This window comes from Anabrus simplex, chromosome 2 (genome assembly GCF_040414725.1).
Source record: "Anabrus simplex isolate iqAnaSimp1 chromosome 2, ASM4041472v1, whole genome shotgun sequence".
In the NCBI taxonomy this organism is placed as follows: domain Eukaryota; kingdom Metazoa; phylum Arthropoda; class Insecta; order Orthoptera; family Tettigoniidae; genus Anabrus; species Anabrus simplex.
The window spans coordinates 1,197,728,862-1,198,017,219 of NC_090266.1; the positions used below are offsets into that span (position 1 = coordinate 1,197,728,862).

The 288,358-nt window shown below is 39.1% G+C and overlaps 1 protein-coding gene across 1 annotated transcript; it reads right to left on the reverse strand.

The window, feature by feature from the left end:
* Nucleotides 1–1,414: 1,414 nt before the first annotated feature.
* On the reverse strand, nucleotides 1,415–241,741 carry schlank (ceramide synthase schlank). Its single transcript, XM_067139817.2, has 9 exons — nucleotides 241,496–241,741; nucleotides 241,258–241,378; nucleotides 172,333–172,445; nucleotides 136,205–136,313; nucleotides 110,884–111,105; nucleotides 73,618–73,736; nucleotides 73,385–73,529; nucleotides 34,167–34,401; nucleotides 1,415–2,570 (listed from the first exon to the last, which is right to left on the reverse strand). The coding sequence occupies exons 1-8, from the start codon at nucleotides 241,672–241,674 to the stop codon at nucleotides 34,192–34,194; spliced, it is 1,218 nt and encodes a 405-aa protein (XP_066995918.2). The 5' UTR covers nucleotides 241,675–241,741; the 3' UTR covers nucleotides 1,415–2,570; nucleotides 34,167–34,191.
* Nucleotides 241,742–288,358: the final 46,617 nt, after the last annotated feature.

Genomic DNA, 288,358 nt, shown 5'->3' on the forward strand with positions numbered 1-288,358 from the left:
TGGGCCAGTAACTTAACCTGAGGTTTTGTTTTCTTCATGCGAAGGCCCCGTAGGTTGGGTATTAATTACCCGTTTCCTTGTGCGCCTTAAGGGCAGAGAGAAATGAAGTTTGTTGTAGCCTTTGATAGGCTTGTAAAATTGAGAGCGGGTCTGCTCTTTTTCTTAACATTGTAATTAGGAGCAAGTGCTCCTCATACTTAGGGGTTTTCTGCCCTTTAGCAATTGTGGTGGTGAGCTGAGAGCTCAGAAATTAATCTTGGGGCTCGAAGCCCAAATCTTGTAACGAATTGTAATTTCTTAACTTGTTTTCCTGCTACTTGGTACCTGTTACTCTGTTGTTGTTATTTGTTGATTTTGAAAAGAAAATATAACCTTTGTTAAAGTTTTAAATTAACTTTAATTTTGTAGTTGAGACCTATTCCAGCCCGCACCTTCTTTCACCTGTAACTACCACGGATAACTCCGTAACAGTAACTAAAAGAGTAAACTGTACTTCAGCTCTCCGACGTTACTTCCGGAGTAAATAACTCCTGTAGTAGTTTACTTCTGTAGTATGGACTTCTTTAGTAGAATCTTCTTCCAGAGTAATTTACTCCAAGATGGTGCGCACCACACTAATTGTATTGTATTGAAAAGTTGGCACCTTTAAACTTAACATACTTCATTGTGATTCTCAGTTCAATATGGAACAATCATGCAGTTTTTAACTTTAACTTTGAATGAAATTAATAGTTTCGCCTGCCAGTATGTCAGAATATGTGTTATTGATGTTGTAGGTATGAAGGGAAAATTATGCTATAATTTCACAATTTTTCTTTTTCAAAAGTCAATTGAATTTTTGACCAACGTCTTAGCTGAAGAATATTAATAGATAGTGAAATAGCAACTCTTACAGTTGGTAGTTTGGAGTTCATGTTAATCAGTTTAAAGTTTAATAGATATAATTTGTATTGCTAAGATGGACTTTTTTTTCTCTTTCAATTTTTCCTTTTTCTCAAGGGAATTTTGATATGATCTTCAGGGTTGTCAATGTTGGAATTCAAACCCACCATCTTGTGAACGTAAACTCTCAGCTATGCAATCCTAACTGTGTGGCCAACTTGCTCAGTGACAATATTCGAATGAAATCCTGCGGAATTCATTGGGGTATTGATACTAAGAGAGATATTTTAGAAAGTATTTTAAACTGAAAGAGTTCTTCACTTCCCCTTCTGTCACTCTGTACTGCGCAGAGAAAGAACATGTGCAGGTAAAATGTTTTCTTTTACAAAGACTTGAAATGTCTGATGTGTGTTTACAGTGCCTTGACTTTGGTAAGCTTCATCTCCAAGGCAAGTATCCATCCATGACGCTAAAACTTGGGGATACAACTGAGCAATGAGGTAAAAGGAGAGAATTTTAAAATACACATTAATTAAATATTTAAGAAAACAATTTATTTTATGAAAAGTTTTACATAAAAGAGGAACAGCATATTTTGGAAAAAGTTTAATTGACAAAAGAATTTATTTTAGCAAGTCTGTTTAGCAATACATTGGAAATACTTTGTACATCATGAGACATAGTCTTTCACAATGCTGAATTTAATACTAACAATATCTTATGATGTGGCCCACAAACATATCCTTGTGAAGTACGTTCTCATTTTAACAAATCACACACGTATCACATATGAGCTTATGAAAGGCTGTGCAATTTTAGGGAACTTACGGAGTTGTGTTTCTCATATGTAACAAGCAGTTTACACATTTTGCCCTATCACTCAATCCATTGAGACAAACAATGTGCTCACCCCCTTCCCCTCTATAAAATTTCCAGTTGTGAAAAATGAACGAACATTTTCTTATTGAAAGCCAAGAAAATTGGTAAAATTACGATGAAATACAATGTTAGCCACTTCTCACAGTTATATATACGACTCCTAGCCAAAGTGATCAGAGCTACTTCTTAGCTCTCCCTCACATTGAGTGCAAGGTGATTCTCCATCTCTAATAGGAGAGGTAACATGAGGTGTTTGGGCTATGTTAGAAAACTGCTATCCCTCAAATATTTTCTTTTTTCACCATGCTCATATCTGTCCATGGTAAAAGAAAGAAAATAACATAAATGCAATTATGTGAAGAAATCATCACAAAAAAATCTCGGCTGTTCAAATTTACTTCCTCCAACATGTTAAATGTGTAGTGAAAAGGAATATACTAGCGCAATTAGTAATCAGCCCTTAAACATAAATTATTAGCAACAACACACACCACCAACACTGCTCTTCTCACTTAAGCACTTTTGTACACTGCAGGCCAGCACACATATTTTCCTTCAAGTCTATTATAAATTTCTTTGGTATATGTAAGCTTCCATGAAATCCTTGCTTAAGTATGAAGACCTGAGCTCATAAACAGCAATTAAAAAAACATCCAACCAGAGCTGATGAACCACAGGCAGTGAGCAGTACATCATAATACGGAAGCTGGTGCTCCATACAGAGTGGGTAGCGCTGACTTCCCTTGTTGCAAATTTACCATTTTTCAATACCAAACCACAGCCATCGAAATTATCTCACAGATCTAGACCTGAAAAACAAGAGAATTAATTTTTAACGTAATTTAACACCAGTATAATTATTAACTTTGAAAGGATGACTATAGAATGCTTAAACTCGTTATATATTACAAGTCTTCAAGACCATGTGTGCTTACTGCAACACAGCAACTACCTGCAATCAAGAATCACTGGGAGAGAATATTCACCTGCAAGAGCATAATTTACTTTTAGAAAAATAATAAACAGCTCAAAATACAGTAATTCTGTCTGGTAACATTCTAAGAAATTCTCATTATCAAAATGTCTCCAAGTCTCAACTTAAATACTGTAGGGAAAAAGAGATGGATTCCCTTTCTCATGGAACTCTACTTTAATAGAACTCCCTACAGAATACATTTTGACTGGATTTGAGAACAAAAACTAATCATTGAAATTTGCAGGTTTTCTGATCCATTTCTGTTTAACATATTGATGTCAGTCCATAGTATTGTAATTCTTGACTGATAAACTATTGATAAGCAAGCTAGCAAGCAGAAACATGTTTTTGTAGTATGTACAGTTAGTCTTCATTTACAGGCTTGTGTCATTCTTAGATAATTCTTCCAGTGTGGACCATGTCAACTGTAACTTGCTGTGATGTAGTATTCTCAATGAAGAATAAAAGTTGCAAGGTTAATGTTAAATTACGACAATCAATAGAGTAGTGTTGGCTTCTGAGTGTATGATTCGAAGCAGTGTTATAGATTCATTCAAATGTCCGATTGAATTGATTTACAGGAACGGTGAGCTCACGGTACACGATTCAGCTAACTAGCAGCAGACAGTGCGCACTCACGGATCATTGAGACACAATACACACACGGCTCACTAGCGGAACACTGGACATTGGCGGGAGATGAACTTCCTCTGCAGCGAGACATACGGAGCCACAGCACCCTGAAAGAATCATTTGCTATAACGGACTCTCGCGCTCAGCTCATTTGAAAATAATACCTACTAAATAATAGACTGATTTACTTGCAGTGTTAAAAAGGTACTCAAAACACAATTCCAAAGTACCTAGCTTGTAAGTAGGTAGGCTATTAGGTTATTCTATTTACCACATTAGTTTAATCAGTATTTTTATAACTAGTTGACATTCGACAATTAACTAAACTAGGCTCCTTAACCTACCCGCCTGGCTGAGTGGCTCAGACGGTTGAGGCCTGGCCTTCTGAACCCAACTTGGCAGGTTCGATCCTGGCTCAGTCTGGTGGTATTTGAAGGTGCCCAAAATACGTCAGCCTCGTGTCGGTAGATTTACTGGCACGTAAAAGAACTCCCGCGGGACTAAATTCCAGTAAATCGGCGTCTCCGAAAACCATAAAAGTAGTTAGTGGGACAGGATGTAAAGCCAATAACATTATCTAGCCTACCCTATGACTATGAGTCATGCTCATAACCACTCGAAATTGTTTTATATTGGGAAGAACTGCTCGGTATTCGCTCAGTTTGCATGTCGCATCATTGCACAATACTTCAATAATTGAATCACGAGATCACCGGTGTACATGGACAGTGAGTAAGTGAGCTGATTGATTCAACAGCTTAAATAGGAAAGATGTTTAATCAGAAAACAAGTGGGCTACTGTACATCTCGGGTAGCCTATACAAAATATGACTATTTAAAAAATCCTCTGCTGATAGAAAAAGCCATTTTCAAAGATGACCGAGCTAGTTGGCAGTGCATATAGGGTCGCGTAGCTATGAGCTTGCATTCAGGGGATGGTAGGTTTGAATCCTACCGTCGTCAGCTGTTAAGACGGTCTTCCATGGTTTCCTTTTTTCACACCAGACAAATGCTGATGCTGTACCTTAATTAAGGACCAAGGCCACTTCCTTTCCTATCTCATCATCGCCATAAGACCTATCTGAGTCGGTGCGACATAAAGCAACTTATTTGATTTATATTTAATACGTTGGCTACTTATTGTGGACAAGTATTTTTACATCTAATTCTGCATATATAAAAGAGTTGTGACTTTCAGAGAACTGTGGAAAACCATAACATAGTGTATTCAATTTGAGTTATATAAATTCCTCATCTTCTTTTGTTACTATTATTATTATTATTATTATTATTATTATTATTATTATTATCTATGGAAGTTCTGTGTTGTAATAAGCATGTACAGTATTGCAAAATTACCTATTTTTTCCTGCATTTCAATTTTTAACTTATTTATTTTGTATTAAGTACTTATCGAGAATATAATGAAATTTCCAAATTCTTTTAAATCATTTAAGAAAAGACTAGGCAAACAATTGATAGGGAATGTCCCACCTGCGCGACAGCACTAAATGAAGATCATTGATTGTGTGTGCAAAATTTTTATCTAACTCTATGGTTCTATGGTTCATGGTGTGGGTTACTGTAGTCACGTCCTACTTCGTGAACCATGGGCAACAGCTGAGTGGCATAGTTAATGGTCCTGAGAGTTGGGATACCAGTTGCTATGGAATGGGTGTGGGCATCTTGGACATATTCTGAGTCATGGCCTTCTTTGTGCTCAGGCAGTTAGGGCTATAAAATCCACCGCTCGTCCCTAACCCGTTAAAGGAGAGATCCTTACTTGGACTATGTGTAAGTACGGTAGCATCCTGCTTCATAAATTTACCGAGCTCAGAACATTTTAAGCAAGCCTCGGACCTATGTAACGGAGTCCCACTCCCATTTGAGAGGCGAGGGACTCCTCAGAAACAACATGGCGAACGAAATGGAATTCAATGTGGAGCTATCAATAATAATGGGGCTTATGGAAGAAAGAAAGTAGAACTGGCTGAGACAGCAAAGAGGATGCATCTGGAAGTGCTAGGAGTAAGTTATATTGGAGTAAGGGGAGATAATGAGGAAGAGCTAGGAGATTATAAAGTGTACTTGACAGGTGTTAAAAAGAGAAGGGCAGACTCTGGGGTAGGGATGTTCATCAGGAATACTACTGCACGCAACATAGTTTCTGTTAGGCACAAAAACAAGAGAATGATTTGGGTAGATTTGGCAGTTGGAGGAATTAGGATGAGAATTGTCTCACAAGGGAACATCGGCAATGGTTAAGTCGCTGATCGCGATGAAACTTGGAAAACACATTGAGGTACACGTAAAAACAATGTCAGCATCAATTTTGGATGCCAACATTCATTAGGGCGTTAACTACGGGGCCTAAAATTTAAGACTTTTCAAATTCCGCGCGATCAGCGATGAATACCTGCTGGCCAATGCTAAGCTGGCACACTGCGTGCCTGGAGACACGCCTCTGCACCTCCTCCCCTCCTTCTGGTTCCCCACCGCACGTTTCCCTTCTCCCCGTGCCTCCACGTCTTCTTAGCTGTCAAAGAGAACCGGCGCTACACTTTGTGTACTCTATCGGCCTTCCTCATATATCTCCTTTGTAATTTCCACATTGTACTAGTCAGTTTACGTTTTCTGACATGTTTATGAGAATGTTTGCATCGGGTGGGTTGGCTGTGCGGTTAGAGGCACGCAGCTAAGAGGTTGCATCCGGAAGATAGTGGGTTCGAATCCCACTGTTGCAGTCCTGAAAATGGTTTTCCCGTGGTTTCCCATTTTCACACCAGGCAAATGCTGGAGTTGTACCTTAATTAAGGCTACGGCCGCTTCCCTCCAACTCCTAGGCCTTTCCTATCCCATCGTCGCCGTAAGACCTATCTGTGTCGGTGTGACGTAAAGCAATTAGCAAAAAAAAAAAAAAAAAAAAAAAAAAAAGGTAGGGTGAATGTTGTTAATTGTGTTTTGTTTTGGCTTTCTTTTCATTATTTTTCAATGTTTCGAATAGACCAAAAACTGTTTTTGTTTACTATCAGTTATTGACAGGGAGTTTGCCCGATGTAATGTTTTCGGAGTAATTTATTGTGTTGCCTTGTAATTGTTTGTTGCTGTACCAGTTCGTACAATAGCCATTTAACTTTTTGCAAATGTAACTACCATTATACCCAGAAGACTGTAGTTTGATACTTTAATATCGGTACTTGTTGCATACATATACCGTCGTCAGCTATAACGCAAAAGTACCGGTACAGTAAGACTACAGGTCTGCCGGATATTACTGTATATCTACTGCATATATAAATGCACATCTTTTTTTATTTTTCAAGGCTTTTCGTATTACATCAACCTTTACTACATTCCATGTCATACTCATATCAAAGTTGCCTATGCATTAAATTTATTTATATTCGAAAACCATTGCTGCAATTGAAATTTGTTGTGCCTGTCACTGCAAAACATAAATCGTTCAGTACAAGCACAAATAAAAACATTCTACCTATAGGCCTATTCATTATACCAGACTATGCAATACGGAAAATACCTGTAGTTTCAAACTCGGAGTTTACAGTTGTCGTCATCCGAGATGTCGTTTCGTTATGACAACTGATAGTGTACACAAAATGGGTGGGGAGAAGGGGACATAAAGAGACGATCTGGACCTATAACCAGGTTTTGATATCCCGAGGTACCGAATCTCATTCATTGAGATCTTCTACCCGAGCACGTAATTTCTTTATATAAAAAGGTATTTAACGTTGTTTAAACGTGGGAGATTTATTTAGTGGTGGGTGGTGGGTGGGTTCATGTTTGTGGGTTACTGTAGTCACGTCCTAGTTCGTGAACCATGGGCAATGGCTGAGTGGCCTAGTAAGTGGTCCTGAGAGTCGGGATACCAGTTGCTATGGAATGGGAGTGGGCATCTCGGACATATTCTGAGTCGTGGCCCTCCTTGTGCTCAGGCGGCTAGGACTATACAATTCACCGGTGGTCCATAACCCGTTAGAGGAGAGATCCTCACTTGGACTATGTGCAAGTAGGGCAGCATCCTGCTTCATGAATTTACCGAGCTCAGAACACTTTAAGCAAGCCTCGGACCTATGGGAGTAATGGAGTCCCACTCCCATTTGACAGGCGAGGGACTCCTTGGAAACAACTTGGCGAACGAAATGGAATTCGATGGGGAGCTATCAATATTAATGGGGCTTATGAAAGAAAGAAGGTAGAACTGGCTGAGTCAGCAAAGAGGATGCATCTGGATGTGCTAGGAGTAAGTGATATTCGGGTAAGGGGAGATGAGGAAGAGATAGGAGATTATAAAGTGTACTTGACAGGTGTTAGAAAGGGAAGGGCAGAGGCTGGGGTAGGGCTTTTTATCAGGAATACCATTGCACGCAACATAGTTTCTGTTAGGCACGTAAATGAGCGAATGATGTGGGTAGATTTGTCAGTGGGAGGAATTAGGACAAGAATTGTGTCCGTGTATTCAACATGTGAGGGTGCAGATGAGGATGAAGTTGACAAGTTTTATGAAGCATTGAGTGACATCATGGTCAGGGTCAACAGCAAGGATAGAATAGTGCTAATGGGCGATTTCAACGCGAGAGTTGGGAATAGAACTGAAGGATACGAAAGGGTGATTGGTAAATGTGGGGAAGATATGGAAGCTAATGGGAATGGGAAGCATTTGCTGGACTTTTGTGCTAGTATGGGTTTAGCTGTTACGAATACATTCTTCAAGAATAAGGCTATTCACCGCTACACATGGGAGGCTAGGGGTACCAGATCCATAATAGACTATATCTTAACAGACTTTGAATTCAGGAAATCTGTTAGGAATTACGAGTTTTCTGGGGATTTTTCGATGATACAGACCACAATCTGATCTGTAGTGAACTAAGTAACTCTAGGCCTAGGGTAGAGAAAGTGAAATCTGTCTGCAAACGAATAAGAGTAGAAAGTCTCCAGGACAAGGAAATTAGACAGAAGTACATGGATATGATTAGTGAGAAGTTTCGAACAGTAGACAGTAAGCAGGTTCAGGATATAGAAAGTGAATGGGTGGCATACAGGGATGCTGTAATAAAAACAGTAAGGGAATGCCTAGGAACAACTGTGTGTAAAGATGGGAAAAGGTGAACATCTTGGTGGAATGATGAAGTGAGAGCAGCCTGTAAACGTAAAAAGAAGGCTTATCAGAAATGGCTCCAAACAAGGGCCAAGGCAGACAGGGATTGGTACGTAGATGAAAGAAACAGAGCAAAACTAATAGTTGTTGAATCCAAAAAGAAGTCATGGGAAGATTTTGGTAATAACCTGGAAAGTCTAGGTCAAGCAGCAGGGAAACCTTTCTGGACAGCAATCAAGAATCTTAAGAAGGGAGGGAAAAAGGAAATGAACAGTGTTTTGAGTAATTCAGGTGAACTCATAATTGATCCCAGGGAATCACTGGAGAGGTGGAGGGAATATTTTGAACATCTTCTCAAGGTAAAAGGAAATCATCATGGTGGTGATGCAAACAGCCAAGCTCATGGGGAGGAGGAAAACGACGTTGGTGAAATTATGCTTGAGGAAGTGGAAAGGATAGTAAATAAATTCCATTGTCATAAGGCAGCAGGAAGAGATGAAATTAGACCTGAAATGGTGAAGTAGAGTGGGAAGGCAGGGATGTAATGGCTTCATAGAGTAGTAAAATTAGCGTGGAGTGCTGGTAAGGTACCTTCAGATTGGACAAAAGCAGTAATTGCACCTATCTATAAGCAGGGGAACAGGAAGGATTGCAACAACTATCGAGGTATCTCATTGATTAGTATACCAGGCAAAGTATTCACTGGCATCCTGGAAGGGAGGGTGCGATCAGTCATTGAGAGGAAGTTCGATGAAAACCAGTGAGGTTTCAGACCACAGAGAGGCTGTCAGGATCAGATTTTCAGTATGCGCCAGGTAACTGAAAAATACTACGAGAGGAATAGGCAGTTGTGTTTATGTTTCGTAGATCTAGAGAAAGCATATGACAGGGTACCGAGGGAAAAGATGTTCGCCATACTGGAGGACTATGGAATTAAAGGTAGATTATTAAAATCAATCAAAGGCATTTATGTTGACAATTGGGCTTCAGTGAGAATTGATGGTAGAATGAGTTCTTGGTTCAGGGTACTTACAGGAGTTAGACAAGGCTGTAATCTTTCACCTTTGCTGTTTGTAGTTTACATGGATCATCTGCTGAAAGGTATAAAATGGCAGGGAGGGATTCAGTTAGGTGGAAATGTAGTAAGCAGTTTGGCCTAAGCTGACGACTTGGTCTTAATGGCAGACTGTGCCGAGAGTCTGCAGTCTAAGATCTTGGAACTTGAAAATGGGTGCAATGAGTATGGTATGAAAATTAGCCTCTCAAAGACTAAACTGATGTCAGTAGGTAAGAAATTCAACAGAATCGAATGTCATATTGGTGATACAAAGCTAGAACAGGTCGATAATTTCAAGTATTTAGGTTGTGTGTTCTCCCAGGAAGTTAATATAGTAAGAGAGATTGAATCAAGGTGTAGTAAAGCAAATGCAGTGAGCTCGCAGTTGCGATCAACAGTATTCTGTAAGAAGGAAGTCAGCTCCCATACGAAACTATCTTTACATCGGTCTGTTTTCAGACCAACTTTGCTTTACAGGAGCGAAAGCTGGGTGGACTAAGGATATCTTATTCATAAGTTAGAAGTAACAGACATGAAAGTAGTGAGAATGACTGCTGGTACAAACAGGTGGGAACAATGGCAGGAGGGTACTTGGAATGAGGAGATAAAGGCTAATTTAGGAATGAACTCGATGGATGAAGCTGTACGTATAAACCGGCTTCGGTGGTGGGGTTTTGTGAGGCAAATGGAGGAGGATAGGTTACCTAGGAGAATAATGGACTCTTATGGGGGGTAAGAGAAGTAGAGGGAGGCCAAGACGACGATGGTTAGACTCGGTTTCTAACGATTTAAAGATAGGAGGTATAGAACTAAATGATGCCACAACACTAGTTGCAAATCGAGGATTGTGGTGACGTTTAGTAAATTCTCAGAGGCTTGCAGACTGAACGCTGAAAGGCATAACAGTCTATAATGATAATGTATGTATGTATGTATGTATGTATGTATGGGTGATTTAATTTAATTCCATATGTATGTCCACTCTAAAGGATACTACCGACAGCTTTAAGGCGTTTTAGAAGTAAATAATAATTTAAGTAAGACGCGGTACCCCATCCCAGTTTGACCACGCCCGGTTTTACTTAACTCGGAGTTATACCCACGAATGCGACAACTCACCGGAATTAGTAGGAATGAAAATTTAACATTTGAATAAAATATGGGTATATTAGTTTAGGTTATTTATTATCATTGTGTGTGAAACGGAATGTTATTTAAAGGATTTTAATAATTATAGTACAAAAAGAAGCAAAGTATAGAGCCGGTCCCGTTCAACAGCTAAACAGCCGGCAAGAGCGGGGAGAAGGGAAATGTGCGGTGGTGAACCAGTTGGAGTGGGGAGGGGAGGAGGTGCAGAGGCATGTCTCCAGGCATGCAGTGTGCTGGTTTAGCATTGGCAAGCAGGTATTCATCGCTGATCGTGCGGAATTTGAAATGTCGCAACTTTTAGGCCCCATAGTTAATGCACTAATGAATGTTGGCACCCAAAATTGATGCCGACACCATTTTACGTGTAGCTTAATGTGTTTTCCAAGTTTTATCGCGAACGGCAACTTAACCTTTGTGTATGTTCCCTTGTCAGTGTATTCACCATGTGAGGGTGCAGATGAGGATTAAATTGACAAGTTTTATGAAGCATTGACTGACATCGTAGTTAGGGTCAACAGCAAGGATAGGGCAGTGCTAATGGGCGATTTCAATGGGAGAGTAGTTGGAAATAGAACTGAAGGATACGAAAGGGCGATTGGTAAATATGGGGATGATATGGAAGCTAATGGGAATGGGAAGCATTTGCTGGACTTTTGTGCTAGTATGATTTTAGCAGTTACAAATATATTTTTCAAGCATAAGGCTATTCACTGCTACACACGCGAGGCTAGGGGTATCAGATCCATAATAGACTATATCTTAACAGACTTCGAATTCAGGAAATCTGTTAGGAATGTACGGGTTTTTCAGGGATTTTTAGACGAAACAGACCACTATCTGATCTGTACTGAACTAAGTATCTCTAAGCCTAGGATAGAGAAATTGAAATATGTCTGTAAACAAATATAGAAAGTCTCCAGGACGAGGAAATTAGGCACAAGTACATGGATATAACTAGTAGGAAGTTCTGAACAGTGGACAGTAAGGAGGTTCTGGATATAGAAAGAAAATGGGTGGCATAGAGGGATGATGTAGTAGCAACAGCAAGGGAATGCCTAGGAACAACTGTGTGTAAAGATGGGAAAAAACGAACATCTTGGTGGAATGATGAAGTGAGGGCAGCTTGTAAACATAAAAAGAAGGCTTATCAGAAATGGCTCCAACAAGGGCTGATGCAGACAGGGAATTGCACGTAAATGAAAGAAACAAATGGAAACAAATAGTTGCTGAATCCAAAAAGATGTTTTGGGAAGATTTTGGTAATAAGCTGGGAAGGCTTGGTCAAGCAGCAGGGAAACCTTTCTGGACAGTAATAAAGAATCTTAGGAAGGGAGGGAAAAAGGAAATGAACAGTGATTGGGGTCATTCAGGTGAACTCATAATAGATCCCAGGGAATCACTGGACAGGTGGAGGAAATGTTTTGAAAATTTTCTGAATGTACAAGGAAACCTTCATGGTGGTGTCGCGAACAATGGAGCTCAAGGGGGGGAGGAAAAAGATGGTGAAATTACGCTTGAGGAAGTGGAAAGGTTGGTAAATAAACTCCATCATCATAAATCAGCAGGAATGACTTGTGAGGTATGGCTATGAAGTGTTTACGTCCATTTAGTATTGTTATTATTTACGTAGTTGTGTACAAACCTTATTTGGTGTAATCACGATCATAGTATTTGTGAGGTTATGTCATGAAACATCTGCTGTATATATATATATGAGTTTATTTAATGTAAAAACATGTAATTAATAGTATATAATTTATTATTACCTGTATGTATGATGTATAATGTAATGTAACATTGTGCAACACACTGTAATAAGCCCAGAACAATGCTACGTGTGACTAGAATTGTGTAGAAAGTTCCTTACATTGTAAGTACTGGAGACTCTTGAATTTATGAGAAAACATGTTGTGTCATATTCTTCTAGAAGCCTGGCCAGGCAATGTATATAAAGAGGCAGTCTTCAGGATAGAGTCGTTGTAATGAGACTTGTGTGGAAGTCGTGTTAACCGGGTGTTCTAAGTCAAGTATGTGAACTGGTTTTGTTGGGTTGGTAGTTGACATTCATCTGTTGCAGTCTTCTTCTGATTCTTTGTAGCAGTGTTTTGTTTATGATGGCAGTTTATTAGTATCATACAAAATAAACAGGAAAACCATCCAAATATTACACATAATAGATAACAAATCCAACTACCCAACAACACAAAAATGAGCAGAACTGAACACTACGATATACAGATTTTCACAATGAAACACAAATAATAAAACAATTTGCAAAAGAAAACAACCATCCACAGTAAACCATCTATTAATAAAACAACACATAGGACTAAAGAAACCCCGCCCAGAAATGATAAGTATGTAGTTCTCAATTACGTGAACAAAAACGCATATAAAATAGCTAATGCAAAAAGAAAGGGTTTACAATAGCATTCAAAACAAACAACACATCACAAAAACAAATTACTAAATGCAATCTAAATAAAATACAATTTTTCCAAATCAGGAATATAATGAACTCAAATGCCAATAACCAAATTGTAATGCCACATATCTTGGCCAAACAAAATCAATTTCCACACCAGGTACAAAGAACACAGATATGCAATTAGACACAACAGACACTCAGCGTTCTGTGAACACATATATGACAATGCTCACCACTTCACAGACACTAGCACAGATCTTAAAATATTACACATCAAAAATAATAAAAAATCATTATATATGAAAGAGGCAATAGATATTTAAATCACAAAAAAATCCAACTGGAATAACCTCAACGATATCACACACCTAAACGATTCCCTAGTATTCAATCTACTAAATTATATCACATATTTAAATCACAACAATTCAAACTCCATTAATTAAACATTTTGGTAATTCATTAATGCTTATTGAACAACTTGAAAATCGTTACCAAAATTATTTAAAATAATAATAATAATAATAATAATAATAATAATAATAATAATAATAATAATAACAACAACAACAACAACCACCACTGTAAGTATACAGACTTACATTCAAAAGTAAAAAAATAATCAGGAGAATGTTGGCGACTTATTATGCCACTGATGGCATAACATGTACTAATTCAATACGTTAACAACTCTTTCAGGTCTACACATTGTATTTTTTTTTCATTATTTACATGTGAATTCTAAATACTGGACATACCTGAGCTTTAGAACATACAACTTCTCATCCTTCAACGTGATGAACACTAGACTTGTTCCAACACACCTGTAGCCGACTTATCCTTCGTCAGAAATTCAGAACTAAAGTTTTGTTCAACGCACTTGGCTTGCTGAACAGATTTTAACGTAGTTTCTTCAAAGTTTGTTCAGACAGCAAGGATATGAAATGTGTTCTTGTCTTTGTGACTTTGCTAAAAATCTCTCACACACTGCATTGCTACGTAGCATTGACAAAATAACAAGCATCACTTAAGAGAGTCTGTCATACATAAGTACACCGTTAGCTGGTTTCATCTGACCTACCAATGCCACTGAACATCCATTCTCCCTTTTGGTATGTCTGTTCCTTCCAGCTAAAAGTTACAGAACTGGGAGTATAGAGTATCACTTGCTTTATCTAAAGGTTCTGTTTCACTAGTCAGAATAATCAGAAACTTGTTTATGAAAAATCTAAGGCTAGAAAATGATGGAATAGGGCAATATCAAAGAGTATGGAGTGTTCGTTAAGTGTCCAGATTTGGCGGTGAATTGTGCGGTGTTGTAGTGTGTTAATGGAAGAAGCAAGTGTAAAAGTGTAGTTTATGATGGTGTTTTTCTGGTGGAACATATTATCCATACTGGTGGGCTATTAAGCAGCACATAACAATGATAGATGTTGATTCCCATAGGGAACTTGAAATATTTGTCCCAAATAGGTAACTTTTTAATACCAATATAAATGGTCCATTGTTGGACCTGCCGAGTGAGAAGTACGTGCTGTAATTAGTTATCTAAATGGAAAAGGTGTCAAAGCTGTAGAAATTCATCGGCAGATTAGCGAGGTGTATGGAGAATGCACTATGAGTGAAGGAATGAATGGTAAGAAAATGGGTTTGAGCATTTAAAGAAGGCCGTACTAATGTCCATGATTAGAAACCGTAGAGGGCAACCGCCTGTCATTACTGAGGGTTTTGTGCAAAATGTTGATGCAAAAGTTCAATTTTGTCAAAAAGTTATGAGTTGCCTGAAATTTTAAGGAGTGTTCTCATGCAATCCAAAATGAAGGGCATGGCATGCTCACAAGGATGCTCACAAGGGGGATTCTTTGCTTCAAGACAATGTGTGACCTCATATGGCTAATCAAACCAGAGACCTCATCGGTTCATTTGGTTGGGGGCCAATTAGATCATCCTCCGTATAGTCGTGACCACTTGAAAAAGCACTTAGGAGGTCAGTGCCACAACGATTATGACCTAAAAATGAGCACGTGGCAGTGGCTAGCACAGCAGGCAGCAGACTTCTATGAGGATAGAATTTAATAATAATGTTATTCGCTTTACGTCCCACTAACTATTTTTTTACGGTTTTCAGTGATGCCGAAGTGCCGGAATTTAGTCCTGCAGGAGTTCTTTTACGTGCCAGTAAATCTACCGACACGAGGCTGACGTATTTGAGCACCTTCAAATACCACCAGACTGAGCCAGGATCGAACCTGCCAAGTTGGGGTCAGAAGGCCAGCGCTTCAACCATCTGAGCCACTCAGCCCGGAGAAGATGGAATTTAGAAGCTGGTTTCACGATATCACAAGTGCCTTAATACGCTTGGAACTTACACTGAGGAGTAGTTTAAGATACAGGCTTACATGTAATTATTTAAATAATTGCATTACTTTTTTATCTACATCAAAACGGTACTTAAAAAGCACACCTTGTAATTAGAAGTTGCTTTTAATTGCTGCCATCAGTAGCAATAGTAAAGGCATTAGCCAGCATATGTGTTACAATTTTCTCCTTTACCACCACCAATTTCTGCTGGTAGAGATCATGTTGCTTCCTTGTCAGCCACATGATCATGAGCAGCGGTTTTCAACCAGTGCACCGCAGCACTCTGGGGTAACTTGAATGACCTCCAGGGGCGCCATAGAGTTTTCCATATTAGCAATGATGAAACCACCTGCGTCAACTTACAAAGAAAATTGACAAGAAAACTATTTTTTCCATCTTCATGAAATTGTCACATATTTGTATTTTCTACCTTCAATTTTCTTTTCTTTCATCACCTGCTCTCAAGGAAATGCATGTTTGTGTGAATTGGATCGCCAATGAGCTTGCCCAGGAAACCTTGCAGACCTTCGGCAGTGTTTGGGTGAGCTCGGCTGTTCTACTCTACCCCAGCCCTTTACATCAGCTAGCTGAAGTAATAAACCGCATGGCAGGTTGACCTGTGACCGAGTAAGATCTCAGAGCTTGTAATACAACAAAAACGCTTTCAACTATGTAATATACATAAAATATTTACTACACTTGTTGATTCCCTGCATTATGCGGTTGACGATTAAAAAAGGAGCCTAAGACTGCGCTTTTCAGTGAGTCCAGAAATAAGTTTAAGCGTTCGGGTGACACATTAAAGCCCCACAACGAGCATTAAACCATGCCGACTATAATAATATCATATAATACAGATGTTGATTCCCATAGGGAATTTAAAATATTTGTCCCGAATGAGTAAATTTATAATACCAATATAATGGTCCGTTATTGGACATTATAAATTTTCCAGCTAACTCATTCTTGAAAATTTATAATGTCCAATAACAGACCATTATATTGGTATTATAAATTTACTCATTCGGGACAAATATTTTAAATTCCCTATGGGAATCAACATCTGTATTATCTGATGGCCAGGCAGGCATCAATTTTTTGGAAAAGAGACATAGCTCTCATAGTGCATTGGCACTGCTGGTGGCTTCAAGTAGCCTATGCAGTGGCCTCCACGGTACGCACTAGCCTTGCATCTTGGGTGGTGTGCTAAGTCCCAACTGATGAGCCTAACTTGGCACACGAGGGCGAAACGCAGGCAACCAAGAATGAGTTAGCTGGAAAATTTATAATGTCCAATAACGGACCATTATATTGGTATTATAATAATATCAGTCTCAGCGCAACATTAATTTCAGCATGGCTTCCTTGTGGGACCTGTATGGTATACACAGCGTATCAACTACGGTTGTGCGCTACCATTGGTAATCAAGTTCACACGAGTATTGCCAAACCGCTGTTATTTCAGTAACAGGTTATCTCCGGTAACAATTACAGGCTTTAACAATTATTACATGCCCGAAACAGTTAAAAATACTTGTTACGTTAATTATAAGCCACCACTAGCCCCGTTTAGTTCCAATGTTGGTCAGCCTGCATGACCTATAAATCGAACTGTAATAACATTCAAAACATCTAGTAATGATCTTCTGTTTTTAGTTGTTTAGTTGTGAGTTTGATTATAAACTATGGAAAGATTTTTTTAAATTGGCAAGTACTAGTAAAAAACCGACACCTCACTGAGGATAACAAGGAAAGTGGTAACGGGGACAGGAAACGTAAGTGTAGAAAATACGATGATGGTTACCTAGATTTTGGTTTCACGTGCACTCTTGTAAACAATGAAGAGCGTCCACAGTGCGTTTTGTGTTTCAAAACACTACCTGTTAAATGCATGCTGCCTAACAAATAGAAGCGCCGTATAGAATGTGTTCATCAGAATGACGTGGATAAACCAAGAGAATATTTCACTAAATGCTGAGTGAAATGAACGAACAAATATCTGCATTTTCTAAGCAGGCAAAAATCTTGAATAAAGCTTTTCTGGCGTCCTATTAGGTAGCTTACCGGGTAGCTAAATGTAAGAAGCCCCATAGGATTGCAGAAGAACTAGTTTTACCGTGTGCTGTTGATATGGTGTCTGCTATGTTTGGTGAGTCCGTGGGAAAACAGCTTTCACCTATTCCTTTGTCCGACAGTACGATCAGCCATCAAGCTGAAGATTTATGAGAGGATCTTCTTGAACAGATTATAGAAAAAATGAGGGGTTGACTTTGGTTTGCAGCTTGATAAGGCTACTGACTGCAAAAAAGATGCTAATTTGATTTGTTACGCGAGATTTGTCGATAATAAAACAGCTGAAATGGTAAAAAAATTTTTTTTTTCAGGAGATAAAGTGCACGTAAAGCGGGCAAAGATTTGTTTGAAATTGTGGACAACTTTGTTGAAAATGAAAAAGATTGGGCTAATTGTGTTGGTGTATGTACCGATTGTGGCCGTTGAATGTCGGGTCGTTACAGTGGTATCCGTGGCTAAGCTCCTGACACAGTTTGGACCCCCCCCCACTGTATATCCATAAAAAGTACTTGCTTCATAGCATTTGAGTGCCAATTTGAATCAAGTCCTGCAAACTGTCATAAATGTGGTGAACTTCATTAAAACTCGACCTCTTAAAGATAGATTTTCAGTAAAATGTACCAAAATATGAGAGCTGAGCATACATCTCTCTTATTTTATAGCCGCACTCGATTTTCCAGAGGAAATGTATTATTGCACGTTTTTGAACTTGGGCGGGAAATCTATTGCTATCCAGAAGAAGGAAACCATGTTAGTACTAAGTGCTTTCTGGACATCAAATTTCATATTAGAGTTGCATATTTAAGTGATCATTTTGCAAAATTGAACTTGCTGAACAAGTCTCTGCAAGGAAGTGCAACCCATTTAATTCAGCTTATTGACAAAGTTTCGGCCTTTAGAAGAGGAAAATCAATAAAGAAAGAGAAATGGACTACTTTCCATGTTCACAGCATTTCATAACAAAATGAAATAGACTACTGCAGATACTGTCTCCATAATTGTAGGACACTTAACTCAGCGTTTATTTTGAAAAGTACTTTCCTGAAAACTGTGACAAGTATCAGTGGGTTCAAAATAATTTCTGTAGTGATGCTCTTTCGGACTTCAGTACTGCAGAAGAGGAAGAACTGATAGAACATTCATCAGATTCTTAATTGCAAGTGAACTTTCTGTGCATGGCATTGCCAAAATTTTGGTATTCTGTAAGACAGGAGTTCCCAAGCTTGAGCAAGAGAGCACTGAAGATATTTATTCCTTTGGCAACCTCCTATCTCTGTGAGTGTAGGTTTTCAGCAGTGGTTATCATAAAAACCAAGTACAGAACAAGACTGTGTGTAGGGAAAGAAATGAGAGTGGCTGTATCTCAATTAGTACCAAGATTTGATAAGCTGTGTAACAAGAAAGCAAATCTCAGGTTTCACACTGATAAAAGTTTCTGTGGTGAAAATGTACCTTATATGTAATATTTTGCTTTTTTTTAATGTTCCTTTCATTTTAGTTATAGTCTTCAATTCTTAAAAATAATAGAAAGAGAAGAACATTATCTGTTCTGATTTTTTTATAACTTAGTAAAGGTTTTCCACACTGCACTGTGATTGTAGGTTTTTTTACTTGTACGTTGGTTAGTTTTTTTCACAGATTCTAAGAGTAAATGTCAAGTTTTTATGGGGTATACCTCAGGGGAGCTACAGAATGAATGTTGTTGGTCAGGGGAGCCATGGTCTCAAAAAGGTTGAAAACCACTAGTCTACTATATATAGACCTTGGTCGACCACCCTAGCCATATTGCCCTCCGGTAGGGGTTATTAGTAAGGAAAGGATTTTAAGGTGGAACGTATGCGGGGGGGAAAAAAGGTTCTGAAAATACATACAAAAAGGAGCAAAAAAAAAAAAAGTGTTGATGAAATCACGTTATTAAGGTATAAACCAGTAACATGAAATCGAAACAGACTTTCAATGTATTAGGTCGTGTTACGTACATGTAGTACGTGTTGAAGAGATGAGTGGTTTCCCACTGGTTCCCACTCCCACTGGTGTCCGGCTGGCCATTTTTGTTCTGTATTTAACATCTCTTCAACACGTACTACATGTACGTAACATGACCTAATACGTTGAAAGTCTGTTTTGATTACAATGCGGTCGTGAAAATTCAATATTCAGTAACATGAACTTTCCTTATCCCATTCACTGGGTTTTAATAATGAATAAACTTGTTATATTGGATTACACAAAACATTTCAATGTTTTTTGATAGTAAGTCACAGGCGCTTTAAGCTCAGTAGATCCTTGTACATATAGTAACTTCGCTCGACATCTACAGAAACCAACAGTGCATATCTTGACAGCCCTTGTAAAGGGAGTTCAAAGTTGCACAGGTTTCCACATCTGGATTGTTCTTCATATTTAATTCGAATTTGTCTACTGTTCTACTATCCCAATAGCCTGCTGTAATTGTCACTCGGTGACTACCATGCTTTGTGAGCTACAATGAAGAGCAAAATCGTCTACAGCGATGGCATGACAAATAGAATACCTAGTGTGATCAATACATAATAATGTGATGAAAATCATCTTTGGTCCATATTGTCAAATTACATTTAAAATAAAGGATTCTTATCCACCTTATTCAATACACAATGTATTAAACTAGCCATGTGTAATTTTAGAGTTTTAGAGTTCACAACATTGCGTACTGAACAAGGTGAATAAAAATCCTATATTTTAACAGTGTAATCGGCGTCTCCGAAGACCGTAGAAGTAGTTAGTGGGACGTAAAGCAAATAGCATTATTATTAACAGTGTGATCACTCCGCTCGCACCGCATTGTGGTGCTGCAGTTGTGAAGAACCAGCTGCAACAGCATGTGCACAAAGTTGTCGACGAAAGTAATGAGTGTGGGTGCGTGAAGTCATGGTGATAATCTTAACACCTACAGAGGGAATTTGTTTGTTTTTATTATTTTCCAAAAGTCTGTGTTAGTATCTATGCAGTGCTTTGTATGTGCAATTAACTAGTTTTCTATTATTTCAAGAAAATGAAGTGTTTTGTTCCCGGTTATAAATCGGTTTATGGAAGGAAGCATGATGGAAGAATTTTCTTACACCGCCAAACGAAAATAACCTGTTTGGAAAGCGGGCGAGAGTTATTCCGTCGAAAGATAAGAAATTGTCAGCCAAAAGCAGAATATGGGACATACAATCTTTGGCAGATTTAATTCTAAAGGCAGACTTTTTCGTAGTGAATGGTGAAAACGTGAAACTTCCTTGTGTGAGCGGTACCTCATTTTTCCAAATTTACCGAAATACCTATCCACTGAGGTAAAGTTGCAAAAGGCACCCAGTAGAAAAAGGAATGACGGCAGACTTGAGAGGACAAGGAACAAGAATCACGATGTAAGTGAAACAGTGATGGCAACAATTAGTGGTGAAATTTACTTCAGGTGAAGTTCAAGTTCAAGGTCAGGCTTGTAGTACCAGTAGTGAAATTCAGGATCATTCTAGTTCTCTTAGCGCTGCCGAAAAGACAATATTGTCTCTCAAAAGGAGACTAAAGAACGCAACTGGTAATTTAATGCGACCTAAATGCAGTCTTTCCTCTGCCAAAGCTAGGATTAATTTCCTACAGGGACACATTAAAAACATGGATTTTAATTTGAAGATTGTAAATTTCATAGAAAAATGCAAAAAATTATTATAGAAACTACGTTAAAGAAATGTCAAGTAAAATCTCCCAATGGTACGAGGAACAGTAGTGACTTTCTTTTGAGAGTTTATTACTTAGAATAAAATCACAAAGGATATAGGCACTGCCTGCGGCATAATGTTACCTGTTCTCTCACAAAACAATTTCAGGAAACTCTGTAAAGGACTTTAAATGTCCCTAATGGTATAAATCCTCATTGTACAAGTGCTATTTCAGATTATTCTTAGGATGAAATGACCGTCAACAAAAGGTACAGGGTAGTTACGTTCTATGAGGTTCAACTAAGAGAAGAGATTTAATTTAATGGTTCTGCACTGAAAGACAATGGTTCGGTCGATTTAGGTGAAAGAAATCAGATGGCAAATCATGCATTAGTTTTTATGTTTGTACCTTTATTGTAGAAATCTGTGCAACCTATTGCCATATATACAAGCAGACATGCTACTCCAGGAGATGTTGATGTTTGAGTCATCAGTCCATAGACTGGTCTGATGCAGCCCTCCATACCACCCTATCCTGTGCTAACCTTTTCATTTCTACGTAACTATTGCATCCTACATCTGCTCTAATCTGCTTGTCATATTCATACCTTGGTCTACCCCTACCGTTCTTACCACCAACACTTCCTTCAAAAACCAGCTAAACAAGTCCTGGGTGTCTTAAGATGTGTCCTATCATTCTATCTCTTCTCGTCAAATTAAGCCAAATCAATATTCTCTCGCCAATTCGATTCAGTATCTCTTCATTCGTGATCCGATCTATCCATCTCACCTTTAGCATCCTTCTGTAACACCACATTTCAAAAGCTTCTATTCTCTTTCTTTCTGAGCTAGTTATCGTCCATGTTTCACTTCCATACAATGCCACACTCCACACAAAAGTCTTCAAAAACATCTTTCTAATTCCAATATCAATGTCTGAAGTGAGCAAATCTATTTTCTTAACAAAGCTCTTCCTTGCTTGTGTTAATCTGCATTTTATGTCCTCCTTACTTCTGCCATCGTTAGTTATTTTACTACCCAAGTAACAATATTCATTTACTTTCTTTAAGACTTCATTTCCTAATTTAATATTTCCTGCATCATCTGCCTTTGTTCAACTGCACTCCATTACTTTTGTTTTGGGCTTATTTATTTTCATCTTGTACTCCATACACAAGACTTTGTCCATACCATTCAGCAGCTTCACAAGATCTTCTGCAGTCTCAGATAAAATAACAATATCATCGGCAAATCTCAAGGTTTTGATTTCCTCTCCTTGGATTGTGATCCCCTTTCCACATTCCTCTTTGATTTCCTTTACTGCCTGTTCTATGTAAACAATGAAAAGGAGGGGAGACAAACTGCATCCTTGCCTCACTCGTTTCTGGATTGCTGCTTCATTTTCAAAGCCCTCGATTCTTATTACAGCAGACTGATTTTTATACAGATTGTAGATTATTCTTCGTTCTCGGTATCTGATCCCAATCACCTTCAGAATCGTAAATAGCTTGGTCCAATCAACATTATCGAATGCCTTTTCTAGATCTATGAATGCCATGTACGTGGGCTTGTCCTCCTTGATTCGATCCTCTAAGATCAGACGTAAAGTCAGGATTGCTTCACGTGTTCCTACATTTCTTCTCCCAACTCAGCTTCAACTTGTTTTTCCATTCTTCTGATAATAATACGTGTTAAAATTTTGCAGGCATGAGATACTAAACTAATGGTGCGGTAATTTTCACACCTGTCAGCACCAGCTTTCTTGGGAATAGGTATAACAACATTCTGACGAAAATCGAATGGGACTTCTCCTGTCTCATACATCTTACACACTAAATGGAATAACCTTGCCATGCTGGTTTCTCCTAAGGCAGTCAGTAATTCAGAGGGAATGTCATCAATTCCAGGTGCCTTGTTCCTATTTAAGTCGCTCACAGCTCTGTCAAACTCTGACCTCAAAATTGGGTCTCCCATTTCATCAGCATTAACAGCCTCTTCTTGTCCAGAACCAAATTATCTACATCTTTACCTCGATACAACTGTTGGATATGTTCCTGCCATCTTTCTGCTTTGTCTTCTTTCCCTAGAAGTGGCTTTCCATCTGAGCTCTTAATATTCATATACCTAGATTTCCTTTCTCCAAAGGTTTTCTTGATTTTCCTATATGCAGCATCTACCTTTCCTAGGACCATACAACCTTCGACATCCTTGCAATTCTCCTTCAGCAATTCTTCCTTAGCTACCTTGCACTTTCTATCCACTTGATTCTTTAATCACCTGTATTCTTTTCTGCCCTCTTCATTTCTAGCATTCTTGTATTTTTGTTTTTCATCAATCAGGTCTAGTATCTCCTGAGTTAACCACTGATTCTTAGTTGATCTTTTCTTCCTTCCTAACATTTCTTCAGCAGCCCTACCGACTTCATTTTTCATGACTATCCACTCTTTCTCTATTGTGTTTCCTTTAGTCCTTGTGCAACATGTTCCTTGAAACAATCTCTCACACTCTTAACTTGTCTAGATCCCATCTCCTTGCATTCCTTTCTTCAATTTTTTCAGCATCAGATGGCATTTCAGGACCAACAAGTTGTGGTCAGAGTCCACGTCTGCTCCTGGGAAAGTTTTCAATCCAACACCTGGTTTCTGAATCTCTGCCTAATCATAATGAAGTCTATTTGATACCTTCCAGTGTCTCCAGGTCTCATCCACATATACAGCCGTTGTTTGTGGTATTTGAACCAAGTACTGGCAAGGACTAAATTATGATCAGTGCAGAATTCAACCAGCCGACTTCCTCTTTCGTTCCTTTTTCCCCAATCCGAAATCTCCTACTGTATTACCTTCTCTTCCTTGGCCTACCACTGCATACCAGTCTCCCATCACAATTAGATTCTCGTCACCTTCATATATTCTTTCGACTTCCTCATCATCCGCTGAGCTAGTAGGCATGTAGACCTGCACTTTTGTGGTGGGCATTGGTTTCGTGTCTATCTTGACGACAATAATTCTTTCACTATGCTGGTCATAGTAGCTTACCCGCTGCCCTATTTTCTTATTCATTATTAAACCAACTCCTGCATTTCCACTGTTTGATTTTGAGTTGATAATTCGGTAGTCGCCTGACCAAAAATCCTGTTCTTCCTGCCAACGTACTTCACTTATACCAACTACATCTAACTTTAGTCTATCCATTTCCGTTTTCAGATTCTCTAATCTACCACAACGATTCAAACTTCTAACATTCCATACTCCGACTCGCAGAATGTCAGTATCCATCTTCCTGATGATCGCCCCCTCTCGTGTAGTCCCCACCCGGAGATCCGAATGGGGGACTAGTTTACCTCCGGAATATTTTACCCGGGAGGAAGCCATCATCGGTACATCATTCATACAGAGAGAGCTGCATGCCCTCGGGAGTTAGTTACGGCTGTAGTTTCCCGTTGCTTTCAGCCGTGTAGCAGTATCAACACAGCTAAGCCATGTTGAGTATTATTACAAGGCCATATCAGTCAATCATCTAGACTGCCGCCCTTGCAACTTCCGAAAGGCTGCTACCGCCCTTTCGATGAACCATTCGTTAGTCTGGTCTCTTAACAGATACCCATCCGATATGGTTGCACCTGCTGCTCAACTATCTGCTTCATTGGGACACGCAAGCCTCCCCACCGCGGCAAGGTCACAAGGTTCGCAGGGAAGGCTCCAGGAGATACCCTTGCTAAAATTCTAATTCAGGTTATACTGTGATGCAAGTGTAACAGACTCATAACTTGAAAACAATATCATTTAACCCATCGGTAAATAATGCAAGTATCGAGCTTGAATTATTATTATTATTATTATTATTATTATTATTATTATTATTATTATTACTACTACTACTACTTGTAATATATGGCTATGAAGTGTTTACATACATTTATTATTATTATTATTATTATTATTATCATCATTATTATTATTATTATCATTATTATTATTATTTACTTAGTCGGATGATCGCTTTGTTTGTGAGGTTATGTCATGAAACATGTTCGGTATATATGATTTGTAATCCACTACAGTATTGTGAAACACACTGTAACATCCAGAATGGCACCAGGTAGACGAGAACTATGCAGAATATTATGTACATCATATCTATGTATTAAGCACTATAGAATTTACGAGAAGGTATTTTGTAACATTTTGTAACACATCTTTCTAGAAGCCTGGCCAGGCGCATATATAATGAGGTAGTCTTGATGGTAGAGACGAGTTATTGCTTAGTTGGAGTTTTGGTTTAACAGGAGTAGTACTTATGAACTCGTGTTGTGTTGAACTGACATGCTGTGGCAGTCAGCAGTCAACTGTTTCAACTGTGTTTCAAGGTTGCAGTCTACTTCTGCTTAGTGATAAGCAGTTGCTAAGAATGGTGGTCTGTTGATGTGCGAGTTTCTTTGTGACAGCAGTCAATTAGGTTGTGTGCATGTTTAAGGGGTAACTTGTGTATAATTAATTGTAAATAAATAAGTCCACCCACGTACAGCATTTTGTGTGCATCTTCGTGGATACTTCAACTGGCTACCATGACAGGATGTATTAATTTATGAGTGAATACGAGTGTAGTGCGGAATAGATCAAAATGCAAGTGATACTAGAAAATATGTCAGCGAAACAACTCAAAGACGAACTCACCAAGAGAAATCTCCCAACGAATGGGAAGAAGAACTCACTGCAAACACGGTTGCAGGAAACTGTTGTCGAAAAAGGAGAAGATCCCGAAACGTTTTTCACCGAAGTCGACAAAGATCCTGATGAAACATTTGAAGAAGAGGTAAATATTCCAAAAATGTGCTCTAACTTGCGATACGGACCATGAAACTGATTTTATGTAATCCTAATGCCAACCTACCTCAACTTAAAGATGAAAATAGCTAAAGTGACAAAAGATATAGTGTTTTTGAGGGAATGCCTTAACAATAATTTGATTCCCAGTTTTCTTAAAAGTGCCCAAAGAAAAAATATATATTCTAATCATCATAAGTTTACTCAAATTAAGGTCAATAAAATATGGTTAAAAAGAGAAATTAAATTTATGTATAAGAGAAAGAAACTTCTTAATGAGAAAATGTACTTCGCACACCACTCAGCACCACTGAACTTGCTTCCTCTGGAATGGGATTCTTTCCAGAAACATATCAATGAGAAAATGGAGAACACACTTAAAATGATGAAAGTAGAAGAGAGGGAGGAGGGGAAGGAGAAGGTGGTAGTGTTTCACGTTGGTACCAACAACGTAAGGCAAGCTGATATAAGTACCAACATAGTTGGAGATGTGTGGGATCTGGTAAATGCAGCACGGGTGAAGTTTAAGAAAGCGGAGATTGTTATTAGTGGAATACTGTGTAGAAGGGATACTGACTGGAGGGTGATTGGGGATTTAAATGAGACTATGGAGTGGGTATGTGGGAAACTGGGAGTGAAATTTCTAGATCCAAATGGGTGGGTAGGAGATAGGGATCTGCGCTCAGATGGCCTTCATTTAAACCGCAGTGGTACGTATAAGTTAGGAAATTTGTTTGGAAGGGTAATAGGGAGGTACATTCAGGGAAACGGGATGGCCTAGGGAGCGGTGATAAGGGAACAGGGAACTGGAAATCAAGTAGGGATGACATAAAATTGTTAGTGTTGAACTGTAGAAGTATTGTAAGGAAAGGAATAGAATTAAGTAATTTAATAGATATATATTCACCAGATATTGTAATAGGAGTTGAATCATGGCTGAGAAATGATATAATGGATGCAGAAATTTTCTCACGGCACTGGAGTATGTATCGTAGAGATAGGATAGGAAGGGTGGGAGGCGGAGTGTTCATTCTGGTGAAAGAAGAATTTGTAAGCTACGAAAAAGTTAAAGATGAGACACATGAAATTCTAGGTGTAAGGCTCATTTCTAAAGATAATAGGCAACTTGATATATTTGGAGTGTACAGATCGGGAAAAGGTAGCAATGACGCGGATTCAGAATTATTTGATAGGATAGTCAGCTATGTGGGAAACGACATGGAAAGAAATGCGATTGTAGCGGGAGATCTGAATTTGCCAGATGTCAATTGGGAAGGAAATGCGAACGACAGAAAGCATGACCAACAAATGGCAAATAAGTTAATATGGGAAGGACAGCTGATTCAGAAAGTGATGGAACCAACCAGAGGGAAAAATATCCTGGATGTCGTGCTGATAAAACCAGATGAGCTCTATAGGGAAACTGAAGTAATAGATGGTATTAGTGATCATGAAGCTGTTTTCGTGGTAGTTAAAAATAAATGTGATAGAAAGGAAGGTCTTAAAAGTAGGACTGTTAGGCAGTACCACATGGCTGATAAAGCAGGCATGAGGCAGTTTCTAAAAAGTAGCTATGATCGGTGGAAAACTGTAAATATAAATGTAAACAGACTCTGGGATGGGTTTAAAGAAATTGTTGAGGAATGCGAAAACAGGTTTGTACCATTAAGGGTGGTAAGGAATCGTAAAGACCCACCTTATTATAATAGAGAAATAAAGAGACTAAGAAGGAGGTGCAGACTGGAAAGAAATAGAGTTAGAAATGGCTGTGGAAGTAAGGAGAAATTGAAGGAACTTACTAGAAAATTGAATCTAGCAAAGATGGCAGCTAAAGATAATATGATGGCAAGCATAATTGGCAGTCATACGAATTTTAGTGAAAAATGGAAGGGTATGTATAGGTATTTTAAGGCAGAAACAGGTTCCAAGAAGGACATTCCAGGAATAATTAATGAACAAGGGGAGTGTGTATGTGAGGATCTTCAAAAGGCAGAAGTATTCAGTCAGCAGTATGTAAAGATTGTTGGTTACAAGGATAATGTCGAGATAGAGGAGGAGACTTAAGGCCAAAGAAGTAATAAAATTTACATATGATAACAATGACATTTACAATAAGATACAAAAGTTAAAAACTAGAAAAGCGACTGGAATTGATCAGATTTCTGGGGATATACTAAAGACAATGGGTTGGGATATAGTACCATATCTGAAGTACTTATTTGATTATTGTTTGGTCGGACGAGCTATACCAGATGAATGGAGAGTTGCTATAGTTGCCCCTGTGTATAAAGGAAAGGGTGATAGACATAAAGCTGAAAATTACAGGCCAGTAAGTTTGACATGCATTGTATGTAAGCTTCGGGAAGGCATTCTTTCTGATTATATTAGACATGTTTGTGAAATTAATAACTGGTTCGATAGAAGGCAATTCGGTTTTAGGAAAGGTTATTCCATTGAAGCTCAACTTGTAGGATTCCAGCAAGATATAGCAGATATCTTGGATTCAGGAGGTCAAATGGACTGTATCGCGATTGACCTGTCTAAAGCATTTGATAGGGTGGATCATGGGAGACTACTGGCAAAAATGAGTGCAATTGGACTAGACAAAAGAGTGACTGAATGGGTTGCTATATTTCTAGAAAATAGATCTCAGAGAATTAGAGTAGGTGAAGCTTTATCTGACCCTGTAATAATTAAGAGGGGAATTCCTCAAGGCAGTATTATCGGACCTTTATGTTTTCTTATATATATATATATATATATATATATATATATATGATATGAGTAAAGGAGTGGAATCGGAGGTAAGGCTTTTTGTGGATGATGTTATTCTCTATAGAGTGATAAATAAGTTACAAGATTGTGAGCAACTGCAACGTGACCTCGAAAATGTTGTGAGATGGACAGCAGGCAATGGTATGTTGATAAACGGGGTTAAAAGTCAGGTTGTGAGTTTTACAAGTAGGAAAAGTCCTCTCAGTTTTAATTACTGCGTTGATGGGGTGAAAGTTCCTTTTGGGGATCATTGTAAGTATCTAGGTGTTAATATAAGGAAAGATCTTCATTGGGGTAATCACATAAATGGGATTGTAAATAAAGGGTACAGATCTCTGCACATGGTTATGAGGGTGTTTAGGGGTTGTAGTAACGATGTAAAGGAGAGGGCATATAAGTCTCTGGTAAGACCCCAACTAGAGTATGGTTCCAGTGTATGGGACCCTCACCAGGATTACCTGATTCAAGAACTGGAAAAAATCCAAAGAAAAGCAGCTCGATTTGTTCTGGGCGATTTCCGACAAAAGAGTAGCATTACAAAAATGTTGCAATGTTTGGGTTGGGAAGAATTGAGAGAAAGAAGAAGAGCTGCTCGACTAAGTGGTATGTTCCGGGCTGTCAGCGGAGAGATGGCGTGGAATGACATTAGTAGACGAATAAGTTTGAATGGCGTTTATAAAAGTAGGAAAGATCACAATATGAAGATAAAGTTGGAATTCAAGAGGACAAACTGGGGCAAATATTCATTTATAGGAAGGGGAGTTAGGGATTGGAATAACTTACCAAGAGAGATGTTCAATAAATTTCCAATTTCTTTGAAATCATTTAGGAAAAGGCTAGGAAAACAACAAATAGGGAATCTGCCACCTGGGCGACTGCCCTAAATGCAGATCAGTATTGATTGATTGAAACAAGAAACTTTGGATAATAAATTATTTAAGTTGAAAAATTTAGCATCTAATGGAGAAGAAAGAAGGTTAGTTCCTAATCTTACGTTTGATGATAGTGTTTATCCACCTCCAATTAAAAACTTGTCTGAGATAGATTTTAATGAAGAACAAACCTCTATTTTAAGTCAAGGCCCTAATTTCAATTGGCCAAGTTCAAACAAAAGTTACGATTTAATCACAACATTAGCAGAAACAGAAATAGCAATACAGAATGTACCTGTAGATTTACAGAATGACTTAAGGTATGAAGCTAAGAAGAAAATTCCTATTTTAGTAAAAGGTTTACTATCACTTCGAGGCACCAACAAGGCAGTTAATAACTTGAAGCAAAAAATCAAGCTAAATAACTTGATTATCACAAAAGCAGATAAAGGAGGAACAGTTGTAGCCCTAGATAGAAATGTTTATATTGATAAAACAGAAACATTTTTTAATAACAATTCATTTAGTACAATTGATAAAGACCTGACATCACGTATTCAGAGGGATCTTAAAAAACTATTAAAAACCACGTCATTCTTGTTTAATGAACATGATGTGCAAACATTAATAAATATGAACCCTAGACTCCCGACTGCAAGAGCACTGCCGAAATTGCATAAACAAGGAGAACCGATTAGACCTATCATAAATTTCAAACATAGCCCCATTTATAAAACTTCTAGATTTATACATAATTTCTTATCAAGTAAATACGTATTTCATTGTAAAATACCTATCAAAAACTCAGTGGATTTTTGCAATCTAGTTAAAGAAGACCTTAAAAAGTAGTTAGTGGGACGTAAAACAAATAACATTATTATTAATATTCATTTAGGACATACTCTCTACGGAATATTGTACAAGTATTTCCTTGACAACTGCTTTCAATTGTAGTAATAATTTATATATTTTCTCTTGAGTTTTTGTTTGTTTTAATGTTGTCAATCTTATGTTAATTTTAAGGACACTTCCTCTTAAGCATTACTTTGTCAATTTTATATATTTTTCATCTAAACAGTGTTACGTGGCTGAAGATGTTGATAAAATACGAAACATGTACCACTTTTAACCATTAAATTGCCTTAAGCAATCATTGTATCGACTAGGTGGAAAATAATAAATACTTAATTGTGAATCTATTGAAGTGTGATACGGACCATGAAACTGATTTTATGTAATTTCTCCAAGTTGCTAACAGTTGGCAGAGGGTAGGAAGCACGGGAATGGTGACAAATATTCAAGTGCAGTGACATCATGCGGAGGGTTTCAGAATTACGAGGGTAATCCAAAAAAGTCTCCTATTTTTTTTATAAATACAGAAATCTGTTCGTGTGGCTGTTGGTCACAATATTGTGAAGAGTGTTTCCCGCACTCGCATATAAACATACACACGCCCCACCGAGGCACTCAATCCTGGCTTTACAGCCGGTGAGAATGGAGCTCCCGTTGGATGTTACTGCCAAGTGCGAAGTGCGCGTGGTTATTCGGTTTTTGAATGCAAAAGGTACTGAACCGATTGAAATCCATCGCCAATTGACGGTAGTGTATGGTGAGTCGTGCATGGATGTCAAAAATGTTCGTAAGTGGTGTAGAGAGTTTGCAGCCGGTCGGACTGAAATTCACAACGAACAAAGGAGCGGGAGACCATGTATTTCCGTTGAGACAGTCCTGGAGGTTGAGCAAATCATGCGTGAAGATTGGCGGATCACCCTGGATGATCTCTGCACTTTGGTTCCTGAGGTTTCCTGAAGCACCGCTCAAAGAATTTTACCGGAACAGTTGAAATACTGGAAGGTGCTTGCAAGATGGGTGTCACGCATGCTGACTGAAGACCACATGCGGCAACAAGTTGATTCTTCCCGTGCATTTCTTCAAAGCTTTGCAGCCGAACAGGACAACTTTTTGGACTAAATTGTCATGAGTGATGAAACCTAGGCGTTCCACTTTACACCTGAGACCAAGCAACAATCATGCCTTGGCGGCATCCCTCTTCGCCAAAACCGCAGAAATTCAAGCAAACACAGTCTGCCGGTAAAGTCATGAAAACTGTGTTTTGGGATCGAAGAGGGGTATGGTTGGTCGACTTTATGGCCGCTTGGACCACAATAAATCTGACAGGTACTGTGAGACTCTGAAAAAAAAAAAAAAAAAAAAAAAAAAAACGGAGAAGAGGAATGTTGAGCAAGGGCGTAAACATTCTCCATGACAACGCTCGCCCACACATTGCCCAACAAACCGTTGCTCTCTTACGACAGTTTCAGTGGAACATCATCACCCACCCACCCACCCACCCTATAGTCCCGATTTGGCGCCCAGTGACTATGACTTCTACCCTATGCTGAAAGAACATTTGGCTGGAAAGCGATTCAGCACTGATGACGAGGTGAAAGATGAGGTTCACAACTTCCTGAACAGCATGGCGGCGAGCTGGTATGGCATGGGCATACAAAAACTGACACAGTGTCTACAAAAATGCATCAAATGAAATGGCGATTATGTAGAAAAATAGCTAAATGTTCAAGCTGTAAAATGATGTAAACCACTGTAGAAATAAACAGGTCTATGTATTAAAAAAAAAAAAAAAATAGGAGACCTTATTTTTGGGATTACCTTCGTACTGTATGTCTGCCACCGCATGCAATTTTAAGATTGAATGCCTTTTGTCCTTAACCCAATCACTGCCAAACCCATATATATATGTTTTTGAATGCCGTGCCACGTCAGCCAAACCCGTATATATACGTTTTGGTGCCGTGTGTACTTCACTGATCTCGCAAATGAACGCGATATAGTGTTATGCTTTGAGATTCCATGGAAATGATCAAAGAAGTTGTATACTGCAGATATACCACTCCATTTTGCGTGTTTTGAAAGCGATCTGGTGTTATTTCAGCTTCGTTGGAGTGGAACATCTTTCCCGCTTACGTGTAGCCATCCTGGCGCTTTGAAGCATACATTCATCTCTTGTTGACGAAGAAATTGAATTTTTCCTCATAAATAGTGATTCTGGAGAGCTGTATTTTGATAATGAAGGTGGAGAATATCTAAGTGGCGACATTGAACTACAAGAAAGTGCGAGACAAAGTAGTAACAATGAGTCTCATGCGGAATTGTCACCCCTTCCTCAGATAAATTATTTTTTCACAAATGTAAATGATTTTGATATTACCAGTTCTTGGATAAATACTTTTATATTATATTTCAGTAATAGTATCACCGAGCGGAGTAGCCGCGCGTATTAACATGCTACGGCTAGGGAGCCAAGCTCTGCACTCGGCAGGCGAGTGGGTTCGAATCTCATCGTCAGCTGTCTTGAGAATTTCTTCTCTTTTCTTTATGGTTTCCCTTTTACACTCCCAAGTAAATGCCGGTACAGTTCCTATTAATAAGCCACAGCCGATTCCTTCCACTTCTGTACCCAGTTTCATTCACCATCATTCATTTAATATTCATTATCTTCTCAACTGAGGTTTGCGTCGGGAAGGGCATCCGGTCGTAAAATATGGTGTAAAATATAATGTAAGTTCATCCCCGACACCGTATTGGTCTACAGGGCTAAGGGCACGATATGCATTCAATTAATAGTATCAGTAAATATGTATCTGTCAAAGTGCTTCTTCCTTTAAAGAAAACCCGGCCCACAGGGCTCGGCTGGTCATCAAAACTCGGCAGTAAAAAGGTTAACTACTTCATTTCGTCTTTCTTTCTACAGTGGATTAGATGGAGAGATTATACAGCGCCACACGTAGTCAAACAATGGAACTAGTGCAGATGCGTGGAACTTTTGAACTTCTGAGAGATAAAATTAATAATAATAAACTTGAAACAACCTTACATAGAACTTCAGACAGTTACTTGCGCTATCATAACACATGTAATGAATGCCTTGTATGCAAGGAAAATATGTCCCTGTTAGGAAGTGGTGAGATTCTGATTCTAACTCTGCTGATAATGTCGTCCATAATGTCAAGATGCCTTAGTATGACAGCTACAACCAGAGCAGCAGAAGAAAGAGATCTCTATAATATGCCTGCACTGCTTGACTGTGACAAATATCCACCAACAATACCCTCTCTCTTCCCTAAATATGAGAAAGAAAAAGAAAAAAAATCATCAGCTTCTTAAAACTCACCTTCACTTATGACTAATGTCCATTCTTATATCCTTCATTCAATACCCTTCAATCCTCCTGTCCTCAAGGCTGCAAAACCTATTTAATATTATAATTTTTCAATGGTAAGCAAATTACCTTAAAATTTCTCCAGCAATTGACTCGCAAAAACACAATTTCTTTGTATTTTGTGTCAAATGATATAATTTGTTAACCACTGAAAAAAATTGTAGTGAAGCTTTAATTAAATGTATGGGAGAAAATAACCTATACTCAACTTACCATTCACTTTTTGATGTTGGGTCTATCAGAACTGTTTCTGTTTTAATGGTTTTGTATCTGTAAGCTCTTCTTCAGTATTCTCCTCACTTGAATGGAGGGGATTATCACCGTCTGTTTGAGGAAGCTCTCCATCAAGAATATCTTCCTTCATAGAATCACCTTCTGCCTTTTCTCTTGGCAGAACTTCTTCTTCAGAAAGTTCCTCACTTGAGGAGCTGCGAATATCACCTTCCATCTGTAAAAGGAAAGAACATTATGTAGAGAATTTTAACTACATATACATTTTACTCTATTACTGCCACAGGTACTAATGGATAAAACTTTTAGTCTTCAGCATAATAGAAACGAATTTCATACATAAATGCAGAACTTTACAGATGTTCTACAATGTGCTTGTGATATGTATATCACTTAAAAAGTTTGGTTTTATCAGCAAAAGTTACAAAACACAAAGTCCGGCTCCATGGCTAAATGGTTAGCGTGCTGGCCTTTGGTCACAGGGGTCCCAGGTTTGATTCCCGGTAGGGCTGGGAATTTTAACCTTAATTGGTTAATTTCGCTGCCACGGGGGCTGGGTGTACGTGTGGTCTTCATCATCATTTCATCCTCATCACGACGCGCAGGTTGCCTACGGGTGTCAAATCAAAAGACCTGCATCTGGCGAGCCGAACTTGTCCTCTGACACTCCCGGTACTAAAAGCCATACTCCATTTCCATTTTTTACAAAACACACAACTGTTCATGAGATATTCTAGCAACCAATGGGTTTCTCTTACGGCTCAGTGAAAGAATCATATGCTATAACGTACTCTTGATCTCAGCTCATTTGAAAATAATACACACTTGCATTCACTGTACTCTTGTTACAGGAAGGTTTAAATAATACTTGGATTTATCTGCAGTGTTAAAATGGTAGTGAAAACATAATTCCAAAGTAGCTAGTAAGTAGATAGGCTAATACGTATGTGCTGGTGGGTTGTATAAAAAAAAATGATCAAGAAATTTATGGTTCATGGTATGGGTTACTGTAGTCACGTCCTAGTTCGTAAACCATGGGCAATGGCTGAATGGCCTAGCAAGTGGTCCTGAGAGTCGGGATATCAGTTGCTACGGAATGCGAGAGGGCATCTCAGATACGTATATTCTTGTGCTAACCCATCAGAGAAGAGATCCTCACTTCAAGTCTGGCTCCATGGCTAAATGGTTAGCATGCTGGCCTTTGGTCACAGGGGTCCCGCGTTTGATTCCTGGCAGGATCGGGAATTTTTACAATAATTGGTTAATTTCGTTGGCATGGGGGCTGGGTGTATGCGTCGTCTTCATCATCATTTCATCCTCATCATGACGCGCAGGTTGCCTACGGATGTCAAATCAAAACCTGCACCTGGCGAGCCGAACATGTCCTCGGACACTCCCGGCACTAAAAGCCATAAGCCATTTCATTTTTCCTCACTTGGACTATGTGTAAGTAGGGTAGCATCCTGCTCCACAAATTTACCGAGCTCAGAACATTTTAAGCAAAATCAAAACCTGCACCTGGCGAGCCGAACATGTCCTCGGACACTCCCGGCACTAAAAGCCATAAGCCATTTCATTTTTCCTCACTTGGACTATGTGTAAGTAGGGTAGCATCCTGCTCCACAAATTTACCGAGCTCAGAACATTTTAAGCAAGCCTCGAACCTATGAGAGACTTTGTCTCATAGTGCATTGGCACTGCTGGTGGCTACAAGTAGCCTACGCAGTGCCCTCCACAGTATGCACTAGCCATGCATCTTGGTAGGTGTGCTAGGTACTAACTGACGAGCGCAACCTAGCACACAGGGGCGAAACGCTGGCAACAAGGAACGAGTTATCTGGAAAATTTATAATGTCCAATAACGGACCATTTATATTGGTATTAACCATGAGGATGTCCATGTTCATAGCCAATTTGTCATGGGTCAACATGGCGGTATAACCACTTCACATCAACTTATCCCTAAGACACTGTTTACACCCCTCTTGAATATACTTGATGCTATATCAAGCTCTTGTCTCCTATTAATATTGTTAAAGAGAGTTGGGAGGAAGATTAGGAAAGATCGTTGAAGTACTGAGTGCTGTGTGAGGAATGCAGAGAAGGTCTTTGTTTCTGATGGAGTGGGAAGGAACACAGAGTGAGAAGTGCGAGACAAGATGTTCCGAACGGTAATGCCCATTTAAGATCCTGTGGAGGAAACTCAGGTCAGCTACCTGTCGCCTCATGAGCAGTGGTGACATTTATTGCCCTTAATACCTGCAGCATAAACAGATTTCTGAGCTTGGGGTTTCTGTTCCTAACAATTTCAGCAAAGAAGGACACTGCTCTGCCTTACTGGTTAACACAAATCAGGGAGCAGTAGTTCAAGAGAGGCTGAATGATCGTGAAGAAGAAGTGATGAAGAGCAGTGGGATCAGAAATTTCTGCGAAGCGGTAGAGCCTAGTAATTTCATAGTCTTGGTTGTACGTTTGTATGTGGTTCTTGAATTGTATTTTTTTATTGAATATTACAACCAAGTCACGCTGTTGCACAACTACAGTGATGAGCTTGTCGAGTAGGTAATATGATGTTGGTAGAGGAGGTTTATGTAGTGTTATGGCCATGTGGCTGCATTTCTGTGGATTGGGGATAAGTTTCCAAGTACGGCACCAGTTCGAGAGGACGTTAAGTGAGGACTGCAGAAGAGCGGCATCTGCTGGATTCGTGATTTCCCTAAATATCTTGCAGTCGTCAGCAAGAAGTAGGGTATTTGCTGTTTCATTGAGTTTGGACGGCAGATTGTCCATAAACATGGGAAACAGCAAAGGGCCAAGAGCACTGCCTTGTGGGACACCAGAGGTGACTGGTAACAATGAGGATGAAGTGCCTGATATTACCACACTCCGCCAACAGTTATGTAGGAAGCCAGCAAGAAGGGTCAGAAGACTGCCATGTATATTAAATCGTTCTGAGAGTTTAAGGAGCAGCAGAGTATGGTCTAAGAATCAAAGGCCTTCGAAATGTCTACGTAGCCGATATCCAGCTGCGATTTAACTGCAATGGTAATGGGACTTATGGAAGAAAGAAAGAAAGTAGAACTGGCTGAGTCAGCAAAGAGATTGCATCTGAATGTGCTAGGAGTAAATTATATTTGGGTAAGGGGAGATAACGAAGAACAGAAAGGAGATCGTAAAGTGTACTCAACGGGTGTTAAAAAGGAAAGGGCAGAGTGTGATGTAGGACTGTTCATCAGGAATACTATTGCACACAACATACTGTAGTTTCTGTCAGGCACATAAATGAGCGAATGATGTGGGTAGATTTGGCAGTTGGAGGAATTAAGACAAGAATTGTCTCAGCGTATTCAACATGCGAGGGTGCAGATGACGATGAAGTTGACAAATTTTATGAAGCACTGAGTGACATCGTAGTCAGGGTCAATAGTAAGGGTAGGATAGTGCTAATGGGTGATGTCAATGCGAGAGTTGGAAATAGAACTGAAGGATATGAAAGGGTAATTGGTAAATGCGGAGAAGATATGGAAGCTAATGGGAATGGGAAGAGTTTGCTGGACTTCTGTGCTAGTATGGGTTTAGCAGTTACGAATACATTCAAAAGGCATAAGGCTATTCACTGCTACACATGGCAGGGTAGGGGCACCAGATCCATAATAGATATCTTAACAGACTTCGAATTCAGGAAATCTGTTAGGAATGTATGGGTTTTCCGGGGATTTCTCGATGATACAGACCACTACCTGATCTGCAGTGAACTAAGTATCTCCAGGCCTAGGATAGATAAAGTGAAACCTTTCTGCAAACTAATAAGGGTAGAAAATCTCCAGGACGAGATGACCATTGTACATGGACAATGAGAAAGTGAGCCAACAGTACACACCACACAGATGTAATAGGAGTGGTGACTAAATGTGCTATGAATCGGATCACTGTTATCAGCAACGTGAATGGAATCAAATTATTCATTTAAGTAAAATTAATGCAATATCCCATCACTATTATGCTCTAGGTGTATCATGTATACTTGGAGTCATTGCTATGAACAATACTTGTTGCCTGAGTATTGCCAAGGGCACTGTAATACAATGGGGCATGGCAGTGCATGGGGTCTGAAACAGACATGTTTGGTGATCAGTTATAAAAACAATGTAAAAGCTATGACAATTGAATGCTCATGTTTGTTAACCTGATATTATGTACTGAACTGCAGATACACTATTTTTGACATGCAGTGGTAGCTGTCTTAATGCAAAATAATACGAGTTACCTAAAAAAAAAAAAGTGACAAAACAAATAGTCACATTTCCTTAACTCGGAAAAGTAGCAGACTAGGGAAATGTGTGTTTAAATTTTAACATCTTTCTTCACTTTTCTTTCCACCAATGTTTCAGTATCAGGTGTGAAGGAGTTCTCCTTACATGAACCTAAGAGTTAATTTTATGTCTGTGAGCTTGCATCCGGGAGATAGTAGGTTCGAATCCCACTATCGGCAGCCCTGAAGATGGTTTTCCGTGGTTTCCCATTTTCACACCAAGCAAATGCTGGGGCTGTACCTTAATTAAGGCCACGGCCACTTCCTTCCAACTCCTAGGCCTTTCCTATCCCATCGTCGCCATAAGACCTATCTGTGTCGGCGCGACGTAAAGCCCCTAGCAAAAAAAAAAAAATTTATGTCACCGAGCTCGATAGCTGCAGTCGCTTAAGTGCGTCCAGTATCCAGTATTCGGGAGATCGTGGGTTCGAGCCCCACTGTCGGCAGCCCTGAAGATGGTTTTCCGTGGTTTCCCATTTTCACACCAGGCAAATGCTGGGGCTGTACCTTAATTAAGGCCACGGCCGCTTCCTTCCCACTCCTAGTCCCTTCCTGCCTCATCGTCGCCGTAAGACCTATCTGTGTCGGCGCGACGTAAAGCATATAACAAAAAAAAAAAATTATGTCAAAAATATCTTTCAATCGCAGCTTTATAAGTTTCATTTGGAAAAAAAAAAATTGCGCGCATGCACACGCGCACACACACTCTCTCTCTCTCTCTCTCTCTTTCAAAGAAGTGAGCGGTCCCAACTAAGCTAACTCATAATCCTCCTCCTTTCCCCTTATCTAGCTCCTGCTGGTTCCAGGCATTTATGGCACTTCTCTTCCATCATTTTGTACCAGTCCAGGTTTCTTCTTTTTGCACTCCCCTTTCATGAATCGATCTACCTTGTCCTAGGTCTCGCTCTCTTTCCCTCGAACTTCATCTTCTTCATCTGTCTTGATATGCTTTTCTCCTCCATCCTCTTTACATGTCCACAAACCATCTTAGTTTATTCATATCAATCCTCTCATTTAGGTTTTCTACTCCAACTTCCTTTCTAATATCTTAGTTCTCACCCTTGTCTTTCCTCATCTTTCCTTTCCTTTTTTTTTTTTTTTACATATTTCATTTCAATGGTTTGAATTCTACTCTCCTACTTGTCATTGTTCAGGTCTCAGCATGTAAGTCAATACACGTGCATTATACTTTTTGTACATTATCTCTTTACACTTCCTTGATACTTTCTTATTCTAGAAAAGGTTTCTTACACTTTGGTAAAATGCACTGCCCTGTTGCACCCTCTGCTAATCTTCATGTCCAGCCTTGTATTCTGCATTAATTCACTCATACGTATTGAAACTGTCCAGAATTTCAAGGCTTTGACCACCAATTTTCACACTGCCTTTTTCCTCTTGATATAACAATGGTCTTGCTTTTCTCTGTGCTGATTTTCATGACATATTTTTCAATTCCTTCATTCAGTGCATCAGGCATAATTTCTTTCCCAGACAACAATTTTGTTTACAAATAGATAACTTCATCTCCCTATTCCCATATGCTTCCTTTGTCTCCATAATTTCATCCATAACCATTGGAAACAGGAGGGGTAAATGCACATTTTCCTGTCTGAGTCCAGTGTTTCATTTCTAAACAATTCCGTCTTTCCAACCAACCGGAGTCTGTAAGCTGCTGACACGGTTGCTGTACATTGCTTGCACCATTTCTATATTTTGTGTACCCAGTCTCTTTTTGACGAAGATTTCCCAAACTTGGTAACACTGTCATATGCCTTTCTTAGCTCTATGAATGGCATGATCAGCTTATTTCCATATTCCCAATTCTTTTTGATTCATTGCCCCATGCTGAATATTGCGTCCACTGTAGCTCTTCTACTTCTAAAGCCATACTGTTCCTCTTGCAACTCTCCTTTTACCTTTCTTCTCATTCTCCTATCTAATATCCTTTCCAGTACTTTTGCCACTCGTGAAAAGAGCGAGATCCCTCTATAGCTATAAGTCACATTTTTGTCCCCCTTCTTAAAGACTGGTATTATTATTCCATTTCCCGCGTATTCTGCCACACATTTCTATTTCCATATGTACTTTAACAATCTGTACACCCATTGCAGTCCAACAGGTCCAGCAACCTTTATTATTTCCACACTAATTTCATCCATCTCTGCTGCCCCCCATTTTCATTTTACGGACTGCAAAGTCCACCTCCAACATTGTCTTATCACCATCAAACCGTATTACTACAATCTCCTCTGCACAATTTCTCACATTTAGCAGCTTATCATAATAGTTTTTCCATCCTCTCTCCAGATGTGTTATCAAACCACGGACACTTCTCTATGCAGACAATGTCATGTTGGCCTCCGAGAACCAGGTTGATCTGCAATGCCAAACCCAAGAATGGAACGATCGGCTGGCACAATATGGACTGCACCTCAATAAAAGGAAAACAATATATGACATCAGATATACAAGCAATCGGAAACATTTAGGTGGATGGTGAGGACCTAAATTTATAATAATATAAGAAATTTATTTTAACTCGACCTATTCAATACAGTACAAGATGTTAACATATTAGTTAAACATAGTTAAAAATCGTTGAGGCATGTTTTGCCCCATCTGTGGGGCATCATCAGTCATATCAAATACCTCAAAATTCTACCAGACGTCTGGTTGGAAATTATAAAAATATGTTACATGAGTGAATACATTAAAAAACATTTACAAGATCTTATCATTAACAAAATAACAAATTAATTAAAAAATGTTACATTAGCGAACACGTTGGTAAATATGCGTACAGTAAAATTGCAATTATATGTATTCTGCATTCATTGTCAACATTTGTATATAAATTTTAAACTGTCTTCGAACTTAGCACCAAATAAGACTAACTACCATTATTGTCAATACTGTACATATGACGGCCTTGTTTTGAGTGAAAATTCACCAACGTGTTCACTAGTGTAACATTTTTAAATTAATTTGATATTTTGTTAATGATAAGATCTTGTAAATGTTTTTTAATGTATTCACTCATGTAACATTTTTATAATTTCCAACCAGATGTCTGGTAGAATTTTGAGGTATTTGATATGACAGATGATGCCCCACAGAAGGAGTGAAACATGTCTCAACAATTTTTAATGCTGTTTAACTAATATGTTAACATCTTGTACTGTATTGAATAGGTTGAGTTAAAATAAATTTCTTATATTATTATAAATTAAGATTCTTTCAATACGGAGAAAATGATTTTCATTACTTGTAATGGTGAGGACCTGCCACGAGTGACAAGATTCAAGGATCTTGGCTCCACGATCGCTGATGATGACCGATTTGTCAAAGAGGTCAAAGCAAGGATACTCGCAACCTGGATGAAATGTTGAGCAACAACCAGCATCACTTGTGACTGGAGGATAAAAGATAATCTCTAATAAGAAATCTATCGTACTGTCATCCAACCTATTGCACTGTATGGTCGCGAATGTTGGCCGACTATGACTGTGACACAGTGTCAACTGGGTGTCAAGGAGACTAAGATGCTGAGATGGACAGCTGGAGTCACTTAACTAGATCGTATCTGCAATGAATCAATCAGGGAGAGATTTGGTGTTGCACTGATACAAGACAAAATGCACAAGAGTCATCTACGAAGGTTTAGCCAACACTATCGCGAAGACGGGCTACATGTGAAAAGTCGCCAGTACGAGACCACAAGGACGACCAAAACAGCAAGAACTGAAGAGCGCCAAACAAACGCTGAAGGAAAAATAAGATGTGTTATCAACACTCCACCTTCCTCTTTCATCAGCTTTGAATGGACTCCTTTCTTTTCTATTATTTCATATAGTTCCATACAGCATTCTTTTACTGCCAGTTGCATCCGTTTCCATCTTCTGTGTAAATTCTTTGCAACTTTTGTTCTCTTACCAATTTCTTATATTAACTTTTATTACCAAGATACTTCCTTTTCCTTTCTTCATTAAAAAAAAAAATCTGTATTTCATTCTTGCTATGCTTTCTTCTTTTCTTTCACTGCTTCTCTCACTTTCTCATTCTACCACAGGCACTCGCTCCCTACTTATAAATGCCCTTTTAAAGTTGGAACATTCATCTTCCATATTTCCAACTTCAGTAACTGGAATTTGCTGTTCCAGTCTCACCAGAAATTCTTCCTGTACTTTCTTATCTCCTTTAATTTTTCCATTTCCCCCACTCATTTTTTTGATATCACACTCTATGATCTCCAAATGCTTCTCCTGGTAAAGCTGCTACATCCCTCAACTGTCTTTGAATTGTCCTTTTCACCAGAAAGTAATCAATTTCAAATTTTATTCTTCTGTCATCCCAACCATATCTCATAATTTTCCATTCCAATCCTTCCACAAAACTCAACTAGTTTCTCATTATCCAATGTAAGTGCAAACAGTACACTTTCCTGAAAGCTTCTTGTAAGGCAGTGACTGAGTTTGGACAGAAAAGGCTTTTCTTTCAGTAAGCAGTTACTCTGGAATCCATAAGCTGCATTTGGCATTCAGTCAGCACTTTGTTCCTGTCTACTGAGAAAGGAAACATAAAAATATTACAAGTGGCTTAGAAATGAGCCAGATCTCTAAACATCTTATAAGGTAGGCATAATATTAAATAGAGCAGCCCACCAGTCATTGAAAGTCGACAAAATACATTCCCCATGTTCATCCCTCGATAAGGAATAAAGATTCAGCCAATGGAGCATGTTTCTTTCTTGAAGTTTTTGATCTAAGATATCGATGATTTCCTGAAAACCAAGTACTGAATGTCACAGAGGTTAACTACTAATTGTTGTATTTTTATCTGTTTTCAATTCTTAATTTCATAGAGCAATGCAGTGGTCAAAAGAATGAACAGTTAAACTGATGGAACTCTCTTGAAAAAAAAAAAAAACACCTGGCCACAAAGGCCCTTGGAGGGGTGGAAGATAACAGCTTCCACTATCTGTAACCTCGGCACATAGTGGGGTAGTGTGTTAAGCTCTATGCCCGGCCACTTCCCCCCCCCAGGAATTAAACTGGTACTCATCCTTGGTGTAAGCTGAGGGAAGTTGGAACTTTATAGGAGAGCAGAAAGTGTCTGAAATCCAAAACAAAGACCAGTTTAAAAAACTGAAAAGAATGACTCTTGGAATGAAATAGCAACAGTCAGTTGACACACTGTGAGAGATACCAATCAATGAGGGCAAAAATTAAATCGAAAATCTTCTATCTTCATTTAGAAGAGAGCAGGCAAAATGGGAAACAATCTAAGAATCAGAAAGAGTATGTATACACATGAATAGTAGGTGAAAATTTCTTAATTTTGTAATTACCTTGATTGATTTAGTTGGTAAATTAATACAGTAATACATTTCTTCTTCACAACTAGATGAATATAAATATATGGCGTGGCTTCCTGAGACATGTCCACTCGATACAATGGCTCTGTTGAACTAAATGGAAAACAGATGAACCCAGCACTTCCGTATTTGTTTCACCATTTCATTCACCATACTACTCGTCACACCGTTTTATACACGGCTTTCCAACTATAGCATAAGAACTCCTAGTACTCAGCATGAAAGGGTTTCGACAACAAACAACTGGCAGAATGATCAATGTGGGAAGTGGATAGCTAAGAGGAGAGATACGAGCTACAAGGATGTGATCTCGGAGTTGCAGGTAAAAGCCTCCATTTGTGCTCCTGCTTACCAAGCCACATTTCATGCATCTCTGATCTATGCCGTGTAGTCTCCCAATTCTCTATCTCATTCTTAAAAGGGGTATAAAGGAGTGGCGACAGCTACCAATTTACCAGGTAGTTTCTTGATGTACTTACAAGGCAAGTGTTGTGTTCGATAGCAATGTATTGAGGAAGATTAAAATTTTATCTTTTTAATGGCATATTCACAACAAAGTTCTTGGTTTTATTGACAATATGATAGCAACATAATAATAATAATAATAATAATAATAATAATAATAATAATAATAATAATAATAATAATAATAATCTATATAAATAAAAATGAATCGCTAAATGTGTTGCTATGCGCAAAACTCGGGAACGGCTGGACCAATTCGGCTAATTCTTTTTTTCAAATATTCGTATAAGTCCAAGTAAGGTTTTTACGAAGAGAAAAATTGGAGAAAATGCCAGGAAAAACGTGAAAACCCCATTTCTCTTTTTCCATTCAAACTGTTCGTCTCTCTTTCCTTCTCCCAGGTTTGCGCTTAGCGCTGTCCTCCTCTAATCCAACGCGTTTGCCAAATGGCCATAAATCTTAATGTTATCGGTTAAAATGGGTGAATATCGGATTATGTACAAAATTTCAAGCTGCATTTGATGCCGTTAACAAAAGAAAGGTTTACAAAATAATTGAGTGTGAAAATGTTAATATAATATAATGTTACCTCAAATGCAAAATCTTTATTGCTTAGAACTTATCATGTCATAACTCCTATTTTATACAATTTATTAAAATTTGTATCCACCTTATTCAATACATTAAAATGTTGTTAAAATGAAATTACAACATATATTTTATCAGAACTAGTTTCAACGCCTTTTATTGCGTCATCAGCTGATATACATTTTAGGAAATATTGGCAAACACATAAGTTTATCTACGTCACAATAAACATATTTTAAAAAAACATATTGATGATCTAAAAACCGTGTTAAAATTATATTGTTTCAAAGTCCATATTATCTGAGACTTGCGAGTATTAAACTTTAAGTTGATGAGGTCCGATGTACGTTGGCTTGCTTCCTCATAAATTAACGTGGGTTTAACAAGAACAACCACTGAAAACACAATCTTCTTAAAGAAACATTAGCTCAGTTTAACATTTCCTTAACCGTGATGTAGAACCGTATTAAAATAATTCAATAAAATCTTCAAGCCGTTATAATGTAGCAATCGTAGTGAGGTGGAAACGAGCAGTCGGTGCTTTAAGATGTTAACAATTATCTCATTCCCAGTTCAATGCAGACCTGAAATATAGGAAACTAGTAAACTATCGCTTAACTGAAAAGGCAGGAATATGAAATTTACGTCTTATAACGCAAACATTTATGTGACTCACCTCAAAAGATCGTTGTCCTTGTGAAGCACCGAGTAGCTTAGCGAGCCGTGTTGTGTTAGCAATCAAGTGTCCAAGGTTGGTTTGGGCCGAAGAGGGGAACTAGGGGAAAGAGGGTACTGTTTCGCTTCTACGACTGGTTTGTTTGAAAACCATTCTTTCTTTAGCATTTCTAGTTTTTTATCCAATACTTTCTGTTTAGCAGGAAGAAGGTAATCTAATTTATTCTGAACCGAGTCTTGAAATATGTTCCATTGCGCTTTAGTAAGCAAGGCAGCGGCCCTGAGGTGAGTCTCATATAACTGCTGATTCAAAAGTTTTTTTCTTATAAATAAATTTTAACTCATTTTTAAGATACATTTTTTTACATTTCTGTTGTACGTTACGTTGATGCGAAAGTACTTGGTTCGTTCTAAATACCCTCTTTAAAAAATTTTATATTCGCTATATTTGTAATTTTTTTCACTGTTGGTAAAGGAACATTTCAGCTCGATGCAGATAAGTTTGTTTTTAAATTTAAATCATAAGAACATGCACTATTTGTCTTTCTTTTCAGTCATGTTCCGAGATTTTTATGTACAGGCACGGAAAAGTCAGTCGCTGGCCAACTTCTTTGCTATTGAATTTGCATGGGGTGTCAAAGCGAGGCAAATGGTCTTCAGATACAGAAGTTATTTCTAAAACAAACCCCAAGTTCTTATCTTGCTTAGTTCTCAGTTTGTGACAGGAAGAATGCCTCCTTGGATTTTGGTTTCGTGCATACGCTCTCCAGACAGTCGTATGCAGTGTCGTGTTTTGTTATAGATGGAGAACTTTGTCTACCCTGATTATTTTTAAAACTTCGCTTCTCAACAAACAAGTTCATCGATTTCTCTGGTTGATTGGTTTATTTTGTGTGTGCTTCCATACACAGCATACCCATTTCAAGACTCATGCCGCCTATAAGACGCGGGCGGAGCAACTTCGGTCGAAGAACTCTAAATGCTACAAGCCAAGCTAATTTTCAGTCTAATCAGACTGCACAACAACATGAAGAGCGAAATGAAACTGAAAGCGCGTCGTTCAGCTAATAATCTTCCAAGTTTGAGTCAAACTACTTTCAGTTGCCTATCAATGCGCTGCTATTGGATCTGTGAACTCAGTTTGCCAGAACTGTAAGGCATTGAAATACAAAAATGAAGCCGCTGGATTGTGTTGCGCAAATGGCAAAGTGAAATTAGTGCCATCGATTCCACCACCATATCCATTGTACTCAATGGTTTCAGGAACAGGAACAGATTCCATACATTTCCTTGCAAATATCCGAAAATATAACAACTGCTTTCAAATGACTGCATATGGGGCAACAAATGTACTTCAGGACAATTTCACGCCAACTTTCAAGGTAACATATAACAAACAGACTTATCCCCCCATATAGCTTTCTTTTCAACTATTCTAACGGGGAAGCATAAAGGAGAAGAAGTTTTGATACCACGCATCCCTATGATTCTGACTGCCATACCATTTGAATTTAAACGACTGCAGTTTCCACTGCGGCTCGCTTTTGCTATGACCAAAAATAAATTCAAGGGCAGTTACTGAGTATTTGCGGCATTAATCCTGAAAACCCATGTTTCTCGCATGGCCAATTGTATGTTGCCGGTTCCCGTATTGGAAAACCATCAACTTTGTTTGTTTACGCGCCAGGTAACGACAAAAAATATCGTGTACCTTAAAGCTTTACAATGAAAAATATCTCCATAATGTTGATTGGAATCAGTGTTTTCTTTGATAGTTATTTCCTACGAAGAAAGAGGAGTAAGTTTTGCCAAATTATCTTTACGCCATCAACTTATCAAATTACTTGATTTGAATGGGGGATAATTATGGCTCTGTGAGGGATTTGAAGACCTGTTGAAAAGTTCCCATCTACGTTACAGTCAATCAGGGTTATTTCTGGGCAGTGATAAGCTGTGATCTATTTGAGCATTTCCTTATTCACAATCAAGATAGTAATATTGCAGGTAATGAAAACACTTTTTACCAGTAGTCTGTTACTAACTTTTGGTAGCAGTAAAAAATTAACTCATTTGATGTTGATGATGTAGTCATTTGTATTATTCTGATTTTTGCGTGCAGTACAGACTGAATTTCTGCTAATTCTTTTCTTGCTATCTCCATAATGTTGATTGGAATCAGTGTTTTCTTTGATAGTTATTTCCTACGAAGAAAGAGGAGTAAGTTTTGCCAAATTATCTTTACGCCATCAACTTATCAAATTACTTGATTTGAATGGGGGATAATTATGGCTCTGTGAGGGATTTGAAGACCTGTTGAAAAGTTCCCATCTACGTTACAGTCAATCAGGGTTATTTCTGGGCAGTGATAAGCTGTGATCTATTTGAGCATTTCCTTATTCACAATCAAGATAGTAATATTGCAGGTAATGAAAACACTTTTTACCAGTAGTCTGTTACTAACTTTTGGTAGCAGTAAAAAATTAACTCATTTGATGTTGATGATGTAGTCATTTGTATTATTCTGATTTTTGCGTGCAGTACAGACTGAATTTCTGCTAATTCTTTTCTTGCTATTTGTTTTACGTCACACCGACACAGATAGGGCGATGATGGGATAGGAAAGGCCTGGGATTAGGAAGGAAGCGGCCGTGGCCTTAATTAATGTACAGCCCCAGCATTTGACTGGTGTGAAAATGGGAAACAACGGAAAACCATCTTCAGGGCTGTCGACGGTGGGGTTCGAACCCACTATCTCCCGGATGCAAGCTCACAGTCGCGCGCCTCTAACCACACGGCCAACTCGCCCGGTACAGACTGGATTTGAGTTCGTTCCATTGTCATTTATTTTTGACAGAACGACGTCTGTTGGGTCAGCTAGTAATAATAATAATAACAATAATAATAACAATAATAATAATAATAACAACAATAATAATAACAACAACAACAACAACAACAACAACAACAACAACAACAACAACAACAACAACAACAATAATAATAATAATAATAATAATAATAATAATAATAATAATAATAAACAGTTACAGTCTAAAAAGACAACTGTAAAACAACATATGTGACCACAAATATGAAGTCATTTGAGCTTATGAACAAGGAAATGTACTCGAAACTGAAGGAGGTGCTAAAATTCATTATGGTTAATGCCTCTGGAGAACAATGAGACAATATAGACAGTAATTTTTTTTTTTAAAATTCCATTTCTTGAGGGAATGATAAGCTATTAGGAGCAGAACATGGAAATCTAAAACCTACTCTCTTCAAATAGCTTACTCAGAAAACAAAGATGGGGTTCCTACACCTACCCATCCGAACTGACGTATAAAACTTATTGCTTTCTATGTAGTGATACTTGGATTAGCCACTTCAAAGCTAGAAGGCATTGCATGCTCAAAATTTCCAGTGAATCAGAGACCAACAAAAGTTTATGAACAACCAGCATCCTGATGTTGAAGGCAAGTTAAGGGAAATATGAGCTCAAATATGTTTATCATTCTGCTGAATCTGTAATGTTCTACAATCTGTTGGAACACAAAACTTTAGCAGCAAGGGGTAATTCATGATAAGGTGGAGAGCACAATAAAGAATGCCATACTGTGCTGCTGTTTTCCCATTATGAATGCAGCAATAAAATGAAGCCATGCTCATCATTGTCTCTTCTGTAATTTGTGCAAGTCTTCACAACATTAAAACTAAAGCAATGACTTAACTCTATTAAATCGAGAATGGTGACAAGAAATTTTAATATTGTTCTTTGCTCCTCGCATCTCATCAATCTGAGAAACAGCAAGTTGCTTACAATACTAAAATAACATGAGTGTTCTGACTTCCAAAACACTGCTTTCAGACTATGCATGTCTTTCAAATACAGTAAGAGCTTGATTAGATGCTGTACAAAGGACCACATGAACACTGCATATTAAGTGGGAAGAAACTAAACAATATAATTATGTAATTTGTATTTGTATGTTTCTCATTAGAAAAGAACTATATAGTGACATTTTATTGAAATACAATAATTAAATAAAACACAGTACACCATACTAAAGATACAGTATTACATCCTTCTGACATGATTTAAAAAAAAATAGTTCTTAACATAGATGATTAAATTCCTAACGAATCTGCGATCAAGATTTACGTTATCATGATTCTGAAAAATTTATAATTTTTTTTTTTTTTTGCTAGGGGCTTTACGTCGCACCGACACAGATAGGTCTTACGGCGACGATGGGATAGGAAAGGCCTAGGAGTTGGAAGGAAGCGGCCGTGGCCTTAATTAAGGTACAGCCCCAGCATTTGCCTGGTGTGAAAATGGGAAACCACGGAAAACCATTTTCAGGGCTGCCGATAGTGGGATTCGAACCTACTATCTCCCGGATGCAAGCTCACAGCCGCGCGCCTCTACGCGCACGACCAACTCGCCCGGTAATTTATAATTTATCCAATAAGGAAAGAGCATTCCTTTTCACACTCAAACACAGACAAGCTTCAATAATCTGAAAACAACTGAAAGACAATCTTAGAACTGTTAAAACAAACTGGTAGTAAGAGATGTTATAAAAGGTTTCTTTCTTCTCTCGCTTCCCTAACCATCATATCTACATTGGTACATAATTTTTTCTAAGAAATCCTAAATTGGCCTCTTTCTGCCTCTACAGTATTAGTCCATCAGTGTATTCTGTACCGTGGCTGCGTGGTTTGGGGTCCTTAGCTGTCAGCTTGCATTCGGGAGATAGTGGGCTCGAATCTCACTGCTGGCAGCTCTGAAGGTGGTTTTCTGTGGTTTCCCATTTTCACACCAGGCAAACGCTGGGGCTGTACCTTAATTAAGGCCATGGCCTTGTACTAATACTCAACATGGCTTAGCTGTGTTGATACTGCTACATACCCAATTGTGCTGAACACACTATGCTGCGAAGCATAGCAATTATTTCCCTAGAATGTGTGTCAAGAGGAAGACGGTGTGCAGTATGTTTTAGAGTGAGTGTGTGTGTGTGTATGTGTAGTAATTATTGGCAATGGGAAATGAAGGACGTCGTAGTCATGTTCAAATTCCACTTTTTAAATAACAGTGCATGCAAAACTCTGACCGTATCCAATTTATTTTAACGCGCACAAATGAACCCAATATTGTTAGAACGCTTGCAACAGTCAGTTGTGTTGATAAAATATTGCTTTGTGCAATGGATAGGAATAAGCCAAAATATTCAACTTGCAGAGGGAGATAGTAACGTTTAGTTTTACCAATAATTACTGCTGTACTATAGTTCCAATTTTACGTTACAGTATGCTGTATACCATATGAGCATCTGTTTTTTGTTACATTATGCTGATTCTAGTTGGCCATCGACAGATCGGTTGTAGGCTCATTTGTGACGAGACCATCAATACATCATTTGTAGCAACTATAGCTACCGATTTGCTATATCGCTATTCATGTAATAGACAGTTTCAAATTTGAGATGGTGCTTGTTTTAATATATCTAATTTCTCCATTATAAATAATTCTTCCACCGAGCAAGTGACCGTGTGGCTAGGGTCACGTAGCTATCAGCTTGTATACCTGCCAACTTTTGAAAAGGGCTATCAGTAAAATTCACGTGCGACAAATAATCTAACAATTTTCAACATATTACCCCAGTTTGACGAAAATAATAATACTTCTGGGCTACAAAATACAATAATTCATGCTTTAAATAGAATACTTCAATGAAATCATATCTACTTACATCATAGGCCAATGACTTGTAGATGAACACATCAAGAAGAAATCCATGTTAAACAGCAGCAGGCTTGGTGAATATTACTTTGGAGAATACATAACATGACTTCCTTGATAAATTAAGTAGATATGCGATAAATGAAAAAGGCTTTACACAATAAAACTTCTTTAACGTAACTCAGGCAAGAAATAATATAATATACACTGCAAATCATATTTTAGTTAGACTTTAAAGTCATAGTTGTGGCCTTTTTAGCTTCCTGCAAAAAGTTTTGAGAAAATGTTTTGTCATAACAGGGACCAGAACTCCTGGTCTTCACAATAGAAATAGACTCCAGAGATTCACTGGACATGGATGATCTGAACTCTGTTCTATTTTTCTTCACAAGGGTGAAAACACATTCACATTCTGCATTGATATGGGGTATGGTCAGAATAGAAAGCATTAGTCTAGAAATTCGGTTATACTTAAGAAGTCCATCGGCTCCATGATTTCTTGATATTTGTGCCCAACTGGAATCACTTGCAGCATCTTGATTTGCAGCCAAAGTGTCATCTACCTGAAGAGCTGTGAACTGCCTCTCAAGCTCATTCACCACCTCATCTGTAGTTTCATTCCCTTTCTTGCATAACATGATAGGAAACATTTCCAAGAAAAAACAAATGGAAGAAAACTGTGCATCTTCAATTTTGTCCAACCTAGCAACTTGAGCATGCCTTTACACATCATCTTTGAGTGGAAACTTGATGATGATGATTTAGCCACAGGCAGTACAAAAGTAGTTTCTCACTGATGAAAAGAAAAGGGATTTATCTTTATCCTGGAGATCATTCACTATGCTCGAAGTCTGAATGCCAATAACTAACTCATCATCACTTTTTTAATTTAGAATCAAGTTGTACTCAACTTCAAGCAATGAGCAGCTTTTGACAATTTTTGGCTTAAACTTGTAACAACAATAGGATACAACCTGGCATTTGTATCACCGATTCCATCCGTTGCCAAAGAAAATTGTCCGTTCTGAAGACACCTAACAACTTCAGATAATGCATTTTTTGCCATTTTCTTTACAATGCATATAGTACAAACATGATGAAGAATTTATCAAGGAAGCACTAACATGATCAGCCACACTTCAGGGCACATTGTGTTACACCACAAAGGAAGTAAACAGACACTCGGCCCAAATTATGTTTGTTATCTTCCTTCGATTCAAAGTAATTTACGTGTTTAACACACTTCATATGATTACTTAAATCGTTTCTCCCACCATATGCAATATTAATATCACACCCACATACCATGCGAAAGGAAAATTTTTCTCCCTTTCTTGATTTTAGTATGCACGGAAAATCAACAGAATACGATTCTTTAAATGTCCGGAAGTACTGTTTGTTGAATTTATTCATGATAATCTACAATAGGAATATAGCGTATGAAAATGTCCGAGAACAATAATGTCCTGATATCTACTGAAACACCGAAAGGAACCTGGATCACTGAACGTCATATAAAATTATAACAAACAAGGGAGTCAAACATTTCATTAAAACATGACAAAACACACAAAGTCTTAAACCATTAAATGAACAGGACGCCAACCTTGTGAACAAAGAATATGCACATGGTAAAAAAAAATACACACTCGTGGAACAAATGTAATTCTTCTTCTTCTTTATAATTTACTACACTTCGCTAATAGCGGTATACCCCATTACTGGAACGAATGTAATTAGTCCAAAGAATACAGGAAACTGCGAAGCACGAAGTTATACCACAAAAACTCTAACACATTAAAATATGTCATAACCTTGAAAGGCCAAAACATTCAAGGAACGCCAACTTTGTGAACAAAGAACAACACTCACGTGGGCTAAGAATATGGGTTAAATTACAACAAGTGAATGGAGCCGAAAAAAGAATTTACGGAGCAGAGCCTGTCGACACCTAAGATCCATTTTAGTTTTGATCATATTTTTAAGTTAAATAGAACAAGACTGACAAGTTTTAACTGTGTAAAAAAACACTTAATTTGAATTTTATATTTTTCATTCAAAACAATCTTGACCAGCCTACAACTAACAATCAGTTCTAAATCTCCACTTGTGGTTGACAACACATTCTGACAGTTACGGTACGTCAAGAACATGAAATGATATAGGAGGGTTAAATGAACCTCGGTTTGTAATATCCTCTTTACCCAAAACTTATGACAGAGGAAGAAGATCCATATTAGTATTAGACATATGTTAAGTAGATAGAATAGGACTGACAAGTTTTGTGTTAAAACACCATTAATTTGTTACCCACAGTTATGTTTTGTTCACATTTAAAAAATTATTATCCTGGCATATTAGTCTTAAGAAATTATTAACGTTTGTATACTATACTATATATGGTTAAAACATGTACCTGACCTGATAAGTCTACATACATTCATGTAGATTCAAACCACATTAAAAGTGGAAAGTATTGAATAGGTGGTTATATTATATTATCCTTGAGATTCAATGCCTACCTAAGATTCACATGGAAGAACTGTTATCCCGGCTTTAAATTCAATTCCAATAAAGACAAAAACATCACACGATTAAAAGTACCTATCATATCAAAGAATGAGTAATCGACTATCGTGGACTTGCCTTCGGCCCTGCAAACAATCAATTGTATGGAAGTGGAGTGATTATCGAATGTTAATGTTTCAAGTTCTTGTCCGCGAAGTAGTAAAATGACACCGTCCATCCATAAAACCATAAAATGCTGCAATTTCCATAAATTTTACAGATAAACCGTAAAAGTTGGCAGGTATGAGCTTGTATTCGGGAGAGAGTGGGTTTGAATCTCACTGTCGACAGCCCGAAGGCGTTCTTCCATAGTTTCCCATTTTCACACAGGGCACATGCTGGGGTTGTACCTTAATTAAAGCCATGGTCGTTTCCTTCCCACTCCTAACTTTTCCCTTCCCATCATCACCATAAGACCTATATGTGTCCGTGCAATGTAAAACAAACAAAAAAAAAAAATCTTCCTTGCGTAAACGAGGCTCCCTAGACTTAAAAACTGGAAAAGAAGAGTGCATTTATTTTTAACTGAGATTCAATATTTTTGGTGCTTTTAATGCTCTTTATGAATCATGAGTTACAGTAAAACCACGATTACTCAACTTGTTTATATACTCTAGCACTTCGGTATTGATCTCCCATATTTACGCTTTTGGTATCACAAAAGAACCAGACACTTACGTGCCGTTTTCAGTTTCTCTCTTTGGTTCCACCAATAACAGATCATGTTTCCGATTGCATGTTATATTCTTTGGCTACTGGCTTCACACCTCATTTTTCTGTAAAAGACACTTCCTGTTTTTCATGCTATTCAACTCCATAACTTACAAAAAAAACACCCCACTCTATTGCACAAATAGGTCATAATCAAAAGGAAGTTGTTTTGGCAGGTATTAATGTTCAAGATTCATTGACTTTTGAAAAAAACAATTTTGCGCTGTTATTCTAGCACTACAAAACGGAATCCTTGTTTATCTTTGATGAATTAGGTTGTGGAGGGATGGTCTCATATGCAATCTTTAATTATTCTCTATTTTCCTTGTCCTGAAAAGCCGGTGTGTGTATGTGTGTGTGTGTGTGTGTGTGTGTGTGTGTGTGTAATGAATGAGGGGAATCTAATACACGAGTAAATATGGTAATTTCATCAATCCGACTGAGGAAGTGTTAAAGAAACTTTTTTTTGCTTATTTTGCTTAACGTCGCACCAACACAGATAGGTCTTATGGTGACGATGGAACAGGAAAGGGCTAGGAGTGAGAAAGAAGTGGCCGTGGCCTTAATTAAGATTAAGGTACAGCCCCGGAATTTGCCTGGTGTGAAAATGGGAAAACCACGAAAAACCATCTTCAGGGCTGCCGACAGTGGGGTTCGAACCCACTATCTCCCAAATACTGGATACTGGCCGCACTTAAGCAACTGCAGCTATCGAGCTCGGTTGTTAGGAAACAAATGTGTTTACAGTGGACTTGCGAAGTGCTAGTATATACTACAGTATAACTAACAGTTTTTGTGGCCCCGCTTATGCTGAAGTCAGGATAATAAGATTTGTGCAATGTTGATAATTATAATGAAGAGTCCAATAGTGATCTATCTCCTCTGTCCACTTTCATCTCTCCCCTCACCCTGTACCTCAGTTAGCAGCATCCAAAGCAGTAGTTTCACCATTAACTACCAAGCTGTACCACGCTCAACAAGCAACCACTCTGGGCCACATGCTCGAAATGCTCCTTTAATGCATAAAAGTACAATTTTCTGGTAAATTTTTAGAGTTACAGTAATAGTCTGATCCAGCATGTCTAAGCTACTGTATAACAGCAGTTGCAAGGGAGGCTGTATCTTCAAACCACCAGCTGGGAAGCGAGTCTTCCTTTTGAGAAAAAAATAGTAATCAGATGGGGATAAATCAGGGCTGTAAGACAGGTGTGGCAACATTGTCTATTCCAGGTTTTGGATAGTCTCCTTAGTTTTCCAACAGATGTGTGATTGTGTGTTCCCATATAGGAGCAAAATATCCTCCTAATATTGATGTTGTCTAATATGATTCCTGCTTGTGTTTTAAAGGGGCCTAACATCTAGGTCATCTCCCTAAGGATATATATATATTTTTTTTTACAAGTTGCTTTACATCACACCAACACCGTCTTCTTATGCCGCTCTCCACTCATTCAATCCATCTTGTTCTAGGTCTTCCTTTTGCTCTCTTGCCCTCGCCCTTTGCCTCCAGCATCTGTCTTGGAATTCTATTCTCCTCCATCCTCTTTACATGTCCAAACCACCTTAGTTTATTCTTTTCAACTCTCTCATTTAGCTTTCCTATCCCAACTTCCTTCCTAACATCTTCATTTCTCACGCTGTCTTTCGTTGTCTTTCATATCATACTTCTTTGGAATTTCACCTCACTGGCTTGAATTCTACAGTCTTGCCTACTAGTCAAAGTCCAAAGTCTCAGCTGCATAAGTCAGTATGGGTACATAGTACATTTTGTACATTATCTCTTTACTTTTCCTTGGTACTTCTTTGCTCCAAACAAGTTTTCTGCGTAGAGGCACGCGTCTGTGTGCTTGCATCCGGGAGATAGTAGGTTCGAATCCCACTATCGGCAGCCCTGAAGATGGTTTTCCGTGGTTTCCCATTTTCACACCAGGCAAATGCTGCGGCTGTACCTTAATTAAGGCCACGGCCGCTTCCTTCCCACTCCTAGCCCTTTCCTGTCCCATCGTCGCCGTAAGACCTATCTGTGTCGGTGCGACGTAAAACAACTAGCAAAAAAAAAAAAAACAAGTTTTCTCACACTTTGGTAGAATGCATTACTCTGCTGTACCCTCCTGCTAATCTCCATGTCCACCCTAGCATTTTGCATTAATTCACTTCCTAGGTATCTAAGGCTGTCTACAATTTCCAGACTATGACTTCCAATTTTCGTAGCGCCCTTTCCTTGTCTTTCCCCTCTCAACATCACCATAGTCTTGCTTTTCTCTGTACCGATTTTCATTCCATACTTCTCAATTTTTCGTTCAGTACCTCTAGTTGTTGTTGCACTCCCTTGTTATCCTTTCCCCAGATCACATCATCATCATCTGCAAATAGCAGTATTTTCATCTCTATCTCCATAGGCTCCCTTTGTTTCCTCTACAATTTCGTCCATAACCATAATAAACAAAAGGTGACAGCACACTCGCCCCTGCCTTAGTATAATCTTATTCCTAAACCATTCTGTCTTTCCAACTGGAGTCATTACTCTGCTGACACAGTTGTACATTGCTTGCACCATTTCTAACATTTCTCTTCTGAGTCCCTTTTTAACCATGGTTTCCCAAACCTTCTCTCTGGGAACACTATCATATGCCTTTTCTATATCTATGAAAGTCATGACCATATCCTTTCCATATTCCCAGGTCTTTCCCATCAGCTGTCTCATGCTAAACATTGGGTCCACTGTAGTCTTCCACTCCTGAAGCCATATTGTTCCTCTTGTAACTCACCTTCAATCTTTCTTCTCATTCTTCTTTCTAATATCCTTTCCAGTATTTTAACTACATGCGATTCCTCTATAGTTACCACAAACTTTCTTGTCCCCATTCTTAAACAGTGGTATTATTATCCCTTTCTTCCAGTCTTCTGTTCCACATACACTTTAGTAGTCAGTATAAACATTGCATACCAACAGGTCCAGCAGCCTTTATCATTTCAACACTGATTTCATCCATCCCTGTTGCTTTTCCCATCTTCATCTTTTGTACCACTAACTCCACCCTCTTGTGTTATATCATCCTCTGTTGTTGAGTAATCACATTGTATTACTTCTATCTCCCCTGTACAGTTGTTCACATTCAATAGCTTATCAAAATACTCCTTCCATCTTCTCTTTATATCTTTTGGGTGTGTTAACAGTTCCCCATCTTCATTTTTCACTAGCTTTGTGGTAACTTTCTGTCCTCTTACTTCACATAAGTCCATACAGCATTCTTTTACTATTATAGTGGAAACCAATTTTTTTAGTTTTGACTTAGTAAATACATAATTTTTAAGTTTTTCAGTCTGTCAAAACTAATGCAAGATTAATGAACTAGAAAATCCCTGAGAAAGGAAACATTTAATTTATAATTGAATATACCTGTATCTGGTTATCAAACCACCACCACCAAAGATTGAAGAAAGGAACTTTCACAAAGGATCATTTAGTGTGACTACAGGGCAAAGGGCAAACAATATACCTCGTGATCCACCAGCCCCTTGCGATCTAGTTCTATGCACCCCTTCACCTTTACTACAATTCTGAAAGACATCAGTCCCTCTCCCTAAACCGGGGTAATATAACGAGATGTGTGTTTACGGGCTAGAAGACGGCAGGAATCGTGAGCGCCACTATTAATTCATTACGGGTACCTCGAATGAAACCGTAAAATGAGTACAGATAAGCAGAACACGTTTTTAAAACAGGAGGTGGATGCACATACCAGAAGCACGGTACTGTATAGGCTGGGTAGTGGGCGCCGCAGGTCAAGTGTCGCAGTAGCTCACATGACAAGCAGGCGGGAATATTTGTGATAGTGGACAGTGCTCGAGGTAGGAGGTTCGAATCCCACATAAGAATTTTTTTAACAGCCAGTTGCCTGCATACTGGTTGCATACTTGATAGCTCCCAAGGACTGATTTGTTTATTTGACCCTGTAAAAAACCACATGTATCATTGGATTGGGTATGGTGCTGGGTTGGACGAGGATGAGGAGATGATGGTCTGTGACCAGTAAGCTACGTCGTACATGTTCCAAGCTTCGTAGACCAGAAGTAGCGCAAAGTATGCCTCATTGGAAAAATAACAACATGCGATGGCAGATAAGTATGTAGCTGCGCGAAGGGGAGGACCTCTCCCCTGCCCTGCCAAATCACCCGATCTTACGTCCCTGGATTTTTTTCTGTGGGACCATGTAACACAACTGGTGTAAGCACAGGATCCGGCCAGTCCTTGTCACCTTAGCTCATCACCGAGGCATGCCAATATGTTTTGCCAGATATGTTGCAATGGGCCAGACGGTCCTTACAACATCCGCGCAGCTTTCTATCAACCACGGAGGCCGTCAGTTCGAGCAGATGCTGCGTTAAACGACATGGATAACTGAAATGCTGTCACATGTTTCCTAGTCACAACCCAGCTTCATACAAACGGCCTTTTTCAGGGCCAAATAAACAAACCTATTGGTATTAAGTATACAACATTGCCACATCCCAGGCAACCGGCTTAAAAAAAGTACTTGCATGGGACTTGAGCCTTCTAACCGTCGAGCTCTGTCAACTATCACACATACCTTCCCCCCCCCTCGCTAGTTGCTTCACGTCGCACTGACACAGATAGGTCTTATGGCGACAATGGGACAGGGAAGGGTTAGGAGTGGGAAGGCAGCGGCCATAGCCTTAATTAAGGTACAGCCTCAGCATTTGCCTGGTGTGAAAATGGGAAACCACGGAAAACCATCTTCAGGGCTGTCGACAGTGGGGTTCGAACCCACTATCTCCCGGATGCGAGCTCACAGCCGCGCACACCTAACCGCACGGCCTTGCTTAAGTCTGTTTGAGATGAGATATTCTGAGATAATATTCTGGCACAGAACGAATAACATGTTATTGGTCTTATATCCCACTAACTACATTTGTATGGTTTTTGGAGATGCTAAGAGGCTGGTCCCTCAGAAGTGCCAGTAAATCTACCAACACGAGGCTGACATATTTGAGCACCTTCAAATACCACTGGACTGAGCCAGGATCAAACCTGCCAAACTGGGTTCAGGCCAGAGCTCCACCACCTGAGCTGATCAGCTGGCTGACCGAGTGCTTTCAAATATAACATCATGAAGTGCTTGGACTAGTCCTACAACACATTCAGGGTACCCAAAATGTCTTAAAACAATCCACACAGCATCCCTCGGCACAGTGTGAAAGGCAGTTTCCAGGTCATACAACACCAAAAGCAGAGGCAGTTGATCTCTGCATTTCCCCTGCAGTTATCTTGAACCTAGTGCTGCTACAGCTGCAAAACCCTCATCGAGATGCAGAAGTATCTTCTTGGAGACAATCTGAAGTCAATTCAGCAGGATTCTAGCAAAAAATTTACCTGCCGTAGAGAGCAAGTATATGAAACAATTGTAAGATTGATACCTTAAGTTAGAATTTCCTTGAATCATGTCCTCCTTAAAACATTAGCAGAGGTATACATATCAATGTCTGTGTACTTCTGTATTATGCTGCACTCATTGTGTGTATGTTTCCCCCTCCCCTCGCTTCCTATTACTAGCGAGAACGCCGGGGCCTTGACCTGTGTTGGGGAAGCCATCTTGTCAGTTTTACTCCTGTCTCTGTACCAGACAGACATGCCATGTAAGCTCTTTTGTAAGTTTCATTTTATTTTAGTTATACCTTTTATCTGATAACGTAAATTGAGCTTGTGGTATTATTATCTCCGTTCTGGATTCTCTTCCCGACCTGACATTTTCGTTAGTACTAGGAACTCATTTGATCATTAGTTCATAACTGACCCCTTTCCTAAAACACGTTTTCTTCTGCTTCCTGATTTTAATTTTTCTGATGTTAAGTTATGTTAATTTAGATCTTCCGTTATGGAGGCTATCACACTTGTTTTTCTAAAAATTGTAATTCCGCATCTGCATTAATTATAATGTACCCTATGAGTCAGATAAAGGGCGTAATATCATCCTGATCAAAAGTTATGATTGTTTTCTTAATTTCCATTTTAAACCTTGGGGATAACCTAAATATGCCTAACCATTCTGTAAGGTTAACTTTTATCACAAACCACTCTGGGGTAAATTGTTATTTAATTGTTTTAAAAAGGAGCTGAGAAAAATGAATACCAATCCGTTCAACGGTGTTTTGTCACTCGTTGACTGTCTGATATTAATTTTATTTGGTGGTCGTCTTTGTGACATTTGTCACAGATATTGGTGTTTTTTTTTGGCGTTATTACTGGGGAGTTGGATTGAATTAGTTCGGATAACTTTGGGAATTGGTTGACTGAAGCTTGTCTTGGAATTTTGGTGGTGATTATTACGGTACCGATATTACCCTTAATTTCACCACGCTATCTGATTATTTATTGTGTGATCTGGTTTTATTCCCCCCGGTGATTTAATCCGTGAATAATTGAATTAAGCAGTAACTTCTGCTTAACCTGAAATGCTCTTGAAGAGTTGCTGATGATATTTACTGAATTACCTTATTTCACCACTTCACTGCATTTGCGGTGTCATTCAGGATCTATTCCCCTGTGATCTAATCCATGATTAATTGAATTAAGCAGTAACTTCTGCTTATCCTGTAGTGGTCTCTGGAGTGTTGTTGATATTTACTGATTTACCCTATTTTTCCACTTCTCTGGATTTGTGGTGTCATTCATGAACTATTTCCTGCGATTTAATTCCTAAAAATTGGATTATGCAGTTTCTTCGTGTTAATTTGGTATTGAGCCAGTTCTGCACCTTGATTAGGTGGGATACCATATGATTTATAATATTTCGGATTTTGCTTGATATTCTTTCCCTGTTAATTTATGCACCCTGTTCTGTATTAACACCGTGCTAAGGATCGGATTCTTTTCTCTCTATTTATGCTTGAGAATTCATTTAAATGACTAACTACTTGCTCCATCCTTCTTGGACTTTAATTTCAGATCATTCCTTGATTAATTCACTGATTTATTTAACTTGGTGTAATGTTCACATTGCGTTATTATTAAATTCAACTATTTCAAAAACCTAGGTCTATACTTTCATGATTAAGGTTACTATATTAATTTTAAAGAAAGAGGCATGATTGCAATGATCCATTGTAAAGGCATCTTCCACATTTACACCTTTGAGGTAAGTTGTCTTGCCTTTAACTTGTATTAACTTATTCCATTTACTGCTTCTGTCGAGCGATTCTATGTGGTAATTTATTTTGGGTTTTCTGGGTGTCGGTGTGTTGGAACAGTCTTGGATAATCTCTGTGCACTGGGTTACTTACTGTTATTGAATTGTTAACTGACTGTCACCCGGTACGTTACTGAGACTTGAGTACCACTGTGTCATTATATTTAATGTCCGACTCGTTGGCTGAATGGTCAGCGTACTGGCCTTCGGTTCAGAGGGTCCCGGGTTCGATTCCCAGCCGGGTCGGGGATTTTAACCTTCATTGGTTAATTCTGACGGCTCGGGGCTGGGTGTTTGTGCTGTTCCCAACATCCCTGCAACTCACACACCACACATAACACTAACCTCCACCACAATAACACGCAGTTACCTACACATGGCAGATGCCGCCCACCCTCATCTGAGGGTCTGCCGTACAAGGGCTGCACTCGGCTAGAAATAGCCACACGAAATTAAAAATTATATTTAATTTCTCTTAATTGGTGCCTCACGTTACAGCGGTACAGTGAATTATATGTATTTGACTTGCAACTCCGCACGTCACTGTGTTAATGTTGATTTATTCTGATTTGGCTCGTCTCTATGCTAAATGGTTTACCAACTCACAGGTTGCACTTGGTTTATGTGGTATGTATTCTTACCTGGCACCTCACAGTGTTAAAATGGTTTTTCCATGTCATCGCACCCTACATATTAATGTTTTATCACTAATCGAACGTCATACAATAATTATAGGAGAAACTTCAATGGCTTTTTTTGAAGAAGGTGATGTTTGCATTTTCACGTCAGCAGGTACTGCCCGAGTTACACCACATTAAAATAATCGAGGAAAATATCTGGTTTTCAGAGGTTAGCCTCTACTCTGCATTAGTTTAAGAGGAATGTTGTCTGGTTTGAGAACCTTTCTTGGTTTCAGGCTTTTAAAGGCTTTGATTAACTCTTGAATATATGATGGGGCTGCAATCCAAGGTTGAGGAGGATGTTGCAGCAAGTGTTACAGAAAGTCTTCAGCAGCAGTGGAGACACTGTTTTAAAATGAGCAGAGGTGTTCTTTCCAGAGCAGCAAAGTGTCTTCGCTGTCAGTAAGGATGGTGGTACTATCAGCAACTTTCAGAGTTTTTGACAAGGAGCAAATAGGTCCGTAAAGTTTATTCCTACAAAAGTTTTGTAGATCCTTGACATCTGATAAACTTAGGAGTTTCTTGGCTTTTGTAGCCACCAGTTGGTGGTGATTTCTCTCCTTTCAGTCTGACCTTCCTACTTGAGCTCTTGAAAGAGAATTTTCTTCACCTTGGAGGATGGATCTTGAAAAAGGGACAAAAACAAAATACTCCCCTTAAGCACTGACGGAGCTCAGGATTTCTTGATTGTTATCATCAAACCACTTCTCTTGTCTTTTTCTTTGCTCTAAGCCAATGACTTTCCCTGCTGATTCTGTGGTGATATTTGGAACTGTGAGCCATTCCAATTCTGCATCTTTTATGTTGATAGGATTGCAAGTCAACCAATCCAAAACATTGTTTACCAATTATGTGGCATTAGTTTCATTGTGAAGCCTCAAAGTACACAATATTTTCTTGGAAGGGTTCTTGAAATGGGTATGAGCTTTTTGACGGATGTGAATCCTGAGTCAAGTGATGAAAAGTTGTAATCAGTCCAGCAGTTATCGATGTGTCTTGCTCTCTTTGTGATAAGGAAAGCTAGTTTGTAGCACTGTCATGTGATAACATAACCAATCTTTGGAGTGGGAGTGCATCCATATGGTCTTAATTAACCCAACCGCATCCGTAAGCGTACCAGTACGCTAACGTGATAAAGTGCTCTATAGCCATAAGCGTACTAGTACGCAGCACTCATTTTTCTGCTAAAAACGAGTTATGCTGCTTTCTGTTGGTAGACCTATTCATCTGCTAGGTAGTTCTTAACAGCTGTTTACTAGAAATGCGATTACCTGCACTCTGAGGGCTGATTTAAGAACTATTTCATCTGAGTGGTGCTTTAAAATTACTTGCAATTTCCGAACCTGATTGTTTGGAAACAATGGCTGATGAACAGAAGTATGTGTTCTTAAGTGGCAAGGATGATGAGGAAGATCCTGGTGATAATATGTATATATGTTTGAACCGTTGCGATGCAACAGCAAGTGAAAGTGAAACGGAAATTGACAACACTACGTCAGTGGCAGATGGAATTATGCACGGCACTGGTTGCAGTTTCAGGGACGTCATTGAACGGGATTGGGAGAAAAAGTTTGTGACACCAACACAGCACCCATTCACTGAAGTTAGTGGCTTGGGTCCTGGAGTGAATTTACCGGCTGGTGTCAACAGGGCGGCAATATTTGCTTTGTACATGAATGATAATTTCGTCGCTTATATAGTAGATCAAACCAAGTTCGGGTCTAGTGACAGCCAGTTTATGAAAATATCATCTGATGAACTCAGGGTACATTTTGCACTTGTGATTTTGATGGATCTGGTACAGAAACTTACACTTCAGAGTTACTGGAGCACAAAGTAAGTGTTGACACACCCTACTTCCAAACTATTATGCCCCGAAATAGATTTTTAGCCATAAATAAATATCTGCATTTTGTGGACAATGAAACTATGGACATGTCGGATCCATTACGAAAAATAAAACCAGTAGTTGATATGACGTCAACAACATTTTGATCAGTCTATATTCCTACGAGTGCTATATTTATAGATGAATCACAGATGAAATGCAGGGGAAGATTACATTTTATACAGTACAAGTCCAATAGAGCAATGTTTGGTGTCAAATTTTACAAACTATCAGATTCCAGCAATGCGTACACAGTATAAGCGACTTCAAAATGTATGTAGGGAAGGACAAAGTTTATAATACACCTGTCAGTACAAAAGTAGTGATGGTCATATTGCAGACATGTGGTCTTCTGAATAATTTATATAATTTATATGGATAATTGGTACAGTTCATCCAATTTGTTCTACAGACTGTATAATGCAGGGATGAACGTGTGCGGAACAGTGCATACTAACAGGAGAAACATGCCAAAAGACTTTGGTAAGGTTCGCTTAGAAGTAGGTGAAGCAGTGGTTTACTGCACCAATAATATTACTGCAATCAGGTGTAAGGACAAGAAGGATGTGTGCTTACTAACAACAATGCATTCTCTTGATTTGGCCGAATCTGGGAAGGTCAATCGTAAAACAAGTTCAAAGAAAATGAAGTCTACTGCCGCTTTAAGTTACACAAGGGTAATGGGGGGAGTGGACCTTGGAGATAAACTTCTGAGTAGGTTCCAAGTTGCATAGACTAGTGAACGGGAATACAGACAGAAAGTTTCAAGTGTTCAAAGAGAGACATTCTGAGGAAATTATTGCTATAATCACTTCAAAGAAGGCGTTGTCAAGCGACAGGCAGCTACACCTAGAGAATTGCAGTCCCGACTGATTAGCCAACATTTTCCCGTCAATATCCCCCCAATAGAAGCATAAGGAACTAAAACTGCAAAACGCTGTGTTGCATGTCGGTACAAGAAACATTTCCAGCCATACCTCACAAAAAAGACCTACTGACTTTCGAATCCCAGACTCCAAGCAACAAGGAACCTATTGCGTGTAGGTGCAAATGGGTGTTTTATTGAATTTTGGGAAGTTGGTAAAATTTTGTAACGCAATACGGGTTTACGCGTGACCAAGCACCAGCTGATCACCGTGCCGTTTCGCTGCGGACAAGTGAGAACTGGGTCAGCCGGTGAAGGTCACCACGTCACAGAGGTTACGTCACCTAGCGAGCCGATAGCCAAGGGGGAGCAACATTCCAGAGAAATCTGCTCACAAGTTTGAAGGACGAATCACGTTGCAGGATAGCTGACAGCCAATGAAAATCAGTGAAGGTGTCAGATGGTCGGAGGACTTTTCTAGAAAGAAGTCTAACAGTAGAGTTACTTGCAAGAAGTCGAACCGTATAGTTCCAGGAGAGACAGCGAACAGTGTATTTTCCAGAAGAGTTAGCAAACAGTGGTATTAACTGTTCACCTCTTGTACTGCACGACGACTATTATTAAAGAGTGATAATTCACATTTTCGTAAAATCAATTCAGTATAGTGCGATATTATTACTGCCGCACATTTTCCCGGGTGGAACTTTCCAAACCACGGACAGTCAGCGCACTCATTACGCCGAGCGTTACTGCAGAAGTTTGTAGAATGTTCCAGTAAGAACTACAAGGGAGGATGACCATCGAAAGAGAACCTTCGAGAATAAACCAGGCCTATGAACACTGTCTTGTTAGTAATATAATATATTACTCGAAATTCTGTCAGCTCAACGATGTACTGTAGACTGGTAAATGTGCTCGAAAATTGAAGTTTTGGTAGGACTGAACCCCAGTTTACATCACTGCGCCAGTTAAGTACCATAAGACAATCTAGTGATATACAACGAGTGTGGATCCAATTTTTATAATAAATTTCAGTTTCAGCTACCTCCGCAAACACCAGCCATCAGCATGGAGCGAACCAGAAGGAAATCCTGGAATTTTCTAAAACCTTGCTGGAGTGATTCAACGCTATTGGACTGCACCAGGGTCATGATGTGTTAAACCGACGTGTGCAAGCCAGCACGATGAATTTGTTCGTCCACAAGCCACCGTAGTGAAGAAGAGGAACCGACATCTATAGCGACATCCAGGCGCCGGAGATTTACATCGGAACAATAAGTACTTTTGTTACATTTCTTCTCTTTCAGTAAGTAGATGGATAGTTGGATTGTATTCTTATTTAACGAAATGTAGTTTCTTTAGTAATGTCTGTATTTAAGTGGTGGTGATGGTAGAGTAGTCATGGATTCATCGAATCATTAGTTTCATTTTTTTTTTCTCTTTTGCATTTTCTTGGGATATTGCTATTTGATTCAGTGATTGATAACCCCAGTTGCTAGTGAATTTCACACGGTTATGAACAATTAACGTCTTCTAAAGGAATTATGGGGGAATGAAGCATAATAATAAGCATAGTAATAATAAGAATAAAATATGACTTCATAAAAAAAAATCATGACGACGAGGATGAAATTAGATTGATTTTAGAAGGGAAGGTGATTGCTGTGGACAGTAGGCAGCTCATCGAGAAGATGCTTTTAGGAGCAATAATCGGGGAGTTAATATTAATTATTATTATAAAAATAAAAATGAGTCAGAAATTTTAAATGGTTGTTGAGGATTGATGATGATGATGCTTGTTGTTTAGAGGGGCCTAACATCGAGGTCATCGTCCCGTAATGGTACGAAATGAGATAACAACAAAAAATGAAAAGCATCCACTGACCAAAATTTTAAAAAAATGTCATGAAGAATGAATGGATGGACATGAACGCAACAAAAAAACACAAACAAAAGACCAGTGGATCAGACTCAAAAAAGATTGTAAATAATAGTATTAGTGACCAAGGGAACCACTTATAAAGCACAATGATGCTAATGGCACTTATCGGTAGTAAAGGAGAACCATGTTATTTCTCAAGCTGCGGTACTAATCAAAGGTAGCGTAAACTCACGGTGTTCCAAACATTAAGGTACTACTCACAAGTATTGTACGTCGTAAAGGTAACGCAGACCTATGGTGTTTCTCACAAAATGGCGCCACTCATAGCCAACGCAAACCGATGAGGTTCCTCACCTAGGTGTACTAATCAAGGGCGCCGGTATTCCCGTGGTGTTCTTACAGAGTGGGTACTAATCACTGGCAATGCAGACCTACGGTGTCGCTCGTATAGTTGTACAACTCACAGGCTACGCCCAGACGCGTGGTGTCACTCGCACAGGTACAACTCACAGGCAACGCCCAGACCTGTGGTGTTGCACATATGGGCACGACTCAGGGGTACTGGAAACCCACACTGAACTCCACTTGAGTGCTACGAATCACAAAACTATAGAGTACCAAACAGAGTGGTACTACTCGCAAGTAAAAGCGACCGATGGTGTTCCGCGCGTGATGGTACTAATCAAAAGTAGTTTCATGATTCTAAGACAATCATTCCTTGCCCCTTTTAGTCGCCTCTCACGACAGGCAGGGGATACCGTGGGTGTATTATTCGTCACCCTCCCCCACCCACAGGGGGGGGGGTTTCGTCCGCGAGAGGTATTTTATTTCCCTCAAGTCCGCCGGCAAGCTGGTTAGGACCCCCCTATCTGCCACCTGGGACGCGCCACGTGGGAGTATCACCTCTCCCCCTGCTACGCACGCTTGCGTGGCAGGTTCGTGGGGTTGTTGAGGATTAAAACTAAGCGATGATTGTAATGATGGATTTTTATGATGATATTTGACGACATGGGACCGCTAGGTTACATGTTAGTCGCAAAGATTATAGTGATTTATGGCGATATAATTAAGTGCTCAGGGAATAATAATGATTTTCCGCCCAACAACTGGTATTGTGTAATATATGACCCGATTTTTTTTTTTTTCCCCTGAGGGTTACAAGCGCGTTCTTCGAAGTTCCCTAACTGATGGTGGTGATGATTATTTCTTCAATGCTATTCTTTTACTCATCCTATTTTGTCGTTTAAAACAAGTCATGGTGAATCTTTACTATTATTGGCTAATAATACGAGGGTCTTCAACCTAATTCTGAAGGGAGACATAATAATAATAAATAATAATAATAAAAATAAAATCCTCGACAGTGTGATATAATCTGTTGATAAACAGTTGGGGGAGATTGTGTTACTGCGCGACAGCTTATCCCTGTGTGTCTAGGAGTGTTTATTCTTTCAGTGATTTTCTTGTGATTTATTGTCCAATGATATTGTAGTTCACATTGATTGCGCGTTTTGCTACGTGATACTCTATCTATCCACAGTGTATTAGTTAGTGAGATATCGTTTCATATGGTTTATAAAATGAATACAGTCGAACAAAATCTATGAAAGAGGGGAAATATGCCAAAGAATTTCCAAAGAGTTTTGCAAAGAATTTCCAAAGAATTTGTTTAGAATTTTCTAAGAGATTTTCAAAAATGTGTCAAAGAAATTGTAAAGAAATTCTGTCGAAGTATCTTCTGATGATAATGTTTTGAGATTTCCAAGTGTTTTGCAAGCCGATTTTCAGAGTATGGGAAAAATAGTTTTTTTAAAATTTATTGTGCTAAATCTTCTAAAGCAAGATAAAGGAAACTTCTAGAAAGAAAATAATAATTTATATTTTCAGATGAAAGACATTGTAATTTGGAAAGAGTTGACTGGTGGGAAGTATTCAAACTTTCACGAGGAGGAAAATAATTTATAAAGATTGATGAAGCAAGGGAATATTGTAAATTTCATGGTTTAATGTAGCATTTTCCTTTTTTTGATCATAACATTATCGCTAACTTTGTGAATTGGTCAAATGTTGCAGTTCCTTACGTGGAGAATTGACCTAGGGTATGGCTTCGGAGAGTGTTTCATTGAAGATGAAATCGAAGCTAATGGAACCCATGAGCATGCTGTGGACTCATATTTATTTTGCTAACGAGAAGCAGTTAATTTAAATTATGTTTGTGTAAATATATTTTCTCTTCCTTTTTCTTGCACTGTCCAGACTGTTTTTTTATTTTAATAAATAGTATTGTTATTTTGTTTTGATTTTTTTTTCCATGTTATGTCACCTATCCAGTCACTTATGGCCCTGCAAATATAAATTTTCTGAAGGTCGGTCCCGAAATAGTAAAGTTTGCCCTGCGAACGGTCTACCCTTTTGGGACTCTCGCTCCGCCGACTGAGCGACCCCGGAGAAGGAGACAATATATCTCTTGCTTCACAACTCTTTTTTCTGTAAAGAATCCTGAATTATGTCCATAAATACAGAATTTATGCCGATTTATTCAGAGGTCTACAAACTGAACAAATTGTGTGAAAATACATGGTTTCCCAGCCCTTTCTGCTATAGGAGGAGGTGGATGCGGATGGGTTAACGTCTCAATACGTGATGAATATATAATCATGTAACTAAATATATACTGGAGATAAAAGGCCCAAAGTGGGACAGAACAGTTTACCTTATGCTTGGTTGCCTTTGTCATTATGTGTTAAGCTTGCATTAATTTCTGTTGTAAGCAGAGCGAATCCGAGTCATACTTTTCTCTTCAGAAGTGGAAGTCAGTTTTATACATTCTTTGACTTCTTGGTAGGGAATCAAACCCAGCTCTTCCAAGAGAACTGAGCATGCCTTAACTGCCTCACATTCATTAACCTCAGTCCCTCCTGGTTCTTTCTTCTGTGAACATAATCATCGCAAGACCTGCCCCCTAGATATATCAAGCACCACCAAGTCTTACCCCATAAAAGGATGTCATGACTGCAATTCATCCAACATCATTTACCAGCTTCAATGCAGACTCTGCCCAAGTTTCTATATTACCTTAACTACCAACACTCTGGCCACATAAGTATGTGGTCACTGCAGTACCTGCAAAACCTGCAAATTGGATCTTCCTGCCCTCATTTACATCCAGCACCATCAAACCACATTTGATGATGGTTTCACAGTTACAGTCCTTGCACATTTATTCCCATCCTCCCACTCCTGCCATTGGAAATTCCAAAGATGGACATCAACTGCTGCTCAGGTTCAGGAAAGCACCCAACCTTACAACTGCTCCTTTTTCCATTCTCTTGTCTCGCCCATCTTCCCCTTCCTTTTACCTCATAACAGTATCTATTATTATCAACAATAATCACCACCACTCTTATTCTATCCTCCATTGATGAAAGCTGCAGCCAAAAATCTAGAACCCACATGTTTCTTTTCTGTGTGCTCTACTCATGCGTGCTTACATGGTATGTTGTAGCTCTCCATTTCTTTCCTACACATATACCTAGGTACCTATTCTGTTTCAGTAAGCTTACTTATCTGAGTATTTATGAAAATGCCAGGGACTGTTACAACTTCACCAGGTGCAATGCAGAATTTAAACTTAAGTAACATATTCTACTGGATGTAAGAATTAAATCATGAATCAAATATGCGAGAAATCTTTGAATTGTGTATATTGTGAAATTCTTATCAACCAGTGCTTTCTCTTTCTTTCATGGGAAGGAGGTGCTGGAATTCACAGGAAAAAAAAAAAAAGGAGAAAATCACTGGACATTTTAAACATACCGTATAATCTCGAGTACCACCCACACTGTTTTTTTCAAAAAGATCGCTTCCAAAATTGGGTGCATAGCTTATTTAAATTTTGGGAAATTTATCTTTCTGAATGAGTGTAAATTGGGCATCACCGGCGGCGCGGCTTGGAAACAATGCTCTCTCCGCTCTCAGTATACGTGACTTCCGCGCTTGGTGTCAGTCTCACGCACGTTCTCGGAGTATTAACATGAATTCCACAAAGCGTTTGCGATCTTTTACTGCAAGTGAGAAACTGAAAGTAGTTCGGGAAACCAAAATTATTGGAAATTGTGCCGTTGGTAGGAAAAACGATATTGACGAATAGTGTATTCGCGATTGGAGAAAGAAGAAAAATGTGCTATGAACATGTGGTGCTGATCGTAGAGCTTTTTGTGGACTGAGTGTACAGTTTCCAGAAATTGAAAGAAACTTTATAAATATGTGACAGAAAGGTGGGAATTGGGATATGGTGTGTCAACTTAAATGTGTCAGCTAAAGGTATTAGAGATTGCAAAGGAACTTGTGACAGAAGGGTTTAAGGCAAGCCGAAGATGGGTTTGTAATTTTTATAAAAGAAATGGGTTGAGCGTACGAAGGCGTACCTCCATTCCACAGCATCTTCCTGGTGCCTACGATGAGAAGTTATTGTTGTTTCAGCGTCACATAATTCGGTTGAGGAAGGAAAATGCATATTTGTTTTCCCAAATTGGCAATGCAGATCAGACGCCAGTCTACTTTGAAATGCCAGTGGACAGGACTGTGAATGTTAAGGGTACGAAAAGTGCTACCATTAGAACAGGTGGTACTGAAAAACAACGGTGTACAGTAATGTTGTGTATTCTCGCCAACGGAACCAAATTGCCGCCATACATTGTTCTCAAGCGAAAGACGCTTCCTAAAAGTCTACCCACTGGTGTTATCATCAGATCTCGGAACTCTGGCTGGAAGGACAGTTCACTTGTGGAAGACTGGGTAAAGTGTGTCTGGCAACGTCGCCCTGGTGCATTATTGGGACAAAAGAGCTTGCTTGTTCTCGACAGTCACCGAGGCCACACAACAGACGCTGTGAAGAAACATTTCAAGGATGGGGAAACCAACCTAGCAGTCATTCTGGGCGGGATGACATCTATGCTACAGCCGCAGGATGTCTGCGTGAACCGTCCATTTAAAGCAGCCTTGAGACAGCTCTTTACAGAATGGATGGCGGCCGATAATCACACACTGACGCCAACTGGTCACATTCAGCACCCGGAAGTTCAGCTGCTGTGTTTGTGGATTCTGACGGCATGGAATCGTATCCCTGGAGACCTCATACAGAAGAGCTTCAGGAAATGTAGCATTTCTAATGCTATGGGTGGCAGCGATGACATTTTGTGGGAAGGTGATGGTGATGAAAGTTCCGAAGTTAGTACTGATGATGATGAATGAACTTGGATATCGTTCTGGAAATGTTTGTTTACTTTTATCTGCATTTTCTAATCATTTGATGTGTATTAGTAAAGATTGTAGGCCTAAATAATTTTGACTTCACTTTTTTTTTTTTTTTAATTTTGTTCTTTCAAAATAAGGGTGCGGGCTTATTCGGTGGCGGGTGGTATTCGAGATTATACGGTATATAATTTTCATGCAGTACAACTTACATTAAATTTAAAATAGCTTCTAGACTTTAGTAGACATGTTGCCATTCTCCTCGGGCTCGTTTCTATATCATACTTTTGGTATCTACTACAGAATGACCACCTTGAAGCAGCCATGTTGTAACATACTTAATTGGATCACACACAGTAGAGAAGTCCAACAACTTTTACGACCATGAGTGAGATTAATGTTTTCACTGACAGGGAGGGCATTTCTGGACTCACGATGAAGTTAATCTGGGAAAATCCCCTTTCCTACTTACTGGAAGAAATGCCTACAGTATTCAGAGTGCACCCAATCTTACACATTTCCTTGGGCATTTCTTCCCTGAATTTCCGATGATCTTCGGAGCCTCAAATGGCGTCCTTTTAACCAAGCTGAAATAATCTTGCCAGTGTGTGTATTACTTTTTCCCCACAAGGCACGCAGACCGATGCAGACACCACGTGAAAGAATATTCCGTTTTGAAAATCGAAACAATGTTAACATGTCAGTGCGATAAAACACTTTCTATCAATTTTGCCAATTTCAAAACAGACGGAGCTGAAATATATTTTAATTTCATTAACCTGAAAAGTATTTTTTATGATTCTACACAGAGGTTTTAGAACGCGGTTCCAACACGTTCTGCCAGAAAAAATACTTATTAACCATCTGTATATCCAAAGCCGGCACAGCAAGGCAATTCGGTAATAACTAACTACGGTCATAATGCAACTTGATAATTTCACAGTAACTTATGCTGAAAAATGTTAAAAATTTATGTAGTATACTTTACCTTTCCAGCAACTAAAGACTTGTAAGCTATTTTTAAAATAACGTAAGTCCAGAACATGTGCAGTATCAGCAGGAGGAAAAGGAGTGCATTGAATATGTAGTATGCAGGAAACATCGCCACCAACTTTGGCGCAGTAATTGCAGTACTGGAAAAGATAATAAAGGAAATAATTAACAAAGTTTAGAATAAAATTAATATTAAAAATGAATTCTACACTGATACTGATTACAAACCTGTATATAATATGGAAGGGAAAGATACCTAGACGGGTAACAATCCACAACAATGTGAAGGCCACGAACAAAGCATCACACAGCTTTTGATAATTAGCATATTTCGCTAATTTAGCTGCCTGTAAATAAAATAAAATATGTGAGACAAAAAAATATATAAAAGTAACAATGTTAAATCAGGTATCAACATGAATAACATGAGTATGAAACAAATACAGCATAATTACTTCTCCCTTCAGACTTACTTTGCCAGCCCCGCGGTGTAGGGGTAGCATGCTGGCCTTATACCCGGAGGGTCCAGGTTCGATTCCCGGCCAGGTCAGGGATTTTTACCTTGATCCGAGAGCTGGATCAAGGTCCACTCAGCCTACATGATTACAATTGAAGAACTATCTGACAGTGAGATGGCGGGCCCGGTCTAGGAAGCCAAGAATAATGGCCAAGAGGATTGTTGTGCTGACCCATACAACACCTCATAATCTGCAGCCCTTCGGGCTGAGCAGCAGTTGCTTGGTAGGCCATGGTCCTTCGGGGCTATTCCACAATGGGGTTTGGTTTATATATTTCTAAATAATTTTGAGTATGATTTAATAGAATCTGATGATCTTTCAAGAACAAAGCATGTCATTCTATTTTAATTGTTTCTTTTTCAAAAATAATTGTTATAATAATATTTTTCAGGTAGTTTATAAATATATTTATTCATAAATTAGTTTTGACAAACTGAAGAGGCTAACAGTTACAAATTAACTGTGTCAAAACTTAAAAGAAATGGCGTCAGACGTTAAAAAAAAAATCTGTAACATGTCATATTTATTCTAGGACTTTTGTTTTCATTTCTAACTACGTAAGAACGTGCGCGTAATTCTTCTGCTTTAAAAGTAATATTTTGTACCTTTCTGAGATTTTGATCACATTTCTGCTTAGTTCTATACATAGTCATTTTTGTCATATTCCAACGAATTTTATGCTACTGGCATGTGAGTTTCTGTGGCAAATTTTCATATAATACAACTGTAACATGTAGGTGGTGTATTTCTGTGGAAGGAATATTTCTCAGCTTTAGTATATTTTGAGCAGGTAGTAGTAAAAGCATCTGCAAAGGAGGTTTATTGGAAATTCCTAATGAGCTCAAACTTGACAGTGAAAGACAGCATTTTAAATAAGGCAGCTAGGCTTGGGATGTCTTAGTCTCATACTTATCTGAATGTTCATGTTCCTAGGATATTTCTTTCCTAGAAAAGTGAGAGTAACAGAACTAACCTCCACTCCACCCTTCAAATGTCAAAACTTCAGTCTTCCAGTGTGATTTCAACATGCCTTAAGGAAAGTGTTCAGTGAGTGCAAAACTGACATAATTTTTTCAAGAGTTTGGAGAACAGATTTGTAGTAGTGATGGTGTTATGTTATAATGTAAACTATGAAGTTAAGGTATCCATCCAAATGTGTGTTAATGTGCAACAACTAGTAAGCATGAAAGGTGTATATCAAGATTTTCCACTGCAAAGAACAAGCAATGTCTGCTTTTTGAGCGAGCAATTCAAAATTTTGTAAAGATCTCTGCACGATGATGGTTCCTTCCCATATTCCTATAAAAAAGTACATAGTGTCAGCTTCAGATACTTCTTACAGAAGTACATCAGTCAGCCAATTTCTAATGAATCAGCAATTAGAAAAAAATTATATATTATCTTGCTATGAAGTCTACAGCTCTCAATAAAAGGATATGGGCTTCGGTGGAGGAAACAACCAATGTAGAAGGGAGATACATAGCTAACATTATTATCGGATTATGAAAAAGGACTGACCTGGTAAAGCGTTTCTTCTGACATGTGAAGTTCTGGAGAAAGTAAATCATTTCACCACTGCAGTGGTTTAATAATGCTATGAAGCTACTCTGCCCAGATGGTGTAAAGAGGGAAAACATTCTACTGTTTGTTACTGACCCTGTCCGGTTCATGACCAAATCAGGAAAAGGCTTAAACTACTTACCAAAAAATGGTCCATGTGTTGTGCGACGTGCATGGTTTGCATACATTGGCAGAGAGGTTCAAAGCAACTACCACCACGTAGCCTAGTTTCAAACAGGAAGAAAATGTTCCTGAAAGCTCCGTTTCTAGTACAGAGGATGAAAGGAAGAGCTCCTCTCTTCCTCCTCAACCTATTTGTACTCGCTGGAGGATGTGGCTCGATGCTACTCAATGTCTATATACCCAGTGGTCCACCTGCCCCTTGCCTTCTAGTTTTATGCAACCTGCCTCATTTACTACAATTATGAAATACATCAGTCCTCCTCTCTGAACCGTGGTAATATAACGAAATGTGTGGCTATGGGTTAGAAGACAGTAGGAATCATGAACGTCACCATTCATTATGGGTACCCTGAATGAACCAGTAAAACGAGCACAGTTACGAAGAACATGTGCCTTACAAGAGAAAGTGCACATACAGGAACAGGTATTGTATAGTCTGCGAACTGCCTGTTGCATGTCAAGCCTCACAATAGCTCACTTGGCAGGGTGCAGTTGGAGATAGGATAGTGGACAGTGCTCAAGGATATAGAGGTTCGAATCCCACGCAAGTAAAGTTTTTAACGCCAACTGCCAAATGTGGCAACCTTGCAAGTTTCCAGACTGATTTGTTTATTTGGCCCTATAATAGGCCACTGGTATCATGGCCTATGGTATGGAGCTGGGCAGGATGAAGATGAGGTGATTTTCTATGGCTAGGACAAAAAACAACAAGTTAGCTCCGTTGTAAGTGTTCCAAGCTTTGCAGGACACAGGTAGGGCGAAGCATACCCTGCAGGAACGATGACAACATGGGGTGGCAGGTAGGTACGTAGCTCCACGGACTTCCCCCTTTTGAGGCATGTTACAACACAAAGCTTATTCACTGCCACGCAATGTATTCCAGAGACGAGTATTTGTATATGTTACTCATCTAAGGAGAAGCCTGACAGAATGCATACCAGGCACAACATCTCTACCAAAAACGCTATTCGGATGGACAACCGACAGGCTTGACATTTCGGAGTGCGGAAAGACTTTGTGGGCTACTGTGTCCCTAGGAAGGACACAGTCTGTTTGAGATCATTCTGCGACATTTGCTCGCAATGAAGAGGTTGTGTTGGACTATCTGGCATGATCCTCATACCAGCACATGGGCCATTGACATCAGCCTCGCGTTTGTTATGCAGATATTGCCTACTTAGTGGTTTCACCCTTACCATCTGCACTTAAACCACGAGCTCCATGGTCATGATTTCGAAGTCTGGGTGGCATCCTGTAAATGGATCCTACACCATGTGGAAGATGATCCTGCCTTTCTAACCCGATGAGTGCTACGCCTGCCTATAGAAGGGCTGACGCAGCCAGTCCACCACTGCTATGCCCGTCTATAGATGGTGCACGGGAACTTCATTTTCTTGAATTTCCCGGTTCACTCTCGAGTGCAGATTCGATCTCTGGCATGCTCTATCATCTGCTGGGCATTTTGCGGGACTAATTGATCATGGCTTATAGCTTTGGGAAGTAACTTACAGAGCTTTTTGTAGACATCTGTGGAGCTCATTTGTGATGTGAACAAGCATAGTGGAACAACAAGCTAGTTGCTCTCGCAGCGATGTTATTTCGGATCAAAGAATCTTTCAGTTATTAACCAGAGCGGAAAGTGATGATAAAGATGATGATTTTAATGAATTGTTAAGCGATATTGAAAGTCAGAGTGATACAGAGTGCTGAAAATATTGTAAGTAAGAAAGAAACTGAGCCTCCTTCTAAACAAAGGAAGAAAAACACGGCGAGTTCAAAAACGATTTCATCACTATTTTCATGGCGGACGGATGACTTTTCTCCACCAGACTTTTAAGTAACTGTGAAAGACTCTGGGAGCCAAGTAATGTTTGATGACAACCCCAAAATCAATGATTTTTTAAAAATTATTCTGCCAGTGGAGTCGGTGCAGCTGGTTGTTGTTGAAACAAATCGGTATCACAAACAACTAGTGGAAAACATTGAACTGTCACCACATTCCAGGTTTAGAAAGTATTTTAAAATATAAAGTTGTGTACTTGTAAGGAGTTACATGTATTAGCTGCATACAGATTATTAGGAAGGAGTTACATGTTTTAGCTGTGTACAGATTAGGAAATAATTTTATTTTGGGCTCTTTGCTTTGAATAAAGATGATGTATGCATGGGCACAAAAAGTGTAATTCTGTTTTCTCTCAAAATAATATTGAACATAAGTGTAGGGTTTTCCATTTGCCTTTAGATTTTTAAAGAACCAACATTTATAAACATTTTAAGCTAATCACCCCACTGATAAGTTACAAATTGAGTCTTCTACAAATTTTCTTATATATGAATGAAGAAACTCGGCAGTGAGGTCCAAACAATCAAATGGTAACTCAGCAGTTAAAAGGTTATAGACCATCTTATTTACAGTCGAAGCGCAGTTCCACAACAATGGAACTATTAATTGCCATAATATGCACTACTGAAATGTGGATAAATCCCCACTGGGTACGACAGGTAACTTTTCAGGTACAGTGAGGCGTGAACGTATGGTGTGGCATCATGGGTGATCACCTCACTGGTCCCCATTTCTTTGATGGCCATCTGTCGGGGAACTGCTATCTAAGGTTTCTCCAAGATGAACTACAACCATTCTTAGAACATGTGCCACTCCTTGACCGCTGCAGGATGAGGTTTCAACACGGAGGTCCACCGCATGCGGCGGTGGTTGTGTGGAACCATCTCCAGTTGAGGTATCCGGATAAATGGATAGGAAGGGGAGTACCTGTCCCCTGGCCAGCCAGGTCGCCCGATTTTACGCCCGAGGATTTTTCCTGTAGGGCCATATAAAACAACTGGGGTATGCACAGGTGCCAGCAAATCATGGTCACCTTAGGCAGTTCATCACTGAAGTATACCGATTCGTTACACCGGAGTAGTTTTTATGTCCCAGGCAGTCCTTACAATATTGTGCGCAGTTCTGTATCAATCATGGAGGATGTCAGTTCCGAACAGGTGCTGTGTTCAACGACAAATGTAACTGAAATCCTGTCACTTGTTTTCTAGCCACTTTCAACCCAGCTCCATACCACATGCCATGACACCACGGGCCCTTTTCAGGTACAAATAAACATATCAGTCAGTGGAAACTATTAACAATATAACCTTGACACATCCCAAGCAATTGGTGGTAAGAAAAATACTTGTATGGCGATTCGAACCTCCACACCCTGGAGCATTGTCCACTATCATATCTGCAACCGCACCATTGCCCATTGCCAAGTGAGCTATAGTGAGGTTTGTCATGCAGTGTATATTGTATTGAAAATACGGATCCTCCTGTCAATTTATTTCTTCTTATAATCACACTTCAATATGGAATAAAAATGAAATGTATAGCTTATAATAATGCAGTGGATAGTTTCCAACCTATTCAATACCTGTTCCTGGTCCATGTGTGCACATCCTGTAGTAAGGTATGTGTTCTTCGCATCTGTTCTCGTTTTAAGGGTTAAGGGTTTATTCATGATACCCATAATTAAATAATAGAGGTGGTCACCATTCCTGCTATCTTCTAGCCCATAGTCACACATCTTGTTATATTATCCCAGTTTAGGAAGAGGGACCAATGTATGTCAGAAATGTCATTAATGCGACAGGCTGCATAAAACTAGATCACAAGGGGCCGGTGGACAACCCAGTATATATAAAGAGTTTTGTCTGCACATTGCTTAGAATTTAAAAGGAATAGATTTTTCTATATCGGTCGTGTCAACAGTAAGAAGGAAATGGAATTTTCCATTTTCCATTATCTCTGTATGTACATACGTTTGTACGAGTATCATGAGAAAATGCCAAAATAGAATTTAATGAAAATCAGCATGAAAAGCTGGATAATAATGCACTACACACTACGCTACAAATAATCTTATTCACACTGGGTGAAATAGTAGTTTAGGGAAAGGCCTAAAATTTCATTCTCAAATATCTATGATATTAGTGGTCCTATCCGTAAATACTATGTAATAAAAGTTATAGAGAATATAATTTCCGAACATTTATGCTTAAGGTAGTTTTATCATACCGACTATGATAACAGAGTTAATGAATTCAGACTTTTGTTACTTACAAGGAAACACATACATGTGTTACACTTGGATTCGGTTGAAATTGGGTGGGAATATTCGTGGGAGGCAGTAGAATGCTAAGGTGAAAACTGCATGTGTCCAGCGCAAGTTTGAAAGCCAACACTGAACAAATAAATAGTCGTAAATTTAAAGTGCCGCGGGAGTATCGTATAGTCGGGCTGCTTGCTCGAAGTAAAATTTTTCTTGAATAAAATTACTGTGTCCACCTATTCAGTACAATTATATTTTGCAGTGATTAAATTCTACATGAATTTTAAACACTAGTTAGGGACATGTTTCACCCTAGTTTTGGGCATGTTCAGCCTAATACTAATCTTAAGGTCAAGTCTCTATATATAGTATTAACATTGGAACTTAATACTAAACTTAAATTAATACTAAATACAATGGTCTTACGCTTCTTAAAAAGTTGTGTTTTAGGTGATATTTACATAGTTTACAATATGTACATTAACTAAAAGACAGAATTTGTGAACAAGGAAGGAAATAAATTATTTTACAATGACTAGAAAACGTCCAAAGTGTAGATCGGATTTATCCTATTGTATGGACGAAAGTTTATGCAAAAGTGTGCATACTGGCTAGAGATTGACCACAGCGTGAATTGGGGCTTCTCCAACTTAAGGATGAGCATTAGGTTGAAGGTTTTACAGCTGGTTCGTTCAAAGGTGGTTATGGTCATTATTGTAAGTATATTGTTACAAAACCAGAACCATGGTTAAAGTCGATCATGTTGGATTTGAATATTCCTTTAGAAAGAAGCATGGTTGGACGTTAATGTTTAATAGGTTAAAGCATGTATGTTGGAAACATATCGTTGGTATTGTTCATGAGTGCTCATCTGATGAAAATTTTGGAATATTGTGCCATTCTTGTCAATGTTCCCAATGGTGCATTGTTCAACCTTGGGAGGAATTATGAGTTGTCTGTAACTGACTAAGAGAAAAAAGGAATTTAGAATGATGAATGTAGAGCCCAATATAATAATAATAATAATAATAATAATAATAATAATAATAATAATAATAATAATAATAATAATAATTGTAAAGTGAAAGTGTTTAGCCCATAAAAGTGGATGAACTTACTTGTCTTGTCAATGTTAGCTGGAACCACCTGTTCCAGTTGCATCTAAATGACTAATCCTATTACTTCGAGTGAAGTATTGATGCGGTAACAGAGGGTTGGAGCATAGGGGGGAAGGGGGAGTGAGTTACAATTTGTGCGCCTGTGTTGTTGCTTGAGAGGCGTTACTCGAATTGGACTGGGCGGGCCCAGCATTAGGCGTGGCTATTGGAGCTCATGCGTGCTGTGATTTAAACATACTGGGGACTTTATTCTGATTTACGGCCTGGATTAACCTCGGAGTTGCCTCATCTAACAGATTTTTGTTGTCAATGACGTCGTTAAGATTATTATTTTTATTATAAGTTTGCTCCAAATAAATGTACAAGTTTTCTGTCTCGTTCAATAACTTCCCCTTACCTAGGCTTCTCACGATCGTCAAATCTTTCTCAATTGAGGTGAATTTATGACCTGTTTCACTCATATGCTGGCTCATGGCCGAATACTTGTTATGCTTGGAAGCACTGTAATGTTCCAGATACCTTGTGTAAAAGCTCCTCCCTGTTTGACCAAAATATGTGAACTCACATTGTGCACATTTTAACCTATAAACACCTGACCCTGAGTAAACGTCATTACTATTGACTCTATTGTCGTTGGGGAATATGTTCTGGTTATTATTAACTGTCCTGAAAGCTATGTTGACGTAGTGTCTTTTCAAAACGTTAGTGATCTGATGGATAGCCGGGCTATTATACGTAAATGTGGCGCAGCCATTTTTCTTTGATTTCTCTGGAATTAGGTTGGAAGATAGACTAGTTTTCATCTTGTTAATTAACCGATTGATTACATTTATTTTAACCAGAACATATTCCTCAACCACAATGGAGTCAATAGTAATAACGTTTACTCAGGGTCAGGTGTTTATAGGTTAAAATGTGCACAATGTGAGTTCACATGTTTTGGTCAAACAGGGAGGAGCTTTTACGTATCTGGAACATTACAATGCTTCCAAGCATAACAAGTATTCGGCCATGAGCCAGCATATGAAACAGGCCATAAATTCACCTCAATTGAGAAAGATTTGACGATCGTTAGAAGCCTAGGTAAGGGGAAGTTATTGAATGAGACGGAAAACTTGTACATTTAATTGGAGCAAACTTATAATAAAAATAATAATCTTAACGACGTCATTGACAACAAAAATCCGTCATATGAGGCAACTCCGAAGTTAATCCAGGCCGTAAATCAGAATAAAGTCCCCAGTATGTTTAAATCACAGCACGCATGTGCTCCAATAGCCACGCCTAATGCTGGGCTCGCCCAATCCAATTCAAGTAATGCCTCTCAAGCAACAACACAGACGCACAAATTGAAACTCACTCCCCCTTCCCCTCATGCTCCAACCCTCTGTTGCCACATCAATACTTTACTCGAAGTAGTAGGATTAGTCGTTCAGACGCAACTCGAACAGGTGGTTCCAACTAACACTGACAAGTAAGTTCGTCCACTTTTATGGGGTAAACACTTTACAGTTATTATTATATTGGGCTCTACATTCATCATTCTAAATTCCTTTTCTCTCTTATTCAGTTACAGACAACTCATAATTCCTCCCAAGGTTGAACAATGCACCAATGGGAATGTTAATCGACGAGAATGGCAAAATATTCCAAAATTTTTATCAGATGAGCACTAATGAACAATACCAACAATATGTTTCCAACATACATGCTTTAACCTATTAAACATTAACGTCCAACCATGCTTCTTTCTAAAGGAATATTCAAATCCAACATGATCGACTTTAACCACGGTTCTGGTTTTGTAACAATATACTTACGATAGTGACCATAACCACCTTTGAACGAACCAGCTGTAAAACCTTCAACTTAATGTTCATCCTTAAGTTGGAGAAGCCCCAATTCAGGCTGTGATCTATCTCTAGCCAATATGTACACTTTTGCATAAACTTTTATCCATACAATAGGATAAATCCGATCTACACTTTGGACGTTTTCTAGTCATTGTAAAATAATTTATTTCCTTCCTTGTTCATAAATTCTGTCTTTTAGTTAATGTACATATTGTAAACTATGTAAATATCACCTAAAACACAACTTTTAAGAAGCATAAGACATTGTATTTAGTATTAGGCTGAAGATGCCCAAAACAAGGGCGAAACATGTCCCTAACAAGTGTTTATAATTCATGTAGAATTTAATCACTACAAAATATAATTGTATTGAAAAGGTGGACACAGTAATTTTATTCAAGAAAGAATTTTACTTATTGTATCTTCAATACGGAAAAAAAAAGAGACTAGTTAATTGTAATTGCTTGCTCGAGTCGAATGAATAACCCCCCCACCAACGGCCACTCTTCCTTACTGCAACGCAGTTCGCACATACCTCATATCTTCCCGATTAGAAACGTCAAAGCAGATCAAGAGGTGCACACTGATTAGTCGTCAGATGAGACAATGTTCTTACAATGACAGGTGAAATCTGATGTTCTTATAGTCATTTTTATGAATGGTAACTGTATATTTACTTTAAACTTGTATGGTAATAATTGATTTTTTACACCATAATAGACTATATCTTAACCGACTTCGAATTCAGGAAATCTGTTAGGAATGTACGAGTTTTCCGGGGATTTTTCGAAGATACAGACCACTATCTGATCTGTAGTGAATTAAGTATCTCTAGGCCTAGGGTAGAGAAAGTGAAATCTGTCTGCAAACGAATAAGGGTAAAAAATGTCCAGGACGAGGAAATTAGAAGTACATGGATATGATTAGTGAGAAGTTTTGAACAGTAGACTGTAAGCAGGTTCAGGATATAGAAAGAGAATGGGTGGCATACAGGGATGCTGTAGTAGATACAGCAAGGGAATGCCTAGGAAAAACTGTGTGTAAAGATGGGAAAAGGCGAACATCTTGGTGGAATAATGAAGTGAGAGCAGCTTGTAAACGTAAAAAGAAGGCTTATCAGAAATGGCTCCAAACAAGGGCCGAGGCAGACAGGGATTTGAACGTAGATGAAAGAAATAGAGCGATACAAATAGTTGTTGAATCCAAAAAGAAGTCGTGGGAAGATTTTGGCAATAACCTGGAAAGGCTAGGTCAAGCAGCAGGGAAACCTTTCTGGACAGTAAAAAATAATCTTAGGAAGGGAGGGAAGAAGGAAATGAACAGTGTTTTGAGTAATTCAGGTGAACTCATAATAGATCCCAGGCAATCGCTGGAGAGGTGGCGGGAATATTTTGGACACCTTCTCAACGTAAAAGGAAATCTTCCTGGTGGTGTTGCGAACAATCAAGCTCATGAGGAGGAGGAAAATGATGTTGGTGAAATTACACTTGAGGAAGTGGAAAGGATGGTAAATAAACTCCACTGTCATAAGCAGCAGGAATAGATGAAATTAGACCTGAAATGGTGAAGTATAGTGGGAAGGCAGGGATGAAATGCGTTCATAGAGTAGTAAGATTAGCATGGAGTGTTGGTAAGGTACCTTCAGATTGGACAAAGGCATAAGCAAGGGAACAGGAAGGATTGCAACAACTATCGAGGTATCTCATTGATCAGTATACCAGGCAAAGTATTCACTGGCATCTTGGAAGGGAGGGTGCGGTCAATCGTCGAGAGGAAGTTGGATGATAACCAGTGTGGTTTCAGACCACAGAGAGGCTGTCAGGATCAGATTTTCAGTATGCGCCAAGTAATTGAAAAATGCTAAGAGAGGAATAGGCAGTTGTGTTTATGTTTCATAGATCTAGAGAAAGCATATATGTTTGCCATAATGGGGGACTATGGAATTAAGGGTAGATTATTAAAATCAAACAAAGGCATTTATGTTGAAAATTGCGCTTCAGTGAAAAATTGATGGTAGAATGAGTTCTTGGTTCGGGGTACTTACAGGGGTTAGACAAGGCTGCAATCTTTCACCTTTGCTGTTTGTAGTTTACATGGATCATCTGCTGAAAGGTATAAAATGGCAGGGAGGGATTCAGTTAGGTGGAAATGTAATAAGCAGTCTGGCCTATGCTGACGGCTTGGTCTTAATGGCAGATTGTGCCGAAAGTCTGCAGTCTAATTAATATCCTGGAACTTGAAAAAAGGTGCAATGAGTATGGTATGAGAATTAGCCTTTCGAAGACTAAATTGATGTCAGTAGGTAAGAAATTGAACAGAGCTGAATGTCAGATTGGTGATACAAAGCTGGAACAGGGAGATAATTTCAAGTATTTAGGTTGTGTGTTCTCCCAGGATGCTAATATTGTGAGATTGAATCAAGGTGTAGTAAAGGTAATGCAGTGTGCTCGCAGTTGCAATAAACTGTATTCTGTAAGAAGGAAGTCAGCTCCCGGACGAAACTGTCTTTACATCGGTCTATTTTCAGACCAACTTTGCTTTACGGGAGCGAAGGCTGGGTGGACTCAGGATATCTTGTTCATAAGTATAAGTAACAGACATAAAAGTAGCGAGAATGATTGCTGGTACAAACAGGTAGGAACAATGGCAGGAGGTACTCGGGATGAGGAGATAAAGGGTAAGTTAGGAATGAACTCAATGGATGAAGCTGTACGCATAAACCGGCTTCGGTGGTGCAGTCATGTGAAGCGAATGGAGGAGGATATGTTACCTAGGAGAATAATGGACTTTGTTATGGAGGGTAAGAAAAGTAGAGGTAGACCAAGACGACAATGGTTAGACTCAGTTTCTAACGATTTAAAGATAAGAGGTGTAGAACTAAATGAGGCCACAGCTCTAGTTGTAAATAAAGGATTGTGGCGACGTTTAGTAAATTCACAGAGGCTTGCAGACTGAACGCTGAAAGGCATAACAGTCTATAATGATAATGTATGTATGTTAGTGTGCATTCAGAATTGTTTTGCAGTGTGTGCCAAAAAAAAGCCCCATTTTCTGAAGATGAAAGGAATTTGGGATGGGAATTATATCGTAAGTGGATCAATCAATTTATATATATATTTACTTTTACGAGAAAAACAAGCGTTCACTGGAATTGCGTTCTTGTCTCAGTTTTACAGGTCTAATTGCCGACAGCGTTATGGATATGTCAGATGATGACTTTGTTTTCGAGGAAGACAATATTGAAACACCGATATTTGAACCGGTCTCCGAAAATGTTGCTTCTAACCCTGCATCCACAAAAACGGCTGAACAATGCCTAATCCCAATAACTTATAAGAAGGTCGACGAATATTGGCGAAAGAAAGGTTGGGAACAGAGGAGTTTTACATCAGTGAAACAGAGGTTCAGTAAATTGAAGTGCCAAAAAGAGCTTGGCACAATGGGAGAAAAAATTAATTTGTAACGAAGAAGACATCATAAGTTCAAGGAAAGTAGACAACGAAACAAAATTTTTCACGATATAAAAATTTAAAAATGGGCTTTAACGTACGCTCCTCTAGTTACCTACAACACGTTTTGAGCGTCTTATTCCTGAGTAATGAGTTTTAATAAGAAATAATAAGCGGAGGGGAGGAGAGGGGAGGGGTGGGGTAGAGGCGGAGCAACTGTCACGGAGCTAAGGTGGAGCGGGAGGATGTGGTAGTGGGGGTAACTGATGTGGATACATACTGCGTATGGTCTGAAAGTTAGAATTGTTTTTAGGAATTGTTATTAGACAGTAGTATGCACATCCTCCCCTCCGCCTCGCCCCTTAACCTCATGATCGCATCCATCAGTCCAGCTCCGTCCGCCGATCACTCAGGCTGCTCAAGGTGAGTTCATTTTTAGTCGTCTCTCATCTTTTCCAGACTTTTCTTTTTAGTCTTTCCTTCTTATCTTCTGCCTAATTCGACTTTTAATTTCTTCTCCAGGTTCCATAACCCATATTGAAGTGGGAATTAATTCTTTGGATCTAACCAAGTTCATCATATGCATGTTTACTTTTCGGAACCAAACTACAGAACACACAATGTGTTAACTTCATATGATATTAAACTCTGCAGCATAATTTTAACAGATTAAACTAAAGACATATACAAGCTGGACGAACTGCCATGGGCATACAACAACGAAGTCATCGTCATTTTAATGGATTTTAAACTGAAATGCAATATCATCATGTACCATATTTTATTTCATATTCATCTGTGCAAGTGTTACAGTGTATTTTAAAGTTGTTTTTAAAGTCATATTGTGTTTGCCCAATTTGACTTGCTGGCTGATGATGGCACAAGTTTAGTGCCGAAACTAGTACCTTATGTGAACGATATGAGATTCATTCACGTTAATAAATGTTTTTGTATTGAATAGGAGGAACACACTTAATTTCAATTATTGCCAGCATACTAATGTTCATGAAATGTGAGAAAATGGGCAGTTTTCCATTTAATCAAACATGTCGTATGATAGCATTGCTTTTAACCGCAACATTTCAGTTGGTTAATATTGCTTTCTGAAAGAATACATACATCATAGTAATGACCTATGTTGACTTCAGTTTAATATTAGTCTGCATCCGTTAGAGCATAATGGGAAAATGGACGGGAGGATTTTAATGAAAATTTGTATTCATTGTCTAATAAGCTGGAGCAGGACCTAACCTATACGTTGTCCACAAAAAATTTCACCAGAAGGGGGGTGCTTCAAATAGGGCCTAAAGCATAAAACTTTATGTAGCACTTTTTTTTGTAGTGGCTTTACGTCGCACCGACACAGTTCTTATGGAGACAATGCGACAGGAAGGGCCATTTGCCTGGTGTGAAAATGGGCAACCGCGGAAAACCATCTTCAGGGCTGCCGAAAGTGGGATTCGAACCCACTATCTCCCGGATGCAGGCTCACAGCCGCACGCTCCTAACCGCACAGCCAACTCGCCCGGCATGTATCACTCTTACGGTTGGTTTTACACTAAAATAGCTTATGGAAAACTTCTGTTTTTTGTTTTTTTCTCTCTTTTCAATAAAGTGATAAAATAGAGGAATATCAGTTGGAGTCATGTGAATGTTTAAGAGCCAGTAACTAGCTCCATAAACTCTGAAGAGAGTTACTATGGAGATCAGTCAAGCAATGTTTTAAAAGCTTTGTACACCTGTTGGTATCTTTTTAATGTAAACACTCTTTTATACCAGAAGGAAGAGATCAAGTCAAGATCAGCAAAAAACAAAACAAAAAACTTTAAAGTGCCACAGAGAGCAAAGAAGCAAGTACATCTCCACAAGCTGCTTGACAGGGAAATGCATGTCCACTTATTTGCATCAGAATCCGTGGAACAATCTAAGAGGTAGACAAAAACGTCATGCACATGGTAAGTAATTGTCCCATCAACAACAGCTAGATATAGCAGAAATTATCTTTGAGAAGGTAATTCAAAGGTTTCGTCTTTCTGATTCATCATGTATTAATATTGTGCAAGGTTTCATTTCTTCTAAGAGCTTAATCAAAAACTTTGCATACAAAACATCATACTTCAGCAGACTAATTGCTTGTCCTGAAACTTCAGGAACTTGATTTCTTGATGCACTGGAAAGTGTAAACAAAACGAGAATGATCTAAAGCGAGCAAAAGGTGAAGTGGCAGATACAATTGGTACAAAGTTGGATGATGATGATGATGATGCTTGTTGTTTAAAGGGGCCTAACAGCGAAGGTCATCGGCCGCTAATGGAACGAGATAAACGACATGAGAGATGATGTTAAAATATTAAAAAAACATATCCACTGACTAGAGTTTAAAAAAAATGATGGGGAAAAATGAGGGTGAGATTAAAACAATCAGTGGATCTAATACGCAATGCCTTATTTTCTAATAAAATAAGAGAATCTACAGGAAAACAAAAGAATAAGGCATTGCCTGGTAGTACATAATTTACGAGAGACGTTAAAATAACACATTAAAATACGGAACACAAACTAAAATTAAGTCAATAGGATAAAAGCGAAAGTGACACAAAACACACTAGGACAAAGGACAGCATCACACACGAGAAAACAGTCCACAATCCCTCATAAAGCGCACGACGAGGTCTGCTGACTGCTCGTCATCATGCAAGATAAGGGAGATAGTACTCGGAAGGTTAAGACTACGGCGCAGATCGACCAGGTCCACACACTCCGTAAGGATGTGCACCACGGTAAGATGGTCGCCGCAGGTACACACCGGAGGGGGTTCTCCTTTCAAAAGATGCGAGTGAGTCAAGATACCGCGGCCGATCCGAAGACGACATAATACCACGGCTTCCCTCCGTGAAGCCCGAAGGGAAGTCCTCCATACCTTCGTTGTTCCTTTTATCGCTCTCAGCTTATTGGGAAGTGGAATGGCCTGCCACTCCATCTCCCAATGGGACATAACAAGATGTCGCAGCTGGGAGCGAATATCACTTACTGGAACCTTGAAAGGCAACGGGGGCAGTGTAACTGCCTCCTTGGCACCCTGATCTACTAACTCGTTTCCCTCTATGCCCATGTGGCTTGGGAGCCACAGAAACGTGATTCTGGTGCCAGCATCCCAACACCCGGCCAGCAGGTCCTGGATTAGCTGCACCAGAGGGTGCCGAGGTAAACAGGTATCTATAGACTGGAGCGAACTCAAGGAGTCGGTACACAGAAGAAAGTGTCGGCGCTCATTGTACAGTGCGTACCGCAGAGCCTCATAGATAGCATAGAGCTCTGCTGTGTACACACTACAGGTTGCCGGAAGAGCAAAAAGGAACCTATCATCGTTAACAACGAACGCACAGCCCACCTTCGTATCTGTCCTTGAACCATCCGTGTAGACGACGACTGAACCTGGATAGCGGCCAACAACGGACAGGAAGAGCCTCCGATAAATCGAAGGGTCCGTGTTTTCCTTTGGGCCAGTGTGCAGATCCAGGATTACTTCAGGTCGTCGTACGACCCACGGAGGTACCCCACTGGGTTGTCGGACAAGGCAAGGAACCGAAGGTACGTCAATTGGGAAATGCTATCCAAGCGTATCCCAACCGGCCGCGTCGCTCGAGGACGAGCAGCGTACAGCAAACGGTTGCCATTGTTGAACACGCAAGGATAGCTTGGATGAAGTGGCATCTGTCGCAAATTGGCAGCATATGTAAGGAGAAGTTGCTGGCGCCTCAGGTGTAAAGGCGGCACACCAGACTCAGCGAGCAGGCTAGCGATGGGGGTTGTACGAAAAGCTCCCGTCGCCAACCTAACCCCGCTGTGGTGGATACTGTTGAGCTTCGCAAGAACGCTTGGTCTTGCGGAGCCATATGCTGCACTGCCGTAGTCTAACCGGGATAAAATGTGTGCCCGATAGAATCGCAGGAGCACCGTGCGGTCAGCCCCCCAAGAAGTGCTGCTAAGAAACTTAAGGATATTAAGCTTCCTAGTGCATTGCACTTTTAACTGCCGCACGTGTGGCTCCCACGATAATTTACTGTCAAAAAAGAGCCCAAGAAATCGGTAAGTGTCAACTACTGGAAGAACGACGTTGTCTAAATAAAGCTCAGGATGGGGGTGGAGAGTACGTTGACGACAAAAGTGGACAACGGAGGTCTTTGCGGCAGAAAACCGAAAGCCATGTTCTAAGGTCCACTTCTCCACCCTCCTAACAGCTTGCTGTAACTGTCGCTCTGCGACTGCCATACTGCACGAGCTATAGTGCAGAGCAAAATCATCCACATATAGGGACAGTATTACGGCTGGACCAGCAGCAGCGACAATACCGTTTATGGCAATCGCGAACAGAGTGACACTAAGAACCGATCCCTGTGGTACTCCATTTTCTTGAACATGGTATTGCGAATATGTCCTCCCTACTCGGACACGGAATAGACGGAGGGACAAAAAATTCGCAATAAATACCGGCAAGTTACCTCGGAATCTCCATTGATGCAGGACTGAAAGGATGCCATATCGCCAGGTGGTGTCGTAAGCCTTCTCCAAGTCAAAGAAGACAGCTACCAAGTGCTGTTTGCGGAGAAACGCATCCTGGATAGAGCTCTCCAGGCGTACCAAGTGGTCTGTGGTGGATCGAGCGGCTCGAAATCCACATTGGTACTCGGACAAGAGTCCTTGTTTCTCCAGACACCACACAAGTCTGCGATTTACCATCCTCTCAAATAGCTTACACAGGCAATTTGTAAGACAAATCGGTCTGTAACTTCCTGCATACTTAGGATCCTTGTCAGGCTTGAGGACAGGAATGACTATGCCCTCTCGCCACTGAGATGGAAAATCACCCTCTGTCCAGATTCGGTTGAACACACGAAGGAGATATAGTAAACTATCATCACTAAGGTGTTTCAACATCTGGTTATGGATGTTGTCCGGTCCAGGAGACGTGTCCTTGCAAAGCGCTAAGGTGCTGCGGAGTTCCCACTCCGTAAAGGGTACGTTATAGTCCTCTGAAGCTTGGGTGGCAAAACTAAGGTGATGACATTCTGCCTCCCGCTTCAGAGGGAGGAAATCAGGATGGTAATTCCCGGAGCCAGAGACATCCGCGAAATGACTAGCTAGATGGTCAGCAATCGCGAGGGGATCAGTGGCGACACTGCCTGCAATGGAAATTCCCGGTACAGCAGATGATCCTTGAATACCCGAAATTCGTCGAAGTTTCGTCCACACTTGAGATGATGGAGTATGTGACGTCATGGACGACACATATCTCTCCCATGAAGCCTTCTTACTTTGTCGAATAAGAACTCGCGCCTTAGCGCGGAGTTTCTTAAATGTTACCAAGTTGGCCACAGTAGGCTGTCGACGGTAACGTTTATGAGCGTGACGGCGTTCTTTGATGGCTGCTGCTATTTCATCGTTCCACCAAGGAACGAGTTTTCGGCGAGGAGCCCCCAAGAAAAACGGAATGGACTCCTCAGCAGCAGCAAGAATAACTTCGGTGACGTAAGTTATTTCCTCGCCGACGGTCCGCCTGATATCGTCATTAAAGACAGCTAGGGATGAGAACTTTGCCCAATCAGCACGTTTAAGAATCCATCGAGGGGGAGCCTCGACGGATTTATGCTTCAACAAAGTAAGGATAATAGGAAAATGGTCACTGTCACAGAGATCATCGTGTGTATTCCACCGAAACAGTGGAACCAACGTTCGGCTGCATAGACTTAGGTCGATCCGAGAATACGTGCCATAACGTACACTAAAGTGAGTTGGTTCCCCTGTGTTCAAAATACATAAATCCAGCTCAGTTGCTAATATTTCCAGCTCTCTTCCCCGGGGGCAAGGCGCCTCAGAGCCCCACATGGGGTGATGGGCGTTAAAATCGCCCAATAAAAGGAAGGGAGGTGGAAGCTGATCTATGAGATCAACGACATCAGTTATATTAAGATGCTGGCCTGGTGGAAAATAAACATTACACACTGTTGCTATGACAGGCAGTGAAACGCGAACAGCTACAGCCTCGAGCGGGGTTCTTAATGGCACCTCTTCGCTGTAGGTATCAGAACGTACAAAAATGCCAACGCCACCGGAAGCCCGGTGTGCATAGTATCGTTCTGTAGAGTATAGCTTAAAATTTCTCAAGACCGTACGATGACCATGTCTGAAGTTGGTCTCCTGAATACAGACTATACTCGCTGCGTACTCACTAATGAGCTGACGTAACTCAGCAAGATGCCTGTCATAACCATTACAATTCCACTGTAACAGTGCCATAGTGTGGACGATATAAGTAGTGTTAGGTTATGAGCAATAAAATGCTCACAAACCTAAAGACTATCAACATCTACATCCGTAGATGTAGTGGACAGCGCGACATCCATCTCGTCGTCAACAGACGGCGGGGATGCCGCCCAGAACTTCGACGTTTTCCGGGGGCGAAGGGGTCCCCTACGAGGAGAGCGCGCAGGTTTCGGAGCAGGAGTACCGCCCGGCGCAGACTCATACCCCCCCAGACGGGGGGCATGACTTCTCCTTCGCAGGGGAAGTCCGAGAGCGCTCAGGACGGGCGCTCTTCTTCCCCTTTTTCTTTTCGAGTTTAGACGGGCTGGGAGATGGTTTCCCAGCCCTGGTCGACAAAGCCGCCTCCGCCGGCTGGGGCACGACTTTCGTCGACCTCCTGGGGGGGGGGGGAGACTTAGTCTTCCCCCCATGCTGTGCCGGCTGGGGACTGCCAGCCTGCACAGACTTCTGGTTGGTCGAAGGTGGGGTGGTCCCCCCCTTCGAGCTTTTACTCTTTGCGACGTCGCTGGGAGCAGCAACAGTCGCCTTGGGCGCAGCGATCAGCACAGGTGACGATGTTGAAAATGACGAACCTGGAAGACACTGAGCTATCATGCTGTAGTCGAGTGTACGGGCAGGTGTATTCGTGGAATTAAACTTACGGCGCGCTTCCTGGTAGGAAAGACCATCCAGGGTCTTGATCTCCTGGATCTTCTTCTCACTCAGGTATGTCGGACAGTTCCGATCCCGAGGAGAATGAAAACCGGAGCAGTTAGTGCACTTGTACGGAGTTGTGCACTCCTCCGCGCCGTGAGCTACTCGTCCACATGTACCACATACAGCCTGATTCGAACAGCGAGAGACCATATGTCCGAATCGCTGGCATTGATAGCATCGCATAGGAGGCGGGATGTACGGCCTCACATCGCAACGATAAGTTGTTACCTTGACTTTCTCTGCTAACACTGACAACTTGAAAGAGACAATGAAGGCACCAGTGGCAACGTCTTCACCGTTGACCTTGCGCGTAATGCGCCGGACGTGTGTCACGCCACGGTTCTTCATGTCTTCCATCAACTCGTCGTCAGTGTTCAAAATAAGGTCGCGGTGAAAGATGACTCCGCGAACCAGGTTCAAGGACTTATGCTCCTCCACTTTGACGGGGATTTCGCCAAAGTGGTCACACTTAAGCAGCTGATCAGCTTGCAGTGCTGTACGAGTCTTCATAAGCAAACTACCGTGGCGCATTTTCTTAAGGTCCTCAAGTTCGCCGTAAACGCCTTTGATGTGTCGACTAAAAAGGACCGACTTCACCAGCTTAAAATCATGCCCATCGGTTCTGGTAGCGACCAGAAACCTAGGGAAGCTGGATCCCATTCCTTCACGCTGCGCAAGTTCCCAGGGAGTTGAACCTCTCAGGGAAGCAAAAGTTAAAGACTTAGGTGGAGGACCACCTTGAGAAGGATGACTTCGTTTGGAAGCCATTCCCGATAGCATCCTCCCCGAATGCCACCCACTCCGATCAGGGGTCTCTGTAGCCGAACCAAGCAGCCAAGGCAATACCCACCTGGTCGTAGCAGGTACTGCCCGGGGTCCGATGTTGGACGATGCCTAATACGGGATGACTGAGGCAATGAGCACTAAGGCTCCCTTCCTCCAGTCACCCGCAATAGCATGTACCCCATAGCGTGTACAGAGCACTAAATATAGAGAAAAAAATTAAAAATAATTAATAATAATATGTCCTTCTGGCATTCGGCTGTGCGGGGACCTGTGTTGTCAGGCGGATACCACTGCCAAGGTACATGGCGCTCCCACCACGCAATGGTCCTGGGTGGACAGTTGCGGGCTTTTGGGCGTAATCGCACACGTAAGAGGTCCATCTCCGGGCAGCACGCACATCAAAATTTCGAATGGTCTACATCTGACCCTCGGAAAAATAATAAAAAAATAAAGAGGGGACCATGGCCACATGACCCTTTAAGTCGCCTTCTACGACAGGCAGGGATTACCTGTGAATGTACTCGACCCCTCCCATCCACAGGAGGTCCAAAACATTATACCAAACCGCAATCCATGTCCGCGCCTAGGTCGCCCCTTTTAGTCGACTTATATGACAGGCAGGGGGTACCGCGGGTGTATTCTACATGTGCGTCCCCCACCCGCAGGGGGTAGTGTGTTTGGTCCGCGAGAGGTATTTTATTTCCCTCAAGTCCGCCGGCAAGCCGGTTAGGACCCCCCTATCCGCCACCTGGGACGCGCCACGTGGGAGTATCACCTCTCCCCCTGCTACGCCTGCGTAGCAGGTTCGTGGTACAAAGTTGGAAAGATTGCTGTTGTCTAATGTGCTGCAGGTTATTTTATGTTCTGCAAGGTAAGTGGCATTCTTTGTGAACATGAAGCAAATTCTGAGGATCCTGAACCACTATTTTCACCAGAAGAAATAACTTTATTCGAATATGCACCCATAACATCATGCAATGTAGAGCAGAGTTTCTCCAGGTATAAAAACATCCTGTCTGACAATTCCTACAGTTTACAACTTGAAAATGCGTGTGATTATCCAGTGTAATTTCATTGACAGCAGAAACTAATGCCAGGTTGTCATCATCATCGCCATTTTACAGTTCCAGTTTCTCGGGTACTGTTGGCGAGCCTCTTCCATTCTGTCTTACTGAGATACATACTGTTGTTAATGATGTCCTCTAGTGTCCTTCCCTGATCTGCAATGTCCATTTTTATGATGTCCATCCAGTGGGTTCTTGGTCTTCCTACCATCCGTTTCCCTGCCACATGTTGTTCCAAGTTAACATGCTGTCCTTGTTGGCTCCATCCTCATTACATGCCCAAACCACCTCAGTCTGGACATGCTGATCCGATCTAATAATGATGTAACAATCCCACCTTCCTTCCTAACCACATCATTCCTCAACTTGTCCAGTTTGGTTTTTTGAATTGTGGACCTAAGGAACTTCATTTCAGATGCCTGCAACCTTGATGAGTCTTTCTTAGTAAAGTAAACTCGTGTCCTCATCCCGAGGTGGTGCAGCTCTTTTCAGGCACACCCCCATTGGAGGTGAGCTGCACGTACCATTTCAACCACATACCAGCCCTCCTGCCATTCTTAAATTTCTGGCAGTACCGGGAATCGAACCCGGGCCCCCGAGGACGGCAGCTAATAACACTGACCGTTACGCTACGGAGGCGGACTCTTTCTTAGTGAGAGTGCATGTTTCAGTACCATAGGTTAAGATTGGTATGGAGTACTGACTGAACATACCAGCTTTGATTTTGTCTTTGGGATCCCAGAGGATTGTTCGTACTTGCTGGTAAAAATGACAGCTATTCTGCACTCTATTTGCCATTGTGGCTAGTGTATCTCGAGATATTACACTGCCGAGGTATGTAAAGTTTCCCACATTTTCTAGTGGATGGTTTCCTAGCATGATGTTTGCTAGTCGTCCCTCTGTTTATTGCCATCACTACTGTTTTGAGTTCGCTTATCTTGAGACTGAACTCCTGGAACTTAACCTTCCATTCATTGAGTCTCGACTGTACTTGTTCCTCAGTTTCTCCCCAGATCATAACAACATCGGCAAAGACCATAGCATTTAGTTCACCAGACATTTTCTTGATGTTCTTCATTATGTTATCCATGATGGTGATAAACAATAATGGGGATAGTGCACAGCCTTGCTAGACTTCACTTTTGGTCTTGAACCAGGATGAATGTCCTACACCAAACTGCACACAGCTGGTACAGTTCTCGTACAGCAGCTGAACTTTCCTCACCAGTCCCTCTGGCACATTCCTTTATCTCAGGCATTCCCATATCTTCTCTCTTGCAATGCTGTCATATGCCTTCTCAATGTCAGGAAAAACCATAAACAGGTCTTTGCCTTTTCCCCAATGTTTTTCCATTAACATACAGACACTGAAGATTAGGTCTGTTGAGGACCTGTTAGGCCTGAAGCCATACTGTTCCTCTTCAAACTGTGGCTCTAAGATGACTCGCAATCTGCTCTCTACGATATTCTTCTCAAGAATCTTAAGCCCATGAGAAAGGAGTGTTATTCCCTGGTAGTTGGAGCATTTTTGGCAGTTTCCTTTTTTAAACAGGGGGATAATGACACCCTTCCTCCAATCAGTAGGTATCTTGACATCTTTCAAAACTGCATTGAACACTCTGTGTAGCCACTGTAAACCCTGGACTCCTGCTGCTTTAATCATGTCCGTGCTGACTTCATTGATTCCTGGGGATTCCCTTGTGGCATCTTCTTAAGGGCTGCTTCTGTTTCTGCCCATGTAATGGGAGGTACCTCTGTGCATGTTCTCTGATCTGCTTCTGTCCTGTTCAATAGGTGATCAAAATGATTCCTCAGAATCTCTCTGCTGTCCTCTTCTTCCCTGGCCAGGTTTCCATTAGAATTCTCAATTGCTTTGATGGTTTCAACTGAATTCTGTTTGTTTTTGATCACTCCGAACAATACTTTCATATTGCCTCTGCTGTCTTCCTTCAGTTTTTGAGTAAATTTCTCCCAGCACTTTATCTTCTCCTCTTCTACTACTCTTTTAACTCTCAATTTCTTGTCCTGGTAAACTTGCTCGACGTCTCTAATCTTCCCTTCGTCCCTTACCTGTTCTGGCTTGGATTTCTCTCTATCTCATTCTTTTTTTGTGCCTGTTCCTTTCCTTTATTGGGGATCTTACTCTCTTATTCCACCAGGTCTCTTTTTCCCTTACTCTCGCACTTAGTCTTCCCGTAAACCTCTACTGCTTCTTTTATCAAGGTGTTTTTAAATCTTGTCCACTCTACCTCACCACTCTCTACTTCTTCCGTAGGCAGCTGTCCTCTTATATGGTTCTGATAGTCTGTCCTTTTTCCAATCTTAGGTAATTTCCTAGTTGTTATCTTTGGTACATTAATGTCTTTCAGATCTGCTACTAATAACCGGTGGTCGCTATTAAGGTTCTCACTTGGAATCACCTTGACATCAGTCACAAGTCTACTTTTTCAATCTGTAATGACATAGTCAATGACCATCTTGCTCTTTCCATCCCAGTCGTAACGGGTGATCGAGTGACTCTTTTATTGAACCAACTGTTTTTTACTACCAAACAGATTCTTATGCAGAAGTCTAGGAGATGTTCGCCTTCCGAATTCCTTCTCCCATAGCCATGTGGTCCCATCACCTTCTCATAGCCATTCCTGTCTGTCCCGAGCTGTGCGTTGAGGTCCGCGATGATGATTGCCCTCTCTTCATTGACGATCTCTTCTAGGTCTTCGAGAAACTTGTTCTTTTAATCTTGATTGCAACCCGTCTGAGGGGCATACACTTGCACAAGTGTCAGCTTCTCTTTCCCAAGGTGAACTGTTGCCTTTATTCTCTCATTGATGTACTGGACCTCTGTAATACCATCCAACTCTTTCTTCCCTTAACCTTTGCATTTGGTTTCACTCACGAGGGAAGTACCCCAGCTCGAACGGCTAAAACCAACTGGAAGTACGCTTAACATACGAAGATATGTCTGTTCTACTACCCAGCAAGGGCATTTATCTGTAAAACCCCGCATTAGTGTACAATTAATGTTTGGAAGTTACGGCGTACAAAGATTGCAGAAACACAATTCGCAGCAGAAACTACTGTGCAACCGGCAATTCGGACCATTATAGTAACAAGAAACAGATGTGGTGCAGTATCATCTGCCAAAAGGTTGAATACGTGCTGGCAACAAGAACTCTTAACACATGCAGTACCGTGTTGACATAGTCATCTTTCCCACAATAGAAGATACTGTGTTGTCCTTTATTCGACGTCGACGTGTAAATGTAGATTTATAATGAAGTGACTAAAACACAGCGGAATTGAACAGTATGCACACTTAACGAGGGCGACATGTAGATATACTACATTATTTACAATGTTCCTGCATTGCAATAGTCCAAATTCAAATGCCATGGTGATCACATTATCAAACGAGGCAACAGGAACATCCACATCACAACCTGCCCTTTGCTATGCGTATGTTAACATAGGTCTGTATCTCAGTGCAGATAGTTGGTTGTAAATGACGGAGTGAAGACGGGAGTATCGATCACGTAACGTGGCCTGCGTGGTATCTATTTGCAAACGTACAAAATCAACAAGACGTTTGACATAGAGCTTATATTGCCTAAAAAATATACATCCAGAGGTTGACAGTATTTGGTTGTCTTTGGTGGCAATATCTTTAATGTAATATCTTTATTTGGAAAACATTCTTCAATGACGCTGTTAGTCTTTGTGTCCTGAAAAGGTATTGCAAAGTAATAGACCTCTCTCACCAACATGTTCAGCGAGGACCGAAATAAAGAAGCTCTTCATATGTGCTTTGGTAATTTTTTCCGTTTTCACTCGCTTCAACATGGATGTTCCGTGGACACATTGCTGTCAGTTTCTTTGCAACCTGCGGACCAAACGTTACATCCTTTTCCTGCAGACAAATATAAAGCTTGTTCGCTAATTTGCCATGCATGGACACAGCCACATCAATTGTGTAATTATGCGTATAACTATGCACAGACTGTACCAGACCAACTGTTGATTTTCCCCTCTCTTTGAAAGTGTTGCAGAAGAGGTTAGTTCATAAAAAAAATTGGCTCTGATCACTATTCCACACGCATTACTTCATTATATTCCCATCTTGAATAAACATGTACACGTCTGCCACAAATGTTTCTGCTGTTTGTATGATAACATGCTCTTCTTCAATCTCTTTGCGAGCCATGAACATAGTGATATGTCTGGACGAAATATTATATTCGTCTTTGAAGGCCCTGACAAAATGCAACGAAGCTTTAAAATTGTCCAGAGAAACTGCTCTAGCGGCCTCTAGAGCCCAAGCTTGAATGTGCCAATAGTTTCCTTTTGTGCATCACGTAATCTAAAATTACCTTGCAGTTTGATTTCGACCTAATGCAGCTATAACGCTTCATTAGTTTCTGATAAGTATTGTAACCGCGATTATAATAATCCTCATAAATGCAAGTTATTGACCAATCACAGATGATTACGGCATCACACCCTCATCTTAAGATAATTATATATCGGTGTTTCCCGAAGGAACTGCCTTTTTAGATTTGAGTCTTCTTGGATGACTGTCTTGGAAATTCTACGCTGACATTCACGTCGCAGACATTCTTGGGTTCGATCACTCGGCAGAACAGACTCATTACACATCCTAGATCTACGAGTTTAGCAGACTTACGGAAGAAGTTACATATTATTCAGAAATATCATTCATCGTGTGTGTGTACTGGGCACATCTTAAAACTTATTTGTCAGTTTCAGCTCCCACTACTTGGGAAGAGAGAAGAGGAATGCGGATCGAAACAATTCAAGATGCCACTACATCAGGAATAGGAAGCCTACTACTATTCCATGTTCATCATCGCAGCTACAATGGTGTTCTATAATGTAAGGCAATTTCCGACATGGAGGAGATGACGACCGGCGGTGGGTGACCTACCTCATGTCCAGGGTCATCGGCCGAAATCCAGTTTCATCAATCATTTAAGTACAATGTTATAATATCTAATCTATTCATCTTTGTAAACACAATGTAGACATAACGCTTCCTTATTCATTTGGCGTAATTTTCTTCTAGTCTTGCAGTAGTTTGACATTTCATTTCTTCTTTCCATGGTGTAAGGTAGGTAGTTATTGAGTGTGAATGACTATTGGTTCCTATTAGATAGATAGTGATGTGTGAGTGTCTTCGATATTCATTCTGACTGTCCCATTTAATAGTATAGGAGTGATTTAAAAATAATTGACCTCTCCGATAACAATTTAATTTTGAAATAATTTATAATTATTTTTTTGAAGTCATGTGGGACAGATCATCGGTATGTTTTGAGTTCACCTGCATACACCCAGCGTCAGTGGGTAGGGTCTGACACATCCCACTCTGAAGAGTCTAGTGTTAGACCTAAGACGAAACGCTGGTTAATAGAGCAAACGCCGGAAAAGCCATACATCTAATTGTTGATCTGATTTTTGATATGCTCTATTGGTGGAAAAATATCTAATTCCCTCCATGGGAACTTAGAATTTCCATTACGTTTAAATTCGTTGAATTTTTCTCTATACGTTATTACGGTCTTTATGTGGATTTCAAGCATGTTAGTGTCATCTGGTAACTTTATCGAACCTTAGCTTACGCGGATTTGTGATCTCGCACATTTAATAATAATAATAATAATAATAATAATAATAATAATAATAATAATAATAATAATAATAATAATAATACTTCATCACATGTTAAATAAGGAAATAAGGGTCACGAGTGTAAATGTTGTTTATTCTTGTGTGAAATATTAATATGTGCTCTAATAGGGTAAATGTGAGCCTGGAAGACGGCCGAATCTCGACGGATTTATTGTATTTATGGACTTGGGAATGGATCAGTTATTATGTGTTTGACTTGTGAATCCATTTATTGAGTCTCATGTGAAGAGAATATGTTGAACATAATTTCTTCGAGTGGAGCACGTGTTAGTTGATAGCCATGGTATTTAAATAATAATGTCGTGACTCATGAACCATAAACGTGTACATTTATATTTGACCTGCATTATGTGCGTTTCTGTAATGATAAATTTCCGATGATATCTATCACTGATATTCTCACGAACATCGTTGTTGAACCTAGTTTCTTTATTTTTAAGTGATAATCCTGACATCACATTCCTAGCTGTTGTAATGGTATTTCTTTACCCGACACCGTCATCAGAAATTTTCTACGACTTAGATTAAAATTAAAATATAATAATCAAGGACTAGAAACCACCGTAAATATTATAAATTGTTACCGTGTACCCTAGTGTGAATGTTGTATGTGTGATTAGTCATTGTTCTATGGATTGTGATATTTCTTATGATTACAATTTGACTCTATCACTTGTTCGTTGCGTGTGTTATGATTAAAATATCGTTATTTGTGTTGCTCCCATTTGTTGAGAAGTGAATCTTTAGTGGATTTTATTCCGAAATTAGATAGAGAAGGGTTTAATGTCTTAGACAAAAATGAATACGCAAGGGTCATGTCCGTGGACAGGAGTCACGAACAATTTATTGTGAAACCTACAAAGCTAAAAATTCTCAACGAGTGTAATATTAAAGAAGGATATTGCGTTAATTTATGTAATTATTATGGGAAATTTTGAGATAATAATTATGGAGAATTTTTCATTTATAAATTTAAATCTGAGGAAGACATGTTGAATGGAATTGACAGGAAAATTTTATTTTAAATTTTTCTCATTTCAATCTAGTGGAAGTAATGTTAATTTAAAACATTAAGCAGGAAGGGATAATTTAATCGCTGACAATGAATGAATCAGAAAATTATTTATTAAAATTTTAATTTGTAAATAATCGTGTTAACATTAGAGAAAGGTCTTCTCATAAAATTACGTTTATCATTTTATTATATCAGATGTAGGCTAATACTCGTCTGTGTATTTCCAGAAATTATGTCACCAGAGTTATGGGAAGAATATTTACGTTGTACCGAAAATACCGGCAGAGAAGATAAATTAAATTCCAAGATTTTGTTCAATTTAAATTTGTTGTTAAGAGTGCTTAGTTATAATAAATGTTAAGACCCATTATTTAGTGTTGATTTTATTGTCGCTAGTCCTTATTTCTATCCCTACCCTTAAAAATTTTGCAAAGCCAGAAAACGAACGGTCTACGACAGACTCTCGTTCTCCGGCTGAGTAGCCAGGTAATATGGGTGCAATATCATTTTTGCCCTTATGGACAGTGTTTGAACTCGAATATCTCATGATGACACAATTTTCACTTTTTTCTCTTCTTCCTCTTCTTCCCAAAATCTCTTCATCCTTTGGGTGTGCTCCTGTTTCCTTTGTTCTGTCAACAATGTTCCTGTCTTCTTCTTCTTCTTCTTCTTCTTCTTCTTCTTCTTCTTCTTCTTCTTCTTCTTCTTCTTCTTCTTCTTCTCATTTACTATAAATTTTGTATTCCCAATTTTGTTTCTGAATTCTTTTCTGTCTCCTATCATTTGCCTGTTGATCCCCACCTGCCTTAAGTCTTCCTCTGTTTCATGATACCAATTTGTTTTCTTGCTTGAACTGTTTACTACATCAAAGATTTTCTTTGTAAGTCTGTTGCTGTCCATTCTCTGTATGTGCCCATAAAAAGTTAGTCTGCGTTTCCTGATCATGTCTGTGAGTCTGTCAGTGTGCTGGTACAGCTCTTCAGTAGGTCGTTTCATCCATATGCAATCTCTGTGTATTGGTCCAAATATTTTTCTGAGAATTTTACGTTCTATTTTTTCTGTCTCTATGATGCCTGATGCTCCAATTGGGGTCGTTTCTGACGCATACAATGCTTCTGGTAATACGACTGTTTTGTAGTGTCTAAGTTTGGTCTGTCTTGATATGTTTTTCTTATTATAATGTGACCATGTGAGTGTGTATGCTTTCTGGAGTTTTTCCGTTCGTTCTATGTTAGACGCCTTGTTTGATCCTCCTATTTGTATGTATTCCCCTAAATATTTAAATTCTTCTACTCTTTTTACGGATCCATATACAGTATGCATGGTGTGCACATTGTTGTTCTGTCGTTCCATGTATTGGGTCTTCTTGCAAGATATCTGCAGACCTGTTTTGGCAGCTATTTCATGCAAGCGTTCCAGTGCTTCCTTTGCCTCCTGTGTATTATTGCTAAGTATGGCTATGTCATCAGCAAATCCCAGACATTTTATGATTGTTTTTGTTTCACGTGTTCTTCCCAGCTGTATTCCTTTAACTTGTTCCTCCCACTGCTTGATAATTTTGTCCAACACCATGTTGAACAAAAATGGTGAGAGCCCGTCTCCTTGTCGGACAACTGTGTGTATCTGGAAGGGTTCCGAAATTTCTCCCATGAACTTGATCTTGGAGGTGGTGTCTGTAAGTGTCTGTTGTATAAGTGCTCTGGTTTTTCTGTCAATGCCACATTCTTCCAGTACGTCGAAGAGCATCTGTCTGTCTATGGAGCCGTACGCTTTTTTAAAGTCCACAAAGGTAACTACAGTGTTTCTTGTTTGTCTGACTTTCAAAAGTGTTCTCAAGTTCCAGATCTGTTCGATGAATGATCTCCCTTTTCTGAAGCCTGCCTGGTATTCACCTATTTGTGGATCTGCTTGTGGTTCTAGCCTGTTTAATAGCACCTTAGAGAAAATTTTGTACGCAACTGGTACTAGCGAAATACCTCTGTAATTATTTGGATCTGACTTATCACCCTTTTTATGTAATGGATGGATTAATGCACATTTCCATTCCTCTGGCACTTTCTCTGTGACCCAAATATCTGTGATAATATTATGGATTTTTTTGGTGATGTTTTCATCTTGGAGCTTCCAGATCTCGGCGATAATACCATCCTCTCCTGCTGCTCTGTTATTTTTAATTTGTTTTATGATTTCCTCCATCCCTTCTATTGTGGGTGGATTAGAATCGGGGTTGGATGTAGTTTTTTGGAATGTTAGTTTTTCTGTGGGTTTCTTGCAATTAAGAAGTTTATCAAAGTAATGCTTGAGAATTTTACAGTTTTCTTTCTTGTTTGTTTCCAGGGATCCATCTGTTCTTCGGAAGTAGAGGCTAGGAGGTTGATAGCCTTTAATATTTTCTTTGAAAATTCTGTAAAAATTTCTTGTGTTATTTCTCTTGAAATCTTCCTCAATTTCTTTTAGCCTGTTATTGTCGTATGCTTGTTTTTCTCTTCTGATTTCCTTCGATGATTGTTTCTGAACTAAGTGAAATTCCTCCCATGTTTCTGATGTTCTGTTACTGCTGAACTTCTCCCATGCTTGTTTTCTTCTCTCAATGGCTTGATCACAACTTACATTCCACCATCTACGTTTTTGTTTTCTAGGAGGTTGTCCCCAGCGCATTGCCTTCTGAACTGTCTTCGCAAGATCTGTCCAAGTGTCTGTTGAATGCCTATGAATTTCTTCAACGATTTTTTCCCGGTTTATCTTCAAGTAATCCGGATCAGGTTTGACTATTTTGTTTTGCGCTGTCTTTTTCTGTCTTGGGATTGGCCTAATCTTAACTTGTAGCAAATAATGATCAGACTCGAAGAATCCTTTACGCGTTCTAATATTTATAATTTCCCGCATATTTTTCTTGGAAATGGCCACATGATCAATTTGGAATTCTCCCCACACTGTGTTAGGTGCTTTCCATGTTGTAAGTTTTCGTCTTGGCTTTTTGAAATTGCGTTGACATAATTTTGAGGTTAAAATTTTGACAATATTTTATGAGGTGTTCCCCATGTTTGTTTGTACAAATGTGTGCCGAGTACGGGCCTGTTATTTGTCTGTATTTTCTCTCCTTACCTAATTGCGCATTGAAGTCGCCCATTAAAATTCTCACATGTCTTTCAGGTACGTTGCTGGTTACTTCTTCCGTGTCTTCCCAGAAGTCTTCAATTTCTTGTGGGTTCTTTCTGTTATGGTCATTTGTAGGTGCACGTGCATTGATAATTGTGTATGCTTTATTACCAGATTTGAAGGAGAGTGTGGATATACGTTCTGATATGGAATTGAAGTCTATGATGTTATCCACGACTGATTTGTGTACTGCAAATCCCGTAACAAACAATAATGGTATGCCTCTTCTGACAGCAGGTTTGCCTTTGTAAATCCTGTAATTTTCGTGTCGAAATGGTTTTCATCTATAAAGCGCGTCTCATGAATGGCAAGAATTTTGATGTGAAATTTTTCTAGCATGTCTGTAAGTTGTTTTAGTTTTCCAAGTTTGAAGAGAGTGTTTGCATTGAGAGTGCCAATGTAGTGTTTGCAAAGAGATTTTGAGAAGCTCCGACTCTTCTCCTCATGATGTTCCTGGTCCCCCAGAATCCGATGACCAGGAAAGTCCAGTTCGTTGACTGGGGCCTGGGGTAGCGGATTTCTTTCCTTTTGTTCCATCATGATTATTTCAAGTTGAAGTTGGTTGTGGTGATCTTTAATAAAGATCACGGTAATTACAGACTTGATTGTTGAGATCAAGCCATATTTCACTGCCGCACCAACCAGGTGAACAGACGCAGACCACTAGTCGCTGGATACCAAAACAGACACTAGTGGATTTCTTGATGTGTGTTTGGTCCGTGAGAGCTATTTTATTTCGCTCAAGTCCGCCGGCAAGCCGGTGAGGACCCCCTATCCGCCACCTGGGACACGCCACGGAGTATCACCTCTCCGCCTGCTACGACACCGTAGTAGGTTCGTGTTATTATTATTATTATTATTATTATTATTATTATTATTATTATTATTATTATTATTATTTCTAGTTCAGGCTCCCATGGGTAAAGGTTTATAATGTTTCACATACAATCAGCAGATCTAAGCTTTATTACTCAGAATAAGCTGATCATCAAATCCAATGGTTACTATTCAGATATGACTTACGGTATAACAGAAGTTTATGGAGCAATTCTAGCCGACTTCCACAGTGTTTAGTTATTAATGTTCAGCATTCAATCTGAGGAAAACTAACACAAGCCTCTCATAAGCATACTAAAAATGTTGACATTGTGGTGTAATTATCTTCCCATGGAGTTCCTCAAACCTCACAATAAATCAGGGCGGCACTGCTAATATTCGGTACAGCCCATGAGCTCATCCACCATACTTACAAAAATAGATGCAATAATCATATAGCATTACAGTTAAGACTGAAAATATCTTTCTCATTGCAATCCATTCAGGTGAGAACATAGTCTTAGACAGAATCACGTGTAAGTGATTGGAACATTTCCATAATTGTAAACATTGAGAGACCTGACCAGAGAGCTGTCTGGCAGCATCAAGACTTCTGCACACATAGACTGTTCAAAATGTGAGGTAAGATTGCAGCAAGATGACTTGAGCAGATAAAGAGAGAGAATTTGGATGGCCAGCAATCTGGTCTTTTTAAAACCTACGGTTTTTTCCTTGGGTTTTCCAGATCGTGAAACAGGATTTTTCCAGGTTTTATTCCGAGTTATACCCCACGCATCTTCAAGCTAGTTGCCAAATTATGTTGACATTTACTCACTGTTCAGTATAAGACTTTAATAGTATTACAGTGGAACCTTGGATTGCGAGCATAATTCGTTCCGGCAACATGCTTGTAGGAATACACTATCGTAGCAAGAATTTTCAGGGATAGGAGTGGCATCTTTTGGCAGTACATTGCACAATTCCACACTGAACAGATTGGTTAACAACAGGTTAAGGCGACACTCCGGAGATAAAAATACATTTTTACCTAATGCATGGATTTTCACAAAACTTTGTGGGAATGTCACCTACGTAATAGTAGCAGAGGTGCCAACTATTACGGATTGTCCGTAATGATTACGGATTTCACTTCACGATTACGGCATTACGGTCGAAGGGGAAATTATTACGGAAAAGCAACCTTGTCACAATAAAAATTAATTTCTGCGAAAAAAGGAAAGAAGTAAGAAATGTTAAATCTCTTAGAGCATTACTGGTCAACCCGCCTCGTTTCAATGCTTGTACGTTGGCTACCAAACATATTTGGCAGTTATTTGGTCGTCACTTCCTTTAGTTTCCCGCGAGCGTTGTGAAATCACGGCCAGCTACATGGATATACGCTGCTTTCTTAGCTAGAACGACGCGGGAATGACGTATCAAGTCGGCCGTGAGGTAGGCTCTACTCCTTGCTACTCGCTACTCCTTCCCTTGCTGTTCTCCAGTGCGCACATTTGGCTCTCTGTTGTGTTCGTAGAAAGAATGGTATATATTTAGCGCATTTAAATTCTAATTATCCTAGACATTGATTCGAAAAGTAGTGATTGGTTTTGTGAAATGAAGCGGAGCAATTTTCAAATTGCATCTTCTTCTAAGAAGACAGCAGTGCTACAGAAATATCGAGACGGTTACACAAAGGAATGGCCATGCTTGCTTGCCTCACGTGTTAGTGAAAACCACGTGTTCTGTAGTGTGTGTTCGTGTGATTACTCTGTGGCTCACGGTGGACGAGATGATTGCAGAAGACACATAGAATCCAAGAAACATCACATATACGGTGAATCAAAATTACGAAACCAGTCTGTTTCATCGTTCTTCGTAAAAAGTAATGAAACTGCGGTGACAAATGCCGAATTATTGTTCACATCATTTCTTTTGGAGCATAATATTCTGTTATCAGTTTCAGACCACGCTGGAAATTTGTTTAGATCAATGTTCCCCGACTCAAAAATATCACAGAAATATGGTTGTGCAAGAACTAAAACCTCTGCTTTAGTTCAATACACGGCATCTGAGCAAAACAGGAATTAAGTGAACTTTTGCAAATAACGCCTTTTTCCTTGGCTACTGATGATAGTACGGATTCAAATGCAGTTAAACTTTATCCTATAGTTGTCTCTTTCTTTAATGCTCAGAGAGGTCAAATATCAACTCTTCTATTGTCATTGTTAGAGAGTAGCGACAATACTGGTGAGGGAATTTTCTCTGTAATTAATAGTGAATTGTCTTCTTTAGCCATTCCATGGGAAAATTGCATTTCTTTTTCATCTGACAATGCATACACTATGATAGGGGCAAATAAAGGTGTTGCCAAATTTGTGAAGGACAGGCATTCTTCTGTTTATGTCCCGGGTTGTTCATGTCATCTCATACACATCTGTGCACAAAAAGCAGCAGCCCAATTGCCAGTCAATGTAGAGAACTTTTTGGTTCAGTTATATTACTATCTTGACAAGAGTTCTAAAAGACAAAACACGTTGAAAGTTTATCAGGCTGTTTGTGGCACAGAGGGTCACAAAATTTTGAAATATGTTAGTACCCGTTGGCACTCGCTTCTTCAGTCTATTGATAGAGTTCTTGAGCAGTGGGAAGCTTTGACACTCATGTTTTGTAGTGAGACCCACCATAAAAGTGAGACCACCAAGCAGTTTGAAACTGTGAAATCTTTCATACAAGACCCACACACAAAACTGTTTTGCTACTTTCTTCAGAGTACACTTCCTGTTTTTAACTCTGTGAATACATTTCTGCAACAAGATGCTCCAGCCATACATCTTCTTAGGAGGAAACTTACTGGTCTTTTAACTGGCCTATTGGTCAGATTTGTTCAGCCATGTTCTCTTCAGTCAGAATCTACCTCCCTTTTCAGTGTTGAATTCAAGAGGAGGAAATACCAGAAAGCCAATGAGGACTTGGTAATTGGAGCAAAAGCTAGGGCATACATGAAAGATAATGACTGTGATGAAGAGATGTTTTATAATTCTGTAAGAGAGTTTTATATGGCAGCTTGTAGTTACATTACCAGGAAATTTCCCCTTGATGATGAATTTCTTCATCATGCCAAAGTTGTAGACATCTTTCTCAGAACGAAGGTTTCCTATTCATCTCTTGAATACTTTGTTCGAAGATTCCCAACTTTGGTCAAAGAAAGTGAACATGACAAACTTGAAGAGGAATTTGCAGTTTACCAGCGTGATACTTTCCCGGAATATATTGTACATGGACCTAACATTGATGTGAATTGGGGCAAGATTGCAGAGCTTAAAAATGAAAGTGGACAAATTAAGTATAAAACCTTAAGTAATGTTGTATTTGCAGTACTAAGAGTACCTCATAGTAACTCTCCCACAGAAAGAGTTTTCAGTGTTGTTAGGAAAAATCAGACAGAATTCAGGCCTACACTAAGTACATCTACACTGGAATCACTTATGGTTCTGAAGACGAAAATGTCATCTCAGGGGGAAGTATGTTACAAGAAAACCTACACCGAAAAGCAGCTGCTGGGTGCGAAACAAGCTACAAAGAATTTTTTATCGCAGAACTAACAGGTAATGAGCAAATTTCATTGTGTTATATGATATACTTTAGAATAGATTGCTGTAGGAAAGGGCAAACGGGGTGCTTTGGATTTGACTCGTAAAAGTTTTTGGAGGCGGCGGGGGGGGAGTGGTGGTGGTGGTTAAAAATGGGATTACTGATAACCCACTTCAAAGGTTCGCACCTCTGTAGTAGAGATATCAGGAACATTTCTTTCATATATACAATTAATAATTTTTACAAAAAAAATTTTTTAAATGTTTAATTCTATTTTTTTGATGAAATTTAATTAACATATTAATTTAAATTCATAATTAGGTAGATAATACTTCTTTTAAAAGCACTACGTAACTATTTTTCTGTACATAATTTACATAAGGAGATATATCGTACTAAAGTTTGTGTCATTTTTACGTTATAAAATTTTGGACTTAAAAATCCCTACTACTTGAAATAATTCTGCAATCAAAAATTCCATACACAGGATTCTTAATATAGCTGTGATACTTATACCATACAAATTTTGTTACATTTGGCAGAATATTGTGGGAGAAAAATGGGATTTAAATGTAAAATTACAATTGGCAAACAAAGCATTATTACAGTGATAAATTGTTTGAATTCAGCGGAATAACTTCGTGACAAGAAAAAAGAAACTCAATCCTTTCAATTTCAGTCAATTTTTTTTTTTTTTTTTTTTTGACAAAATGACCAAAATATAAATTTTTATCTCTGGAGTGTTGCCTTAAGGAACATGAGGAAGAGTTCAGTGTTATCATGGTCACTAAATTTACTGACTTCAATATGACCAAGAATTTATGTGATCTGCTGGGTTGGTAGATTTGCGTACACCAACACCAACCTTGTAGTATACAGTAGGTTAAGCGAGTCACCACAATTAGCTCAGTAGCAGTAAGACTTGTTTTGGTTTTGATTTCTTTTTTTCTTACAGGTATATTATCTTAGGGAATTAATTTTCACTGCATTGTACACAGGTCAGTAGAGCTCTTTTGAATTTACAAACCACTAATAAAGAAATTTCTATAAATCTTTTTTTCCCCCCCCTAGTGATTCCATGTGCCACTAACATACAGAAGGTACTAGGCAATGTAAGGATGGGAAAAGGCCAGGATTGGGAAGGTAATGGCCGTGGCTTTAAACTACAGACCCAACATTTGCCTGGTGTGAAAACTAGAAACCACGGAAAACCATTATCAGGAATGCTGATAGAGATTCAAACCCATCATATCCACAATGTAAACTCACAGCTATGCGACCCAAAACAATGCAGCCAACTCTCTCATTTCCTATAAATCTACTGTACATTGCAAGTATATTGACCTGGCTTATACTTTCTCATTGTGGTCATTACCTATTCTCTCTCCTATCTTATTTTTCATGTCTAGTTGCTTTGAAGTAATGTGACTGGATTCTTATTGCTTTTTATACCCCAAAATAAGGTTTTAAACCAATTCCCCTTCAGTATCCAAGAAATATTAAAGTTTTTACTAAATTTTATTGCAAAAATAAGTAGGAGAAACAATACGTACCTCTAAAAATGCATCAGCACAATCATGAGTCAGAAGAACTAGCGTGCCAATTCGATGCAAGTTGCATACCCACGAGAATGACATCAGAGAAATTGTAGCTATGTGATGAATAAACATTTGCCAGAAGTCCTTACGTTTTACATCAAAGAAATGAGACATAGTTAGCGACCAGTAAAACGATAGTGAACTCATGTAGTACCACCAACAGTCCCATGTAAGACCCTGAAAGAATCAATAAAATTACAATAGACACTAAAAGCTGATAGTATAAAGGAAGGAGTACAAAGAGATCATTTTACATTAGGAGAAATATGAAGAATATAAGAAATACCAACTTAACTGATAAAACTTTATGTTTATTCCTATCATTTCATTTCCCAAGCATTTGAAGTGTTCTACTATTTCCAGTTCCTTGTCTCCAATTCTGATAGTTCCTTTTTCTTCTTTACTTTCTCTACTAATCACCATTATCTTACTCTTCTCCGTGCTGATCATCAATCCCCATTGTTCAATCCTTCTATTCAGTACATTCAGCTGTTGTACCTCCTCATCTTCTCTGCAGATCACATCAACATCGGCAAACACCTTTACATTCATTCTTTCACCTCCATGATCTTCCCTTGCTACCTTTATGATGTCATTCATCACCATTATGAGCAGTAAAGGTGACAACACATTCCCTTATGTTAGCCAATTGTCAATCCAAACCATTCTGTTCTACCTACTGTTGTCTTCACACAGCTGTGACAGTTATCATATATTGTTTTTATCATGGTTATTAGATACTTGCCAAATGCTCCTGTGAGTCAGACTTTCCAAAACTTTGATCTGGGGATGCTGCCATGTGCCTCTTCCAAGTCCATCAAGTCATTACTATATCCTTCCCATACTTCCAGCTCTTTTCTATGATCTGTCTCAGAATGAAAATGTGTTCTACTATTGACCTTTCACTTTTGAATCCAAATTGTTCCTCTTGTAACTGACTTTCCAACTTTTCTCTAATTCTTCTTTCCATTATCTTGGTATTATGGGTGAGGGTGATGATTCCTTGTAGTTAGTGCACATCTTATCTCTTTTCCTGAATACTGGTATCGTAACCCCCTTTTCCCAATCCTCGGGCACTTTTTCTTTCACTAGACACACTTGAGTATTCTATAAGTCCACTGGAGTCCCGCTGGACCTGCAGCCTTGATCATTTCTACGGCTACTTCATCTATTCCCACAGCTTTTCCCATCTCCATCTTTTTAACTGCCCATTCCACCTGTCACTATAACGTCTGATTCCTTCTGTTACTTTTTTTCCTGCTCCCTGGATACCTTCTCCACGTCTGGTTTCTAATGTTAAGCAGTTCACTGAAATATTCATTCAATCTCTTCACGTTTTGTCAGTATTACTCCTTTATTCTTCACAAATCCTTTGTTCACTGTTTCACTCCTATGGTTACTTATTAATTCCAAATAATTTTATTTTCCCATGGTTCAAATCCTATTTTACTTCCTGGATGAATGTTTCCCAACTTTTCTTTGGCTACTACTTTTTTGCAAACTCTTTTCTCTTCCATCCATCTGGTTCTATTCTCTTCAGTCTTCTGTGTATTCCGTAAATTTTTTTTCCCCTTCACTCTATCATTCGACCATGTTGCCTCTTTCTCTCTTACCTTATTGATGTTCTTCCACATGTTTTCTCTGCACACCTTACAAATGCACTCTTAGAATTATTCCATTCCTGTTTAACATGACTAATATCTGTCCTTGGTATCAGTTTTCATAATTCCTTTATGAACTATTCCTGAACCTCCTTTTGCGTCAATCTCCAGACTCTCTCTTTTTTTCTTGTAGTTTTGTGATCTTGCCTACTTTCAACAACTGCTTTATGGTCACCCACAAAAGGCTTTCTCAGGCATAGCTGTAACATCCATAATACCTTTCAGATTCCCTTTTTCCAATAATATGTAATCAATGTTTTCGTTCTTTTCTTCTGTCTCCCCAATTTACCAATTATCTTAAAAATAACAGGGCATGAGATCTTCCATTAATGTCATAATCACCCTCATAATACCTGAGATATGATGGTTTACATGGACAAATGAGTTGAGTTAAAGCGAAATGGGTTAAACTATAGCCCATAGTTCTACTCCATGTTAGAATAGAATTAGCGGTAAATTATCTCAACATGTCTGAGAATGTCGGTCACTTACCTCAAGGGGGAGGGAAACACGTTTGTTAGCTCTGTGCAATTGATATGAAACTTCTGTAAAATTTTATGGAGCAATTCAACAGAAATATCATACCAAGGTGTAAGATTTAAATTCAATATTCAATTTTCTTCAACGAAGCAAGGTTATTCCTTATAGCTTAGGTTTAACAGATATTTTCCTTAATCCTTAATTGTAGACATGGGGTCTATGTGACAATAGATAGGTGCCACACTTCCTTTATCACTGTTGAGTTCAATTGCTAGTTTATAAGAAAACATTTATCTCCATTTATGAGAGCTTTCCATGTATCAAATCTTAGTATATTGAAAACAAATAAATGCATCCTGGAGAATCACTGGACAGAGGGATATTTTCAAAATCTTCTCAATGTAAAAGAAAATTGTTCTGTTGACATTTTGAACAATGGATTCTAAGGGAGAAGAACAACGACGGCAGTGAAACTGCACTAGAAGTGGATAGGAATAGATCAAATTAGACCTGATATTGTGAAATATTTGAAAAGGCAAGTATGAAATGGCTTCATTGAGTAATAGGATCAGCATGGAATGTAAGGTGCCTTCTGATTGGATGAAAGCAGTTTGCTTCTATTTATAAACAAGGGAACAGGAATGACTGCAGCAACTTTGAAGGTATTTCAATGATCAGTATACCACGTAAGGTGTTCATAGGCGTTTCAGAAAGCAGAACACAGTCACTGGTGGAGAGTAACATGGAGAAAAACCATTGTAGATTCTGATCATACTGTCAGGACCAAATTTTCAGCATTGGACATGTAACTGATAAATGATTTGAAAAGAATTAGTTATGTTTGTGTTTCATAGATTTAGAGAAGGCAAAGTACAGAGTATTAAGGCCATAATGAAGGATTATGGAAGAAGGGGTAGGTTATTAAAGGCAAATAAAAACATTAACATTGTCAACTGGAACACAGCAAGAATTGATGGCAAAATGAGTTCTTTCATTTGTTGTTTTCTAAGTGGACTACATTACAGAATTCCATTTCAAATAACCATTAACTACTTGTGACCAAACCGAAAGAGATCAGCCAAGTCAGGCTTGAATTCAATCAGCAGTATTAGCATAAGGCAAAACACAAGTAATCTGAAACTTGCTAATCCGAAATTTCAAATAACATGCAAAGAAACTGTATTAAAGGAAAAAACATTAAAATTCCACTTGCAATGTAAAGAGAGGATTTAATCATAGTTCTGTACATAAAAATGTTTATTTAAGACAGCATTTAATTCAACATAATCCAAATACAGTATTGTTACTAGCCCAAGTCAAGGCTTGGAAGTGGAGGCCTCGCCCTCACATGCCAGAGAGGTATCCATGGTTCCTCCACATGTGTGATACGGTGACTCAGGTGAAGTGGGGCTGGTAATTGAGGTGAAGGCTCACTGCGGGGTTCTGGAACCAACACATCACTTTGCTCTACGTAGCCTGGACGAGCCACAGGTTGGGAAAGGGGCGATCCCAACCTAGGGGAAAAGTCATGGCTGTGAACTCAGTCATGATAATGCCAAGTGGCAACCACGTGAGTAAGCCTACTGAAGGGAGAACAAACCTGGCTAGGTTTGGGCCAGGAGCGGACCGCTGGATAGACGATCGAGGGGCGTGGTCTCTGCTACGGAGAGCCTGAGTTGCGGGAGAAAAATGTCTGGCTGTATGCCTCACCATGGATGGTGAGAACGACGCTCAGGACCCTAGAAGGGGCAAAAACCCTACGACTGATTGAAATATGGAATATTATAAAGAACAAATTTCAAAATCTTCGACATCAAGGGAAGCCAAGGAAGCTCCAGTAGAGCAGATCTGGATCAAGCCCAATATGAACAAATGGAGACAGAAGTCCCATTTGGACAGGCTGTCGCCGACTCAAAACAAGATGGCAACAGAATCTCCAGTAGAGCAGACTGCTGTCAGAATCAATCAGCATGATACCAAACTTCTAACACGAGTGGAGAGTGCTGAATGCCACCTCAATCGACAGGACAGGAAGGACAGTCGTTTTAGCCCTTGGTGAAAGAGACTTTAAAGGGCTCATAAAGAGAAGCCTTAAGGCTAAGCTCGGACTTGGGCAGATCAAGTTCCAAGTCATCAGGGGAAAAACGAAACCCAATGTCGATAAAGATGAAGCTGAAGGTCCTTCAGGCCAATCTTCAGCATAAAAAAAGCAGCTGTGGACAATTTCTCCAGGAAGTTCAAGTCCGAGGCTATTGACGTGGCCCTTATTCAAGAGCCATGGGTAGTAAAGGGTAGAGTAGCAGGACTGGCGGAATCTGGAGGTAAGCTGATGTACAATACATCGGAAATACCCAGAACATGTCTTCTTGTGAACAGGAAATTAAAATGTCTTATGCTGCAGGAACACTGTTTACGGAACTTAACCGTGGCCAAGATTGAACTTGGAAATTGGGAGGGAACCAAAGAAATGAACATAGGCTCTGCATACCTCCCATATGACTCAATCTGCCCCCATCAGAAGAAGCTGAGAACCTAATTTGCAACGCAAAGAGGAAAGGCAAACATCTAGTCCTTGGAGCAGATGCAGATTCACACCACACGGCATGGGGCAGCACGAACTGCAATGCAAGAGGCGAGTCTTTACTAGAGTTCATTACTGGAACTGAGCTGAAGATACTAAACCTAGGAAACAATCCTACATTTATACATAAAAATCGTAGGAGGTAACAGACGTTACACTAAGCACTACGCAAATTGCAAACTTTATTAAAGACTGGAAGATGCTGGAGGAACCATCATTGGCAGACCACCAGCACATCCAATCTGCAATAGATCCGAGACTACTGTATATGGGATTGAGATGTACAGACACCCAAAAAGAACTAACGGGGACAGATAAAGAAAAGTTCTACGGAAGGCTGTACAAAAAATTCCAACTAATGTGAGAGGACAGAAATAACGGGATGAGGCAGTGGAATTATTAGAAGAGGCCATTATAGACTCGTTTCATGAAAACTGTCCTCTCAAAGAAAAGAAAAACACCAAATAAAAGGAATGTGGTGGAACAACAAACTAGCCAAAATGAACAAAAAAGGTTAGGATGTTTTATAGAAAATCGTCTAGAAATGGGATGTAGGACATATGTCATAGGAAACTTGCCAAGTATAACATAGAGATACGGAAAGCAAACGGAAAATCTAGGAGACTATTCTGTAAGAAAGTGGAATCACACACTGAAACAGCAAGGCTCCAAAAGGTTCTGAAAGCAACCATATAGGTAAATCAAGTGGGGACACTGGAGAAACCAAATGGGTCATTTACTCAGGTGGGGAGGGACATGCTGGAGATACTAATGGCGTGTCACTTTCCTGAGGCTGAGGAGATGACAGAAGAAGAAACGGTTGGAACAGAGACCGGAGCTCGAAGAGCAGACTGGAACTGTGCCAACAGAATAATGAAACAACCCTGTAAAATGGGCAATCGACACGTTTCATCCTATAAAGGCTCCGGGACCAGATGAGATAATTCCGATACTCCTACAGGAAGGACGGGATATACTCGTCAATGCCCTGATGGATCTTTTTATAGTTAATCTAGCTTTAGGGTATGGGCCAAAATCATGGTCTGAAGCTAAAGCAGTATTCATACCTAAGCCTGGAAGGGCAAATTATGCCCAAGCCAAAGCATACAGATGTTTAACCTCCTCCACGCTGAAAGCAATGGAGAAAATTCTGGATAAATATATCACAAGAACGGTGCAAGTGAACTCAACATTACATGAAAATCAGTTTGCATATAGACCTGGCAGATCCACTGAAGTAGCACTCCACCAGTTGGTTTACAAACTAGAGGAATGCCTAGAATATAAAGAAATTACATTGGTGGCATTTCTAGATATAGAAGGAGCCTTCAGCAATACAACCTATGACTCTATGATCAAAGCATTGGAAAAGAGCAAGGTGAGTAAACCCGTCGTCAAATGGATTAAATCCATGTTAGACGGAAGGAAGATAAAAGCCACCCTGTTTGAAGAAACCTGACGGTTAGTGCCACCCGAGGCTGTGCTCAGGGTGGAGTTCTTTCTCCTCTGCTGTGGAACCTCGTGGTGAACAGAATCATAGCTATGCTCAATGAACAATTTTTTTTATACACAAGGATACGCAGATGATCTAGTGACTGTGGTACGAGGTAAGGTGATGAGTGTTATCCAGGATCTCATGCAAAGATCAAAGATCACTGTGAGGAGAACTGGTGTTGGGAAGAACAACTATCAGTCAACCCGAACAAGATAACTCTGGTTCCTTTTACAAGAAGGAGGGAAATTTTTTTTTTGCTAGGGGCTTTACGTCGCACCGACACAGATAGGTCTTATGGCGACGATGGGATAGAAAAGGCCTAGGAGTTGGAAGGAAGCGGCCGTGGCCTTAATTAAGGCACAGCCCCAGCATTTGCCTGGTGTGAAAATGGGAAACCACGGAAAACCATTTTCAGGGCTGCCGATAGTGGGATTCGAACCTACTATCTCCCGGATGCAAGCTCACAAGGAGGAAATTAGAGGGAAAGAGATCACTGAAGCTCTTTGGGCAAGATATATACGGAAGAACACGCACTGCACCTAGGTGTAGCGTTAGATAAAAATATAACCTGGAATCTAGAAAGGAACATAACCCGAGCCAAGAACTTGCTGTATGCATGTAAAAGAGCCGTCAGAAAGACATGGGGCATAAGACCATCAATGGTAATGTGGATATATACAATGATCATTAGACTATTGATTGCCTATGCTGCAAACATCTGGTGGCAGAAAGTAAGCCAAGGAAAAGTCAGTAGTAGATTGGATAGCCTACAGAGAATGGCATGCATAGCCATAACTGGGGCTATGAGAACTATGCCAACAGAAGCCTTGAATACTTTACTAGATCTCCCATCACTATGCAATTTCATAAAAGGACAGGCTAGAATGAATTCATATAGACTGGCACAATCAGAGTGCTGGAATGCACAAAGACCCAATCTAGGACACTGTAAAATTAACAGAGTAATAACAGAGGAAGTTCTACACATGCCTTCTGATCATATGATACCAAAGTACAACTATGAAAAACCAGTTTGAGACCCAGATAATAAAAAAAGATGAGTGGGATATCAACAAATGGAATACTGAAAAAGAAGATATAGTGTGGTGGACTGATGGCTCAAAGACTGGGGATAACACAGGAGGAAGGATCAACGGGGGAAGACCTAAGAGATCAATCCAGATGAGCCTGGGTAAACACACTACAGTCTTTCAAGCGGAAGTGATAGCTATCACACGTCTTGAAGAAAATCTGATAATGAACCATAGGAATAAGACCATTTTCATTTTTACGGACAGCCAAGCGGCCATAAGGCACTAGAAGCAGTCCGGATAATATCCAGAATTGTCTGGTATTGCCATTCACTTCTCCTGAAGCTCTCAAAGCACACATCATCAAATTAACATGGGTACCAGGGCATCCAGGTATAGAAGGAAATGTAAAGGCAGATAAACTGGCCAGGGAAGGGGCAGAAACACATTTTGTAGGCCCAGGACCTGTATGCGGGTTTTCATATGGACAAGCCCGATACTACATAGGAAAATGGGTACAAAAGAAACAAATGGAGAACTGGAAAAATACTACAGGATGCAGGCTTGCAATGGAACTGATAAAAGGACCAAACAAGAAGCATACTAAAGAACTGCTGAAACTCAGCAAAGAAAATATAAGATGGGTAGTAGGACTTTTGACAGGACACTGCCATCTGATAAAACACCTACACAGAATTGGAGTAATAAGAGACAATATATGTAGGAAATGCAATGAAGCAGAGGAATCAGCTGAACACACACTTTTCGAATGTGAGGCGCTGGGTAGAATCAGAATCTCCACTCGAGGACTACCAGGTGAAGAGAGAGAAAAAATCCAAAACCCAATAAGAACAACCTACAGCTTTGTGAAGGGAGCAGATATATCTAGGTGGGAATGAAGGAAAAATATGGTAGCAGAAGATCTTAGAGGTAGATGCTAATTACGAACTAACATTTCGAGGCCCCGAGGCAATGTTGCTAAATCTGCATTTGGCTTAAGACCGGCTTGAGAACACCAATCAAAGAAAAAAATTGGTGAGAGGGGATATTTGAACATGGACCTCCAAGTTGACAGGATCGTGCCGTAGCAAGCACGCTGCGGTGACTGTCTGAAACTCGCAGTGTGTTCATGTTTGATGCTGATTTCTCGGTGTCGGTAGCCGCTTGGCGATCTGTCATTTCCGAAAATCCAGCATGCATAGAGTGGACGTGGACTAACTTTGCAACGCAAGCTTAATAAGTGTTTACATCGCCATGCAATGGATCGAAATGTGTTGCTGCTCAGAATGACATGTGAGGAAATCTTTCACTGTATTTTCTCCATGCTTCTGCTCCATTTTCCTGAGCAGCACCATAAGCTAAATGCATATCAGCAATCAGTGCAAAAGAGAACCGTTGGATGGTGATGTTGACACTGACTAAGCTTGCGTTGCAATATGAGTTCAAGTCCACTGTACACATGCCAATTAAATGTTGCAGATACTGTCACTTGTGTTAACTTCTGCCAGTGGGTGCTACAATCCGTACATGACTCAGATTTAGATCCTTCGCTTTTTATCATGTCTGACGAAGCTTGTTTTCACTTCAGTGGGTACATTAATTCTCAGAATACAAGACACTGACACTGAAAATCCCCATGCAATACATGAGGTACCTCTTCAAGATACAAAATGTGGTGTTTGGTGTGTCATTAATGAAGAATAATTGTGTCCATATTTCTTATATGAAACACCGACCTCCGAACAATAGCTGGACACTATTTTGCATCCCCCCTTAACATCTTGATTGAGGAAGAGGGAGACTATATGCCTACATTCAGCAAGAGGGTGGCATGGCCTACACTGCACAATTCTATGGCTGCAATTATGTGTTCACTGACCAGATAATTAGTAGGGGATTATGGCCAGCTCGTTCTCCAGATCTCAATATGTGTAATTTTTATTTGTGAGAAAATCAAACAGAATGCCTATTGGAACAATCCATGTACAGCTAAGGTCCTGGAAAATGAAATTAGGAGAGTGATAAGTATGGAACGTTGCTGGGATTTTTTTTTAATTAAAGAGAAAAGTGTGCTGAAGTGGAGCTTTAATATACAGTAAATAAAGAACATCAGTTTTAATCTTTGCAATAGTCTGTAAGAGATTTTGTTCTCTTTGCATATATTATATATTTCCCACAGCTCTGTCCACATAGCACACACTTGCATTCTTCGTTCAGTTCATGGAATCTCTTGTTCTCACATATATTGTGGTTGAACTCATGGATTGCTGTTCTTGTTGTAATGTGTGTCTGGCTCTTGCAAGCTTTTTTCCAACTGTCATCCATCATGGCTGAAGTACTGTAGAACTCTAGTCCTATCTCCTTTTTCTTCCCTTCTCTGATATTGATCAGTTCCTGATAGAGTTCTGTGGATGGTAACTAGTGCCGTAGCCTGATGTCCTCTACGAAGTAAGTCTCCTTCAAAAGTTCGTATACCAGTCGTGATTGTGTTGTTTTCCTGACTCCTAATACTCGTTTCATGAATATCGTCTTGACCTTTTCTATTTTTTTCAAGTCACTTATCTTCAGTTTTCCCCAGACGATTTCAATGTCATGTTGGGACTGGCGCCACGACAGTTTTGAATAACTGCATCGCTGTGTTTGATGATAGATTGGTAATGTTCAGGATATTGTATGAGGCTCTGACGGTTGCTGTTGCTCTCTCCTGGATATGCATACCAAAAGATGTTGTTGTCTGAAGCGCAACTCCAAGATATTTATATTGTACGACTACTTGTCGAGTCTCATTGTATAGAATTATACCATCTTTAGCGTTATTTTTTTCCACCGTTCCTAAATGTCTTTTGTACTGTCTTCTCTTTATTTATATTCATGTCATATACTCTTACCCAAGTCTCTAATTTGTGAAGTGAATTTTGAACATCCTCTTGTTTTTCGATCCTATCACCATATCGTCTCCATATAGAACTATTTCTGCTGTTGAGTTTTTTCCTATGATGCTTGTATAGATGTTAAACGGTGTGGGGCTCAAAGGGTCACCTTGCAGGACTCCGTTCGTTTGTGAGATTTTCTTGGAGATTTCGACATTGTTTATCTGGATGAGGTTTCACTGGAGGCAGGATTCAATTGCTCTCACTATAGGATTTCTCTCGTCAGTCATCTGCTTCATTTTTCCAATCAGTTTTTCTCTGTTCACTGAGTCAAATGCTTTCTTGCAGTCAACAAACACTGCGTAGTATTTTCCTACTGGGTGTCTCAGGGTGTCTTCTATTTGATCCATTAAATATTTCACTGCATGTACGGTGCTCCTTCCCTTCATGAAACCGAACTGGCATTCTGGGATGCTTCATTCAACGGTTGCTAGTAATCGTTTGTTGAGTATCGTAGTGAAGACTTTAAAGGTGTTTTCCAGTGCCAGTCCACTGAATGAGTGTGGGAGGGAGTCTCGTCTCCTTTACCTTTGTAGATAATCTTGAGCATTGCTGTTGCCCAACTTATTGGGGATTTTTTTTTGTCTGCAAACACTTGTTCATCAGGTCTGTCCATAGTTCTTCCATGTTATCGAGGAAGTCTTTGAAAGGTTCCATGTATATATCATCTGGGCCTTCCGCTTTCTTATTTTTTCTTCTGTTGATTGCCTGTCTAAGTTCCGTAGTAGTTATTAATTCAAAATTATGTATGGGCTCTATCTCTTCCATGCCATATGCTTTGTATTTGTTTTGTTCATTCAGTATCCTTGAGAAGTGCATTTTCCGGTCCTTCATATGTATTTTTCCTGCTGTATGTGTGATTTTCTTCCTCATCACTATAAAAAGGTCCGTTTTTGCATCCTCCGCTAGTTTCCTGGCTTCTTTCTCAATGTGCTCTGCTTTTTTTCTTTTAGGCGTAGATTTGTACTCCCTTCTTTTCCTTGCATAATTTTTCTAGGTCTGCTTGGCCTCTATTTTTTTTTTTTTCTATGCATAGTGCTCTCAGCGTTTCTTTCCTTTCTTTGTAACATTCTTGGTCGATCCATACTTGGGCTTGTCTTCTGTTTCCGATTTTTGTGGCTTTTAGCATTATATCCATAGTTAATTCTATTGCTTCTTCCAGTTTGTCCTCTCCTATTAGGATTCTCACTTCCTCGATGTTGTCTTTGCTCTGTTTGATTATTTCTTGGTGTATTTTCCTAGTATACACAACTGGTCCATTTGCCTCTTATCAGTTGTGGTATTTCGATGTCAAAATTTGTCGTCATGGGGATATGTTTCCTTATTTGGGCTGCCAATGATGATCATAGTCCTCCTTGTTTTCGTAGGTTTAGGTCTCCTCCCTTACAGAACACTTGGTCGATTGTACTGGATCCATTATATGTGATGTAGGTTGGTATTACCAGATTGTTTGCTACTCTAACACAGTCTTCTTCTAGAGCCTCTAGAACAGGGCCATCCAAACAGCGCTCCCCAAGTTCTAGTGCTCTGGCCACGCTCTAAGCCCTCCGAGCACTTTGGGGAAAATTAGTTTCGGTAGTGGTGGGAGGAGCTTGGCTGGCTGAGTGAGAGGTCTGCCCGCCATGCCGAAGCGAGCAGCCGATCCATCAGTCGCTAGTCTAGTCCAATGCGCTTCGTTGACAGTGTGTAACTAAATCAGTTTCGCAGTTGTCATGACTGAACATCTTACAAAAAAAGGAGTGATGAAGCAGCAGCCTTTAAAGCAGCATGGGATTTTTTTTTTTTTTTTTGTACAGCGTATAAAGGGCATGCCAAATGTTTAGTGTGCCACTGAGATTTAATGCGTTAAAAAAAAACAATTTGGAATGCCATTACAGTGCCAACCACAGGGATGATTACGGTGATTTGACAGACGCCAGTCATCAATCAAAGTTGGAAGAATTGAAAGAAAATTTCAAGCAGCACTATTCCCATAAGTATTATTGTTTTAATTTTAAAATACTCGTTTACAAACGTGAATGAAGAAATGATTGAATTATCTGAAGAACACTAAAACTGTGACTTTGCTTAAAGGCAAAAAGCACAATATCTACGATCTGGTGGAAAAAATTCAAGCGTTCAAAATAAAACTGATTTTGTGGGAAAACCAGGTGCATGCAAGGAACACAGGACATTGACTCAAATTGGAGTTCCTGCTTTACGTGGTCTACGCACGGGGTTCCTTAGGTATGTAAAATTAAAAATGGCTGAGAGCTGTAATACCCTAATGGCGGCGATCCAGGAGGCAATCTGTGCAAAAGTCACCAAGCTTAAAGACGTAATGGGAACAGTTTTTGTCTGACAGGGGATTGAGGAGAGTGAGGTTGGTGGACCCATTTTACAAGCAAGCTGCAAATGTTCACTGCGAATTGCCATGGCTGGGAAACCCTTCACGGAAGGGAATTTAATCAAAGAGCGCCTAATGGACGCAGCGGCATTTGTTTGTCCTATGGAGCGAGTTGAGAAATTTGACATAATCTCTCTTTCTCCTCAAATTGTGGCTCGCAGAATAGATGATATGGCCGTTGATATGGACCAGCAATTAATGGAGAAGGCAGAAAATTTTGTAACCTTTTCCAACGCCCTCGACGAATCAAACAACATTGCGGACACAGCTCAGCTCGTTATTTTCATTCTAGGGGTGATGACGATCTTCGGGTCATCGAGGATTTCCTAGACTTGGTAGCTCTCAAAGACACCACTACTAGTTTCGATATTTTCCAAGCTGTGGAGGGTGTTTTTCAGTCAAAGGGATTAAAATGGCAGCGGTTGACGAGAGTAATGACGGATGGAGCTCCTGCTTTACGTGGTCTACGCACGGGGTTCCTCAACTATGTAAAATTAAAAATGGCTGAGCGCGGTAGTACTCTAATGGCGGCGATCCATTGCTTGATACACCACGAGGCAATCTGTGCAAAAGTCACCAAGCTTAAAGACGTAATGGGAACAGTTATGTGAATGGTAAATTTTCTTCGCTCCCATGGACTCGTGCACCGTCAATTCAAAGAGTTTTTGGATGACATCGAAGAGGAGTATCTGGAGATACAGTATCGTGCAGAAGTAAGATGGCTGAGCACAGTGAAGGTGCTTCATTGTGTTTTTCGCTTGCGGAACGCAATAGAAACATTTTGTGACAAGAAAGGGCGGCCCGAAGTTCTTTTGCGTGACCGTATGTGGGTGGTGGATTTGGCATTTTTAAGTGACTATACAGCCCATCTATGGTTCATGTTTGTGGGTTACTGTAGTCACGTCCTAGTTCGTGAATCGTGGGCAACGGCTGAGTGGCCTAGTAAGTGGTCCTGAGAGTCGGCATACCAGTTGCTATGGAATGGGAGTGGGCATCTCGGACATATTCTGAGTCGTGGCCCTCCTTGTGCTCAGGCGGCTAGGACTATACAATTCACCGGTGGTCCATAACCCGTTAGAGGAGAGATCCTCACTTGGACTTGGACTATGTGCAAGTAGGGCAGCATCCTGCTTCATGAATTCACCGAGCTCAGAACACTTTAAGCAAGCCTTGGACCTATGGGAGTAATGGAGTCCAACTCCAATTTGACAGGCGAGGGATTCCTTGGAAACAACTTGGCGAACAAAATGGAATTCGATGGGGAGCTATCAATATTACTGGGGCTTATGGAAGAAAGAAGGTAGAACTGGCTGAGTCAGCAAAGATGATGCATCTAGATGTGCTAGGAGTAAGTGATATTCGGGCAAGGGGAGATAATGAGGAAGAGATAGGAGATTATAAAGTGTACTTGACAGGTGTTAGAAAGGGAAGGGCAGAGTCTGGGGTAGGGCTCTTTATCAGGAATACCATTGCACGCAACATAGTTTCTGTTAGGCAAGTAAATGAGCGAATGATGTGGGTAGATTTGTCAGTGGGAGGAATTAGGACAAGAATTGTGTCCGTGTATTCACCATGTGAGGGTACAGATGAGGATGAAGTTGACAATTTTTATGAAGCATTGGGTGACATCGTGGTCAGGGTCAACAGCAAGGATAGAACAGTGCTAATGGGAGATTTCAATGCGAGAGTTGGGAATAGAACTAAAGGATACGAAAGGGTGATTGGTAAAGGTGGGGAAGATATGGAAGCTAATGGGAATGGGAAGCATTTGCTGGACTTCTGTGCTAGTATGGGTTTAGCTGTTACAAATACATTCTTCAAGCATAAGGCTATACACCGCTACACATGGGAGGCTAGGGGTACCAGATCCATAATAGACTATATCTTAACAGACTTTGAATTCAGGAAATCAGTTAGGAATGTACGAGTTTTTCGCGGATTTTTCGATGATGCAAACCACTATCTGATCTGTAGTGAACTAAGTATCTCTAGGCCTAGGGTAGAGAAAGTGAAATCTGTCTGCAAACGAATAAGGGTAGAAAGTCTTCAGGATGAGGAAATTAGACAGAAGTACATGGATATGATTAGTGAGATGTTTCGAACAGTAGACAGTAAGCAGGTTCAGGATATAGAAAGTGAATGGGTGGCATACAGGGATGCTGTAATACAAACAGCAAGGGAATGCCTAGGAACAACTGTGTGTAAAGATGGGAAAAGGCGAACACCTTGGTGGAATGATGAAGTGAGAGCAGCCTGTAAACGTAAAAAGAAGGCTTATCAGAAATGGCTCCAAACAAGGGCCAAGGCAGACAGGGATTGGTATGTAGATGAAAGAAACAGAGCGAAACTAATAGTTGTTGAATCCAAAAAGAGGTCGTGGGAAGATTTTGGTAATAACCTGGAAAGACTAGGTCAAGCAGCAGGGAAACCTTTCTGGACAGTAATAAAGAATCTTAGGAAGGGAGGGAAAAAGGAAATGAACAGTGTTTTGAGTAATTCAGGTGAACTCATAATAGATCCCAGGGAATCACTGGAGAGGTGGAGGGAATATTTTGAACATCTTCTCAATGTAAAAGGAAATCATCATGGTGGTGTTGCAAACAGCCAAGCTCATGGGGAGGAAGAAAATGATGTTGGTGAAAATTATACTTGAGGAAGTGGAAAGGATAGTAAATAAACTCCATTGTCATAAGGCAGCAGGAATAGATGAAATTAGACCTGAAATGGTGAAGTACAGTGGGAAGGCAGGGATGAAATGGCTCCATAGAGTAGTAAAATTAGCATGGAGTGTTGGTAAGGTACCTTCAGATTGGACAAAAGCAGTAATTGCACCTATCTATAAGCAAGGGAACAGGAAGGATTGCAACAACTATCGAGGTATCTCATTGATTAGTATACCAGGCAAAGTATTCACTGGCATCCTGGAAGGAAGGGTGCGATCAGTCGTTGAGAGGAAGTTGGATGAAAACCAGTGTGGTTTCAGACCACAGAGAGGCTGTCAGGATCAGATTTTCAGTATGCGCCAGGTAATTGAAAAATGCTACGAGAGGAGTAGGCAGTTGTGTTTATGTTTCGTAGATCTAGAGAAAGCATATGACAGGGTACCGAGTGAAAAGATGTTCGCCATACTGGGGGACTATGGAATTAAAGGTAGATTATTAAAATCAATCAAAGGCATTTATGTTGACAATTGGGCTTCGGTGAGAATTGATGGTAGAATGAGTTCTTGGTTCAGGGTACTTACAGGAGTTAGACAAGGCTGTAATCTTTCACCTTTCCTGTTCGTAGTTTACATGGATCATCTGCTGAAAGGTATAAAATAACAGGGAGGGATTCAGTTAGGTGGAAATGTAGTAAGCAGTTTGGCCTATGCTGACGACTTGGTCTTAATGGCAGATTGTGCCGAAAGCCTGCAGTCTAATATCTTGGAACTTGAAAATAGGTGCAATGAGTATGGTATGAAAATTAGCCTCTCGAAGACTAAATTGATGTCAGTAGGTAAGAAATTAAATAGAATTGAATGTCAGACTGGTGATACAAAGCTAGAACAGGTCGATAATTTCAAGTATTTAGGTTGTGTGTTCTCCCAGGATGGTAATATAGTAAGTGAGATTGAATCAAGGTGTAGTAAAGCTAATGCAGTGAGCTCGCAGTTGCGATCAGCAGTATTCTGTAAGAAGGAAGTCAGCTCCCAGACGAAACTATCTTTACATCGGTCTGTTTTCAGACCAACTTTGCTTTACGGGAGCGAAAGCTGGGTGGACTCAGTATATCTTATTCATAAGTTAGAAGTAACAGACATGAAAGTAGCGAGAATGATTGCTGGTACAAACATGTGGGAACAATGGCAGGAGGGTACTCGGAATGAGGAGATAAAGGCTAATTTAGGAATGAACTCGATGGATGAAGCTGTACGCATAAACTGGCTTCGGTGGTGGGGTCATGTGAGGCGAATGGAGGAGGATAGGTTACCTAGGAGAATAATGGACTCTGTTATGGAGGGTAAGAGAAGTAGAGGGAGACCAAGACTACGATAGTTAGACTCGGTTTCTAACGATTTAAAGATAAGAGGTATAGAACTAAATGAGGCCACAACACTAGTTGCAAATCGAGGATTGTGGCGACGTTTCATAATTTCTCAGAGGCTTGCAGACTGAACGCTGAAAGGCATAACAGTCTATAATGATAATGTATGTAATGTATGTATACAGCTCATCTGAATTCTTTGAACACTTCACTTCAGGGCGAAAAACGCAATATCTGCGATTTGGTGGAAAAAATTCAAGCTTTCAAAAGAAAATTTATTTTGTGGGAAAACCAGCTGCGTGTAAGGAACACAGGACATTATCCATTGCTTGAAACAGTGAAAGAAGGTGTCGACTTTTATGAGTACTTGCAGGTGATTCGCAAATTACAAGAAGAGTTTAAAAGAGATTTTCAGAATTATCAGACCTCCAGGCGGTGTTAGATATATTTGTTCGACCATTTTCTCTTGGTGCAGACAGTGCTCCACAGCTATTTCAATTAGAGTTGATTGAACTGCAGTGCAATATTCGTCTTAAAGACAGCTTTCTAATGTCACAAAGTTTAGAAGAATTTTACATTGGCTTTCCGCAAGAAGAATACATTCCCCCCCCATTTTGTATAAACATGCATGTAAAGTTCTGTCAATGTTCGGCTCAACGTACATTTGTGAGCGTTTCTTTTCGGTTCTTAAGCTTACCAAAAGTAAACATCGTGCAACGATGAGTGACACAAACTTGCGCAATTGTTTAAGAACAGCTGTGTCCAGAAATATTGTACCCAAGCTGGAGAAGATTGTTTGCTCCAAAACTAACAGCTGGTAAAAAGACTGAACAAAAGTCACTCAAGGTCTGTACTATCTGTTCATATTGGTAAAATTTTGTTGAATTTTCCTCTCAGATATGTTCAAATTCAGTTTTGAATAAATCACATTATCCTTAACACTTGATTTCATTTCGTGCATATTCCATACATCGGAGTACCTTTCGATTTGTATATGCAGTATATTTTGTTATGGCAAAACAGCCCTATCAATATGATGACAACAAACCCACAAAAGCCATCGGCCGCACAACTGTACGTACGTATCCAGCCAACGCAGTCCGAACATCATCTGTATGTCTCAGGTCTCCTTGCTGCCACACTGTGGTGGTGGTAGGGGAAGGAGCGCTAGTCTGACTGTCCAGTGCTCCCCGAGCGTGGGCGCGCTCTCGGAGCGCAATAACTGGATTGCCCTGCTCTATAAGTATGCGTGTTTTGAAGTTATGCTTGTCAAGTCTGCAGTTTAGATCTGCTAGTATTATGTTTTTGCCTTTCTTTTTTCTATGGCTTTGTATACCGTGTCTATTATATTTTCAACAAGTATATGTGGTTGAATACATACACCTATCAGCGTTACTGCAGCGGTTTTGACTATTATCACATTTTCTTCCTTGATGAATTTTTTCGATGTTCCTCGTTATCCCCTTTAGAAAGCAAGTGACTCCTCCTGTTGGTCTTCCCGCCGTTGTATCGCTAGTGTATGTACGGTATAGTAACCCTGAAGGTCTATGGGTTCAGTGAGAAAGGTTTCTGTGAATATTATTACATCAGTGTCTTCCATTATCTCCTCAGGTATGTAGAGTAGTGTGTATTTTATTCCCTCAATGTTCCATAATAGAAAGTTTATTCTCTTCATGGCTACTGTGTTGTCAACATACCACACTACCAACCACCACAGAAACATGCAATAGTAATTACATCCCTCCACAGAGGGTTGGCGTCTGGAAGGGCATCCGGCCATAAAACAGGACCAAATCCACATGTGCAACGCAGTTCACACCCGCGACCCCAAAGGTGTGGGAAAAAGTGGCAGAAAAAGAAGATGGCTACTATGTTGTCAAATTTAGTGCAATTCTGTTCCAATATTTTCGTTGTATCTCCGAAATTGTTCACTACTTCTCCGAAAGTTAAATCTTCCAACGATTATTAATTGGGGCCAAAACTCTGGTCGTTGTGTAATTTCTAGATAATCATATGGAAATCCTACTTTGAAGGCTTCCCTGTCTCCATGGGTGTGGAGTTCTTCACATACTGTATTTACATTTATGCCCTTCCTCTCTAAGAAATTTCTTATATGTTTTTCATAGGGGTTATTTATATATGTATGCATGCATTAACATTATGCTTGCAAATCACGGAATTTTTAGTTACTTCAGTGTGATTTTAGTGTGCATATAATGGCATATTTTTGTAATTTTTTAAAAATAAATGCAACATATTTTCAAAATTTGAATGCCTGTATGGCATATTTTAACGAGTTAAGCCTTTTCTCTTTATTTTTTCATCTGGATACCGTTGTCAGGAACATTCCATGTGATGATGAAATTCATCGCATACAGAAAAGTGGTGCTGATGTCATACAGTGAATCCCCTGTTGCATCATCCTTTCATGCTTTGAGCGAGACCGGGAAGTCCGTAGCTTGCAATATTGCTGTCATGGTGATGTGAACTAAATTGTGTCAGGTCGTGTTGTTACCATAACGTAATCCCATATTTACAAAGACTACTATTGGATCAGCACTGATTTTGAGGGCCATTATACTGCCAATTTAATTACACTGGTCTACAAAAAAGCTGTCTCTATCCTTCACAAAAACAGTCAATTCTAACCAAATTGGGGTTAACGAATAAGATTATGACACCAGAAATGTTATATTAGCTCTTGGGTTGAAAAAATTTATAGATATGGAACTCTTCATTGTGGAGTCTTACCTATTTAATTATTTACAAGAGAGTGTTTGCTTTTTATGTTTTCATTTGTAGTCTAATTCTGGGGCATCTCTCATGACATGCTAGCAATAATCTGTAAGTATAGATGAGTTCCACAAGCCCTGACACCTTCTTTCCATTGCTGAAATGTCTTGATGGAAGAGTGCTCTGTGTTCATCACTCAGAGCACCACAATTGCTTGGAAAAAAGTCGAGATGTGAGTGTAAAACGTGGATCTTCAGCGACATATTGCAACCTAGCTCTTTGTATGTCCCCAGAAGTTCATGAACAGCTAGATTATAATTTTCAGCTCTTTCATTTTCCAAGAAATTGTGAACAGTTTTGAAAGCATACCAAGTTGCTTTTTCTTCCCCTTGAATGACCATATTAAACGTTTCATCCTTCAACAGTTTTCAAATTTTCAGGCCAACAAAGACTCCCTCTTTGATCTTAGCATCACTGAGAAGTGGAAATTTTGTCTTTAAATACTTGAAAGCTTCTTCTTCTTGATTCATCACTTTCACCAAATTCTTCATTATTCCCAGCTTTATGTGTAAGAATGGCAATAGGATATTTTCACAAGCAACTAAGGCAGTGTTCTGGATATTCTTCCTTCCAGACTCCATTTTCCTTTCAGGCCAGATTTTTAACATGTAGTGCGATTTCCTCTTCATTTCTCCACGTATCTGCCATTGATGTGCTTCATAATTAATTTTTTGAAGAAGCAATTTAACATATTCATAGCTCTCCATATGCACAGCGTGACCTACAGGAACAGGTGGCAGTGCATTTCCATTGTGAAACAAAACAGCTTTCAAGCTAACTTAGAGGAGTCGACGAAAAGTCTACAGTCTTCGGAATTATGTTCCATTTTCAAAGATGCTATCAGACCATTTACATCAATGCAGGCAACAAGGTTGTTTTCCATTTCTAAGAACGGCATCAAGTCCCTTTCTCGGTATCTACGAGGCGTGTTTTTTAAGTAAGGGCCGTTTTGCTGTAAATACTAGAAGTTCTTGCGCGCGTCGCAACGAGCGCATGCGTCATGTGCATGCCTCGGGAACAACGGTGCTCAGTTGCAGCTCTGTTGCTAACCTGTACGGTTCTGTTCTGTGCTTGCTCAAATGTTCAAGATTAACGACTCGCCCGCCCCGTGCGAGGTTTGGTCAGTGATACGGTTTTTGTCGGCAGGGAACCTGTCTGCTGCAGATATTCACTGACAGATTTGCGAAATGTACAGTGCTAATGCTATGAGTGAAGGCAAAGTGCGTAAGTGGGTACGAGACTTCAAAGATGGCCGTGACAATGTGTGAATTACCAGCCGCTAACAATGTAACTGTGACCTTGCTTGATTTGCCATAAAATCTTGTTTGGTGGTCACTGTAAAACTCAAACTATAAAATGGACAGTTGCGCTGAACTGTATTCCTCTGAAATTTCTCAAGGACAGTGGCAAAATGATAAAAATGCAGGCTGAAAGCTGAAAGAAATCCTCCAGCTTCCTGCCGACACACCTGACGGTATGATTTACACACACCAGAAGTTCAAAGGTCCAGGACTTTTCCAATCACAATGGGAAGCTGTCCTGCAACAGATCAGAACCTGTTACCCTAAACATAAAGGGAAACCCTTACATTTTGGAAAGCAGGAATCTCTCTGAGGAGAGTAACAACTGCCTACAAAACCTGCATATTTCACCTTGTATCAGCTTATTAACCTCTTAACATAGCAATTATTCACAAAATTGTGATTTTTTTTACCTACTTCTTTTTGTTAAAATGGACACTCTATTGAAAAGCAGTAACAGTGGTAACAATGAAAGTAAATGTTGCAAACTTAACAATGAAATATAAGCCACTGAAAAGTTCCTGTTTTAAAATCCTGAGTATACTTGTGATATTTTTATGCATTCTTCTTTTAACTTACATGTAAAATAAATAACACAGCACTAAACAGATGGTAAGTAAGATAACATGACTAAATACTGTACAAGAAAGACACTGTTCATATGTTTATGGCTGTGTGAAATGCCCTAAAACAACACAATGCTACATTGCACTCCTTACCCATGTATCTGGATTCCCTTCGTGCCTTCTTCCCTCTAGCATTGCGTACACAGGACTATCAGACTCGCTAAACTCAATGTAAAATTCTTCCTCACTCTCCATTTTCACCTGACAGACGAAGTAGGCTTAGATAGCAATAAATACGGGAAAGTCGTGAAAACGAGCTGCCTGAGTCACTGAAATCCACTACGGTCGAGTCAGACATATTTTGGCAAAAATAGGAACCTGAAGTAATAATTTTATATATCTGGCGGAAATATTCAAAAACAAGAAACTAGTATATTCGGGCCTTTAAATTACAGACCGATCAGTGAGTGACATTCCCGAGTAATATACTAGAGTTTTTATTTTATATAAATATATAAAATCCTGAGTATACTCTGGCTTTTATGCTAAGAGGTTAAATTCCAAGAATGGTCTTTTGTATTCTAAGAAAACAAGACAATTACTGAGAGATCAGGAATTCCATAAATGGTGTCAGATTTCTCAAAAGGAAAAAAGGTGTCATCGTATTTAATGAAAACCTTTCAGCGAACAGTTGGATAACAAACCATGATTGTCTATCTTGCAGCGATTGGCTTGATGCTCTAAAGATGACCACTGATCCTGCAGCCGTTCGAGCCATGCCAGGCAGATTCCAGGAGAATAACCGTTGTCAGCATTGGCACAACAAGACAGAAACCCTTTCACATGTCCGGGGATACTGTCCCTACGGTAAACCCTGCGACTTACTACACACCATGTGTCTTGCGGCTTTGTGTTGGCAACTCGCCTGCCGCATTAATTTCATAATTTCACAGCTGGCAATGTGCTGCTGTGTCGTTTATTATAGTCAGACAGAACATGGCGATCGGCAGCAGTAGGCGCATATTGGAGTATCTCTGGAGTTATTGTACATATGTGTAAATGTGTGGGGTTTATTCATTTACTGAGCTCGATAGCTGCAGTCGCTTAAGTGCGGCCAGTATCCATTATACGGGAGATAGTGGGTTCGAACCCCACTATTGGCAGCCCTGAAGATGGTTTTCCGTTGTTTCCCATTTTCACACCAGGCAATTGCTGGGGTTGTACCTTAAGGACATGGCGCTTCCTTCCCACTCCTAGCCCCTTCCTGCCCCATCGTCGCCATAAGACCTATCTGTGTCGGTGGAACGTGAAGCAACTTAAAAAAAAAAAAAAACTATTCATGCGTAATAAATATTTTAAATCACCTTGTGAGTGATGTGTTGTGTCTGCTCATGTAGGGCAGTCCGGTCCTCCATCCAAATTGTACTTGTTCGCCTATAGAAATTAACTTTATTATGAGCGTCCGATATGTTGATTCGTCGGTCGCAACAATGTGATACGAAGCTCCATCGCTCAGTCATTATGAGATGTTTGTTACACAGTGCACGAAGAGATCCATGGATTGTCGGAGACCGGCAGTACCCGTATGATTTATATGAAAGCCTTAAAAAATAACAACAATGGATATATTATCGATACTATGGTCCGATTTGAATTGCACGCTAACCAGCCCAGTGAAGTAAACATGGATAAGAAAAGCATTTACAAACCAACTATCCCCTTCTACCGACGTGAATATGGACTGGATAACACTGAGGTGATAGGCTTCATGATTGGTGCAAGAGGAATAACTCCTAAGTTCTTTGAAGAATTCTGCTCAAGATTAAAACTACCAGAATCATTGACAAAGAATGTGGTCCTCAAAGCCTTGAAAGGTTCATTATCAATACTGAGAAATCATTTATATAGTCATAAATGTACTTATACTTTGTCCTCATGGGCAATCTCCTTATGGGGAAGGGTTTATTATCTGAATAAATGTATATATACTGTATGCAATTTTGAACTGTATACTGTATTTAAAAAGCAAGTTTGCTACATAAAGATGTCATCATTGTATTTTGCAATGCACTGTTTGACAGCAATGTAATTTTCTCTTAATTTAGTTAACTTACAAGTCTGTATAAAAACACAGTAAACTTCACTTAACTAGAAAAATTAGTCCTCTCCTATTGGCGTAAGAAACTAAACCTGCAATCCAATACACTACGTTGCTTGTGGTCCAAACACTATATTGTATTGTACATATATTATTACTTCCCCCACCCCCCCCCACCCGGATAAAATGAACAAACCACTGCTTCAACTAGTTTGGATTAGCAGGGGTTCACATTAACTGCTCCCTGGTCCCTTACAGCCCTTGAAATGCTAGCCAGGACAACTTCTACCCAGCGAGTTAGCTTACAGATATTTGAGTGACATGCAGTCAGCCGAATGACTTCCTCAGCAGTATTGCTAGGCTTTTTTGACCGAGTTTATTGGCTCTCACAGCTCCTCACCAGATTGAATGCATCCTGTTCCGACCCACAGACCAGGATTAAAATCCTTGGGCGAGCCAGAGCTACTAGGTAAGAGTTAGAGGTAGTACCATCACACCACTAGACTGGATGATTCATACTACAGGCTACATGCAATAAAGCTAGGAAATCATTAGCTGTCAACTGCTTGTGTGTACTTGTGAGTTTTACTGTCTGATAACCTGTGATACAGCAAGGTCCAGAATGTCTGGAATAGTAAAGGTAGGTGCTATTTATTGGACCTAGAACTAGGATAAGTGTCCCAGGGCTTGAAATAATGTGCTATCCCAGCAACGGGCAAGAATAAGTATGAAAAAAATCTCAAGAAAAGACACTGTCAGATACGTAATTCTAACCTCGGATTCCCAAACTGTACAGCTCCATATCTCATATGAGCACCAAAGAGTATTACAGAAAGAATATAAACACAAGCAGTTTAACAAGTCTTACAACACTTATAATGAACGTAAGGCATGGGATGTATAGTGTGTTATTTAATGAGGCCCAATATCAAGGTCATCAACCCATATTTTTTTAAAAATCTGAATCAAAGAGACCCTACCTTTCTTCCAAACATTCCAATATGAATGGACTGGTATTTTAAATAGGGTGCTATTTAAAGAAGGCTACGGACAGAGATGATACCAAGGTATCCAGTCTCCAAATTCCATGACAGAATGATGAGTATGTGGTAAAAAAGAGGATGAAATAGCAAGGGCTGAAAGCAAAAATAGAACATTCTACAGGAAATATTAAAGGTAGAGGAGGGTTTTTTCAACTAATAGGTGAATTAGAAGACACAATATTCAAGAACAGAATGAGCAAAGAGATAGTAAGTAAAAAAGAGAAAGAGATAAGAAAATTGAAGGTAAAACATCTAAAGAATAAGTAACTGTATGGTCTGTACAAACAATATAATCAGCATTTGTGAGAACCTTCAAGCAAGTCAAACAAGTTCTTTAACACATAAAACCAAAGCAAGTTTGGAATTTTACGTGGAATCCAACGACTGGGATGAGACTTTCCACTTTAGAAAAATCTCACATGCACTGATCGGAATTCGAACCACAGCCACCTCTGAGTAGCTAGTGACAAAGTCACTTCATATCAGACTGCAAGAGATGCCATACCACAAGTTCTGCACAAGGTAAGAGACCATGAGTTGGAAAGTTAGGTATAACAACAGTAACTTGTAGAACTTGGCATGATTTGCGCATAGTCCAATCTACTTGAAACTAACACCTCACTTTCCAAGTTGTTAGCTGCTACTGAAAAAGACATGAAAAGGAGAAAAATAAGCATGGTTGAAAATATGTTTTTGTTAAAACTGCTTACAAAGAAATAGCAAGTAACAGCACTTATCACATGCACTGATGTCACCCTTTTTCTTGAAATCATACAGTACATCCCCTGGCAGAGATATTTTATTTAATCCCACAAACACTACCACAGAAATTTAACATTAGAACAGTAATAACAAGGTACCTGAAGAAAGTAGATAGGTACATACCTGATAAGGGTATCCATACCAATTTTCATTGATGTCCCAGAGCCAAGGCTTATCCCACAGGCAGACAACGCCATAACAGAAGGAGTAAGTATAGTACACCCAACGCCATCTTTAGGATGAAAGAAAAGAATTATCAAAGTACTACTTTCACAAATTCTAAACTCTTGTCAGTAAACATGCATGAATATAGCTTAAATACATTTAGAATAAAGATACAAATTGATGAAACTGTTTTATGAAAAAATGAAGAAAAAAAGGGTAGAAGACAATGGTTTACCAATACCTCAACTTACAGTCTGAAAACCTTTTGCTACAGACTGAGCCATGAGTGGGGATCTGATAACTCTTTCTTAGAAACATTCAGTGAGGAGAACCAACAGAACAAATGGGATACAGACATACAAAGCAAAGACATCTCTGTACAGGCCATGAAGGTCCTGGTGAGGGGTGGATAGTAAAAGGCTTCCGCTATTATTTGTAACCTCGGCACTTGATGCGGTAGAGTGGTTAACTCTATACCCGGCCTCCTTTACCCCCAGGAATTAATCTGGTACTCACTTTTGGTGTAGGCTGAGTGAACCTCAGGGCCATGTGCAACTCCAGAAGTGGAATTCTCATTTCTTAAATTGATCAATTTCCTGATGGGATGCAGAGATGCAATTTTGTAAAACAAAATTAAAACTTTCAATGAAAGCTTTGGACCAGAATTGGCACCTTTAAAATAGCAATGATGTTATCTGCCAAAATCCTGTTTCGAGATAAATGTACTAAGTCATGAATCCAACATTTCTCCCACACAGCATACCTGCCATTGCATGAGAGAACGATAAAAGCATGACAATAATATTACTTAATAATACTTCCAAAAATAGTATATGGTCTATACCTTATTTAAGGTAATAAACTGCTATGGATTAAAATAATTGTAAATGGTATATTTATCCATACGGTTTTAACTGCTATTGCTACAGAAGCCCAGTAGTAAATTAAAAAGTTCTAATAGTAACGTCTAGTACAAGGTTAATAAAAATGGAGGTAGTTTTTCTTTACTTGCAAACTAACACTAACAGGTATATTATATACACATACAGTAAGGATTAAAGAAGGTAAAAACCAACATTTACCATCGCAACAAGGTTTGGCAAGATATAGTTAAGCACTCTAGTATCATCCTACGTCAAATAACTTAGTCACAAGATTTAAAGCCAAGTGACGTGTCGCAGACAACTTTTTCTAAACAGTCTTCCTTTCATGAAAGACAACCAGTGCTATTTATAAGTTTTTGAGGGACATTTTTAAGCCTCATAACATGGTATTCAAGATGCAAATATTTTTCTCCTACGTATGAAATGTCAAGTCAACATAAGGTTTTTAACCATCAAAAATCCACACTTGGAATTTCCACTATTAGCAATAGAATTAAAAATTTGTGTATTCATACAATGCTTCAAGTTATATTTAAGATAATATTCTTTTTAAAGCCTAAGCTACTCACATTTCTGAACATCTGTATAAAATGTAAGAACTCTGAAATGTCTAATCCACATTTCAGATATATAATATGGTACCAAAAGCACCTTTACACTGATGAGCAACTGAATTGGAGATAACTGCCGTTTTGTCAAAATAACGCTGTGGTCAACTCTGTGAAAGTAATAGTATGACATGGCACGAGTGTGATGTCGTCAGACCTCGTACTGGCCGTATAAGTAGTAGTTGCATACAGGATTGGTAAGACATGAGATCTCGGCGCATTTGATCGCAGTCAGAATTTTCAGTGCCAGAAGTACAAGCAATTCCCTTTCCAAACTCATGCATGGAGGAGGCTTTCCATGTCACATGCGTCAAGAGTATACCTACAGTACGTGAGTTCAGACAAAATCACTGCCGCCAGAAGTCACTGTCGGCCAGCTCGGATGGTAAGAGCGGATAGGTGGGCCACACTGCATCAGATCACTTGCAAATTCAATGTTCAACAACTATGGCAGCCACGCCATCCAGAACCATCTCCACACAGTGGGGTACAGAAACCGCCATTTCACAACGGTATCCCTGCTCGCCACCTGTCACAAGGAGCAAGGACTGACATGGGCTAAGGAACACTGCCACTTGACTTGTAAGCATGGTTAAAGTTTGCCTGGACAAATGAGTCAATGTAGGACACACCAATGGCAGGGTACAAATGCATCGCCATGCATGTGAGACAATGGATACCTCTTGCCAGTAGGGTACAGTTTATGCCAGTGAACAATGCAGGCACCTGCCATCAAATCACATCCACCCATTTATTCCCTTCCAGCACCCTGCAGGACTTGCATCTATAACATGAAAATGCATCAGCCCATCACTCCCAAACTGTGGCCAATTAATTCAGTGAACAATCCATGGACATGAGGATGCTTGCTTGGCCCCCCAGATTACCCAACCACAATCCTATTGAGCACAACTGAGGTGCTGTTGAGAGGAATGTGTGTCTTCTGAAAAATCTCCATGCATTTAAGAGGGAGTGCAATGGTCATGGATTAGTATGGCTCTCCAAGGCTTTTGGTGTTTTGTGGAGTCCATGTCATTCCACATCACTGTATAATGACCAACTGGGTTCCTTTTCTCCGTTTGGGTTTGTCCTGTGTTCAGTCTTTTACCACCTCCATTCATCTCTTATCTTCTTCTCCTTCCTGATTCCCGTGTTTATCCAACTTTCTTCTTATCTCACACTTCCCACATCAACACTGAATATATTGTATCAAGATAACCCCTCTATGAGTGGTGATACCCACCTTGCTAATGAAGCTGGGAAGCAGACTACCTCATCGGGGCAGAGAAGAAATGGATGGAGAAGAAGTGGGATTAAAGAGGATAAAGTTCATATATTTGAAGAAAGTAGTACATGAAGCAGTAGATATTGTCCTTGTATGTTTTCATGTTTACCCTTATCTCCTTTTGTATTGTTCACAGTGCAGACATGTCATTCCTCTTCTTTTCCTTAGGCTGATTGTGGACCATGCTAATTAGATTTCAGCTATTCTAATTTTCACTCTGTATTCTTCTCCTTTCTTCCATCCATGGTGGTCTAGTCCGGGATCTAATCTTTCTTTGGAAACTCTTAGCGTTCCCGATTCTAGACTTCTCTGTTGCAGATTCCTGTCCCTTGTATTTCTATTTCCTCTAGATCCCTTTTCACCTTTTGATGCCAGCATACCATAGTTCTCTTGGTCTCAAAGAACTTCACTATCTCATTGGTTAACCTTCCTCAGTTCATTCTGTAGATGTGCCTAAAAACATGGCTCTTCTCTTCTGGATAATGTCCGAGATCTTTTCCATTTTGAGAAATAATTCTTGGTTACTTTTCCTTCTGTACAATCCATCTTCTGTTCTGGAGGCCCCAAAATCTTCCTCAGAATCTTTCTCTCCACTAGTTTCAACTTCTTGATCAATCTTGATTTTGTCAGATTCGAGCATTCAGCTGCATATGTAAGACTTCCACTTGTCTTCCTGTCTAGACCCATCTCCTCTAGGCCTTGGAGCGGTGCTTCTCAATCTACCAAATCGTGGCCCTTCTTGAGTCCACAAATTTCTTATTCCTCTGTCTTTGGTACACAATGATCAACTTTAGGTTCATGATCTGTTCTGTGCATGATCTGGTCTTTCTAAACCACCTTGATATTCACAAATTTCTGCTCTAATTGGTTGTATGCACTATATCAGTGACGAAAGTATTTTCTATGTCTTTGATAGTAGCGAGATTCCGCTGTAATTGCTGATATGTAACTTGTCTAGTTTCTTATGAAGTGGGTGTATCATCACAGATATCCATCCACGTAGGAGCTTTTCTTCCTCCCAAGTTCTGGTCAGGAGTCATGTCAGCTCAACAATCACTATCACCGGCATAATTTCAAAGTTCCACAATGATCCCATCCTCACCTGATAATTTGTTTTTCAAGGTCTTGATGAGGTCTCTATTTCTGCAGTACGTGGTTCCAACTCTGGATGTGGTTCTTTAAAACTGCAGTCAAATTTCTGGGACAGTGGTCCACAAATGAGAAATTCTATGAAGTAGTCTGTCAGAATTTTACTATTCTCCATATCATTGTGCTCTCCTCCTTGATTTTATTTAAGCCGAGGCTTGGAGGGGTCATATCACTCATTGGTCTTTATAAAAGTCTTGGGTGATGTTCTTCCGATGGAAGTTCTGCTCGATCTGTATCAACCGTTCTTTTCTGTACTTTCTCCTTAGATTCCTGAGGTGTTGGTGGGTCTTTTCCTAGAACTTCTCCTTGGGCATTTTCCTGAACATCAATCCATCCACGCCTTCTGACATTCAATTGCCTTGTCTCCCTCCACTGACCACCATGCACGCTTCCTCTTTTTCTCTGGACGAACTGTGACTGCTGCAGTAACGATCACTGCCTCTTTTAACTGTTATCATCTGCGGCACTTTCGCTCAATTCTGTCAAAATAGCCTTTTCATTTTGAGTTTTCTTTTGTCGAATTCTGTTGTTCATGATGATGCTTGTTGTTTAGAGGGGAATAACATCTAGGTCATCAGCCCCTCTGTTGTTCAAACCAATTTTTTTGGGGGGGGGGGTCCTGACATGATTTTAAGCTCGACTTTGGAAGGATGTGGTCTGAATTCAAGTACGCATCTCCTCATGACTGACATTTAGGTTCTCTTGTTCTGCATACTTTGAGATCACTACATGATCAACTTGGAACTCTCCCAGGTTGGTGTTGGGGGACATGCACATTTTCTATTTTCTCAGGATATATCTGAAAGCTTTTAATTTCATAACTTAAGGACTTACATAATTCTATCAATTGCCATCCATTTTGATTTGTCCTTTTGTGTCTCCGATGTGGTTTCCAAAATTTTCTTCTCCTTCCAGTTAGGTACATGCCTCGGAGTAGTTTCCAAAGAGTATGATCATATTCTTGGTTGGGACCATGGATACAGTTTCCTCCAAATCTTCCCAAAATTCCTCTACAGACACTGTCTTGTTGGTTCGTGGGCACATGTGCGCGGTATAGTGTGTAGAATTTGTCGTCTTATTTGAAGGGAAGGGTTCTGTTCCATTCATGTTGCTATTTTTCTATACATAACTTGATAAAGCACATTTAAAGATGACTCTCAAAAGGTCCTGGAGCTTATTAGGTATGGGAAATGCACTGGATGCATGTAAGGTAACACCATCATCTGATGCATCATGAGCAAATCGATCTATACACAGAAAGGCATTGAACATGAGGTTGGGCATGTCATAGAAAAATAGACTTAGAAGAATAGGTTGTCAAATCAAGGAGGTAAAATTTGCGATTGTTCATAGTATTCAGTTATTGACTCAGAGACGTACCTAAATGAGAGACATTCTTCATAAGTTGTTTTCCTGGTTTTCCTTTCAAATTCCTATACCCTCTTGATTTGAAAGCCAACTGATCCATGTACCTGGTCTCTTCCAGTGCTGTTCTGTTTGGTCAAGTTATATGCAAGATGTTCAAGTTTTCCAACTTTAAGGAGTGAGTAACTCTGTCACTCTTTAACCCGTTGGTGGGCGATGCGACGAGATCCGCGGCTACAAGTTGCTTGCTCAGTGGGGAACGCGGATATATCCGCCGATTCAAATTATATATTTTTTCTTTGTTGCCTGCCTGCAGAGGTTTATTTCCTTTTCAGCAGTTTATTCTGGATGAGTCTGCCCTCTGATGTGATTTTCTTCAACTATGTTCTTCCAATACCAATGTGTCATCCATGAGTTGCAACAAAAAGAACGCAGCTGACGACCGGGCAACAAACACCTATGGTCTAATAGCTTCACGCTGAAGCTTTAGCTCATCGCCTAATCATCCCTTGGATGTAATAATATTGCTGTAGAAGGGATTTCTAGAGTTTATGGCACTGAACAGACCTCTCTGATGACATTTTATAACTGTGACCTGATTTATTATCCCCAGTCCTGAGTTCTGCCTTCATGACTGGAGTGTGTGTTTACTGCAAATTACACAACATTTTATTATCACACCATCCGTAATACAGGCTTATTTCATTATTTTCATCCAAACTGCAGAGACTTAGAGTTCTATTCGAACCTGTTTCTCACAATTTTTTCCGCTAAAATATCTATAACGAATTACCGGCCCCCACTGTTAGAGGAAGATGATTTACGGGTCATGATAAAAGAAATGTACGAATTTAGTGGGGAGAATAGTGATATTAGTGAAGTAAGTTCTGCCGAAGGGGAATTCGTAAGTGACAGGAACTTACCTGGAATAGGTACTGCAGGCTCGAACATGCAGGGTTCGGGCGTAGCTGATGCGAATGTTCAGCAGTCACTAAAGAGACAACACGTGTTCGATTCCAGTTCAAGTAGCGATCATGACAGTGACAGTTGTGATGATAATGCTGATTACAATCCAACCATTGCAAGTTCTTTGTCAACTTATACTGAAAATGGACACAGAAAGTCCCGCTTTGATTCAAAATTCCATCGTGATGTAAAGGGAGAGTTTTTAGGGAAAACGAAACTGAGCGAAATATTTTAATTACTTTTTATGATGAGATATGCCACAACATAGCTGAACAGAAAAAAGATGCCGAGCAGGAAAGCGCACATAAAACCCAGTTTAGTAAGATGAAAGGAAGGAGTAGAGAATCAAGACCGTGTCAGAACAAATAAGGACGAAATAAAGTTTCTTATGACTATGCTGCTGCCGCAGGGGATTGTACAGAAACCTAAATTAGGACACTATTTCTCACAATCGCTTGTTCACTACGCCTATTTTCTATGAGCTGATAACACAGAAGAGATTTTCTCTCGAAGGACTTAGTAGTCTAGACGGTTGAGGCGCTGGCCAGCCTTCTGACCACAACATGGCAGGTTCGATTCTGGCTCAGAGCAGTGGTATTTGAAGGTGCTCAAATACGTCGGCCTCTGGTCAGTAGATTTACTGGCATGCAAAAGAACTCCTGCGGGACAAAATTCCAGCACCTCAGCATCTCCGAAAACTGTAAAAGTAGTTAGTGGGACATGAAGCTATTATTATTATTATTATTATTAGATTTTCCTCCACAGCTTTTTACATATCTCTGACAATGAGGTGAATAATGGGAAACTTCCTCCCAAAATATACAAAATAAATCCAGTATTTGACCACCTGTTAGCAAAATTTTTGGAAGCTTATACTCCTGATGGCAAAGTGTCAATTGATGAGAACCTCTTGCTATGGAAAGGTTGGCTAGGGTGGAAAGTTTACACACCAAGAAAACGATCGCGTTTCGGAATGGAATCCTGTAAATTATGCGAATCCGAGACAGGTTATATGACATGACCTGCTTTGGGTATCATAATGAACAGCTGTAAAAGACATAACACTATGATGATTGTAAATATTACCTGTATTGTAGTGTAATATAGTCCGTTTGTGACACTTATGAATTGTAGGTAGGCTATATAAACTTCATCCCTCGAAAGCGCTAACGAACATAACAGAAAATTTCGTGACTATTATGAGTACATGTAAACTTTGTAAATCTACGATTTACATATACAGAAACATTTATTTCCAGGCAGAGACTGACAGTAAACTGCCTAAAATATTCAGGTAAAAGTTACAGTATAAACGAAAACCAGAGCTTTGCTATTAGGAAGAAGCAATCTTGATACCACAGAGTGAAAGCACTTAGTACGTTTCTGAACAAAGTATTGAAAAATTAAAATAGAAATTTTCAACAATAAAATACATTATATTCAAGTAAATACAGTGAGCGGCACGTAAAACGTAACACCCAATAAATGATGTGTAATTATCTATTTAATCGAAGTGAAGCACTTCAAACATTGCTTTTAGACGGGGTATGCTATTGGCGTTGCTTTGCGAGTAAACAATGAAGTGTTGATTGTTTGTTGCACTACCCTCAATTGTTTTTTCCCCGCGCAACCTGGAAAACACATCGCTGGATGTGAGACAATAATATTTTCCCGCTCTTGTAGCGCTTATTGTTGTACTTTTCAATCACACGTGTCTGTAGTATCTTTCTGTGATTCTCTTAATCAGCTTTCTGGAGTAAACATGCCGTTAAGCACTGAACAAGCTGCGAAAGCTGTTGCTTTGGTGGAAGATGGTCGCAGCATGCATTACGTTGCAGAAGTGTTGAGTACTACACCTTCTACAATTTGCAGAACCGTACGAAGGTACAGGGAAACTGGAGGCTTTGCAAGGAGACCAGGATCAGGCCCGAGAAGAGTAACATCGGAGAAAGATGACCGCTTCTTACAACTTCAAGTTCTCCGCAACCGTCACAGCACCGCTATTGAAGCACGAAATCGACTCCACCAAGTTCGAGGGGTCAATGTTAGTGAGAGAACCGTTCGAAGAAGACTGGAAGAAGCCAATCTTCAGTCCAGAAGACCTGCTACAGGACCGGAACTCACCAGAGAGCATCGCACAGCTCGACTGCGTTTCGCAAGGGAACATCTTGGCTGGACAGTACAACAATGGGATGAAGTGTTGTTCACCGACGAGTCGCGATTTGGCCTCCGATCACCTGACGGAAGAGAGAGGGTCTGGAGAAGGCCAGGGGAAAGGTATTCCCCTTGCACATTCTCATCCAGGACGCCTTTTCACGGTGGTTCTGTGATGGTGTGGGCAGGAATCAATACAGCTGCAAGGATGGATTTAGACTTCGTGGAGCATGGGAGCCTTACCGCACATCGGTATGTGGAGGAAATCCTTCTGGAGCATGTTGTGCCTTTCGCTCCGTTTATTGGTGATGGTTTTACACTAATGCGCGACAATGCACGCCTACATGTTGCGAGAATTGTGCAACAGTTCTTGGATGAAACAGAGATTCATGCTATGGTTTGGCCTGCTCGAAGCCCCGATTTGAATCCCATGGAACATGTTTGGGACCAGCTGGGGAGAAGAGTCAGTCAGCGCTATCCAGAGATCCTACAGGACCTACGGAATGCCCTCCTGGAAGAATGGGAGATGATTCCTCAACAGAACGTTACCGCATTAATCAGGAGCATGCCTGAAAGTTTGAATGCCGTCATTGCTGCAAGAGGTGGCAATACACGCTCTTGAAGATGCGAACAGAGGTCCCCGAGATAGTCTCCGAGGTCTGAAGTGAAAGTGTGAAGTGTGTAACATTAAAACACAGTGTATTACCTTTATGAGCTTACTCAAAATCTCCTTGAAATGTGCATCTCTTGCTTAATTTGTTCAATTTGTTTATAATAGTCTTTTCTTTTCATTGTTAGACACTTAGATGGGACCGTACCACAATATTCTATTATAAGATAGTGGATTAGTGTCATGAAAGTGTCATAAATTTAGAATAAATTTCAGTTTCTGAAAGAAATTGAAGTGCTGCGTTTTTCGTACCGCTCAGTGTATTTCTCTTTGGGCCCTTCAACGGTTGATTTTAGTCTAAGATTGTCTTTAATCAAGTAGTTAAATATTTTCTTCAATCAGGGAAATCGCTCCCCACTTGGGAGTGAGCTGGTATGTACCAAGCTCTCTGCTTAAGGGGCATAATATCTTTCATGTTGGTGCGAGCTCCCCAGAATACAAAGGCTTTTTGAGACTGTTCTTGATAATTGTGGATTAGTTACCACCTGGGGTAATGCCTGTGCTTGATCTTTCCATCATGCTGAGACAAGTGACTTAATTTTGGAGTCAATGCATAGGCAGTGACAAGGGTTACAACTGAGGTTGTTAGCCTCAAGGGAGCTGAATTCACAGTCGTTAATATTGAGAACAGACTCTACCCCTGAGCCACCCGCTACAGATTCCAGCACTCAGATTTATTTGATACCTGTCCCTAACTCAGTGCAGATACTTTCTACTATTTTAATCCTGTGTACTAGGTTGCTTCCTCCATCCACTATGCTGTACCAAAGGCTACTTTCTCCAATGTAGTTGTCACTGAGGTCCTCACCGTCACCCCAGCATGGGTCCCTCACGAGGTACCACACCAGCCGGAATAGCTGGTGATACTATCACTCTCCACTTTTATCTGCTTGTGACACGAGGGGCCTGGCTAATCAACACTGGCCCAGTTTGGTGGGGCTAACCTGTCATGCTGTGTGTTCCTATCTTTCTACATACGGCTTGATATCTGTTGAAATGTCATGCTGTGGGAATGGCAAACTGTGTGGGAATGGCAAACTGCCACTCCTTACTCTCTGCAAGTCTCAGCACAAAAGGGACCAACAGGCAGACTTAAAGGAGGCATTGCATAATTCCTCAAAAAAAAAAAAATTCATACCTTTTATGGTACAACACAAATCACAGAATGCATTAGGAGTGCAAACTGAGCAGTGTGTACTTATTTGTGCATACTTCCAACTAGATATTATAGTAGAAATTAGCCTTTGCCTGAATGGGATAAATAAGGCTGATGCTGTAATAATCACAGGCGATATAAATTGTCATGTAGACATAGAAATGCAAACATCCAAAGATGTCCTGACCTACCTAGAGGACGAGGGCCTGTCTCTAATCAACAATCAAGGACTCAAAACCTATATGTCACAACAGCACTAGTACAATAGACTTAGTTCTTGCAAATTCAAAATTTACCCCATTAAAGCAAGACACTATTTTAGAAAAACAGAATGAGCACTTACCAGTGGAAACAACATGACTACTACTAGATAACGCAAAACAATGGAGCAGTGGTGTTGGGCTCTCAGGAGCACACGAGCACGTGAACACCCAATTCTAATTCATATTAAAGCATTCATGGATAATTCGAAATTGTTTCCTTTGTTTCGACTTGACTTCATCATAAAATCAACTTCATGGTCCGTATCGCACTTTAACAGATTCACAAATAAGTATTTTTTATTTCCAACTTTGTTGATACACTGCTTAAGGCAACATCTAATACAGAACATGTACCACTTTTAACTAATAAGTTGCCGTAAGCATCTAATGTATCAACAAGGTGGAAAATAATAAATAGTTGTGAATCTGATTTCATCAATTGATCACGAGCATTCGACTTATATCGAAGCTCTGTTGCAATGAAAGTTGTTCATTCAGGAAGCAAACTTTTTTTTTTTGCTAGGGGCTTTACGTCGCACCGACACAGATAGGTCTTATGGCGACGATGGGATAGGAAATGCCTAGGAGTTGGAAGGAAGCGGCCGTGGCCTTAATTAGGGTACAGCCCCAGCATTTGGCTGGTGTGAAAATGGGAAACCACGGAAAACCATTTTCAGGGCTGCCGATAGTGGGATTCGAACCTACTATCTCCCGGATGCAAGCTCACAGCCGCGCGCCTCTACACGCACGGCCAACTCGCCCGGTAGGAAGCAAACTGGAAGTTTTGCTATGAGGCTGAAGACCATACACACACGCATGCAGATGACTTCATGGTTTATGCACAGGGTATCCAATGAGCAAGGAGCACAGTATGTGCCTATCCATTCACAACCACCCTCAAACCAGAGATAGTATTACAGTTGACCACAAGGGTCCGCTACCTCCCCTGTTACTGCGGGCCACAGCTTCCAGAAGTTACTATTGCATTACATCGACGGAAGATTTCGCAGAAGTTACTATTGCATTACATCGACGGAAGATTTCGACAGTAGCCAATTCTGAACAGGTGTTCGTAATCACGGGAAGAAATGTGGGTGGAGAATCGTTCCCAGTGAAATTAGTAATCTGAGTAGTGGTAAATGTGGTAACGGTCCACATTATTTTTATGCTTGCTGTCTTACCTAGGTGAACTTTGTGCTATGTAAAACTAACAACAGTGTTCACATCTTTTAAAATTCACTACAATCCAGCATTATAGCAAAGTTGCTGTGAATTTTACTTTTACCGAGATGAGAGCTTTGGCTAACAGTAGCTATGGCTTTACTGTGGCTTTTCAGATCTGCGTTCGGGAGGCAGGGATTGGTCTCCTGTCCGCTGTCCTGAGAATGGTTTACAATGCTTTTCCATTCACCTCAGTAAAGCGAATGATGAAATACATCAACAGTTCTTTTTATAGGCCACAGTCGCTCCTGTCACCCCTTCTTTTTGCCTCAAATCATCGCAGCACACCTCGAAGAGGACATCACCCCCTAGGAGGCCTACCATTAGGGCACGGAATGAATACTTTTTAGTAGTAGTCGTAATAATAACATTATTATTATTGTTGTTATTACAAGTCCCACTAACTACTTTTAAGGTTTCCACAGACTCTGAGGTGTCGAAATTTAGTCCTGCAGGTGTTCTTTTAAGTGCCAGTAAATCTACCAAATGAGGCTGACATATTTGAGCATTTTCAGATACCACCGGACTGAGCCAGTATTGAACCTGCTAAGTTGTAGTCAGAAGGCCAGCGCTTCAACTGTCTGAGTCACTCAGCCCGGCAGTCATAATTTTAGTTTTGTTGTACACTCACTGATTAGTCTAGAAAAAATGCATCCTCAGTTATAGGGGTTCTACCTATTGTGAGTGGAGAACGAACCAAACAAGGAACTTTTAATGAAATGATTTAAGTAAGTTATTTTGTACTGATTTACGTTCTACTTTGGTACATTTGAGTTGTGAAAAAGAATGTTGCTGCAAATCCCCTGAAAATTTTGTCATGAGCCGCCACTGCAATGGAATGATTCAATGACTCAAAAAATAAGCAAGAAGATCAATGAACAGCAGTGGGCCAATAGGACAACACAATAACAGAATTGAAAAAATTACACTACAAACGCAGCTGCTTCTAAGCTAGAGAAATTCACACACAAAGTTGTAGTACCCGTACTGGCAGTAACAAAAGATCAAAACCATGGGTTAACATAGCTTACTATAAAGGAAGAGAAAAGGCACGAAAGGTCTTGCATATAGCCAGAATACAGCAAACACATGATCTACTCGACAACAATGCTAGAGTAAGAAGAGAATATAAAGTTACAGTTAAAGAAGCTCAAAAACAACACCGGGATGATTAAGAAAGGTGCCTCATAGAAGAAGCTAAGCAAGATCCTTACAAAGCAAGTTAACACATAAACTTAAAGTTAAACGCGAATATCACGAAACCAACTTTTGGCGCTTGGTCTAATGATTCATAACAGCATCCAATTAGTCCTCACATTTTTTATTTTGGTGCAAGAAACTTGAGTAAGTAGGAGTTCTACTACTAAAGCAGTAAAATTACGTAAATTAAGGCCATATAGGATACTGACAGTACAAGAGTTAAGGGAATATGATCCCTATATAACGTTAGATTTTTGCGATTGGATTTTAAAGTGTGTTAATTCTGGGGAAATTGATCTGAAATTTTTTTTAATTTTTTTTTTACTGGCGGTTTTATCTGCATGGGCACATGTGTTCTCAGAATAACACAGAAAGTATTATAGTTAGGAGAAACCAGATTTTGTACTCAAAACACCTCTGTATGGTGAAAAAACTGAGGTCTGGTGTACACTTAATGGACACAGAATTATTGGGCCTACCTTTTTATGAGGGCACAATTAACAACGAGCATTATGTGAACGAGATCCTTGACCAATTTCTTGACGAACTGACTTGTAGAGAATGCTTCCGCCGCTGCTCACACTACCGAAGCATCCACGACAGAACTGATTCAAATTTCCGGTGTATGCAAGAAGCCCTCACATTATAAATGAATTTAAAGACTACATAAGAGCTGAAATTGAGTCAATCAGTGCTGAGGAGCTTCTCGAAGTAAACAATTTCATAAGGAGGTGCCAGCAATGTGCATGTGCAAGCCAAACATTTTCAGGACCAGCTGTGAATTGGATAAATACAAATTTCTATACTCAACGACTCAGCACCGGGCGAGTGCTGGTCGCATTATGGCGAAGTGCTTGGAGGGAGACAGGCTCGCAGCGCACGTGACCGGGTGAATGACAATCCCCGTCAAAGATGAAACAATGTCCCTGACCGAGCTCGATAGCTGCAGTCACTTAAGTGTGGCCAGTATCCAGTATTCGGGAGATAGTAGGTTCGAACCCCACTGTCGGCAGCCCTGAAGATGGTTTTCTGTGGTTTCCCATTTTCACACTAGGCAAATGCTGGGGCTGTACCTTAATTAAGGCCACAGCTGCCTCCTTCTCAGTCCTAGCCCTTTCCTGTCCCATCGTCGCCATAAGACATATCTGTGTCAGTGCGACGTAAAGCCAATAGCAAAAAAAACAATGTCCTTGTTTTATGTTAGCCCAACAGTAGAAAAATACAGGCAACGATCTAAAAAATTTTTTTTTGTAAAATGTCAATGATCTGCTAAACTTAAGTTTTAAATTTCATAAGTGCTCACATTGTAACTAAATGTCAACCTACTCTTCTTTTCACTTGTATCCCATTAGTCGCCGACTCATTAGTTTATATAAGAGCAGCTTGTACATTTCTCTGTAATGGAACACAATGAAAATCACAATGGTTATAATCAAGAAAAAGACGCATCCTAGAACAGCACAACATCGAAAAAAATCAAATGCTGACAAGCTGAGTAGAGCCGTTGATTAGATGCTCACCTCCTGTGCTGAAGGACAATGATAGAATCCTCGAACAGTTTGCTGAAGTTTCAGAGAGCTTAAATGGAGAAATTATGCCATTATATTTAATACCAAGTTAAAGAATCTCTTTGCAGGATAAAATTCTAGAACTCAGGCATCTATTAACCCTTAAACCTTCAAGGTAACAATTTGTCATTACCCCCATTTCAAGCAGAAAATGTCAAGGTAAAGATCTGGCATTGCCCTGACCTTTTGCAAATTATTTCATTATTTATTTGCAAGGTGGCACAAGTTTTGCAGAGAGCACTTACAAGATAGTTCTAACTTTCGATGTGCTTGATATGATTTGCCAACATACTGCTTTTATATATTTTCTATATACACAGTATGTTATATATTTTCTTTGTTTTTTAAAGCTATGAATGATGGCAAACTAACGTGTATGTTTCTCAATATGTTTGAAACTTTCATAGTAAATTTAAGTACACTAAAACTTGCTCAAATAGGAACTTGAATAATGCAGAAAATTGTCCACTATGGAATTTTTTTTCTTGGTCCCTTTTGTATTATGTATATACTTTTGAATTAGCAAAATCTCCATCACGAAATTGGAAACGAATAATGAAAGAATTCTTTAAAATCTACTTGTACAATACGGAAAAGATTAGGAACTGGTGTAGTCCTACGTACAATATGTGTGCATTTCTGGTGCTGGTATAATCAGTGTCACTGTTTGGACAAACTAACACACGTATTTGGACATCACTGCCATCAGTGTACCTGCCGTTCTATTTCTTCACTGAGACACTTCAGGATTTTCCGCGAGGGAAAGGTCAGTATTCCATCTTTTAAGATAAACAACGCTGAACAACGAAGGTGACCAAGACTGTAATGAGATTTTCAGATTGGATCATGAACGAAGATAAGGAAGCAGGCATACTGCCAAACAGTTGGCTACTGTATTCGTAAAAGTGAAGACAAACTGAACATCATGGATAAATCTTACGTGACACTGTTGCAAAATGAAAAAATTAGGAAAAGGACAAACTGCGGCAAAGCAAATAAATATTCTGGTTCGAGCATGGAAAAGTACACAATTACATCAAGTATAAAAATTTTAAAAAATGAACAAGCGGATTCAAGGGAATGGCCAAATTTAAAGAAGGAAAGGTGAAGACCACCAGTAATGAGGAAATCAACAAAGTAGTGTGGGAGTGATCCGCCTCTGCCTGGTCAGAAAACATTCTCATATCTGGTCCAATGCTTTACAGTGAAGCTCTCGCAGTAGCCAGATCTCTTGGAAGTTATGAGTTCAAAGCGTCTGCAGGATGGCTCAACAGTTTCAAGAAGAGTCACAATATTGTCAGGAATCACATTTACGGCGAATCAAAGGATGTGAATGAAAGTGTAGTGGATGACTGGAAATCTAAACTGCAAGGTCTGAATTTAGAATACTATCTTAGAAATATTTTCATTCCAGACAAAACAGGATGTTCTTTCAGTTATTACCAACAAAGTTGCTCGCTGTTAAGGGAAAAAGTGTGTCGGGGGTAAAATATCTAAGGATATACTTACGGTGTCGTGTTGGAATAATGAGAGAGAATTGAAAAAACCTCTCGTGATCGGGAAGGCAATGAAACTGAGATGTTTCAACAATCTGAAAATCGATAGCCTTCCGGTGACTTGGCGAGGCAATAACAGTGCTTGGATAACTGTTAACTTAATGGAAGAGTGGTTGAATGGATTAAACATAAAAGTGAAGAAACTAAACCCAAATAGTATCATGTTGTGTGTAGCGGTGGTGGTGATCGGTGTTCTAAGACTGGAAGAAACAAACAAAAAACAGTGTTTTGTGTAATGTGGAACCTTGTCCAATTCAGAAAATGATTCAGGCCCTTGCGATTCCGCTTTGAGCAAGATTTATTGTAGGTTTTATATATATATATATATACACCTTCCGGACTGAAAAATTGTCCATCAACCAAGGACATCTGCTCGAGAAGGGCATAAAACTGGTAAGAACAAAAAGTAGGAATACAATAATCCGTGTACTGCATGTGACAAGAACTCTTTAAAATTAGTATGGTACATAATACAGTCGAACTTGTCCTAACGGACACACACTCAGCGGACACCTGCCTATGCGGACAATTTCCATCAGAACCAATTTTATTTTACACAAGACAAGTGTTAAATTTGCCTCACTTAAGCGGACAACTCGAACTTCGGACAGCGGACACTTTACACGTTGCAGGACAATTTATTACGCCGAACCACATGTCATCCTTTCTTTTAAAACCATTCTTCAGACATAAGAAAATCCCTTTTGAACGTTTGTACTATTTCGAGTGTGAGGGGAGAGAGTGTACATCGGAATGCAGTTCTACCTAGTGGTGTATAGGCCTATTCCGAGAATTCTAATTGCGCAGAAATGCTGCCAGAGACTGTTGACTCACAAGTTACCTGGGGATTTTCGTCCCTTCTTTCATCATTCTATTCATAACTCGGATTGTCGCTGATAAGGTCGAGCTCAGGTAGTCAACTTGAGAAGGAAAAGACAGTATAGGCGCTAATTAGGGAGACAGAAATACCGTAGCAGTTCAGTTGTCTGTTAAACATGAGTAACAAGGGACAATCGTATTTAGATCTCTAGGCAAGAAGAAATGTAATTATAGGAAGTGACAAGGGACTTTCAGTGAGAAAGCTTGCCGAAAAATTCAACTGCGGGAAAACTCAAATAAACACTATTGTGAAGAATAGAACTGAAATTTTAAAGGAGTGGGAGGAAAATAGGAATCGAGGAGTGAAAAGAAAGCGGGAGTCAGTTTTTTCAGAAGTGAACGTTGTGGTAAATAGGTGGTTCAAGTGTGCTCGAGTGAAGAAACTGGGTGTGAGTGGACCAATGTTACAAGAAAAAACTCGAGAAATCGCAAATAATCTGAAAGTTGAGAATTTTGTAGCTAGCAATGGTTCGTTAGATTGTTTTAGAAAACATCATAACGTTAGTTTCAAAACAGTCTGTGGAGAAGGTGGTGATGTGTCTGCGACTGAAGTAGCGGATTGGAAAGATAGGTTACCAGACATTTTGAATAGTTACGAACTGAAAGACATTTTGAATGTTGATGAAACGGGTCTGTTCTTTAGGGCGATCCCGAAGAAGTCACTGACTTTGCCGAATGAAAGTTGCAAGGGTGGGAAAATGTCAAAAGAATCACCATCATGCTTTGTTGTAACGCACTCGGTGAAAAGGAAAATCCTCTAATAATCGGTAAATCCTTGAGACCCAGGTGCTTTAAAAACATGGACTTAAATTGTCTTGGTGTTGAATGGCATGCGAATAAAAAGACATGGATGATGTCAGCAATATTCGAGAATTGGCTCCTAGCTTTGGATTCCAAGATGAAGGCCAGAAACCGTAACGTGACCTTATTGCTAGATAATGCTACGTGCCATCCAGAAATACGGCTTTCAAATGTAAAACTCTAGTTCCTTCCACCCAATACCACTTCTCATCTTCAACCATTGGATCAAGGAATCATTCACACATTCAAATTAGACTATCGTAAGAGGGTTTTACGGTCGTTAGTGGCACACATGGATGAAGCAGACTCATCTTGATGAAGAAGATCAATGTTGGCGATGCAGTTTCGTAGACAAAGGCAGCCTGGAATGCAGTCAGCGAAACCACCATCAGGAAATGCTTTGCAAAATACGGCATCGTTAATTCTACATTTGAAGAACAAGCAGAGGTAGAGGTTCGAAATGAATATGATGAACTTCAGACTTTAGCAATGACAGCTGGATTGACGTATGATATTGAAGCCGAAGAAGAGAATATTCCTTGCTGTGACGATCTTGAGGGCGACTGGCAGTCCCGACTCCAGGACACACTTTACGGTAACCTTTCTGTGTTATCAAGTTATACAGTAACTGTGTGTTGCACATATCATAAGGTCCATGTTTCTTTGCACCTCAACTCCTCATTCATTTTCTTCTTGTGATAGACAGCTTTTAATTCTTTTAAGCTAAATTTTAAGCTTTCATTTAATTCACTGCACTTCATAAATATTTCTAGCTATCCATAGCAGCCTTCATTAATCGTACAAAAGGACCGTTTTGAATACAGTAAAACTTTATCGTTTTACAGAGCCCGAATCAGGAACGAAAAGTGACGCTGGTGAGGCGGAAGAAGAACAAGAAGTTCTGACAATGAAGCAGGGACTAAATATGCTTAAACAGATAAAGAATTTGTGCATCACGCTGGACCGCGAGAACACTATGGAACCATTTAACAGACTTTATTCCGTTTTCGAGAATATCGCAGTTAAGAAAACGTGCTAAATTTACACAGACAAAGCTTCACGATTACTTCACGAAGCTGTAATGCTTGCAAATGACGTAAAATCACTCATAACAACTCTCTATGAAATACTAACACAGAAATGACTTAGAATAACAAAATTAAAGATATGTATGCTTATATTGAAGGTGGATGTTCTTTGCCGTTAAAATGTTCGATTATTTTTACAAACTTATTTTAGCGGACATCTCTCGTAACGGACATTTTTCCGCGGAAAAGACAGTGTCCGCAGAAGGGAGGTTCGACTGTACTGTACAGAAACAATACTGTTCTACCTACTATATTTCTGCAATGTGCTGTACTCACATGAGAATGTTGTTGATGCGCTGCTACAACTGCAATGTATGGAAGACCTAAAAAACACTTTTATGGGCAGCCTCTAATGAACACACTGCCGATTATTACCATACATCATGTTAAATTTAAAACTAACATTTGAGTTTTTGAAAGTTTATATCAATACGTACATGTGGCAATGTAAAGTAAAACATTAACATTCCAAAAAATCTTCAATGTACGTGTGTTTTATACACTTCAGTTTAGCAATGATATTTTTCACTATGAGAAGTTTTGGGTCTAATTTACACCTTTTTCATCGTTTTGTGTACAAGAGCATTTTTTCCAGTCACTTAGCAAAGCCCAGAGCCTCACTGTGCAAGGTTACTGGCAGCACATCATTTTCCATATTTTCTGCAACATCGGCATTAGCATCGCCTTCACTGTCTCTTTAATCAGAATCTTCATTTTTGTCCTTCCCTTGAATTGATTTAAGAATCATTTTCATATCTCCAGACTCGCACTCTGCTGGATCATCTGAATCAATTTTGAAATAAGTGTTTGCTTCTACCGTCTAACCTGTGACATAACTGTTGAATAGCTTCCTTGTTGTCACAATATCAGATTCCATTTCAGGATTTCAACTACTAGCAAGATATCCAGCTTTCAGAAAGCAGTTACAAACTATTAAAACTAAACTTTTTTCCATGCACTGCTTATCCACAAAATTGCTTGGAGGATATTCAGTCTGTTTATCAGTGTTTGAAAGGCTGTTTCATTCCCGTTAAGTTCTAATACAATGTGCTTCACCACCAACTGTCTGTACATAACCCAGAAGTTCTGAATCACTCCTTGGTCAAGTGGCTGAGAAATTGACATATTTGGTGGTGAAAGGACGATCTTCACATTTTGCAGCCTAATTGTACCTGTATGCGAAGCTGCATTATCAAGGAATAATAACACTTTTCTCTCATGGAGCATCATTTTTCTGTCCCGTTTCCTAGACGCTCGGTCATTACTTCTTTGGTCATCCATGCTTTCCATTCAATGCCAAACTTTGTAATGGCCATGTTCTTTTGTAGTTATCCCTATCACAAGGGGCTTCTTCCGTTCTCCATTCATACCGTATATGCACATAAGACTTATGACTTTCCTTCACAACTTTTGCACCAATACAAAGGGTTCCCTTCAAAACAACTTTTTGGTTTGTCAGGTAAAGCATGGGAAAAAATTTCAGTTTCACTGGCGTTCAGAATATTTTCTTGAGAATTCCCATTTATAATTGAAGGTAATTTTTCTTGGCAGTGTACAAAGATCTCCGCATCAACACAATGATTCTCCCCAAATCACTCTGAATACCATGCCTTTTTCTGAATCTCTCTAGTCATCCATTTGAGACTCTGAAATCTCCAATACTTAGTTCTGCAGTGAATTCTAAATGCTTTTGCTTGTATCATTGGTCCTGCCACATGGACATTCTGAATTCTTATCTTACTAAACCACTCTACCATTGCCTTGTCAATAACAGTTCCATTACCACTTTGAAAGTCTTTCATCCACTCTTCATTACCATTAAAATGCCATTCGTTCATGAACTCCTCTTGGTTTCTCACAATTTCTGCTGCTTGGGTCCTTCCAATCTTAAACACTTTGGACAGTTTACACATACCATACTTCCACGTAATGATTCTCTATTATGCCTACCTTTCCTTTTACAGTTAAACATTTCCTCAGAGTCATTTTAAAACAAACTAACGTAAAACTGAACACATCAATTTAAAAGTAACCTGACAGTGAAAGCATGAGTTCCAGCATTGTCAAGCATTTCAGACAAAACTGCTCGAGGTGAGAGCAAAGCTTAGTGCTGCCTTCCAAGAATGTATACAACCTGCACCGCCATAAGTTACAATAAACACAATTCTTGGAAGTACTGTTGTGCAAAAAGTAAGAGGTTTAATTGGAGTGTCTAGTAGCAAAGGTGTATCATCATCATCATCATCATCATCATCGTTATGGGTACACGTAACCTGTACAATACAAAATCATACAAAATCAGCATGCACACAAATTTATTTTGAAAAAACTGTCTGTTTATGAGAGGTTTATTTGGAGTTTCTAGTAGCTATAGTGTGTCTGTTGTCCATAATAAAAAGCGACTGTGTAAGAGGGGGTAAATGACTCTAAACAACATTGGATTTTATCATGGACCAAGAAAATCATCCACTAAGGAGGGGTGTCTGCTGGTGAGAGGTGTCCATTTAAGACAAGATTTTCTGTATAGATAAGTTCATAGATAAATAAGTTTTTTTATGTCATTACAGTGTCAACTAAGGTCAGGTTGAATAGAGAATCCCACCTTACCAATACCTGTTTGTTTTTTACTGCTAGTCTATGTAATTATGTAACATAATCCAGCTTAAAATCTAATTACATTATTTAAAAAGTACATGTTTCATTCCTAATGTGGAACATCTTCAGCTAAAAAGATACAAAAATTGACATAAATGAAATTTTAAAAACTTATGATGATGATGATAAGATAAAATGTTCCTTCATGTTGGGTTAAAACCTCAACAAATCAATGTTCGAGTTTGAGATTAAAAATCTGATGTAAGGGATATTCTTCCTTCAAAAGCTGGAGAAGTACGTATTTTTAATATCTTGAGGATAGACTAAAAATGTAAAATTTTAAAATACGATGATTAGGGGAAACTCCTAAAGAATAACCGAAGTTGAGGTTGATTTTTTGTTTTAAAGTTTTAATGTGTTAAAGGGAGAGAATGAGAGAAATGAAAATTTGTTTTAAAAAAGGAAATAAAGAAAAAACCTTGTAAATATACAGTGGTGAAGTGTCTAAGGAACAATGAAACTGCTTACCTCCCGGCCGGTCCCGCTATGTTTACTTCTTCCCTTACGCCGTCAGCTGACCGAGTGTGTATGTGTATGGTTGTGAGAGAAGCATGTGGTGAAAGAGGGGAAACTGAGTGGAAATTAGGGGAATTGTCGTGGGGAGTGAAGCCGACTGAAGGGAGACGTACAGCACGTTTCTTTGGAGCCTTTTTGATGGCTTACAACGTAAATCTAAGTTGGAAGCCTCTTCCAACAGTATATTTATATTATCGGTTATTTCATTTACATTCAGACTAGGGTTCTGTTTTTGATCAATCTAAAAAATAAATGTCTGCTAAAATATTTATCAGTTTACCCTTATTTAAAGTTTGCAAAATGGTTAAGTCTCTTTGTATTGTAGTAAAACTAGGATTATATTCAGTCATGTGTAAGCTCATGGCCGAATATCTCTTGTATTTTTTGGCATTTACATGTTCCTGGTATCTCACTAGGAAATTTCGTCCTGTTTGCCCAATATAAGAAAGGCACTGTCTACACACTTGAGTTTATATATTCCAGAATTTAAAAATCTATTATTACTCGCAACACTTTGGTTATTAAATATTAGACGTTGGTTGTAATTACTGGTATGAAAGGCTATATTGAAATTAAGTCTCTTGAAGATGTTAGTGATCTGATAAATATTTCCCTTCTTATAAGTGAAGGCAGCAAAATTTTTATTTTTATGCTCTCTTTTCAGCTGCATTGCCGGCCCTGTGGTGTAGAGGTAGCATGCCTGCCTCTTACCCGGAGGCTCCGGGTTCGATTCCCGGCCAGGTCAGGGATTTTTACCTGGACCTGAGGACTGGTACGAGGTCCACTCAGCCTACGTGATTAGAATTGAGGAGCTATCTGATGGTGAGATACCGGCCCCGGTCTAGAAAGCCAAGAATAACGGCCGAGAGGATTTGTCGTGCTGACCACACGACACTTCGTAATCTGCAGGCCTTCGGGCTGGGCAGCGGTCGCTTGGTAGGCCAAGGCCCTTCTAGGGCTGTAGTGCCATGGGGTTTGGTTTGGTTTTCAGCTGCATTTGAGGTTTATTTTTTATTTTTGTTTCTTAATCTATCAATGCAGTTTTTTGTATAACTATTACTTATCACTATTCTGTAAATAAGGATAATTTCTTTCTGAAAATAGTTCTGAGACAAGTGGATATTAAAGGCTCTATTCAACATGCTTAGAGAAGAACTTCTTTTATGTGCTTCAGGGTGGTGTGAATCTTTCCGTGTAGTATTTATGATTTGAGTTGGATTTCTGAAAATAAAAAAGGATAGGTTTCCTTCTTTTCTGTCGATAGTTAGATTCAGAAAATTTAGTTTATTATTATTCCCAGTTTCTAATGTAAATTTTATAAAAGGGTCTAAACTGTTGATTTGCTCTATTAAATTGGCACTACTATTGATTTGTTCATCCACAATTATAAAGATATCAACAAACCTTAGCCAGATGACAATACCTTTTTCATCATTTAGAATATTGTTTCTCTCATGTAAATTTCGTTACAAATTCCCTCAACATCTTAAAACTTTAAAACAAAAAATCAACCTCAACTTCAGTTATTCTTTAGGAGTTTGTATCCCCGAATCATCGTATTTTAAAATTTTATATTTTAAGTCTATCCTCAAGACATTAAAAGTACATACTTCTCCTGCTTTTAAAGAAAGAAGATCCCTTACGACAGATTTTTTAAATCTCAAACTCTAACATCAATTTGTTGAGGTTTTAACCCAACATGAAGGAACATTTTATATCATAATCATCATCCTCCTCCGGGTTTTTTTATTTCGTTTATGAAAATTTTTGTATCTTTCTTAGCTGAAGATGTTCCGCATTAGGAATGAAACATGTACTTTTGGAATAATGTAATTAGATTTTAAGCTGGATTATGTTACATAATTACACAGACTAGGAGTAAAAAACAAATAATTATTGGAAGGTGAGATTCTCCATTCAATCTACCCTTAGTTGTGTTGATGCGATTATGGGACAAAAAATGAGATTTATGAGCTGTAATTAATTACGGTGTGTATTTCAAACTAAAAGTTAGCTGTAGTTACGCACAATACTGTTCGGGGGGTGGGGGATGACCTAGATGTTAGGCCCCTTTAAACAAGAGCATCATCATCACTGTTAGGGGTACAAATAACCTGTACAATACAAATTGCTAAAGCGACGTGTGTGTTTACAGGATGATATTACAGAATATATGGATAACTATTCTGTAGACAATGATGTTTATTCATTGGAATTGGAAAGTGAGTGTGATGTGCAGAATCCCATCTCGCTAGATGAAAGGTGCAGTAAAGGAATGCATAGAGTGTGTTTTCCAAAGCATAGGAGTAAATAGGTCTATGGTAAATAAAATTACTTCAGTAATTCTGCAGATCTCAAATGCACAGAGCCATAATATTTACCATGCAAAAATAGCATGACTTTTCAATTTCTGACAATAATAAGTTTTGACATCCTGTAACATTTTTCTAAAATATTTTTAAAAATCTGTAAAATCATTTTAAATCAAAATTTAATATTTTATTATATTAATATTGTATGACAGAGACCCAACTCCATCACCGAGATATTTATTAATAATGTTATTTGTTTTATGTCCCACTAACTACTCTTTTACGGTTTTCGGAGACGCCGAGGTACTGGAATTTAGTCCCGCAAGAGTTCTTTTACGTGCCTGTAAATCTACCGACACGAGGCTGACGTATTTGAGCACCTTCAAATACCACCGGACTGAGCCAGGATCAAACCTGCCAAGTTGGGGTCAGAAGGCCAGCGCCTTAACCGTCTGAGCCACTCGGCCCGGCGAGATATTTATTAGCGTGGTCTTTGCAAATGTGCTAAATGCTAGGTTAATATCTTCATAAGCATGCCTTCAATAACATTTTTTAGGAAGTGTATTGAGCCCCTTCATATTTCAGATTTAGATCTAAAAACATAGCTGACATTTAAAAAAGTTGCAACTCAGGCTAAGCTAAACTATAAAACAAGGAATTCAGTGTATTTGGAAAAGCAGTCTTTGGAATCATAGTACAGTCAAACCTGGACACTGATTATTTAGAAGCTATTTTCAAATTGTAATTTGCTAAAAGAATGAGCAATGGAATTTGAATGAAAAATTTACATATGAAATTTTAACGTCTTGGAATATTTTGCATTTGGTAAAAAAGATATGTGTACCAAATGTTAGTCCTGACATTACTCTAGAGTGCCACTAAGCATGATGGGATCACCAGCTGACGTTGACATGGAGACTAGAATTTGAACCTGTAAACACGATGTCTGGAGCAATTTATATTATAGAATAAGAGTTATTAAGGTTACAAAAATTTTGTCAATAAGGAGGAAAATTATTCTGTGGAATTAAAATTGTGGTATTCTCATCAAAATAACTAAGGCTGGAATGGATCTCAACATCATCGGACAAATGGCTAGTGTGCAATCCGACTTGTGGAAGTACGACACACTTTTTATTGGACACCGGCCAGAGAAGAAGCAACTCTCTCTAACCGATGCTAGCTGTGCTTGTGCTAAGCGTTTTGTATTGTTTAAAACAAATGCGCTTATATGAAGAGAAGCCATATTGTGAGAAGGGCAAGATTGTAAATCATTTTTAGGTGGAACCACCTTAACGTTTGATTGCAATTTTTACTAATGAAGATCTTCGTCCCAAGTATCATGTGTTGCGCTAACCGTGCATGCAGCATCACAATCACTGCGATTTCAAACTTGCAGTGACAATATGACAACATGGGTTCAAGAAGGAAACCAGGCAAAGAATTCAGCATTATGATGGGCTAAACAGAGGTGGACAGGTCATCAGGATTATTTTTTTAACATGTAGATTAACTTGTTTCTAGTTTCTCCTTGCTGGTGTAGATTTTACATGTTTTAGGCATAGCTAGCACATTCAGAATGATATTAGTTAAAAGATTATGATGCTTGCTTAAAGGGGCCTAAAAATGTGAAAAAGAAATATAGGGTCTTCTGGACATTTGAATCTGTTTAATTATTTGAGATTGATATAGATTCATCTGAATTTTATTGGAATAATTTGGAACGTTATGAAACCTCTTAGAGAGACTACAACTGTGATTGTTTAATTTGAGAAGATAAAATCATCTAAATTTATACACAGAAATGTGGAATGGTATCTATTTCCGATTTGAATTATAAGGACAGCTACATTTCACTTTGTATTTTTCGAGCACGATCTTCAAATTTAATGCTGCGGTATGAGCCAGGTACTGTTCGTAATACATGGTAATTTAAAGCTATTATAGATCATGCTTATGGTAGGACTGAGAGGCATAGACTATAATATATTGGGACGCGTTTCTTCTACGATCATTGGTGACTTATTAAAAGCATGAATTCAATGTAATTTTTGGGAACATGTGTTTAGGTTACTGTGCTAGATAGAGTCTTCTAATGATGATAAAAGGCTGGTTGAGTCTTCGACGATATGTAAATGTAGAATCTTATAATAATGGAATGCTAGAAAGCAAATTTTCGATGATGTGAATGTATGAGTTGAGAAGAGGAATCTATCATGATATATAGATTATGGTGTTAAGAGTATTCATATTGTAGCTCACATTTTAAATATACGATGTTGCAAATTTGAGATTAATCCGCCTAGTGGTTTAAAAGATATGACGAATTGAAGTTTGGAATGTATAACCACCCCTCTGTCGCCTGACTCGGAGAGCTTGCTTCCAGCCGGATATAAATAGGTCGACGACCTGAGGGTATGGTGTGTGTGTCTTGAACTCTACGACTCGATCATGACTAGACGTCATTATGCTCAGTTGCGCTTCGCGAGAGATATGAAAGTTATATTCTAGAACTTTGAATTTGTGCGAGGTCGTAGTAAGTGAAGTTTCAAACGCGTCGTGGCGTGTGAGATGTTGTCAAGTTTTCTCAAACTGAGTTTTCGTTCTATAAGATTTACGAGTGTCTTAACTAAGTGAATTTACGATAGAGACTGTGCATTGAAGTATAATTGAGAATACCAGTGTTTAATTTACCATTTGATGGTATTGTGGACTTCGTTAAACTCTCATATTTTTTAACTTTGTCGTGATCGACAGTGACAGCATACTAGGAAATTGTGATAAACTGAACTTTCAATTTATGACAATTTCATTAATTTTGAGACACATTTCTCTTAAACAATTACAATTGTGAACTGTTTGAAATACCATTCCACTCGAATATTCCATAATAATAATGTTACTTGCTTTACATCCCACTAACTACGCTTTTACGGTTTTCGGAGACGCCGAGGTGCCAGAATTTAGTCCCGCAGGAGTTCTTTTACGTGCCAGTAAATCAACTGACATGAGGCTGACGTATCTGAGCACCTTCAAATACCACCGGACTGAGCCAGGACCGAACCTGCCAAGTTGGGGTCAGAAGGCCAGCGCCACTACCGTCTGAGCCACTCACCCCGGCTATTCAATAATTAATAGGACTAAATGTGACTATTTTCACGTATTTTCTGGAACTTTTGATTATTACCATAAGAAACGAGCTGAATGTTATTATTTTTATTTTTTTTGTTAGGGGCTTTACGTCGCACCGACACAGATAGGTCTTATGGCGACGATGGGATAGGAATGGCCTAGGAGTTGGAAGGAAGCGGCCGTGGCCTTAATTAAGGTACAGCCCCAGCATTTTCCTGGTGTGAAAATGGGAAACCACGGAAAACCATCTTCAGGGCTGCCGAAAGTGGGATTCGAACCCCCTATCTCCCGGATGCAAGCTCACAGTCACGCGCCTCTACGCACACGGCCAACTCGCCCGGTACGAGCTGAATGTTAAGGACATTTTATGGCAATATTAGGTCATATGAACTCGTGTCATGCAAACTCATTCATAAAAACCTCTTAAGCTGTGAACATTAGTATTCAAGAGACTGTTATAGGAGTGATATTAATTGCATTTTCTCGAGTGTTTCACGGACTGTGATAGTTATTCTACGATTGAATTTAAGACATAATCAGTGGATATTATGAACTGTGATATTGTTCAATTCATGTTTTGTAAACTGTGAGTGAAAGACTGTGCTTTTGATTTTGAAAACGACCTCAGGTCATTACTGCATTAACTTGACTTATGATTCAGACTGTAGCATAGACTGTGATATTCTGAGTTGCGTATTTAATATCGTAGAACAAAAGTGTGAGTACAAACTGTGCATTAAGACTTATGTCAGTGTAAAATACAACTCATTAATGATAATTAAGAGTCCTACAGCTTGTTGTATTGTGCCAATTGAACTTTCCGTGTTTCAACATTCCTCTTTAAAAGAACATTGGAAATCTTGGCAAAGTATCGTGACATTACACAACGTAGAATGTCATCTCCAGCGTGGGATTGATCGTGGTTTCTAAGAGGGATGATAACGTGGTGTCTTCACGGGATGGAATGTGTTACGCCGCTGGTGCCGAGTTCGATTTCGGGCTGCACGCTCCTGAAAGTTCCAGTCACCAAGCCGCAGGACAGTACTTCATCTATCCTTATGAGCAGATTACAGGTGATATAAGTGTATTTCATATATTTTTGAGTGAGTAATTACACTTAGACACTAACTGACTTTTTAATAAAGCACTCACTGTGCTACATTCGTCAAAGGAAAAGTGCTTCTTGTGGATTCTAATCGTACTGTTTATAAAAACTGTAGGAGGTTATTCAAGAAAACTTCAGGTCTTTTTTTGAACTGTAGGTTTTGTCTTCAAAGTTTGTGTAAACTGAAGTCATTTCACCTAGATGAACTATAGGGCTTGCCATAAAACAAGTGCACTATTTTACCATCTTATATAATTGGTTTAGATGAACTGTAGGAGTTTTCAGTGAGTGATTGAATATATTTATTTAACTATCAGGTTGTTAAAGGAAGTGTGAGTTAATGTTATGTTTAATAATCTTAGAAAAACTTTAGGTTAGCATCACAAGTGTTGGACTTAATTTCTATGCAATCTAGAAATTTGGTAAATTAACAAGTGGTTAAATGAAGTTCTATGTACAAAGTGTTATTTTGAATTTGAGTGTATATAAGAGATTCTAGATGAACTGTAGGGTGTTTGAGATCTCAGAAGATTGGTATTCATTTTGGACATTTTTAACATCAAGTGGATGTCTCAGAATATAACAGCGCATATGTTTCATTTTTGCATTCTGAAAAGATTGATTGAAAATTTAATTTTGATAAATCAAAAGCAGGGTGATTTACTTGAGAGTATCAATACATATTGTCAAAAATTTTAGTTACCATCTATTATTCGCCCTGCGAAATTATCCTTCTCTGTACCTGCTCCAATAGTAACCGCATACAACCTGAGATCCTTCCCATGCTCTGGCCCTATAATCATTTCCCGGAACAATATATGTAATGTGAATATATATCAGCACAGAGTCTGTGATGTTAACCACACATGGTGATGCTGCAATGTAAGGCCATGATGATTGTTATGTGTTGTTGGATATGCTTATGCGAGAGCCACGAAGTCTTACACAGCCCAGTGATTTAAGCCTACCGACTAAATCATACCCGACATACAATATTGTGATGCAGAGGCCAGATCTCCAAAATTATGTACCAGTTCAGTTCAATTGTTTTCCTTATGTGTTAGTATGGGAAGGGAATCCTCTAGTTCAGTAGAATGTGTGTGATTTGCAAGTCTGTTTTTCCAATTGTGTGTTTCACACCTTTGCATTCATCACCTATGTATGTTCCTTTCAAGTTAAGATACTTCTGGAGAGTTCGTATTTATGCACATTTTATTTGCCTGTTTTTAGCAAACTTCTGCTTTCTTATGACAGCATTATATTTTATTACATCTAGGACCAGTTCAACCATCTGCTGGTAAACTGGCTGGCAGCTGTGCAGGAGGTAAACAACCTGGGGGTGTAAATCAGGTGGTACTTTGGCTTGCATGCATTCACCTCCGTGCAAGCGCTGAGTAGCTACCCGGAGCTAGACACCGATATACGGGGTTGGCTAGACTGATTTTCAGCGACTTCTTGCTTTTGAGTGAGGTGCTATCTATCGTTAGATGTATGAAGCTCATTTCGACTGTATTATCTTCCTGTGCTTGCATGTGCTGATTATCACCAAAAAGCCTAATAAGGGGAGTCTTAACCCTTTGGGGTCCAATTGATTTTCCACCTGCACCCTGCACAGGTCCAATTTGACATTAGGCAAATATGGGAAGGAAGTACTACATAAGTAAAAAGCTGAATTTTTACATTAATAATACGAACTGCAAATTTATTTATTATCAGTCAAGTTAACCACATTATCAGCGATATTTTTTCAAAGTATGGTACTTCCGGAAGCATTTGTTCGGGTGTAGTCCTGGGTTCCCTGGACAGGTCTCACAAAAAATGATGTCTCCTTTCTGCCTCCTTTCACTTTCCTGTCGGAACATATGGCACAGTCCTTGGTTTTTTTTATCCTGGTGAGCATCTATGATGTGTAGCTTCCAGTTCAGTCGATGTTCTTCGCCACAGCTGCTCCGTCGGCCGCGCTTACGGGCATTTTTGTTCCTAATGTCCCCAACAAGCCCCATAATAACTCGGTCCCTGAATGTTTTGTGATTCACCTCGAGCTTATTTTCTGCCTTTTGTTGCAAATTATATAGGTGAAAACTGTTCACCAAAGCTACCTCAACACCCAGCAGTACAATTTCCTCCACCACTTAAGGCTTTTCACTACAATACCATAAGATGAGCAGTAGTGATCAGCACGATCGACCCCTCCCATTTTGCCTGTGTAATCTATAATGGCACCAGGCTTCAAAATTCTTTCTTCTCCTTGCCCATTCCGGTTGTCACCATCAGAATCTGTCAACAAATCATCGTCAATATCGCCACTGTCACATAACTGTTCGTAAATATCATTAGGCTCCATGCCGCGGCTGGTGGACGCCATGTTGATAACGAAAGTAAACTCAGCAGTGACAGTGAGGAATTATCTCCAAAGAAACACAATTCAGCATAAAGGAATGAACAGCAGATGGCAGTAGGCAAGAGATAAATGCCAAGGCTGTATACTGCGTAAAGCTCGGTGCCATTTCTGCTCCAGCATACGAAATATATAACCTCAAAGTTGTGTCGGACTAGGTCCGACATAGGACCGGAACTGAAAATTAATGTCGGACTGAGTCCGACATTGGACCCCAAAGGGTTAAGAGTTATGGACAACGATTTATGTCAAGCTTTCGTGATTTTAATCTCTGAGCTTCAAAATCAATACTGCACCTGTTTGGATATAATCACTCCGGTTATAGCTCACCTGTATAATTTCTGTTTACAATCAGGAGTATTTCCAGCTATATGGAAAATGGCCAATATAAGACCTGTTCCTAAAGTTCCTTCTCCTCAAAAAATTGATGATTTCAGGCCAATCAGTATTTTGTCAATATTAGGTAAAAGATTAGAAAGGATTGTTTACCAACAACTCACTTCGTATTTAAATACTCATTCTATTCTTAACACATTTCAGTCTGGTTTTCGAACAGGCCATAGCACTACGACGGCACTTCTCAAAGTCACCGATGACATCAAGTTTGCAATGGACAGAAAGGAACTAACGCTTCTGGTATTATTCGATTTAAGCAAGGCATTTGATAGAGTTCATCATGACCTCCTTCTGACTAAATTACGTACAATGGGCATATCTCTATCAGCTCTCTCTTGGTTTGAATCGTTCTTGAAAGGGAGATCTCAGCGTGTAGTATTTGACAAACAAAATTTTTCTAAGTGGTCTAGTGTGCATTCAGGCGTCCCTCAGGGTTCCGTGTTGGGTCCCATTTTGTTTTCGCTGTATATAAACGATCTGCCTGGAGTTTTACGCCACACGAGACATCATATGTATGCCGTTGATTTACAGATCTATTACCATTTTCCTGTGAATAGTGTTGTCGAAAGTATTAGTAAAATAAATCTAGATATAGAAAGACTACATCAATATACACTAAGTCATAATTTACTATTAAATGAAAACAAAACTTTAGCTATTTTTCTAGGATATCGAAGAAACTTATAAAATCTTTTCAACAGGGACATTCCTCCAGTAATTGTAAACGGTTCTGTAGTCAAGTATCAGGAATGTGTTAAGAATTTAGGTATTCTAATGGATAACACTCTGTCCTGGACCTTTCATGCCAAGCACTTGGTCAAGAAAGTATCTGGCATATTGCATCAGTTTCGACGAAACTTGCCGTATCTTCGTTTCTCGGTGAGAAAGATGTTAATCCAAACTATGGTATTTCCTATTTTAGATTACGGCGCTGTAATTTACAGCGATATCTCTGAGAAATATAATAGCAAACTCCAACGTATTCAGAATGCCTGTGTTCGATTCGTGTTCAATATTCATAAAGACTGTCACGTAACATCTTACTACAAAGCCGTAGAGTGGTTGAAACTCTGGGATAGACGATTATACTCAGCTGCTTGTTTACTTCTGAGAATTTTAAAATCTAATGCTCCCTCATATTTGACCAAGTCCTTGGTTCAGATGAGTCAAGTGCACAACCGGGACAATAGGTTTACAGCTAACACCCTTCAGGTTCCACAGCATCGTACGGTAAAGTGCAGTAAGTCGTTCATTGTCACTGCCTCTCAATTATACAACGATCTTAAACTATATGAAATTCAGCAAAGTAGTGTTGGAATCTCTTAAATACCGCTACCTTTCCACTTATTAAGCCATGTAAATGAATTTTCACCAAATTAATTAAATAGTACGAAATATCATAATCCCCTAGATACATTTTAGATGCTCAGTTTTACTCTTAATTCATCCTCGGCTTTAGAATTCTTAGGTTTCTCTTTCGTCTTCTGTTCCTTGTTAGTATAGTGTATGTTTATGAAATGTTAAAAGTATTATTGTAACCTATTAGATGTTTAGTTTTTAATCTTATTCTTATATCCTCAGTAGGAAAATGTATCTTACGCTTTTTATGTATTCTTTTATTAGATTTTGTATGTTAGGTGATACATTTAAGTTAAAGTGGCAGTTAGTTACAGCCAAAGGGACCTCTGGTCCTACTTGTAATTAACTTTAAATAAATATATTTCTATTCTATTCTAATTGGGACTAAAATCTCGAGATTACATTTTCTTAAGCCAGTTATAACCTGTCATGTAAGGAAAGTATTTTGTAGTGGATTAGTCAAGTCGCTCGCTCCGTAATAGAAGGTATGCAGGTTCCCTTAGTCTAATGAGTACGTATATACACACACGCATCTTCCTTGTGGACTTAATACCTTTGAGCATTCTATCTGCAGGCTTCTGCGAATTGATAAAGTATCTCCACGATCTTCTATTTGCAACTAGCTTTCTGACCTCGATTAGTTCCACATGCTTCCACTTACTGATAATGCATTTCATTCTAATGTTTAACTTTATGAAGATAAAGTTGGAAGATACTGTAAATATAAAGAACTAATCAGGGTAAATATCCATTCATAGGACGAAAAATTTGGGAATGGAATAGTTTCCAATTTCTTTGAAATCATTTATGGACTAGGTAAACAACTGATAGGGAATCTGCTACCTGGGCGTAGTCCTATATGCTATATGTTTTACTATTATAATGATGATTGGAATTAATCATAACACCACTTTTTATAAGTAGCACACATATAAAGCATTTTTCTAGTAGACATAATATTGTGATTAAACATTTCAATTAAATATATTATCAACAAGAGAATTTATGAAAAGAGGCATACAGATGAATACAACACTAATAATGAAAATAAAAATATTCAGCATAATGAAGACTCGAACCTGCTTACCTCATATTATGAAGCGAGCATCTTAGCCATAACGCTACGAGAATGCTTGGGGTAATAGAGATACATATGGCAACTTATACCTGGCGTCTGACTACTGAAAAATTAAAATTAGAAAATTAAAGCCCATTTGAGATGATTTTCAAATAGGTAGAGTTTCTTTGCGAAAGCTTGATGTACAAAATGTGTCCCCGACGCAGTCAACGCGAGTATGACTGTTGCAACTCAAGGGAAGCATGAATGTTCAAAATCCTGCAATACAATATCGATCACTGTTACGGTATCATGCTTTTATCAATCTACGTAGCTAATTTAAGCTGTATGTCACCAGAAGTACAGCTAATAATGTTCAGCTCTCAGAACTTGCCTGGCAGGTAGGTCTTATCGGGCCCTCGAAGTGGCCAATTAGTTTCGCGCCAGGTAACGATTTATGCTGGGAGTGGTCGAATGGATATATCCTTTTACGCGGAGGGCAAGTTACGCGCTACTTTATCCGTAGGTGGTAGAACCGGTCCCTAAACTTTGTTAATGTTGTTGCATGGCATCGACTGTCATGGCGTCTCTTTGTTTACGTTACGGATTGTATCTTTTTCAGTTTTAAATAGCTTGCATTCATTTTATCTTAGTGGACCATATTTCTCTAGCTTGCAAAGAGAAATTACATAAAATGGCAGACTTATACCTCTGAACTCAATCCGATGAAGAAAACGAAAAGTAAATAAGCAATAAATTGTAATGTACTACCCTACTTTTGTGGTTGGACAAATTCCAGAATGATACTGCAGAAATAAATTCTTTTTAGCAATTCAGATTAAAATATTTTATCAGAGCATGTTAAACGGAGATCGGTTGTAGTATCTGGCAGCCACTGTGTTTGTTTACAGTCTTCCAACGATGTGTAGAGTCCCATTGTTAGACATATGGAATTAATTGCGTGAACTGTCCGCCCACATTTTATTGTTCTTAAGTGATGAATAAGTGTTGTTGTGATCGCACGTTTTAGTATACGCTCGGTTTGATTATTTATGCCATCAATGTTATGCCCTTTCCTCTAATCAATATTTGCCTTCTCTACATGCCATTGCACGAGATGGTCTTACGTTTCCGGCCTTCTATCTTTGTCCATCCGACATATCCAACTGTTTGAAAAGTTTGAAAACCTGATAAACCACAAACATAAAAAAATACAATCACATTCCATATTTCGACACTGATAAGTGTTAAAGATGTATGTCTGGCTCCTTGTCCAATTCCATGGAAGAGACTGAAGGTGAAAAAAGAATTCTTGCTGAGTAGCTGAGGCAGAATTTAATGCCCTTACCCATGAAGAGTGTAGTATGTATTTTGTGGCAAAAATGGCTGATAATTTTAACACAATCATTAGTTGATAGCTGAACATGAGAGAATTAACACCCATAATAGTTGGAAGTATGTTAAATATCGGTATATTACATTAAAATCACATGTTATAGTATGCACAATTCTATTTTCTGATGCATAATCACACACTGTTCAATTCTCAATACAACTTGCACACGGATTTCAAAATCAACTAAAATCCATCATGTTGAATTCTAAAAGAAGGAATATGTCATTCTGTCAAACATATGCATACAGACACAAATGAAGAAAGGAAGGAAGGAAGGAAGCAAGGAAGGAAGGAAAGAAGAGGAATTAAAGATTGGAATAACTTACACAGGGAGATTTCAAACTTATTTGAAATAATTTAAGGAAAGAATAGTTATAAAACTGACAGGGAATCTGCCACTTGGTGACAGCCCTAAAATGAGTCGTTGGCGACTGATAGATTTCGCAGTTAAGCATTTGTCTGTCTGAAAAGTTACAAGCATGCTGTTAAATAACACTATGTCATTATTATGAATACAAAAACAATCTCAGGAAGAGGGAATATGTGACAGTGGACTGGTTCATGTAACGTACAACATACACATGAATGAACGCAGGGGACAAATGCAAAAAACACAGCCAACAATTCCCTAACACCAATGTTATATGTTACGGAGCCAAGGCCTCAAATAAGAACATGAATTACAGAAGTCTTGGGGAAAATGTAAGATAAACCTCGCAATACTCAGTTTGTGTGAAAAGAATAGTTTCAAGAAGTTACTACTACACACCATACGTAACTAAGCGAAATGAAGAACCCAAACATTAACACATTTCCACTTCAAATTAATCCCAAGATTCATGTGGACTAATAATTTTAAAAAATATGTAAATGAAAAGTCACCCACAGATAATTCTTCAATGAAGACTTTACATTATCTGCTATATTTTAACAGTTATCTTACTCACCCAGTTTCACAGAACTTGGTCAAAGTAGATGGCTTATCCTGTGATCGACGGAGACGTAACCAGCGCTCCACTTGTCTCTCAGACATATCCAGCTGTTTGGCAAGTGCAGTAACCTAATAAACCACAAAAAAGAAAAGAAATTTCAATACACGAAAGTCGACAATATCATTTCAGGAATGACACAGTAAATTTTAATCACTATGTTCTCCCTCTTTCGTCTGATAAACACATTAAACTTATAAATATCAAGGATACATTTTTCCAGGTGCCAAATTGATATAAGTCTGTAATAATCTGCATATACCCCACGATCACTTTCCATTTTTCGGCTCTGGTAAGTGGTAATGATCCACATCAGACTCCTTGGCTGACTGGTCAGTGTAGCAGCCTTTAGCTTAGAGGATACTGAGCTATTACCAATTAGGCTGGGGATTTTATATGTATCTGGTTAATTCCTCTAGCTCAGGGACCAGGTGTTTGCCAAAAAACCATCCCCCACCTCAGACAAATGTAACAATGAACACATCCTACATAGCGTATCTCACAAAATCTAAATATATTAATTTTGTCCAAAATGTAATCTCAAATGACCGCCCTGTTTTTACTTGCTAACACCCTTCCCTCTTGGGTATTTTTTTTCTTTTTTTTACAGCTTTATGTTCAATTACAAGGTTTACTCGCTCATGTATGACATAGCCAGCCTAGTGAATGTCTACACCTCTTAGTCCCAGTATGGGGTCGGAGATGAGGCGAGATGAATTTATATGGCATGTTTTACAGCTGGATGACCTTCCTGACATCACCTTCAGTTGAAGAGAGAACAAAGATGAAACGAACGATGTGGAATGAAATTGGGTAAGGAGATGAAAGGAATTGGCTGTGTCCTATAGATAGGAACTGAGGCTCCATAGTCACAGTGCATAAACACACACAGCCACTCTGCTTGGTGTATGACCTACCCCAGTAAACAATAAAACATGGCTTTAAGGGACATCACTGATTATGCAGAATGATATTAATTATGAATGGAGTCTGTTAAAATAAACACTGGGCAGGGTCTGGGAGTAGTTCATAGTTAAACAAGTGTGAAACGAATATATGAACATGTTGAAATGTTATTAACCCTGACAGTAACACGTCTATAAGTATCGCTTTAGTTACACCACACGTTTTGAAGACGTGTCGCTCAAAGCCTATTATTTAAAGTTACATTAAAGTTACCAGATGGAATGAACGAGGAATAGAGGTGGTGGAGGGCATAAGTCTCCCCTCCTTAAGAGGAATAGATGGCATTCATTCGCACAACACGTCAGAAAAACGTATGGTGTTACTGTCAGGGTTAATGTTCTTGCATAGTATAATCTTGAAGATGATTGTGACCACAACAGAGCGACTGAAAAATTTTCAGATATAGAATTCAGAAATACACAGTATGTTCTCTACCATTATAGTGTGTTTAGGATGTGTCAAGGCTGATACAATGAATTTTATCTAAATCTGCATAATGGTATCTTATGTCCAATACCTGGTTGGTAAATACTGTAATACTGTATAATACGGGAGAGCTCTGATATATTCTGTGTATCTTATTTTGAAATTTCAACCAGCTTGTCCATTGTAGAATTTGGGGTATTTGCTATAAACGAGTCTGTAAACTGAAGGTAATAATATACATGTCTGTGTGATGGATGTTGTTTCAGAGTTGCACTCTCTGTTCCAAATGCTGTCTAGGATTCTAATGGAATATTTTGTTAAGTCTTAGTGCAAACACTGAAAGTTTAATGTAACATAGGTGTTCATTCTGGTTTTAAGCTTTTTTCTCTTTATTTTGTGCAAGGGATTGTAAATTAAAGTGTGGTTATAGCAATTAGGGTCGATCATTTATTTTCTTCCCTACTTCAGAATGGTCCAAAGAGTTAAAACAAATACCCAGTTATCAGTAGCAAGGATTTTAAAAGAAAACTAGCAGTTCTTACAACTTTGCCAAAACTGGATTAATTAGGTTTGTGCCCTGTTGGTAACAAACAATGAACAGTCAAATGATAACTTTCACCCATCATGCTCTCTATCAAATTTCATCTCTCTCTTCAGCTTCTACATCAATTAGGATGTGCAAGGCTGCAGCAAGGAAATTTTACTTCTTCCAGAATCGGTAGTTCTAAAAGATTAATTTTTTGCTAGTTGCTTTATGTGGCGCCGACACAGATAGGTCTTACGGCGACGATGGGGCAGGAAAGGCCTAGGAATGGGAAGAAAGCGGCCGTGGCCTTAAGGTACAGCCCCAGCATTTGCCTGGTGTGAAAACGGGAAACCATGGAAAACCATCTTCAGGGCTGCCGACAGTGGGGTTCGAACCCACTATCTCCCGGATACGGTCTCACAGCTGCGCGCTCCTAACCACACGGCCAACTCGCCCAGTAGTTCTAACAGATTAAGCGGTGTATTTTCTTTTAAGGGTCTCCCTCATATACACATTTTCAATGGCTTCGTCCACTTTCCACCTCTAACATTCTCTTATCGTGAGAATGTATAAGGACTGTAGGACCTAAACCACTAAGGGATACACACATTGACTTTCATCCTTAACCACCCAGCTGTACTGTGCTTGATGTGCCAGTGCCATGGGCCACATGATCGATATGCATATACAGGCGTGTTCAGATCATTAGACAAATGACAATTTCGGCAAAAAATGTATGTTTATTACAAATTTACATCCATGTACGTGTTACATTCATACATTAAATACTTAATGTGCACACCTTTGTTCTTAATCTATACTTTTATCCTGTTTGGCATCATTTTTATAAAAAAATTTACACAAGATTTTAATTTCGCCATGGTGGTACCGAATTTCCTCTAGCTTGTCCCCAAGAGATCTTGTTTGGTGGTTATTGTAAATTTCCTTATCCTTCGCTTGACAATAACCCATAATTTTTTATGAGATTCATGTCGGGGCTATTCCCTGGCCAGGGTAACACTTTCAGCTGCCTTTCTTCAAATACTTGGAGACACTTTTGGCTTTGTGGCAGGATGCCCCATCATACATAAAAATGGCATCTTCATTTGGGAACCAGTCCCAAATTAGGCAAAAAGTTGCTTTTCAAGGATTTCTTTATATTGGTTTTTGCCTCACTGTACCTTCGACAGGACCTTTCACAAACATCACATTCCATACCATAATGGATAATGGATACTTCACAAACTGTTGCACACATTCGGACTTGAAAGCTTCTCCTGGTCCCCTACAAACATACTGACCGCTTTGTGCCATTACAGTGAATACAGATCAATCACTGAAGGGCACCTGAATGATATATACAATTCCAAATTAAAAAAGATGTGAATAGTAGCACAGAAGACCTCAACAATCACAAAATTCAAATTTGTATTTTCTGAATGCCAATAAAGCATCACACTTTGGAGCACGATCACTTAATTTTGCAACACACTCCACATTAATTTGACAAAGAATTGTACATACCTTTGCCCAGTCCTCACTTGTCCACTCATGACGTTGTCTGGCCTACTGCAGTCTCGGTTTTCATTGGTGGTGTGACTTTGTTTTTTCCTTGGTCAGCATTTTTTTTAAACCAGCTTCAAACAACCTCCTCCTCATTGTCACTTGGAAACACTTCAGCAACAAAACCTTTCAACTGATGGCTCAAGTCACTAAGACTTTAGTTTAGAATTCAATGCTGCCATGTTTACAAGTCTTCTCAGTAATCTAGGACTGCTTTGTCACATCCACATTTTCCTGCTCTCTTTGGCTTGTAATCACCACTTTCATGAACTGAAAGTTTGATTCTGCTGACAGTTTTGTGATATCTTCATTCTGTTAGCAATTTCCTGCTGTGTATAACAGTTTTCAGCAATAAGTGCTGTCAAAGGAACAGTTTTTTAGGTGAAATATCTTTTCTCTTCCCCATAACCTCACTTCCTTTTGCAAGCTTTAAGATTTACTTTTTATATTAAACACAGTCAAGTTCGCAGGCTTTGTAAGGTCTTAATGTAGCAAGAAGTGTGCAAAATGAAAACCAAGCCTAGGTTTACCACAGAAACATGAAATAACACAGTAAATGAAATTTCAAAGCAAGTGCACTGCATGCCTACACTAACACAATTTGGAGGGAAACTGAAAACTGTTGCAAACTGTAAAAAATATACATTGAAACTTAGGAATAATAAAAATATATTCCTTAGTCCAATAATTTGAACACATCTGTACATACCTTTACAGGATGATGATGTTTGAGTTATCAGTCTACAGGTTGGTTGATACAGCTCTCCATGTCACCCTATCCCATGCTCACCATCACTTCTATCTAACTATTTCATCATACATCTGTATAATCTGCTTGTCATATACTTTGGTCTACCCCTTCCATTCTTACTGACTACACTTCCCTCAAAAACCAACTGAACAAGTCCTGGGTGTCTTAAGATGTGTCTCACCATTCTATCTCTTCTTGTCAAATTTAGCCACAACAATCACCTTCACAAATTCAATTCAGTATCTCTTCATTCGTGATTCATCCCAGCTCACCATCAGCATTCTCCTTCTTTCTGAACTAGTTATCGTCCATGCTTCGCTTCCATACAATGCCATGCTCCAAACAAAAGTCTTCAAAAACATCTTTCTAATTCCTATATCAATGTTCAAAACGAGCAAATTTCTTTTCTTAAGAAAGGCCTTCCTTGCCTGTGCTAGTGTGCATTTTGTCCTCCTTACTGCTTACTTCTGCCACTGTTAGTTATTTTACTTCCCAAGTAACAATATTCATCTACATCCTTTCAGACTTCATTACCTAATCTAACATTTCCTGCATCACCTGACTTCGTTTAATGGCACTCCATTACTTTTGTTTTGGACTTGATTACTTTCATCTTGTACTTCTTCCCTAATATTCTGTCCATACCATTCAGCAATTTCTCCAGATAATCAGCAGACTGAGATAAAATAACATCATTGGCAAATCTCAGGGTTTTGATTTCTTCTCCTTGGATTGTGATTCCTTTTCCAAATTCCTCTTTATTTCCTTTATCCCCTATTCAATATAAACACAAATAGAGGGGGGACAAACTGCAGCCTTGTCTCACTCCTTTCTGGATTGCTGCTTCTTTTGCAGGATAAATAATTCTAAATTCTGCATGCAATAAAATATACAGTTTACCCTTTATTTTTTTATTTTATCAGAAAGCATACATCAAAACACACAAGTGCATTTTTCCGGAAACCTGTCAGAGTTAGGACGAAAATGCCTACGAAACTTTCTGTACAAAACTGAACTCGAAGCACATTTGGTGAGCTCTATATTTTAACAGGACTAACAGTACAGGCAACACATTCACTTTTAACGACTTTTAAAAAACTGCCTGCTCCCCAGGCAAGCTAGCATTTTTGTATAGAGGAGAGTTGTATAATATGGAATACCATTTACTTTTGGCAGTATAACTTCTTACCGAAATCAGTTATGAAATATAAGTAAATATGGTTTGAAAATTCAAATAATTAGCCAAGATTCTCTATATTTTTAAATTGTAAATTGTTAATGTCTTCACGTCAAAATTATTTCTTTCAAAAAGTTGCACTTGGTGGGTAATACGGAATAGTCGGCTAATATGGAATAGTAGGGTAAATAATATGTAAATTAAAATACAGCTTCAATAAATTCTTTCAGTTATATTTAACGTTCTTACAGGTGGACGTACAGAAATTTTAAAAAATCGAAAGAATAAAATTGGTAATTAACTTAAATGATAATCTGTATACACTAATTATTCAGAGTTTTCTTTTTACAGTCACTTGTTCATTCAGTGACAAAAGTCACAGATCCAGAAACTGAGATCTGTAGGTAATTAAATGTTATAATATACCAGGATTAATGCAATTAATTTTAAACGTCATTTTACTTTGAAACTAAAACAGTATTCCATATATCCCAACACACCATGTTTGAATTAAAGGATTCGTCATGCCCTAAACTTTGCACAACAAGGAAGTTACACTGGTGTAGCAATATAAGCAACTCTTGTACAATATATAACATTGGATTTCCCAGGACTAAACTCAGTGTTGGTAATTAATACAAGTTTTAAAAGAATTATGTGCAAAAGCTTTTCAAATATGAAAAACAAATATTCTTGCTCTACGCACTAACCTCACTCACGAGCATGTCGAAACTGAATACAAAGCATCATGAGAACATTTACCGTAATTCGACGAGTTTCCACCTGGGAGGAGTACGTTACAGGCAAGATATTGTGGTATTCCATATTGCCCAACTATTCCATATTACCCGATTCTCCTCTATAGCCCATAATAATCTGGAAGAAATAAGGTTTCTAATGATGAAAGAGTTGCTGAAATCAGTTGAGCAGTGTCCGAGATAACCCCTCATATACAGTGCTCAAAAATGTTCCACACATATATTACGATGTCATGTAGTATATGTCACAGTAGCTCAAACATGTTTACAGTAAGCACCATAGGCCAATATCTGACACATACAGCGATGCTAAACTCAGATCAGTTTCGGTATTTGTCAAACCAGTTTTGGTTATTTTACACTTGTATGTTCAGTGGTGTAGACAGCACATATAGGACTGAGGTTAACATGACAAAAGCACCCATTTCTGCAAATGACTTCATTCAAATTGTTAAAATGCTGCAAGTGGGATGGAGACAAATGGATGTCACTGCTGATGGTGGAGCGAGTCAGAGTGATGTTTCCAGAGTTTAAAATAAGTTCCAGGAGAGAGAATCTGTTGCTGATTATCAACACACAAAACAACTCACAGGGAGGATTGGTATTTGTTGCTTTTAGCATGTCACATCGTAGACCACTGCCACATCGTTCTAACAGGACCTATGGAGGGCCATCAGAGTGAATGTGTCAGATCAGATAATGGGAAATACGCTGCACAACGAAGGATTAATATCAAGCATACCTGTGCCAAAAGCTCCTCTTCAACCACGCTATACAACAGCTCATGTAAAGTGGCCAATAACTCTAAAGCCTATTTGTCTCTATCTCTCTCATAAGCTCGAGTGTTGGGAGTGTACATGTCTCTCGCTCCTTGACTCGACCACAGACATTCAGTAATGAGGGCAATCCAAAGCATTGTTTTTTAGTAAGCATAAATTACCTGAGCAGTTATCCCAGTTATTCAAAATGAAACAGATAAAGTTAATAAGAGAAAAATAAGACTACATTGGACTGTTAATGCAACGGGGAGAATTCAGTCACGTGAAGTTAATCTGAGAGTCATCAGAAAATAACCCTGATGATTTCAAGAATTATATGCTTATGTCTGGCAGTGCATTCACTTTTTTATTTATTTTACAATTTGCTTTATGTCACATCGACATAGATAGGCATTATGGCAACAATGGGATAGGAACAGGCTAAGAGAAAGGAAGGAGCCATGGCCTTAACATACCTTCCAACCTTACAAAACCAAACATCAGGAAAGATCAGGAGATACAACTGGTCTACATGTCTTGGGCAATGCATACTTTGTCCTAGCAAACTCCATGCATAATGTTGCCAAGTCTACATTTAAATTAACACATATTTCCAGGGAAACTGAGTGGACTCTAAATCCACAAATATTTTACTCCTGTATGTATTTGTATTCAGTGATACCTAAATGTATAACACCACTGGAATATTTTTAAGAACATATATGGTATGGTATGCCTACCTTTCATCTTACTGATTTACAGAAGCTTCTTCATCAGTAGAAAATTGCTGTTGATTAAAAAAAGGCAGCAGTGGCAGATTTTGCCTGTTTGAGAAACCCTTTGTCAAAGGTTTGTTCAAAGCAGTTGCCCCGTATAACATTGATTTTACTGTCAACAATCCCTTCCAAGTTTTCATCATCAATAGATGACCTGAACTATGTTTGCATTTTAGTCACCTGACTAAAGATTTTCTTACATTCAGGGTTACTGTGAGGCATTGCTAAATAGCAAGAACACAAACCAATCTATCATATTTTACGCTCCCATCACCACTTCTCAATTTTCCCAACAAAAACCACTGCACATCAACTCTTTCTTCCATTAAGACCTCATCTGGTACAGTATATCATCAAACTGAAATGCACAGAACTGGGATTATAATTCATCCATGGTTTCATGCTCTTCACCTGCATCTGCATTCAGTAACACTGGAAACTTAGCCACAAAATACATCACAGAAGAAAATGAAGCCTTGGATGCAGATGTAATTTGTGCAACTGTTGCATTCTTCAATGGAAGCTTGTGGAAAATGTAGTCACATACGGCAGTGAAGTACTTTCGAACTGCTGAGAAAAATCCCTCCCCATCACGATTCAGATGCTCTACGAATTGGGAAGTGCAATTATTATGACCAATCTTCTGGTTTTCTCTGCTGTGATAATCGACTTCCAAAATAGAGGAGGATTTAAACACTGAAGGTCGTACTAATTTAGATATCAAAATCCTAAATGTGCCCAGCAGCATATCTTGCAGTAAATGGATATGAGGCACACTTTACTGCAATATTACATTTGGTGTATAATGTAGGTATAACGTTTGATAAAAACAGACAAAGCCTTATTTAAATTTGACGACAGGAACATAAAAAGCCTTTCATCATGAGACAGACAGCACTTAACAAAGGAATCCTGGTTTGTTTTTTTATTTAGCTGAAGAACACGGGACTGGTGATTCAGTGGTTCTTTTCCTAGAAGGGGCAGTACCCTCGACTGATGTTAGTTTCATCTTTGGAATATGGTAAGCTTTGAGACTTCCATGCAGACCTGTCTTACCAGAGTTCACTTCATAACTGAGCAGGCTGAACAAAGGCTACCACTGTTCCAACAACCTGGATAAACTTTTGCAAACAGAAAGCCAACAGGTGCACACATGCTTTAAAATTATCCTTGTCTCGACACTGTACAGTTCCTGAAATTGTTTCAGTTTCTCTTTCCTCTAAGTACTTCTTTGCAGAAAATAGTATATGTCCACCAAACAATCATCAATCTGAAATGGCAGGCATGCAGGAATGCAGCCAAATTTAACAAATGGCAAGGACATTCAACAACAAAGAGATCAGGCATATTATGTTTCATCAAACCAGCAATGCCATTTTTCATTCCAGCCATTAAGGGTGCATCATCACAAAATAAGGCTAAAAAGTTATTGAGTGGAATATTCCACTTTTTCAGGGTGTTGAGAAGAAGGGCAATTATGTTCACACCAGTAGAGACCCCTTTTAAGTTAGGGACAGACAGAAAGCAGATTTCAACTGTTTGCGTCCGATTATATATGGTAACAACAATGGGATACAGGTTACAGTCTCCTTTGTTACTCCCGTCAGATGAAACAGAAAATGGCCGCTTCTTCAAAGTTCCTACTCTTACTTTGCCATTTCTTCAATAAATGCAGCAGTTCTTGTTCTTGCACAGCTGTATTTCTCTGCAATATCGCAGTCTGGGAACATTATTCTGAAAAGGTGACTTACATGATCTGTAAAATTTAGTGGCAAATTTTGCTCCTACTAACAAGCATTCGGCATTACCTTCACTTTTAACAGCACAATTTAGTTTTTTATTGTTGTCTACGCACTTGACATTTTCTCTGTGCTTCTATGCTTCCATGTCTTTCAAAATATCACTTTTCCCACTATGGGATACAGAAATATCAAATTGACAAACAGTACAAAATGCAAAAGATGCATCTTTCCTGGATTCGATAATGCACAGAAACTGTTTCGAAAACTGTTTCAAGAATACAATTGTATTGGTTTTGCCACAGAAAAGAATCAAATGCCAAGCAAAAACACTACAATATAACAAAAAGTTGCATTACAATCTATAAACAGCCATTTAACACTAAAACAAACCCCTTCAGGGATTCATGTAATCAAATAACATTCAGCCCACTATAAAATCTTCACTAAATACCTACTGGATATATTTGAACATAAACAAGCACATCAAACCAAACAGGACAGAACACCACCGAACAAAAATGTATAACAGAACATTTAACCACTGAAGAACTGAACCAGTGTTGCCAACTAGTGTTAGCCAAAAGTCACCAAATTCTAAATTAAATGTCCATAAATCAAATTAACCACCACAAACCAATTGCAGTTTATTATATCATATAAAAAACTTAATTCACATATCTAGTCAGAAGAAACTTAATTCATTTTCCAGCTCTTCCACAGCAGACGACGAAGGTTGCACGGATACGTTGATATATTCCTTTTTCACACAAATTTGTTTAAGTTCATACCAATAACACAGTTTTCCTAAAACCCTTAGTGCATTCCTGTAATGCAGAATCACTGAAACAGTTGAACACTTATGCTGATTCTTTAGGTTTTTTTTCAATCTGCTTTGCATTGTACCGATACAAATAGGTCTTATGGCAACGATGGGATAGGAAAGGGGTAGGAGAGGGAAGGAAGCGGCCGTGGCCTTAATGTGTAGCCCCAGCATTTGCCTGGTGTGAAAAAGGGAAACCATGGAAAACCATCTTGAGAACTGCCAACAGTGGGGTTCGAAACCACTATTTCCCTAACGCAAGCTCACAGCTACGTGCCCCAATCTGCATGGCCAACTCACTCAGTCCGGTTCCTTAGCTTTGTACATATAATGGCTTCTCCACAGTCACACATTTAATTCACTAACACTTTTAATAATTAAGAACACTGTCACAACTACAAACAATACAGGAGTATATAATTAAAATTCATGTAGAATGTAATCACTACAAAATATCATTGTATTGAATAGGTGGACACAGTAATTTTATTCAAGAAAGAATTTTACATACAGGAGTATTACGGCATAATATAACCAGGGATGAGAATTTGCCTATTTGCCCATTTCATTCCTGTGTACAGAAATGTAGGCTTTTAAGACATAAATCCATTGGTTTTATTGTGCCTATAAATGCCTATTTAAGTAAGGAGTCCATGTCTATTTGACGTATAATTGCCTATTTAATGCCCTTTGACAGTCTTAATGCATTATATTCTAGCTAGTGTGGTTAAATAATCTGCAGGTGGGTAGGTAACATGCATTAACTCCACATATGGCTGAAAAAGAGTTCTCAAGTACACCTTTTGGAGGAATAAGAGTCCATACTAATTCAGATCTCAAATATAATGATATGACATTTTCTGCGTCGATTTGCTAAAATCATGGTTTAAGTTACGTAAAGAGCATAATGTCCAGCAGGTTGTAATTAAAGCTATTTTTCACCACTCTGAACGGTATTTTATATGTGGTTATAGAGCATTGTCACCCTCTCCATAGGAGTTCCTGCCTATATGATTTCTTAATGATTAATGTCAACACAAAAGTCAAGCATGTAACAATGTTTTCCGATACACGTGTTGGACAAAATAAAAACCTTCAGAGACCATTGCCACAAATTCCTGGTGCCTGGTCATACACATATGGAAAGTGATATGGATCATAGTATTAGAGAAAAATGCAACAGAAAGTTTAAATGGAATACTGAACACACGCATGACGGGGCACAGATGATCAGACAGGATGCAAAGAAGAAGCCATTCATAGTCAAAGAAATGCAGGGAAATGTACTGCAAACCTGCCACAAGTTGGACAGGGGTTCTTGGGTCAGACATACAAGTTGACCTTAACAAAAAAATTGCTCCTATTTGGGTGTTATCAACATTATCAGAATCTGTAAGGCCCAAGCTGTTGCTACAAGTATCATGGTTTTATGAAGTTTATTTGTAATTGTGACATGTACTCATATCGTGTATAAAATGTACCGATGAGAAGTCAAATCTTAACATTCATTATTTAATTGTGCAAAACAGAAGACACTGCCTTATTAAATGCAAGGAACTGTTCACAATTTCATCATGGATAAGCTAAGACCAAGGATTCTAAAAATAAGATATATATTTCAAAACATGAACATACTTTCTGAAGTCTTTCTTCTGTTACTCAATTTTATGTTGTACACCTGTTTATGATCAGTATGTGTTGACATTCTTCTAAATTGAGCATATGCTATATTTGAGCCGTTTAGAACTTTCTGGACAAGCAAATACAATCTGTACAGAAATTAAACCATCACACGAATCTGTCAATGTGAAGCAGCACTGGAAATTCTCGGCAATGAATACTCACACGAGCGAGGCAAATCATTCTTTTACAACTATTAAGCAAGGCCTAACCATCCTTAGGAAAGCTAAAAAAGTAATATTTTGAATACTACTGAAAATTTATATATTTTTCTGGGCCAGTTGTACAATAGTAACTATAATTTAAATGAGATCCTCGAAAGTAAGAATCCTTTATTTGTCCAAATACCCTCTTTATTTGAACACTAGGTATTGTAAAACCTTAATGGTTTAAGGAGGTCACCCCAGAAATTCCATTTACAAACACAGCTACCCTCCCCCTCACTCTCCCCTTTCTCTTCCACCACTTACAGCTAGCCAAGCTCCTGTGCAGGATGTATTACATAGGTACAACATTAGACACACAGCAAAAGCCAAACCTGGCCACGTTACATAGCAAGGGAGTCAGCTCAGAAGGAACAAAATATGGGTAAGTGCATTCCCTCTCCATTCTTTTTTCACTAATTTATACTTCATAATTTGGTTGTCATTGTATTAGTTAGATTCTTTTCTTTTTTCAGATACACGATTATACTAGATTATTACAAATGAAAAAGTTCTGCACAATTCAATACAGCCATAGGATTCATCCTTTAGGAGTATTTCCCTCTTCCATTAACGTGTACCAGCAACAGAAGTTGCTAACGACGAATTTAAAAAATGGGACTGTTGTAATTTGAAGAAACAGCGTCTTTTGATTTTAATTTGGACTATGAACTTATTTTAAGATTCAAGTTGAATGTACTTGATACATACTGTTTATACAGTGTTTTTTAAATGTGTTAGACCTTGTTTTAAATGTTTATTATGCTCGGGCACATCTTCATGTAGACCAGTGGTCCTCAAAGTGGGAAGCGCACCCCCCTGGGTGGGCGCAGAGTGGTAAAGGCGGGCGCCGGGCCTGATTGAAATATTTATATTTAATATTCTGTAACAAATATTGCTATCCTCAGATTCTCACATCCATGAACCTAGGCAGAAAGCTGTTCCACCACCATACAAGACTAATAAACTCCTAGTTTTGCCATCATATTTCATAAGAACTGAACAGTAGATCCTGTCAGCATGTATTCTGAGAAAAGGTGTAACATTTACCCACAAAGCACCCTCTCACCCCCCACCCCAAAGTGGTATCACCTTACCAAACACTTAGCCACGAATGACAATAAGCCGCTTGACAATGTCACCGCCACTTCCTTACAAGAATAGACTCTTCTTCTTTTTTTTGCTATTTGCTTTACATCGCACCGACACAGATACGTCTTATGGCGACGATGGGATAGGAATAGGAAGGAAGTGGCAGTGGCCTTAAGGTACATCCCCAGCATTTGCTTGGTGTGAAAATGGGAAACCACAGAAAACCATCTTCAGGGCTGCCGACAGTGGGGAATAGATTCTTCTGTTTCTGTCATTGTCGACTATTTCAGCCAGGCCTTTGCAGTCAGTTCAAGGACATTGAGTGAACAGATGAATTCTAGTGCGTGTTTAGTGGAATAGGTTAGCCCGATTTTCAATAAACTGGTGCCATATAAGTATCGCCATACAAATGGATAAGTGACGTATTAGCAGTGGTAAAATGAAACCCCATGGAAGTGATTTATCGACTGCTTACCCGCCTTCAAAAATATTCAGTTGTAAGAAAGAAAATATTTGAATTTAAGTACATTGTTCTTCCGCTTCAACTTCTGCTCCCACCAGCAACATTAATTCTACACACAAAAGAAAAGTGCGTAAATATCAAGACGATTATCTGACATTACGCTTTACTAGCATTCATACTATAGAACTCGTGATCCGTTTTTGTACAAAGTAGCCAATGAGAAGTGCTAAGAAAGGTGAGGAAAAAAAGGGGGTAAGCGCTAGATATTTCATGTTTCGGAAGAAGGGAGGCGCGACCAAAAAAGTTTGAGAACCCCTGATGTAGGCAATGTCTTATTTATGGCTATATTAATTTAGGATATTTGTAACAGCTGAAGATGGCTCTTTGGAGCCAAAGCATGTACTGCATTTTTTGTAAATACGTAGGTTGAGTCATAAGTCATGGCAACTCTTTTTTCTCGCGAACAGGAGACTACACGGAAAATCAAAGATATGCATTTGGAAACGTACGGTACGTACTTGCGCATGATGCCACGAGATGCTCCCAAGTTCAGTGTGTGAGTGAGAGCGTCACAAAATAGAAGTCAACAAGCAGGAGCAACGATTGTATATTAAAATAGCAGTTCTCCACAGCAGAAATGCACACGAATGCCACGCAGAGCTGCATGAAGCATTAGGTGTGCATGCCATGCCCTATAGAACAGTGGCGAGGTGGCGTTAGGGATACACGTGCAGCGAATGGTGTTCAGTGCCTGCCCCACTGCTGGCAACACACAGTGGAAACCTTGGGTGATTATTTTGAAGGTCTGTAACCAGTGGAGACCTGTCCTTTGTATGTAGTCTTGTGTATTTGCTGTCTATACTATAATAAAACAATGTTTACCAAAGGCCTGTGTTGTCACTTTCCTACGAGAATCTACTGAAGTCAGAATTTGTCTTCAGGCACTATGCATAAGTACATGCCCTATATTTCCAAATGCACATCTTACATTTTCCGTGTTGTCTCCTGTTCGCGAGAAGAAAAAAAAATTAGTTGCCATGACTTATGACTCAACCCTCGTATAACTGATCATTACGAGCGATTGTAAGGCTGTATTGACTTGGTGGATCTCCCCAACCGTTAGAATTTTAAACATACCATATATTCGAGCTTCTCATCCCTTTACTCCCAAGTCTTCCCAGGCCAAAATCAGCAACATTTTCATAAAACTATTCTTCGTCGGAAATCATCTAGAACAAATCATGCTACTTTCCTTTGGATCTTTTCAAGTTCTCGTATGAAGTAGTCCTGTTGTGGGTTCCATACACAGGAACCATACCCTGATGGGTGTCTTAATGCCCTCTCTTTTACATCCTTACTACAACCCCTAAACATACTCGTAACTATGTAAAGTGATCTGTAACCTTTCTGAACAACCTTGTTAATAAGATTACCTAGGTACTTAAAGTATGCCCCATGAGGTACTATCACCCCATCAACACAGTAATTAAAACCGAGAGGACTTTTTCCCTTCGTGAAACTTACAACCTGACTTTCCATCCTGTTTACCACCATACCATTGTCCGCTGTCTATCTCACTTGTCCAGATCCCCTTTCAGTCACTTAAAATCCTGTAAATCATTTACTACTCTACGCAGAATAACATCACCTACAAATAGCCTTATCTGTGAATCCAGTTTACTCATAAGGAAACAAAGTTCCAATAATACAATCCCGAGAGGACCCCCCGCTCTTAATCATACAGGATCAGATAACACTTTGCCTACACTAATTCTCAGAGTTCCGTTTTCTAGATATTTAGCCACCCATTCAACCACTATGCCTAGTCCAATAGCCCTCAATTTCATTAATAATCTCCCATTCCCATGATCTATCCCCATCAAAAGCCCTGGATAGTTCAACAGCAATACAGTCCATTTGACCTCCAGTATCTAAAATATCTGCTACATCTTGCTGGAATCCTACAATTTGGAATGACCTTTCCTAAACCTGAACTGCCTTCCTTCAAACCAATTAGTAATTTTGTAAACGTGTCTAATATAATCAAAAAGAATGCTTTCCCAGAGTTTACAAATGACATGTCAAGCTGATTGGCCTGTAATTATCTGCTTTAGGTTTGTCAACCTTTGGAAGAAACGTATATTAAAGAGCAAGAAAAGGATTATCTTATTACAAAAGACTATAGCACAAGACTAGATATACAGAGTTTGATACTGATTTTTCCATACAAAAGTCTGCTCAGCTTGTGCGTCTGATAGTGACCATAAGAAATCATCACTTTTGTCTTTAAGAAAAGTCTTGAGAAAAGAAGAGAGAACGAGTTGTGTTGATCCTAATTATTGCAAATCAAGCCAGATTTTCTAGATGAGATTCACCAATCTTCCTGAACAACGGCAACAGTACGACCATTCACTGCATGTATCTCTGGTTGATATCTGACAAGAGATAAGCCTAGCCAGATCTTGTTCTTTCTAAACTAACAATAAATTCACTTGCCAACAGGACTTCTATCTACCATAACGACTTTTAAGAAACATCAATGGATATTTGTGATGGTCCCATTCTCTGCCAAAAGAAAACTTGATCATCACTGCTTTGAATACAATAAACTCCAGATTTTATCTCAAAACATGATTATAATGCAGCTACCTAACTGCAAACATGCAAGCTAAGTGAGTAAAGATGGAGAACTTGAAAGCTGTAGGACAAAATATGTACAGTTGCTCAAAGCAGGATCAAATGCATGATATTGTATCAGTTCCTTGCAGGTACACTCTTCTCAGAAATAACTGTGGGAATCCACACGGTTTGTATCTGCATGGGAGGTGAACTCATTCCTCCTCTGAACGACTATAAATATTTCACCAATGATAAATTATTTGGTTACTAGGCAATCAGTAGGTACCAAACTACATAAACACAGGAAATATGATGAAAAGTTCCTCCAAGTGCAGAACTAGATGCAGGGTTTCAGTGCTGAAAGGCAGGCATACATGCATGCAGAAAAGATACAGGTGTCATTTAGAAAAGGAACTACACACTTCAAATGAAAATAAACTTACACTGGGTGGCCAAAAGTCACTGGAAGGGAAGTCCCATTAGAAAATGTGATGTATGACCCCTGAGTGTTGCAGCTAGCTGAGCAGTCTGTCACAGACCCCAGCGTCACGAAGATGGCAACACGTCGCGAGTTAACCGACTATGAACGTGGGATGATCATCGGTGCATGGATCATAGCACTGCAGAGATTACATGTGAATTCGGGTTTCAGAGGTCATCACTGTCAAGCGTAGATCTTCAATATCGCAGAGAGAATGTTACCACCCGTGTAAACTGCCGGCACGGGAAGACCACAGGTGTTCAAAAAACAGACATCACGTCACCTCTGCAGAACCACACTGGGCAATTGACGGGCTACTGTGAGTCAGATCACTGCCCAGTTGAATGCTGGGAGTCAGATACCCATTTCTACCAGGATTGTATGGAGGCAACTGCACCGCATAGGCTTCACCAGCCGATGACCAACCCGTGTCCCTTTGCTGATACTTCGATGCAGAGCTCAACGACGTGTATGGGCCTGCGAACATTGGCAATAGATCATGGAAGAGTGGTGGTATGTGGTATGGTACGATGGATTCCGGTTCCAGTTGCATAGAGCTGATGGGCGCATAAGAGTGTGGCACATGTCCCATGAAGCTATGGAACCTGTGTGTCAACACGGTCGTGTCCGGGTGACAGGTGGCTCAGTTTTAGTCTGGGCAACATTCTGTCGCAAATAGACCCCATTGTTCGGCTGCAGGGAGCATCGACAAGTGCACGGTTATGTGGACATTATTTCTGATCATCTGCATTCCTATCTGGCTCCAGAGTACCATGATGGAAATAGCATGTTTCGACAGGACAATGCGCCATGTCACACACTCAGGTGGTTGAAGGAGCACTCCAGTGAAGTTACAACCATGGATTGGCCCTCCAGATCCTCCGATTTTAATCCAATGGACCATTTTTATGAGATGCTGTCTATGCAGGTGTGTGCTCCATGAACCCTGCACCAACTACACAACAATTGTGGGTAGCAGTGCAAGATGCATGGGTTCAGATCCCTCCAGAACAATTCCAACACCATGTAGAGTCAATGCCTCGTCGTATTGCTACCATTTTGAGGGCTCATTGAGGAGCAACTTGTTATTAACATCACCTTCAGTGTCTTCCCATGATTTTTGGCCACTCAGTGTACTACATCAACATAATCAGTACATTTAACTAACTAGAGGGTTGAAACAATCACCAGCTTGTTATTAAGCATGAATAATTCCAAAAAAAAATTCTACCAACACTAACATTTTTTTAAGACTTTAGAGAGAATAGAATCTTCATCCACCGGGCGAGTTGGCCGTGCGCGTAGAGGCGCGCGGCTGTGAGCTTGCATCCGGGAGATAGTAGGTTCGAATCCCACTATCGGCAGCCCTGAAAATGGTTTTCCGTGGTTTCCCATTTTCACACCAGGCAAATGCTGGGGCTGTACCTTAATTAAGGCCACGGCCGCTTCCTTCCAACTCCTAGGCCTTTCCTATCCTACCGTCGCCAATACATAATTTCCAAAAATTCAACAAAATTTTGTTTTGCAGGAGTGCTTTAACATTCAGTAAGGCAACAACATGCCATTTTCACATTTAAACATCCTTGAATATCACTATCCTCAGCATGGTTCAAACCTGTTATCATGTGAACAGGACAGTGAATTAATTGCATCATTTAAGTCTGTAGGATATAAAGGCAGCAACTATTTGGAATCAGGTTATGCCATTTGCTGAACTTGTGGTAACATCCCTGCACTTTGGCTCATTTTTCTGCACGTAGGCAGACAATTATCTATGTTTCTCCTGGAAATGCCATAAGGATCATTTCAAGTGGTTAGAGTGTAACTCTCTTTTTTTTCAGCGAGCTAACACTGCGATATACATTATTAACTTGTCTCCTTTTAAATCTAACAAGCCTCTAAGTAAGTAAGGCTGACAGTAAAGAAGAGGACACAATGCGTGGCCATTTAGGACTGAATAATTTTTAATAAATTTAGAGGTGGCTGCTATGTTGAATAAAGGTGGATGAGAAGACAATAATCTGTTTGAACTTGGACGTTCAGTTACATGTAATTCACATGTGGAATTGGTACATCACTTTTTTATTTCCTTTTTTTAAAATGTATCCTCAGTTTCTGAATGCTCTGAGGTTCTTCCAAACTGACACCAATAGGGATCCTACCTATGGTAAATTATAATGTTGAAGAAGGCACGCATCACCAGTACCCAAGCCAGAAGAATTAATCAATTACGGTTAGAATTCCTGACACGAGCAGGAATAGAACTTGGGACCTCTTGGGACCGAAGGCCAATTGCCAACCCTTTAGCTATATACCCAAACAATTCTTCATCTCGCATTACAGATTCAGTCCTGAACTAAATGTACTATAAAACACGCAGTACCAAAAATTAACTGCAAATCCTAACAGAGATTCTGGATGCAACCTCAAATCTTGCAATGCAAAACAGCTTTATAACAGCCATTGGACATCCCGTTCAGTTGATGCCTGCAGATCGTAATAATAATGTTTTTGTTTTTACGCCCCACTAACTACTTTTGACAATTTTCGGAGACACTGAGGTGCCGGAATATTGCCCCGCATGAGTTCTTTTACATGCCAGGGAGTCTACTGGCATGAGGCTGACGTATCTGAGCACCTTCAAATACCACCAGACTGAGCCAGGATCGAACCTGCTAGTGGGGAAATGCCTGCAGATCAAGTCAGGTGAAGGTTGCACAGTTACAGGCTTAGGTGGCAGTTTCAATTACTCTATACCGTTTAAATGAGATTGAAAGTGAAGCAGAAATGACTTGTTTTGTGACTGGAATACAGGGGAGTCTCGAGAGTCTGATATTTCCATAAATCTGAGCTTAAAAAAAAAAATTAAAACCAATAAATTGTATGTTTTCAGTGCAGGAGTGCACACAGAACACCGACCTAAAACGCAGTCTTGGTAGTTCCCTTATCCACCACTTCCTCCTTCTCGCCTACGTCGTGCAATGTTCTAAATATAAATCAGTCGGGTCTTTGATCGTATTGTTTGTGCGCATGGTTGTGGCTCATTATGTTTGATTAGGCATGGAATGTTTTATTGTTTTTCACAATAAATGCTGACAAGAATAGAAAATAAAAGGAAATTTGTTTCCTCAAGAGTGAAGTTGCAGGCATTAAGAAGGCTTGACAAGGGTGAGACAGTTAAAAAATTTGCCAAGCAATACGGTGTTTAGCCTGGTCACAGTTTATGACTGGTGATGAAACTGTAATAAACATGTAACATTTTTATCTAACAAGTGCTCTGATGAATCATTCGAACAGAAATCATTGAGAAAGTCTGAGAACATAAAAAAAAACAAGTGAGGCACTGTACATGTGGTTTATCCAAAAGAGGCAAAAGGAAAGCGCAATTTCAGAACCAATCCTTCAGGAAAAGGATTCGATATTTAGAAACCGGTTGAAAGGAGTGTTCACTGGTTGGAAAAGTATCATCTACGACAACTACAGATGTGTGATGAGAAGCTCTCAGCTGATTCTAAAGCAGTGGTGCAATTTTCTACAAAATTTCACAAACAACTAAGAAGTAAGAACCTTACAACTGACCAGTTTTATAACTGTGAGGGAACAGGGCACAACTACAGAATGTTTCTGTATAATGTTCCTTTGCGGGAAGGAAAAAGTCCTCCCGGTAAACAAAAATTTAAAAAAAAAAACACAGCAAAGAATGGCTTAGAGTTCTGGATGCATCCAACACTTTGGGAAATAATAAGCCTAAACTTTTCACTCTAGTGGACTGCTGTAGCAGTTGGGAGAGAGCTGTACTGGGTAGCCGGCAAACTGCTGTAATAGTCGTGTGTTGTTTGACTTTTCTGTGCTTCTCTACAATAGACTTCTGGAGAAGTTTTCTTGAGCGTCTGTAGTTAGTAGTAGAGTTAGGGGCAATGTCATAAGATAAGGGTTTGAGTGACCTTCACGCTGGTCATTTGCCGGGTAGTTGCTGTTCACTGCCACCAATGTATTAGCACTTTTATAGGTAGCTTTAACGCATTGTGGTACCGTATTTTATAATGCATAAGAAACTGTATACTGCAGATGAAGCTCTTATCCTCATATCAGATAGTGACTTTGAAGAAAATGAAGATGGGAAAGATATAACTCTACTAACGCTTTGTCCAAAGTCACATATCTGCAAGAAGGATGGGAAGCTTTGCATGAACAAAAAGGACTAAAATACAGGCAAAGAAATTTGACTGAACTATGCATATATTAAAACATTGTCAATCTGTCATGTCTTAACAAAGTGAACAAATGCAAGAAAGCGGAGAGCAGAAAAGTATACCATTCAGCGGGCAGCACCAGCTGCCCTAGGCACTCTTCCTCAAGGCCACAAGTCACCTCTCACTTTGCCGGAGTGAAAAGGTTAAACTTATCGTTATTGGAAAGTCTGCTAAGCCTAGAGCATTCCAATACAATTCCATGGCAGCACTCCTTGTCACCTACAAACATCAAAACAGCGCATGGATGGAATTATTCAAGAATTGTCTTTCTTAATAATTTCTTCTGGACTAGCAAGAAGCAGTAGATTTTCATGGTGATTGACTTACTGTGCCAGATGATTATGGAGGTTCAAACCTCAGGCTCAAACACTTAATGGTAACACTTATAATTGTTATGCATTTCTGTTGTAGGTAACTAAGATGAACTGTTTGCTGTCATTTATCTGCAAATCAAGAAATTTCTCCACAGATATGTCAGCACCTATAAGGTGAATTTTAGTAAAATGAAATGGCGTATGGCTTTTAGTGCCAGGAGTGTCCAAGGACATGTTCGACTCGCCAGGTGCAGGTCTTTTGATTTGACACACATAGGCGACCTACACGTCGTGATGAGGATGAAATTATGATGAAGACGACACGTACACACAGCCCCCGTGCCAGAGAAATTAACCAATTATGATTAAAATTCCCGACCCTGCCGGGAATCGAACCCAGGACCCCTGTGACAAAAGGCCAGCACGCTAACCATTTGGCCATGGAGCCAGACATAAGACCTATCTGTGTCAGTGCGACGTAAAACAGTAACAAAAAAGGGCGTTAACCGTAAATCAATAATACACCAACTTAGTTCTTTCCTTTCATGTGTTTTGTCTGATGTAGAAAATAATATCAATATTATTGGTTTTTATGTTCCACTAACTACTTTCACAGTTATTGGCGTCTCCGAGGTGTCGGAATTTTGTCCCGCAGGAGTTATTTTACATGCCAGTAAATGTACTAACACCAGGCCAATGTATTTGAGCACCTTCAAACACCACCAGACTGAGTCAGCATCCAACCTGCCAACTTGGGCTCTGAAAGCCAGCGCCTTAACCATCTGAGCCACTTAGCCCGCCAAAGCAAAAAGGCTGCTTATCGGAAATGATTTATCCCAAACAATTCATAACTCTCTTCTCAAAGGAGTAGTAACCGACCGCATCCAAGAAAGTAAGTGTTTCATTTTACCTGGCAAGATTAAGGCCTTCAGGCAAAGCAAACCTCAAACCAAATCACCAAGATGATAGAGGGAATCCTGCAGCCCAGTATATCACAGTCTAGGATCCCTGTAGTTGCACTGGCTCAGACTAATGTAAAACTACCTACTACGATTCTGACGATTTACTAATAATTTCTCTCTTGGTCTCGTGACTTTCTAGTTGAAATTTGCAGATAATATTTGGTGGATGGGTGTTTTATATGTCAACACTGTGCATGAAGTGTTAGACGGAATTTCATTTCAAGCTCATTGATACAACCAGTAATGTCCCATTCTTAGACCATGGGTATTACTTCACATTTGTAGTTAATTTCCATTAGCCACCATTAGACTAGATCAACAGTTCCCATTCATCTGCCATTGTTAAATCTTAGAAATTAATAAAAAAAAATTACAAGCAGTCAGAAATGTTAATCATAAAAAATTGTACTAACATTATACAGAAAAACAATACTTTTGATACCAAATTTATGGAACCAAAACTTACAATACTGGACCCAAATGTAAAAAAAAAAAAAATAATAATAATAATTACTGAATGGATTTTCTACTGCCCAAGAGAACTAAGTAGACATATGAGTTAAAGGTGGTTTCTTGATAACAGAGAATTTATTTATGTATTTGAAGTGCACTGTGTGTGAACTGATGATAAATTGGAGTAAATGTATTTCTGCAGGAAACCCTTTTTTTTTTTTTTTTTGCTAGTTGTTTTATGTCGCACCAACACAGATAGGTCTTACGGTGGCGATGGGACAGGAAAGGGCTAGGAGTAGGAAGGAAGCGGCCCTGGCCTTATTTAAGGTACAGCCCAGGGGCCTATTCCACAAAAGTATGGTCTTGTACATTACAAATTACTAGTGTGGGTTCTTGTAATGTATGGAGTTGTACATTTCTGTTCCACAAAAGATTGAAAGTCTCTAGTATATTACCAGTGAATTGTTACAAGTTTTACAAGTGACGACATATCAATAAACACACTACGTCATAGCATGAATCAGCTGTTTATCTTCGTATTCCATCCGTTGAATTAGGTTATGCTTGCAGCATTTATCGTATTTTAAGGTAACTTATGCAGCAAAGATTCAAAGAAATAATATTCCTGTGAATTTCTTAATGCTACGACGTTATTTTTCAGTTTATTTCTTTGATGATACGAAATTACTCCATTATTATCACCCATCCTGTTCTTCCGTGATCCTCGCATATGTTCCACGATAGTCTGATATCCCTTGGTCTGTCATTAGGAATCAGTTGCCTTGCCACTAATAACAATATTCGGCCGCCAAACTTAATTGTTACGAAATTGCAAACTCTGCATGAATTGTTAAAATGATGTCAAGAAAAACGAAGTTATTCATTTTGAAGGAAATAGAAAAAAGGAAAGATATTCGTTTCGGTGCATTCAGCGAGATTCTGAGAAAACAAGACAAAATAAATGGTTGGATGGAAATATTTGACTTGGGAAAAGCTCATGGAGCTTTTGAGGGGAAAAGTTGGGCATATGTAAGAGATACTCTGCTCATTAATGATTCCAGGGATGTCCTTCTTGGAACATGTTTGTTCAGTATTTTCAGGCCAACGAACAATTTGAGGAAATTTTACATCATTTATTGCAGCTACCACAGAATGTATTGACCTACAGACTGAAGATTTTTTAGTAACTGTTGTTTAGCAGAGAGAGTTATTTCTGTTTGTAGGATGTTTTAACCTATGCCCAATATCTACCAAAAGTTCTTCCACTTGTATTGTGCTTAACCTAAAACGTTCATTGTATTGAAATACAGTGTTAAACTAAGTTTATTCTTTCCCTGTACAGACGGTAGTTTTCATTTTCATCACCATCACTATCACCACTGCTAGACCACATATTTATCAAAATGTATCTGAAATAAGCATATTTAAATAGCACTAGTACATTTACGTATTAATGTCCTTTCACTGGTAGAGAATACTCCTCAATTCACTAGAAAGTTACAAGTACTAGTACTTTCGTGGAACACACCCTTAAAAATTCACTGGTAATTTGTAAGTATGGAGTAGTAAAGTACAACTGTAGAAAATTCTTTTGTGGAACAGAAAATCTGGTATTTGTACTAGTTACTAGAGAATTTACGTGTAATGTACAAGACCATACTTTTGTGGAATAGGCCCCAGGTATTTGCCTGGTGTGAAAATGGGAAACCACGAAAACCCATCTTCAGGGCTGCCGACAATGGGGTTCGAACCCACCATCTCCCAAATACTGGATACTGGCCGCACTTAAGCGACTCTAGCTATTGAGCTCAGTTGTTAGGAAACAAATATGTTTACAGTGGACTTGCGAAATGCTAGTATATACTACAGTATAACTAACAGTTTTTGTGGCCCCGCTTATGCTAAAGTCAGGTTAATAAGATTTGTGCAATGTTGATAATTATAATGAAGAGTCCAATAGTGACCTATCCCCTCTGTCCACTTTCATCTCTCCCCTCACACTGTAACCTCAGTTAGCAGTAGTTTCACCATTAACTACCAAGCTGTACCACGCTCAACAAGCAACCACTCTGGGCCACATGCTCGAAATGCTCCTTTAATGCATAAAAGTACAATTTTCTGGTAAATTTTTAGAGTTACAGTAATAGTCTGATCCAGCATGTCTAAGCTACTGTATAACAGCAGTTGCAAGGGAAGCTGTATCTTCAAACCACCAGCTGGGAAGCGAGTCTTCCTTTTAAGAAAAAAATAGTAATCAGATGGGGATAAATCAGGGCTGTAAGACAGGTGTGGCAACATTGTCCATTCCAGGTTTTGGATGGTCTCCTTAGTTTTCCAACAGATGTGTGATTGTGCGTTCCCATATAGGAGCAAAATATCCTCCTAATATTGATGTTGTCTAATATGATTCCTGCTTGTGTTTTAAAGAGGCATAACATCTAGGTCATCGCCCTGAGGATATATATATATTTTTTTTTAACAAGTTGCTTTACATCACACCAACACCGTCTTCTTATGCCGCTCTCCACTCCTTCAATCCATCTTGTTCTAGGTCTTCCTTTTTGCTCGCTTGCCCTTGCCCTTTGCCTCCAGCATCTGTCTTGGAATTCTATTCTCCTCAATCCTCTTAACATGTCCAAACCACCTTAGTTTATCCTTTTCAACTCTCTCATTTAGCTTTCCTATCCCAACTTCCTTCCTAACATCTTCATTTCTCACTCTGTCTTTCCTATCATACTTCTTAGGAATTTCACCTCACTGGCTTGAATTATACACTCTTGCCTACTAATCAAAGTCCAAGTCTCAGCTGCATAAGTCAGTATGGGTACATCGTACATTATCTCTTTACTTTTCCTTGGTACTTCTTTGCTCCAAACAAGTTTTCTCACACTTTGGTAGAACGCATTACGCTGCTGTACCCTCCTGCTAATCTCCATGTCCACCCTAGCATTTTGCATTAATTCACTTCCTAGGTATCTAAGGCTGTCTACAATTTCCAGACTATGACTTCCAATTTTCACAGCGCCCTTTCCTTGTCTTTCCCCTCTCGACATCACCATAGTCTTGCTTTTCTCTGTACCGATTTTCATGCCATACTTCTCAATTTTTTCGTTCAGTACCTCTAGTTGTTGTTGCACTCCCTTGTTATCCTTTCCCCAGATCACATCATCATCTGCAAATAGCAGTATCTTCATCTCTTTATCTCCATAGGCTCCCGTTGTTTCCTCTAAAATTTCGTCCATAACCACAATAAACAAAAGAGGTGACAGCACACTCGCCCCTGCCTTAGTATAGTCTTATTTCTAAACCATTCTGTCTTTCCAACTGGGGTCATCACTCTGCTAACACAGTTGTTGTACATTGCTTGCACCATTTCTAACATTTCTCTTCTGAGTCCCTCTTTAACCATGGTTTCCCAAACCTTCTCTCTGGGAACACTATCATATGACTTTTCTATATCTATGAAAGTCATGACCATATCCTTTCCATATTCCCAGTTCTTTTCCATCAACTGTCTCATGCTAAACATTGGGTCCACTCTAGTCTTCCACTCCTTAAGCCATATTGTTCCTCTTGTAACTCACCTTCAATCTTTCTTCTCATTCTTCTTTCTAATATCCTTTCCAGTATTTTAACTACCTGCGGTATAAGTGTGATTCCTCTATAGTTACCGCAAACTTTCTTGTCCCCTTTCTTAAACAGTGGTATTATTATCCCTTTTTTCCAGTCTTCTGGTACACATTTGTTTCCGCATACACTTTAGTAGTCAGTACAACCATTGCATACCAACAGGTCCAGCAGCCTTTATCATTTCAACACTGATTTCATCCATCCCTGTTGCTTTTCCCATTTCATCTTTTGTACCACTAACTCCACCCTCCTGTGTTATATCATCTTCTGTTGTTCAGTAATCACATTGTATTGCTTCTATCTCCCCTGTACAGTTGTTCACATTCAATAGCTTATCAAAATACTCCTTCCATCTTCTCTTTATCTCTTTTGGGTGTGTTAACAGTTCCCCATCTTCATTTTTCACTAGCTATGTGGTAACTTTCTGTCCTCTTACTTCACACAAGTCCATACAGCATTCTTTTACTATAATAGTGGAAACCAATTTTTGTTTTTGTTTTGACTTAGTAAATACATAATTTTTAAGTTTTTCAGTCTATCAAAACTAATGCAAGATTAATAAACTAGAAAATCCCTGAGAAAGGAAACATTTAATTTATAACTGAATATACCTGTATCTGGTTATCAAACCACCACCACCAAAGATTGAAGAAAGGAACTTTCACAAAGGATCATTTAGTGTGAGTAGAGGGCAAAGGGCAAACATTAATATAGCTGGTGATCCACCAGCCCCTTGCGATCTAGTTTTATGCATCCCTTCACATTTACTACAATTCTGAAAGACATCAGTTCCTCTCCCTAAACCGGGGTAATATAACGAGATGTGTGTTTACAGGCTAGAAGACAGCAGGAATCGTGAGCGCCACTATGAATCCATTACGGGTACCTCGAATGAACCCATAAAACGAGTACAGATAAGCAGAACACGTTTTTAAAACAGGAGGTGGACGCACATACCAGAAGCACGGTACTGTATAGGCTGGGAAGTGGGCGCCGCAGGTCAAGTGTCGCAGTAGCTCACATGACAAGCGGGCGGGAAGATTTGTGATAGTGGACAGTGCCCACAGACAATCATCTCCACATACTCGTCCAACCCAACACCGTACCCAATGCAACAATACATACGGTCTTTTACAGGGTAAAATAAATCATTCCTTGGAAGGTATCAAATATGCAACCTTACCACATTCCAAGCAAATGGCTGTTAAAAAAAAATTCTCATGTGAGATTCGAACCTCCTACCTTGAGCACTGTCCAGTATCATGATCTCCCTGCCCGCTTGCCATGTGAGCTACTGTGACACTTGACCAACCCTCCCGCACTTCCCAGCCTATACAGTACCGTGCTCTCGGTCTGTGCGTCCACCTCCTGTTTTAAAGTATGTGTTATGCGTATCTGTACTCGTTTATTGGTTCGAGGTACCCATAATGAATTCATAGTTGCGCTCACGATTCCTGCTGTCTTCTAGCCCGTAAACACACATCTCGTTATATTACGCCGTTTTAGGGAGAGGGACCAATGTCTTTCAGAATTGTAGTAAATGTGAAGGGATGCATAAAACTGGACTGCAAGGGGCTGGTGGACCACCCAGTATAAAGGTACATCTAGTAAACTGAAGAGTTTCTTGGCTTTTACAGCCACCAGTTGGTCTTAATTTCCCCTCATTTGGTGTGACCTTTCTGCCTGAACTTTTGAAAGAGAAGTTCCTTCACCTTGAAAGATGGATCTTGAACAAGGAATTAAGAAAAGCTTCCCATTTAGCACTGATGAGGCTCAGTATTTCTTTGCTCAAAACCAATGACTTTCTCTGCTGATTCTGCCAATTCCCATTTAATATTTGTAATGGACCAAGGTTTGTGTTGGTGAAAGCGTTCCATCTTCTTGATGTCAGAGTGGTCCCAGGTTTCACATCCACATAGCAATTTTGAAACAGCAGCAGCTTAGTACATCATTATGATATGCATCCTTACATCTTTGTTCACGAAAATCCAATGAGAGTGTGCCCAAAAGCAACAAGAGCAGTATGGATTCTGTTTTCATTCTTCTCTGAGGTGCAGCACATTGGAAAAACACTTCCAAGTTAGTAGATGTGATCTACTTGTTCCAGAAATGTATCTGAACTGGCAATATCAAAATTTGGGAGGGCAGTTCCAGGGGACAATCACTTTAGTTTCCTGGGTGGTGATGATCAAGCCAAATCATTCATATGCAGTCTTACAGCAGTTGACAGACAGTTGTCATTCTCAGGTGTTTAAGCTGGAGAAGCGTAGACATCTCCAGGTTGCATTTCTCTTATCCATGTGAAGTAGGTTAGCCTTTTTGAGCAAAGTCTGGTCTGATTTAAAAAAAAGTCATCCAACAAACCGATATCTCATTTCCGCAAGGTGGTGTTAGCAGAGGCCTTGGTGAGCATAGCTGCCACATACAGGGCAAAGAATGTAAGTGCAAGTTCATATTTTTTTTTGCACCAACACAGATAGGTCTTATGGCGATGATGGGACAGGAAAGGCCTAGGAATGTGAAAGAAACAGCCGTGGCCTTTTAATTAAGGGACAGCCCCAGCATTTGCCTGGTGTGAAAACGGGAAACCATGGAAAGCTCGATGGGAAAGCCATTATATAATACCAACCACAGTCACTTATGCCATCTGCTCTGGGTAGGTTTCTTTATTTTGCATTTATGTTATATGTGAACCCTTTGGTCCATACAAGGTCATGGGTTCATATGTAACATTCAAACAAAGCAAGTATTTTATTTAAATGGATGGAATAATGTTTCCCCATATGTATATCCACGTATCTGAGCCAATGTGTTAATTTCCATTCAGTCTGAATGTTTATTAATTGATCATCAAGACCTCTGCCATCAAAACAGAGATCTTAAGAACATTCTGGAAGAGAATTATTGCTTGCATTTATATAACCATACCCGGGCAACTGTAGGGGGATATTGATGATGGTGATTATTTATATAGGCAAAACTCACTTTGAATTCTAATTTATACCATCACTTTAAAGGTTATGACTACTATAATGAGCTTTTTATGAATTGTATTTAATCATCCTCCTGATCAATACGTAATATACATCTAGTTAAGATAAGCTTTCACTAGATGTATATTATGTAGTAGCAATTTCATAATTTGATCAAAGTAATCGTTCCACGGCATTGTACTAAGACATTATCTGATAATTCCTAAAGTATAGAAACTCACCCAAAAACTGAGTATAATTTACCCCAGAAATTCTTTGTAAACCATATGTGTGGTGTTACCTTTTGGGGCTAAGACGACCATGCGACATAGAACTGTACATGTGAGAAACAGTCTTCTCTCAATTCGAAAAAATAAATACATGTTTTTTATTTTTCGCCATTTGCTTTGTGTCGCACCGACATGGGATAAGAAAGGCCTAGGAGTGGGAAGAAAGCGGCTGTGGCCTTAATTAAGGTACAGCCCAAGCATTTGCCTGGTGTGAAAATGGAAAACCATCTTCAGGGCTGCGAAAGTGGGGTTCGAACCCACTATCTCCCTATTACTGGATACTGGCCGCACTAAAGCGACTGCAGCTATTTTTAAAGGAGATTCCAAATATCAATTCCACATCTGTAACATCTTTAGTTTTTGAGATATACGTACGTTTCCCCATAAGAAGAATTCAACCCCTTGATCAGTCCTTCCCCCCACCTTCACCTAAGTGTATTTTCCAAAAACACAAAAACATGTTTGTTTATTTTTAAAGCAGATTCCAAATACCAATTTTCACGTCCGTAACATCTTCAGTTTTTAATATATACGTATCCTCATAAAAATAATTCAACTATTTTTCACTTCTTTTCACACCCTGTTAAGCGCCTTCTCCGAAAATAAAAAAGTACAGGTTCCTGTATTTTTAAAGGACTTTACAAATTTAAAGTTTCTTGTCTCTAGCAAGTTTAACTTAATTTTCCCAAAACAAAAAAATATGCGTTTCTTTATTTTTATAGGAGATTCCAAATACCAATTTTCACGTCCTTAATATCTTTAGTTTTTGAGATATAAGTATCCTCACACAAAGAACTCAACCAATTTTTCAATTCATTCATCCCCCGTAAGTGGATTTTATGAAGACAAAAGAAAACTTTTTTTTACAATGAAAGAATATTCCAAATACAAATGTTCATGCCTCTAACATCTTCAGTTTGTAAGATATAAGTATCCTCATAAAAATAATTCAACTATTATTCACTTCTTTTCACCCCCTGTTAAGCGAGTTCTCCAAAAACAAAAATGTACAGGTTCCTGTTTTTTTTTTTATTACTATTATTTTTTTTTGCTCTTTGCTTTACGTCGCACCGACACAGATAGGTTTTATGGCGGCGATGGGATAGGAAGGGCCTAGGAATGGGAAGGAAACGGCCGTGGCCTTAATTGAGATACAGCCCCCAGCATTTGTCTGGTGTGAAAATGGGAGAGCATGGAAAACCATCTCCAGGGCTGCCGACGGTGTGGTTTGAACCCACTATCTCCTGGATGCAAGCTCACAGCTGCGCGCCCGTAACCGCACGGCCAACTCGCCCGGTGCCTGTATATTTAAAGGACTTTCCAAATTCCAAGTTTCTTGTCTCTAATATGTTACGTTTTTGACATATAATGTAGATATATCAGCACTCGTTTTAAAAATTCACCCGCTTTTCCAATTCTTTTCAGCCCCTTAACTGGATTTCCCTAAAACAAAAAAATACGTTTATTTTTAAAGAAGATTCCAAATACCAGTTTTCATACCTGTACGTCTGTACCTTCAGTTTTTGAGATAAATGTATACTCATAAGAATAATTCAACTTCTTCTTCTTCTTCTTCACTTCTTTCCAGCCCTCTCCCGCCTTAAGTGGACTTTCCGAAAAGGAAAAAAACTCTTTATTTTTGAAAGGAAATTCAAAACACCAACTTTCACGTCTATAACAGCTTCAGGTTTTTAAGATAATGTATACAGATAAACATATTTCAACTCCTTGTTTACTTATTACCAACCCCACACTAGTGATGGGACATTCGATTCATTTTACTGAATCGATTCATTTGATTCCGTTCACGTTACTGAATCGATACAGTGATCCGATTCACGGCTCATTGGTCACCGCTCCTACTGCATCTGTGTAGTATGTGCTGGTAAGATAGCAGCAACAGCATTCAGTGCTCGCAGCTGCCATCTGCTCTTCATACTATGAACTCCTTTCTTAGAAAAAATGCTAGTTACTCTAATACATCGAAAGTTTCCGGCGACGCAGGGTGGGAAAGGTTAGGAAGGTAGCAGCCATGGCCTGAATTAAGGTACAGTCCCAGCATTTCCTGGTGTGAAAATGGGGAAACTACGGAAAAACCATCTTAATGGCTGCCGACGGTGGGATTCGAACCCACCATCCCCCGAATGCAAGCGCATAGCCACGCGATATTAACCGCACGACAACTCGCTCAGTCATTTTCTTAAAAATATTTTTCTATCAGCTGAGGATTTTTTTAAATCGTCATATTTTGTATAGGCTACCCGAGATGTACAGTAGCCCGCTGGTTTTCTGATTCAACATACTGTTATTGCGTCTGTCCACGTATGATTGAAGTCTTGTGCAACGATGTGACATATGAACTGAGAGAATACTGAGCCGTTCTTCCCAATATAAAACAGGTACTTTTGAGTGGTCATGACTCATGAGCATAACTCATAGTCATAGGGCAGGCTAGAGTCGAGTTTAACTGTCAAATGTCAACTAAGTTATAATACTAAGATTCATTAAACTAATAAATAGTATAACCTAATAGCCTACCTACTTACTAGCTACTTCAGAATTATGTTGTGACTACCTTTTTAACACTGCAAATAAATCCATCTATTATTTAAACCTCCCTGTAAGAAGAGGACAGTGAATGCAAATGGGTATTATTTTCAAATGAGCTGAGCTCGAGAGTCCATTATAGCATACGATTCTTTCAGTCTAGCATGGCTCACTGTATGTCTCGCTGCAGCGGAAGCTCGGCTCTCCGCGTGTCCAGTGAGCCGATAAGGAGCCGTGTGTATCATGTGTCTCACTGAGCCTCGCTCGTTCACGATTCTTTCGATGTGCCATGATTCACTGTATGCCTCGCTGCAGCGGAAGCTCGGCTCTCCGCGTGTCCAGTGAGCCGATACGGAGCCGTGTGTATCATGTGTCTCACTGAGCCGCGCTCGTTCACGATTCTTTCGATGTGCCATGATACACTGTCTCGCTACAGCGGAAGCTCGGTTCCCCGTCAACGTCCAGCGAGTGCGCCACTCAGCACTGTCCGCTGGGTGTAAGCTGAATCGTGTGCCGTGAGCTCGCCTTTCCTGTGAATCGATTCACTCGGACACTTGAATGAATCGATACACTGCTTCGAATCATGCATTCAATAGCCAACACTACCCCACACCCCTTATATTGATTTTCGAAAAAAAAAAAATTGGGTTTTTCTTCATGTTTAAAGAAGATTCCAAATACTAATTTACAGGTTTTTAACATCTTCAGTTTTTGAGATATATGTATCCTCATAAAAAAATTCAACTCCTTTTTCACTCCAGCCCGTTAAATTGATCCCCCCTCCAAAAGGCGCATGTTTGTTTATTTTTTTAAGGTGATTCCAAATACAAATTTTCAAGTGTATAACCTTAAGTTATTGAGATATAAGTTTCTCCATAAAAGGAAATAATTTTTTCCCTTCCTTTCACCCTCCCCTTGCGTGAATTTTCCGAAAACCAGAAAAACTTTTTTCTTTATAAAGGAGCTTCCAAATGTCAATTTTTAAAGGAGATAGCAAATACTAATTTTCACGTCTGCAACATCTTTAGTTTTTGTGATATAAATAACCTTATACAACTTATTCAACTAATTTTTCAATTAATTCACCCTCCTTAAGTGGATTTTCCAAAGACAAAAGATAATGTGTTTCTTTACATTGAAAGAAAATTCCAACCACAAATTTCCATGGCTCTAACATCTTCAGTTTTTGAGATATAAGTATCGTCACGAAAAGAATTCAACTCCTTTTCCACTCCATCCCCGCCCGTTAAGTTGGTTTCCCCCCACCCAAAAATTGCGTGTTTCTTTATTTGCAAAGGGGATTCCAAATACCAATTTCCACGTCTATAACCCGCAGTTTTGAGATATAAGTTTCTCCAGAAAAAGAATTCATTATTTTTACTTCCTTTCATCCCCCCCACTCGTGAATTTTTCAAAAACAAACAGCACCCGTTTCTTTAAAAGAGCTTCCAAATACCAATTATCACGACTAACATCTTCAGTTTCTGAGATATATGTATCCTCGTAACAGGAATTCATCTCCGATTTCATCCCCCCCCCCCCCCGTACCAAGTTGATTCCCCCACCAAATGCATGTTTATTTTTAAAGGAGATTCCAAATACCAGTTTTCACGTTTATAACATCCTTAGATTTTTTGGTATACATACATTCTCACACAAATAATTCAACTAATTTCTAAATTCTTTCACCCCCCCGTTAAGGGTTTTTGGTTTTTTTCCGAAAACCATAGAATACTTGTTTCCTTATTTTTAAAGGAGATTCCAAATACCAATTTTCACGTCCGCAACATCTTAAGTTTTTGAGATATACTGTAGGTACGCTAATTTTAAAAATTCACCCCCTTTTTCAGTTCCCCTTAAGTGGATATTCCGAAAAAAAAATATTTATGCTTCTTTACATTTACCGGAAATTCTGAATACCAGTTTTCAATTTTTTTTTTGCTATTGGCTTTACGTCGCACTGACACAGATATGTCTTATGGCGACGATGGGACAGGAAAGGGCTAGGCCTGGGAAGGAAGCGGCCGTGGCCTTAATTAAGGTACAGCCCTAGCATTTGCCTCGTGTGAAAATGGGAAACCACGGAAAACCATCTTCAGAGCTGCCGACAGTGGGGTTCGAACCTATTATCTCCCGAATACTGGATACTGTTACATGTTATAAATCTCATTTTTGGTCCATATTGAAAATTTACAGTTCAAAAACAATAAAGGCAATTTTTAATCCACCTATTCAATGCATTAACTTCCACTTATAATGGTTACATAAACATACTATCAGTTAATAGGAAATTAATGTATTGAATAGGTGGATTAAAGATCGCCTTTATTGTTACTGGATACTGGCCGCACTTAAGCGACTTTTCAAATCTGTAATATATTACGTGTCTGAGATAATTTGCAGATATAGTCTTTTAAAAAATTCACCCCGTTTGTCACTCCTGTTCACCCCCTATTCATCGGATTATCCAATAATAATAATAATGTTATTTGTTTTACATCCCACTAACTACTCTTTAAGGTCTTCGGAGACGCCGAGGTGCCGGAATTTAGTCCCGCAGGAGTTCTTTAACGTGCCAGTAAATCTACCGACACGGGGCTGTCGTATTTGAGCACCTTCAAATACCACCGGACTGAGCCAGGATCGAACCTGCCAAGTTGGGGTTAGAAGGCCAGCGCCTTAACCGTCTGAGCCACTTAGCCCGGCATCGGATTATCCAAGAACACAAAAATACGTGTTTCTTTATTTTCAGAAGAGATTCCAAATTTCAATTTTCATGTCTGTAACCTCATCAGTTTTTGAGATATAAGTCTCCTCATAAAAGGTGTTCAACCCATTTTTCACCCCGCCTTAATGGGATTTTCAAAAACAAAAACGTTTATTTTTAAAGGAAATTCCAAATACCAATTTTTACGCCTATAAACTTAAGTTTTTGAGATATAGATATCCTCATTTTAATAATCCACCCCCCTTTTCACCCCCTTAGTGATGGAATATACAAAAATGCTCCCTTACCGAGCACCTACATGTTCATATGAATGTATACCCAAAATTTAATTTCTTTATGTCCATCAGTTTTGGCTCGGCAATGATGAATCAGTCAGTCAGGGCAAGTTATTTTATATATATAGATTGTTCAGCGAGATAATTAAATTTGTAAAAAGTTCAATATGGATCAGACATGAGATTTATAGTCTGCAATAATTTAATGAAAATAGAACTAGTAACTCATCACTGCCATCATTTCCACGAAACAATAGAATTTCAATTAACAAAATTTTATTCTGCCAAATAAAAAACCACACACACTTTAAAAAACCCACAGTCTGTTAGATTAATTAATCTCAATGAATTTTTCAGCTACTAGCTCATTTCTAGCCACACACTACACAACTGTCAAATTATTTACTGGATTGTCCAGAATGTACCGAGTCATTTTCCATGAAAATAAAATAAATGTCGAGGAATGAAGAAAAAAATGTTATTCACCAAAGACCATCGTTTTCCACAAATTTTAAAATTCTGACAATGTTGAGCAACGAAGAAGTTTTTTAAGTGATCATTCAGTGCTGAAATCGTCCACATCTTCCATTCAAAGAAGGACCAAACCAGGTGGAAGTTAGTTAGATGGTGTAGTATCAGGCTAATAAGGTAGTCATTGTAAGACACCCCAGACATACTGTATATACTTTCTGCTAGAGACTAAATGTTAATTCTTGTATTGTCTTGTAGGAATGCAACACACCTTCCGTTTGTTAGTCCTGAACATTTCTGCTGAACAGTTTGGTGTGATTTGTCCAAAAAGCTGCAATACCAATATAAATTATTCATCTAACCAAGTGAGACTGCCCATAAAATCTCATTAGACTTAGAGAGAAAAAAGAAAAAAGAAAGGATCCATCAATTCGAAAAATGAAGTAATGGACGAAGAAATGCAAGGGCCACGAAGGGCGTGAAAATGAAAGACTCCCTAGGCCTCGAATGCTCTAATACCATAGGGGTCGGGAAAGAACAAGATCTGACCAAGGGAGGTCGGACAGGATAGATGAATGTGAGGAGCCTGGCACAAGTAAGTGTAAGTAATACCAGGACTCAGCTAAGGGCCCCATGGTCACCATCCCACGCTCCCAAGTTGAGAGAGCCCGTTGGGCCCCTCTTAGTCGCCTCTTGCGACAGGCAGGGGATACCGTGGGTGTATTCATCATCTGCGTCCCCCACCAACAGGGCGTCATCATTATGAAAAACATACAGACAGCTTTAGAGAGAACAGCTTCTCTTATGAATAACAATCTTATGGCCTCAGCTACCGTGTGCAGACATTTCAATCTGACGCCATCTGGCTGTCTGCTCATCAATTTCAACGTTCCGTTTTACTCTAGGCCTACTAGATGGCAGCTCGAGTAAACCAAAACACTCTTGGGCGTCTATGACTGAGATTTCAATGAATTTTGCTGGGTAAACACCAAATGTTTCACCAGAGAACGTTTACATGTCAACATCGTACGACATGGAGTGTCGAATGGACTTTTTTTCCGCCCTCCAAAAATCCAACTACCTTTGCAGAGTTTGAACCCGCTATCTTGAGATCCGGAGACAGACTCTCTACCACTGATTCACAGGGGCAGTTACAGCTTCTCTCAATGAGCCATTATTCTAAGGCAAAAAAGAGCTGAAAGTGAAGCTATCCTCAAAACATGAACCCAAATCCTCATTCTCTGGATGGATGCATTAACCAATACTGCTAAGATGATAAACACAAGACAGACTCAACTATGAACAGGCAGTCTTTGGAAATGATCCTGGCAGATTCTCTCATTTAGTCACAAATAGCAGTATAAATCTGTCCTCTGTTTTACATAGATCCTGGGGAGAGCCCCCTTCGATATTTCCAAAGAGAGTCAATTTGACATCAAACAAGCATGTCTCTCTTTGCATTCACTGAACTAGCAGAATCTGTTAACGCATTCTTCCATAGTGTGAGAAATTCAGATCCCAATCCCAAGTGTTGTCCTATTTTCAACCATTTCTTCATGGAATCATCATGAAAAGTTTCATGATTTTCATGATTTTTATAAACAGTACTTCAGGGAATTACTGGAGTTATTTTTGGGTTGACCGAGCTCGATAGCTGCAGTCGCTTAAGTGCGGCCAGTATCCAGTAATCGAGAGATAGTGGGTTCGAGTCCCACTGTCGGCAGCCTTGAAGATGGTTTTCCGTGGTTTCCCACTTTCACACCAGGCAAATGCCGGGACTGTACCATATTAAGGCCACGGCCGCTTCCTTCCAACTCCTAGGCCTTTCCTATCCCATCGTCGCCATAAGACCTATCTGTGTCAGTGCGACGTAAAGCAAATAGCAAATTTTTGGGTTGACATTGCTTTAATGAGTGCAAAGGTCTTTTAGAACAAACCATAGCCTGCAAGTTGAAATCTCCAGCTCTGAATTACATAAACTAGCTCTGCGAATAGAGATTACCAACAGCACTATCCACTGTACATATCTTTCTACAGCATCACATGTCCACAATGGAGCTGCATTTCATTTATAATTAAAACTCAAGAACATGTCATTTCTACTGATTCAAAGTTCTCTGAGAGTGACATATCTCTTTGCAAGTAGTTAGAATATGCAAGTTTTCAAACACTACAACTACATGAACATTCAAACACACACAAGTCAAGAAAATCCGAACATTCTGGACAACTCAATTCATCTAGCCGATTCAACAATATTCTTTCTCCTAATAATAGATTTACATCCTCTTCCTTCAAAGATAAGTCCTTCCATACATTATTGCATTCCGTTAAAACCAAGAAAAATTATTCACTGTTTAATCAGAGTCACACAATGACAGTATAAACCTCTTCATGTTATAAGAAGATACCGATATTCATTTACCTTTAACTCCCACAAACATCAATGGTTAAAACGGACAGAAAAAGTCTCTAGCAGCATCCGTTCTATACTATTTTCAACAGCTCACTCATTAAGAAATCTTTCAATCCACTAAAAGGAATGCACATAATTGCACAACTGCATAATTAAAAACGAAGCGTTAGTAGCAAACACAAATCTAGCAGTCTGTTCATCCAGTACCTCTTTAATGACGAGTGCCTTTAGTGACAGCTCATCAGTCTTCTGCACCTCTTATGGTTAACATTTGGCAAGACATCAAATCTTTAAATCTGTAATAAAAGACACAAAAGAAATATACTGCTAGAATTGCTCAATTCTGGCCACCCAATAGTGAACAATTCAAGATATCTAAGGACAAGGTACACAAACGTGCACATCGAAATCAAAATGAGCAATTAACTGAGATTATTACCATTAACAAATTCCCTGAGTTCTCTACAAATTCCGAAACACAGAAGATGAACCATTTCTCTCACAGCAATGTTTTGTCACTAATTCCAAATGCACAATACTCGATTTATATTTCAAGCAATATAAAAAACAACACTGACTTGAGTACAACGCTTTAATATTACAGACATGCAGCAAAACCAATAATTGTTCAATGAAGTGATCTGCATTTAGGATTCTCAGGAAAGTTACATATTTATCAATGTAACTTTTCAATTTGAAAGTACAGTTAGCCCGAAATGAAGGGCGAAAAATCTGTTAAATTTCACCAGAAACTATACCAGTGATATCTAAAATTGATAGATCACCTGATTACTGATTCATTTTTTATTTTTTGTTAGTTGTTTAACACTGCACTAAGGCAGGCAGGCTTTTGGTGATACTGGGTAAGGAAGGACAATGCCTGGGAAGGAAGTGGGCAGGAGCTTAAGTGTGGTAAGTCAAGATATTTGTCTGATGGTACCTACTTTACTAACCGGGATGCATGTTCAGCAATGAGAAAATAGGCACTACGTAAATCAGAGCTAACTGCAAGCCATTTTCTGTCATTCATTGTGTGAAAATGAAACTGTGAAGTTTGAAAGTGTCATGGCATTGCTGGATGCAGTATTGCAAGGATACTAGAGGCCTGTGGGCTAATGCCCCCAGAACCCAAGGGTCTTGTCAGGAAGTTGGCAGCTTTGTGTATCGAGCTGTGAAGTTTCATAAGCCATGCCAGGCTAGATTCCAAATTTCTCCCTTGGGAACCCTTTAGTGAAGATTTGCCTTGTCTGATCTGAAAATGGGTAAACACAGAAAAATCATCTTCAGGGCATCTGATCGTGAGTAAAACTACCAGTCTGATACACTAATGGAACTCTGGAAAATGGGAGTTCCACAAACTCTTATGATGTGAACTATCCCTAGAATTGAATTAGTTGGGTAATTACATATGTTATAATTATTATGTCTCTTCAATGATACTAGGGCTTTCCAAGACAGCCCGTGGTGGAAAAGCTGGGGGGGATCCAACCACAGCCTTTAGGCTGAGAACTACATATACATACCACCACCTGCACCATAAAAGATTCCTTTGTCTTTCACAAATGCAAACTGTACGTGATTTGTCTACGTACGATGAACTCCAGTTACACTGACCATCTAAGGACTCAGGTATTCGATTCACTATATCCCAAAGTCACTGAAACCAAAATGTCCTCCCTTAATATTATTCAATTAGAACTGGAGCAGAACAATAAAATATCTAAAACAGCATCACTTTCATTTACTACACTAGGGAACAAAAAAATTGCCAGTTATATTAGCCATTGATGCTTTCACGGACTGTACTTATAGACGTGATATAGGCTTTTGGGCTTATGCCGTGTCAAGAAAATAAGGTGAAATTCTTTACGTTTCGCACAGAACTTTGCTCTGCATCCTCAGAAGAAAATCTCGACTGTCCACGAGAAAGGCTCCTAAAACAATGAGGTTTGAATTTAGACGTTATAATAGAAGTGGAAGAAGCATGTTCATTTGTCACCAGATGACTCCTCGGACGCGGTACAGCACTAGCGTTCGAAGGGGACGGAACCATCAGAATCAGTTTGAGAGGGGTCACATAACATAACAGGTGTATGAACATATGAAAGTATGACATTGACACAAGCCTGGAATGAAACATCTGGTGATGAGGAATGTACGAATTTGGAAAAGATTGTAACAAAATAACAGCGAAGGGACCTACCTAAGTAAATCCTTAATGGCTGGCAACCACGTATTTATTAATTGACAGCCAGTGCCCTGTTGAAACTGTTAGGATTTCTACGTATTTCCACAACTTCCCGTATAATCCTGGACCTGTAGTGTCTAGTGCTGGTAAGAGCTCAAGCATCTTGGAACATGGCATCATTACCCGACAATAAAGCGTGCTCAGCTATTGCTGATTTGTCTGGCTGGTTGAGATGAATATTTCGTTCATGTTACTTGATACGAGCACCAATGGACTGGCATATTTGGCCAATGTATACCTTACTGCAAGTGCAGGGAATTTCGTATATCCCAGGATGTAAAAGTAGGGACAATTTGTCCTTGGTTTTACCCAGACTGTGAGCAATTTTAGTGACTGTGCCAAACACGATTTTTATATTGTGTTTGCGGAGGACCTTGGCAATTTGATCTGTGGTGTTATGAATGTAAGGCAGGCAGGCAGGCAATTCCCTTCACTTCTTCCTTCTGTGAGCTTTGCTTGGTCGTTTCTGTGGGATGCAGGGCTCTATGAATCTGCAAGTCGCTGTAAACATTACCCACATGACTGAGTGTGCCCTTCTCCACCTGGATAGTTGATGGCTCACAAATTCGTCTTGCCCTCTTGGTGAGTGTCATGAGAATGCCTTGTTGTTGTGTTGGATGGTGGTGAGAATCTGCATGAAGATAGCAATTTGTGTGGGTAGGCCTATGATAGACTGTGTGTCATAAGGAGACGTCCAGTTTCTTTCTTACTACAACATCCAAGAAAGGAAGGCATCTGTCCGACTCCATCTCCGTAGTGAATTTAATGAAGTTTCTAAGGACCTTCTGGGAATTTAATGAAGTTTCTAAGGACCTTCTGTCCAGACCACAAATGTATCATCAATATACGGGCGCCGAAGCAATAGCCTCCTCCTCAAAATGCTCCATAAAGAAATAAACCACTACAGGTGAAAGTGTACTTCCCATAGCCACTCCGTCCATCTGTTGGCAAAAATTTCCACCCCACAAGAAATAGCTGGAAGTCATGCAGTGGTAAAATAGCTTAGTAATATCCTCAGGGAACAGATGTTCAATGAGACATGACCGATCAATCGGCACTTTAGTGAACAAGGACTCCACATCGAAACTCACCAAAAGTGAATTAGGTTGACAACTTGTTGACGAAATAGTGAGAGTCCCTGATATATGATTCAGTATGTCCTATGGGTGGCTGAAGCAATTTGTTTAGATATTTAGCCAGAGCATATGTAGGAGAACCTATCGCACTAACAATAGGTCTGAGGGGAACATCATATTTATGGACAGGCTGACTAGCTCAGATGGTAAAATGTTGACTTCCTGAGCCCAAGCTAGTGGATTTGATCCCGAAACGTGTGATGAAGTAAGCCAGCCAACAAATCCTAAAAAGAAAGATCATCATAAGAACTCCGAATGTTACAACTTCCACCTAAGAAATATAACTCCACTGACATCACATTCCCAATTAAACTACTTTTACACTAAGGAAATGCAGTTGTCCACCAAAATGTTCCATGTTCCCTACATGAAGACATTATGCCCCACTAACTATATTTTACTGTTTTCTGAAAGCACCAAGGTTGCAGAAACTTTGTTTCATACTAGTTCATTTAAATCCTGGTACATCTACCAACATGAAGTTGGATTTTTTAAGCAACTTCATATGCCGCTGGACTGAGACAGGACGAATCCACAAACTTTCAGTTCAGAAGGCCAGCATTAGGTTATCTCAGTAACTCAGCCCAACTCTATATAAAAAGAAATAGAAAGAAGAACTAAATATTCAGAGGAAAGTGTTAATCTGAGACACATAACAGATCAATAACAAGATAATGTGACTAGTTTTCCAAACTCTGGGTTTTGTGAATGCTGCATGGTTTCCAGAGAAGCCACTACCAAAGTCGAAATACCACTATCTAACAGAAGAATGATTAGCTGACCTTCTCGATACAAAAAAGTAACAAGTTGCTTTACGTCGCACCGACACAGGTAGATCTTATGGCGAAGATGAGACAGGAAAGGGCTAGGAGTGGGAAGGAAGTGGCCATGGCCTTAACGGTACAGTCCCAGCATTTACCTGGTGTGAAAATGAGAAACCACGGGAAAAAATCTTCAGGGCTGCCAACAATGGGGTTCCAACCCACTATCTCCAAAATACTGGATACTGGCCGCACTTAAGCGAATGCAGAATAAATGAAAAATGAAAATAGCAAGCACTGTTCATAACCATATTCATTAAAATCAACCTTTAAGAAATGTCTCACTATCCAGATGTGAACAATCACATCTAAAGACTCCATTGCATGAAGCCAATACTTTCGAATGCAATTTCACTAAAATCAGTAGATCAATTGTCGAAATGATGGATGATTGATTCAAACTCTGAGGAACTGTGCAATATTGTATTTAAATGTAAAAGGATGGTCACATCTGATCCTCCCAGCCAGCAGTAAGCAAGCATCTGCATACTAACGACACCTAATATTTCACAATGGAGACCTAACTAGTTCTTAAGCTGTTATGAACCACTCCAGGTGAAAGTTCCATAAAAAAATTACTTTCAGAAGATTAGCTGTCGTAGTTTTAATCTTGGCATACAAAGGTATTCAACATTTCCCTTCTTGTTATATTCAACGTTACACAGGCAATGGATCCAAGTTCTTCAAATAAATTGCTAGAATTTACTGCCTGTACTTCCTAGAATTACATTTCAAGTACACTAGATTTATCACAAAAACCTGCTTTTCCTTCCTTCCATTATCGTGAAAAATCAATAGGTGCACAATAATACAAAGTAAGTTTCAACAACTATTATGTTGCCATTGATCCTTTCACGACCCGTACTTATAGACATGATGCTGTATAGGCTTTTGGGCTTATGCCGTGTCAAGAAAATAAGGTGAAATTCTTTACGTTTCGCAGGGAACTGTGCCCTGCATCCTCAGAAGAAATCTCGACTGTCCACGAGAAAGGCTTCCTAAACAATGACTCTTTAAAATTTAGACGTTATAATAGAAGTGGAAAATGGTACGTTCAGTCGCCACCAGATGGCTCCCAGGACGTGGCAAGAACGCTAGCGTTCGAAGCGGAAGCTAACCGAACCATCAGACTAAGCGGTTCACATAGTATGTGAACCGCTTAGTCTGCCACGTCCTGTGAGCCATCTGGTGACGACTGAACATACCATTTTCCACTTCTATTTTAACGTCTAAAATGTTAAGAGTCATTGTTTAGGAAGCCTTTCTCATGGACAGTCGAGATTTCTTCTGAGGATGCAGGGCACAGTTCCCTGCGAAACGTAAAGAATTTCACCTTATTTTCTTGACACGGCATAAGCCCAAAAGCCTATACAGCATCAACTATTATGTTTATGAAAAAATCTGCAGCATTTTAGCTGCGACAAAATTTGTTACCATTACTACACTTTTAATTGTTGCAAATTTGGGATAATGGGATGCACCTATAGTACACACTAGTATCACTAACCAACATCAATAATACATCAGTGTCTTTCTGCCATCACTGAGGCAATTTCTGAATCCGACACCTGAAGGAATCTACTGTTTTGACGTTAGAGAAGTTGACGAGCCAACTTCAAAAATCATTTACACCATGAAAAGAGGTGAAAATCAGAGGGGGACAAGATCGGGAGAATAAGGGGGTTGGATATAACCTAACCAAGCTCCTGGGTAACCAGTTTTGTCACATTAAAGGCATGCGGACATGTATTATCGAGAAATTGTAACACCTGATGTCATCTTGGTTGGTTTTGTTGCAGTGCAGCTGGAAAACATATCAAATGTTGACAATGAATGTCAGCAGTGATGATTATGATGCTTGTTGTCTTAAGGGGCCTAACATCATAGGTCATCGGCCTGAACGTCAGCAGTGACAATTACATTTCTGTGAAGCTATTCCCATAACACGATACCCTCCGAAGGTGTTCCTGAACGTGGATTGTCCATCAAGTCAAAGTCATCCCGTTTAAAACGATTAAACCATATTCTCCCTGCCAGCATCATCCCTGAAAAAAGTGCAAATAACTCGAGCCACCTCAACAGCTTTTTGTTCTTCGGTTAAACTTGAAGAGAAGAATATGTTGGAAACATTTGTTTCTCGTGCCTTGGCATTCCATTTTCAAGAGTTCCTTCTTCAGAGCAGCACATTTCTAAGTGTATCCACAAGCACAGCAATGGCATTCCAAATTACAATTGACAAGTTCCTAGCTATCTCAGTGGCACCAACTTATCCAACCACAATGGATGTTCTTTTTCAGGCACAAACGTCGACATGATCACTGAATGACACAGCACAGATGCTAGTGTTTGGCGGACTCAACTTGTGTGTGTTGGTAGGTTAATGTCAGATGAACAAACTAACGTATGTGTCAAATTCATACGCTGCATACTGTTTGCTGGCAATATCTCTTAGTGAAACCGGAAAGACTTATGCATACACCTGGTAAGCATATATGCTGCTGCATCAGAATACACCACTAATACCTTTTCCTCTTGCATTTCAGTCAGCCACAGAGCTTTTAATAATAATATTTTCTTTAAATCCCACTAGCTACTTATACAGTTTTTGGAGATGCCAAGGTGCTGGAATTTAGTCCGGCAGGAGTTCTTTTATGTGCCAGCAAATCTATCGACATGAGGGTGACGTATGAGGTGACCACCAGACTGAGCCAGGATCGAGGATCTTCAAAAGGCAGAAGTATTCAGTCAGCAGTATGTAAAGATTGTTGGTTACAAGGATAATGTCCAGATAGGGGATGTGAGTAACACTATAGAAGTATTAAAATTTACCTATGATAATGACATTTACAGTAATATACAAAAGTTGAAAACTAGAAAAGCAGCTGGAATTGATAAGATTTCTGGGGATATACTAAAGCAATGGGTTGGGATATAGTACCATATCTGAAATACTTATTTGATTGTTTGGTCGAAGGAGCTATACCAAATTAATGGAGAGTTGCTATAGTAGTCCCTGTGTATAAAGGAAAGGGTAATAGACATAAAGCTGAAAATTACAGGCCAGTCAGTTTGACATGCATTGTATGTAAGCTTTGGGAAAGCATTCTTTCTGATTATATTAGACATGTTTGCAAAATTAATAACTGGTTTGACAGAAGGCAGTTTGAGTTCAGGAAAGGTTATTCGACTGAAGCTCAGCTTTTAGGATTTCAGCAAGATATAGCAGATATCCTGGATTCAGGAGGCCAAATGGACTGTATTGCGATTGACCTATCTAAGGCATTTGATAGGGTAGATCATGGAAGACTACTGGCAAAAATGAGTGCAATTGGACTAGAAAAAAGAGTGACTGAATGGGTGGCTATATTTCTAGAAAATAGAACTCGGAGAATTAGAGTAGGCAAAGCTTTATCTGACCCTGTAATAATTAAGAGGGGAATTCCTCAAGGCAGTATTATTGGACCTTTATGTTTTCTTATATATGTATCAATGATATGTGTAAAGAAGTGGAATCAGAGATAAGGCTGTTTGCAGATGATGTTATTCTTTACAGAGTAATAAATAAGTTACAAGATTGTGAGCAGCTACAAGGTGACCTCGATAGTGTTGTGAGATGGACGGTGGACAATGGTCTGATGATAAACGGGGTTAAAAGTCAGGTTGTGAGTTTCACAAATAGGAAAAGTCCTCTCAGTTTTAATTACTGCATTGATGGGGTGAAAGTTCCTTTTGGGGATCATTGTAAGTACCTAGGTGTTAATATAAAAAAAGACCTTCATTGGGGTAATCACATAAATATGATTGTTAACACTTTCAACACTACCATATTTTAACATGGATCCTGGCTGTGAACTGGGTCTTTTTGCTAATTTTTAATGCGTTATTATGGAACAGCGAAACATATAACATGCCTGATTTTTGTACCATATGAAGGTGTCAACCGTCCAAAATGAAGATGTTAATCAACAAGTGAATATCTGAAGTAATTTAATTATACTTGTCTTATGAAAAACATGAAAAAAATAGTACAGAAAAAAAATTTTACATTGAGGTTATACCAATAAGCTTGCTCAAACAATAAAAAATAATCATTTAATGCGACTACTTAGGCCACAAATAAACACAAATGCAGTGGAATAAAATATTTACCTATTTGGGAATAGTTTGTTTTCGTATGGTACTCCTGAAAACATTGGACTATACACAGTCCTACTTCGCACTCCTTGCACCCGCATCTACTCTCTTTTCTGACGTGTTTACCACTTCCCTTCTTGCCCCTGCCTGAGCATAGCTTGCAATAACGAGTAGCTTTCACACACACATGCAAAATTGTTGCAAAAAACCAATAAATTTTGTGAAGTTTTACTGCAGACCACCGGTGCCCCATGACGTTTCATTGTTTCATTGCCGCAATTGTCGTACCTGCATATCTGTTAGTTTCTGTTTTTATATTTTTGATCACATCGTCACTAAAAAATTACTGAAACAATCCATTTCGTCACTCCCCACGCAAAACTGAGTAGAACCAGATGCCGACTGGAAGACAGGTAGCTGTAGTTGGTCATCTGTTTTTGACCATTCATCATGAGGTTCAGATGATCTAGCAGATGTTCCCGGCACAGGTGAATCATCAGCCTGCGTCTCTTCGTCTAAACGAAAAAGATAAACCCAAATTTCTAGGCGAAGTATTTCTATCGTTTGTATTCGGAGTAAAATAATACAGCTAAACACTTACATTCCAAAGTGACGTAATAAATAAAAATTTTACCTGAACTATCGCTTGATACGTTATCCGATTCGTAATCACTTTCATCCATCTCTGAACCCACTTCTCCCGATAAAACATCACTATCATTGAGACGGCGTGAAGACATGTTTACACAGTAACACAGCTGACGTGATAGATTTGGCGCGCGCAGCACACGGCACACCGAGTGCTTCGGTAGAGGTCACGGCAAGGAGAAAATACCCTGTTTATCGTTTCATTTCGAAATTCCCGAAAACTGCTGCATTCTAGTGGTCACTAGATGAACTATTACCTCCAACCAAGGGACGGGAACCGTACGCGATACGTGCAGCTGGATATAAACACACGAGCTGCTCGATTAAATGGTATGTTCCGAGCTGTCAGAGGAGAGATGGCGTGGGAGGACATCAGTAGACAAATAAGTTTGAGTGGTGTCTTTAAAAGTAGGAAAGATCACAATATGAAGATAAAGTTAGAATTCAAGAGGACAAATTGGGGCAAATATTCGTTTATAGGAAGGGGAGTTAGGGATTGGAATAACTTACCAAAGGAAATGTTCAATAATTTTCCAATTTCTTTGGAATCATTTAAGAAAAGGCTAGGAAAACAACAGATAGGGAATCTGCCACCTGGGCGACTGCCCTAAACGCAGATCAGTAGTGATTGATCGAATCTGCCAAGTTGGGGTTGGGATCAGAAGGCCAGCGCCTCAACTGTCTGAGCCACTCACCCCAGCACAGAGTTTTTAATCCATCATTCAACAATCTCGAGTTTGTTGAGCGATTTGTATAGTCCAGCCATTTACAGAACATCAAACATGGCTTTGAGGTGCTATCATGTTCCAGCTTCCCCACCACAGGATTTGCAATAAATCTATCCTTAGCATCCAATTTTTTTTTTTTTTTTTAAATCAATAGCAATCCATATGAAAGCATTTCCTATTTACTGTCTTATGCTGTACACTGCTTCATCACAGCAGACTTTTTAGGTAGTGTTGATCGGTGAGGAATGTTGCTTGCAGTATTTTTCCAGACAAAATGTGAATTGAGCACTTCAAGTTTATACCATGGAATATTGGCTGCAATCATTGCACTGCTAAGTTAAAAAATAAGAAAAAGCACTTGAAAGTGAAGGCTGCATTTGTGTTTAAAACTATTTGTTTCTTCTGTAGACCAAATTATTGAATTTTCTATGCAGAGCACATGGTGCATGTTGTCACAAGCAGGGATTTCATGCAACGTGCAATTTTTTTTTTTTTTTTTTGCATGCTTAACAAATCACTACTTTGCCATCAGTTGTAAAGAACTCGTCAACTGCACTCCACGATTTTACCTTTGAAGCCAGCAAGGATGCAACTAGTGCCATACTGACTCAAAAACTGCTTAAAAGAAACTAAAACCTAGCTGAGACATTTCAAAAGGAAATGTTTTGAGAATAGATTTGGAAATTCCTAAGTAAGAAATATGTTTCTAAACATCAAATTTCAATGTCTTAGTGCCTAGTTTTAAAAGAAATGAACTCTAAATGGGATGAAAGATGCTAAGATTTAAAGTAACTGTTTCCTGCAGCTAATTGGAACCTTTGGAAAAAAAACAATTTCACAGGTGACTTTAGTTGCAATTGTCATCCTTTCACATACTCATCACTTATATTTACAGTATCTTATTCTCCTCTGTTGAGGCAACTGACAACAGTCCCACGTTAAGTGTGAATCTTCAACACAGAAATTTATGTAAGACCACTAAAATGCTAAAATATGTGATTTTATGTAATATCATGAAGAATAATAGAATACCTACTAATATAAAAAGATATGTAAAATGAAATTCAGTTATTATAAACCTAACATAGTGTCTTGTGAAAATATAATTTTTCCCAGCATCTAAATAGCAAGGAACATAATTACATAGAAATCCCAGCTCTAATGATGATATTAAGTAAAAATGAAGTACCCAAATTACAGAATATAAGGTACAATACGTAAAAGCAATAAATGATACGTACAATCAGTTTCCAAAGTTTCACTTATTTCTTGCCAACAGCTGTCTTTCGTGGTTATATCTCTATAATAATTTGACGTATCATACAGAAGGATATTTTTTGTATCTCTTCAGTCAGTCTTTCTTAGCAAACACAGAAACAATGTATTAATGATTGTATTGAAGTAATTCACAAAGTCTATAAACGACATGACTGTTTGCTAGATGCTGGGAAAATAAATTGATTAGGTGCACGCACAAAGCAGCTAAAGCTATGAAAATTGCATCCTCTGCGATGCGTAAAATTTAGCTTGGCATTACTTACATTAGTGTACCTTTACATGGCAGCCTGTGTCTATTCCACTGGAGCAACTGTTTTTCCTTGGGTTGCGTAGCACAGCGTAGCTTAGCTTTCTGTGTGTGGTGGCCTTTAGACTTGGCTCAATGATTTCAAGGTAAAAGGCATAGCAGAAGATGAGGCCACAATGATTACGGATTATTAAGGCACTTACTCGAAGGTACAACAATAATAATGAATTTAACTTTTGAACAAGCAACCTTTGAATAAGTCTCTATAGCTGTGCCAATTCACAGGATTGGGCCAATGATCCAGATGTTAAGCCCCTTTAAACAACAAGCAAGCAAGATAATTTTTTTTTACTAACAAAGAAAGCAGTTTATAATTGTGTAACAGCCTGAAGATGTTGAGACATACTGCAAACCAAGTCCATGAGTGACTCCTAAAGAATAATCTCCCACTCTTCACCTAAAATATCCTTAAGGTGTTCTGGGGTGTTATTACATACACTCATGCTAGCAGATTCCACATGAGCTCTATGGATGATTGATTGAGGTTTGTTGTTTAAAGAGGCCTAACATCGAGGTCATTGGCCCCTAATGGTACGAAATTAGACGAAATGAAATGACAACTTAAAAGTCCAAAATCCTCCAATGACCAGAATTCAAAGCATGATGACGAAGAATGAATGGATGGACGGATATGAATTTAAAACGAACAGTGAATCCGACCCACAGTGCCTCACATGCACAGAAGCTGGCACAAAACAATAGCATTACTGACCAAGGGACTGCTTTTATAGCACGATCCTGAATTGATTATGCTTATAGTCGAAACGGGTCCAAAATCCAGATCATCGGCCCTTCATAATGGTATTTATCACCAGGAAAGTAGAACCATGCTACGTGTAATGGTGCGATACTAATCAAAAGCAGTGAAGACTCGCGGTATTCCACACATTTTGGTACTATTCACAGGTAGTGTAATGCGCACATGTAACACAGACCTATGCGTTTCGCACATTGCGGCGCTATTTACAGGCAACGCAAAACCTATGGTGGTCCTCACGTAAGTGGACTAACCACAGGGACTCGTACTATCCCGTGGAATTCCTCACATAGTGGGAACTGAGCATAGGTAAGACAGCTAGGGGCTTTACGTCGCACCGACACAGATAGGTCTTATGGCGACGATGGGATAGGAAAGGCCTAGGAGTTGGAAGGAAGCGGCCGTGGCCTTAAGGTACAGCCCCAGCATTTGCCTGGTGTGAAAATGGGAAACCAGGGCTGCCGATAGTGGGATAAGACAGAACCATGGTGTTGCTCATATAGGGGTACGAATCAGAGGTACTGTAGGACCTACCTCCTGATTCACACACAGTCGCTACTAATCACAAACCTATTGCGTACCTAACATAGTGGTACTACGCGCAAATAAATGCGACCCATGGTGTTCCCTGCGTGATGGTACTAATTACAAATAGTCTCATGGTTCTAATTAGATCATCCCTTGGTCGCCTCTTACGACAGGCAGGGGATACCGTTGGTGTATTCTTCCTTTGTGTCCCCCACCCTCAGGGGGGTTTTGTGTTTGGTCCGCAAGAGGCTTTTCATTTTCCCTCAAGTCTGCTGGCAAGCCAGATGGGACCCCACTATACGACACCTGGGACGCGTCACGTGGGAGTATCACCTCTCCCCCTGCTACGGCAGCGTAGTAGGTTCGTGGAGCTCTATGGAATTTATGACTACGCTGTTGGGAAACTAGTACAAGGTTTGCAACCCAACTACCAAGAAATTAATTAGCACAGTGCGTAGTATGTGGCCAAGTATCTTCATGAATATGAATTAACTTGGCATTTAGCATATATTGTGACCTTGATGTACATTATGCTCCCTACCACTGACATGTTCACAATCATGACTGAGGTACATTGCTAGGAGAAAAACATACTCCTGGTATCCCACAAACCACTTGACATTCATTTAAGGAAATAAAATTTTGAACTTCCACTTGATATAGACTGACTGCTTCCAAAGATACAGGCTATAATAGATGTATAATGATGAGGTATAGTAATGGCCTTTCATTCCAAAAGTTATATCTGGTATAACTTCAGTGGTATAAGAGAAAGTACATCTGTAAAACTTCAGTTGCTGGTTTCCGAAATATAGGTTACAGATTAAATCAATCATCAATGATCTGTATTTAGGGCTGTCACCCAAGTGGCAGATTCCCGATCAATTGCTTACTTAACCTTTTATTAAATATTTTCAAAGAACTTGTAAATTTATTGAGATCCAACATGGCAGCAGCTATAATGTTCTCACAGTGCACTGAACAGGCTTGCCAATATCAGTCCATTGTACACTGTGACAAACATGAAAAATTCATTAGAGCTACTAAACGAATTTCTCTTATCTTGCCGTGCTGGCCGATTACGCAGTGGCCATAGAAAGAGCCTCTCAGGGGGAGTGTGACCCGGAAGAGGCCACTGTTTGGTGACAGAGGTTGGCCCGTTACAAACATGGAAAATAGGTTAGATCTATTAAATTGCGTGTTTTTCTTCCCGTGCAGACAATATGAGCCACAGCCATACAAAAGAGCCTCCCTAAGGGAGTGTGGCCTAACTGTTTCATGATAGAGATTGGTCTGTCACCAACACGAAATATAGGTTAGAGCAACTAAATTACTTTTTGCTTGCTGTGCGAACAATATGTAGCACGTTCATAGAAAAGAGCCTCCTGAAGGAGCTACTGTTTAATGACCAAGATTGGCCTGGACACTAGACAAAATATGAATTAATGATCAATGACTTACCTTTATTAGCATAGCAGATATAATGTGCTGGCTGAGAGTACAAACTAATTGAGACACCATGTCTGTTTCAAACTCTGCATATTTTTTATTTTCAATGTAACTTAAAACTTTTCAATCTGTCAAACACACAAATTCAGTAAAAATATACAGAATAAAGTGCATTTCTCATGGGTATGTTGTAGTATAATATTTTTAAGCTATTAAGTTACTGTACATTTAACTGAGCTGACACTGGAAAGTATGGCTTCATTCTTAACAAAATTATATTTTCACTGAATGTGGCAACCCTGCAGCCACACATGTGATCCCTATCAGAGTCAATTTGAATATTGCCTTCAAGAAAGTCAATTGAAACTGCCCAATAGCAACAAAGAAAATGGTCGCATTTTGTACTTTCAGGCCATCCAGTTTCAATTCTTCTAATTTATATACATAAGAATATTTTATGGGTCAGCTTGGTGGGTCCCTGTCAATCATTGAGGAAGAATCTCTCCCCTCTGCTATTTCAGGTATCTGAAAATATTATTTCTCTGTAACTCCAACATGCAAAGTGCTTACAAAACTACCACCAGTACATAAACCAAGAAGTGAAATGTTATAAGTTTTACCTCATATTAAAAGTAGGGGTGAGAAAAGTGCTCAATGCCACTGTTGGGGACCCACCAACCTGCTGTAAATAATATCTTTACTTCAAAACATCACAAAATTAAGGACATTTTTGAAAGTAGCTAGGTGAAGGAACACCGCTACTGGCTGAAATGTTCCAATTATTTACCCACATAAATCAATAGAGATAGATAGATGTCAGTACCTACTATGGTATAATAAAAACTTCTAAACCAACGATGATAAACTGATATATACACTAAATAAATTCAAGCCCCTTATACTAAAAATAAACAAATGGTGATAAATTTTCTTATGCCTCACTTCACTTGGCATATTGCACCTTGGGAGGAAGTGAGTAACAAATGTTAAAATGATACTTCTGAGATAACTGCAACAGAAGATTTAGAAATGTGTAGTGAATTCATTTTTTAATATATTTTGTTCCTATTATCAGGCTATATACACTGAAAGGTGCTCTTTATGAATAGTACCACATGTTAATGAAATAATTTGAGCAGTTTTGTTTGCACTGGTGTCCATACTGAAATAAATCTACATAAAATATTGTAGTTATGTCCAAATGTATTTCACAAAAAATATCCAAGATCCATTTGAAAACATACATAACGGTCTTGATATAGAATACACCAGTTAATTAGAAGTCTGACTCGTTGGCTGAATGGTCAGCATACTGGCCTTTGGTTCAGAGGGTCCCAGGTGTGATTCATGGCCGGGTTGGGGATTTTAATCATTTCTGATTAATACTTCTGCCTTGGGGACTGGGTGTGTGTGTCCGTCCCAACACTCTCCTCCTCATATTCAGACAACATACCACACTAACAACCAGCACAGAAACACGCAATAGCGATTACATTCTTCCATATAGGGTTGGCGTCAGGAAGTGCACCCGGCTGTAAAACAGGGCCAAATCCACGTGACGCAGTTCGCACCTGCGACCCCACAGGTGTGGGTAAAGCGGTAGCAAAAGAAGACACCAGTTAAGTAGGAAAAATACATAATGATGGATTCTATAATGAATACAATAATTAATTAGAACAACTAATACAAATTATGAAACTTATTTTAACTTCTAACTTCAATAAACATCCCTCTATGAAATGTTTACTTCAAACTACACCCAACAATTAATTATTCATTGTTATCCCCTACCTCAGCAGAAACTGTAAGATTGTTATAGAAGTCATGGTACTGTGACTTAATATTTGCTTGACACAGAGCTAAAAGGTCATTTTTCTTTCTTTCTGGCCCGTCTATAGGCAGAAATGAGTCCATGTGAACCAAGTTCTCCCCTGCTGGTGCCAAACATTTATAACGTTGTATTTGTTATTCTGTATTTGATTAAATAGGGTGCTAAATTTTAAACTTTAATTTCCTTAATGACATTCCACCTTTTCACAGTTTTCATTTATATTGAAATTGGTTCCAAAAGAATTAGCTAAATGTTTCAGATCTTTCATATCCTCTGTATTAATTTATTTCAAATGGCTCACCAGTTTTCTTCAATATGTGCATCACCGTCACCCACTGTTCAGGCGCACAGTGCTTGTTTTTTTCTGTTTTCCAATGAGTGAGTGCATGGAATCTCCCTTATTCTGTGTGCAGCAAGGGGTTTTTTTATTTTTATTTTTTTTTTGCTTCAGGGAAGGGCTAGGAGTGGGAAGGAAGCGGCCGTGGCCTTACTTAAGGTACAGCCCCAGCATTGGCCTAGTGTGAAAATGGGAAACCACGGAAAACCATCTTCAGGGCTGCCGAGAGTGGGGTTCGAACCTACTATCTCCCGAATACTGGATACTGGCCGCACTTAAGCGACTGCAGCTATCGAGCTCGGTGCAGCCAGTTATTAAAAATTTATGACTGACAGGAGGAAAGTTGTACAACATAACTGCATACATGTATAAGGAGACTATGAACTTATTTTTATTTTGGGCCATAAAATTATCAGAATGAAAATGAATGGGCTTTCCAGGACTGTTTTTCTTTTGAAGCACATTTAAACAGTGTCCAACTTCATTAGGGCCACATTTGGCTTGAACTTCATGCCAAACAAAGCAATGTTTTTATAAACTATGAAATTAAAAAGTGAGACCATATTTTAAAAACAAAATTGAGGAACATCCCCACATCGGGTGGATAGAATACTTTGCATCAGGCGAGTTGGCCATGCGGTTCGGGGCACGCAGCTGTGAGCTTGCACCTGGGAGATAGTGGGTTTGAACCCCATCGTCGGCAGCCCTGAAGATGGTTTTCCGTGGTTTCCTATTTTCACACCAGGCAAATGCTGGGGCTTTACCTTAATTAAGGCCACGCCCGCTTCCTTCCCATTCCCAGGCCTTTCCCATCCCATCGTCGCCATAAGATTTATCTGTGTCGGTGCGACACAAAGCAAATAGCAAAGAATGCATATCACAGCAAGCCGTATACTCATTCTGTTCCGCTTGATTAGAATCTATAGTTTTGGCCTGTGTACTAAGCTCACTTTCTCTCCTGTATCTATCATAACTTTCCTGTATCGTCTCCTTATCAACTGAATTATTCCCAGATTCACAAAGGAACACTGGCCCTTTTTATGGACAAAGAAACTAAGTTTGAACATTGTTATAAAAAAATCCTGTAAGCTGTGCAGTTTTCAAACTTTAAGTTTTGTAATTTGGTAAAAAGGATTAATTATGGCTTATGTACTTTGAACATTTGAAATGCTTCTAAGAGTTCCATTTTTCATCAAATAATAAATACGGGTTATTAGCCTATATAAATACATTAAATCTATATTACCTAATTCTGTACAGATGCTGAAAATGATTTCATAAACTCTGTTTTTGAATTACACATCTAGTGTAATTACACAGACACATAAAAATATATTTCATCAACCAGAAAAGGATGCTAAAACAGAGGAATCGGAAATATCTGGTCATGTGTGCCATTGTTGAGGTATATTGCTTATTCTTAGAGCCATATCATGTAGGCCTAGATACGGCCATTAAGAATTGTAACTGTACAAAATTTCAACCCCTAGTCAAGTCAGTTTTTGCATTTATGTCAATATTAACGCCAAGTTATAGGTTAGGTATTCATTTTGTATTGTCAGTATCACGTATTACATTGTAGGAATACTGTGTGTACTTGCTGATATATGGGAGTCATTGTTTGGACGTTGTAAGAACTCTGTATTAAACTGGTGGCATTCTGTATCTGAAAGCGGGAAATCTCGGTAAAACAAGGAAACTAAATACAGAGAGAGTTGTGCAAGATGTTTTGCCAAAAATGACGTGTGTCTCCCAACAGTTGCAAGGCGTCAGTGCGCCACAGTTGAGTGTGATAATTTCAAACGGCGTGCCACATATGATAAGACATGGAAGATTGGGATTAGCTTGTACAGAGAAAATTATGTGACTTGTAGAAGTCTATTTTATGGCTGGTTTGTTGGAAGAGAGGTCTTGTTGGTGTTGAGTAGTGGAAGAATTGAGATTGGGTGGTTGTCCTGCTTGAAGTGTGCGTTGTTTAGCCATACTGTATGCTGGTACCTGTCCGTTGGAGATTGGTCTCGTCTATGGATGTCCGGTTGGGACACAATGCAGGGTTACAGATTATTACATGATATCTACACTAAATATTATATACCCTATCAAGTGCTATGCCAATGCACTTGGCGGAATACAACGTGAGTATGATTTCAATATGAAACAAGAAACCAAGAACTTCTTACCTAAGTTATTGGAGGGTATGGCCGAGGTATGGTGGCATTTATCATCAACCTCCAACTACAATCAACCACGATAGATCAATTCGATATGGTGTAGCGAGTTATACTGCATAGGTTTGTGATCCTATTATTCAGACTAGCCAGATTACATACAAATTCAAGTCAAGGTTTTGTGTATATATGTACAGCGAGTTTGGCACGTGGCAAAGGACGGAGAAAGCCAGAATACAGTGTTGACAGAAATGGTTGTCGTACCAGCTAATTTATTAAGCTTGTTATTGTGACATGTAAATTCTGTGCGGGTTGTGAATAAGAGAAACAGTGTACATCTGATGATGTCATTTATGTTTTATATTATTGAGGAGGTTAAGTTTGTAAGTATATTTATATATTTTAATGGACAGTGTGTCATTTCAGACAAGAATATAACCTTCCTAGAATGTCCTAATGCCTTTAATTTCAGTTCAACAAGTCATCAGGTTAGGAAAGCAAGTTGGGATATCGTCAGCCTATAACCCAACCCTGGAGGATAATTTATTCTCATGCTTATTTTATATTGTGTATCATCAAATACACTGGCACCCAATCAGTTTTCTTTTGATAGTTCTGTTCCAGAACAGTGAATTAAATGTAAATGTATTGGAGAGTCCAGAAAGCTGTAGATGCTAGTTGGGTGCTACAGCAGTTTTGTTTCCTTAATGATAATAATCATAATGGATGTATGAGAGTTACTCTGTGTACTGCAAGCTTAAAGTGGATGTCTTCAGTTTGAGTCCTAGTTAGCTGGTGATCACGTTGTGAAGCTTGTGTTTGGTTGGTACTAGTACAGAATTATTTAAAAGAAAGAACAAACTTTTAAAAGAAAAATCATAAAGGTACTGTGGCTGTATAGAATAAAACTTTCATTAGTAGTTCTCACTACCATAGACAATTTTGTCCTGCCTCAATGTTCTTGCACACGATTTGTAGCCCTACAGAAACATACTTGTAACCCTTTTTTTTTTTTTTTCTTCTAACAGAGTAGTCTTAACTTATGACTTTTTCACATTTGTGGCCCTTTTTTCCAAAGTTGTGATATGTGCTGAAGATAATACAATGGTGTTAAATTGGTACATACACCTAAAATTCAAACCGTAAGAAACAAAAAGGAAAAAAAGTAATAAGTGGGACTTTTTTAATTTGCTTTGTGTCGCACCGACACAGGTCTTACGGCAACAATGGAATAGGAAAGGCCTAAGAGTGGGAAAGTAGAGGCCGTGGCCTTATGGTAAAGTCCCAGCATTTTCAGCGTGTGAAAATGGAAAACGCTGGATAACTAGTGGGAAATAAAGCCAATAACGTTATTAAAATTCAAACCCTTATACCAAGCAAAACAGTGAAGAAACCAATATTGAAAAATTACCTTTGTGTTGCCATCTCTGTTTATGCTAACAGTTGAAAGCACTGTCTGGTGACATCAGTAAGCTGCTAAGAGCAACCGATCGTCGTCATCAGTTAGAGTCACACCACTGTCTCGCAAAGCTACTTTCGTACCGTTAGTGAAGTTCTACCGTTAGATCTTAATAAGACATATCTATGAATGGAATAAAGGTTTTTATTTATTTTACAATTTGCTTTAAGGACTGACACAGATGGGTCTTATGGCAACGTTAGAATAGGAAAGGGCTAGGAGTGGGAAGGAGGCAGTCATGACCTTAAGGTACAGTCCCAGCATTTGCCTGGTGTGAAAATGGGAAACCATGGACAACCATTTTCAGGGCTGCCATCAGCAGGGTTCGAAGCACTATCTCCCAAATGCAAGTTCACAGCTGCACGACCCTAACTACATGGCCAACTCGCTCGGTAGGAAAAAAGTGAGATAATTACTACAGTGACGAACATAAAAGAAATTTAGCCTACTTTACCAATTGATATCTAACCCTTTTGCTCCCCATTTTTTAGGAACAGAATGATCACAGGAACACCATTATTTTTAAATGATTCTGAACTCTAGAAGAGACTTATTGTAGAGGAATACAAACAAATATAAATGCCAGTTTTTTTTCATTTCCAGCCTTTTCATAAGATTAGGAGAAATCAAAATGAGTGTGGTAGACCTTGAAACACTCTTTCACGTGAAGGCAACGCCATATCTGTGGCATTCAAATGATTCTTTGCGAAGGCCACGTGCTGTGCAGACCCTGCAATGCATTAAAGGAATGGATTTCTTCTCGGCTGATGCACAAGTTTGGAAGGAAAATGGCCCCATTGTTGACCCTGCAATCTCCCCTGGCTGGGACTGCCCCTGCTTGCGTAAGCAGGCAAACGAACAGTCTCTAGAAGTTGTTCAGCTACACTTAGACGAAATGATGTGAAGCCCCTTTGCTTCTTTCCACGATTCAAAATCTGCCAGATAATGAAACGGTTCAGTAGAGCCATGTATAACACGCAAAAATAGATCTTGTATCCTTTCACATATTTTCTCATGAGTAGATAGGATGCCAAAAGTTGGTCGTGAATGTCAACCCTGTCCAATGACTGGCTGTAATCCACTGATTTGATTTCACAATCACAAAATCTGGTTGAATATGAACAGCTTTCTTTGCCCATCCAATTTATTGCTAAAATCCCACTGAATGAGACGAAAGCAAGTTCTCCTTTCTTCACACTAGTCCTTGAACACCTTTGGCATATTTTTCCTGTGTGGTCTTACTGTAAATACAGCACGCGTATCATTATTGAAAAGAATTCTGAATAATTCAGGTGAACTATATCAGTTGCTCATGAAAACTGTTCTCCATTCACCCAGAAGCTCACGATACAACTCAAGCACAACCTTCTCACTTGCCAGGCGACTACATTTAACCAAACACAGTGTAGTGTAGATACATTGTAGTATAGATACAGTACATTTAGATAGTGCCGTATCTTGCGTGCTATATTCGTGTGTTATCTTTCGTGTATATCTATTAGACCGTAATACTAATAATAATTTGTCTAAGCATTTAGCTTCGTTGGTAATCTTTGAGTACAGTAGTTCTTGCAAATTTCATTTCTGTTGTGCTTAGTAGTGACATACGGTACGGTACCGGTATCGTAATTAGGATACGTCTGAAAGTAGTTTAAAAGTTACTGTAGTGTACTGTACAGTAGTATACGAGTAATATCCTATTAGAATTTAGTGTGCTTATTTTATTATTGTAAAATATTTGTGTAGTACTGGTGTGGTAGAGGTATCCGTAGAAACTCTCACTAAAATATTGTTGAAATTAGGATAGGCTTAATTGCAGTTTGGAATTGTGTAGTTCTTGTGTATTACTTTCGATGTTCAGTAATTAACAGCACCTTTTATCCTGTTAGGGGTTGTAGGATTAAAAAAAAAAAAAAAAATAGAGCACGACTAAGTAGTATTGTAGTGTAGTCGTATATTAATTACCTTATTGTTGTGTACTATCCCAGACAATATATCCCTCCGTTCATTTATTTTTTTGCAAATAAGTTTATTTTATTTTTTAATTTAAAATTTTCCCCCCGTAAAGAATGGCTAAGGAGCGCGAGTGTACTTATTGTGGGTGTGGTGAGGCATTGAGGGGTATGAGGGAGGAGTTGGAAAGTTTGAGGGAGATAATTAGGATTCTCACAGAAGACGGGAAGGAAGATAGGACTCCCTCAAACAATGTACAGGTTACAGTAGGTGTACAAGAGGGAGGGGAAGGAAAGGGAGGAGTTGTAGAACACAGGTGGTCTAATGTTCTAAGGGGAAGGAGATTGCAGGCCAAGGGCTCTATTCAGGATCAGAATTCAGGACAGGCGTCTGTGCGAAATCGGTACGAGTCACTCCAGGTAGAACAACAGAGGGAAGATGAGGGACAGGGAACTGTTGCTGAGATGCGTGGAAGTAGGAGGAAGGGAAAAGGTAGGAAAGGGAAATGTAGAGTAGAGGATAGGAAAAGACAGGTGGAACAGGGTCATGGGAAGGAGAAAAGGGAGGAGGAAGTAGCTTCTGCAGCTATCAGGAAAGATAGGGCTGACCAGGAGGGGAGGGGATCAAATGAGGTGGGTAGGGTTGAGGCTCTGGTCATGGGGGATTCCATCGTTAGACACGTGGGGAGGAAGGGAACCAGGGTAGAATGTTATCCAGGAATTAGGTTGAGGCAGATGTTGAGGAAAGTAGAAGAGAGGGAGGAGGGGAAGGAGAAGGTGGTAGTGTTTCACGTTGGTACCAACAATGTAAGGCAAGCTGATATAAGTACCAACGTAGTTAGAGATGTGTGGGATCTGGTAAATGCAGCACGGGTGAAGTTTAAGAAAGCGGAGATTGTTATTAGTGGAATACTGTGTAGGAGGGATACTGACTGGAGGGTGATTGGGGATTTAAATGAGACTATGGAGTGGGTATGTGGGAAACTGGGAGTGAAATTTCTTGATCCTAATGGGTGGGTAGGAGAAAGGGATCTGCGCTCGGATGGCCTTCATTTAAACCGCAGTGGTACGTATAAGTTAGGAAATTTGTTTGGAAGGGTAATAGGGAGGTACATTCAGGGAAACGGGATGGCCTAGGGAGCGGTGATAAGGGAACAGGGAACTGGAAATCAAGTAGGGATGACATAAAATTGTTAGTGTTGAACTGTAGAAGTATTGTAAAGAAAGGAATAGAATTAAGTAATTTAATAGATATATATTTACCAGATATTGTAATAGGAGTTGAATCATGGCTGAGAAATGATATAATGGATGCAGAAATTTTTTCACGGCACTGGAGTGTGTATCGTAGAGATAGGATAGGAAAGGTGGGAGGGGGAGTTTTCATTCTGGTGAAAGAAGAATTTGTAAGCTACGAAAAAGTTAAAGATGAGACACATGAAATTCTAGGTGTAAGGCTCATTTCTAAAGATAATAGGCAACTTGATATATTTGGAGTGTACAGATCAGGAAAGGGTAGCACTGATGCGGATTCGGAATTATTTGATAGGATAGTCAGCTATGTGGGAAACGACATGGAAAGAAATGTGATTGTAGCGGGAGATCTGAATTTGCCAGATGTCAATTGGGAAGGAAATGCGAACGACAGGAAGCATGACCAACAAATGGCACATAAGTTAATATGGGAAGGACAGCTGATTCAGAAAGTGATGGAACCAACCGGAGGGAAAAATATTTTGGATGTGGTGCTGATAAAACCAGATGAGCTCTATAGGAAAACTGAAGTAATAGATGGTATTAGTGATCATGAAGCTGTTTTTGTGGTAGTTAAAAATAAATGTGATAGAAAGGAAGGTCTTAAAAGTAGGACTGTTAGGCAGTACCATATGGCTGATAAAGCAGGCATGAGGCAGTTTCTAAAAAGTAACTATGATCGGTGGAAAACGGTAAATAAAAATGTAAACAGACTCTGGGATGGGTTTAAAGAAATTGTTGAGGAATGCGAAAACAGGTTTGTACCTTTAAGGGTGGTAAGGAATGGTAAAGACCCACCTTATTATAATAGAGAAATAAAGAGACTAAGAAGGAGGTGCAGACTGGAAAGAAAGAGAGTTAGAAATGGCTGTGGAAGTAAGGAGAAATTGAAGGAACTTACTAGAAAATTGAATCTAGCAAAGAAGGCAGCTAAGGATAACATGATGGCAAGCATAATTGGCAGTCATACAAATTTTAGTGAAAAATGGAAGGGTATGTATAGGTATTTTAAGGCAGAAACAGGTTCCAAGAAGGACATTCCAGGAATAATTAATGAACAAGGGGAGTGTGTATGTGAGGATCTTCAAAAGGCAGAAGTATTCAGTCAGCAGTATGTAAAGATTGTTGGTTACAAGGATAATGTCGAGATAGAGGAAGAGACTAAGGCCAAAGAAGTAATAAAATTTACGTATGATAACAATGACATTTACAATAAGATACAAAAGTTGAAAACTAGAAAAGCGGCTGGAATTGATCAGATTTCTGGGGATATACTAAAGACAATGGGTTGGGATAGAGTACCATATCTGAAGTACTTATTTGATTATTGTTTGGCCGAAGGAGCTATACCAGATGAATGGAGAGTTGCTATAGTAGCCCCTGTGTATAAAGGAAAGGGTGATAGACATAAAGCTGAAAATTACAGGCCAGTAAGTTTGACATGCATTGTATGTAAGCTTTGGGAAGGCATTCTTTCTGATTATATTAGACATGTTTGTGAAATTAATAACTGGTTCGATAGAAGGCAATTCGGTTTTAGGAAAGGTTATTCCACTGAAGCTCAACTTGTAGGATTCCAGCAAGATATAGCAGATATCTTGGATTCTGGAGGTCAAATGGACTGTATAGCGATTGACATGTCTAAAGCATTTGATAGGGTGGATCATGGGAGACTACTGGCAAAAATGAGTGCAATTGGACTAGACAAAAGAGTGACTGAATGGGTGGCTATATTTCTAGAAAACAGATCTCAGAGAGTTAGAGTAGGTGAAGCTTTGTCTGACCCTGTAATAGCTGAGAGGGGAGTTCCTCAGGGCAGTGTTATCGCACCTTTATGTTTTCTTATATATATAAATGATATGAGTAAAGGAGTGGAATCGGAGGTAAGGCTTTTTGCGGATGATGTTATTCTCTATAGAGTGATAAATAAGTTACAAGATTGTGAGCAAATGCAACGTGACCTCGAAAATATTGTGAGATGGACAGCAGGCAATGTTGATAAACGGGGCTAAAAGTCAGGTTGTGAGTTTCACAAATAGGAAAAGTCCTCTCAGTTTTAATTACTGCGTTGATGGGGTGAAAGTTCGTTTTGGGGATCATTGTAAGTATCTAGGTGTTAATATAAGGAAAGATCTTCACTGGGGTAATCACATAAATGGGATTGTAAATAAAGGGTACCGATCTCTGCACATGGTTATGAGGGTGTTTAGGGGTTGTAGTAAGGATGTAAAGGAGAGTGCATATAAGTCTCTGGTAAGACCCCAACTAGAGTATGGTTCCAGTGTATGGGACCCTCACCAGGATTACCTGATTCAAGAACTGGAAAAAATCCAAAGAAAAGCAGCTCGATTTGTTCTGGGTGATTTCCGACAAAAGAGTAGCGTTACAAAAATGATGCAATGTTTGGGTTGGGAAGAATTGAGAAAAAGAAGAAGAGCTGCTCGACTAAGTGGTAGGTTCCGAGCTGTCAGCGGAGAGATGGCGTGGAATGACATTAGTAGACGAATAGGTTTGAATGGCGTCTATAAAAGTAGGAAAGATCACAATATGAAGATAAAGTTGTAATTCAAGAGGACAAACTGGGGCAAATATTCATTTATAGGAAGGGGAGTTAGGGATTGGAATAACTTACCAAGAGAGATGTTCAATAAATTTCCAATTTCTTTGAAATCATTTCGGAAAAGGCTAAGAAAGCAACAGATAGGGAATCTGCCACCTGGGAGACTGCTCTAAATGCAGATCAGTATTGATTGAAGAATACCAGGCGAAACATTACCTTATGTATCTTTTCCAGTGTAAAATTTGAAATTCGAACAATAACCATTTTGTGAAGAGAAAACATTAATTTTAATTCCAAATCAAGCTCTTTTGGATGGATTGTACTGGATATAAGACTGTCCTCCCTTGAATTTCATTAGGGATTCATCAATAGCCTTTCAAAGAATATAAACAGATTTAAACCTGTCTAATAACAAATCATATAAAGGCCTTCAGTGTTCTCCCCAGAAATGTTTATCAGCCGGGTGGCAAGAACGAGTAGTCTGGCGGGGAATACTACGTAAAACTTCAATATGAAAAAAATTTCAATTCATTCCCCTCTGGTCGTTAACAATAATATCAGACAGGTAAACATTAATTGCAAAACTGAACTATTTTAGTGTTATTATCATGAACAAGACATAACAGATTATTTTGAACTTCTAGTGTTCTACTGCTCCTTCCAAATCATGTAACAGCGGACTTAGGCCTACTACTCGGTTGCTGTGGATACGTGGACTGCCATACGGGTTTGTAACGTCATGCGGAATAGAGGGCTCGCATGTAATTCCACGCTAATCCAGACCCCCGCTCGCGACCACATAGTGGTCAGCTAAACATTTGATCTCCAATGTAATTAATGCAATTATGCTAATAATAATGATTTATCATTTAAATTAACAGTTTTAGAGTATTTTCATGTTAATTTGGAGCACCCAATGACTCAAGTATGTATTAATATTATGCAATTAGCACATATCTAGGTTATATTAGACAGGCAGTCCTAAAAACGGCAGGGCGGTACGCCCATTAAAAAGGTCCAAGGGAGAACACTGGCCTTATCTTCTTCAAATTATTATCAGAAGAGTTAAGGGTTTCTGTGTAAAAGCATAGGAACTTTTTCACTGAAGTAAAACATTTTCAACGGCATTGACGCTGAAAATGTAGGGGTTTCTATCACCTTTCGCTTGGACCAGTTGTCTCTTATTGCAGGTTTTTTAGTCTGTGACAGTATTCAAAAAGAAAAATAGCCCTTCAGTTCATCTGTAGTTATCGGAAACCAGTGATCTTCTGCATAGGTATTTCTGGCAGAGAAGGAGTCTACAGCAAGGAATTCATGAGCATAAGCATTTGTCTCAGTGGTAACATGATCCCAAAACTGGGGGTATTAAAAATTCGTTCGTAACCTCTAATTCAACAGCATTTTCACCAAGATGTCTTTTGAGAACAGAATTTACGTTGCAGAGAGCATTGTTATACACATTATTAGGAGACTGATTATTGGAATGAGTCCAAATCTACTCGCTATTTGAATTAGGCCTACCTACTACAGCTGCCATAGGAGATGCAAGTCCGTTTCCAGTAGGTTTTCGTGTATGTGTGCCGGAATCTTTGCCAGAATCATTGCTGAACTTGCCAATTCACTAAAATCACTTGCTTCATTTTAAGAAGCCACAAGATAACTTTCTTCACTTTAGTCGAGCCAAAATCGAATATTATCTTCTCCATTCACCACCGGCGTGTTTGTTTACAGGATAGTAAAAAAATCACATAGACTATTTGATTTGATTTTACCAAGCTATCCATGGAAAAAAAGACGGCAAAGAGCAAAAATCACAAATATTCAATCTATCAATAACAACAAGAAACTACTATAATAAGTCTTGGCAGCATAGTAACGAATTGAAAATACACTGAAATACCACAGACGTGAGGATGAACACATCCGTCAAAGTGCGTCAATGGCCTAAGGCAAATAAAGCAAGTGTGGTTCAATAGGTACGTCACATGACACTAATCGGCTCATTTCCTGATCTCTCTTCATTTAGCCTAGCACTATTTCACCAAAACCAAGAAGTAATAATAATAATTTTGTGTGGCTATTTCTAGCCGAGTGCAGCCCTTGTAAGGCAGACCCTCCGATGAGGGTGGGCGGCATCTGCCATGTGTAGGTAACTTTGTGTTATTGTGGTGGAGGATAGTGTTGTGTGTGGTGTGAGAGTTGCAGGGATGTTGGGGACAGCACAAACACCCAGCCCCCGAGCCACTGGAATTAACCAATGAAGGTTAAAATCCCCGACCCGGCCGGGAATCGAACCCGAGACCCTCTGAACCGAAGGCCAGTACACTGACCATTCAGCCAACGAGTCGGACAACCAAGAAGTGCCACAAAAGGTAAAACTTTGCAAACAGGAGGAGCAAAAGGCAGGCTAGGAATCCATCATCATGAGGCTCACATAATATGCTACAGAAGGCTGCCAACGTAGGTGCAGTTAGTGACAAGACCACTGGTCTGGTCTGATTAGATTATTGGCTAGTGCCAAGACAATTGATCTGGATTAGTTAGACCATTTGGTTTGGTAGTAAGCAAAGGAGATTCGAGCCATTACATGGCCCTTGGTCCTCTAGTTTCCCCTGTGACAGCATTTGCTAGTGACAAGACCATTTGGTCTGGCTAAAAGAAAAATCCGTGAATTTTACTCCTTCAGTACTTGATATATTCACATCGCAGATACATTTACCACATGCCAGGACACTTTCAAACTTTGCAACTTCGTTATTTTCACAGAACGTGGCAGCATTACCGCCACACACGATGCAAGCTCTATCGGAGACAATAGGAACAAGAAAAAGGATTGAATTTCCCGAAATGACACAGTCTCCGTTTTAATTTTTCTAAATAATATCACTTGCCAGGGACCGATAAGCCCATGCCTAGAAGTATTCTTACTTATGTAAAAAAAACTATAATGGAGACTATGTCAATCTAGGAAATACAATAAATTTCTGTGCTCCTATTGGCCAGGGCAGTTTACTATCTTCTCCGATTTAGCTCGCATTATGTGCGGCCACACAGGGCTGTCACATTCTGTGAATATAAAGGAACTGTGATGTTTGAAAGTGTCACTGCAGGTGTCAAATGTTTCAGTGACAAATATATTCAGTCTTACTAATTAACAGAGTATTACTTTTATACCAGATTTACACACCGTTTATGTACAATTTGTTACTAATTAACTGTCTATACGCCTCCTGTGTATACATCTATTATAGTTATTCACTGAATTGCATATACAGGTAAAGACCCTTGTATAAGCATTGTAAAGCAGTGGGTGATGAAAAAGAAATGAGTGATCACTTTATTTAAATGGTACTTGCTGTCTAAAGTCATATATAATCATGGTAAAATATCAGAATTACCCATTAAGCACACACATAAAGAATGGAAAATAACAATGATCTCTACGATTTTTAACGTAGAAGGCATAGAACATTTAGGGGTTATGGAGGCTGGACATGTTCGTAAAATATAACGCTTTAAGGGATGGAGTGACCCATTTCCCCTAGATGACTAAAGTTTTAAAATAAAACATCTATTTATGAAAAAATATGCTCGAATTGCCATTAGCACAGACAGAAATGACTTAATGAAAGATCCATGAGATGGCTCTGCATCTTGCGAATCTCATGTTCTCACGGCACTACGAGCATGAGTGCGGAATGAGGTTAGTAATTATTATCAATGACATAATTATTACTAGTGAGAATAATATACTGCTTAAATATGTGTATTATTGTTCTATTCTATTCATGCTACCAAGTGGCTTCTCCAAAGGTTTTGCGCCTAGATAACCAGCAAAAGCTATCAAAGTTGGTGAACGTGAAGAAATAAGTCAGTGAACTGCAGAAGAAGATTCCTCTGGCTTGAAACGAGTGTATACATGCAGTATAGTAATACGTCTACAATGTGTAGGCTATACCACATTTATTATTAAGAAAAATATACAATGCTTATACGGGGTTTATTCAATGTAGGCCTATATGTATACAAATGTTAACACAAACGTACAAGGATTTTTTTATTAGTAAGACTGATTAAGTACAGGAGTGAAATTCACAGATTTTCTTGAGCGAGACTAATGGTCTTGTCACTAGTAATACTGTAGCACTGCAAGCTGCCTAGCACCTCTAAACTGGGGGCTTGCGCCTCCAGATCAGTGGTCTTGTTGCCAGCCAATGGTCTAATGAATCCAGACGAATGGTCTTGTCACTAGATAATAATCTAACCAAACTAAACATCTTGTCAATAGCCACACCGAAGTTGGTGGCCTTTTGAAGCATGACACTGTGACAGTCATGCGATGTTTGATTCCTAACATTGCTTTCATACCACTACTAGTAATTTTATCACCCCAGTTAGTAAAGTGCTACCCTACAAAATATCCAACACTAATGTACACAACATTCATGGCGTTGACGAGATGGTTATAAGTGAACTCATTAGTGATAATGATGATGCTTGTTGTTTTAAGGGGCCTAACATCGAGGTCATGCCCCAACTAACGCTTGTTCATTGCTTGTAATAGCTGGTACAATTAACGACTTATAAAATCAACTTACAAAATCGTTTAGTGTCCTTTACACGACAAAAATTGTTTATAAATACCCACTAAACAAAAAATTATCACACTACACGCTAATACTAATTATAGCAGTCCCCCAAGAACCCTGCAAATTGAATGAACTTACGTGTAATTCTTAAAATATCCAGCAGCAAAACTCTAAAACTATTGAATAATGAAAAAAATTACAATTTCATGTCGTAGCAAGGTGTTGATGTATTCAATACTTTCAAATCTGTTTCAACTGAATAGTAACATAAAATAAGACATAATTACTCCATATACAACATAGCCTGCATACCAAAATGAAACAAGTGAGATTCACAACACTCCTTCAATTTAAGTATTAGAACTGGCATAAGTCGATGTCAATGCACCACTGGATTAATTTATATTAACTTAAAGTATTCATTAAAAATTCAATTTTGCGACACAATCATCTTCTAAATACGAACTTTGGATCATGTCTAACAATGGCACTGTTTCACCACAACAGGAAATTATCTTAGAACGTCTGTAAACGACATTCAACACCCCACTTATCAGTATTACCAGCGTCTTGCATGCTACAGTTACCTGCTTGTATCTGATTTTTCCATTCGTCTGATAAGCCTTTTCCAATATAGGGTTATATGGAGCTTTTTTGGGCTTTGTATTTCTTATGCCTAAAGAAACGCCGATCGGTGCGAACCAAAATCTGCAGAGAAACAACAATAATTATACAGTCTGACTAACGAGAATAAATAAATATTTCACTCTGTATAAACACAGTAATCATGAAATTAGTTTCAATTATTACACCGGCATTACTAACCTTTCCAGCAAGTACCTCAAAAACAAAAACCCAAAAGCAAGGCCTAGCGGAATTAGAAGATGTCTATAATCTGCATAATTTGTATCTTTACTTGGCTGCAGATCTTCCCACGTTACATTAGGAGGCAACCAAATTCTCGGGCTCCAGAAAGTATTCAAAATACCTCTCATGAGCGTCATCTTCCCAACAGGCACACCTTCCTCTCACAGATCTCCATACACTACACCACTACACGTGACGTCAGGTGAGTATTGCCAACGAAAATGCACTCGACGTCCACATCGGAGAAACATACGAGTATCATGCACTGCCTTCCCAATCAAGAACCCCTCTTCGACCAAAGAGTTAGTAAACAATACACTTGAGGCAGCATTATCGTCACCGCCTACGAGAGAATCTTCTTCTTCTGCCTAAAAGGGGGAACGTATGCGATGTTGGGTCAAAAAAGCGATTTTTTGAAAACAGTGTTGTTATTTAGTTAGATAGGTTGACAATATACTTCCAAAGTTTCGTGATGATATTCAGCCTACAAGTGTGTCAAAAGTAATATTTTGTTTCGACGTGCAAAAGGCCACACCCCCTTCGTGGTAGTCATCATCACATAAACAGAAATATTTTGTCCATTTGGACGGGCAGAAGTTGAGACAATTCTTACTGCGCGATCAAGAAGGTTGTAACAACTTCCGCTGTAAACAGAGTTGCAAATTGTTGTTGTTGCCAGATCATAAACCAATTTCTGAAATGGGCGGAGTAAGTGAGTGAGTTGAGGTTGGGTAGAGGCATGATCTTTTCGCATTAACAATAAACGCGACAAAAAATATTTTGAAGCGATTTTGCGATATCTTTACGAATCATATGTTTCTGCTTAAGAAAATATGGATATTAGGTTCGCGAATTAAAGCGATAAGGCCATTTTAAATCGACATTCAATTATTTCGCGATTAGCGCGATATTACAGCGAAATCTCTAGTGAATAACGAACTTGATATTTTGTTCCAAAATTATGTACGAAAAGAAAAGGAAGAGCGAAAAAAGATTCATCAACAGGAGAGAAATATGTTATCATTAATGTTTTGGAAAATCTCCAGGTTTCTTGCCAAACGAAATGCTTGGTTTGTTGTTCTTGTGGTGGCTTGTAATCCCACCCCAGTCTGTCTCCTCACGGCATTGTGCAATCCTGGAATCCCTAATGACGTCTGCAAGCAGCACAATTGACTGGTGTACTTCGGCTTCGTGGTCAGGTAAAATTAAGAAAGTGATTACAGACACTAGTGAAGATGGGTCGCTCCACAAGTGTTACGGTGCACAGCAGAGCTAAACGGTTTGCGAGTGAAGGTTTATACGTTTCGGAAAGCAATATTTTAATGTGTAAATTTTGTAATGTTCGTATCGAATGGGAAAAAGAAGATACTGTCTCAAAACATTGTTTTAAAAATAAGGAACATTCAGAACGTAAATTTAGCACTCCAACATTGCAGGCAACAATAGAAGTCTCATTAGATATGCAAAAGAAAGCTAAGAGTGAAGAAATAGAATTTATTCACGAAACAACAGTGATGCTACTCAAAGCCTACATCCCGCTGCAGAAGGTAGACGACCCTGCAGTATGGAAATGGCTTCAAAAGTATGTACCAGGTATGTATAGTCTATCAATTAAACCTCCATAATTACTATCAGTGATAGTAATTAAATATTTAATGATTAATTTTAGAATGTAATTAAAGCGAAATTAAACCGATACGGAAATATATATTTCGCGAAATAACGCGAAAATTAGTATCCTTCTCGCGAAATCGTTCAAAAATTAATGCGAAAAAATCATGCCTCTAAAGATGGGAAACCACTCGGAGGGTAAGGCCCCATTCACAATGCAAACGTAACCGTAAATTTAACGACGGAACGTAACCGTAAAATGAACGTAAAATTTGTGGTATTCACAATGGAGGAACGTAACATTAACGTAAAGAGTACACAGCAACCAATCAAAACACTGCCATGTTATTCAGTACGGAAGTCAGGTTTTGGGCTATCACTCAGTTTTATAATTTCAATACCTCGATGGAATCAAACAACGTGGTAGCGGAATCCATATTACTTCAAACATCTATTGCTTTGCTCCTGGGAGCTGTGTAGGCCTACGGTACCTGAAAAGGCGATCTAAACAACGGTGCAGAAAATGGGTTCATCCCGTGAATCAAAGAAGGTTATCTCAGGGCGATTTCGGTAATCTACTGTAAGAAATGACCCTCATCAGTTCGTTTTGGACATGCGGATGAAACCTGAACTGTTTGCCTTTCTTACGAACTGCTTCCCCATTTGTAATAAAAAGAAATGTAAGGTCTCCTTTACCGACATCTATGACCCTATCTATCACACCCCGATGAGATGTTTGGATGATATCGTTTTCGTAAACTAGTAGTCCGTCATAATGTTAAGAAATATACAGGGACACTATTTTATTTATGACAGGCATTGTCTCTCGTCCGTTTGCCAGCGCTGCGAGCTTGTCTCCCGCCATTTATTGTCAGATTTCATTACTACAGGATACTAATTTCCACCTATTATTTTTCGCTACAGCGTATTTGTAATTATTTTTCCTTCTATCATACATAGCCTATACACAAATATTATTTTGAAAGAGAATTACAGGTGTTTCGTCGAAAGAAGCCATTAAATCGTGCACAACACACAATGTTTACCTCTGCTCTGATTGGCTGGTTCTTAAAGTTAACGTAAAATTAACCGCAAGAGCTTGGAGTTTGCAATCCCTTAATTTTACGGACTCGCAGTTAAGTTTACATCGGCGCATTGTGAATGGATCCATTAGATAAGATGGCCGCTAACTTCTAAGTTAACGTTAATTTTAAGTTTACGTTACGTTACGATTGCATTGTGAATGGTGCTTTACACAGGCTCACAGATAAAGACATACACAGTCTGCAGGTTTACTATGGAAAGGCCATAAGAGACATTGTTGGAGATGTCAAAGCCATGCAAAAAGCAGTGTGGGCAATATTTTTTCACAAGCTCTCTACTGATGAACATGCAATACATACTCTTTGCAGCATAACCTGGTGCAAATATAAATAAGCACAGGCAGAAGGAAGATCATATAAACATAAACACAATCTTCTTGAAGCTGTAATGAATGCCATCAAGCCCATATTCCGGATTCTAGCACACCCAGATCTGTTAAAAAAAATGCACCCATGGCAAAACTCAAAACGCGAAAAAGTGGAAAAGGTGTCCAAAAACAACATTTGCTCCTTCTGATGTTGTAAAAATTGCAGCATATGATGCATGCCTGGTGTTCAATGATGGAAATAACGGAAGAATCAAGGTCCTTGAAAGGCTTGGTTTTGATGCTGGTGCTTACACGCGGACAATTCTGGGAAAGATACGACGAACGCATTGCTGCTTCAGAACTATCAGGGGAAATGCTCATCAAAGAGTCCAGGCAAATGAAACAGGTGAAAAAGAGAGGTTTAGAAGAATCACAAGAAGAAGAGGAATATGGTTATGGCCAGCATTAGTTGCTTGTTTCTGGTAAATAACATTTCAAATTTTCTTTCTTCATTTCCCGTACATTAAATATTGCAACATATACGGAACATTTTCTCCTAATCTAATAGGGCTATTCTACTGAAATTTGGTACTGTTATTTCAAATAACTAGGTCTACAATACCCTCGGACAGTTTTTTCCTAAATAAATTTGTAAAGAAATTATGCATTTATATATACCTATAAAAGAGGTCAATATTATTTTCTAGAATTTAAAATATAATTTATAAAAAAACATTATGACTAATTCTGTTTGAGAGAATTTTTCAACTGCTTTCTTACAGTCTATATACAAAAGTTGAAGTTCATAGCAAAGACAGTTTTTGATTAAATGTTCCTTACATCATGACAAAATTTTCAAAATTTAATTTTCAGAATTTGAAAAATATTAAATATTATCTTTTCATATTGGTAGAAAACATTCCTTTGACACCTATTTATGTGTATACAAAGTTTGGTAAACCTAACTCTAAAATGCCCCGAGTTATAATAAAAATGCTGTTATACAGTAATATCGCATAGTCCCCCCATAAGATTCCCTTGGGCGCTGCTGAAAACGAGAGAATCACTGTAGTGAGTGGAGCATATTGAAATCGTAGCTATTTGGCAGAAAAGCTCACTTCGCTGCACTCATCAATATAAATAGGGGACTTTTAAAACTGTGCGGATATAGATAAAGTTTAAAATTCTCACATGTAAACATACTTAGATACAATACAAGATATTAGAATCATTCCGTATTGAAGGTTTTCACTTTACAAAGGTGAAAAATGAGAGTACCCTCCTAATTCAGTACAATAAATATTCCGTCATTAGACGGAGTAAACAAATTCAAACATGTTTCGGCTCGTTTGAGCCATATTCAGTGAAAAATGAAGGGAGTTTGAAATAATTTACATAATATAAGTTGAAAAAATGCTAAAAAACATAATGAAAGAGCAAATGAAAAAACAAACAAAAGAGAGCCTAGACGGAAACAAAATTAGCACAAATATACAATATTTACATCACTATGCGGAGCAAAAAACAACTCACTGCGACAAAATTCAGTGAAAAGGTGTTAATTTAAAATAATAATTGAAACTAAAAACTGTGTTAACCTAAGAAAACAAAGGAATGAAAAAACAAATGATGCAGATGGAAATGAACAATAGTAGCACATGGTGAGGTTGTGGACCTCATAGTTTACAAAATATTGTTTAGTAACAATAACAAACAGGTTGAATTCACTGTCGAAAATCATCCTTGTAGAAACCCATCACATTAAATTGGTCAGGATACTACAGTAAACTTGCAATGCTTCTCCCCAGTAAAAAAGGCTGAAAAGCATAAAAAAGGAGAAATGTGCGATAAAGGATGACGGTGTTGAAGTGCAGTTGTTGTTTGAGTCATCAGTCCGTAGATTGCAGCTCTCCATGCCACCCTCTCCTGTGATAAACTTTTCATTTCTGCGTAACTATTGCATCTTACATCTACGCTAATCTGCTCGTCATATTCATAGCTTGGTCTTCCCCTACCGTTCTTACCACCTACACTTCCTTCAAAAACCAACAGAACAAGTCCTGGATCTCTTAAGATGTGTCCTATCATTCTATCTCTTCTTCTCGTAAATTTTAGCCAAATCGATCTCCTCTTGCCAATTCGATTCAGTATCTTTTCATTCGTAATTCGATTTATCCATCTCACCTTCAGCATTCTTCTGTAACACCACATTTCAAAATCTTCAATTCTATTTTTCCTGAGCTAGTTATCGTCCATGTTTCACTTCCAAGCAATGCCAAGCTCCACACGGAAGTCTTCAAAAACATCTTTCTGATTCCGATATCAATGTTTGAAGTGAGCAAATTTCTTTTCTTAAGAAAGCTCTTCCTTGCTTGTGCTAAACTACATAATAATAATAATAATAATAATAATAATAATAATAATAATAATAATAATAATAATAATAATAATAATAATAATAATAATAATAATAATAATAATAATAATAATAATATGGCATCACATATCTGAAACCAAAGGATGAAAATCTGCAAAATCCAGCGAAGTATCGGCCTATAACATGTCTATCTACTCTATATAAGATATTTACATCTATAATAGCCAACAGAATTCTGAAACACTGCGAGGAAAACCACATCATTGCCGAGGAGCAAATGGGCTGCAAGAAGAACACCAAGGGGTGCAAGGAGCAACTGATTATCGACACTGTGGTCCTGGAACAAGCACACTATAAATCCAGGAACCTATACACGTGCTTCAGTGACTACCAAAAGGCCTTTGATTCAGTACCACACACTTGGCTCATACATGTTCTGGAACTATATAAAGTTGACCCCTCAATCATTCACTTCCTTAAGACGGTAATGGCAGACTGGAACACCTCACTTCACGTTTCTCTAAGAAACTACAGTGTTGCAACAAGACCCATACCAATACGACGAGGGATCTTCCAAGGGGACTCACTGCCATTATGGTTCTGCATGGCATTAAATCCACTATCCTACCTACTGAACACAAGTGGGTATGGATTTAGCATTAAGAATAAGCGAGAAGAGCTATTCAAAATCAGCCACCTACTCTATATGGATGACATTAAACTGTATGCCTCTACCAAACCCCATCTCCAACATCTCTTCTCAATTACCAAGACGTTTTCTTCAGATATAGGCATGCGGTTTGGATTGGACAAATGCAGAACCCAAACTGTCATCAGAGGATCCTACTCAGCACAAGGGACACCTTTGAGTTTAAGCGACGAATCCATACAACAGCTGGAGAAAGAAGAAATGTACAAATACCTCGGTTTTCATCAGAGCACTCGTATGAAACACCCCGACATCAAGAGAAATGTCACGCAGCAATATATAACGCGTCTCAACAAGGTACTATCATCAAAACTGACAGCTAAACATCTTACCAAAGCAGTCAATACGTACGCCGTACCACTGCTCACATACTCCTTTGGTATCATAAAATGGACCCAAACAGCACTTCAGCAGTTACAAACGAAAACAGCAGTTTCACACACCCGGTACCATATGCACAATCCTAAATCTGCAACCGAACGTCTTACACTCCCGAGATCAGAAGGTGGTAGGGGCTTCTTATCCATTGTCAATTTACATAGCACTCGAGATCTGATACATCGTGTCTTCATCATGCTGTCTGCAGAGCCGATATAAACTATACACCTCTCAATCTGTCGTCGCCAGAAATGCCTGTTTCTACCCCACCTACAAAAGAGATGAATATGGCCATGTGGAAGCAAAAACCTCTTCACGGGAAATACCCCCATGAACTGGATCAACCTCATATCGACAAATCTGCGTCGCACGCTTGGCTGACCTACTCCGGTCTTTTCCCAGAAACAGAAGGATTTGTTCTGGCCATCCAAGATCAAGTAATTGCTACACGGAACTACCGTAGATTTATCATGAAGGATCCAACAGTTGTCTCAGACAACTGCCGCCGCTGTTCCAGAACTACAGAGAGCATACAGCACGTCATCTCTGGTTGCCCACACTTGGCCAACACCGATTATAAGCACCGACATGATCAGGTAGCAAAAATCATTCACCTGAAACTTTCTGTAAAATGTGGATTTCTTCAGTCATCAACTGCATATTGGAAATATACACCTCCACCCATTCTCGAAAACTCTTCATATAAACTACTATGGGACCGAGAAGTCATAACCGATGTCACGCTCAGCAACAATAGGCCAGATATTATTCTAATCGATAAATCAAAAAGATCCGCATCCCTTATAGAAATTGCTTGTCCAAATACCTCCAATCTGCAAACAACAATAGCCACAAAGATATCAAAATACACAGAACTGGCAATAGAAATACAACGCCTGTGGAAACTAGAATCAGTCACCACAGTTCCAATAGTAATATCATGTACCGGTGTTATTCCAAAATGCTTGCACAGCTCTCTGGCCGCATTAAACCTGCATCATCACACATACGTAGAACTACAGAAAGCCACCCTCCTGAGCACCTGCCACATTGTGAGAAAGTTCCTAGGAACGACTTTTCCTCTGACTCACGCCAAACAGCATGAAGTTCCAGTAATACTGAAGAACAGATTCCCAAAACGGGGACATAAGAAGTCTGAAGTTGTTTGTATTTATTGTATAAATGTATATGTAGTAATTATTTCTGTTGTAAATATTTGTACATATATGTACCTGTAGTTTCATAATCAAGAGGGTGACTCCTTGCTTAGGCCGAGTCAGCCCATTATGTTACCGGCACGAGACGAGCCTTCCTAAATTGATACAAATAATAATAATAATAATAATAATAATAATAATAATAATAATAATAATAATAATAATAATAATAATAATAATAATAATAATAATAATAATAATAATAATAATAATAATATATCATATATATTTTTAGTTCCGTTTGGGCCTGCTATGGACCACGTGGTTCTTATCTCTAGCAGCTTTCTTCTTTGACCAGTACTCCTTCATTCTTGCACTGTGAATGTCATTTCACAGCTCCTCCCGGACGTACTGTTTTTTCTGTTAGTGACTGGAGAGAGTTTGATGTTCTGATCAACGTTCTGTAACTATTCCTGTCATAAATTTCACTGGGAGCAATGTCCAATTTTGAAGGTCTTTTCTGACGAGACTTGCCCACTTGGCATTAGTCGCTTTCCCTCTAGAGATGGTGTGGAAGATTCTGGAGGTGAGCCGCTGATTGTCCATTCTCATGACATGACCGTAGAAGTTCAATCTCCTCTTCGTCATAGATGTTGTAATGCTCTACAATTGTTGGTACAGTTCGTTGTTGTGTCTGATTCTGTACTTGCCTTCTTCTTTAATAGGGCCCATGATTTTTCTCAGGATCTTCCTTTCCTTCAGCTCCAGTTTTCTATGTTGCCCTTTTCTTACCATGTTTAGGCATTCTGAGGCGTATAGTACTGACGGTCTCACTACAGTAGTGTAATGCCTGAATTTGAGGTTAAGGGAGAAGGATTTGGATTAGTACATACTCTTACATAGGTGGTAGGCATTTTCCAATTTGATGCATCTGCTGTTCATGGCCTGATCTTCGTTCATGTTTGGGGTTTTCCATTCTCCTAGGTATTTGAAGGAGTTAGTCCTTTGTACTGTTTTGTCCCCCAGTGGGATTGATTCGGGTGCATCTTTGATGTTGGTGATAGTCTGTGTTTTGTTGATGGCGATCTTCAGCCCTACTTTAGTGGTCGAGAGAGGATAGTTGATGGATAGCCTCCTCCACACTGGATGCCAGGAGTGTAAAGTCTGCGAAGGCTAAACAGTTGACTGTTAACTTGTCTTTCTTGTAGCCAATTCTCAATCCAGAGTCATCCTTTAGCATTTTCATCCACTCACGAATGACTTTTTCAAGTAGGCAATTAAAGAGGATTGGAGATAGGCCATTCCCTTGTCTAACACCTGTTTTGATCTCAAATCTCTGGGACAGTTCCCCTCCGAATTTGATTCTGGCTATAGTGTTGGTAGGAGTTGCTTTCACTAGATTCAAGGTTTTCTTATCTAGTCCCAGTTCAGCAAGTGCCTGGAAGAGTGACTCTCTATCTACTGAAACGTAGGCCTTCTGAAAGTCAACAAATGTTGCCACGTAGGGTGAGGCGCTTAGGTTTTTGTAAGTGATGATGGTTTTGGGGTTCAGGATTTGTTCGGCACATGACCTTGACTTGCGAAACCCAGCCTGGTACTCTCCGATGCAGGAGTCTAGTTGAGCCTCTACTCTTGCGAGTAATACTTTGGAGAGTATCTTCTACGTCACTGATACAAGGGAAATCCCTCTGTAGTTGTTCAGATCTGATTTGTCGCCTTTTTTGGGTAACGGGTGGATGATAGCTGAGGTCCAGTCGCTAGGTAACGCTTCTGTCACCCAGATGTTGTTTTTTTTGCTAGGGGCTTTACGTCGCACCGACACAGATAGGTCTTATGGCGACGATCCCAGATGTTTGATATGATTTCATGGATACTTTGGATTGACTCCTCATCAGCGTATTTCCAGAGCTCTGCTATTATTCCATCCTCACCCGCTGCTTTGTTACATTTCAATTCTGAAATGTCTTTCTGGACCTTCTGACGATCCGTTAACAGAACATTGAAAATGTCGGTATATGAGGGGTTGTGAAGTTAGTAACATACTATTAGATCTCCATAACACAACAGCTGTTCCAGCACTTCTTAATACTAGGTGTAGTGTGATGCACGAACCATTTTGGAACTAGATAAGTAAAAAAGTTCGTGTTTATTTAATAATCAACAATAACTTTGATAAAAAAATCCACTGTACGTGTTGCTCCCGTGCACTCGATCGTTGAAAATTATCATCAAAAGAGAGTGATGGTAAAGGCAATTAAACAATCGTTATCTTTACCTGTGACGAACGATAATAAACGTTCAGTAAGAAAGAAAAATAAACATAGTAAACTGTTGCCGGACACAATACACGGTATCGTATGCGGTCCATCGAATGCAGGGAAGACTAATGTTATGATTAATTTGTTATTGCAACCAAACGGGTTACGATTTGAGAATGTGTATGTTTACTCAAAATCATTGTCGCAGAACAAATATATTGAACCAGAGAAGCTTTTAAAATCTATTAAAGAAATAAAATGTGAGGTTTACTCTGATCGTGAGCAAGTAATACCGACAGAAAAAGCTCTAAGAAATTCCGTTTATATTTTTTACGATGTAGCAATCGACAAAAAGCAGCACATGAAGACTACTTTAGTAGAGGTTGACACCATATCGTGGATGTTTTTTACTTACGTCAGACCTATTCCTGCATTCCCAAACATCTTATTAGAGACAACGCTAATTTCATTATTCTGTTTAAACAAGATGCAAAAAATCTTCGCCATGTTTACGATGATCACGTAAAGACCGATATGAGTTACAACCAGTTCACTGATTTATGTTATTGTTGTTGGTCGCAGTCGAAATTCAGCTTTCTCGTTATCGATAAGGATAGCAAACCTATTCCTTCGACGGATGCGATTAATAAAGCATACCTGGGAAAACATTCAGCAGCGCGAGAAGAACTCGAAAAACTGAAGAATGAAATAAGCAATCAACAGAAACTAAACGTTGATGTGGGTGGCACGTTGAGTATGGAAAATAAGCGAATTACTAACGTACATAATCCGTTAAATGAGGAAGATTTTGCAAATAAAATCTTTCTAGAACAGTATGCAGCTGCGCGGAGAGAAGTTGACGAGTTAAAACTTGTCATATCTAAACTTCAGAAAAATGATCTACCAATAGAATCTAACGGAGAAATAAATATGAAGAACAAACGAATTACAAATTACAAGGTTCGATGTCGGTCGGTCGGTCACTTGCTTTCTTGGCTTACGCTGCGTGAACCGTCAACGATAGACCCCAAGTGTAAGCGTAGGAATTATAGAGCATAGAATCCTCTACAAAAAAGTCTGCGATGGCATATACCTATGTGCAAACGGTTGCCCTGTAGAAGCATTTATATGTTATAGTTCGCGGTAAAAAATAACTCCTTAAGATTAAATAAATATTTCGATATTATCCTGGAACTTCTCATCGAAATAAATTGTTTGACCTCCTCCACCATTTCATAAGGATTACAGTAACCTTGTCAGGACATTATTTGCATGAATGGTTCAGGAGTTTTGACCATTTTAGACTGTAGTGGTAAATCGCTCCCTGTTTTCTGCTAGCAAGTTCCCTCTACCTCGCCGCTAGAAGTGCTAGTCTCGCTCCAGCGGTCAAATGGATGAACCTACCTCTTATTAGAGCTTCGCGGCTGTATATATTAGACTGTGATTACAGTGTTCTTCAGAACCGATTCAAACAGTAATCCGTTTGACCGCCAACTTAAATCTATTGGAGATCACGTCATATCAACCTTAGTTTCGTCGTTATGCGCCTTTTGACTGGTTCAATTTGGACTCTTACTATTCAATGAACTCTATTTCAACTCTTGTTTTTGCATAACTGAAATAACTCCATCCTCAATAATTAATGTCCACAATATCTTTTTTTTTACTTTAACAACCCATGATTGTTTTCAACTTCACAGACTGCCATCGTTCAATGTATTCCACGACAAATTCTTGCTGTTAATCTGTACATATTGCTACAATCTAAGTCTAATGTTATATTATTACTTTTTATTACGACATTGTTGTTCATTTAATATAAGGACACAATTTTGATCATTTTAAGCTCAGGGCCCTAACCTAGTCTTGGTACATTAACGGCTGATGATGTTCAGTATGCCGAACGAAACATATCCCATTATTTAAGACACCTCATGGTTATTTTATTATTCAATGAGTGTATTGTATTGTATTGTATTATATTGTATTGTATTGAGTAGGTGGTTGTAAATAAAAGGATTTTACAATTTTAACATTCATTCAATTACCAATTACTTTGAAATAGAGAATGTAGACATTACAGTTTTTGGAATTGCAATGTCTTACCTTGGATCTTACATGTAAATTATCATAATAATTAACGTAAATTTTACAATTTAAAATGGAGTAAATATTCCTTTATATTTAGAATCGCTGTGAAGAAATTGGGTAACATCCATACCAATTTCCCCACGAAGCAATCACTAAGTCGGCAGAACCTACCAAAATAAACGAAAAATAATATAAATTATCATAAACGTAGCATTATAAGACACTTCCACATCTGCCAGTAACAAATCTGAATAAATATTTCATAAGTCAGAGCAAACAAAATCAAAACTTTCCAAGTCATATTCAACATACAATGGCAACATCCGTTCAATCTAGAACGCCATCTACAAGTTACATAACGCCACACAAAAACAGTTGCATGACCGACATATAAGAGATAAGCGGTGTGCCAACCATTAATACAGCGTGAAATGGAGATAAGCGTACGTAACATCACAACGATGCCAAATAAGTCATTACTATATTCTTCAGAACCGATTCAAGCAGTAATCCGTTTGCCCGCTAACTTAAATATGGCGAATGTATGTGAGAGACTACATATTGCTTCTTTCTTCTCCGGCGGTTCGTCACAGACAACAGAGATACACAGCGAAGAGTTTTCTACCAGCAAACGTATGAAATCAAGCAATTTCCGAACATGGCCCCAAGAGACCAGCACGTGACGGAGATCGGGATACACAGTCATGGAAAACAACACCACCGCAAAATATAGGAAGTGTTGAGACATATTTTGGATAAAATGTACTCGATAATTCATAGGCCAAATTCCAAGAATATAAATCACATACTTTGTGAGGCACATATATTAAGGAACAAGATGTTCTATGCATAAAAACGCTACATTAACAATACAAAGCTAACTATAAATAGCTTCAGGGAACCTTCGTTCACAGCACCCCTTGGTGCTTAATTCGCTATTACTGGTTGAACGCGTGTAATGAATCTTTGAATAATCATAAATAGTGTTAGTGGTTTATTCAACAAACCTTATTTTCAGTAGTACCTTGTGAAGATAATCAATCAATCAATCAATCAATCAATCAATCACTACTGATCTGCATTTATGGCAGTCGCCCAGGTGGCAGATTCACTATCTGCTGTTTTCCTAGCCTTTTCTTAAATGATTTCAAAGGCATTGCAAATGTTTTAAGAAAATGTTTTAAAATCTCCCTTGGTAAGTGTAAATGTACTGGTATTCAATTTCCATTACGTGCTCACAGAGTTTCTTCTTAATGGAAGCAATTTGTTCATCCGTAAGTTTTAATAACGCGTACATTCTGAATATCACAGAATGATTAGAAACGCCGTTCCTGACACTTGCCCATATCAGCTCAATAGGATTCAAGTCTGTGTGGTATGGAGGAAGACGTAATAGGGTACGGCCACATTTTCTGCTAAAAATACTGTCTATTTTGTAAGTACACTGGACTATTTTGTGTTCATTTTGATTAATGTATATAACTGAGGTCTCAGAATGTCCTCGTTGAAATGAAGACGGCAAGACAATTTCCTGCTAAAAATACTGTCTATGTTATAAGTACACCAGACTAATTTGTTCATATTGATTATTGAATATAACTGAGGTCTCAATATGTCCTCGTGAAAATGAATTCCCTTTCCTGTTAATCAGGACATTATTTCTCTACTCGTAGAGTTTGTTGTGAGAGCACGAGATAGCTGCTTGTGGTGTTAAGGGTAATTTTGTATAGCAGGGAGAGTATTAGGTAGTAGATTCGGTTTTAATGTCTCCCTGAGCCAATTTTCATAATTTTCGAAGTCCATGTCATTGTGATGACCTGTTTTATCGCCAAATTTAAATCTTACGTAGGTAAAAAACCCGCCCTTCGCCGCCTGCAAGATTGATGATTATTCTGTTTCCATTCGAAAGTTTAAACAGGTCCTGCAGTGCATTGTCATTCCATTCGTATGATGCTGCGTGAGAAGTGTGAATATAAATCTCCTCCATACACAACTGGATGACACTCATTCCTGTACAACGGGATGGCCCTGATATTGCTTTGTTCCTGGAGTACTTTTCGGTTCTTCCTTGCCTTCTTTATCCTAAATCCTAGAATGTGAAAATTTTTGGAAGTGTGTTTATACTTCCTTCGAAATTTATTCAATTCTGTAGTTTTTCACGAATCTTCTTCCCCATTATACAGTAAAAGTGATTTTAATTAGTTGATCCACTATTTAATTATAAGGTTTTAAAGTTTTATTCTTGCTTAGTTGTTTACTTTTGTATATTTTACATGTACATTTTTGTGAATATGTCTATAATGCTTAAAATGTGAGGTATGATGTGCAGTATTTAATATTATTTATCAAGGGGACTTTGAATTAGTCATATGATATGTGGCCGGCTAAAATCCTGCCAGCATCCGTGGTTATACGTAGGGTAAAGTTAACATTCCAAATAAAAATTGTTTTAAATATTTGGTCCTTTCGAACTAAGATGTTCTATAATGTAGAATTTGTTTACGATGAGGCGAACTAAATTTTCGTTAAAGTTGTCTAAAGTGGCCTGTGATGAACATCTGAGTCTTTCCTTCCGAGGTGTTAGAGGAGGTGATGATTCTCCTACCTGGACACCTTTCAGTTCATTTTTGATTCTGCGGACGGATGTAGAGTATACGCCAGTTGCTTCGGCCAGTCGTTTCAGTGTTGATTTAAGTTTCAATGGAGCACCATGCACAGCAACTTTTTTCATAAATTTGTAAACATTAGCACCCAATTTCCGGGTTTGACAGCGTGGAACTTTGCTCTTTAACTTGCTTTGCATGGGTGGCATCTTCAACTGCGAGTGCTTTCACCGACACGATGACAACAAATCCGTTGCTGGCGACAGACTGAGCGGGGTGTACCAGATCTGAAGGCCAGGCCCACTACGCATCTTGTTTACAGTGTTCTTCTATATTTGCACGAGCTGTAGCCACAACAGAAAACACCTCGTTTACAGAGCGAGAAAATACCTTGCTTATCCTTGAAAGAGCAATTTAGCAGTGTGATCATCCGTCCCTTATTTGCCACGATGGTACCGAAGTTTTATATTTTCCTCCAATCCCGTCGGTTTTCCGTTACCTCCCGTTTCCTAAATATTTTTAAAATGGGGTTACCTGCCCAGTAATGGACACAAGCCGGCAAAAATTCCCACAAAATCAATATTATCACTACTTCTGCTTTGAAGTGTGCGTTGGTATTGTACCAGGAAAGCCTAGGTCCTGGTCCATATTAATTGAAAGAAACATTACTTCAGCATAAAAGATCCGACCGACGTACGAACATCTATGTAAAGAATGTTCCAGTATGTGCCAGACCCTACGAGTGCACTAGGCGGAGTCAAGTGACGTCACCTGTCGCTTGAAGCTCACCTCCCCTAGAGATATTTCTCGAAAGAATTTTTCTTTTACCAGCTTTTTAACACCTTAACCAATTTCAACGGGACAAACGCTGAATTATAGCGGACGTCATAAAAGTTAATCCCTGTGAATTTCGAATTAATTCATCCCATGGTTGTTGAGTTATAATAATTTAAAGTTTCAACGAAATTACGTAATCACGGTCACATGGCCGAGCGAGATGCTACCCCTCCCAGCGCTGGTATCTATATATGCCAAGGCCAGCCAGCCAGCAAGCAGAACAAGGACGAGTAGACAGCTGTGTGAATGAGACAGAGGAGAGACCGGCCCGCGTACAGTATGTTCGCGCAGTCACGGTGAAAGTACTTTCCGTCGTATTTCCGGAACGCGAAATTATATCGCCGACAGAATTATAAAAGACGTCGCACTATATTTAGTATATCGCGTCGCGACTACAGTCTAATCCTAAAGACATTTAAGAATGTAATACGAGTGAACTTATTGAAGTGCAAACATTAACTATTTTACGTTCACAGAATATGTCATTACATGTAGACTTATGATTTTGAACTTCTGCAGAAACTAATGTGTAGAATCACCAGAACTCGTTTCTTTCCGAGTATTGAACTGTATTCCTTTATTCATGCCACGTCAGTATACGACTTACAGTAATTTGAGTGAAAATTAAGAACTTTTCTGAGGTAATATAACATTATAATAACAGGATAAGCAGAAAATAATTCTTAGTGACTTAATGACTGTGTTCAAAGACTGTGATTATCGGCTTGCCTTTTCAAGTGTGAACTGTGCATTTATGAACGTTTCAATAACGACTGTAAATAGTAATTCATACAGGAAGGACTGTGATTCTTTCAATTACGCCATAAATAGTGTTCAACAGTCAATGACAGTGTCAGTGTTAACTACTCGCACTAAGTGAATTTTTCGTGTGCGAAAAATCACCCTAACGAGCTGCAATTCTACATGATCCAGTTCCAGCCGTCATCACCTCATCGGGAACGTCAACATGGTGTGTCAAGGGAACATCGCCGATCCTGATTCTCCACGGAACATTCCAGATGTCCATCCTTCGACATGTTGTAGCAACATTTCTTACCATAAGTGAGTAGTAACAAACTGACTAAAATTTTTTTTTTCATTAATTTGTGAACAGTGGAAAATTCAGTGCCGCGTGTGAACAAATATTTCAGAGTTCTCATAATTTCTCAGAAGTGATTAATTTAATTTCAAATTTCAGTTTCATATCTCGTAGAAAGACTTTAGGCTTTTCAAGTGTGCTATATATCAAGGTTGACGAACTGAGAACTGAAAACTATTAACCAAAATTTAATTTCTCATATCAACTTACAATTATAAGTGTGCTTAGGTTTAGAAAGACTTTAGGTGGAAATTCAATACCTCATATTCTCACATATGAAAGACTTTGAAATCAGTAATATTTATGCCATTTTCATGAACAGAATTCAGGAAGATTACTTTCATATTCTTAATTTCAATGCCAGATTTAAGTCAATAATCATATCGCAGGGTGAAGAATTAATAAATTGTTTTGAAAAAAAGATTTTTTAACCATCTATTATTCGCTCTGCGAGTCTATCCTACTCTGTATCGGCTCCAAAACCAAGTTCCACTCCCTGAGGTCCTACTCATGCCCTTTGCCCACAACTTTTCCTGGTACAGTATGTTGCCATTCACCTTACAAATGAAAAGTTGGTATTAGATAAAGTAAGTTGGTGCACCTGCAACAGGAAGGTGAATAAATATGGCTGACAGCTTATGAGAGCATGTTTTTCATACCTTCCAGGTTAAGGTGAGTAGTTACTCAAAGCCTATCGCATCCATATGGATTTTTGTGTGGTTATGTTTTAGAACACGGCAACCATTTGAAAAATACGGTAATATAAATGTTCATGTTTTCATTTAATAATTTCAAAGTCTTGATTTTGAATCACTTTCATGGGGGTGTCTACAATTGGTTGGTTAATTTAGCGAAAATTCCAGTAATTGACACAGGAGTATACATTCCCTGTATTGGACACCTTTGTTAAACTCTTTCATTTCCTAAGTACTGTTCGTTTTCCACAGTTCTACTTGAGAACAGAAATGGACAAGCGTCATCCTCGACGGGTTTTCTCCAACTACATAGAGGATGACATGAAAAGTGCCATTGAAGCAGTGAGAAATGATGACATGTCAAAAAAGGAGTCCAGCCGGGCATTGGAAATTCCCAGATATGTGTTCGAAAATAAATATATAAATATTGATAGCTAACAACTGAACAGGTCTAGTTCTTTTTGTTTACTCCAGCTCCGCTGTAATAAGGAAATTATCAGGAGAAACCCAAGAAAAGAGGAAAATGGGCCAGATCAAATTTTTGGTGTAGAGTTGGAGACCAAAATAAACAAATAGATGTTCGACCTAGCTAAACAAGCGTTTCCCTTTACACGACCCATGGTGTTTATGACGGTGAAAATTTTATGGACGACAAGGAAAAAGAACTCCCCAATCGTCCTACAACCAATTGATCAAGGATAACATTCCTGGTGAGAAGTGGTGGCAGTTATTCTTGCCTCGCCATACTGTGGTAAAGGAAAAACTGCCGAAGCCTTAACACGCTCACGAGCTGAGGTCACAGAGGCAGGAATAGGAAGTTGGTTCCATGACCTGGCAGTCTACTTAGAAGAAGAAGACTCTTCATATTTTCGTATTTTTATCGCGGATTAAGCGGGCTTTCTTCTTTGCACAAAGAATGGAAAGGTTATTGGACTAAAGGGGAAGAATGATTTTTACAGTGTGGAACAAAACAACAGCAACGAACAGTTAACAGAAATGGTTGCAATTTCGGCTGCCGGTTGGATTGTACCGCTTACGGTATTATATCCATGTGTGCGGATCCCCTGCGCCATCGCTCGAAATCATCCTCCAGCTTGGGAAATCGGTGCTCCTTCATCGGTTTGGATGACTGGGGAAATATATTTCGAGTATATTGGGAATCACTTCGTCCCTTCTCTAAAGAAGGAAGGTGTCACTTTCCCAATTCTTCTGTTCATTGATGGACACAGCTCGCATCTAACTTTACACACTAATGAACTGTGTCGAAGTCTGGGAGTAATTCTATTGAGTCTCCACACTAACAGCCCTCACATTCTACAACCTGCTGATTTGACTGTGTTCAAGCCTCTTAAGGCAGATTGGTCGAAAGTTGTGAAATAGTAGAAGTATGAACATTTCCCTCAAGAAGTCACCAGACACACCTCTGCTCAACTTCTGTCCACTATGTTCCAAAATACTACAAAAGAAGAGCATTATTAATGGATTTAGAAAATTCGGACTTTACCCATTTGATGGAAATGCTGTAGACTACACGAAATGCATAGTAGTTCGATGTCATGGAGATAATCAGGGGAAGCAACTAGAGAAAGAACTATCAGGTGATTAATTTTTGATGGAGTTAGAGAAGACCATCGACGATGAACTACTGAGTACTTTTAATGAGTGCGTTCCAAATGATTTGCAAGGAAAGGAAGGAGGATTGTTGCTGTACAACCTCTGGAGATAAGAAAAAAGGGAACAACAGCCAAATGATCGTGCATTTGAAGGCGAGGAGTTCTCCGAGCTTAAGGAACAAAGGGCAGCCTCCGCTTTTTCCAACAATGATTGTGGTGTTTAAGCTCTTGATCAAACTACAATGATTGAACCAGAAATTGCTGGAAAAGTTCAAAGAATATACAACTCCATCTCCTTTCGAATAACGCATCTTCTACCCCAAACGTGAGGACAAAATAGATAGAAGGAAACTAAGCGTACCTTCTGTTGTAACATCAGATTCTTTCGTGAGTTACCTTGAGAAGAAAGAAGGAGAGAATTTTGAAAAATAAAGATAAAGAGAAGAAAGCAGGACAGAGAGGATAAGAAGGTAGAAAAAGTTACTGTCAAGAAGAGAAAGTTCATTGAAGAGAGTGATGAAGAAAGCGACGAAAATGCAAATTTTTCGGTGCATGATGAGTCTGATGCTTCCAAGCTTAGGATTAGTGAGGATGAGTATGAGGTAACGTCTTCACAAACTTTCATTGGAGTGGTAGGAAAAGGCAATTTCCTTGTTGCAGAATTTATGCATAATGAGAAAACTAAACGAGATACGAAGAAAGTCTTCATCGGAGAGGTGGTAGAAGTAGGTGGAGGACTTTTAACTGGAAAATTTTTGAGAAAATCCGCCAAGGTTGATCATTTTTACATTTTTCCTGATGCTGAAGATGTTCAATGTGTAAATAAAAGTCAAATTTTGAAAACTGTGCAACCATACCAAATTGTTAGGGGAAAACATTACTTCAGAGGTACTGAGTGCCAGTGAAACATTCTTTGTACTGTTAATGTGACATTCTTCTCGTGCTTGAGGGACAATAAAAGTTCGTTATTCTAATTTTTAACACCAGAGGTATTTATGTTCATAAAGTTGATTTTTCGTTCATTCCAAGCAGTGTCCAAAATTGGGTGTCCGCTACTGGCTTCTAGGTGTCCACTATTAGCATTTCTGTATTGATTTTACAGATATGTAAACTCAGTAAAACATTAAAAATAGAGGAGGAAAAGGATAAGCTGACCTAATTAGAGAAGCCAGTAGGTATCACAATCAAGTATCGAATTATCTCTGACAATGTCTGGGTAGTAGCAAAAAGTTATTAAAGTTAAAATTTCCTTAAGTGTGTCAATTACTGGGCAGTTTACCCTGTGTGTATGTACAGTCTTCAGCCCTAAGGCTGGTTGGATGCTCAACAGCTCTGCCATCAGCTCTCATAGATGAGGCGTACTAAGGAAATGAGGAGTGAGGTAGTTTCCCGTTGCTTTCCTCACCGAGTCAGACGTTGCTATTACATATCAGTCTGCCAAGCCCACTGAAATGCATTCACCAACCCACCCCATGAGCAACATTTTCACACCTTTCATAGCAGGGACTGCCTGCAGAAGGAATGGCATTACTAGCATCGCACATACCTCAGTCGTTTTCATATTGTCAAAGCCAAGGATAAGACAGAGACAGATCAATGAAAGTAACAAAATTGCTCTAGCCCATACCAGAAGACATAGTGCACTGTAAAAACTATATCCTGGTTACCCTGTATAAGAATATATTTCACAACATTCTGATAGCAAGTGGCTTTTGTAAAGTTTAATGGACTTGTGCTATATGCACGTAAACTCGGTCTTAACGAGCGAAGGAGTTAGTTCTTCTTAAGATCCGACCTTTTTCCTTGTTTCAGTGACTCTTTAGATATAAATTGATTACTTTTAGCGCCGTGACTCACAGACATATAGAATATTATTTCTTCATCGTATCAATGTTTAAAGTAATATATTTTCTTGCTGCTGAGAGAAATAAGACTGATATTTAGCTTGCTTTATAGTGCTGAAGGTCAGTAAAAATTTAGAGTTTCAACACGAATATCAACAATGTAAAGTAAATTACGTTTGTCTAAGCAATTTTCATGGTATATATAAGAATAGATATCCCGATGTGAACCTTAAGGAATGTGATCATCCTGAGATTACTCAATATGGCAGGCTTTGATAATGAGTGCGATAATTCTAGAACTTCGTTCGTACGTGTGTCGAATATCAATGTGATAGTTGTTATATTACGTTGTGTGAAACAGTGATGGCAGAAACATAAAATAGTTTTTCCCTTTCCTTTTGGGGTATTTATAATACGCCCTATGTTTTCAATTCTCATAGCCCTTGCCATTTTATATTACGTATTTATTTGTTAGTAGTATAAATATTATTTTCAGAGACATGTAAAATATTATAGAGTATTTAATACTAACGTTTCGTCACTAATGTTACTATTTTCCCCAGGTAAATTACAATGCTTGGAATTTTCGTTCAACAAACTTAATACAAATTCCCAAATCAAAAAAACTTGTCTATAAATGCTTCGGTAATATGAAATTTTCAACATTTTAAAAGCCATGGTTATGAATACATTGTTAGTAAAATATATTTATATCTGTAATATATATGATAATCGTTAATGTAACACTATTAGGTCAGTCAGGAGAAAATTGAGCTGCGGTATAAAATATAACTATTCTGAATCAGTAAATGAATAAATAAATACTTAAATAAACAAAAAATAAGTAACTTCGTATATATTGTCACTTCTGATATGGAAATTATCCTTCACCTCCTTATAAATGCTACCTAAAAATAGATCCAGATTTTGACCATATATTCTCATACGCAATCAGATTAGTATTAATTTGCTGTGTGCTTATCATGGGAAGATTCTTGCACGCCTTACTGTTTAAAATTTCCATGCAATAAGTGCAAGCCCAGGAGCAAGCCGCCTTCATCTCTCATTAATGACAATCCCTGCATTGGTGAATTTCGTTTCACTCACTACACACTCAATGGAAATGCAGAGAATCTTTGAAGATGTTTTTGAATGTGCCTACGGCTGATTACCGTAAAATGCCCACCAAAACCAATTTTTAATTTTATTTATTTATTATTTATGTCACAAGTTTGTGCATAGTTATCTTCCAGTTACAACCGTCATTATGAATGAATTCCATGAATAAATGAACGAGTGAATGATTGCATGATTTAATTTTGTTCCTGCATGCATGAATAGAATTTCTTCCCTCCCAGAGGAGACAGCAGTAATAATTACTTATGACTTATTGATTGATGGATTGATTGGTATATAGATTGATTGATTGATTGAATTTAATGAATTGTCTCAACCTACAGCTACGGAACCCCAGCAGCTGAGGAGAGAAAATTCCATAATGGACGGTTGGATGAATGAATGAATGAATGAATGAATGAATGAATGAATGAATGAATGAATCAATCAATCAATCAATCAATCAATCAATCAATCCATCAATCAATCAATCAATCAATCAATCAACCAATGAATCAATTAATTTGTGAATGAATTGTCTGAATACATGTATGCAAGAATTAACTTTTCTCTCCCAGTCATGGGTAACCACAAACTGGGGAGAAAGCATTCATTATTGATTGAATGAATTTCCTCAGCCTACAGCTACAGATCTCCAGCAGCTGAGGAATTTGATAAATACTTGTATTTATTTTATATATATTGTTTATTTTCTTGTATTACACTGTATAACAATAAAAACGACGCACCAGGAAGGCATTGTCCGATGGCGATAAAAATCGATGGATGTGAGGAACAGTTATAGAAAAACAAACGATCAGAGGTGCAGAACAATCGAATGATTTATTGCACAGTTAGAGCGTTACAAATTGAGGGCGTCAATAAGGTGTTGGTCCACCCTTGGCCTGGATGCAAGCTGACACTCGACGTGGCATAGACTGATAATGTTTCCGGATGGTGTACTGCGGAATTTCGTGCCAAATGGTCTCCAACTGCTCCTTTTAGATGCGCGTGTAGAAAGGGATGGGTCTCAGCAGCATTCAGGTGGTATCCCTGTTGAATTTTGTCATTCCCAACAAACAAGAGTGCTTCTGACTCGATATCAGACGGTTGCGTGTTCAGATCACAACGGGGACACCAATATAATTTATTAATTCTAGACAAAAATAGTTTTAGGATTGATTCCATATTCTTTAATCATCAACTTCACCTCTCTAAAAACGAAAACTGTTACAACAGATGTTTTGACGTCTCCACGACCAAAAGAAAATACAATATATGCCCTTTTCGTTTCCTTTGACCCTCCTTTTACCTTGCTTAATCTGTGCGGCACCGCGGAGCCGCTACACCTTAATTAAGGCAAAACACCTAGCCCTTTCCAATCATACCGTCAGCCTATGACTGTCTGTGTCGGTGAGACGTAATGCAGATTGTAAATGTAATTACTAATATGACTTAGGAGACCATAGTTCTGACATGCAGAGTTACATATACGTTATACTTAGAATGAGATTTTTAGCAGCAATATTTTTGTGTAAATTATACTTCAAAATGTATATCTTCTCGAGGTTTACTCAGCCATCCCAGATAATGAGCCGTAGACACGTATGGCTGGGCAGTTTTTGCTTTAAAATAATCTATTTTGCTACTAAGTATTTGAATTAGTTGAACAAATTAGAGCAGTAAATTGATGATCTTGCGCATAAACTAGTGTATATGGACAAAGAGATTTTGAAAATATGAACAGAATTTCAAATTCTAAGCAATGCTTAACTAAGAATAATTACATTTTGCACACACACATACACATAGCAGAATTGTTGACATGTTGTATGACTTGACGACCTTCCGAATACATCATTTGCACTTGGTTATTTTGAAAAATCTCAAATAATACTGCCTTGAGGATTTCCCCTCTTAATTATTACAGGGTCAGATAAAGCTTCGCCTATTTTCTATTCTCCGTCTATTTTCTATAAATATAGCCACACATTCAGTCACTCTTTTTTCTAGTCCAATAGCAAACATTTTTGCCAGTAGTCTCCCATGATCTACGGTATCAAATGCCTTTGATAGATGAATCGCAATGCAGTCCATTTGACCTCCTGAATCCAGGATATCTGCTATATTTTGCTGGAATCCTACAAGCTGAGCTTCAGTGGAATAACCTTTCCTAAACCCAAACTGCCTTCTGTCAAACCAATTATTATTTTTCGCAAATATGTCTAATATAATCATAAAAAAATGCTTTCCCAAACCTCCCATGCAATGCATGTCAAAGTGACTGGCCTGTAATTTTCAGCTTTATGTCCCTCACCTTTTAATTTATACACAGGGGATTCTATAGCAAGTCTCCATTCATTTGGTATAGCTCCTTAATGCAAGTAATAATCAAATCAATACTTCAGATATGGTACTATATCCCAGTCAATTACCTTTAGTATATCCCCAGATATCTTATCAATTCCAGCAGCTTTTCTGATTTTCAAATTTTGTATCTTATTGTAAATGACAGTGTATTGTTATCATAGGTAAATTTGAATACTTCTTTCGTATTAGCCACCTCCTCTATCTGTAACTATCAATCTTTACATACTGCTGATTGAATACTTCAGCCTTTTGAAGATCCTCGCATACACACTACTCCTGTTCATTAATGACTCCTGGAATGTCCTTCTTGGAACCTGTTTGTGCCTTAAAGTACCTGTACATACCCTTCCATTTTTCACTAAAATTGGTATGACCACCAATTATGCTTGTCATCATGTTATCCTTAGCTGACTTCTTTGTTAGATTCAATTTGCTAGTAAGTGCAATTTCTCCTTACTACCACGGCCATTTTTAATCTACTTCTTTCGTACATGCACCTCTTTCTTAGTCTCTTTATTGTCTGTTATAATACAGTGGATCTTTACCATTCCTTACCACTTTTAAAGGTACAAACCTATTATCACATTCCTCAACAATTGCTTTAAACCCATCCCAGAGTCTGTTTACATTTTTTATTTACCGTTTTCCACTGATTTACTTTTAAAAACTCCCTCATGCATGTTTTATCAGCCATATAGTGCTGCATAATAGTCCTAATTTTAATACCTTCCTTTCTTTCATATTTATTTTTATCTACGGCAAAAACAGCTTCGTGATCACTAATACCATCTATTACTTCGTTTTCTCTAATAGAGCTCATCTGGTTTTACCAGCACCACATCCAAAATAGTCTTCCCTTTAGTTGGTTCCATCATTTCTAAGTCAGCTGCCCTTCCAATATTAACTTTTTGATATTTGTTGCTCATGCTTACTGTCGTTGGCATTACCTTCCAAATTGACATTTGGTAAATTGAGATCACCTGCTACTATCACATTCCATTCCATATCGTTTCCAACATAGCTGATTATCTTGTCAAATAATTCTGAATCAGCGTCAGCGCTACTTTTTCCCCGTCTGTACACTCCAAAGACATCAAGTTGCCTATTATCTTTAGAGATGAGCCTTTCACCTAGAATTTCATGTTTATCATTTTTAACATTTTCTAGCTTACAAATTCTTCTTTCACCAGAATGAATACTCCCCCTCCTACCATTCCTATCCTATCTCTACGATACACACGCAAGTTCAGCGGGAATATTTCTGCATCCATTTTATCATTTCTCAGTCATGATTCAACTCCTATTACAATATCTTGTAAGTATATATATCTATTAAATTACTTAATTCTATTCCTTTCTTTGCAATACTTCTACAGTTCATCCCTAACATTTTTATGTCATCCATGGCTTCCAGATCTCTGTACCCTTATCACCGCTCCCTAGACAACCCTGTTTCCCTGAATGTACCTCCCTATTACCCTTCCAAACTAATTTCCTAACTTATATGTACCACTGCGGTTTAAGTGAAAGCCATCTGAGCGCAGATCCCTATCTCCGATACACCCATTAGGATCTAGAAATCTCACTCCCAGTTCCCACATACCCACTCCATGGTCTCATTTAAATCCCCAGTAACCTTCCAGACAGTATCCCTTCAACATTGTATTCCACTGATAAAAATCTCCGCTTCCTTAAACTTCACCCATGCTGCATTTAACAGCTCCCACACATACTCAACTATGTTGGTACTTATACCTGCCTGTCTTATCTTGTTAGTACCAACGTGGAACAGTACCATCTTCTCCTTTCCCTCTTCCTTCTCTTCTACTTTCCTCAAAATCTGATGCAACCAATTTCCTGGATAACACTCTACCATGGTTACCTTTCCTTCACACACTTTCCTCACACGTCTAACCATGGAATCCCCCATGATCAGAGCCTCAACTCTACACACATCATATGATCCCGTCACCTCCTGGTCAGCCCTATCTTCTCTCATGTTGGAGAAGCTACTTCCTCCTCCATTTTCTCCCTCCCATGACCCTCTTCCACTTGTCTTTTCCTATCCACTACTCTACACTTCCCTTTCCTACCTTTTTCCTTCCTCCTACTTCCACACATCTCAGCAACAGTTCCATGTTCCTCATCATCCCTCGGTTGTTCTACCTGCAGTGACTCGTACCGATTTCTCACAGACACCTGTCCTGAATTCAGATCCTAAATAAAACCCTTAGCCTGCAATCTCCTTCCCCTTAAAACATTAGACCACCTGTCTTCTACAATACCCCCGTTTACTTCCCATCCCTCTTTTACACCCACTTTATCCTGTACATTTTTGAGGGAGGCCTACTTTCTTTCCTGTCCTCTGAGAGAATCCTAATTATCTCCCTCAACCTCCCCAACTCCTCCATCATACTCAATGCCTGACCACAGTTCCTACATTTGCACTCCTTAGCCATTCTTTACGGAACAATGAGAAGGAAAGGAAAAATAAAATAACTTATTCTGTAAAAAATAAAGATGAAAGGAAAGAAATGTTGTCTATAAAAATGAAAAGAAAGAAATATTTTCTAGGATAGTTCACAAAGATCACACAACAACAAGATAAATAATATAAGCTACTTCTACACTGTAATACTACTTAGTTGAACGAATTTTTTTCTACAACAACCTAACAGAATGAAAATTGCTGTTAGTTACTGAAAACCGAAATTAATATACAAGAATTAGGCGTGCACAATTCTAAACTGCAGTTAAGTCTACCCTAATTACTGCAACAGAATTCCAGTAAGACAGTTAACACAGATACCACAGTTACTATAGATACTACAGATACTATACCGGTACTACACAAATATTTTACAGTAATAGAATGAACACACTAATTTATAATAAGATAACACTATAATATACTACAGTAATTTAAAACTACGTACGTTCAGAAGTATCCTAGTGACAACAGGTTATTACTAAGCACAAACAGAAATGGAAAATAGAATTAAAGTTTGAAGTTCGCAAGCCTACTCAAAATAATAGAATAAGCACTCTAATTTCTAATAAGTTACTACAATACACTAAAATAGTTTTTAAAATACGTTCAGACTTATCCTAATTACAATAGGTTACTACTAAGCACAAATAGAAACGAAAATTGCAATTACGACTAAAGTTTGAAATTCACAAGGACTATCGTACTCAAGGATTACCAACAAAGTTAAACGCTTAGACAGATTATTATTAGTACTACTTTATCCTACTACGCTCTAATAGAAATGAAACCTTGCGTTTGTTTAAATGTTAAAGATAGTACGTTTACATGGGGATTGAGATCGATTTGAGTACACTTACCGTATTGAATACGATCCCCGTTTACTTGTAGTATTTGAGTATCATATTGAATCCGTCAGGCCACATCGAAATATAAAGATGCTGCAGAATTGTTGTAAAATCGATATCACCTCTAAGAATTTAAAAACGCCAAATGAAGTAGAAGCGCAGGAGATGAATTTCAGTTTTGAAATCACGTGTGGTATTTCAAATGTAATTGGTGCAATAGATAGAACGCACATTCCAATTTTACGCCCAACAGATGGTTATCGTGATTTTTTTAATCGCCAGGGCTGTTCGGCTTATAATATGGTTGCAGTTGCTGATCATTTATACAGGTAGATATATTTACTGGCTTATTTTATTTGTTATTTTGACAGAACATTAATGATGATGATTTTGTCAGAACAAACATGGAGTGTGTGAGCAGTCGTTTTCAATACGATCTCAAATACGACTTCCTATTCGTAGGCCACAGCCAATTCCTTCCACTTCCTTCCACAATTTCATTCTCCAACATCCATTTCATTTTCATTAGCTCCTCAACTGATATTGGCGTCAGTAAGGTAATCTGGTTGCAAAAATATGCTCCATAAATACGTCTCACCTCATCCCTGATCCCGTATTAGGAAAACTGGACTAATGACACGACCGAAGCAGATTATGTATCCACCGACTTCATCTCGTTAAATACAATATGTTTACATTGTTTAACTTCCTCTTAAATCAATAGTCACCACAATCACCAATGTCGTAAAACCTGGAAAAGTGTTTACAATGGGTTTCAGTTAGGACATGGATAGACGCTGCATTAATTTACGTAGTTACCATTTTAAATGGATATGGAATAGAAGTTAATTATTGTATTCGGAATAATGAACAATTCTACTCTCTTATAATGTATATACATTCCTTACTTTATCCGCTATATTCGCGCAATCATACGCAGGAATTAGGAATCTATGCACTTTGACAACAAACAGCTGACGACTTCTTTTAAAAAACATGACATACGTAAGGCAACTTTCCTCAGCTAGGAGAGCTGCATTGCCTTGTCCAGCCAGTTTAACCATCTGCTGGTTAACTAGATGGCAGGTACTCGGGATGTAAACTAATATAGGTCGTTGGTATTAACACACGTGCACAGAGTTAGAAGACTCAGCCAGAGAGATACGTGGTCGGACTCAATAAGGTGAAACGTGGTTGACCAAACACGAAAAAGTATATATTCATGAGTAATTTTCACCGTACGTAGTGTAGCATGGATTCGTATTCACACATGCGCACATGTTTACAAGAGACAGCTACGGAGAAAAGTCACCCAAATTTAAATTTAGAAATTCTCGCGTTATGTTCACTTCAAAAATATCATAAATATACTTAGCCCAATCGGAATTCAAACTATAGTATATATCAAACACTCTGCTAAAGAGAAAATTGGTCGCCCTATGAATTTGGTTTTAAAATATTTCCCAGGGTGTGTTTGTTATACCGTGAAGAGCGAACCCTTACTAGATATTCAAGTAGGCAATAATTTCACTGAATCAATTCCGGTGCTGTTTTGCAACTTCCTCTTACATCCAGTCCAACTAAATGTATCTCTTTCAACACTTGCACCTACAACTAACAATAATACGGTAAATAATATAAGTGTTACGAATATTTGAATCCCTGTAGATAACACTTAAACAGCGTAACATATCTCCTTGACTGAGTCGAACGTTTCTTCCTCAGGATCTAGTTTTACGACTGATCTCCCGTCTTCATTTTGATCAGAGGAGCAGCTGATATTATCCATACTACTTTTACGGTTAGGTGTCTAACTCAGTAAACATATTCTTCAGGGTCTAGTTTTACGGTTGAACTCCCTTCCTCATTTCGATGATAGAAGGCACTATCGAGCTGAAATTATCTAGACCAGTTTTACGCGTAGATGTCTACCCAGTCAATGTTTTCTACTTCATGGTCTAGTCTTATGTCTGGTCTACATTCCTGATTTTGACTAAAGAAAGCACTGTCGAGCTGAGGTTATAACACGTTTCTTAAAATTTGCTTTACGTCGCACCGACCCTCACAGGTGGCAACGATGGTTAGGAAAGGGCTAGGAGTGGGAAGGACGTGACCGTGGCGTGAACTAAGGTGATCTGATGTGAAAATTGGAAATCACGGAGACAATATTCAGGGCTACAGACAGAGGGGTCGAATCCTCTATCCCCCGAATGAAAGCTGACAGCTTCGTAACCCAAACCGCATAACCATATGCTCGGTGAGCTGAGATTATCCAGACCAGTTTTTTCGGGTAGATGTATACCTCAGTGAACTCTTTTCATCTTAAGGGTCTAGTTTCATGACTGGTCTCCTTTCCTAATTTTGATGAGAGAAGGCGCAGTCGATCTGAGTCCTTCCAGAGCAGTTTTACAGGTAGGTGTCTACCACAGTCAATATCTTTCTTCTTCAAGGTCTAATTTTATGACTGGTGCCGTTACTCATTATGGTGAAAGAAGGCACAGTCGAGCTGAGTTTATCCAGACTAGCTTTACGGGTAGATGCCTACCTCAGTTACGATTTTTCTTCTTTAGGGTTTAATTCTGCCACTGATCTCCCTTCCTCACTTTGACGAGAGAAGTCATTGGCGAGTGAATTTATACGTCCTAGATTTACGAGTATATGTCTACCTAAGGCAGCGTTTTTCGCCTTCAAGGTCTACTTTTACAGCTGATGTATCTTCATCATTTCGTTGAGAGTAGGCTCTGTCGAAGTGAGTTCACGCAGAGCAGTTATACACGTAGATGTCTACCTCAGTCAATGTTTTTCTTCCTCGGGTCTAGTTCTACGGTCAATCACATTTCTTCATTTCGACGAGAGTAGGCACCCTCTGCCTGACTTTATGTAAACCTGTTTTTAAAGTGTAGATGTCTTCCTCGGTCAACGTTTTTCTTCTTCGTGATCAAGTTTCACTGTTGATGTACCATCCTGAGGTTATCCAGAATATCTTTACGGGTGCATACCTAACTCGATCAACGTTTCTCTTCTTCACGGTCTGATTTTACGAGCTGAGGATATAGATGCCTAGTTCTGCGACTGATCCCGCTTCTTAGGCTATCCAGACCAGTTTTACGGTAGATGTATACCTCAATCAATATTTTTTCTTTTTCAGGTTGTAGTTATAAGGCTGATCACACTTCCTGTGGTCCAAGTAGCAACGGATTCGTGTTCTCTGGACCTACGCATAGCCCTTTGTTGACTGACGGTACTTTTAAGTACCAAGTTATATTATTGCATATAAAAAGGTATAGTTCACTTCAAATACGTTGTTGACCGAAGATACTTTTATGTTCCATGTTTAAGGATCATGGAACAATTATTTCTAAACTGATCAAACTGTTTGCGTGTTTCACACTTCATCTGTTTTATTATCGATGCAGTGTTTCAGATTGTGTCATTCAAGTGTGACAATAGGAGTGCCCATTAGATTGTTATAAACAAGTAAGGTTAATTATTGTTGCCAAAATATGCATTATGAAAGTGTTTTGTGATTACTGTAGCAATTTGAGCGGATAGATATATACATTAGGTAACATTACCGTAATGGTATCTTGGACTTACAAGTACAGACGGGCAACTAGGCATACTTACCTATGGTCCAGTTATAACCTAACATCTGATTTGTTAGCTCGTGCTATAAGTTTACAACTTATTTTTCAGAGCTTAGATGTCTGTTCACAGGCAAATTTATGTAGATGAGAAAGAGATGAAAGAATTACAGGATATTCCATTGGACAGTGATGCCAATACAGACACGGAAAGCAATAGTGAAGAATTTCACCCTGACGTGAATGCATTTGGTCGAGTATTTCGGTTATTTTGGGGCAAGCTTGATGTGCAGTTTGTCAATGCATACATCATTTATAATGAATTGTTTGAGAAAATTACACTGTTACAGTTTAGGAGAGCGGTGGCTTGCTGAATAATGGAAATGAAAACAATGCTACCATCCAAAAGACATTCCAACGTTCCGTATTTTGCAAGTCTACAACAGCAGCCTGTTCACAACAAACGCCGTCGTAAAGCATGTTTTGCTATGCAAAATTGTGGAGCACATTGGGTCAAATATTCAAGTACACGAGGCAGATGCGTAATGTGCTCCAGTAAACAAATTCAATCAAGACCAAATTCTCAGTGTACTTTTTGTAGCATCTTTCCCTGCTTCAGTGAGAAGAAGAACTGTTTATATCATGACTATCATTGTGTAGATTTGTGATTTGGTATTTGCAATGAGAATGCAAAATAATTGTGTGCTGATTCTGATCAGAAAATATAGCTCTTATGACACATGAAGTTTGATACAGTTTTGAGTTTTAGCTTCTGGTATTTACTTTTTATTATTTATTTTTATTATTTGTATTATTTGTTATTATACCCCGGACTAGAAAGTCAAGAATAACGGCCGAGAGGATTCGTCGTGCTGACCACACGACACCTCTTAAACTGCAGGCCTTCGGGCAAAGCAGCTGTCGCTTGGTAGGCCAAGAGCCTTCAAGGGCTGTAGTGCCATGGGGTTTGATTTGGTTTGGATGTTATTATACAGCTCACAGTGTAAATACGAATTCATAATATAAATATAGTTTTGTAGACCGGGTAATGTAAATTTTTCATTTTGTTTCAGGTCACCATTATCGTCATTTACTTCATTGCCTGACGGTACTTATAAGTACCCTCCAAATTTTTTCCAAAATTTGTTGAGGTAAAACTTTCAAAACATTAACTGACTTCTTTTGAGCTCTCTTGATGAGAATTTTACAAGAATTAATATTGAATATTTGTAGCCTTGGGCAACGAAGGGTTAAACCACATGTATGGGCTGTCCTCGTCTGAGGATCTACAGTATGTTCACATATGTGGACGTAAGAGTGACGGTAGGATGGGTTTCACACAACCACATTTCGTCGAGGTATTGCTCAAACTGCTATCTTGTGACTGTCTCACAACTAAGAAAGTGACCTCTACCTACCCCACCGACTTGTAGCTGTCCAAACGTTTGCTTACGCATTTGGCGCTCCGCATCGAAGCGTGTGTTCTGACTAAGTAAGGAAGTCTTGAGGTAAACGTAACAAAATGAAACTTGTCTCTGACCGTTCTCTTATGTATCTTCATAACCTAGCAGAGATGTAAAATGCAGACGATTTCTTTTCAATACACATCTGACATGAGCTTTCACAACTCCTTTGCGCATGGCGCATTTCTCTCTCGTTAAATAACAAGATAAGTTTTTGCAAAAGTGTATCTTAGACGCCATATTACCGTGTTCTAAATAGACGAAATGTGTTAGGAACGAGAACTTCGCATGCTATAAATATATTTCAAACTATTATTTGGCAAAACACAGCCATATGATCGTCCTATCCTGGGCGATACCGTTCAACCAAAGCACACAGACAACAATGGATTCTACGAGTGGCAACTTTCTCGATTGTTTCAGGTTGGGCCTCCTAGGTAATCGTGAAGAAAGACCAGACGACGTCAGACACGAAAAAGCCACTCAGACTGACAGGAGGTAGAGGCACAAGCAGGTGGGGGCGGAATCGTGACCTTCGGCAGTTGTTGAGGATTGTCGATTGGAAGTTTTGGATTGGAGTTGATGCATCTTCTTGGGCATTACTTTATTTCCCTAATTATGGGTTACGTGGAATTACACTCCGTGTTCTGGATTTATGAACTTCTTTCTTGTGATATTAAACCCTTTAAATATTTGTACCAGATAATTTTATTAATTTTGAACATTTCGTTACGGTATTATCCTCGCTTCTCAAGGACTGTGAACATCACATTGAATTCTCCAGTTTTTTTGTGATTTACCGTTTAAGTGATATAAATATTACAAACTTTGTAAAATGTTATTTAATTCAGGGATCCTACGTAACTTAATTTTTCAAACATACTTATTTTTCATTTTACTACCCTAGTTATATCAAATCATGTCAAAATTTAACGACTTTAAGTGTAGTAATCAAGTTACCTGTTTTCGTTTAAATTTCTGCCAATGGAAATAATGTTCTCATTTATACAAATCAGGGAAGGTATGTATTTTGCCTTACTGACAATCCACTCAGGGCGTTGATCTGTTTTCAACATCGCATCTGTTGGGTACGTTTTGGAGGTTGGTTGCTTCATAATGTAAGTTGTTCATGTGACGTTGCTTGTAAATGTGATCTCTTGTATTTGAAGTTTATCGTGTGGTGACGAACTGTTTATATTTTGGTGGGCTCTGTTTTGGTTTGTCCTCCATTCTCCTACCCCTAAAATACTGTTGATATCACCCAGAACATATAAGAATTAGGGCAGCATTTGGTGATATGGTGGAGCAAAGGGACTGCTGGGGAAACCAGCGGATGTTGACTGGGATAACTGCTGGCAATATTTTGGAAGACCACACTGGTCCAGCCGAGTGCTGGTCTCAGTATTCTCTGCTCTTAGGTTATCTCTGAGCCTGAGGAAAACTGGTGATTGATGAGGTAACCGGTGACTGCTGAACTCCGAAGCAGTTTTCTTTTTTGTTGGATCACATAGGCCTCAGAGTGAGAGGTTTAAACCTCTCTCCCAAAACCTGTCGCTGACCTGACCATTTAGGTCGTCAGGTATCCTGCGAGTTTAATGCATGTTTACTTATGTTATGGTGTCATGAAGAGATACCAGGTCCGCGAACTTCAATGCAACCAGATACCTGTGAAAAAAATACTGATTCAGCTCCCATTCTTTTTGGATTGTCTTTGCACATACTGCTCCAAAATTATGTCTTACCAAAGAGTCAAAGTCATTGATGCAATTCTTTACAAACTTAACTCTCGCGTTGCGTGGCAAAACATTTCCGCTGATATTTGTGTAGGAGCTCCGTTAGTGATTATCCAAATTAATAATTAATAATTAAGCTGCTCCAGGATTAATTCTCTCAGGAAGTCTTGCATCTGATTAAGGAAACACGCCTGCATGGCTGAAACCTCTCACCTATTGAACCGCGTTATATTGCATGTGTCAAGGTTAATGGTACTCAGATAGAAATTACCAGATCGATTTTGTTTAAGATAAAAATTTCGAATTTAACTTGGAAGTTCAAATGCGTGTTTGTATAGAGGTAGCTTGCTATGTAATTCTTGGTTCGAATTTCATCTCTCTCGTGGGACTGTAAATGAATTTGCAAGATAGGAAGCTTTAGTTCGAATATTGTCCATCTCGTGAAAGTCCGCTTTCAAATTAGAATTCAATTTTATTCAGTCATGCTTCTGCAATTGAAGTAAATTAATTTTTCTGGCATTGGTAGTCTGGGTCGCATTGATCTATCAACTGATCAAGCTAAGTTAATACGTGATTTTAATTATCAACATATTGATGTTTTGACAAATCATTTAGACCTGAATATTGTTCTCCAGTTCAAATTTGGTTTTTCTCGTGACATTCATGCCTGATGAACTCCATAATAGTTAGCACCTAAGCACCATCTAAGGTATCTTTTACTAAGTTTTCTATGTCCTTCCTAGGGTATATTGTGTCGACCGATGGAGTTTCAATCAAAAATTCTAGAACGCAGGCATTTCGTGACTTTAAGCCTCCGAAAGACGTTAGAGGAATTGCTAGGTTCATTAGCATGGTGAATTTCTTCAGGAAATTTATTCCCAACTTTGCTAATAGGACGGCGCCCCTAAAACAACTTCGTAGGAAAGGTGTCAAGTTCGAATGGGGGCCATCGCAGCAAGTTGCAATGGAAGACCTTAAGTTAGCTATCTGTAACGCCCCAGTTTTAGCTATGCCAGATTTCTCTACGAAAATCATCGTTCAAACCGACGCCTCATCATTTGCATTTGCAGCTGTCCTCCTTCAAGAAACAGAACACGGGAGGCGACTTATTGCTTATAAATCTAGTACATTATCGGCTCAAGAAGCTGAGTAGTCCATCTATGAATAAGAAGGACTTGCAGTCCTGTTTTCTTTGGAGACGTTCCGCTTGTAACTGGAACATTTTAAGTTTGAGTTTGAAACAGGCATTCAGGCTATGAGTTGGGGTTTGGCTAAGCCCCGTTTTACTGTACGTATCACCCTTTGAGCTATCTGTATTTCGGCTTTTCAATTTGACGTGGACACTTTCTGGTATCAGTGAATGTGGTCGCAGATTGGTTAAGCCGCATGATTTCTCGTGACGTTGATTCCATAGAGTCGGAAGAACGTTCTTCTCTTTCAAATTCCATGCCTTTTTGCGTTAGTGCTATTTTGACTGATGCTGCTATGCTATTCCGTGATATCGAAAAATATCAACGGGAAGATCCAGAGCAGGCTCCTATTATGGAAACACTTTCTTATGGGGAACATGTTCTCCCTTATGATCCGAAGAATGGGGTTCCGTGTTGCCTTTCGTGTTATGATCAAAAGATGAAAGTTGTATTTCCAGCTGTTTTTGTGCCCATGATCTCCAAGTTTTATCATGAGACCCCATTAGGGGGACATTCAGGTATCTTTAAAACTAGAGAAAATATTAGAGAGTATGGACGATGAAATTCGAGAAAAGGTAAAAACCTGTAAACCTTGTATGCTTAGTAAGCCCACGTTGTCCACTAAGCTAGTGTTATTGTCATCTCACCAAGCATCCGGCTCTATGGAGCGCTTATATATAGCATAACAGGGACCCTTCCCTCAATCTAAGAGGAACTGGAACAAATTCATTCTGGTATGTGTAGACGGTTTTTCTAGATGTTCATGGCTATTCCCGGCTAAGATTTCCACCGCTCAGTCTACCATTTCTAGCCCTAACTTTTTTACTTCCTTGGGGCCATGTGAATATCACATCTAATTTACTCCGCAATTTCAGTATTGACTTATCTATCTTACATGTTACAACATCTGCTTATTACCCAAAACCATCTCTTGCTGTCCGGCTCCATGGCTAAATGGTTAACGTGCCAGCTTTCTGTCACAGGAGTCCCGGGTTCGGTTCCTGGAAGGATCGGGAATTTTAACCATAACTGGTTAATTTCGCTGGCACGGGGGATGGGTGTATGTGTCGTCTTCATCATCATTTCATTCTCATCACGACGCGCAGGTAGCCTACTTTTGTCAAAACAAAGAGAACAGCATCTGGCCAGCCGAACTTGTCCTGGAACATTCCCGGCTCTAAAAGCCATACGCCATTTCATTTCATCTCTTGCTGAGAGGGTCAACCGTAATCTTCGATCTGCTTCGATCGCCTTTCATCATGAAGACCACTCCAGGTGGGATACTTCACTGCATTGGTTCTGATTCTGATCAGTCTAAGACTGGTTTTGATGATTCGGTCAGCTTCCGCTTCGAACGCCAGCGCTATGCCACGTCTGAGGAGCCATCTGGTGGCGAATGAACGTACCATTTCCACTTCTATTACAACGTCTAAATTTAAGGAGTCATTGTTCAACAAGCCTTTCTCGCGGACAGTCGAGATATTCTTCTTATGACGCAGAGCACAATTCTCTGCGAAACGTAAAGAATTTCACCTTATTTTCTTGACATGGCATAAGCCCAAAAGCCTATACAGTATCATGTCTATATGTACGGGAGGTGAAAGCATCAATGGAAACAAGAAAATAATTATTTCCGGCTGTACTTGGAAATTATTGCTTGCCTAATCCATTATATCAATTCTAGATTTTATCATCTTGATCAGGTAGACTATTTTAATTCGTTACATAACCAGAAGTATTGTGAATATAGAAAAACAAATTCGGGACCACACCCAAAGAAACATTTGACTTACAAAGGGTGCTAGGATAATTTTGCAATGCGAGTGTACGCTTTAGACTTTTTCATAATAATTTCCACCACACCCAATACACTTCTCCATACGTCGAAACCAGTGACTGAACCAACTCTGCCGCTTTTTTCGGTTACATTTTCACACTTTTGATCCCATGCTGCCAGAAGCCCCTCATCGGATGAAAACGCCGTCCTTTCAGCTTCATCTTCACTTTTGGGAAGAGTGCGAAGTCACATGGAGCAAGATCAGTACTTTATGAAGTGTGATCAAGCACAGTCAACCCTGATCTGGCAAGAAAATCCATTGTTACATTAGCACGATGTGCTGGAGAATTGTCATGATGCAATAGCCAAGTGTTGAGCCGTGACGTTGGATGGAGCAGCTTGAGAGACTGGTTGACCTGAGGCAGACAAGTCTTACTGTACCACTTCGCAGTAACTGTCCTGTTTTGTTTCTAGCAGAACCCCAGTCAGGGTGTCCGGTTTAGTGAAGAATACTGCAATCATCCTTTCCTTCACTGACCTTAAATTTCGCACAGTTACAGGAGTACCCTCATTTTCAACAGATGCGACTTCTAGGATTTTGTTGGGAAATCGTATTAACAAAGCCAATTTTCTTCACCTGTAATGATTTTATTGACGTTACGCGAAGTCCCATTTTCAAACTGTATTAGAATGTCTCGGCACCATTTCACTCGATGTACCCTTTGTTACTCTGAAAGTGAATGGGACACCCAAATGGAACAAACATTCCTAACATGGAAATGGTGGTGTAGAATTGAATGAATAGCTGGTGCAGGGATGTGGAGAGTCTTCTATCTGCCAATATGTCAACCGCCTCTCTTGGTGCAAGATTTTCCTCACAGCTTCAATGTATTTTTTGCTAGTGGCTTTACGTTGCACCGACACAGATAGGTCTTATGGCGAAGATGGGATAGGAAAAGCCTAGGAGTTGGAAGGAAGCGGCCTTGGCCTTAATTAAGGTACAGCCCCAACATTTGCATGGTGTGAAAATGGGAAAACACGGAAAATATTTTTCAGGGCTGCCGACAGGTGGATTTGAACCCACTATCTCCCGGATGCAAGATCACAGCCGCGCGCCTCTAACCGCAAGGCCAACTCGCCCGGTGTTTCAATGGTTTCCTCAGTCACTGATTCAGGCGGTCGCCCAGAACGAGGATCGTTTTCAACCCCAACATTTCCCCTCTGGAACTCTTTGTTCCAGCGGAAAATTGTTGTCTGATGTGGACACTCTTTCCCCAGCACAGGAGTCATTTCCTCCAGGCATTGGACAACAGTTAATCCACGAGTAAAATTGTAGCTGATAACTGCGCGATATTCACATTTAGACCACACTGAGAACTTAACTTGCTTTCAATCCCACTGCTTGGTAACAACTGATGTGAAGGTCAAACCATGCTGTTTTCTAGACCACTTTTCACCCCCCTTTTCATCCTTTATCTTAACAGAGGTGTCCATCCAACCGTTTTTGCGTATTGCAAAACTTTCCTAGTGCCCTTTGTAATACGGAAATTAATTAGATTCCATTGGACTGAGGAATGAATTAAGTGTTCTCTACACTTCACCTGAATATCATGGAAAATGAGTTCACGAATTTGTTAATTTTATACATGCAACTTTCCTCTATTCTATATTTTATGAAGTATATAAACTTGCTAGAGTAATACATTATTATTTGTACTACAAGCTCATTGGAACGTACGTTTTATGCATTAAGACGAATCTAGACCTACTTAAGATGTACCGAAGCTTACGAAAGTCTGAGCAACTTAAGTGCGTTATCAGTCGAAAAGGAGTTAGTCCATAAAAAGAAGGACAAAGTCTCTTTTTATAATGCAGTGTTTGAGACGTTCCCATCACAAGAAAGAATAAAGCAGCTAATATTTAAATGAGTGGGGTACTGGTTTGTAATTTGAATTACTAAATGCCTGGAAGTGTCACTAGATATAAGCAATAGTAAATTATATGTTAAAATGGCAGTTTTGTAGACCCGATATTTCACTTATAAGAATTGTGTGACAAGGGACCAACTATATATTTTAACAGATCACCCGTACTCCAGGTTCTGCATACCGTACCCCACTGCACTGGAGATATTTTGCAGTGTACAACAAGAATTACACCAACCTCAAAAACAGGAATTGATCACATTACAACAAAATATATATTCAAATTCATACGATGCTAAAGTTATAGACTGCCATATTTCTGATTACAGTGGTCAGTCAATAGATACATCATATAAAATTTCAATCCAACATAAGAACATAAATAAGCACGCATATCAATATATGGATCCTCATCAGTCATTACTTAAAAGAAGGTCTTCAGACAGAAAAGTGGAGCCCTGTCTTCATTGTCAATAATGTTAATAACATGTGGGATGCATTTTATGAGATTTCCAGAATCCACTTTAACAAAGCCTGTAGTGTGAAAAGGAAAGTTGAGAAAAAACATTTCTGTATAGGTGAATATCGTCTAAAGTGAACTACATTCAAGCAAAGATGAAAGAAGCATATGTGATTTTCAACGCGATTCAAAATACCATTACGATGAGAACAGATACCTCATAGCTCAATATAGAGAGACTTTTACTAAATTAAGGGTTTAATAAATTAGTAGAATGCTAACAAGATCCAATAATGTGAACCAATCTGCATGGAAAATTGTAAATGAAATAAGAAAGGGAGATGAACTTTGCAACAGCATTTCCAAAAGATACAGCTTTAAAAATGTATTATTCTACAAGTACCCATCTACAAGAATTGTGCACAAATTTCAATAAATTCTTTGGTAATGTCTCTAACGGAATGAATTCAGGAAATTATCTTCATGAGATTAACAACCTACCTATATTAGGTAATTCAGTTTCCTTATGCCCTGTGACTACCCAAGGATTAGAAACAGTCATCGATAGCCTAAGAAATTCTCCTTCAACTGATTGGGACGGAATCACATCAAAATTATTGAAACAGTGCAAGAATGAGCTTATATTTCCATTAAAGTACTTTGTAACGCAAGCTAGAAAATGGAATATTCCCAGAATACCTGAAAACTGGTATCATTAAGCCTGTTCATGGGAAAGAAGCGTTCGATGATATACGCAACTACAAGCGAATAAATAGCGGAGTGTTCGGCTTGAGCTCTGGCAGAGAGTAGTTCTCTGTACTCTGCCTTCATTGCGTGTAACGTTGCTGCGTTAATATTTTCCAGTAAAATAAAGTGAATTAAAATTGTAATCAATAGCATTGGAGAAATACAGTCAAATGTGTCTTTACCGACAAGGCAAATAAACCATGGCCAGCAGAATTTCAGGAGTGGATTCAACAAACCTTAAAGCTTAAAGTTTATAAACTGAAAGCCATCAAACTCGACAATCTGGAAACCGCTGTTTACATCAAACTAACCAGTAAACTGCCGATGGAGCAGATATTACCTCCTACAAACGGAAAATCGCAGGTACGGATATTTAAGGGCTCCTTCTTTGATGTTGTTTTAACACGTGAAGATGTTGATAGTAAATTGTTCAGAATAATGGACCTACAAATAGAAATACCAAACGAGAAAGCAATGTCATTTTTCTAGCAATTATGGGAAAGTAACGGAAATAAGAAATGAAAGAATGTCTTCAACCTACATCTATAGCATTCACAGTGGTTTCACGGTTATGCGTATTGAACGTATAACTGACATGCCAGAAATAGCGGCAATGGAGGGATATAAAGCGCAGGTAATATATGAAGGGCAACATAAATCTTTCTTTTACTGCGACGCTAAAGTTCAGTTTAGAAAAGATTTGCCCATAAGGCGAAGTGGGAACGAAAACGAAACAGAGGCCAGATTACTCAGTGAGATCGTTGCTAACACAGAACGTCACACTGATTCACTTGCTGTATTGAAGCCAGATACTGTGCCTCCAAGTATACCCCACACCGAGAAACATGTCATAGTACAAGCGCAGGCTGAAGAACAACACGAAGTGGATGAGTCACATACTCACTCCATTGGCTTATCGCCGACACAAGTCAGCCAGACCGCTTCACCGAACGACATATGCACACAACAACAAATAGGGCTATCAAAACAAGACGAGCTCGAGCAACAATCAATATCCGACAATAGTCAACACAAGTATGTAGGTCATCTAGGAACAGGAATGTCCCTAATACACAACCTCGAACAGGAAATTGTAAACACCCTTGTCAACACTGAAGTGGAGAGTGGAATAATTGCTAGGAAACTAGAGAAACCAGAAGAGGTTGACACAACTACTAAACCACTGAGCAAGAGCGTTATTCAAGGCATTACGGCCAACAGCATGCAAAGGGCCGATAAGTTCGAAGCGGAAATCTCAAATCTCATTGAAATACAAGAGATGAGGCCAGGGATCAAGAAAGCATGAAGACGACTGAAACACCAATTCAAGAAGTTGCCATTTCGTCAAAACAAAAGTATAAACACATCGACCCTCGAGGATGGAAACACAGAAACCATTCAATGGAAGTGATCCGCGGCTACAGGGGAGTAGAGTACGAGATAGACGATAGAGTCCCCTTCATCGCCATTGAATTTATTATGAGAAGAATCATGCATACTCTCATGAGTATTCTGTTAAAATACACATTGACGAGAATGAATATAAACTGTATACAATCTGCATGTAAACAGTCGCTTCTAAAACAGATTTTTCGTAAACAGTACGTGGATATAGTTATGTTGCAAGAAGTGGCAACCGAAGACCTCGCTATTATTCCTGGACACGATAAAATTATTAATGTTAACTAGCACAAACGCAGTACAGCCATTTACATTAGGGACAATAAACCATAATCGGCTACAGTACTCCTACCAAATTCCCGAGAAATCAGCATACGTATTCGGTACTTACTAATTGTAAACGTCTATGCCCCATCAGGCTCAAAGGCAAGGACGCAAAGACGGCTATTTTTATTACAGAAATAGTTCAACTTATTTACAGACATAGAGACAATATAGACCTTGGAGTTGGTTTTAACTCCGTGTTACCACCCAGTGAAAAAACAGGACAGTTCCAGGGAAGTTCCACGCTGTTCGATATAATAAAATTCTTACGTGTAAAATAGAAAAATACATATTATTATTCTTGAACTGTCGCGTCGACGATTTGATTGTGTGTTAAATCTTCAAAACTCTAAATTATTATGAATCTATATTACCTTCGTGTTCGAGAAATTATGATGGACAGAAAATTGTAAATGTGTTCAAATCAATTAAGACATCTGGAACTTAAATTATCATTAGAAATGTAATTTGGAGCTTTCTGTATTATAAATCAAGTAATAATATTTTTCGGTAACGTATAAAATTTCGTTGGAAGATATATTGTATAAGGTTGTACATGTGAGCGTTACCTTGTTAACAGTTTTATCTTGGGATGTCAATTTCTTTTTACATTGATTCGATGGTGGTTTAGGTTTCATAATTCTGTTTTTAATTTATATTTTTCTCCTTAAACGCCACCAATAATTATTATAATGAACGAGCTGAAAATCATTTCTTGTGGCTATCTTCAGTTGTGATATGGGCCGCCATGTTCTTTACCTCGCTATGACGGGGAATTATAAACATTTTTGAGGGTGTGTCGTTTGTGGGGTTGGCATTTGATTATCCGACCACTGAGTGTAAGTTCGACTGTTGTAATGGTTATGGATTTTGTTTGATTTGGTGGTTGACTGAATCTGCAATGTGACATTGGGATTTAATTGAAAAACTGCTTTGAAAAATATTAATTTTTGGGAGCATTACCTGAGTTGTTCGGCCCTTTAAATTTCAAATTCTTACCTTATTCTGGTGTTGCATAATATATGCATGCTTGTTGTGCGAGGTATTCTTGATGGCATTTAATTTATCAAACTTACATTATTAATTACATTGCAGGGAGTTACACAGAGACTATTTTCCACTCAAGTAATTACTTGAAATTAATTCACTTGATTCATTTTGAATTGTAATAATTTACTTTAAATTCCTTTTCTCTTAATTTAGTAATTGTTTATAAACCAATTTATGTTAAAATTTTACAATCACATTTTGATTTGATAATTGCTTAGGTTGACTGACATTTTAATTCATTCTTTGACCTAATTAATGTTTCGTTATTTTTCCTGAAACAGCTATTCTTCATTCAGTCAATAATTAGCTTCTTATTGTTTGAATTATATCAGCCTGGCCACTTTGGGCCTAGTTTGTTTTGTTCATTATCAGGATTTTTTTTGGGGACTGACCTAAGGCAACTGTGCTTCCATTTCTATTGTTTATTGGTGAATTTGGTTTAATTTGTATGTCCTATATCGTGTAACATCTATCGCTTGTATATATCCTGAAGATAGGCTATAATAATTGTATACTGTGTCTATAGTATTTAGCCTCTAACATAAAGAAAGCAGATGTGATAATGAACTGGAATCGAGTATTGAGGGATACCTCTAATCGGATACCTCCAGACCCAGTAAAGGAAAGTAAGTATAAATGGTCTTTGACATTATATCGACAAACATCACAATTCATCATATTCGTATGATGGAGACAGATTTATGCAACTGCTGTCAGCATAGAGACACAATCCAACACAGACTTGCAACTTGTGAGAATATAAATTGAAACAGATGCTGGAGTGCATCATCGGACGTCCAAAGGCATATATCGCACCTAAATGGGGTGAACCGTCCGACATTTTACTTTCAATCACCGCAAGTGAACAGTGCTGTCGTGTTACCCTTAGGTTGTTATGTCGTCTGTGTGCTGACATCTTCTGAGTCTTACAGTGAACTCGAAAGGCTGTTCGAGATATGTGAATAGGTTTTAATGTGCATTCAGTGTCCGAAAAGGAAGAGATGATTGGAAGGATTTGTAGAGCACCTAAGTAATGTTCTGTTACTGTGAAATATCAATCAATCAATCAATCAATCAATCAATCAATCAATCAATCAATCAATCAATCAATCAATCAATCAATCAATCAATCAATCAATCAATCAATCAATCAATCAATCAATCAATCAATCAATCAATCAATCAATCAATCAATCAATCAATCAATCAATCAATCAATCAATTACTACTGATCTGCATTTATAGCAGTCGCCCTGGTGGCAGAATCCCTATCTGTTGTTTTCCTAGCTTTTTCTTGAACGATTTCAAAGAAACTGTAAATTTATTGAACTTCTCCTTCGGTACGTTATTCCAATCCCTATCTCCCCTTCCTATAAAGGAATATTTGCTCCAATTTGTCCTCTTTAGTTCCAACTTTATCTTCATATTGTGATCGTTCCTACTTTTTAAATATAGCCTACTTCTCAAACTTATACGTCTACTAATTTCATTCCACGCTATCTCTCCACTGACAGTTCGGAACATACCACTTAGTCGAGAAGCTCATCTCCTTTCTACTACGCCCTTCCGGGCCTCGAATGGATGACCCGCGCATAGCAATGCCTCCACATAACAGGTTAAACACCCACGAATGAGACTAGAGTGAAGAGCGGCTCGAATTGCCTAACGGTCTTCGAACCGCTCCCCTTCCTACTGTCTGTGCTGGCCTCGGCAGCTCGAGCACTCGGGAGGGGGGTTGTACGCTCGAAAGAAAAGATAAAACAACAAATATTTAATATGGAACCTTAGGTAATCTGAAAGTAGGATTATCTGGGTTCAACTGTTTGCTGGATACTGCTTAGCATCAGTACAAATGACAAAAGAATCATATAATGGGGGGGGGGGTTGAAAGACTAATTTATTCAAAATATGACATAAAATAGATACAACCCTATACAACGAATTCTCCGCATACGGGAGGAAAAGAAAGTAATTAACACTAAAAAATTCGACAAGCCTATGGGCGTCGTCTGCACAACGGTATAATTCAGGTTTTGCGATTGCTATCGTTCATCTTTCCCTCATTAGTTCAAACCGTTCATGGCATTTTTTATATTCTGTCGATCACACCGTGAGATGAGATGATGTCCCTACACATAGTATTTCCTGTTCTTAGCCGGTAACTACCCGGTTCCTGCACTACATGATTACCATATTAATAGATATATTTACATAATACATAGACAAAACACACATACCATTAGCTAAAATCCCCGGACTTCCCTGATCTGTCACCAAGACAAAACAACGTTGAACATCGGTTCTGTTTGAACTCAAAATAAACGCACATTAAATAATAAACTCACACAGATATATACACCTCATGCATAAAGGAGGCTATTCCTGTAAGAAAAACATGGTAATCAGTATCTTCTGCCTCACCCCATCTGACCTGGGCACGAACGAGATGACTCCGACTGAGAGGTACATTCCTGAAAAATCCCTACACTAGCTACGGTCTCATATTACCGGATATTGAGGGAGACCCCATCTTATTTATTAATTACCTTCTATATCACCGTGATATTATCATTGACAGAAGTGTCTTAGCTGAACCAGTTAAAACAACCAGCAGTTAGGGGGGAGATCCAGAGCCTCAAGTCTTAACTATAATAGCACAGCGGGACCGCTCTGTCGCGAGGAGCAAACACGCACAAAAAAGAAAGGGACGGTCATTCGCTTCATACACAATTCCTCATTCATTGGCCACGCCGGATTCTTCTCTCCCTCACAACGTTCAGCCATCCTTTCTCGAAGACACATATCTATGGCCCCCTTCATTTGTTTATTCATCTTACCGAAAAATTCCCAACTTTCCTTGGGCATAGGACTCTCGTGATTCCTCAATTCCACGCTCCTCATCTTCTTTGCTCACAGCCCAAAGTTATGCATGTATTTATATTTCTACCATGCGTGCGACTCTGGCTTCCCTGGATCTCAGCCGGTTGCAGACAAAAGAACTCCATACATTTCTGTTTAAAACATGAAGAATCACGGGAAACTCGCGAACTGTCCCTCACTATTATACCTAAATAACGTATTTATGTACCTCTCTCGGACAGGATCTCTTCTCTCTTGCTGCATGCAATTATTATATGTTTAAGTTACGCATGCATCGTCTGATTGACCCATGAGTTTCCCCAGCATATACGCTAGCCACCTTGGACATTAACTAACAACCGTTGGACATGGTTTTCCCTGCTCATCCACTATTGTTCCAGCCACCCCTAGGGGAACTCAAATATTCTCCTATCCTTGTCTCCCTTACTTGCTAGGATATTCTACATATTACTAAGGGTAACCCCTCACGATAAACTAATCATTGAGAAGAAAACAAATGGGTTGTCCGGGGAGTTAGCTTCCCTTGAATTTTACGTTAACATGATCGAGAACAATAAAATTTCCATATTAGGACATGCATTATTTTACAACATTTAGGCATTACAGTAGATAGCTCATCCTACTACCGGTTCTACACTAACGTGCTAAGAAATTTATATTGACATCACTCATCTGTTTGGTGGCCGTGGTTTTTCCTTCCACGGGAGACCAATGTTGGTGCTTACTGCTGCATGGCCTCGGCGCTGGAAACGGGCGTGCTGTCCTCCAATCCTGGTCCACAC

What these genes read in the sequence shown, in the direction of transcription:
- schlank (XM_067139817.2), bottom strand. Translation starts at nt 241,674, where the DNA reads ATGACGCTCATGAGAGGTATTTTGAATACTTTCTGGAGCCCGAGAATT. An exon ending in CCCTTCCATATTATATACAG is followed by an intron (nt 73,530 to 73,617) that starts GTTTGTAATCAG and finishes TATCTTTTCCAG; the next exon opens with TACTGCAATTACTGCGCCAA. An exon ending in AGTCTTTAGTTGCTGGAAAG is followed by an intron (nt 34,402 to 73,384) that starts GTAAAGTATACT and finishes TTCCTTTTACAG; the next exon opens with ATGGAAGGTGATATTCGCAG.